We start from the raw sequence: 288,358 nt of genomic DNA on the forward strand, positions 1-288,358 counted from the left end.
ATCACTTCAGCGACAGGGACTGCCACTTGTGGCTGAAATGATTGGTTTGTTTGGACCCCACACAAAACAAGCTGCCAATGTGCAGTGGACATTGGTGGCAATGATCCCATACACTAACTGCTTTACAATACATTAGAGGTAGTCATCGTCATCCCCATCAGTGTGTGCATCCTCCTCTTCTTCACACAATATGAATTCGTCCCCACTGGAATCCACCATTACAGACGCTTTTGAATTATTTGGACTTAAGGTCTTCCTCATGGAATTTTAATTCATTTTGATCATCTTTTCCACAATTTGGTGCCCAATCTCCCCAGTGAGGAGGTGAGTGCTGTACCCCAGGGAGTTGTGATGTATACTTCACTGACTGTACATCGTCACAGTGTGTGTGGCCAAACTAACACAAGTGCATATCTGTTTTTATTAATACTGGGAGTGAAGCAGGGAGTAGTGTGTGTGTGTGTGTGGGGGGGGGTCAGTGATGCAGGGAGTAGTGTGTGTGCGTGTGGGGGGGGTCAGTGATGCAGGGAGTAGTATGTGTGCGTGTGGGGGGGGGGGCAGTGATGCAGGGAGTAGTGTGTGTGTGTGGGGGGGGTCAGTGATGCAGGGAGTAGTGTGTGTGTGGGGGGGGCAGTGATGTAGGGAGTAGTGTGTGTGTGGGGGGGGCAGTGATGCAGGAAGTAGTGTGTGTGTGTGTGTGTGTGTGTGTGTGGGGGGGGGTCAGTGATGCAGGGAGTAGTGTGTGTGGGGGGGGGGGTCAGTGATGCAGGGAGTAGTGTTTGGGGTCAGTGATGCAGGAAGTAGTGTGTGTGTGGGGGGGTCAGTGATGCTGGGAGTAGTGTGTGTGGGGGGTCAGTGATGCAGGGAACAGTGTGTGTGTGTGGGGGGGTCAGTGATGCAGGTAGTAGAGTGTGTGTGTGGGGGGGTCAGTGATGCAGGAAGTAGTGTGTATGGGGGGGGTCAGTGATGCAGGGAGTACAGTGTGTGGGGGGGTCAGTGATGCAGGGAGTAGTGTGTGTGGGGGGGTCAGTGATGCAGGAAGAAGTGTGTGTGGGCGGGGGTCAGTGATGCAGGGAGAAGTGTGTGTGTGTGTGTGGGGTCAGTGATGCAGGGAGTAGTGAGTGTGGGGGGGTCAGTGATGCAGGAAGTAGTGTGTGTGTGGGGGGTCAGTGATGCAGGGAGTAGTGTGTGTATGTGTGTGTGGGGGGGGTCAGTGATGCAGTGAGTAGAGTGTGTGTGTGTGTGGGGGGGGTCAGTGATGCAGGGAGTAGTGTGTGTGTGCGTGTGGGGGGGGGTCAGAGATGCAGGGAGAAGTGTGTGTGTGGGGGGGTCAGTGATGCAGGGAGTAGTGTGTGTGTGGGGGGGTGTCAGTGATGCAGGGAGTAGTGTGTGTGTGTGGGGGGAGTCAGTGATGCAGGAAGTAGTGTGTGTGTGTGTGGGGGGGGCAGTGATGCAGGGAGTAATGTGTGTGTGTGTGGGGGGTTAGTGATGCAGGTAGTGTGTGTGTGGAGGGGGTCAGTGATGCAGGGAGTAGTGTGTGTGTGTGGGGGGTCAGTGATGCAGGGAGTAGTGTGTGTGGGGGGGGTCTGTGATGCAGGGAGTAGTGTGTGTGTCGGAGGGGTCAGTGATGCAGGAAGTAGTGTGTGTGGGGGGTGGTCAGTGATGCAGGGAGTAGTGTGTGTGTGTGTGGGTCAGTGATGCAGGAAGTAGTGTGTGTGTGTGGGGGGGGTCAGTGATGCAGGGAGTAGTGTGTCTGGGGGGGGGTCAGTGGTGCAGGAGTAGTGTGTGTGGGGGTGGGGTCAGTGATGCAGGGAGTAGTGTGTGTGTGGGGGTGGGGTCAGTGATGCAGGGAGTAGTGTGTGTGGGGGGAGGGTCAGTGATGCAGGGAGTAGTGTGTGTGTGTGTGGGGGTCAGTGATGCAGGAAGTAGTGTGTGTGTGGGGGGGGGTCAGTGATGCAGGGAATAGTCTGGGTGTGTGTGTGTGGGGGAGTCAGTGATGCAGGGAGTAGTGTGTGTGTGGGGGGTCAGTGATTCAGGGAGTAGTGTGTGTGGGGGGGGTCAGTGATGCATGGAGTAGTGTGTGTGGGGGGTTCAGTGAAGCAGGAAGAAGTGTGTGTGTGTGTGTGTGCGTGTGTGAGTGTGTGTGTGTGGGGGGGTCAGTGATGCAGGGAGTAGTGTGTGGGGGTAGGGTCAGTGATGCAGGGAGTAGAGTGTGTGGGGGGAGGGTCAGTGATGCAGGGAGTAGTGTGTGTGTAGGGGGAAGGTCAGTGATGCAGGGAGTAGTGTGTGTAGGGGGGATCAGTGATGCAGGGAGTAGTGTGTGTGTGGGGGGGTCAGTGATGCAGGGAGTAATGCGTGTGGGGGCGGGGTCAGAGATGCAGGGAGTAGTGTGTGTGTGTGGGGAGGGAGGGTCAGTGATGCAGGGAGTAGTGTGTGTGGGGGGAGGGTCAGTGATGCAGGGAGTAGTGTGTGTGGGGGGAGGGTCAGTGATGCAGGGAGTAGTGTGTGGGGGGGTCAGTGATGCAGGGAGTAGTGTGTGGGGGGGGTCAGTGATGCAGGGAGTAGTGTGTGTGTGGGTGGGGGGGGTCAGTGATGCAGGGAGTAGTGTGTGTGTGTGTGGGGGGGTCAGTGATGCAAGGAGTAGTGTGTGTGTGCGTGTGGGGGGGGGTCAGTGATGCAAGGAGTAGTGTGTGTGTGCGTGTGGGGGGGGGGTCAGTGATGCAGGGAGTAGTGTGTGTGTGGGGGGGGTCAGTGATGCAGGGAGTAGTGTGCGGGGGGGGTCAGTGATGCAGGGAGTAGTGTGTGTGTGTGAGGGGGGTCAGTGATGCAGGGAGTAGTGTGTGTGGGGGGGTCAGTGATGCAGGGAGTAGTGTGTGTGTGTGTGGGGGGGTTAGTGATGCAGGAAGTTGCGTGTGTGTGTGTGTGGGGGGGCAGTGATGCAGGGAGTAGCGTGTGTGTGTGTGGGGGTCAGTGATGCAGGAAGTAGTGTGTGTGGGGGGGGGGGTCAGTGATGCAGGGAGTAGTGTTTGGGGGTCAGTGATGCAGGAAGTAGTGTGTGTGTGGGGGGGTCAGTGATGCTGGGAGTAGTGTGTGTGGGGGGTCAGTGATGCAGGGAACAGTGTGTGTGTGTGGGGGGGTCAGTGATGCAGGTAGTAGAGTGTGTGTGTGGGGGGGTCAGTGATGCAGGAAGTAGTGTGTATGGGGGGGGTCAGTGATGCAGGGAGTACAGTGTGTGGGGGGGGTCAGTGATGCAGGGAGTAGTGTGTGTGGGGGGGTCAGTGATGCAGGAAGAAGTGTGTGTGGGCGGGGGTCAGTGATGCAGGGAGAAGTGTGTGTGTGTGTGTGGGGTCAGTGATGCAGGGAGTAGTGAGTGTGGGGGGGTCAGTGATGCAGGAAGTAGTGTGTGTGTGGGGGGTCAGTGATGCAGGGAGTAGTGTGTGTATGTGTGTGTGGGGGGGGTCAGTGATGCAGTGAGTAGAGTGTGTGTGTGTGTGGGGGGGGTCAGTGATGCAGGGAGTAGTGTGTGTGTGCGTGTGGGGGGGGGTCAGAGATGCAGGGAGAAGTGTGTGTGTGGGGGGGTCAGTGATGCAGGGAGTAGTGTGTGTGTGGGGGGGTGTCAGTGATGCAGGGAGTAGTGTGTGTGTGTGGGGGGAGTCAGTGATGCAGGAAGTAGTGTGTGTGTGTGTGGGGGGGGCAGTGATGCAGGGAGTAATGTGTGTGTGTGTGGGGGGTTAGTGATGCAGGTAGTGTGTGTGTGGAGGGGGTCAGTGATGCAGGGAGTAGTGTGTGTGTGTGGGGGGTCAGTGATGCAGGGAGTAGTGTGTGTGGGGGGGGTCTGTGATGCAGGGAGTAGTGTGTGTGTCGGAGGGGTCAGTGATGCAGGAAGTAGTGTGTGTGGGGGGTGGTCAGTGATGCAGGGAGTAGTGTGTGTGTGTGTGGGTCAGTGATGCAGGAAGTAGTGTGTGTGTGTGGGGGGGGTCAGTGATGCAGGGAGTAGTGTGTCTGGGGGGGGGTCAGTGGTGCAGGGAGTAGTGTGTGTGGGGGTGGGGTCAGTGATGCAGGGAGTAGTGTGTGTGTGGGGGTGGGGTCAGTGATGCAGGGAGTAGTGTGTGTGGGGGGAGGGTCAGTGATGCAGGGAGTAGTGTGTGTGTGTGTGGGGTCAGTGATGCAGGAAGTAGTGTGTGTGTGGGGGGGGTCAGTGATGCAGGGAATAGTCTGGGTGTGTGTGTGTGGGGGAGTCAGTGATGCAGGGAGTAGTGTGTGTGTGGGGGGTCAGTGATTCAGGGAGTAGTGTGTGTGGGGGGGGGTCAGTGATGCATGGAGTAGTGTGTGTGGGGGGTTCAGTGAAGCAGGAAGAAGTGTGTGTGTGTGTGTGTGCGTGTGTGAGTGTGTGTGTGTGGGGGGGTCAGTGATGCAGGGAGTAGTGTGTGGGGGTAGGGTCAGTGATGCAGGGAGTAGAGTGTGTGGGGGGAGGGTCAGTGATGCAGGGAGTAGTGTGTGTGTAGGGGGAAGGTCAGTGATGCAGGGAGTAGTGTGTGTAGGGGGGATCAGTGATGCAGGGAGTAGTGTGTGTGTGGGGGGGTCAGTGATGCAGGGAGTAATGCGTGTGGGGGCGGGGTCAGAGATGCAGGGAGTAGTGTGTGTGTGTGGGGAGGGAGGGTCAGTGATGCAGGGAGTAGTGTGTGTGGGGGGAGGGTCAGTGATGCAGGGAGTAGTGTGTGTGGGGGGAGGGTCAGTGATGCAGGGAGTAGTGTGTGGGGGGGTCAGTGATGCAGGGAGTAGTGTGTGGGGGGGGTCAGTGATGCAGGGAGTAGTGTGTGTGTGGGTGGGGGGGGTCAGTGATGCAGGGAGTAGTGTGTGTGTGTGTGGGGGGGTCAGTGATGCAAGGAGTAGTGTGTGTGTGCGTGTGGGGGGGGGTCAGTGATGCAAGGAGTAGTGTGTGTGTGCGTGTGGGGGGGGGTCAGTGATGCAGGGAGTAGTGTGTGTGTGGGGGGGGGTCAGTGATGCAGGGAGTAGTGTGCGGGGGGGGTCAGTGATGCAGGGAGTAGTGTGTGTGTGTGAGGGGGGTCAGTGATGCAGGGAGTAGTGTGTGTGGGGGGGTCAGTGATGCAGGGAGTAGTGTGTGTGTGTGTGGGGGGGTTAGTGATGCAGGAAGTTGCGTGTGTGTGTGTGTGGGGGGGGCAGTGATGCAGGGAGTAGCGTGTGTGTGTGTGGGGGTCAGTGATGCAGGAAGTAGTGTGTGTGGGGGGGGTCAGTGATGCAGGGCGTAGTGTGTGTGTGGGGGGGTCAGTGATGCAGGGAGTAGTGTGTGTGTGTGTGGGGGGGGGTCAGTGATGCAGGGAGTAGTGTGTGTGTGTGTGGGGGGGGGGTCAGTGATGCAGGGAGTAGTGTGTGTGTGTGTGGGGGGGGGTCAGTGATGCAGGGATTAGTGTGTGTATGTGGGGGGGGTTAGTGATGCAGGAAGTAGTGTGTGTGTGTGTGGGGGGGGGTCAGTGATGCAGGGATTAGTGTGTGTATGTGGGGGGGGTCAGTGATGCAGGGAGTAGTGTGTGTGTGTGTGGGGGGGGGTCAGTGATGCAGGGATTAGTGTGTGTATGTGGGGGGGGTTAGTGATGCAGGAAGTAGTGTGTGTGTGTGTGGGGGGGGGTCAGTGATGCAGGGAGTAGTGTGTGTGTGTGGGGGTCAGTGATGCAGGAAGTAGTGTGTGTGTGTGTGTGTGGGGGGGGTCAGTGATGCAGGGAGTAGTGTGTGTGGGGGGGGTCAGTGATGCAGGGAGTAGTGTGTGTGTGGGGGGGGGTCAGTGCTGCAGGGAGTAGTGTGTGTGTGCGTGTGGGGGGGGGTCAGTGATGCAGGGAGTAGTGTGTGTGTGGGGGTCAGTGATGCAGGAAGTAGTGTGTGTGTGTGTGTGTGGGGGGGGTCAGTGATGCAGGGAGTAGTGTGTGTGGGGGGGGTCAGTGATGCAGGAGTAGTGTGTGTGTGGGGGGGGGGTCAGTGATGCAGGGAGTAGTGTGTGTGTGTGTGGGGGGGGGGGGTCAGTGATGCAGGGAGTAGTGTGTGTGGGGGGGGTCAGTGATGCAGGGAGTAGTGTGTGTGTGTGGGGGGGGGTCAGTGATGCAGGGAGTAGTGTGTGTGTGCGTGTGGGGGGGGGGTCAGTGATGCAGGTAGTGTGTGTGGGGGGTCAGTGATGCAGGGAGTAGTGTGTGTGTGTGGGGGGGGTCAGTGATGCAAGGAGTAGTGTGTGTGGGGGCTAAGTGATGCAGGTAGTGTGTGTGTGTGGGGGGTCAGTGATGCAGGGAGTAGTGTGTGTGTGGGGGGGTCAGTGATGCAGGGAGTAGTGTGTGTGGGGGGGGTCTGTGATGCAGGGAGTAGTGTGTGTGTCGGGGGGGTCAGTGATGCAGGAAGTAGTGTGTGTGGGGGGTGGTCAGTGATGCAGGGAGTAGTGTGTGTGTGTGTGGGTCAGTGATGCAGGAAGTAGTGTGTGTGTGTGGGGGGGGTCAGTGATGCAGGGAGTAGTGTGTCTGGGGGGGGGTCAGTGGTGCAGGGAGTAGTGTGTGTGGGGGTGGGGTCAGTGATGCAGGGAGTAGTGTGTGTGTGGGGGTGGTGTCAGTGATGCAGGGAGTAGTGTGTGTGGGGGGAGGGTCAGTGATGCAGGGAGTAGTGTGTGTGTGTGTGGGGGTCAGTGATGCAGGAAGTAGTGTGTGTGTGTGTGGGGGTCAGTGATGCAGGGAATAGTCTGGGTGTGTGTGTGTGGGGGGGTGAGTGATGCAGGAAGTAGTGTGTGTGTGGTCAGTGATGCAGGGAGTAGTGTGTGTGTGGGGGGTCAGTGATTCAGGGAGTAGTGTGTGTGGGGGGGGGGGTCAGTGATGCATGGAGTAGTGTGTGTGGGGGGTTCAGTGATGCAGGAAGAAGTGTGTGTGTGTGTGTGCGTGTGTGAGTGTGTGTGTGGGGGGGTCAGTGATGCAGGGAGTAGTGTGTGGGGGTAGGGTCAGTGATGCAGGGAGTAGAGTGTGTGGGGGGAGGGTCAGTGATGCAGGGAGTAGTGTGTGTGTAGGGGGAAGGTCAGTGATGCAAGGAGTAGTGTGTGTAGGGGGGATCAGTGATGCAGGGAGTAGTGTGTGTGTGGGGGGGTCAGTGATGCAGGGAGTAATGCGTGTGGGGGCGGGGTCAGAGATGCAGGGAGTAGTGTGTGTGTGTGGGGGGGGTCAGTGATGCAGGGAGTAGTGTGTGTGTGGGGGGGGGGGGTCAGTGATGCAGGGAGTAGTGTGTGTGTGCGTGTGGGGGGGGGTCAGAGATGCAGGGAGAAGTGTGTGTGTGGGGGGGTCAGTGATGCAGGGAGTAGTGTGTGTGTGAGGGGGTGTCAGTGATGCAGGGAGTAGTGTGTGTGTGAGGGGGTGTCAGTGATGCAGGGAGTAGTGTGTGTGTGTGGGGCGGGTCAGTGATGCAGGAAGTAGTGTGTGTGTGTGTGGGGGGGGCAGTGATGCAGGGAGTAATGTGTGTGTGTGTGCGGGGTCAGTGATGCAGGGAGTAGTGTGTGTGGGGGGTCAGTGATGCAGGGAGTAGTGTGTGTGTGTGGGGGGGGGTCAGTGATGCAGGGAGTAGTGTGTGTGTAGGGGGAAGGTCAGTGATGCAGGGAGTAGTGTGTGTAGGGGGGGTCAGTGATGCAGGGAGTAGTGTGTGTGGGGGGAGGGTCAGTGATGCAGGGAGTAGTGTGTGGGGGGGTCAGTGATGCAGGGAGTAGTGTGTGGGGGGGGTCAGTGATGCAGGGAGTAGTGTGTGTGTGGGTGGGGGGGTCAGTGATGCAGGGAGTAGTGTGTGTGTGTGTGGGGGGGTCAGTGATGCAAGGAGTAGTGTGTGTGTGCGTGTGGGGGGGGGGGGGTCAGTGATGCAGGGAGTAGTGTGTGTGTGGGGGGGGTCAGTGATGCAGGGAGTAGTGTGCGGGGGGGTCAGTGATGCAGGGAGTAGTGTGTGTGTGTGAGGGGGGTCAGTGATGCAGGGAGTAGTGTGTGTGGGGGGGTCAGTGATGCAGGGAGTAGTGTGTGTGTGTGTGTGGGGGGGGTTAGTGATGCAGGAAGTTGCGTGTGTGTGTGTGTGGGGGGGGCAGTGATGCAGGGAGTAGCGTGTGTGTGTGTGGGGGTCAGTGATGCAGGAAGTAGTGTGTGTGGGGGGGTCAGTGATGCAGGGCGTAGTGTGTGTGTGTGGGGGGTCAGTGATGCAGGGAGTAGTGTGTGTGTGTGGGGGGGGTCAGTGATGCAGGGAGTAGTGTGTGTGTGTGTGTGTGTGTGGGGGTCAGTGATGCAGGGAGTAGTGTGTGTGTGTGTGTGGGGGGGTCAGTGATGCAGGGATTAGTGTGTGTATGTGGGGGGGTTAGTGATGCAGGAAGTAGTGTGTGTGTGTGTGGGGGGGGGTCAGTGATGCAGGGAGTAGTGTGTGTGTGTGTGTGTGGGGGGGGGTCAGTGATGCAGGGAGTAGTGTGTGTGGGGGGGTCAGTGATGCAGGGAGTAGTGTGTGGGGGGGGGTCAGTGATGCAGGGGGTAGTGTGTGTGTGTGGGGAGGGGGTCAGTGATGCAGGGAGTAGTGTGTGTGGGAGGGTCAGTGATGCAGGGAGTAGTGTGTGTGGGGGGAGGGTCAGTGATGCAGGGAGTAGTGTGTGTGTGGGGAGGGTCAATCATGCAGGGAGTAGTGTGTGTGGGGAGGGTCAGTGATGCAGGGAGTAGTGTGTGTGTGGGGGGGGTCAGTGATGCAGGGAGTAGTGTGTGTGTGTGTGTGGGGGTCAGTGATGCAGGAAGTAGTGTGTGTGTGTGTGGGGGGGGTCAGTGATGCAGGGAATAGTGTTGGTGTGTGTGTGAGGGGGGGTCAGTGATGCAGGAAGTAGTGTGTGTGTGTGTGTGTGTGTGTGGTCAGTGATGCAGGGAGTAATGTGTGTGTGGGGGGCCAGTGATTCAGGGAGTAGTGTGTGTGGGGGGGGGGGTCAGTGATGCATGGAGTAGTGCATGGAGTAGTTCAGTGATGCAGGAAGTAGTGTGTGTGTGCGTGTGTGTGTGGGGGGGGGTCAGTGATGCAGGGAGTAGTGTGTGGGGGTAGGGTCAGTGATGCAGGGAGTAGAGTGTGTGGGGGGAGGGTCAGTGATGCAGGGAGTAGTGTGTGTGTAGGGGGAAGGTCAGTGATTCAGGGAGTAGTGTGTGTGGGGGGGGGGTCAGTGATGCATGGAGTAGTGTATGGAGTAGTTCAGTGATGCAGGAAGTAGTGTGTGTGCGCGTGTGTGTGTGGGGGGGGTCAGTGATGCAGGGAGTAGTGTGTGGGGGTGGGGTCAGTGATGCAGGGAGTAGAGTGTGTGGGGGGAGGGTCAGTGATGCAGGGAGTAGTGTGTGTGTAGGGGGAAGGTCAGTGATGCAGGGAGTAGTGTGTGTAGGGGGGGATCAGTGATGCAGGGAGTAGTGTGTGTGTGTGTGGGAGGGTCAGTGATGCAGGGAGTAATGCGTGTGGGGGCGGGTTCAGAGATGCAGGGAGTAGTGTGTGTGTGTGTGGGGGGGGGAGGGTCAGTGATGCAGGGAGTAGTGTGTGTGAGGGAGGGTCAGTGATGCAGGGAGTAGTGTGTGGGGGGGGGCAGTGATGCAGGGAGTAGTGTGTGGGGGGGGGTCAGTGATGCAGGGAGTAGTGTGTGTGTGGGTGGGGGGGGTCAGTGATGCAGGGAGTAGTGTGTGTGTGTGTGGGGGGTCAGTGATGCAAGGAGTAGTGTGTGTGTGCGTGTGTGTGGGGGGGTCAGTGATGCAGGGAGTAGTGTGTGGGGGGGGTCAGTGATGTAGGGAGTAGTGTGTGTGTGGGGGGGTCAGTGATGCAGGGAGTAGTGTGTGTGTGTGGGGGGGGGTCAGTGATGCAGGAAGTAGTGTGTGTGTGTGTGTGGGGGGGGGGGTCAGTGATGCAGGGAGTAGTGTGTGTGGGGGTCAGTGATGCAGAAAGTAGTGTGTGTGGGGGGGGGTCAGTGATGCAGGGCGCAGTGTGTGTGGGGGGGGTCAGTGATGCAGGGAGTAGTGTGTGTGTGTGTGGGGGTCAGTGATGCAGGGAGTAGTGTGTGTTTGCGGGGGGGTCAGTGAAGCAGGGAGTAGTGTGTGTGGGGGGGGGTCAGTGATGCAGGGATTAGTGTGTGTATGTGGGGGGGGTTAGTGATGCAGGAAGTAGTGTGTGTGTGTGGGGGGGGGTCAGTGGTGCAGGGAGTAGTGTGTGTGGGGGGGTCAGTGATGCAGGGAGTAGTGTGTGTGGGGGGGGGGTCAGTGATGCAGGGAGTAGTGTGTGGGGGGGGGTCAGTGATGCAGGGAGTAGTGTGTGTGTGGGGAGGGGGTCAGTGATGCAGGAGTAGTGTGTGTGTGGGGGTCAGTGATGCAGGGAGTTGTGTGTGTGTGGGGGGGTCAGTGATGCAGAGAGTAGTGTGTGGGGGAGGGTCAGTGATGCAGGGAGTAGTGTGTGTGTGGGGGGGGGAGGGTCAGTGATGAAGGGAGTAGTGTGTGTGTGTGGGGGGAGGGTCAGTGATGGAGGGAGTAGTGTGTGTGGGGGGTCAGTGATGCAGAGAGTAGTGTGTGTGTGTGTGGAGGGGTCAGTGATGCAGGGAGTAGTGTGTGTGGGGGCGGGGACAATGATGCAGGAAGTAGTGTGTGTGTGGGGGGGGGGATCAGTGATGCAGGGAATAGTGTGTGTGGGGGGAGGGTCAGTGATGCAGGGAATAGTGTGTGGGGGGTGTCAGTGATGCAGGGAGTAGTGTGTGTGTGTGTGGGGGGTCAGTGATGCAGGGAGTAGTGTGTGTGTGGGGGGTCAGTGATGCAGGGAGTAGTGTGTGTGTGGGGAGGGGGTCAGTGATGCAGGGAGTAGTGTGTGGGGGGTCAGTGATGCAGGGAGTAGTGTGTGTGTGGGGAGGGGGTCAGTGATGCAGGGAGTAGTGTGTGTGTGTGGGGAGGGGGTCAGTGATGCAGAGAGTAGTGTGTGGGGGGGGTCAGTGATGCAGGGAGTAGTGTGTGTGTGTGGGGAGGGGGTCAGTGATGCAGGGGGTAGTGTGTGTGTGTGGGGAGGGGGTCAGTGATGCAGAGAGTAGTGTGTGGGGGGGGTCAGTGAAGCAGGGAGTAGTGTGTGTGTGTGTGGGGGACAGTGATGCAGGGAGTAGTGTGTGTGTGGGGGACAGTGATGCAGGGAGTATTATTATTATTATCCTTTATTTATATGGCGCCACAAGGGTTCCGCAGCGCCTTACAAAGTACAAAAACAAATGAGCACACAAGACAACAGTTATTAACAGTACAGACAATGCAGGACAAGTACATGATTTATAAACAATGCTGCATAACACCTAAATAAGCAGCAGGGTGTCAGTAAGCAGTTTTAGGCACCATTGTAAATGAATGTAAAAGTAAGCAAGAAGAAGCATGTGAGGAAAGAGGGCCCTGCTCTAGAGAGCTTACATTCTGAGGGGGAGTAGTGTGTGTGTGTGTGTGTGTGTGTGGGGGGGGGGGGGAGTAGTGTGTGTGGGGGGAGGGTCAGTGATGCAGGGAGTAGTGTGTGTGTGGGGGGGGGGCAGTGATGCAGGGAGTAGTGTGTGTGTGGTCAGTGATGCAGGGAGTAGTGTGTGTGTGGGGGGGGACAGTGATGCAGGGAGTAGTGTGTGTGGGGGGGGTCAGTGATGAGGGAGTGGTGTGTGGGGGGGGTCAATGATGCAGGGAGTAGTGGATAGGGGGTTGTTAGTGATAGGGGGTTGTTATTGATGCAGGGAGTAGTGGATAGGGGGGTTGTTAGTGATGCAGGGAGTAGTGGATAGGGGGTTGTTATTGATGCTGGGAGTAGTGGATAGGGGGGTTGTTATTGATGCAGGGAGTAGTGGATAGGGGGTTGTTATTGATGCAGGGAGTAGTGGATAGGGGGTTGTTATTGATGCAGGGAGTAGTGGATAGGGGGGTTGTTAGTGATGCAGGGAGTAGTGGATAGGGGGGTTGTTAGTGATGCAGGGAGTAGTGGATAGGGGGTTGTTATTGATGCAGGGAGTAGTGGATAGGGGGTTGTTATTGATGCAGGGAGTAGTGGATAGGGGGTTGTTATTGATGCAGGGAGTAGTGGATAGGGGGTTGTTATTGATGCAGGGAGTAGTGGATAGGGGGTTGTTATTGATGCAGGGAGTAGTGGATAGGGGGTTGTTATTGATGCAGGGAGTAGTGGATAGGGGGGTTGTTATTGATGCAGGGAGTAGTGGATAGGGGGGTTGTTATTGATGCAGGGAGTAGTGGATAGGGGGTTGTTATTGATGCAGGGAGTAGTGGATAGGGGGTTGTTATTGATGCAGGGAGTAGTGGATAGGGGGTTGTTAGTGATGCAGGGAGTAGTGGATAGGGGGTTGTTATTGATGCAGGGAGTAGTGGATAGGGGGTTGTTAGTGATGCAGGGAGTAGTGGATAGGGGGGTTGTTATTGATGCAGGGAGTAGTGGATAGGGGGTTGTTATTGATGCAGGGAGTAGTGGATAGGGGGTTGTTATTGATGCAGGGAGTAGTGGATAGGGGGTTGTTATTGATGCAGGGAGTAGTGGATAGGGGGTTGTTATTGATGCAGGGAGTAGTGGATAGGGGGTTGTTATTGATGCAGGGAGTAGTGGATAGGGGGTTGTTATTGATGCAGGGAGTAGTGGATAGGGGGTTGTTATTGATGCAGGGAGTAGTGGATAGGGGGTTGTTATTGATGCAGGGAGTAGTGGATAGGGGGTTGTTATTGATGCAGGGAGTAGTGGATAGGGGGTTGTTATTGATGCAGGGAGTAGTGGATAGGGGGTTGTTAGTGATGCAGGGAGTAATGGATAGGGGGGTTGTTAGTGATGCAGGGAGTAGTGGATAGGGGGTTGTTATTGATGCAGGGAGTAGTGGATAGGGGGTTGGTAGTGATGCAGGGAGTAGTGGATAGGGGGTTGTTAGTGATGCAAGGAGTAGTGGATAGGGGGTTGGTAGTGATGCAGGGAGTTGTGGATAGGGGGTTGTTATTGATGCAGGGAGTAGTGGATAGGGGGTTGTTATTGATGCAGGGAGTAGTGGATAGGGGGTTGTTATTGATGCAGGGAGTAGTGGATAGGGGGTTGTTATTGATGCAGGGAGTAGTGGATAGGGGGTTGTTATTGATGCAGGGAGTAGTGGATAGGGGGTTGTTAGTGATGCAGGGAGTAGTGGATAGGGGGTTGTTATTGATGCAGGGAGTAGTGGATAGGGGGTTGTTAGTGATGCAGGGAGTAGTGGATAGGGGGGTTGCTATTGATGCAGGGAGTAGTGGATAGGGGGTTGTTAGTGATGCAGGGAGTAGTGGATAGGGGGTTGTTATTGATGCAGGGAGTAGTGGATAGGGGGTTGATGCAGGGAGTAGTGGATAGGGGGTTGTTATTGATGCAGGGAGTAGTGGATAGGGGGTTGTTATTGATGCAGGGAGTAGTGGATAGGGGGTTGTTAGTGATGCAGGGAGTAGTGGATAGGGGGTTGTTAGTGATGCAGGGAGTAGTGGATAGGGGGTTGTTAGTGATGCAGGGAGTAGTGGATAGGGGGTTGTTAGTGATGCAGGGAGTAGTGGATAGGGGGGTTGTTATTGATGCAGGGAGTAGTGGATAGGGGGTTGTTATTGATGCAGGGAGTAGTGGATAGGGGGTTGTTATTGATGCAGGGAGTAGTGGATAGGGGGTTGTTATTGATGCAGGGAGTAGTGGATAGGGGGTTGTTATTGATGCAGGGAGTAGTGGATAGGGGGTTGTTATTGATGCAGGGAGTAGAGGATAGGGGGTTGTTAGTGATGCAGGGAGTAGTGGATAGGGGGTTGTTAGTGATGCAGGGAGTAATGGATAGGGGGGTTGTTAGTGATGCAGGGAGTAGTGGATAGGGGGTTGTTAGTGATGCAGGGAGTAGTGGATAGGGGGTTGTTAGTGATGCAGGGAGTAGTGGATAGGGGGTTGTTAGTGATGCAAGGAGTAGTGGATAGGGGGTTGGTAGTGATGCAGGGAGTAGTGGATAGGGGGTTGTTATTGATGCAGGGAGTAGTGGATAGGGGGTTGGTAGTGATGCAGGGAGTAGTGGATAGGGGGTTGTTATTGATGCAGGGAGTAGTGGATAGGGGGTTGTTATTGATGCAGGGAGTAGTGGATAGGGGGTTGGTAGTGATGCAGGGAGTAGTGGATAGGGGGTTGTTATTGATGCAGGGAGTAGTGGATAGGGGGTTGTTATTGATGCAGGGAGTAGTGGATAGGGGGTTGTTATTGATGCAGGGAGTAGTGGATAGGGGGTTGTTAGTGATGCAGGGAGTAGTGGATAGGGGGTTGTTATTGATGCAGGGAGTAGTGGATAGGGGGTTGTTAGTGATGCAGGGAGTAGTGGATAGGGGGGTTGCTATTGATGCAGGGAGTAGTGGATAGGGGGTTGTTAGTGATGCAGGGAGTAGTGGATAGGGGGTTGTTATTGATGCAGGGAGTAGTGGATAGGGGGTTGTTATTGATGCAGGGAGTAGTGGATAGGGGGTTGTTATTGATGCAGGGAGTAGTGGATAGGGGGTTGTTGTTGATGCAGGGAGTAGTGGATAGGGGGTTGTTAGTGATGCAGGGAGTAGTGGATAGGGGGGTTGTTATTGATGCAGGGAGTAGTGGATAGGGGGTTGTTATTGATGCAGGGAGTAGTGGATAGGGGGGTTGTTATTGATGCAGGGAGTAGTGGATAGGGGGTTGTTATTGATGCAGGGAGTAGTGGATAGGGGGGTTGTTATTGATGCAGGGAGTAGTGGATAGGGGGTTGTTATTGATGCAGGGAGTAGTGGATAGGGGGTTGTTAGTGATGCAGGGAGTAGTGGATAGGGGGTTGTTAGTGATGCAGGGAGTAGTGGATAGGGGGTTGTTATTGATGCAGGGAGTAGTGGATAGGGGGTTGTTATTGATGCTGATGGCAAAATAAATATTATTAATGGCGTTAGCAGCGGGGGCCAGTGTCGGGAATGCATCGCATTCCGGAAATGGGTAAATCTGGCAGCATTGCATCCCCCATAGAAACCCATGGGGGAGGCGGCTGCCAGCGGGTATGGAGGGATTGCAGTTGGTATCAGAGATACCTGTTGCGATCCCTCCTCGATACATCTGGGGGAAACTTAACATTTGAGGTAAACCTCCTAAAACATGTGTTTTTGGGGATTTTACCTCAAATATTCAATGATAAATGGGCCCCTAAAACTTTAGTTGTCTCACACTGACAGCTCTAATGTAGATTACCAGCACCTGAGTCTATTATGGAGAAATGTCTCATTGTGCAATAAAGATTAACAAAATGTTTTTACTAACTAACTAACGCTTTACAAAACTGTTTAGCATTCATTATTTTTTTCTGTTTAATTTGTTAGATATTCATACCCAGAAAAGGTCAGGTAGGACCCCATTTTAGTAAAGTGAGGGGTCCCAGGGACCCACAATTCTTTGGGCTCATCGCGATCACTGACATGTGATAGGCGTGTACAGCTACATCTGAGAGGCGTGCCATACATAGGACAGGCGTGTACAGCTACATCTGAGAAGCGTGCCATACATGTGATAGGCATGTACAGCTACATCTGAGAGGCGTGCCATACATAGGACAGGCGTGTGCAGCTACATCTGAGAGGCGTGCCATACATGTGATAGACATGTACAGCTACATCTGAGAGGCGTGCCATACATGTGATAGGCATGTACAGCTACATCTGAGAGGCGTGCCATACATAGGACAGGCGTGTACAGCTACATCTGAGAAGCGTGCCATACATAGGACAGGCGTGTACAGCTACATCTGAGAGGCGTGCCATACATGTGATAGGCATGTACAGCTACATCTGAGAGGCGTGCCATACATAGGACAGGCATGTACAGCTACATCTGAGAGGCGTGCCATACATAGGACAGGCATGTACAGCTACATCTGAGAGGCGTGCCATACATAGGACAGGCATGTACAGCTACATCTGAGAGGCGTGCCATACATAGGACAGGCGTGTACAGCTACATCTGAGAGGCGTGCCATACATGTGGCAGGCGTGTACAGCTACATCTGAGAGGCGTGCCATACATGTGATAGGTGTGTACAGCTACATCTGAGAGGCGTGCCATACACAGGACAGGCGTGTACAGCTACATCTGAGAGGCGTGCCATACATGTGACAGGCGTGTATAGCTACATCTGAGAGGCGTGCCATACATGTGATAGGGGTGTACAGCTACATCTGAGAGGCGTGCCATACATGTGATAGGCGTGTACAGCTACATCTGAGAGGCGTGCCATAAGATTAATGTAAACGAGCCCCAAAGCAGTTGGTAAGATCTACTTGTTGATGAAAACCTTTAAGGGTTTGCTCATGTATTGTGTTTTACAAGTGATTCCATATAACTGGAAACAAGAAACATTATATAAACATACATGTAGCTATAGCGATCATTGTGCCGTATAATTATAACCAGTTCATGGAAATGGCACGGATGATCCCATTTAAATTAATATATCTCCAATTTCCTTTTTTGTAAGTATATAACAGAATACATATGAGGCGAAGGTGCAATCAGGGAGAGATGGCAAGTATGCTCCATTTATCTATAATATTATCTATTGTTAGTCGGTTGTACCTCTCTAGAGATAAATTGCAATACCATCTGTCTGACTGATACAACCATATGATGTCTTAGCCAATATGTTCAAGAAAGAATCCTCATTTCTGTCCCCACAATATAAGTGTGAAAAAGAGTGTATTAAAGAAGATCTGGGACAACTAAGGAAGCAGAAGGAAGAGCCTCACACTTGTGAATCAGATCGCATCAATACACAGCCCTGACGAAGCCCAACATAATTGGACGGGTGAAACGCGTTGGAAACGCCCCCCGATCAGTACATTGGGAAGAAACCTGCAGTGAGGAAAAACCTGCACGCTCTCCACTAGGACCATCTCCAGCTGCTCCAGCCAACTCCACCAGCTCTTCCCAGCACCACGTAGCCAGCAGAGGAGAGAGGTAAGCCAACACCACTGAGCAGGCCCCCGATGCCAACAGACGGGGGGGAGAGACCACTCTCACCAACACTACACACGGACCACTCTGGATACAAGCAGCCTGGAACTCAGGGGGAGATGTGCTAAGCCTTGGAGAGAGATAAAGCACCAACCGATCAGCTCCTGTCATGTTACAGGCTATGTTTGAAAAATGACAGTACTTTATCTCTCTCTAAGGCTTAGTACATCTCCCCCCAGAACCCACTGCAGCGGCTTCACATTCCCCCGGGGTGCATCCCACATACTGGAAGGACAGTAACATTACACGCCCTTATAGTAACAGGTGCGTGTACCAGGACTGCCCCCTGCAGCAGCTTCACACCCCCCCGGGTGCATCCCACATACTGGAAGGACGGTAACATTACACGCCCTTATAGTAACAGGTGCGTGTACCAGGACTGCCCCCTGCAGCAGCTTCACACCCCCCCGGGTGCATCCCACATACTGGAAGGACAGTAACATTACACGCCCTTATAGTAACAGGTGCGTGTACCAGGACTGCCCCCTGCAGCGTCTTCACACCCCCCGGGATGCATCCCACATACTGGAAGGACGGTAACATTACACGCCTTTATAGTAACAGGTGTGTGTACCAGGACCGCCCCCTGCAGCGGCTTCACACCCCCCCGGGGTGCATCCCACATACTGGAAGGACAGTAACATTACACGCCCTTATAGTAACAGGTGCGTGTACCAGGACTGCCCCCTGCAGCAGCTTCACACCCCCCCGGGTGCATCCCACATACTGGAAGGACAGTAACATTACACGCCCTTATAGTAACAGGTGCGTGTACCAGGACTGCCCCCCTGCAGCGGCTTCACACCCCCCGGGGTGCATCCCACATACTGGAAGGACAGTAACATTACACGCCCTTATAGTAACAGGTGCGTGTACCAGGACTGCCCCCCTGCAGCGGCTTCACACCCCCCGGGGTGCATCCCACATACTGGAAGGACAGTAACATTACACGCCCTTATAGTAACAGGTGCGTGTACCAGGACTGCCCCCTGCAGCGGCTTCACACCCCCAGGATGCATCCCACATACTGGAAGGACAGTAACATTACACGCCCTTATAGTAACAGGTGCGTGTACCAGGACTGCCCCACTGCAGCGGCTTCACACCCCCCCGGGATGCATCCCACATACTGGAAGGACAGTAACATTACACGCCCTTATAGTAACAGGTGCGTGTACCAGGACTGCCCCACTGCAGCAGCTTCACACCCCCCGGGATGCATCCCACATACTGGAAGGACAGTAACATTACACGCCCTTATAGTAACAGGTGCGTGTACCAGGACTGCCCCCCTGCAGCGGCTTCACACCCCCAGGATGCATCCCACATACTGGAAGGACGGTAACATTACACGCCCTTATAGTAACAGGTACATGTACCAGGACTGCCCCCTGCAGTGGCTTCACACCCCCCCGGGTGCATCCCACATACTGGAAGGACAGTAACATTACACGCCCCTTATAGTAACAGGTGCGTGTACCAGGACTGCCCCCTGCAGCGGCTTCACACCCCCCGGGATGCATCCCACATACTGGAAGGACGGTAACATTACACGCCCTTATAGTAACAGGTGCGTGTACCAGGACTGCCCCCTGCAGCGGCTTCACACCCCCCGGGATGCATCCCACATACTGGAAGGACAGTAACATTACACGCCCTCATAGTAACAGGTGCGTGTACCAGGACTGCCCCCTGCAGCGGCTTCACACCCCCCGGGTGCATCCCACATACTGGAAGGACAGTAACATTACACGCCCTTATAGTAACAGGTGCGTGTACCAGGACTGCCCCCTGCAGCGGCTTCACACCCCCCCCCGGGTGCATCCCACATACTGGAAGGACAGTAACATTACACGCCCTTATAGTAACAGGTGCGTGTACCAGGACTGCTCCACTGCAGCGGCTTCACAACCCCCCGGGTGCATCCCACATACTGGAAGGACAGTAACATTACACGCCCTTATAGTAACAGGTGCGTGTACCAGGACTGCCCCCTGCAGCGGCTTCACACCCCCCGGGTGCATCCCACATACTGGAAGGACAGTAACATTACACGCCCTTATAGTAACAGCTGAATGTACCAGGACTGCCCCCTGCAGCAGCTTCACACCCCCCCCGGGTGCATCCCACATACTGGAAGGACAGTAACATTACACGCCTTTATAGTAACATGTGAATGTACCAGGACTGCCCCACTGCAGCGGCTTCACACCCCCCCGGGTGCATCCCACATACTGGAAGGACGGTAACATTACACGCCCTTATAGTAACAGCTGAATGTACCAGGACTGCCCCCCTGCAGCGGCTTCACACCCCCCCGGGTGCATCCCACATACTGGAAGGACGGTAACATTACACGCCCTTATAGTAACAGCTGAATGTACCAGGACTACTACTTCTTGCCATTTTGCTACAATTTCCTGAATGTATGACGTCTCCATTATGGCGAGTACCTGCAACATCCAGTTATTATGTTTCTAAATCAGCTGCTTTTTTTAATATGTCTTATGAGTTAATGTACTTAAGTACCTTCTAAGTTTAGTATGGTCTATAATTGTCTATGGTGGTCTATATATCTTTGTTTTTAATTTAATATAATAAACTTGTTTACTTTTCTTTTTACCCATATGGAATATTTGATATATTGACTAGCTTGCGTCTGTTAGGTAGACAATCACTATACTTCACATTTTAGCTTCACCTTGGATCAATAAGGCAATTGAGAGGTGGTCAGAATCAATAGTAAATGGGCAAACGGGACTTCAGTGGTGCCAACAAGCAATTATTACCTTTGATTTCTCATCATCATCGAAAATAGCATTCTTAGGTCGAGGGGGTAGCGGAGGCATCATGGCTTCTGCTGGCAGCTTGGGATCTTCCTTTAAAATCCCTAAACAAATAATTTACTTGATTAGAGTAGGAATGGGAAAAATATATAATTGTATTGAATTGCCTTCACTTCAAACAGACCCACCTTGCTTCTTCAGCATCTGGTAGGCCTCCGCGATCTTCACTTCCCCCGGGAGACCCAAAGTCCAGCTGTATAGCAGCTCCAAAATCTTTAGTTTTACTCTTTCTGGAGAGCGGCTTCCAAGATACTATATAATTATAACAGAGTAGGGAGCATTATAAATAATTCAGTGTGTCTTCATGCAAATCTAAGTACAAGCATAGGGATCTTTACCCTGTAAGTAATTACCCTCTGACACATAAGTAAAATAAAAACACTGGTCAAACAACAGTTTTGATAGGTATTTTAAGTATTTGTTATGGTGAATCCATATAATCCAAATAAGCAATTCGGGTTTTCCTATGTTTTCTTGTGACGCCATGAGGGCGTCTTCCTATGTTTTCTTGTGACGCCATGATTATACTCCTCATTTAGAATAAGCACAGAATTTATATTAAGCTGAAATGATAATGCTGGCAGTATAAGATGTGAATCCTGTCATAAAGACTCTTAGTCATGAACTCAACAAGTGGCGCTTGTTCATTGACTCCTCAAAAGTCCGCTTAAAGGCAATTCTTCTTCATAAAATAAATTCTTGTCCTTCTGTACCTACAGCACATGCTGCAAACAGTAACGAGCTGCTTTTAGAAAAGGTCCAGTATCAGAAATACAAGTGGAATATTCCAAGTAGATCTTTAGCTAAGGTTACACCAAGTACCGTTGTTCTTTATGTGAGTAGGGCATTAAGGACAAACAAAACCACTACATTCAGAAGGATTGGCCATAACTACCTCACCTTTCCCACACAGTTGTGGTGAGCAGGTAACTTGCTGACCCTGATGAAGTGTATCATCCTCCTTTGCACATCAAGTTTGGACTCATGGAAAACTGTGCTAAAACGCAAACTAGATTTGAGTAATTGAGAAATCATTTAATTTTACAGATCAGTGATGCCAAGAATAAAAAAAGGTATTTCAGACTAAACATGTTTGTACCTAAACCCGCCCCATTACATCACATTAGCCCAAATGGAGCCAATCAGATTCAGGTTAAACCTAACCAAGCCCATAGGAGAGTCTATACAAATATATACTGAAACCGGAACCACACAGAGCACAGTGTCCCCCAGATGGATTAAGAGAAACAGATTTAACAGTAAGTACCAAAAATCCTCTTTTCTCTGTCCTTCTATTTGGGGGCCACTGCCAGCGATGGTGTAATTCCAAAGCTGTCCCTTGGGTAGGGTACACCAAGCTACGCAAAAAACTTTATGCCCAAAACTGGCGAGTCTAACTGCAAACCCAAAGAACTTAAAATTTGATAAATGTATGAATGGAGGACCAGGTGGCCACCCTGCAAAACTGCTCCACCGATGCCCCACGTTGCGCTGCCTAAAAGGCGGTCACAGATCTAATAGAATGAACCACAATATGTTTGAGAACCAGGACCTGGTCTAGGACAAATATCTGACGAATAGTAGCCATGATAAATCTGGCCATTGATTGATTTGTTTCTGGCCTTTAACTAAACCTTTTTTCTGAAAGTCTAACACCCCTGGTGATCTCCAGAAGGAGCTGAATCCTGTCGCCTTGACCCCTTAATTTACCAGAAATACCCTTGCCATATTAACCGGTAGGCAAATAAATGTATCCATCTCAGGGTGGCATAAGACTGTACCTGAAATAGGTTCTGTACACAATCCCTGAGCTAAAGTTCTTGACAGAAGTTAGACTACGGATGTGGATATTCTTGTTCCAATTTGGCTAAGATCCAGAGCTGCAAAGTCTAGATTATCAAATTTTGCCTGCCTGTGTTCCACCAATGTCACTAGACCTAGGCCTACCTAACTACCAACTTACGAGGGCTGATTGAAAAGTAATGAGACTGCCTCTGTTTTTCTGTCCCATAGGTAGACGTGACAAGTCTATGCTGGTTATTGTGAAGCTCATACATCGATGTGTCTGAACCTGTGGTTGGAACTGCCATAGTCCTCTTTGTTTGGTCACAGCAAGTAGAAGATCTTCATACTTTTCGTCAGAGCAGATGAGGAAGACGTGTTCGAGGTTACATTAGAGATGTGTGACTGAATTTTGGGTTAAACTTGGAAAAAGTGGACATTAACTATGAAATGTTACAGAAAGCATAGGGTGGAGAAACAATTAGCCATGCTGCAGAATTTCGGTGGTGGAAGCACTTGATGATGGACTGAGGAAGTGCGATTTGGGAGACCATCCACCGCGGTTACAGATTTCAACATTGCCAAAGCTACGGAGATGTTGCAAAATGACAGAAGGTTAACTTTTACGCAAACTTTCGGCTTCACTTGGCATCTCATTTGTACGGGTTTAGTATATTGTGACAAAGGAACTGAAAATGCATCACGTGTGCCAGGTGGGTACCCAGAAATCTCACAGAAGAGCAGATGCGCCGACGAGTTGAATCGTGCAAGTACACCGTTCCAATGACGGAGAGGATACCCGATTTCCTGACATTGATTGTGACGTGTGACGGATCGTGGATTCGTCATCATGATTCGAAATCCAAACAACAGTCCAGTGTATGGAGACACGCAAACTCGCCTCCACCGAAAAAATTCTGTGTGATTCCTTCTATGTGTAAAATCATGCTTCTGCTGTTCTTTGATGTGCACGGTATAATCCTACAGCGCTGGGTTCCCCGTGGACAGAAAATTAATGGTGACTACTATGCAAACGTTCTGAAAACCCATTTGCGTGGAGCCATGAGGAAGAAAAGATCATATTTGCTGAAGAAAGGATGATTTATGGTCTTACCTTGTTAAATCCTTTTCTTCGACTCCATATGGGGCACAGGGATCACTTTAGGTATATCCTGGAGTGTCTGGGCACCAAACAGTTAATCATTTTCTTCCCAGCAGCCCTCTCCACTATACCCTGCCCCCAGCCGGCCAGTTTAAGTTAGCATGCCAATGGCAGGAGCGACGAGAAGAAGAGGGAGACAGAAGACCGGCACACACTCAGAACAAAGTCAGAGAAAGGTACGCCAAGAGCCGGCATCAGAGGAAATAGACCCCACAAGTCAGGTGTGTTATGGTGGGTGCTCTGTGCCCCCTATGGAGTTGAAGAAAAGAATTAAACAAGGTAAGACCATAAATCCGCATTTCTTCTTCCTCCACTAGGAGGCACAGGGACTACTCTTGGAAGTCCTAAAGCTGTCCCCCAATGGGTGGGGATGCTCCTGGGCTGCATGGAGAACCCCTTAGCCTGAAGGCCACACCCAAAGACGCAAAGGTGACAACTGTATAGAAACAATTGAAGAGTGAGCAGAAAATCATGTGGCAGCTGTACAAGCTGTACCGCAGAACGCCACGCTGAGCGGCCTAAGAAGGTCCACCGACCTTGTGTAAAGAGCAGTCACCACAACCGGGGCAAGAGATCAGCCAGAGATTGTACCGGATAGCCAAGCGGGGCCACCAAAATAAATTGTTCAGAAACTGCCCAACCCCGCTTGAGAAAATTGTACAGGACCACAGAGAAACTGATATCTGGGTCTGTCCACGAAAAATCACTCCGCAGGAGTAGAGGCACCGATACACAACTCTGGATAGGAATCCAAGTGAGACCGCAGAATGGCCTGATGTAAGTATAAGATCTGAGAGAATAGCGACAAGACAAGGCGCTCAGACACCTACTGCGCCAAGCGATGGCAAGTAGGAAACAGCTATCCCGGAATCCAAGGCATAAGCAATGTGCACCGCAATCAAGGAACCGAGGACTTCTCAGGGAGCTTACTGAAGAGACCAAAGAGCCGTGGAGAGGTTTGATGGAGCCACCTGGTCTGAGACCTGTTTCTCTATGAAGAGAGTCGCAATCCCAAACCCCAAACAATCTGCAGAAGAGAGAGGACCCATAGTAGCTGCAATAACATGGGGGGAAGCCTCTAACCAAATCACCCAATAGGTCCCCCTACTCGGTAAGAACTCTGACCGAAGTGGGCTACTAGGCATGCAGCAGGGTACAACTGACCCCTCTGGAAATAACCTTCCTAGCTTCTAGGACAGGTGTCAAGAACCATTCTGGCAGTGAGGCAGGACAGATGCTGACAGTAGTACAGACCCGAAGACCATAGTGCCGTCTGTAGAGGAAGACGCAGTGGAGTGCCGACTAAAAGGCGGAAAGAGCTGCATACTACAGCCGCCGTGGCCAAGCTAAGCCACAAGGAACATTGTGCTCCCTTCCAACTGTGACTCGCGGGTGTATGGAAAGTGGAGGAAAAACAAATAAAAGCGGAAAATTCCACTGTACCTCCAGAGTGACCAATAAGAGAGCTCCCGAAACTGTGAAGCCGGAACAATATCTCGGTAACCAGCGGGTATGCAAGACATCATAATTTCGATGTCCATCAGGCCCAAGTGATCACAAGGCGCTGAAAAGAGTCAATATGCAGAACTAACTCATCCGAGTGTGGGGCAGCTTAAGAGTTTGCTGCTCCAGTAGAACTGTGGGAAGGAAGACTGAGCTATAAGATGCTGCTCCGCCCAACTAGGGGAGCCGTCAACCGTCTTAATGGAGCCACAATTGAGAGCGCCACCCTGATGGCTTATGCGGGAAATGTGTGTCACGTAGACGGACCAGACCTGGACCGGACGATGCTGGAGGAGAGGTAAAACCAGACAGAGAGCTCTGGAGATTATCCAGAGCAGCAAGAGGTAGATCGGTAACAGGCTCCCCTGAGCCATCCACCAATTCTAAAGGTCTAATGACAAGGTTACTGCCCTATGGCAACGAACATGTGTATCGGTTCTGAGAAGGACCCCTGTCCTGGATTGCAAAAGGAGCGCCACTAGCTACCACAAAATAGGGATTATAGCTTGCGTCATAAAAAGCAGTCAGAATTTATGTCATAAGACTCAAATTTCCCTGGCAGGGAATGAACTCCATCCCATCAAAGGGGTAGACTAGAGAGCCCAAGATCTGCCTGCATCTTAACACTCGGTAGAGATGCCAGAATAGTGGGAACGGTAACCGGAAAACCTTTATTCTAACAGCAGGGAGGAATACCGCCGAACCCTGGAATGCAGCAAAGCATTCATCCATGGGTCCAGTGACTGAGCCCCAAAGAAGAAACTGCCATTCATAGGAGCCCTGTCCTGAACCTTATGAAAAACATGAGGGGCTGTGGACCTTCCTAGGAATTGAACCTGTGACTAACATAGTCTAAAACTGGAAGAAAAGGTCCCGTACAGTCTACCTGAGGAAGTGCTGGTGACTGACTTGAATGGCCATATGAAAATAGGCCTCCTAGGTGTGAAAGGATGCTCTAAACACTCTAGTCTGAGCGAATGACGAAGCAGAGCGTCCCCATGCGAAACCTGAGAATCTTGGAGTCCCTGCTAGCGCCCAGATAATGAGGATGAGCTGCAACAAGCAGTCCGGCATCTGACCAGTAAGAGGCCGATATAGTATTTTGCACCCTCTTAGACAGGGGATCTGGACAATGACCCTGGAGGTCAGAGGGGAGCAAAAGAGCTCTGGCAGCTTTTGGGGGGGTGTGGGAAACCCAATAAAGTATATACGAGTCTCTAAGGGGACTGGAATCTGGGCTGTGCTGGTCCCAAGATGGGAACACTACCACTGAGCATTATTTAATCAGCTAGGCTGTTTGTCAGAAGTGGGATCTGAACCCACGTCCCCAGAGAAGACTGCAGCCTGGGCACAGAGCCCTAGACCACTCGGCCATCTCGACCCCACACTGGGGTTCTTTGGGTGGTATTCCATCCTAACCTGTGTCAACAAACCTGCCAGTTATCTGGAAGACTAAGGTAACCAACGTCAGGATCCAGGTCCCATAGAGGAGGAACTTCCTTAACCTAGAACGTCGATGGTCTAGTGAAAAAGGCAGAGAATGTATTTGGGCCCTACCTAGAGACTCTCGTCCAACCCCGAATCAAGAAGACCCTCTCTAAACACAGAAGGGCCTCTAAGTCCTTAGAGTCCAAGACAGCGCGCCAGGAATGCAGTCAGATGACTGTCCTGGCCACCACAGCAGATATATCCACACTTAAGAGGTTAATACGACTATGTCAATGACCTCCAAACTAACTAGGTAGTAGCTTGTCCCAAGAGACAATAACTTGTCCTCGAATGGAGACCGTCCTGTAGGGCATCTGTCTGGCAGCCCCCAGCCCTAGTTACCCAAGAAAAAGCGAGGGACATGCACTAGAATAGATCATTCTGGGGAACTATACAGCTGCCCAGAATAGTAGATCTAACAAGTCAGACAAAAAGTAATAACCATGGATTCCCACGTTGCCAGACCATGATGCTGGTGCGGATAAACTAAAGCAATGTGCTTATAAACAGAAACCTCCGGTAGGTGCTAGAGCTCCTAGCAGAATACTGTCGTCATACCCTTAGTCAACACCCAGGTACCTGGGCTCTAGACTAGTGGCACTGTTTAAAAGAACAGAAATATCCTCATCAGGGTCTCTACCTTTTAAAGGAATGGAGGCTCTGGCATTCTGTGCCGAAGGAGCAGATTCACAATCGGGCAGAACTTCGCTCTGTCTGGCCTGTGCTGAGCCAGTGGCGGGCTGGGCCGGGGGGCAGGGCGCCATGTGCCCCCCGGGCCGCAGCGTCATGCGGGCCGGTGCAGTCTGTGTCACTGTGACACAGACTGCACCGCATGTGTAGCGCTGACCGGACGGAGTCGGCAGCTGTGTGTTTGCTGTAATCAGCAGCCGCTGAGAGTCTGTCAGACTCTCATCGGCTGCTGCTGCTCCCACTGCGGGAGCCATCTTCCGGCTCCCGCAGTGGGTAATGGGAGAGACGTCGTCATGACGACGTCTCTCCCATAATGCAAAGCGGCCAGAGGAGCCGGTGGAAGTGTCGGGACCAGGAGAGGGAGTTTCAGGTAAGTGTTTTTATTTTTTTATTAAGTCTCTCTCTACTGGGGGGGGGGCACTACCAAGGGGGGGGATTACTATGGGGGCACTACCAAGGGGGGGGATTACTATGGGGGCACTACCAAGGGGGGGGATTACTATGGGGGCACTACCAAGGGGGGGATTACTATGGGGGCACTACCAGGGGGGGGATTACTATGGGGGCACTACCAGGGGGGGGATTACTATGGGGGCACTACCAGTGGGGGGGATTACTATGGGGGCACTACCAGGGGGGGGATTACTATGGGGCACTACCAAGGGGGGATTACTATGGGGGCACTACCAGGGGGGGGATTACTATGGGGCACTACCAGGGGGGGGATTACTATGGGGGCACTACCAAGGGGGGATTACTATGGGGGCACTACCAGGGGGGGGATTACTATGGGGGCACTACCAGGGGGATTACTATGGGGGCACTACCAGGGGGGGATTTCTATGGTGGCACTACAAGGGGGGGGGACTACTACTACTGGGGGCACTACTACTACTGGGGGCACTACCAGGGGGGGGTGGATTACTACTGGGGGCACTACAAGGGGAGGACTACTACTACTGGGGGCACTACAAGGGGGGGGGACTACTACTACTGGGGGCACTACTACTACTGGGGGAACTACAAGGGGGGACTACTACTACTGGGGGCACTACAAGGGGAGGGGACTACTACTAGGGGCACTGCATAGGGGGGAGGGGACTACTACTAGGGGCACTACATAGGGGGAGGGGACTACCACTGGGGGCACTGCGAGGGACCACTGCTGGGGGCTCTATATAAAGGGCAATACTGGGGGTACTGCATAGGGGGGAGACTACAACTGGGGCCACTATTTAAGGGACATTGCATAAGGGTTACCACTATTGGGGGCACTGCATTGGGGGGGTGGACTGCTACTGGGGGCACTGCATAGGGGGTACCACTATTGGGGGCACTATATAAGGGGCTTACTACTGGGGGCACAAGGGGCACTGAACAGGGGGGACCACTACTGGGGGCACAAGGGGCACTGCATAGGGGGGATCACTACTGGGGGCACTACTGGAGGCCTGCATAAGGGTGTTATCTCCTGTAGCACATGGCGGCACTGCATATGGGCACTTACGACAGGGGGCTGCCCCTAATCTTTATTTTTACCTTACATTAATCCCATATGGACCCACCTCCTCCCTGAAACACTTGAGGGTGGGCGGCGCCGTAGCACGCACGTTCTTCGGGCACCCTGGCTACACGCTACTCCTCTGCAAGGGCCGCCTGCATGCATTTGCCCCCCAGGCTAAAAGTTGCCAGCCAGCCCCTGTGCTGAGCTATACTAAAGAATAAAATAGATCCAGCATGCTGTCACTAAAGCAGCTGGAAAAGGGTATTGTCAGTCCCAATAATAATTACAAAATAAATAAACATAGAACCAGCGCTTAAAATAACCAAATAGATGGACAGTTTCAAGATACAAAAAACATATTTATTCAATTGTCTAAAATCGACACTAAAAGATATGCGCATTTATGCAAATTGAATTCATGAAATATTATCACAGATAAAAACAGACATATTAAATAAAAATAATATAATAATATAAGGATGGGATCATCCACAAATGCAACTGGGCTCCCAAGTCCTAACTCCAGTTTATAACACTTGGGAGCCCAGTTGCATTTGTGGATGCAATTTGCATAAATGCGCATATCTTTTAGTGTCAATTTTAGACAATTAAATAAATATATGTTTTTTTGTATCTTCAAACTGTCCATCTATTTGGTTATTTTAAGTGCTGGTTCTATGTTTATTTATCTGTGCTAAGCCATACCTAGCATCAGCCAGTCATGTACTAAGAAACTGAAGGACTGCTGCATCTACCTGGCTCTACGGCAGGTGTGAACGTCCTGTAGGAAGGAGACCTGCGCATTAGAACGCTGGACCATAGAAGGTTCTAACTGGGCTGGGTGCTGAAAGCTGGTTGGTTAACATCCACATTACCTGTAATTGCCGGCTTCCTTAACTGGTAGCCGTGGTCGAAGGAACCCCCATGCAGCGTAGCCTTGAAACACCTGGCACAAAGGCCTGTGATAGGGATTCCTCTGCCATCGTGGTTCGGATTGTCAGAACACAGAGGAAAGTAATTTATACATAGAGGCCTCCAAACAAATGTTCAACCTGATTGATTCAGCCTTCTCTCCACATAACATAGGGGCACCCACCTCCATCAGTGCTTCAACCTTGGAAGCCATTTAAAAGCAGCCCAAGTGTATCCTCCACCTAAAAGTTATAAAAACAGTGATGTGCAGTGAAAGATAAAGCACCACAAATAAAGAAATAAGTGGGCTATAGAGAGAATAACTCAGATCATACTAAAGTCATTTCTAGATGATTTCTGAGGAAACAGAGGGTTAACACAGGCACTGAAATTGCGTGGCACAGGTGTGCTCACCTCCTTGTTAAAAGCAATCTAAGTGTATTCCGCACACAAGGCTGAAGTAATGGTGCGTACTTTAATTAAAATGCAAAGTGGCAATGCACCTGAAACAATATATTTCACAATATAACAAGGGAGGAACCACAAACACCTGTGGGGTGTTCCCTAGTGCCACTCAATGCACTGACTAAATGGGCTATAATACTCAACAATCCAGCCACAGAGGGCAAGAGGGAGTATAATATTACTACCAGGCAGCTAGGAGCCAGGTATGTAGGAGACTGAAGCCCAAGCTTCTCCCTGTGTCTAGGGCTGAGGGAGACGCGATTTCAAATGGCTGCTCAGCATTCTAGGAGAGGAGCAACTCTGAGTCGTGCAGATAACAATGTTGCAAGTGCGCCCAGGGGCGGGGTAGGGGCTAACAGGCTGTGCTTACCTCCCCCTTAGCTGACAAAACCCCCAGGGACTGCGATTGTACACTGCCGCAGCTGTTCCGTTACACACTGCCCTGGTGGTCCAGTGGACGGAGCAGCATGCAGGACCGACACTACACCCACAACACCGGCATTATAGCCGCGTTGATATGGCTCCCTCCCTTCAAGCAGGGAGCAGTCTTACCTGCCAGGCGACTGGCTGCGGGCTTGGGGAGCAGAGAGAGAGACTTGCGCTGTCCCTGCTTGGTAACCGCGGTGGAAGTCACCAGCCCACTCACTGGTGCTGCCGCCCCGGCGCTGGTGTCGGAACGGCTGTGCCGGCATCTGCAGTCGCCTGAACAGACCGCTCAATGATACAGTACAAAAAAATTAAATAACCAGGATACCACTTAAAAGCAGCCCCCATAGAAACGGCGCCACTCCTGCCGCACCAAAATTCAACTGGCTGACATGTGTCTGGGATATAGTGGAGAGGGAGCCTGGGGCTGCTGGGAAGACAATGAGTAACTGTTTGGTGCCCAGACTCTCCTCTCCAGGCTATACCCGGAGTGATTCCTGTGCCCCTTAGTGGAGGAAGAAGAAACAGTGGTTGTTGCTATAAGACAATGGCGATGCCCGACCACATGTTGCTGCTGTTACATTGGAAGCACTGACTGAAATTACTGGGACAGCGCTGGAACACCCTCCATATAGCCCGGACTTAGCGCCCTGCGATTTCTCGCCATTCCCAACCCTGAGAAAACAACTGCGCGGAAAGACATTCTCAGCAGATGATGAAGGGAGAAACGCCACAGCTGTAACACTAACAGTGATGTCACAAAACCGTCTACTGCGCGTCTTTAAATCGTTGATGATACGCTGAAAAAGAAAAACGTTCAGATCAAGCGGAGTCATCGTATTCTGAATAAAATATCAGTCTCATTACTTTTCACTCAGCCCTCTTTATGTGTGTATATAACTATATATATATAGTTATATACACACACATAAATAATCACTGAGCCCTTGTACGTATGTACACACACATTATATATATATATATATATATAATAAATAAATCACTCAACCCTCGTACAAGCTGCGGTGTAGTGGTGGCTTCTGATGATTGCGCTATAAGGTCCTCCACTCTACATGGAGTTTCCCACTTACCAATCAATCTTTTTTAGTAATGGATAATGTGTCTGTAATTTGCATATAATCTGAAGCTTGCGATCACGTTCGGTTCATGACTTGCAGATTAAATTTTCCAAATGCAAAAAACTGTTTTAGAAAAACATTTGATTATTATTACTCCTTTTAAACAGCATATTGCCAAGTTCCCGACTCCTCAACGTCTTCCAAACTGCCCAAACTACATCCATTCTAGGTCTGATTTCTCTATCTTGGAAGGAGCACCAAGAATCAGATTCTCCTTAGGAGCAAAGCACCTGACTCAGAGATGGACAGATTTGCAGAGCTGCTGTGTGTCAAACATCGCCTTGCTGCATTTGCCATCCCAGCACTGCCACCGACATCGCAGGCTGGCATAACCACTGTGACACGATGGTGGCTCCTTTGGTCAGGCTGCAGGAACTGAAGCTTCCCGCAGCCTGGCTGGTGCCTGGTCACGCTAAAGGCCAGGATTCCACATCCCACAACGCAGACCCTGGCCTCGTCCATCCTGAAAAATGGATACAACACACTCCCGTTTCCGGGAACGACGACCAGGCACGCCTCCCAAACTCCGCAGCATGTCAATCGGATGAACATACATCTCTGAATCAGGCCAAAAGACAGTACTCTACAACTTAGCCAGAGTAGGTCTATACAGAATACGCTGTAAGGGAGAGGAAACATTGGCCAGATTTTGTACCGATTTTACATGTAGTGATGCTAAAGGCCCCCAATAACCCTGGCTGACTGCACCAATGGGGAAGAGGTGGTGTGTGACAAGTGTCTACACCCCATGAGACATGTGACAAGCTGCTGGTTGTAACTTTTATTAAATCATATGTAAAACAGCTAAATATTTTTTTGTTTTTGTATATAATAAAATGCAATTGATAAAACTGTGTGTTGTCCACAATTATTCATGCTTTTATATCACTGCGCTTTAATTCAATATGACGCACTATTTGTGAATGTACTCCTGATTGGTGAGTATTATTAAAGGTCCCTGTCAGTGTAAAATTCAATATGTCCTATCACCAATAATAATTCCCAGATAGTAAATTATGGAAGTAACAGTAGAGAATTTATAACCTCATCGGGGACCCATTATCCCTCATATGAAACATATGGTATTATATCCCTTCCTCAAACTTATACAGCGTTTAGTAAATAATGTGTAATTGCATCACACATAATGCAGGCCTGCATCCACATCATATGTACATCATTATCTCATAGCTGCATATTGTCTCTCACCAGGGATTAAAACAAATATATATATTGATGTCTCTTTTAGAGGTCTATAGTAACAGATCAACTGACACATTGTACTGTATCAATAGTGGAATAGCTACAAAATATTGCAACTGTTTCATTTTCCCATTTATGTGCGTCTGAGCCAGTCAGTGGGCATATCTGTAGCCCCTTATTCAGGCATGATAGCAATCACCAAGTATGTCTCCCATCAGGTAAGTTCAGTGCAATTTCCTGAGATATGGACCTACAGTATTGATAGTGCGCGTCACACAGTATTCATATTCTTCCTCTATGTCTAGTGCGACGCTTCCACAAACACTTTACACATACTGTAATACAACAGGAGTACAGCGTGATTAGATGGAATACATTTAAAAAACACGTGGCATGCTAATGGTGCACGCCACGCGTGGTCCTGACGCACGTTTCGCTATGTCAGCTTACTCATAGGAGCAACTCGTCCTCTGGGTTGCAGCAGACTAACTATCCTTGCGTAATACAGATATGGTATGCCATGACACCATGTGGTTAACTGCAATTCAGCACTCTCACAGAGTGAGTGCTGTCACTCACAAAATGGCAGATCTGCTAATTCACAGACTTGTGTCCTCATTGGAATACACACATGCAGTCTATGCACCTGAGGTCTGAGCAGAACATACAGCTGCACAGATGGGATAAGAGTATAGTGGATGGGGGAACAGGGGCAGAACATTGCCCATAATATGTTCTCCCCGCTTAAGCTATTTTATATTAATATTTTTGTGTACATGTAATGTGAAGATACCAGGGGACCTGGGTATCCTGGGGTTCAGGGATCACACAGTGGAGGAGGTTATAATGAATGCAAGATGAACTTTATTCATGGAGACACAGAAATCCAGCAAACAGTAAGCAGGGTTTTATCATTACAGTCCACTCAGAGTTCAGCAAAGTCTTTTCCAGCTGCTGTATATCTCCTCCCTACCTGGCCAGCAATGGCAGCTGTAACAGGGCACACAGAGCTGCTATATATCTAAAGACACTGAGAGGGGACAACACCCCAACCTTCAGAGTCACACTGTACTCACACACTAACCCACTATTCCCCTTGCTGCACCACCCTACTTCCCTCTCTCTCTCATTGGTGGGCCCTGGTGTCAGTCTTTCCAGAGAGGGAGGAGGAGGGCTTTGTAACAGGAACACTCCCTTGCTGTCTGCTGCTGGCAAACTTCCTGTATGAGACATGCAGACTGAGGGCTTCAATTTAAGAACACAGAACTGGGTCATGGGGTTAACTCTTTTCAACATGCAGACAAGTCCTAGAAGTCCTTTTCCCTTGTCTCCTCACATACTTCCCCCTTCTTAAATCGAGGAGACAGACATGGTCCCAAATGTTGGAGTCCTGACTGTCGACTCGGCCCGAGGGTCTGCGAAGCTTGATATTTGTTTCCTCACATCTGGATAGCCCGTCAGCATTGTGATGTTCTCGTCCCTTTTTGTGAGAAATGGAAAAGTTGAAACTTTGTAATGCCAAACTCCACCTCAACAACCTCCCATTTTCCCCCAAGGTTCTGTTTAGCCAATACAATGGGTTATGGTCAGTGACAAGTGTAAATTGCTTCCCATAAAGATATGGTTGTAGCTTCTTTAAGGCCCAGACTATGGCTAGACATTCTTTTTCGATTGTGGCGTAGGCTCTCGGTCAGCTAGTTTATGGGATAGATACACGATTGGATGTTCTCTGCCATCTTCTCCCACTTAACTCAACACTGCCCCAAGTCCACACCCTGATGCGTCTGTCTGCACAATAAACTTTCTGTTGTAGTCAGAGGCAGCCAACACTGGGGCTCGAGTCAGCAAGTCTTTTAAGGTGTTGAAAGCTTGCTCACATTCAACAGTCCATTAAATATTTCGAGCGTATCTCTTTTTGGTCAAGTCTGTCAGAGCCTTGGCCACAGTGCTGTAATGTGGTATAAATTTCCTGTAATAGCCAGCGACTCCAAGGAACGCCCGCACTTGTTTTTGGTTGACAGGTTGGGGCCACTTGGCAATAGCCTCCACCTTTGCCGGATCAAGTCTGATAGCACCTACTTCGATCCGATGTCCTAGGTACTGAACCTCAGCCATCCCCATCTGACACTTATCTGGGCGTATGGCGAGTCCAGCCTGTCTAATCCTCTTCAGCACTTCTGTCAACTGAATTAAATGTTCCTCCCAGGTATGGCTGAAGATGGCAATGTCATCTAAGTAGGCTTGGGAAAAGTCTTGACACCCCTCCAGGAGGTCATTAACCATTCGCTGGAATGTGGCAGGGGCGTGCTTCATCCCGAAAGGCATGGTAGTCCACTCAAAGAGTCCTTCCGGTGTGATGAAGGCAGAACGCTCCTGGGCCTCTTTGGTAAGTGGGATTTACCAGTAGCCTTTGCTCAAGTCCAGCGTTGAGACAAACTCAGCCCCTCCAATCCGATCCAGTAGCTCATCAACACGGGGCATAGGGTAAGCATCAGTGGTGGTGACTTCGTTCAATTTGCGATAGTCCACACAAAACCGTATGGTCCCATCTTTCTTATGAACCAACACAACCCCAGCAGCCCATGGGCTTTTAGATGGCACTATAACCCCCAAAGCTAGCATCTCCTCGATCACAGCCTTTACCTGCCTCATAACACTCGGAGTCATCCGGTAAGTGACTTGTCGGATGGGCCTAGCACTCCTAGTGTCCACATGGTGGGCGGTCAGATGAGTTCGACCAGGTAAACAAGAAAACTGGGCCTGTTCAGCCTCTAAGATCCTCCACATCTCCTGCTGCTGGGCTGCTTTCAACTGTTGTCCCATCTGGACTGATTCCACTCCTTTCTTTTTAGCAGCTCCCAAAAGGTCAAGCAATGTATCAGTTTCTGGTGTCTCCATCGGAGGACAACATACCGCCATTGTTACTACTTGACGATCACGATAGGCCTTAATTCGATTTACATGGAAGGTGCGTAGGTACTTCCCTCCCTTATCCAGGGCAATCACGTAATTGACCGGTCCAGTGCGCCTTACCATGGTATACGGTCCTTCCCACGTGGCCTGCAGTTTGTTTCTTCGCACTGCGATAAGCACCATTACTTTTTGCCCTGGATGCAACTCTCGGTCTTGAGCGTGGGCATCATACCATTCCTTTTGTCTCTCTTGTGATTCCCTGAGATGCTCTTGGGTTACCTGTAGCAATCTTCTCATGCGGTTCCGCATATTCTCTACATATTGTAAAATGGGCTGCTGGTGTTCTTGGAAAGTTCCCTCCCATTTCTCTTTTTCTCTTTCTGACCAGGTCTAGAGGCCCCGGCACTCTCCGGCCGTACAAAAGTTCAAATGGGGAATATCCAGTAGATGCCTGTGGGATTTCCCGATAAGCAAATAGAAGCTGTTGAAGGGCTCTCTCCCAGTGCCTCCCCTCGGACTGCACGTAAGCTTGTAGAAGTCTTTTTAGCATTCCATTTAACGTTCACAGAGTACGTTGGTCTGTGGATAAGAGGTGGTCCGAAGAGGTCGAACCCCCCCACTTTTCCCACAGGGTTTGCATTAGTTCACCTTGGAATTGGGGCCCTTGATCTGTGACAACTTACTGCGGGTATCAAAGCCGACTGAAAATGTCCATCAATGCTTGTGCAATGTGTTCTGTGTCAATAAGATGATAGGGCCACAGCCTCAGGATAGCGTGTAGCAAAGTCCACCAGTGTTAGGATGTACTTCTTTCCCGTATGACTGGGAATAGCTAATGGTCCAACTAGGTCTATGGCAACACGGGCAAAGGGCTCCCCTATAATAGGTAATGGGTGCAGAGGAGCTTTTCGCTGGGGCTTCCCCAGTCTCTGGCAGGTATCGCAGGTGTCTCGATACTGCTTAACGTCTCTAGAGATCCGTGGCCAGAAGAAATTCCGCAAGAATCGGGCCAGTGTTTTACTGGTGCCAAAATGTCATAAGCAAGGGCTAGTAATTGTGCTCTGTACAGTGTAGATACCACCAACTGTTTAGTAGGCATGACTGTTTCCTGTCCAGACTGAAGAACAACCACTCGGTACAGCAATTCCTCTTCCCAAACAATCTTGCTCCCATCAGCCGTTTCCAACCCCAGGTCGGCTGCGGTCCTTAATTTACTTAGGGAAGGGGTCCGTTGGGCCTGTCGAAACTCGCTCCGGTCCACCTTCCCCAAGTCTATCTCTGAAGTACTGGACAAGGGACTGGAATCACTCACCATTGTGGTCGGGGTAGGTTGGTTCTGTATCTGTCACCTGGGTCACTGCTCTTTGGGTTTGGCTCTGGGTCACCACTTGAACGAAGCGTGTCACCAGTCCCTTTCCCAGATCAATCCTGAGAATGACCTTGGCTGGTAGCCCCTTGAGTACTCCGACCTCCACGATTCCTTGATCGGCTCCCCAGTCGAGATGTATCTTGGCGACGGGGATATCGGTATGTTGTCCCTCGGGGGTGGCAATTCGTACACACTGTGCAGGAATCACCCGGGAGGTGGGAATCAGGTCTGGCTCAATCAATGTGAGGCCCCAGAATCTCGTAGGCCCTGTACCCGCTGGTCCTCTACCAACACAGGCTGTAAGTGCCCCTTCATATTCTGAGGAGTTGCCTGCTCCTCCCCCAGAACCAGGTCTGCAATATACACCCCATCCATCATCTCGGCCGCATCTGACTGGATGACCTCATCGCAATAATCCTCCATGGGGTAACATACCACAGAGACAGGGGCCGGTCTAGCCCCAGGGAATGGCCCTCGCGTGCGTGGAAAGTCCCTCGACAAGTGTCCTGGTTGATTGCAGCGGTAACACTTACGAGGTTCTGGGTTAGCCACTTTGAATCTGGGTGGCTGATATGAGATGTTTTTGATAGTGCCTCTTTTACTACTATCATTCATGCGTGGTTCTCTGTTGGGGAGCTTCTCCACTTGTGGGGCTCTTGAACCACCTGTTGCACTGAAGACTCTCCATTCGGGACAGTTAGCTATATATTCATCAGGCCATTCTGCAGCTTGTTCAGGTGTTCTGGGCTTCCAGTCTGCGACCCACTCCTGTACCGCTGGTGCCATCTTAATCATTAGTTGTTCTTCTACAATTCGGTTGACAATCTGCTCCACAGTAGAGGCCTGTCTACCCTCGAGCCATTTTCCAGAAGCTTGCCATAGCTGACTGGCAAACTCTTGGTAGGAAGCAGTCCCACTTTTGCTCAGTGTCCTGAATTTGAGACGATAAGATTCTGCAGTGATCTGGAACTTAGCCAGCAATGCCTTCTTTATACAGGTGTAGACTCCACATTCCTGGGGAGTTAAAGCCCGGTAAGCATCCAGATCCCTACCGGTGAGACTTGGCCCCAAGTACTTGGACCATTCAGCTGGCTCTATCCCATGCACTCCCATGATATTCTCAAAGATCTGGAGGTGAGTGTCAATGTCGGTTTAATTCTCTCGAAATGTGGGAACATCCTTAAATCCCAAGTGCCGCTTCTCTTGTTCAGCCTAACTGGGCGATAGCACAGTTTCGCTGCTAGTAGGGATTTGTACCCCTAATATTGCTTGGATCATTCCAGCTCTCTCTTGTGTAGTTGCACTTTCACCTAGCACCCCCAGCCAGCTCTGTAGTAGGGCGGGAGTAGCGGTGGTTGAATCAGGTAACCGACTGGAAGTGCTTCCACTGCCTGTCGGTCCTTCTTCATCATCACTCAGGTGGTCGGGATCCTCTGGGTGAGCACGATCCCACTTCAACATCCGCAGTACCAGAATCTCCCGGGTGTCAGTCCCATTATATGCAATTCCCTTCATCCTGCAAAATCCTTACAGGTGCGGTTTCCGGGCTGTCCGGTAAAACTTCTCCTGCTCTCTCATGACGTTTTCAATTTGGCCGCCGGTTGCAACTCCTGACTGACTCTCCATGCTGATATTCTCTGGTGTTAGCGTTGCTTCTACTCACTCCCCTGGAATTATTGCCGGGTGACATCCCACCCCAATCCCAAATGTGCGGCAGTGGAAGATACCGGGGGACCTGGGTATCCTGGGGTTCAGGGATCACACAGTGGAGGAGGTTATAATGAATGCAAGATGAACTTTATTCATGGAGACACAGAAATCCAGCAAACAGTAAGCAGGGTTATATCATTATAGTCCACTCAGAGTTCAGCAAAGTCTTTTCCAGCTGCTGTATATCTCCTTCCTACCTGGCCAGCAATGGCAGCTGTAACAGGGCACACAGAGTTGCTATATATCTAAAGACACTGAGAGGGGACAACACCCCAACCTTCAGAGTCACACAGTACTCGCAAACTATCCCATAATTCCCTTTGCTGCACCACCCTACTTCCCTCTCTCTCTCTCATTGGTGGGCCCTGGTGTCAGTCTTTCCAGAGAGGAAGGAGGAGGGCTTTGTAACAGGAACACTCCCTTGCTGTCTGCTGCTGGCAAACTTCCTGTATGAGACATGCAGACTGAGGGCTTCAATTTAAGAACACAGAACTGGATCATGGGGTTAACTCTTTTCAACATGCAGGCAAGTCCTAGAAGTCCTTTTCCCTTGTCTCCTCACATGTAATACATAGATAGTTATACAAAACATATATTTTCCCTTTTTTTTTTTAGGGGGGGCACGGAATTAAAACTTACCTCCGGCATCTGGGATGAACTTACACCACTGTGGGGAAAGGAGACATAGCGGTGTGGATTGGGCTAACAGAATGGCGTCTAGAGGGAAAAATTAGGCAGTACAGATGGGAGCGAGCCAAAGTGATGCAGATTGGTGGAAAATGGTGCACATGGGGAGAAGACAGAGTGGCACAGTTTGGGGGAACAGAGCAACATGATTAGGGGGTACAGAGTGGCATGGATGCGGGAAGACAGAGCAGAGCAGATTGGTAAAGCCAGATTGGTGTTGATGAGGAATACAGACTAGCACAATGGGGGAACACACAACAATAGTGATTGGGGGAAGACAGATTGGTGCAAATGGGTGGGAAGACAGAGTGGTGCAGATGGAGGAATAAAGAGTGGCAGAGATAAGGGGAAGACAGAGTGAAGTGATGCAGATGGAAGGAAACACAGTGGCATAGATGCAGGAAGACAGGGCGGTGCACAGGGGGAAAGATAAATTGGTGTGGATCAGGGCATGCAGACTAGCACAGTTTGGAGAACACAGCTGTAGGGATTGGGGAAGTTATCGCAGCATGGAGGTGGAGATAGTGTACATGTATACACAGAGTATGATAGCTTTAGAAATTGGGAAGCTGAATGTGTATAATGAATGAGATGGATGTATGGAGTGAGAAGGATGTTGGAACTCAGTGAAATTTTTGTGATGACTGAATGGGAAGATTGTGGGCACTGAGTGGGATGTGGGAGCCACATAACTGCTCAGACCTCAGTTGCATAGACTGCATGTGTGTATTCCAATAAGCACACAATTCTGTGAATTAGCAGCTCCACCATGACAGCAATCTCACTCTGTGAGAGTGCTGAATCTGCAGTTAACCACATGGTGTGATGACATACCATATCTGTATTATGCAAGGAACATGTCCATTAAGGCATCAGCCTTAATGATCGTAATATCATTACTTTTTGGAGTTTGAGTGGCAGAAATTCAGTAGGTTTTGTGAATTTTCAGATCATGTCTAAGCAGCCTCAATGGGACATGTGAAACCGTGTGTGTGTGTGTTCCCTCTAGACTGCGGGCAGGGCGCTAAAGCGGCGGTTGGGGAGCCTATGCCTTTGGTGGGCTCCCGAAAGGGGGCATGTTCGACCAGAGAGGGGATGTCAATGTCTCTCTCTCTCTAATATATAAATATAATATATATATATATTATATATATATATATATATACACACACACACACATACATACATACATACACACACACACACACACACAGATAAGGCAGCACTCGTACCATCACTTGCAACAACAGTCCCGGTGTCCTCCTAGGTATCCTCGCAAAAAGGATCCAACATAAATCACTGGAAAGGCAGTACTCGGAAATAACCACTGGACACAGACAGTAATGAATCAACGTTTCGAGAATTTAATCTCTCGCCTTGAAGACGAGAGATTAAATTCTCGAAACGTTGATTCATTACTGCCTGTGTACAGTGGTTATTTCCGAGTGCCGCCTTTCCAGTGAGATATAGATTTCTTCTTTGGGTTCCATAGGGTCATCCAATGCACCAAACAGCGAAGTTTTGGAGCTCCCAGAATGCACTCGGCCTCCTACCTATATACCCTGCACCCAGCCACGGGCATTCAGTTTGTAACCAAGCCTTACAGCAAGAGGCAGAGAGTGGAGAAGGAAGAAAAACTGCTCAAGAAACACTCAATCATGCGAAGAGGGAATCTGTGAATAAAAAGCTTAAAGAACAGATCCCAACTGAGGACAGGTGCATTAGAGTGGGCACCCTGTGGACCCTCTTCCTCAACGAAAAGGAATTATCAAAAGGTATGTTATACCATAATTCTTTATTTCTTCTTCGGGTTCCATAGGGTCCACAGGATCTACCCTACCCTACAGCAGTTCCCTTACGGGTGGGGACGCTCCTACGCAGAGAGGAGAACCCACCGCCCAAAGGAAGCATCCTGTGAGGCAAATATATCAAATTAATAGAATTTGATAAACGTATTCACGGAAGACCAAGTGGCTGCCTTACAAAGCTGTTCAGAGGAGGCACCATGTCTTACTGCCCACGATGGTCCAACTGACCGAGTGGAATGTGCCGTCACCCTGTTAGGAACAGGGAGAGCAGCCTGAGCATAGACTTGTAAAACGAATACGAAGCCAGCGAGCCAACGTCTGTTTGTTGGCCAGCCTCCTCTGTGAAATCCATATAGCACAAAAAGAAAGAGACTCAGATTTCCTAATGGAGCTGGTACGCTCCACGTAAACATGAAGAGCTCGAACCACATCCAAGGAAGCTTCACCTGTAAGACAGGTCTGAAGACTGAAAGCTCGGGACTACAATTTCCTCATTTATGTGAGAACGGGAAACCACCTTAGGGAGGTAGCTTGCCATGGTACAGAGGGCAGCTCTATCTTGATGAAAAATCAGTTATGGCAAGCAACATGACAATGCTGCCAAGTCAAAAACTCTGCGAGCTGAAGAGATGATGAGGACAAAAAGTGTTTCCGCTGTCAGCCATCTTAAGTCCACCTTATCCAAGGGTTCAAAGGAATGCGTCTGGAGAGCCCTGAGAAGAAAAGACAAATCCCACGGTGCCACCGGTGGGAGAAATGGAGGTTGCAGCCGAAGAACCCCCTGAATCCAGCAGAGGGGCAATCTTATGCTGAAACCAAACTGCCAAAGCCGAAACTTGGACTCTCAAGGTAGCCAGGCGAAGACTTAAGTCTAATCCTGCCTGCAAAAAAGCAAGTACTCTAGATACCTTGAACGCTTTAGGATCATATTTTCTATGGGAGCACCAAAGAAAAAATTAAGTCATGAAGGAAGAGGCCCGTCCCCTCAGACAGTAGGCTTACCGTCTGGCTTGGAAGCCGGGAGCTTGGTTGATCAAGATTTCTTGGGCTGCAGTTTTCTACGAGACTGACACTGTCTGGCCGAACACTGTTTCTTCGTCCTACTCTGTGGACGAAAGGACCGAGATGACGACTGCCTTCTAAAAGTAGACGTAGATGGCAATTCAGCAGACTTCGGTGTTGCCCACGAGGTCATTAAGTCATCTTATCCTGGTCCAAACAGTACCTTGCCTGTAAAAAGGCAATGACTCCAGAGCCTTTTTAGACCCTGGATCTGCCTTCCAGTTTTTTAGCCAAAAGGTTAGGGTTAGGGCTGCCACCGAGTTAGCCGAAACCCTAGAAGCCAGGATGCATGTGTCAGTTCCTACTTCCCCCAAATACATAGCAGCTTCCTGCATCTGGCCGAGAAGAGACTGCTGCTCATTTGTTAGATGTACTATGGTCTCCTCCAGAGACCTCGTCCAATCCTCCATCGCCTTGGCCACCCAGGCTACAGCCGTAGCTGGTCTGGTAATGGCCCCCGATAGTGAAAAGATTGATTTCAAGTGATTATCAAACTTTCTATCTGTAACCTCTTTTAAAGAGGATGTTGCAGGAATAGGTAACGTAGCGCTCCTGATTAATCATGTCACGTGAGCATCTACCTTTAAGGGGAACCTCCCATTTACTACACGCCCCTGGTGCAAATGGGTACAGAGAGGTTACATTCCAAGTGGCATGAAAATGCTGACTAGGGTATCCAATGCTTCAGACATGAGATTTGACAACTGCCCCGACTGAGGGAAATAATCCTTTGTCATCGCCTGACGTCTAAAAGACTACCTCCTTAGATGTCAGCACAACCCCCTCTTCCTCTATATTGTGGACAGATCTCACTGCTCTTACTAGAGAGGGAACATCCACAAGGGATTGATGGTCTTCTTTCACCGAGACCGACCCAGAACTCAGAGACTCATTATCTGATGAGGAGGATGAGTTAGACTCCTGAGACAAGACATGACGAGAACCTCCTTTGTGCCCTGCTTACTTATTACCACTGGTCTATCCACCTGCAGATAGGCTGACGACGGTAATATACTCTGGCTAGAGTGAGCAGCCGCATTAGCCCAACAGGGATTCATAGGGGGCAAACACATGGGATGATGTACATGCTGAGAGTACTCCATAGCATGATGCACTACAGCAGCTGGAGCCCGTACCTCCGTGGCTTTACCTATCAGATAGGACAAAACCTCAGGTGTGACAGCCATCCAGGATGGCTCTGGTGCAGGTGTACCAGAAATATTCAATAATGGTTTACACCAGTTTTTACAGAACCCATTCAGGTTAACATCCTGCTCAGACAGGCCTGAAGAACAGGACTTACAGGCTATAAGTACCGGAGGGCTCCCATCCTCACCTTTATCTTCAGACATGACAAAAAATGTATAAATGGTATAAGGTATAGAGTATTAATGCAATGTGACATCAATGAAACACCCCACACACCTGCAGAGGGATGAGGAGAAACACAGTGATAGTTGTACCTGACAGTTTAGAAAACATACACAGTGTACACACAGCAGCTAGCATACAGTCACACACACACAATGCATACATACACAGTGTACACACAGCAGCTAGCATACAGTCACACACACACAATGCATACATACACAGTGTACACACAGCAGCTAGCATACAGTCACACACACACACAATGCATACATACACAGTGTACACACAGCAGCTAGCATAGTCTCTCACACACACACACACACAATGCATACATACACAGTGTACACACAGCAGCTAGCATACAGTCACACACACACTGCATACATACAGTGTACACACAGCAGCTAGCATAGTCACACACACACTGCATACATACACAGTGTACACACAGCAGCTAGCATACAGTCACACACACAATGCATACATACACAGTGTACGCACAGCAGCTAGCATACAGTCACACACACAATGCATACATACACAGTGTACGCACAGCAGCTAGCATACAGTCACACACACAATGCATACATACACAGTGTACACACAGCAGCTAGCATACAGTCACACACACACTGCATACATACACAGTGTACACACAGCAGCTAGCATACAGTCACACACACAATGCAAACATACACAGTGTACGCACAGCAGCTATCATACAGTCACACACACAATGCATACATACACAGTGTACGCACAGCAGCTAGCATACAGTCACACACACAATGCATACATACACAGTGTACGCACAGCAGCTAGCATACAGTCACACACACAATGCATACATACACAGTGTACGCACAGCAGCTAGCATACAGTCACACACACAATGCATACATACACAGTGTACGCACAGCAGCTAGCATACAGTCACACACACACAATGCATACATACACAGTGTACACACAGCAGCTATCATACAGTCACACACACAATGCATACACAGTGTGCAGACAGCAGCTATCATACAGTCACACACACAATGCATAAATACGCACAATTGCTACAGCAATATGGACTCTGGACTAACCAGCCCCCTGAGGGGTACTGGTAGGATATAGAGTGCGCTGTGTGTCAAACCCAAGGGAGAGGTATATAGAGAGACAGACCAAACCTCTGAGACCAACCGCTTCAGCAGGGAAACGAACAAACGCCAAGCTGCGCACGTCTCACACACGAGGTGGTCAATTATAGCAAACCAGACACGGGAATCCGTACCTGGAAGTTCGCCTCTTGGCGGGGAGGAGCGGTCAGGGGAGTGCCTATCTACCCTAGGCTGCGATTTTGACGGACGGGTTCGCTGAACTACAAGGTAGCTAGACGTTGACTAGTGCGCTCTAGTGCGTCTTACCATTCATCCCCGGCAACAGACAATATGGCTCCGGCCACATTAATGAGGACACGTTAGACGAGGCCTTCGCCCGCAGCCCACCGAAGGCATAGACTCCCTGGCCACCCCTTTAGCAACCTGCCAGCAGTCTAGCGGGAACACACACATTAATTTTTATATATATACACACACACACACACACACATATATATATATACATACACACATATATATATATATATATATATACACACACACATATATATACATACACACATATATATACATATATATATACATATATATATATACACACACAACCAGCCATAAAACCACCTGCCTAGTATTTTAAGTCTCCCTCTTGCCGGCAGTACAGCTAAGACCCATCAAGGCATGGACTCCACAAGACCTCTGAAGGTATCACTCCTGTAAATTGCGACGTTGGGCCTCCATGGCTTGCAATTGTTTATTTGGGGAAATTGGAGGCCAAGTCAACACCTAGAACTCTGTCTTCTTTCTGAATCCATTCCTGAACAATTTTTGCAGTGTGGCAGACAGGCACATTATCCTGCTGAAAGAGGACACTGCCATTAGGGAATACTGTTGCTGTGAAGGGGTGTACTTGGTCTGCAACAATGTTTAGGTAGGTGGCACATGTCAAAGTATCATATAGATGAATGCAAGGACCCAAGGTTTCCCAGCAGAAATTGCCCGGAGCATCACACTCCCTCCTCCGGCCTACCTTCTTCCCATAGTGCATCCTAGTGCCATCTCTTCCTCATATAAATGACGCATATGCACCCAGCCATACACATAATGTAGAAGATAACGTGATTCATCAGACCAGGCCACTTTCTTCCATTGCTCCATGGTCCAGTTCTGACACTCGCTTGCCCATTGTAGGCACATTCAGTGATGGACAGGGAACAGCATGGGCACTGTGCCCGGTTTACGCAGCAAGCTGGGATGCACTGTGTGTCCTGACACCTTTCTAGCATAGCCAGCATTTATTTTATCAGCAATCTGTGCTACAGTGGTTCTTCTGTGGGATCAGACCATACGGGCTAACCTTCACTTCCCACTACATCAATGAGCCTTTGGCGCCCATGACCCTGTTGCAGATTCACCGGATGTCCTTCCATGAATTGCTTTTGGTAGGTACGAACCACTGCATGGAAACACCCCACAAGATCTGATGTGTTAGAGATGCTCTGTTCCAATCGTATAGATATCAAAATTAGACTCATTTCCTATTACAGTACTTACTCGTGCGAATTTTACCTGCTCCTAACACATCAACATCAAGAACTGTTTACTTGCTGCCAAATATATCCCATCCATTAACATTTGTTCCTTACTCAATCAACCTACCCGCCTATCATATTAGTCTTCATAATAATATAAATCTTATTTACATACCACACAGTAAATACTTAAGAGCCGTGAGTGCCATATTGATCTTTTTCCTCTGTTAAATTCATTGGGGATCCAGTCTAATGGCCGACAGTTACCATGGCTACATTCTCAGAATGCTAACAGTTAAGGTTAGGCGCAGTTGGGAGGGTTAGGAACTGGGGGGACGATCACTTGCGGCCAAACATACCAGAGCCCTTTCGTTGAATCAAATCTATCTTGAAAAGCAGCATTTTTCTGTTAGTAGCAGTTTTTAGGTCATTTCTGCATAAAGTAACATGGTTGGAATGGGCAGGGGGCATGACTGGCACTCACAGTGGAGGAGAGCTGTTGTCTATGGTTTATGTCATTTCTGCATAAAGTAACATGGTTGGAATGGGCAGGGGGCATGACTGGCACTCACAGTGGAGGAGAGCTGTTGTCTATAGTTTAGGTCATTTCTGCATAAAGTAACATGGTTGGAATGGGCAGGGGGCATGTGACTGGCACTCATAGTGGAGGAGAGCTGTTGTCTATGGTTTATGTCATTTCTGCATAAAGTAACATGGTTGGAATGGGCAGGGGGCATGACTGGCACTCACAGTGGAGGAGAGCTGTTGTCTATGGTTTATGTCATTTCTGCATAAAGTAACATGGTTGGAATGGGCAGGGGGCATGACTGGCACTCATAGTGGAGGAGAGCTGTTGTCTATGGTTTATGTCATTTCTGCATAAAGTAACATGGTTGGAATGGGCAGAGGGCATGACTGGCACTCATAGTGGAGGAGAGCTGTTGTCTATATTTTAGGTCATTTGTGCATAAAGTAACATGGTTGGAATGGGCAGGGGGCATGACTGGCACTCATAGTGGAGGAGAGCTGTTGTCTATATTTTAGGTCATTTCTGCATAAAGTAACATGGTTGGAATGGGCAGGGGGCATGACTGGCACTCACAGTGGAGGAGAGCTGTTGTCTATGGTTTAGGTCATTTCTGCATAAAGTAACATGGTTGGAATGGGCAGGGGGCATGACTGGCACTCACAGTGGAGGAGAGCTGTAGTCTATATTTTAGGTCATTTGTGCATAAAGTAACATGGTTGGAATGGGCAGGGGGCATGACTGGCACTCATAGTGGAGGAGAGCTGTTGTCTATGGTTTAGGTAATTTCTGCATAAAGTAACATGGTTGGAATGGGCAGGGGGATGACTGGCACTCATAGTGGAGGAGAGCTGTTGTCTATGGTTTATGTCATTTCTGCATAAAGTAACATGGTTGGAATGGGCAGAGGGCATGACTGGCACTCATAGTGGAGGAGAGCTGTTGTCTATGGTTTAGGTCATTTCTGCATAAAGTAACATGGTTGGATTGGGCAGGGGGCATGACTGGCACTCATAGTGGAGGAGAGCTGTTGTCTATATTTTAGGTCATTTCTGCATAAAGTAACATGGTTGGAATGGGCAGGGGGCATGACTGGCACTCATAGTGGAGGAGAGCTGTTGTCTATATTTTAGGTCATTTGTGCATAAAGTAACATGGTTGGAATGGGCAGGGGGCATGTGACTGGCACTCACAGTGGAGGAGAGCTGTTGTCTATGGTTTATGTCATTTCTGCATAAAGTAACATGGTTGGAATGGGCAGGGGGCATGACTGGCACTCACAGTGGAGGAGAGCTGTTGTCTATGGTTTATGTCATTTCTGCATAAAGTAACATGGTTGGAATGGGCAGAGGGCATGACTGGCACTCATAGTGGAGGAGAGCTGTTGTCTATGGTTTAGGTCATTTCTGCATAAAGTAACATGGTTGGAATGGGGAGGAGGCATGACTGGCACTCATAGTGGAGGAGAGCTGTTGTCTATGGTTTAGGTCATTTCTGCATAAAGTAACATGGTTGGAATGGGCAGGGGGCATGAGTGGCACTCACAGTGGAGGAGAGCTGTTGTCTATGGTTTAGGTAATTTGTGCATAAAGTAACATGGTTGGAATGGGCAGGGGGCATGACTGGCACTCATAGTGGAGGAGAGCTGTTGTCTATGGTTTAGGTAATTTCTGCATAAAGTAACATGGTTGGAATGGGCAGGGGGCATGACTGGCACTCATAGCGGAGGAGAGCTGTTGTCTATGGTTTAGGTCATTTCTGCATAAAGTAACATGGTTGGAATGGGCAGGGGGCATGAGTGGCACTCACAGTGGAGGAGAGCTGTTGTCTATGGTTTAGGTAATTTGTGCATAAAGTAACATGGTTGGAATGGGCAGGGGGCATGACTGGCACTCATAGTGGAGGAGAGCTGTTGTCTATGGTTTATGTTAGTGACACCTCAGACACAATTAGTTGTAGCCGTCACACTCACCTTAGGAGAAACAACTTTTATCAGCTCATTAAGGAAACGGAATTTCCCAACCTCGTTGTGAAATCTTTTGCCACAATTTTTCATACATGCTTCCAGTACCTGAAACAAAAACACCTGGAAATTTACAAAGTATCAGTGAAAAATACAAGAAAAATTAAAGATATGGTAAGAACTTAATTTGTTATCTCTCTTTCTACAAAGTCCATAGGGTCCACAGGGTGACCTTACGCAGTAAATTTTTCTCCCAGGATGCACTTGAGTCTCCCTCTATTCCTCGCCCCCGGGCCAGAGACACCTCAGTTTCGTAGCAAGCCAGAGGATAACAGAGGGAGAAGAAAGTCTGGAACACACAAGAATCACACTCTCACACAGAAGGAGACGGAAAACCGGCGACCAGAACGAAGCCCATCTGAAGCACAGATGCGTCAGGGTGGGTGCCCTGTGGACCCTATGGACTTCATAGAAAGAGAGATAAAGGTAAGTTCTTACCATATCTCAGGGTGACTTTGTGGATGTCCCAAAGCAGAACCTTCGAGGGTGGGGACACTCCTGTGCAGAGAGGAGAATCCACCACCCGAAAGGAAGTATCCTGAGAGGCAAAGGTATCAAAAGCATAATACTTCAAAAAAGTCTGGACAAAAGAACACGTGGCCGCCTTACAAAGCTGAACAGCCGAAGTGTCACGGCAAGCTGACCACGAAGGACCCACAGACCAAATAGAATGAGCATTGTGCAGCACTGGAAGGCCCTCATGAGTGTAAGCCTCAGAGATCGCCATGCGAAGCCATTAAGCCAAAGTTTGTTTATTGGCTGGCCAACCCTTCTTGTGGAAACCACAGAGTACAAACAAGTAGTCGGACTAAAGGGAACTGGTACGGTCCACATAAACCCTGAGGGCACATACCACATCCAATGAGGCCTCACCCGCCGAGAGATCTGGGGAATTAAAGGCCGGCACAACAATATCCTCATTAATGTGGAAACTAGAGACCACCTGAGGAGCGAGTCCGAAGCACCGCCCTGTCCTGGTGAAAACCAGAAATGGAGAATGACAAGAGAGAGCCCCCAAATCTGTCACTCTTCTGGCACGTGCAATAGGCAGAAGAAAAACTGCCTTAGTACTAAGCCATTTTAGATCAGAGTCCAGGGGTTCAAATGGAGGGCCCTGGAGAGGCAGAAGAACAACAGCCAAATCCCAAGGTGCCACAGGAGAAACAAATGGGGACTGAATGCGAAGGACCCCTTGTAGGAAAGTGCGGATATCAGGAAAAAGAGCGATCCTTAGCTGGAACCACACTGAAAGGGCAGAGACATGCACCTTCAGCGAAGCAAGGCGGAGACCAAGGCCCAAACCCGCCTGCAGGTAAGACAAAACTCTGGATATCCTAAACACTTGGGGGTCGTAACCTCTGGGACGACACCATTCAAAGTAGGTATGCCACACCCTGTGGTAAATTCTGGCAGAGGCAGGTTTTCGTGCTCTAAGCATGGTGTTAACCACAGAGCCAAAAAAACCCTTGGACCTTAGGAGGGATGTCTCAAGAGCCACGCTGTCAAAGACAGACGACCCAGGTCTGGGTAAAGACAAGGACCTTGAGACAACAGGTCCGGACGTTGATGCAACAGCAACAGAGTGTCGATGGAGAGACTCTGAAGATCTGAGTACCAGTGACGTCAGGGCCACACTGGAACCACCAGGAAGACAGTGCCTCCTTCATGTTTGAAGAAGGGAGACTGGAGGGAACAGGTAGGCAAACTGGAAGGTCCACTTGACTGACAGAGCGTCTACCAATAGAGCTTTGGCGTCTCTTGTCCTGGACCCGTACAATGGCATTTTGTGATTTTCTCGAGAGGCCATGAGGTCCACGTCCGGAAGGCCCCACTTGTCCACTAGGAGCTGAAACACTTCGTGGTGAAGAGACCATTCCCCGGGATGCACGTCGTGATGGCTGAGGAAGTCTGCTTCCCAATTGAGAACTCCTGGAATGAACACTGTCGATATGGCTGGTAAATGGCGTTCTGCCCATGTCAGGATGCTTGACACCTTTGTCATTGCCGCCCTGACTTCAAGTCCCTCCTTGATGGTTTATGTAAGCCACGGCCGTGGCATTTTCTGACTGAACTTGCACAGGCTTTCCGCGAAGTAGGAGTCTGGCTTGTTGCAGGGCCCTAAGACTGCCCAAAATTCCAATATGTTGATTGGTAGAGCAGACTCCCCTGCTGTCCACCGTCCCAGAAAGGAGTGTGTACCTGTCACTGCGCCCCAACCCCGGAGACTGGCATGTGTCATCAGAAGGACCCAGTTCGGAATCCAAAAGGTGCGCCCCCTGGTGAGGTGGACTGACTGCAGCCACCATGTTAGACGCGACCTCCAGAGAGAGCACCATTATTTGTGTCCTTATCCGATGGGGAAATCCAGCCCACCTGGAGAGGATCAATCTCTGCAGAGGCCGGGAATGAAATTGGGCATATTCCACCATGTCGAACGTCGATACCATGGATCCCAGTAACTGCATTGCTAAGTGGATGGACACTCGGCAACTGTGGAGGTATCTGCGCACTCGCGTCTGCAAAGTGGAGATCTTTTCTGTGGTCAGAAAAACCCTCTGCTGTTGTGAATCCAACAGAGCTCCCAGATGGAGCATCCTTTGTAATGGGATCAGGGAGGACTTCATGAAATTGATCAACAACCCTTGCAACTGAAGCACAGAAATAGTCAGCTGTAGGTGGTGGTGAAGTACCTCTGGAGACTCTGCCAACAGTAAAGAAGTCATCCAGGTATAACAGGCGGACCCCCTGCAGCCGCAGATGGGCTGCCATTACCGCCAGAATTTTGGTAAACACCCGAAGTGCAGTAGAGAGGCCAAACGGCAGAGCCTGAAACTGGAAATGTTGTTGTGACACAGCAAACGTGAGAAATCGCTGGTGAGCCGAAGCAATCGGGATATGCAGGTATGCATTCTGAATATCCAGTGACACCATAAAATCCCCAGGTTCCATAGCCAGTATGATGGAGTGTAGAGCTTCCATCCTGAACCGATGTACCCTGAGGAATTTGTTCAGGGACTTGAGATTGAGGATAGGTTGGTGGGATCCATTCGGTTTTTGAACCAGAAAAAGGCTGGAATAATATCCCGTTTCCCTCTGGGATAACGGGACCGGTACAATGACCCCTGCCTGAAGCAAGGACTGTACTGCCTCTTGAATTGCCAAGGCCTTGTCCTTGTTGGACAGGAGGCCTGTGCAGAAGAACTGATGGGGAGGCCTTCTGCGGAAAGAGAGGGCATAACCATGAGAGACCACTTCTCTTACCCAGGTGTCTGTGGTGGTCTGACACCAGTATTGGGCGAACCGAAGAAGTCGGCCTCCCACCCTGGGATCCCCCAGGGGGAAGCCTGCCCCGTCAGGCTGAGAGCTTGTCGTCAGGCTTGGCAGCAGGACGTCTCGCACTACAAGCTTGTTTCTTCGGCTTGGAAGTTTTTTTTTTTTTTTTTTAAGGTTGACAGCCTAGAAAAGTACTGAGCTTTAACCTTACCTGGGGCCCAAAAGGATGAGGTCCGAGACTCTGAGGGAGCAGGAGCAGAAGGCAGACAAGCTGACTTAGCTGTTGCCAATGTACCCACTATTTTATCCAAATCAGGGCTAAACAAAAACTTTACCGTTATAAGGTAAACACTCTAAGCCCTTCCGCATCTGCCCTCCAAGAGCGAAGCCACAGGGAGCTGCGAGCCGCAATGGAAATCCTGGCATTCAATAAGCTGACATTCAAAGCAGCCTTGATACTGGACATATATATATATATATATATATATATATATAGCGCAACAGAGACACACACGTGATCTGATTACAAATCAGAAATTCCCTACTGGACTTAGGGTTTATCAAAATCAGGAGCACTGTGTCTCCAAATATAATAAATATAACGTATTATACATCTTTCCCTCTGCTTTTCATTTATCTTTTTTCACCAAGGTGGCCACAAGTTAATGCACCACGCACCTAGTGTAGCGCTTAGCTTAAAAACCTAATACCATTACACCAAACTAGGCGAGTGTGGACACCTCGCAAGCTGAGCTGCTCCTATAGGACCAATATATTACAGAATTCCCTAAGAGTGCTGTTGCATACACCCTATAGCACATCCAAGGCAGCCTCATTAATATAGGTAGCTGAATCTTGGAGGTTACCCACTAGATTCAACTGTTCCCTGGTAGCATCCGAAGACAAAGAGTTTTCCAAGGTTTTAGCCCAACATTCCATAGCCCGAGCCACCCAGCAGATAGCCGGCATGGCCAGTCTGCACGCAGCACCAGAAAGGGAATAAATGGATTTCAGTCAAACCTCCACCTTCGTATCTGTGGTATCGTTCAGAGACAACATGGAAGGCATAGGGAGGGTCGCGCTTTTAACCAAGCGCATCTCATGAGAATCAACCGCTGGCGAGGTTTCCCATTTAGTAAAACAGTCTTCAGCAAAAGGGTAAGCATAAGCCAGGCGTTTCTGCGGCTGGTAACGCTTTCCAGGTGTTTTCCATGCCACTTCCAGGTGGTCCACCAGCTGGTCAGACAATGGGAATATTGCGGCGGTCACCTTCACATTCTTAAAAAAAGGCATGCCTGAAAGCTTGTATCAGATCCGGAATATACATTTTTGACCTAGCCTCCATCTCACGTGTAGCGGACACTGAGACATCCAGGAGCAAAAAAAAAAATCTTTTAGCCGGTCTACTTTGGGGTGCCTCCCCCTGACGCACCTCAGCCACACTCTGCAATGCATTGGGAATCGTATTAACTCTCACTGCCAGACACGGTGAGGAGGATACCGGTATACTGTATGTGACCCATCACTCTCACTGCCAGACATGGTGAGGAGGATACCGGTATACTGTATGTGACCCATCACTCTCACTGCCAGACATGGTGAGGAGGATACAGGTATACTGTATGTGACCCATCACTCTCACTGCCAGACACGGTGAAGAGGATACCAGTATACTGTATGTGACCCATCACTCTCACTGCCAGCCACGGAGAAGAGGATACCGGCATACTGTATGTGACCCACCACTCTGACTACCAGACATGGTGAAGAGAATACCGGTATACTGTATGAGACCCATCACTCTCACTACCAGACACGGTGAGGAGGAGGATACCAGTATACTGTATGTGACCCATCACTCTCACTACCAGACATGGAGAGGAGGATACCAGTATACTGTTTGTGACCCATCACTCTCACTACCAGACATGGTGGAGAGGATACCGGTATACTGTATGTGACCCATCACTCTCACTACCAGACATGGTGGAGAATATACCAGTATACTGTATGTGACCCATCACCCTCACTACCAGACATGGAGAGGAGGATACCAGTATACTGTATGTGACCCATCACTCTCACTACCAGACATGGTGGAGAGGATACCGGTATACTGTATGTGACCCATCACTCTCACTGCCAGACATGGTGAGGAGGATACCGGTATACTGTATGTGACCCATCACTCTCACTGCCAGACATGGGGGAGAGGATACCAGTATACTGTATGTGACCCATCACTCTCACTGCCAGACATGGTGAGGAGGAAGATACCAGTATACTGTATGTGACCCATCACTCTCACTGCCAGACCTGGTGAGGAGGATACCAGTATACTGTATGTGACCCATCACTCTCACTGCCAGACATGGTGAGGAGGATACCAGTATACTGTATGTGACCCATCACTCTCACTGCCAGACATGGGGGAGAGGATACCAGTATACTGTATGTGACCCATCACTCTCACTACCAGACATGGTGAGGAGGATACCGGTATACTGTATGTGACCCATCACTCTCACTACCAGACATGGTGAAGAGGATACCAGAATACTGTATGTGACTCATCACTCTCACTACCAGACATGGTGAGGAGGATACCAGTATACTGTATGTGACCCATCACTCTCACTACCAGACATGGAGAAGAGGATACCGGTATACTGTATGTGACCCATCACTCTCACTGCCAGACACGGTGAGGAGGATACCGGTATACTGTATGTGACCCATCACTCTCACTGCCAGACATGGGGGAGAGGATACCAGTATACTGTATGTGACCCATCACTCTCACTGCCAGACATGGTGAGGAGGAAGATACCAGTATACTGTATGTGACCCATCACTCTCACTGCCAGACCTGGTGAGGAGGATACCAGTATACTGTATGTGACCCATCACTCTCACTACCAGACCTGGTGAGGAGGATACCAGTATACTGTATGTGACCCATCACTCTCACTACCAGACCTGGTGAGGAGGATACCAGTATACTGTATGTGACCCATCACTCTCACTACCAGACATGGGGGAGAGGATACCAGTATACTGTATGTGACCCATCACTCTCACTACCAGACACGGTGAGGAGGATACCAGTATACTGTATGTGACCCATCACTCTCACTACCAGACATGGGGGAGAGGATACCAGTATACTGTATGTGACCCATCACTCTCACTACCAGACATGGTGTGGAGGAGGATACCAGTATACTGTATGTGACCCATCACTCTCACTGCCAGACATGGTGAGGAGGATACCGGTATACTGTATGTGACCCATCACTCTCACTGCCAGACATGGTGAGGAGGATACCAGAATACTGTATGTGACCCATCACTCTCACTACCAGACATGGTGAGGAGGATACCGGTATACTGTATGTGACCCATCACTCTCACTACCAGACATGGTGAGGAGGAGGATACCAGTATACTGTATGTGATTCATCACTCTCACTACCAGACATGGTGAAGAGGATACCAGAATACTGTATGTGACCCATCACTCTCACTACCAGACATGGTGAGGAGGATACCAGTATACTGTATGTGACCCATCACTCTCACTGCCAGACATGGTGAGGAGGATACCAGAATACTGTATGAGACCCATCACTCTCACTACCAGACATGGTGAGGAGGATACCAGTATACTGTATGTGACCCATCACTCTCACTACCAGACATGGTGAGGAGGATACCAGTATACTGTATGTGACCCATCACTCTCACTACCAGACATGGAGAAGAGGATACCGGTATACTGTATGTGACCCATCACTCTCACTGCCAGACACGGTGAGGAGGATACCGGTATACTGTATGTGACCCATCACTCTCACTGCCAGACATGGGGGAGAGGATACCAGTATACTGTATGTGACCCATCACTCTCACTGCCAGACATGGTGAGGAGGAAGATACCAGTATACTGTATGTGACCCATCACTCTCACTGCCAGACCTGGTGAGGAGGATACCAGTATACTGTATGTGACCCATCACTCTCACTGCCAGACATGGTGAGGAGGAAGATACCAGTATACTGTATGTGACCCATCACTCTCACTGCCAGACCTGGTGAGGAGGATACCAGTATACTGTATGTGACCCATCACTCTCACTGCCAGACATGGTGAGGAGGATACCAGTATACTGTATGTGACCCATCACTCTCACTGCCAGACATGGGGGAGAGGATACCAGTATACTGTATGTGACCCATCACTCTCACTACCAGACATGGTGAGGAGGATACCGGTATACTGTATGTGACCCATCACTCTCACTACCAGACATGGTGAGGAGGAGGATACCAGTATACTGTATGTGATTCATCACTCTCACTACCAGACATGGTGAAGAGGATACCAGAATACTGTATGTGACTTATCACTCTCACTACCAGACATGGTGAGGAGGATACCAGTATACTGTATGTGACCCATCACTCTCACTACCAGACATGGAGAAGAGGATACCGGTATACTGTATGTGACCCATCACTCTCACTGCCAGACACGGTGAGGAGGATACCGGTATACTGTATGTGACCCATCACTCTCACTGCCAGACATGGGGGAGAGGATACCAGTATACTGTATGTGACCCATCACTCTCACTGCCAGACATGGTGAGGAGGAAGATACCAGTATACTGTATGTGACCCATCACTCTCACTGCCAGACCTGGTGAGGAGGATACCAGTATACTGTATGTGACCCATCACTCTCACTACCAGACCTGGTGAGGAGGATACCAGTATACTGTATGTGACCCATCACTCTCACTACCAGACATGGTGTGGAGGAGGATACCAGTATACTGTATGTGACCCATCACTCTCACTACCAGACATGGGGGAGAGGATACCAGTATACTGTATGTGACCCATCACTCTCACTACCAGACACGGTGAGGAGGATACCAGTATACTGTATGTGACCCATCACTCTCACTACCAGACATGGGGGAGAGGATACCAGTATACTGTATGTGACCCATCACTCTCACTACCAGACATGGTGTGGAGGAGGATACCAGTATACTGTATGTGACCCATCACTCTCACTGCCAGACATGGTGAGGAGGATACCGGTATACTGTATGTGACCCATCACTCTCACTGCCAGACATGGTGAGGAGGATACCAGAATACTGTATGTGACCCATCACTCTCACTACCAGACATGGTGAGGAGGATACCGGTATACTGTATGTGACCCATCACTCTCACTACCAGACATGGTGAGGAGGAGGATACCAGTATACTGTATGTGATTCATCACTCTCACTACCAGACATGGTGAAGAGGATACCAGAATACTGTATGTGACCCATCACTCTCACTACCAGACATGGTGAGGAGGATACCAGTATACTGTATGTGACCCATCACTCTCACTGCCAGACATGGTGAGGAGGATACCAGAATACTGTATGAGACCCATCACTCTCACTACCAGACATGGTGAGGAGGATACCAGTATACTGTATGTGACCCATCACTCTCACTACCAGACATGGAGAAGAGGATACCGGTATACTGTATGTGACCCATCACTCTCACTGCCAGACACGGTGAGGAGGATACCGGTATACTGTATGTGACCCATCACTCTCACTGCCAGACATGGGGGAGAGGATACCAGTATACTGTATGTGACCCATCACTCTCACTGCCAGACCTGGTGAGGAGGATACCAGTATACTGTATGTGACCCATCACTCTCACTACCAAACCTGGTGAGGAGGATACCAGTATACTGTATGTGACCCATCACTCTCACTACCAGACCTGGTGAGGAGGATACCAGTATACTGTATGTGACCCATCACTCTCACTACCAGACATGGGGGAGAGGATACCAGTATACTGTATGTGACCCATCACTCTCACTACCAGACATGGTGAGGAGGATACCGGTATACTGTATGTGACCCATCACTCTCACTACCAGACATGGTGAGGAGGAGGATACCAGTATACTGTATGTGACCCATCACTCTCACTACCAGACCTGGTGAGGAGGATACCGGTATACTGTATGTGACCCATCACTCTCACTACCAGACATGGGGGAGAGGATACCGGCATACTGTATGTGACCCATCACCCTCACTACCAGACACGGTGAGGAGGAGGATACCAGTATACTGTATGTGACCCATCACTCTCACTACCAGACATGGGGGAGAGGATACCGGCATACTGTATGTGACCCATCACTCTCACTACCAGAGACGGTGAGGAGGAGGATACCGGTATACTGTATGTGACCCATCACTCTCACTACCAGACACGGTGAGGAGGATACCAGTATACTGTATGTGACCCATCACTCTCACTACCAGACCTGGTGAGGAGGATACCGGTATACTGTATGTGACCCATCACTCTCACTACCAGACATGGGGGAGAGGATACCGGCATACTGTATGTGACCCATCACCCTCACTACCAGACACGGTGAGGAGGAGGATACCAGTATACTGTATGTGACCCATCACTCTCACTACCAGACATGGGGGAGAGGATACCGGCATACTGTATGTGACCCATCACTCTCACTACCAGACACGGTGAGGAGGAGGATACCGGTATACTGTATGTGACCCATCACTCTCACTACCAGACACGGTGAGGAGGATACCAGTATACTGTATGTGACCCATCACTCTCACTGCCAGACCTGGTGAGGAGGATACCAGTATACTGTATGTGACCCATCACTCTCACTACCAGACATGGGGGAGAGGATACCAGTATACTGTATGTGACCCATCACTCTCACTGCCAGACCTGGTGAGGAGGAAGATACCAGTATACTGTATGTGACCCATCACTCTCACTGCCAGACCTGGTGAGGAGGATACCAGTATACTGTATGTGACCCATCACTCTCACTGCCAGACATGGGGGAGAGGATACCAGTATACTGTATGTGACCCATCACTCTCACTGCCAGACATGGTGAGGAGGAAGATACCAGTATACTGTATGTGACCCATCACTCTCACTGCCAGACCTGGTGAGGAGGATACCGGTATACTGTATGTGACCCATCACTCTCACTGCCAGACATGGTGAGGAGGATACCAGTATACTGTATGTGACCCATCACTCTCACTACCAGACATGGGGGAGAGGATACCAGTATACTGTATGTGACCCATCATTCTCACTGCCAGACATGGTGAGGAGGATACCGGTATACTGTATGTGACCCATCACTCTCACTACCAGACATGGGGGAGAGGATACCGGTATACTGTATGTGACCCATCACTCTCACTACCAGACATGGTGAGGAGGATACCAGTATACTGTATGTGACCCATCACTCTCACTACCAGACATGGGGGAGAGGATACCGGTATACTGTATGTGACCCATCACCCTCACTACCAGACATGGTGAGGAGGATACCAGTATACTGTATGTGACCCATCACTCTCACTACCAGACATGGGGGAGAGGATACCGGTATACTGTATGTGACCCATCACCCTCACTACCAGACATGGTGAGGAGGAGGATACCAGTATACTGTATGTGACCCATCACTCTCACTACCAGACATGGAGAGGAGGATACCAGTATACTGTATGTGACCCATCACCCTCACTACCAGACATGGTGAGGAGGAGGATACCAGTATACTGTATGTGACCCATCACCCTCACTACCAGACATGGTGAGGAGGATACCAGTATACTGTATGTGACCCATCACTCTCACTACCAGACATGGGGGAGAGGATACCAGTATACTGTATGTGACCCATCACTCTCACTACCAGACATGGTGTGGAGGAGGATACCGGCATACTGTATGTGACCCATCACTCTCACTACCAGACATGGTGAGGAGGAGGATACCAGTATACTGTATGTGACCCATCACTCTCACTACCAGACATGGGGGAGATGATACCGGCATACTGTATGTGACCCATCACTCTCACTACCAGACATGGGGGAGATGATACCGGCATACTGTATGTGACCGATCACTCTCACTACCAGACACGGTGAGGAGGATACCGGTATACTGTATGTGACCCATCACTCTCACTGCCAGACATGGAGAGGAGGATACCAGTATACTGTATGTGACCCATCACTCTCACTACCAGACACGGTGAGGAGGATACCGGTATACTGTATGTGACCCATCACTCTCACTGCCAGACATGGAGAGGAGGATACCGGTATACTGTATGTGACCCATCACTCTCACTACCAGACATGGTGAGGAGGATACCGGTATACTGTATGTAACCCATCACTCTCACTACCAGACATGGTGAGGAGGATACCGGTATACTGTATGTAACCCATCACTCTCACTACCAGACATGGTGAAGAGGATATTGGTATACTGTATGTGACCCATCACTCTCACTACCAGACATGGAGAAGAGGATACCAGTATACTGTATGTGACCCATCACTCTCACTACCAGACATGGAGAAGAGGATACCAGTATACTGTATGTGACCCATCACTCTCACTGCCAGACATGGAGAAGAGGATACCAGTATACTGTATGTGACCCATCACTCTCACTACCAGACATGGAGAAGAGGATACCGGTATACTGTATGTGACCAATTACTCTCACTACCAGACACGGTGGAGAGGATACCAGTATACTGTATGTGACCCATCACTCTCACTGCCAGACATGGTGAGGAGGATACCAGTATACTGTATGTGAACCATCACTCTCACTGCCAGACATGGTGAGGAGGATACCAGTATACTGTATGTGACCCATCACTCTCACTACCAGACATGGTGAGGAGGATACCAGTATACTGTATGTGACCCATCACTCTCACTACCAGACACGGTGGAGAGGATACCAGTATACTGTATGTGACCCATCACACAGAATAACATACTGTGAGGCTGCACCCTGGCAACACCTGTATTAGGGCTCAGTGAGAAAAACAGACACAGGGAAAGTAAAATGGCTTACAGAAGAAAGTGAAAATCAGACAGACAGCGCTAGCATAAAGTTACATACAATGCAGAATAAATAACTCCTGCACTTACTGGCACTACCAATCAACTACACAGATTTAGCGTCTGGTAGGATAAAGTGCTACGTACACTGACCACTTCCAGGAGGAGAGGTATGTAGGGAGACCCGGGCTCCGCACCGCCTGTGTGACTCAGCCAGGAGGAAATGGCCGCCGGAGACCTCTGAGGGGCAGATGCGGAGGAGGAGAGCTGCCACAGCCCAGCCAGACCGCGCTGGAAAGGCGCGCTGTGCAGCATGGAGGAGTCGGCTGTTGCACAGGGAAGGCAGCCTCCCCTGGGACACTGGAGCATATTCAGTTATCACTTCAGCCCGCTGTCCCTGGTGGTCTAGTGGAAGCGTAGGACTCAGTGCCTGGCTCCACATGCTCTCAGCCGCAGGGAGTCCCCATCCCTGAGGGAAAAGGACTGCGTCTCAGTGGGTCACCACCGTGATGACCCGCTGCTTACCTTACTCCGTAGCGCCAGGCCGCAGACCAGGGATCCATACCGGTGTCTCGGCGCCAGTGGCTGACAGAGCAGCAGGGCGGACATCCCCTGGACTGTCGGCAGTCGAATTAAGAGCAATAAAAATAACAAACTCTTCAGGGGCTGAAGGCCGGGCAGTCAACGAAACGGAGGTGCCTCTGGCCCGGGGGCGGGGTATAGAGGGAGACCCAAGCGCATCCTGGGAGAAAAATTTTCTGCATAAGGTGCCCAGATGACACTCTGTGAACCCCTTTGGACCCTGAAGTAGAAATGAGAGTAAAGTTATGGGGGAATTAGCCATCACCTGTAACATTTCAGCAGAGTCACATGAATCTTGTAGTATGACCAGTAAATGGCTAGGGAACGAAACAAAGCAACGGCTAATGGAAACAGTGACAAGAAGCCAGTGGGCCTGATCCTGACGTGGGAGCGATTTGTTTCTTCTGTGCATGCCCAGCATCCGTATGGAAAGTCGGAGTTGCGAATGAGGCGCACGGGAGATGCACAGTCTCAGAAACGTTTTCAAAATGTAGTGGGCGATCCTGAGCGGCAAAAGGGAGCTAAGTGGTTGCAGGGAGATGGTCCGTCTTATGGGCGTGTTATGGGCGTGTTATTAAATGTCGCTGATAGTGGTTACATACAGAGACACAGAATCGTTCACATAGGAGGCCATATTCAAAAGTATGATCTGCTCCTGCCGCGGAGCTGGTGCAGCGACCGTTGATGCATCCAAAGCACCAAGGAGTATGTAAGCATCTAAAGAGGGCGTCTCAGTCCTTGCACATGCAGAAGTACACCAGGGGAGGACGTAGCGGTATCAGCACAATGGCACAGGAGACACAGGGACGTATACCAGGGGAGGACGTAGCGGTATCAGTACAATGGCACAGGAGAAACAGGGACGTACACCAGGGGAGGACGTAGCGGTATCAGTACAATGGCACAGGAGAAAAAGGGACGTACACCAGGGGAGGACGTAGCGGTATCAGCACAATGGCATAGGAGACACACGGACGTACACCAGGGAAGGGCGTAGCGGTATCAGCACAATGGCACAGGAGACACACGGACGTACACCAAGGGAGGACGTAGCGGTATCAGCACAATGGCACAGGAGACACAGGGACGTACACCAGGGGAGGACGTAGCGGTATTAGCACAATGGCACAGGAGACACACGGACGTACACCAGGGAAGGACGTAGCGGTATCAGCACAATGGCACAGGGACGTACACCAGGGAAGGACGTAGCCGTATCAGCACAATGGCACAGGAGAAACAGGGACGTACACCAGGGGAGGACGTAGCGGTATCAGCACAATGGCACAGGAGACACAGGGACGTACACCAGGGGAGGACGTAGCGTTATCAGCACAATGGCACAGGAGACACAGGGACGTACACCAGGGAAGGACGTAGCGGTATCAGCACAATGGCACAGGAGACACAGGGACGTACACCAGGGGAGGACGTAGCGGTATCAGCACAATGGCACAGGAGACACAGGGACGTACACCAGGGGAGGACGTAGCGGTATCAGTATAATGGCACAGGAGACACAGGGACGTACACCAGGGGAGGACGTAGCGGTATCAGCACAATGGCACAGGAGACACACGGACGTACACCAGGGGAGGACGTAGCGGTCGTAGCGGTATCAGCACAATGGCACAGGAGACACAGGGACGTACACCAGGGGAGGACGTAGCGGTATCAGCACAATGGCACAGGAGACACAGGGACGTACACCAGGGGAGGACGTAGCAGTATCAGCACAATGGCACAGGAGACACAGGGACGTACACCAGGGAAGGACGTAGCCGTATCAGCACAATGGCACAGGAGAAACAGGGACGTACACCAGGGGAGGACGTAGCGGTCGTAGCGGTATCAGCACAATGGCACAGGAGACACAGGGACGTACACCAGGGGAGGACGTAGCGGTATCAGCACAATGGCACAGGAGACACACGGAAGTACACCAGGGGAGGACGTAGCGGTCGTAGCGGTATCAGCACAATGGCACAGGAGACACAGGGACGTACACCAGAGGAGGACGTAGCGGTATCAGCACAATGGCACAGGAGACACAGGGACGTACACCAGGGGAGGACGTAGCAGTATCAGCACAATGGCACAGGAGACACAGGGACGTACACCAGGGAAGGACGTAGCCGTATCAGCACAATGGCACAGGAGAAACAGGGACGTACACCAGGGGAGGACGTAGCGGTATCAGCACAATGGCACAGGAGACACAGGGACGTACACCAGGGGAGGACGTAGCGGTATCAGCACAATGGCACAGGAGACACAGGGACGTACACCAGGGGAGGACATAGCGGTATCAGCACAATGGCACAGGAGACACAGGGACGTACACCAGGGAAGGACGTAGCGGTATCAGTAATAATGGCACAGGAGACACACGGACGTACACCAAGGGAGGACGTAGCGGTATCAGCACAATGGCACAGGAGACACAGGGACGTACACCAGGGGAGGACGTAGCGGTATCAGCACAATGGCACAGGGACGTACACCAGGGGAGGACGTAGCGGTATCAGCACAATGGCACAGGAGACACAGGGACGTACATCAGGGGAGGACGTAGCGGTATCAGCACAATGGCAGAGGAGACACACGGACGTACACCAGGGGAGGCCGTAGCGGTATCAGCACAATGGCACAGGAGACACAGGGACGTACACCAGGGGAGGACGTAGCGGTATCAGCACAATGGCACAGGAGACACAGGGACGTACACCAGGGGAGGACGTAGCGGTATCAGCACAATGGCACAGGAGACACAGGGACATACACCAACGGAGGACGTAGCGGTATCAGCACAATGGCACAGGAGACAAACGGACGTACACCAGGGGAGGACGTAGCGGTATCAGCACAATGGCACAGGAGACACAGGGACATACACCAACGGAGGACGTAGCGGTATCAGCACAATAGCACAGGAGACACAGGGACGTACACCAGGGAAGGACGTAGCGGTATCAGCACAATGGCACAGGAGACACAGGGACGTACACCAGGGAAGGACGTAGCGGTATCAGCACAATGGCACAGGAGACACAGGGACGTCCACCAGGGGAGAATGTAGCGGTATCAGTACAATAGCACAGGAGACACAGGGACGTACACCAGGGAAGGACGTAGCGGTATCAGCACAATGGCACAGGAGACACAGGGACGTACACCAGGGGAGGACGTAGCGGTATCAGCACAATAGCACAGGAGACACAGGGACGTACACCAGGGGAGGACGTAGCGGTATCAGCACAATGGCAGAGGAGACAAAGGGACGTACACCAGGGAAGGACGTAGCGGTATCAGCACAATGGCATAGGAGACACACGGACGTACACCAGGGAAGGACGTAGCGGTATCAGCACAATGGCACAGGAGACACACGGACGTACACCAAGGGAGGACGTAGCGCTATCAGCACAATGGCACAGGAGACACAGGGACGTACACCAGCGGAGGACGTAGCGGTATTAGCACAATGGCACAGGAGACACACGGACGTACACCAGGGAAGGACGAAGCGGTATCACCACAATGGCACAGGAGACACAGGGACGTACACCAGGGGAGGACGTAGCGGTATCAGCACAATGGCACAGGAGACACACGGACGTACACCAGGGGAGGACGTAGCGGTATCAGCATAATGGCACAGGAGACACAGGGACGTACACCAGGGAAGGGATTGTAACGGTATCAGCACAAGGGCACAGGAGACACAGGGACGTACACCAGGGGAGAACGTAGCGGTATCAGTACAATGGCACAGGAGACACAGGGACGTACACCAGGGGAGGACGTAGCAGTATCAGCACAATGGCACAGGAGACACGGGGACGTACACCAGGGAAGGACGTAGCCGTATCAGCACAATGGCACAGGAGACACACGGACGTACACCAGGGGAGGACGTAGCGGTATCAGCACAATGGCACAGGAGACACACGGACGTACACCAGGGGAGGACGTAGCGGTATCAGCACAATGGCACAGGAGACACAGGGACGTACACCAGGGAAGGGATTGTAACGGTATCAGCACAATGGCACAGGAGACACAGGGACGTACACCAGGGGAGGACGTAGCGGTATCAGCACAATGGCACAGGAGACACAGGGACGTACACCAGGGGAGGACGTAGCGGTATCAGCACAATGGCACAGGAGACACACGGACGTACACCAGGGAAGGACGTAGCGGTATCAGCACAATGGCACAGGAGACACACGGACGTACACCAGGGAAGGACGTAGCGGTATCAGCACAATGGCACAGGAGACACACGGACGTACACCAAGGGAGGACGTAGCGGTATCAGCACAATGGCACAGGAGACACAGGGACGTACACCAGGGGAGGACGTAGCGGTATCAGCACAATGGCACAGGGACGTACACCAGGGGAGGACGTAGCGGTATCAGCACAATGGCACAAGAGACACAGGGACGTACATCAGGGGAGGACGTAGCGGTATCAGCACAATGGCAGAGGAGACACACGGACGTCCACCAGGGGAGAACGTAGCGGTATCAGCACAATGGCACAGGAGACACAGGGACATACACCAGGGGAGGACGTAGCGGTATCAGCACAATGGCACAGGAGACACAGGGACATACACCAACGGAGGACGTAGCGGTATCAGCACAATGGCACAGGAGACACACGGACGTACACCAGGGGAGGACGTAGCGGTATCAGCACAATGGCACAGGAGACACAGGGACGTCCACCAGGGGAGAACGTAGCGGTATCAGTACAATAGCACAGGAGACACAAGGACGTACACCAGGGAAGGACGTAGCGGTATCAGCACAATGGCACAGGAGACACAGGGACGTACACCAGGGGAGGACGTAGCGGTATCAGCACAATAGCACAGGAGACACAGGGACGTACAGCAGGGGAGGACGTAGCGGTATCAGCACAATGGCAGAGGAGACACAGAGACGTACACCAGGGGAGGACGTAGCGGTATCAGCACAATGGCAGAGGAGACACAGGGACGTACACCAGGGAAGGACGTAGCGGTATCAGCACAATGGCACAGGAGACACAGGGACGTACACCAGGGGAGGACGTAGCGGTATCAGCACAATGGCACAGGAGACACAGGGACGTACACCAGGGGAGGACGTAGCGGTATCAGTATAATGGCAGAGGAGACACAGGGACGTACACCAGGGAAGGACGTAGCGGTATCAGTAATAATGGCACAGGAGACACACGGACGTACACCAGGGAAGGACGTAGCGGTATCAGCACAATGGCACAGGAGACACAGGGACGTAAACCAGGGGAGGACGTAGCGGTATCAGCACAATGGCACAGGAGACACACGGACGTACACCAGGGAAGGACGTAGCGGTATCAGCACAATGGCACAGGAGACACACGGACGTACACCAAGGGAGGACGTAGCGGTATCAGCACAATGGCACAGGAGACACAGGGACGTACACCAGGGGAGGACGTAGCGGTATCAGCACAATGGCACAGGGACGTACACCAGGGGAGGACGTAGCGGTATCAGCACAATGGCACAAGAGACACAGGGACGTACATCAGGGGAGGACGTAGCGGTATCAGCACAATGGCAGAGGAGACACACGGACGTACACCAGGGGAAGACGTAGCGGTATCAGCACAATGGCACAGGAGACACAGGGACGTACACCAGGGGAGGACGTAGCGGCATCAGCACAATGGCACAGGAGACACAGGGACGTACACCAGGGGAGGACGTAGCGGTATCAGCACAATGGCACAGGAGACACAGGGACATACACCAACGGAGGACGTAGCGGTATCAGCACAATGGCACAGGAGACACACGGACGTACACCAGGGGAGGACGTAGCGGTATCAGCACAATGGCACAGGAGACACAGGGACGTCCACCAGGGGAGAACGTAGCGGTATCAGTACAATGGCACAGGAGACACAGGGACGTACACCAGGGAAGGACGTAGCGGTATCAGCACAATGGCACAGGAGACACAGGGACGTACACCAGGGGAGGACGTAGCGGTATCAGCACAATAGCACAGGAGACACAGGGACGTACAGCAGGGGAGGACGTAGCAGTATCAGCACAATGGCAGAGGAGACACAGGGACGTACACCAGGGGAGGACGTAGCGGTATCAGCACAATGGCACAGGAGACACAGGGACGTACACCAGGGGAGGACGTAGCGGTATCAGCACAATGGCACAGGAGACACAGGGACGTACACCAGGGGAGGACGTAGCGGTATCAGCACAATGGCACAGGAGACACAGGGACGTACACCAGGGGAGGACGTAGCGGTATCAGTATAATGGCAGAGGAGACACAGGGACGTACACCAGGGAAGGACGTAGCGGTATCAGTAATAATGGCACAGGAGACACACGGACGTACACCAGGGAAGGACGTAGCGGTATCAGCACAATGGCACAGGAGACACAGGGACGTAAACCAGGGGAGGACGTAGCGGTATCAGCGCAATGGCACAGGAGACACAGGGACGTACACCAGGGGAGGACGTAGCGGTATCAGCACAATGGCAGAGGAGACACACGGACGTACACCAGGGGAGGACGTAGCGGTATCAGCACAATGGCACAGGAGACACAGGGACGTACACCAGGGGAGGACGTAGCGTTATCAGCACAATGGCACAGGAGACACATGGACGTACACCAGGGGAGGACGTAGCGGTATCAGCACAATGGCACAGGAGACACAGGGACGTACACCAGGGGAGAACGTAGCGGTATCAGCACAATGGCACAGGAGACACAGGGACGTACACCAGGGAAGGACGTAGCGGTATCAGCACAATGGCACAGGAGAAACAGGGACGTACAACAGGGGAGGACGTAGCGGTATCTGCACAATGGCACAGGAGACACAGGGACGTACACCAGGGAAGGACGTAGCGGTATCAGCACAATGGCACAGGAGACACAGGGACGTACACCAGGGAAGGACGTAGCGGTATCAGCACAATGGCACAGGAGACACACGGACGTACACCAGGGAAGGGCGTAGCGGTATCAGCACAATGGCACAGGGACGTACACCAGGGGAGGACGTAGCGGTATCAGCACAATGGCACAGGAGACACACGGACGTACACCAGGGAAGGACGTAGCGGTATCAGCACAATGGCACAGGAGACACAGGGACGTACACCAGGGGAGGACGTAGCGGTATCAGCACAATGGCACAGGAGACACAGGGACGTACACCAGGGGAGGACGTAGCATTATCAGCACAATGGCACAGGAGACACAGGGACGTACACCAGGGAAGGACGTAGCGGTATCAGCACAATGGCACAGGAGACACAGGGACGTACACCAGGGAAGGACGTAGCGGTATCAGCACAATGGCACAGGAGACACAGGGACGTACACCAGGGAAGGACGTAGCGGTATCAGCACAATGGCACAGCAGACACAGGGACGTACACCAGGGGAGGACGTAGCGGTATCAGCACAATGGCACAGGAGACACAGGGACGTACACCAGGGGAGGACGTAGCGGTATCAGCACAATGGCACAGGAGACACACGGACGTACACCAGGGGCGGTCGTAGCGGTATCAGCACAATGGCACAGGAGACACAGGGACGTACACCAGGGGAGGACGTAGCGGTATCAGCACAATGGCACAGGAGACACAGGGACGTACACCAGGGGAGGACGTAGCAGTATCAGCACAATGGCACAGGAGACACAGGGACGTACACCAGGGAAGGACGTAGCCGTATCAGCACAATGGCACAGGAGAAACAGGGCCGTACACCAGGGGAGGACGTAGCGGTATCAGCACAATGGCACAGGAGACACAGGGACATACACCAACGGAGGACGTAGCGGTATCAGCACAATGGCACAGGAGACAAACGGACGTACACCAGGGGAGGACGTAGCGGTATCAGCACAATGGCACAGGAGACACAGGGACATACACCAACGGAGGACGTAGCGGTATCAGCACAATAGCACAGGAGACACAGGGACGTACACCAGGGAAGGACGTAGCGGTATCAGCACAATGGCACAGGAGACACAGGGACGTACACCAGGGAAGGACGTAGCGGTATCAGCACAATGGCACAGGAGACACAGGGACGTCCACCAGGGGAGAATGTAGCGGTATCAGTACAATAGCACAGGAGACACAGGGACGTACACCAGGGAAGGACGTAGCGGTATCAGCACAATGGCACAGGAGACACAGGGACGTACACCAGGGGAGGACGTAGCGGTATCAGCACAATAGCACAGGAGACACAGGGACGTACACCAGGGGAGGACGTAGCGGTATCAGCACAATGGCAGAGGAGACACAGGGACGTACACCAGGGAAGGACGTAGCGGTATCAGCACAATGGCATAGGAGACACACGGACGTACACCAGGGAAGGACGTAGCGGTATCAGCACAATGGCACAGGAGACACACGGACGTACACCAAGGGAGGACGTAGCGCTATCAGCACAATGGCACAGGAGACACAGGGACGTACACCAGGGGAGGACGTAGCGGTATTAGCACAATGGCACAGGAGACACACGGACGTACACCAGGGAAGGACGAAGCGGTATCAGCACAATGGCACAGGAGACACAGGGACGTACACCAGGGGAGGACGTAGCGGTATCAGCACAATGGCACAGGAGACACACGGACGTACACCAGGGGAGGACGTAGCGGTATCAGCATAATGGCACAGGAGACACAGGGACGTACACCAGGGAAGGGATTGTAACGGTATCAGCACAAGGGCACAGGAGACACAGGGACGTACACCAGGGGAGAACGTAGCGGTATCAGTACAATGGCACAGGAGACACAGGGACGTACACCAGGGGAGGACGTAGCAGTATCAGCACAATGGCACAGGAGACACGGGGACGTACACCAGGGAAGGACGTAGCCGTATCAGCACAATGGCACAGGAGACACACGGACGTACACCAGGGGAGGACGTAGCATTATCAGCACAATGGCACAGGAGACACAGGGACGTACACCAGGGAAGGACGTAGCGGTATCAGCACAATGGCACAGGAGACACAGGGACGTACACCAGGGAAGGACGTAGCGGTATCAGCACAATGGCACAGGAGACACAGGGACGTACACCAGGGAAGGACGTAGCGGTATCAGCACAATGGCACAGCAGACACAGGGACGTACACCAGGGGAGGACGTAGCGGTATCAGCACAATGGCACAGGAGACACACGGACGTACACCAGGGAAGGACGTAGCGGTATCAGCACAATGGCACAGGAGACACACGGACGTACACCAAGGGAGGACGTAGCGGTATCAGCACAATGGCACAGGAGACACAGGGACGTACACCAGGGGAGGACGTAGCGGTATCAGCACAATGGCACAGGGACGTACACCAGGGGAGGACGTAGCGGTATCAGCACAATAGCACAGGAGACACAGGGACGTACAGCAGGGGAGGACGTAGCGGTATCAGCACAATGGCAGAGGAGACACAGAGACGTACACCAGGGGAGGACGTAGCGGTATCAGCACAATGGCAGAGGAGACACAGGGACGTACACCAGGGAAGGACGTAGCGGTATCAGCACAATGGCACAGGAGACACAGGGACGTACACCAGGGGAGGACGTAGCGGTATCAGCACAATGGCACAGGAGACACAGGGACGTACACCAGGGGAGGACGTAGCGGTATCAGTATAATGGCAGAGGAGACACAGGGACGTACACCAGGGAAGGACGTAGCGGTATCAGTAATAATGGCACAGGAGACACACGGACGTACACCAGGGAAGGACGTAGCGGTATCAGCACAATGGCACAGGAGACACAGGGACGTAAACCAGGGGAGGACGTAGCGGTATCAGCACAATGGCACAGGAGACACACGGACGTACACCAGGGAAGGACGTAGCGGTATCAGCACAATGGCACAGGAGACACACGGACGTACACCAAGGGAGGACGTAGCGGTATCAGCACAATGGCACAGGAGACACAGGGACGTACACCAGGGGAGGACGTAGCGGTATCAGCACAATGGCACAGGGACGTACACCAGGGGAGGACGTAGCGGTATCAGCACAATGGCACAAGAGACACAGGGACGTACATCAGGGGAGGACGTAGCGGTATCAGCACAATGGCAGAGGAGACACACGGACGTACACCAGGGGAAGACGTAGCGGTATCAGCACAATGGCACAGGAGACACAGGGACGTACACCAGGGGAGGACGTAGCGGCATCAGCACAATGGCACAGGAGACACAGGGACGTACACCAGGGGAGGACGTAGCGGTATCAGCACAATGGCACAGGAGACACAGGGACATACACCAACGGAGGACGTAGCGGTATCAGCACAATGGCACAGGAGACACACGGACGTACACCAGGGGAGGACGTAGCGGTATCAGCACAATGGCACAGGAGACACAGGGACGTCCACCAGGGGAGAACGTAGCGGTATCAGTACAATGGCACAGGAGACACAGGGACGTACACCAGGGAAGGACGTAGCGGTATCAGCACAATGGCACAGGAGACACAGGGACGTACACCAGGGGAGGACGTAGCGGTATCAGCACAATAGCACAGGAGACACAGGGACGTACAGCAGGGGAGGACGTAGCAGTATCAGCACAATGGCAGAGGAGACACAGGGACGTACACCAGGGGAGGACGTAGCGGTATCAGCACAATGGCACAGGAGACACAGGGACGTACACCAGGGGAGGACGTAGCGGTATCAGCACAATGGCACAGGAGACACAGGGACGTACACCAGGGGAGGACGTAGCGGTATCAGCACAATGGCACAGGAGACACAGGGACGTACACCAGGGGAGGACGTAGCGGTATCAGTATAATGGCAGAGGAGACACAGGGACGTACACCAGGGAAGGACGTAGCGGTATCAGTAATAATGGCACAGGAGACACACGGACGTACACCAGGGAAGGACGTAGCGGTATCAGCACAATGGCACAGGAGACACAGGGACGTAAACCAGGGGAGGACGTAGCGGTATCAGCGCAATGGCACAGGAGACACAGGGACGTACACCAGGGGAGGACGTAGCGGTATCAGCACAATGGCAGAGGAGACACACGGACGTACACCAGGGGAGGACGTAGCGGTATCAGCACAATGGCACAGGAGACACAGGGACGTACACCAGGGGAGGACGTAGCGTTATCAGCACAATGGCACAGGAGACACATGGACGTACACCAGGGGAGGACGTAGCGGTATCAGCACAATGGCACAGGAGACACAGGGACGTACACCAGGGGAGAACGTAGCGGTATCAGCACAATGGCACAGGAGACACAGGGACGTACACCAGGGAAGGACGTAGCGGTATCAGCACAATGGCACAGGAGAAACAGGGACGTACAACAGGGGAGGACGTAGCGGTATCTGCACAATGGCACAGGAGACACAGGGACGTACACCAGGGAAGGACGTAGCGGTATCAGCACAATGGCACAGGAGACACAGGGACGTACACCAGGGAAGGACGTAGCGGTATCAGCACAATGGCACAGGAGACACACGGACGTACACCAGGGAAGGGCGTAGCGGTATCAGCACAATGGCACAGGGACGTACACCAGGGGAGGACGTAGCGGTATCAGCACAATGGCACAGGAGACACACGGACGTACACCAGGGAAGGACGTAGCGGTATCAGCACAATGGCACAGGAGACACAGGGACGTACACCAGGGGAGGACGTAGCGGTATCAGCACAATGGCACAGGAGACACAGGGACGTACACCAGGGGAGGACGTAGCATTATCAGCACAATGGCACAGGAGACACAGGGACGTACACCAGGGAAGGACGTAGCGGTATCAGCACAATGGCACAGGAGACACAGGGACGTACACCAGGGAAGGACGTAGCGGTATCAGCACAATGGCACAGGAGACACAGGGACGTACACCAGGGAAGGACGTAGCGGTATCAGCACAATGGCACAGCAGACACAGGGACGTACACCAGGGGAGGACGTAGCGGTATCAGCACAATGGCACAGGAGACACAGGGACGTACACCAGGGGAGGACGTAGCGGTATCAGCACAATGGCACAGGAGACACACGGACGTACACCAGGGGCGGTCGTAGCGGTATCAGCACAATGGCACAGGAGACACAGGGACGTACACCAGGGGAGGACGTAGCGGTATCAGCACAATGGCACAGGAGACACAGGGACGTACACCAGGGGAGGACGTAGCAGTATCAGCACAATGGCACAGGAGACACAGGGACGTACACCAGGGAAGGACGTAGCCGTATCAGCACAATGGCACAGGAGAAACAGGGCCGTACACCAGGGGAGGACGTAGCGGTATCAGCACAATGGCACAGGAGACACAGGGACATACACCAACGGAGGACGTAGCGGTATCAGCACAATGGCACAGGAGACAAACGGACGTACACCAGGGGAGGACGTAGCGGTATCAGCACAATGGCACAGGAGACACAGGGACATACACCAACGGAGGACGTAGCGGTATCAGCACAATAGCACAGGAGACACAGGGACGTACACCAGGGAAGGACGTAGCGGTATCAGCACAATGGCACAGGAGACACAGGGACGTACACCAGGGAAGGACGTAGCGGTATCAGCACAATGGCACAGGAGACACAGGGACGTCCACCAGGGGAGAATGTAGCGGTATCAGTACAATAGCACAGGAGACACAGGGACGTACACCAGGGAAGGACGTAGCGGTATCAGCACAATGGCACAGGAGACACAGGGACGTACACCAGGGGAGGACGTAGCGGTATCAGCACAATAGCACAGGAGACACAGGGACGTACACCAGGGGAGGACGTAGCGGTATCAGCACAATGGCAGAGGAGACACAGGGACGTACACCAGGGAAGGACGTAGCGGTATCAGCACAATGGCATAGGAGACACACGGACGTACACCAGGGAAGGACGTAGCGGTATCAGCACAATGGCACAGGAGACACACGGACGTACACCAAGGGAGGACGTAGCGCTATCAGCACAATGGCACAGGAGACACAGGGACGTACACCAGGGGAGGACGTAGCGGTATTAGCACAATGGCACAGGAGACACACGGACGTACACCAGGGAAGGACGAAGCGGTATCAGCACAATGGCACAGGAGACACAGGGACGTACACCAGGGGAGGACGTAGCGGTATCAGCACAATGGCACAGGAGACACACGGACGTACACCAGGGGAGGACGTAGCGGTATCAGCATAATGGCACAGGAGACACAGGGACGTACACCAGGGAAGGGATTGTAACGGTATCAGCACAAGGGCACAGGAGACACAGGGACGTACACCAGGGGAGAACGTAGCGGTATCAGTACAATGGCACAGGAGACACAGGGACGTACACCAGGGGAGGACGTAGCAGTATCAGCACAATGGCACAGGAGACACGGGGACGTACACCAGGGAAGGACGTAGCCGTATCAGCACAATGGCACAGGAGACACACGGACGTACACCAGGGGAGGACGTAGCATTATCAGCACAATGGCACAGGAGACACAGGGACGTACACCAGGGAAGGACGTAGCGGTATCAGCACAATGGCACAGGAGACACAGGGACGTACACCAGGGAAGGACGTAGCGGTATCAGCACAATGGCACAGGAGACACAGGGACGTACACCAGGGAAGGACGTAGCGGTATCAGCACAATGGCACAGCAGACACAGGGACGTACACCAGGGGAGGACGTAGCGGTATCAGCACAATGGCACAGGAGACACACGGACGTACACCAGGGAAGGACGTAGCGGTATCAGCACAATGGCACAGGAGACACACGGACGTACACCAAGGGAGGACGTAGCGGTATCAGCACAATGGCACAGGAGACACAGGGACGTACACCAGGGGAGGACGTAGCGGTATCAGCACAATGGCACAGGGACGTACACCAGGGGAGGACGTAGCGGTATCAGCACAATGGCACAAGAGACACAGGGACGTACATCAGGGGAGGACGTAGCGGTATCAGCACAATGGCAGAGGAGACACACGGACGTCCACCAGGGGAGAACGTAGCGGTATCAGCACAATGGCACAGGAGACACAGGGACATACACCAGGGGAGGACGTAGCGGTATCAGCACAATGGCACAGGAGACACAGGGACATACACCAACGGAGGACGTAGCGGTATCAGCACAATGGCACAGGAGACACACGGACGTACACCAGGGGAGGACGTAGCGGTATCAGCACAATGGCACAGGAGACACAGGGACGTCCACCAGGGGAGAACGTAGCGGTATCAGTACAATAGCACAGGAGACACAAGGACGTACACCAGGGAAGGACGTAGCGGTATCAGCACAATGGCACAGGAGACACAGGGACGTACACCAGGGGAGGACGTAGCGGTATCAGCACAATAGCACAGGAGACACAGGGACGTACAGCAGGGGAGGACGTAGCGGTATCAGCACAATGGCAGAGGAGACACAGAGACGTACACCAGGGGAGGACGTAGCGGTATCAGCACAATGGCAGAGGAGACACAGGGACGTACACCAGGGAAGGACGTAGCGGTATCAGCACAATGGCACAGGAGACACAGGGACGTACACCAGGGGAGGACGTAGCGGTATCAGCACAATGGCACAGGAGACACAGGGACGTACACCAGGGGAGGACGTAGCGGTATCAGTATAATGGCAGAGGAGACACAGGGACGTACACCAGGGAAGGACGTAGCGGTATCAGTAATAATGGCACAGGAGACACACGGACGTACACCAGGGAAGGACGTAGCGGTATCAGCACAATGGCACAGGAGACACAGGGACGTAAACCAGGGGAGGACGTAGCGGTATCAGCACAATGGCACAGGAGACACACGGACGTACACCAGGGAAGGACGTAGCGGTATCAGCACAATGGCACAGGAGACACACGGACGTACACCAAGGGAGGACGTAGCGGTATCAGCACAATGGCACAGGAGACACAGGGACGTACACCAGGGGAGGACGTAGCGGTATCAGCACAATGGCACAGGGACGTACACCAGGGGAGGACGTAGCGGTATCAGCACAATGGCACAAGAGACACAGGGACGTACATCAGGGGAGGACGTAGCGGTATCAGCACAATGGCAGAGGAGACACACGGACGTACACCAGGGGAAGACGTAGCGGTATCAGCACAATGGCACAGGAGACACAGGGACGTACACCAGGGGAGGACGTAGCGGCATCAGCACAATGGCACAGGAGACACAGGGACGTACACCAGGGGAGGACGTAGCGGTATCAGCACAATGGCACAGGAGACACAGGGACATACACCAACGGAGGACGTAGCGGTATCAGCACAATGGCACAGGAGACACACGGACGTACACCAGGGGAGGACGTAGCGGTATCAGCACAATGGCACAGGAGACACAGGGACGTCCACCAGGGGAGAACGTAGCGGTATCAGTACAATGGCACAGGAGACACAGGGACGTACACCAGGGAAGGACGTAGCGGTATCAGCACAATGGCACAGGAGACACAGGGACGTACACCAGGGGAGGACGTAGCGGTATCAGCACAATAGCACAGGAGACACAGGGACGTACAGCAGGGGAGGACGTAGCAGTATCAGCACAATGGCAGAGGAGACACAGGGACGTACACCAGGGGAGGACGTAGCGGTATCAGCACAATGGCACAGGAGACACAGGGACGTACACCAGGGGAGGACGTAGCGGTATCAGCACAATGGCACAGGAGACACAGGGACGTACACCAGGGGAGGACGTAGCGGTATCAGCACAATGGCACAGGAGACACAGGGACGTACACCAGGGGAGGACGTAGCGGTATCAGTATAATGGCAGAGGAGACACAGGGACGTACACCAGGGAAGGACGTAGCGGTATCAGTAATAATGGCACAGGAGACACACGGACGTACACCAGGGAAGGACGTAGCGGTATCAGCACAATGGCACAGGAGACACAGGGACGTAAACCAGGGGAGGACGTAGCGGTATCAGCGCAATGGCACAGGAGACACAGGGACGTACACCAGGGGAGGACGTAGCGGTATCAGCACAATGGCAGAGGAGACACACGGACGTACACCAGGGGAGGACGTAGCGGTATCAGCACAATGGCACAGGAGACACAGGGACGTACACCAGGGGAGGACGTAGCGTTATCAGCACAATGGCACAGGAGACACATGGACGTACACCAGGGGAGGACGTAGCGGTATCAGCACAATGGCACAGGAGACACAGGGACGTACACCAGGGGAGAACGTAGCGGTATCAGCACAATGGCACAGGAGACACAGGGACGTACACCAGGGAAGGACGTAGCGGTATCAGCACAATGGCACAGGAGAAACAGGGACGTACAACAGGGGAGGACGTAGCGGTATCTGCACAATGGCACAGGAGACACAGGGACGTACACCAGGGAAGGACGTAGCGGTATCAGCACAATGGCACAGGAGACACAGGGACGTACACCAGGGAAGGACGTAGCGGTATCAGCACAATGGTACAGGAGACACACGGACGTACACCAGGGAAGGGCGTAGCGGTATCAGCACAATGGCACAGGGACGTACACCAGGGGAGGACGTAGCGGTATCAGCACAATGGCACAGGAGACACACGGACGTACACCAGGGAAGGACGTAGCGGTATCAGCACAATGGCACAGGAGACACAGGGACGTACACCAGGGGAGGACGTAGCGGTATCAGCACAATGGCACAGGAGACACAGGGACGTACACCAGGGGAGGACGTAGCATTATCAGCACAATGGCACAGGAGACACAGGGACGTACACCAGGGAAGGACGTAGCGGTATCAGCACAATGGCACAGGAGACACAGGGACGTACACCAGGGAAGGACGTAGCGGTATCAGCACAATGGCACAGGAGACACAGGGACGTACACCAGGGAAGGACGTAGCGGTATCAGCACAATGGCACAGCAGACACAGGGACGTACACCAGGGGAGGACGTAGCGGTATCAGCACAATGGCACAGGAGACACAGGGACGTACACCAGGGGAGGACGTAGCGGTATCAGCACAATGGCACAGGAGACACACGGACGTACACCAGGGGCGGTCGTAGCGGTATCAGCACAATGGCACAGGAGACACAGGGACGTACACCAGGGGAGGACGTAGCGGTATCAGCACAATGGCACAGGAGACACAGGGACGTACACCAGGGGAGGACGTAGCAGTATCAGCACAATGGCACAGGAGACACAGGGACGTACACCAGGGAAGGACGTAGCCGTATCAGCACAATGGCACAGGAGAAACAGGGCCGTACACCAGGGGAGGACGTAGCGGTATCAGCACAATGGCACAGGAGACACAGGGACATACACCAACGGAGGACGTAGCGGTATCAGCACAATGGCACAGGAGACAAACGGACGTACACCAGGGGAGGACGTAGCGGTATCAGCACAATGGCACAGGAGACACAGGGACATACACCAACGGAGGACGTAGCGGTATCAGCACAATAGCACAGGAGACACAGGGACGTACACCAGGGAAGGACGTAGCGGTATCAGCACAATGGCACAGGAGACACAGGGACGTACACCAGGGAAGGACGTAGCGGTATCAGCACAATGGCACAGGAGACACAGGGACGTCCACCAGGGGAGAATGTAGCGGTATCAGTACAATAGCACAGGAGACACAGGGACGTACACCAGGGAAGGACGTAGCGGTATCAGCACAATGGCACAGGAGACACAGGGACGTACACCAGGGGAGGACGTAGCGGTATCAGCACAATAGCACAGGAGACACAGGGACGTACACCAGGGGAGGACGTAGCGGTATCAGCACAATGGCAGAGGAGACACAGGGACGTACACCAGGGAAGGACGTAGCGGTATCAGCACAATGGCATAGGAGACACACGGACGTACACCAGGGAAGGACGTAGCGGTATCAGCACAATGGCACAGGAGACACACGGACGTACACCAAGGGAGGACGTAGCGCTATCAGCACAATGGCACAGGAGACACAGGGACGTACACCAGGGGAGGACGTAGCGGTATTAGCACAATGGCACAGGAGACACACGGACGTACACCAGGGAAGGACGAAGCGGTATCAGCACAATGGCACAGGAGACACAGGGACGTACACCAGGGGAGGACGTAGCGGTATCAGCACAATGGCACAGGAGACACACGGACGTACACCAGGGGAGGACGTAGCGGTATCAGCATAATGGCACAGGAGACACAGGGACGTACACCAGGGAAGGGATTGTAACGGTATCAGCACAAGGGCACAGGAGACACAGGGACGTACACCAGGGGAGAACGTAGCGGTATCAGTACAATGGCACAGGAGACACAGGGACGTACACCAGGGGAGGACGTAGCAGTATCAGCACAATGGCACAGGAGACACGGGGACGTACACCAGGGAAGGACGTAGCCGTATCAGCACAATGGCACAGGAGACACACGGACGTACACCAGGGGAGGACGTAGCATTATCAGCACAATGGCACAGGAGACACAGGGACGTACACCAGGGAAGGACGTAGCGGTATCAGCACAATGGCACAGGAGACACAGGGACGTACACCAGGGAAGGACGTAGCGGTATCAGCACAATGGCACAGGAGACACAGGGACGTACACCAGGGAAGGACGTAGCGGTATCAGCACAATGGCACAGCAGACACAGGGACGTACACCAGGGGAGGACGTAGCGGTATCAGCACAATGGCACAGGAGACACACGGACGTACACCAGGGAAGGACGTAGCGGTATCAGCACAATGGCACAGGAGACACACGGACGTACACCAGGGAAGGACGTAGCGGTATCAGCACAATGGCACAGGAGACACACGGACGTACACCAAGGGAGGACGTAGCGGCATCAGCACAATGGCACAGGAGACACAGGGACGTACACCAGGGGAGGACGTAGCGGTATCAGCACAATGGCACAGGGACGTACACCAGGGGAGGACGTAGCGGTATCAGCACAATGGCACAAGAGACACAGGGACGTACATCAGGGGAGGACGTAGCGGTATCAGCACAATGGCAGAGGAGACACACGGACGTACACCAGGGGAAGACGTAGCGGTATCAGCACAATGGCACAGGAGACACAGGGACGTACACCAGGGGAGGACGTAGCGGCATCAGCACAATGGCACAGGAGACACAGGGACGTACACCAGGGGAGGACGTAGCGGTATCAGCACAATGGCACAGGAGACACAGGGACATACACCAACGGAGGACGTAGCGGTATCAGCACAATGGCACAGGAGACACACGGACGTACACCAGGGGAGGACGTAGCGGTATCAGCACAATGGCACAGGAGACACAGGGACGTCCACCAGGGGAGAACGTAGCGGTATCAGTACAATAGCACAGGAGACACAAGGACGTACACCAGGGAAGGACGTAGCGGTATCAGCACAATGGCACAGGAGACACAGGGACGTACACCAGGGGAGGACGTAGCGGTATCAGCACAATAGCACAGGAGACACAGGGACGTACACCAGGGGAGGACGTAGCGGTATCAGCACAATAGCACAGGAGACACAGGGACGTACACCAGGGAAGGACGTAGCGGTATCAGCACAATGGCACAGGAGACACAGGGACGTACACCAGGGAAGGACGTAGCGGTATCAGCACAATGGCACAGGAGACACAGGGACGTCCACCAGGGGAGAATGTAGCGGTATCAGTACAATAGCACAGGAGACACAGGGACGTACACCAGGGAAGGACGTAGCGGTATCAGCACAATGGCACAGGAGACACAGGGACGTACACCAGGGGAGGACGTAGCGGTATCAGCACAATAGCACAGGAGACACAGGGACGTACACCAGGGGAGGACGTAGCGGTATCAGCACAATGGCAGAGGAGACAAAGGGACGTACACCAGGGAAGGACGTAGCGGTATCAGCACAATGGCATAGGAGACACACGGACGTACACCAGGGAAGGACGTAGCGGTATCAGCACAATGGCACAGGAGACACACGGACGTACACCAAGGGAGGACGTAGCGCTATCAGCACAATGGCACAGGAGACACAGGGACGTACACCAGCGGAGGACGTAGCGGTATTAGCACAATGGCACAGGAGACACACGGACGTACACCAGGGAAGGACGAAGCGGTATCACCACAATGGCACAGGAGACACAGGGACGTACACCAGGGGAGGACGTAGCGGTATCAGCACAATGGCACAGGAGACACACGGACGTACACCAGGGGAGGACGTAGCGGTATCAGCATAATGGCACAGGAGACACAGGGACGTACACCAGGGAAGGGATTGTAACGGTATCAGCACAAGGGCACAGGAGACACAGGGACGTACACCAGGGGAGAACGTAGCGGTATCAGTACAATGGCACAGGAGACACAGGGACGTACACCAGGGGAGGACGTAGCAGTATCAGCACAATGGCACAGGAGACACGGGGACGTACACCAGGGAAGGACGTAGCCGTATCAGCACAATGGCACAGGAGACACACGGACGTACACCAGGGGAGGACGTAGCGGTATCAGCACAATGGCACAGGAGACACACGGACGTACACCAGGGGAGGACGTAGCGGTATCAGCACAATGGCACAGGAGACACAGGGACGTACACCAGGGAAGGGATTGTAACGGTATCAGCACAATGGCACAGGAGACACAGGGACGTACACCAGGGGAGGACGTAGCGGTATCAGCACAATGGCACAGGAGACACAGGGACGTACACCAGGGGAGGACGTAGCGGTATCAGCACAATGGCACAGGAGACACACGGACGTACACCAGGGAAGGACGTAGCGGTATCAGCACAATGGCACAGGAGACACACGGACGTACACCAGGGAAGGACGTAGCGGTATCAGCACAATGGCACAGGAGACACACGGACGTACACCAAGGGAGGACGTAGCGGTATCAGCACAATGGCACAGGAGACACAGGGACGTACACCAGGGGAGGACGTAGCGGTATCAGCACTATGGCACAGGGACGTACACCAGGGGAGGACGTAGCGGTATCAGCACAATGGCACAAGAGACACAGGGACGTACATCAGGGGAGGACGTAGCGGTATCAGCACAATGGCAGAGGAGACACACGGACGTCCACCAGGGGAGAACGTAGCGGTATCAGCACAATGGCACAGGAGACACAGGGACATACACCAGGGGAGGACGTAGCGGTATCAGCACAATGGCACAGGAGACACAGGGACATACACCAACGGAGGACGTAGCGGTATCAGCACAATGGCACAGGAGACACACGGACGTACACCAGGGGAGGACGTAGCGGTATCAGCACAATGGCACAGGAGACACAGGGACGTCCACCAGGGGAGAACGTAGCGGTATCAGTACAATAGCACAGGAGACACAAGGACGTACACCAGGGAAGGACGTAGCGGTATCAGCACAATGGCACAGGAGACACAGGGACGTACACCAGGGGAGGACGTAGCGGTATCAGCACAATAGCACAGGAGACACAGGGACGTACAGCAGGGGAGGACGTAGCGGTATCAGCACAATGGCAGAGGAGACACAGAGACGTACACCAGGGGAGGACGTAGCGGTATCAGCACAATGGCAGAGGAGACACAGGGACGTACACCAGGGAAGGACGTAGCGGTATCAGCACAATGGCACAGGAGACACAGGGACGTACACCAGGGGAGGACGTAGCGGTATCAGCACAATGGCACAGGAGACACAGGGACGTACACCAGGGGAGGACGTAGCGGTATCAGTATAATGGCAGAGGAGACACAGGGACGTACACCAGGGAAGGACGTAGCGGTATCAGTAATAATGGCACAGGAGACACACGGACGTACACCAGGGAAGGACGTAGCGGTATCAGCACAATGGCACAGGAGACACAGGGACGTAAACCAGGGGAGGACGTAGCGGTATCAGCACAATGGCACAGGAGACACACAGACGTACACCAGGGAAGGACGTAGCGGTATCAGCACAATGGCACAGGAGACACACGGACGTACACCAAGGGAGGACGTAGCGGTATCAGCACAATGGCACAGGAGACACAGGGACGTACACCAGGGGAGGACGTAGCGGTATCAGCACAATGGCACAGGGACGTACACCAGGGGAGGACGTAGCGGTATCAGCACAATGGCACAAGAGACACAGGGACGTACATCAGGGGAGGACGTAGCGGTATCAGCACAATGGCAGAGGAGACACACGGACGTACACCAGGGGAAGACGTAGCGGTATCAGCACAATGGCACAGGAGACACAGGGACGTACACCAGGGGAGGACGTAGCGGCATCAGCACAATGGCACAGGAGACACAGGGACGTACACCAGGGGAGGACGTAGCGGTATCAGCACAATGGCACAGGAGACACAGGGACATACACCAACGGAGGACGTAGCGGTATCAGCACAATGGCACAGGAGACACACGGACGTACACCAGGGGAGGACGTAGCGGTATCAGCACAATGGCACAGGAGACACAGGGACGTCCACCAGGGGAGAACGTAGCGGTATCAGTACAATGGCACAGGAGACACAGGGACGTACACCAGGGAAGGACGTAGCGGTATCAGCACAATGGCACAGGAGACACAGGGACGTACACCAGGGGAGGACGTAGCGGTATCAGCACAATAGCACAGGAGACACAGGGACGTACAGCAGGGGAGGACGTAGCAGTATCAGCACAATGGCAGAGGAGACACAGGGACGTACACCAGGGGAGGACGTAGCGGTATCAGCACAATGGCACAGGAGACACAGGGACGTACACCAGGGGAGGACGTAGCGGTATCAGCACAATGGCACAGGAGACACAGGGACGTACACCAGGGGAGGACGTAGCGGTATCAGCACAATGGCACAGGAGACACAGGGACGTACACCAGGGGAGGACGTAGCGGTATCAGTATAATGGCAGAGGAGACACAGGGACGTACACCAGGGAAGGACGTAGCGGTATCAGTAATAATGGCACAGGAGACACACGGACGTACACCAGGGAAGGACGTAGCGGTATCAGCACAATGGCACAGGAGACACAGGGACGTAAACCAGGGGAGGACGTAGCGGTATCAGCGCAATGGCACAGGAGACACAGGGACGTACACCAGGGGAGGACGTAGCGGTATCAGCACAATGGCAGAGGAGACACACGGACGTACACCAGGGGAGGACGTAGCGGTATCAGCACAATGGCACAGGAGACACAGGGACGTACACCAGGGGAGGACGTAGCGTTATCAGCACAATGGCACAGGAGACACATGGACGTACACCAGGGGAGGACGTAGCGGTATCAGCACAATGGCACAGGAGACACAGGGACGTACACCAGGGGAGAACGTAGCGGTATCAGCACAATGGCACAGGAGACACAGGGACGTACACCAGGGAAGGACGTAGCGGTATCAGCACAATGGCACAGGAGAAACAGGGACGTACAACAGGGGAGGACGTAGCGGTATCTGCACAATGGCACAGGAGACACAGGGACGTACACCAGGGAAGGACGTAGCGGTATCAGCACAATGGCACAGGAGACACAGGGACGTACACCAGGGAAGGACGTAGCGGTATCAGCACAATGGCACAGGAGACACACGGACGTACACCAGGGAAGGGCGTAGCGGTATCAGCACAATGGCACAGGGACGTACACCAGGGGAGGACGTAGCGGTATCAGCACAATGGCACAGGAGACACACGGACGTACACCAGGGAAGGACGTAGCGGTATCAGCACAATGGCACAGGAGACACAGGGACGTACACCAGGGGAGGACGTAGCGGTATCAGCACAATGGCACAGGAGACACAGGGACGTACACCAGGGGAGGACGTAGCATTATCAGCACAATGGCACAGGAGACACAGGGACGTACACCAGGGAAGGACGTAGCGGTATCAGCACAATGGCACAGGAGACACAGGGACGTACACCAGGGAAGGACGTAGCGGTATCAGCACAATGGCACAGGAGACACAGGGACGTACACCAGGGAAGGACGTAGCGGTATCAGCACAATGGCACAGCAGACACAGGGACGTACACCAGGGGAGGACGTAGCGGTATCAGCACAATGGCACAGGAGACACAGGGACGTACACCAGGGGAGGACGTAGCGGTATCAGCACAATGGCACAGGAGACACACGGACGTACACCAGGGGCGGTCGTAGCGGTATCAGCACAATGGCACAGGAGACACAGGGACGTACACCAGGGGAGGACGTAGCGGTATCAGCACAATGGCACAGGAGACACAGGGACGTACACCAGGGGAGGACGTAGCAGTATCAGCACAATGGCACAGGAGACACAGGGACGTACACCAGGGAAGGACGTAGCCGTATCAGCACAATGGCACAGGAGAAACAGGGCCGTACACCAGGGGAGGACGTAGCGGTATCAGCACAATGGCACAGGAGACACAGGGACATACACCAACGGAGGACGTAGCGGTATCAGCACAATGGCACAGGAGACAAACGGACGTACACCAGGGGAGGACGTAGCGGTATCAGCACAATGGCACAGGAGACACAGGGACATACACCAACGGAGGACGTAGCGGTATCAGCACAATAGCACAGGAGACACAGGGACGTACACCAGGGAAGGACGTAGCGGTATCAGCACAATGGCACAGGAGACACAGGGACGTACACCAGGGAAGGACGTAGCGGTATCAGCACAATGGCACAGGAGACACAGGGACGTCCACCAGGGGAGAATGTAGCGGTATCAGTACAATAGCACAGGAGACACAGGGACGTACACCAGGGAAGGACGTAGCGGTATCAGCACAATGGCACAGGAGACACAGGGACGTACACCAGGGGAGGACGTAGCGGTATCAGCACAATAGCACAGGAGACACAGGGACGTACACCAGGGGAGGACGTAGCGGTATCAGCACAATGGCAGAGGAGACACAGGGACGTACACCAGGGAAGGACGTAGCGGTATCAGCACAATGGCATAGGAGACACACGGACGTACACCAGGGAAGGACGTAGCGGTATCAGCACAATGGCACAGGAGACACACGGACGTACACCAAGGGAGGACGTAGCGCTATCAGCACAATGGCACAGGAGACACAGGGACGTACACCAGGGGAGGACGTAGCGGTATTAGCACAATGGCACAGGAGACACACGGACGTACACCAGGGAAGGACGAAGCGGTATCAGCACAATGGCACAGGAGACACAGGGACGTACACCAGGGGAGGACGTAGCGGTATCAGCACAATGGCACAGGAGACACACGGACGTACACCAGGGGAGGACGTAGCGGTATCAGCATAATGGCACAGGAGACACAGGGACGTACACCAGGGAAGGGATTGTAACGGTATCAGCACAAGGGCACAGGAGACACAGGGACGTACACCAGGGGAGAACGTAGCGGTATCAGTACAATGGCACAGGAGACACAGGGACGTACACCAGGGGAGGACGTAGCAGTATCAGCACAATGGCACAGGAGACACGGGGACGTACACCAGGGAAGGACGTAGCCGTATCAGCACAATGGCACAGGAGACACACGGACGTACACCAGGGGAGGACGTAGCGGTATCAGCACAATGGCACAGGAGACACACGGACGTACACCAGGGGAGGACGTAGCGGTATCAGCACAATGGCACAGGAGACACAGGGACGTACACCAGGGAAGGGATTGTAACGGTATCAGCACAATGGCACAGGAGACACAGGGACGTACACCAGGGGAGGACGTAGCGGTATCAGCACAATGGCACAGGAGACACAGGGACGTACACCAGGGGAGGACGTAGCGGTATCAGCACAATGGCACAGGAGACACACGGACGTACACCAGGGAAGGACGTAGCGGTATCAGCACAATGGCACAGGAGACACACGGACGTACACCAGGGAAGGACGTAGCGGTATCAGCACAATGGCACAGGAGACACACGGACGTACACCAAGGGAGGACGTAGCGGCATCAGCACAATGGCACAGGAGACACAGGGACGTACACCAGGGGAGGACGTAGCGGTATCAGCACAATGGCACAGGGACGTACACCAGGGGAGGACGTAGCGGTATCAGCACAATGGCACAAGAGACACAGGGACGTACATCAGGGGAGGACGTAGCGGTATCAGCACAATGGCAGAGGAGACACACGGACGTACACCAGGGGAAGACGTAGCGGTATCAGCACAATGGCACAGGAGACACAGGGACGTACACCAGGGGAGGACGTAGCGGCATCAGCACAATGGCACAGGAGACACAGGGACGTACACCAGGGGAGGACGTAGCGGTATCAGCACAATGGCACAGGAGACACAGGGACATACACCAACGGAGGACGTAGAGGTATCAGCACAATGGCACAGGAGACACACGGACGTACACCAGGGGAGGACGTAGCGGTATCAGCACAATGGCACAGGAGACACAGGGACGTCCACCAGGGGAGAACGTAGCGGTATCAGTACAATAGCACAGGAGACACAAGGACGTACACCAGGGAAGGACGTAGCGGTATCAGCACAATGGCACAGGAGACACAGGGACGTACACCAGGGGAGGACGTAGCGGTATCAGCACAATAGCACAGGAGACACAGGGACGTACACCAGGGGAGGACGTAGCGGTATCAGTATAATGGCAGAGGAGACACAGGGACGTACACCAGGGAAGGACGTAGCGGTATCAGTAATAATGGCACAGGAGACACACGGACGTACACCAGGGAAGGACGTAGCGGTATCAGCACAATGGCACAGGAGACACAGGGACGTAAACCAGGGGAGGACGTAGCGGTATCAGCGCAATGGCACAGGAGACACAGGGACGTACACCAGGGGAGGACGTAGCGGTATCAGCACAATGGCAGAGGAGACACACGGACGTACACCAGGGGAGGACGTAGCGGTATCAGCACAATGGCACAGGAGACACAGGGACGTACACCAGGGGAGGACGTAGCGTTATCAGCACAATGGCACAGGAGACACATGGACGTACACCAGGGGAGGACGTAGCGGTATCAGCACAATGGCACAGGAGACACAGGGACGTACACCAGGGGAGAACGTAGCGGTATCAGCACAATGGCACAGGAGACACAGGGACGTACACCAGGGAAGGACGTAGCGGTATCAGCACAATGGCACAGGAGAAACAGGGACGTACAACAGGGGAGGACGTAGCGGTATCTGCACAATGGCACAGGAGACACAGGGACGTACACCAGGGAAGGACGTAGCGGTATCAGCACAATGGCACAGGAGACACAGGGACGTACACCAGGGAAGGACGTAGCGGTATCAGCACAATGGCACAGGAGACACACGGACGTACACCAGGGAAGGGCGTAGCGGTATCAGCACAATGGCACAGGGACGTACACCAGGGGAGGACGTAGCGGTATCAGCACAATGGCACAGGAGACACACGGACGTACACCAGGGAAGGACGTAGCGGTATCAGCACAATGGCACAGGAGACACAGGGACGTACACCAGGGGAGGACGTAGCGGTATCAGCACAATGGCACAGGAGACACAGGGACGTACACCAGGGGAGGACGTAGCATTATCAGCACAATGGCACAGGAGACACAGGGACGTACACCAGGGAAGGACGTAGCGGTATCAGCACAATGGCACAGGAGACACAGGGACGTACACCAGGGAAGGACGTAGCGGTATCAGCACAATGGCACAGGAGACACAGGGACGTACACCAGGGAAGGACGTAGCGGTATCAGCACAATGGCACAGCAGACACAGGGACGTACACCAGGGGAGGACGTAGCGGTATCAGCACAATGGCACAGGAGACACAGGGACGTACACCAGGGGAGGACGTAGCGGTATCAGCACAATGGCACAGGAGACACACGGACGTACACCAGGGGCGGTCGTAGCGGTATCAGCACAATGGCACAGGAGACACAGGGACGTACACCAGGGGAGGACGTAGCGGTATCAGCACAATGGCACAGGAGACACAGGGACGTACACCAGGGGAGGACGTAGCAGTATCAGCACAATGGCACAGGAGACACAGGGACGTACACCAGGGAAGGACGTAGCCGTATCAGCACAATGGCACAGGAGAAACAGGGCCGTACACCAGGGGAGGACGTAGCGGTATCAGCACAATGGCACAGGAGACACAGGGACATACACCAACGGAGGACGTAGCGGTATCAGCACAATGGCACAGGAGACAAACGGACGTACACCAGGGGAGGACGTAGCGGTATCAGCACAATGGCACAGGAGACACAGGGACATACACCAACGGAGGACGTAGCGGTATCAGCACAATAGCACAGGAGACACAGGGACGTACACCAGGGAAGGACGTAGCGGTATCAGCACAATGGCACAGGAGACACAGGGACGTACACCAGGGAAGGACGTAGCGGTATCAGCACAATGGCACAGGAGACACAGGGACGTCCACCAGGGGAGAATGTAGCGGTATCAGTACAATAGCACAGGAGACACAGGGACGTACACCAGGGAAGGACGTAGCGGTATCAGCACAATGGCACAGGAGACACAGGGACGTACACCAGGGGAGGACGTAGCGGTATCAGCACAATAGCACAGGAGACACAGGGACGTACACCAGGGGAGGACGTAGCGGTATCAGCACAATGGCAGAGGAGACACAGGGACGTACACCAGGGAAGGACGTAGCGGTATCAGCACAATGGCATAGGAGACACACGGACGTACACCAGGGAAGGACGTAGCGGTATCAGCACAATGGCACAGGAGACACACGGACGTACACCAAGGGAGGACGTAGCGCTATCAGCACAATGGCACAGGAGACACAGGGACGTACACCAGGGGAGGACGTAGCGGTATTAGCACAATGGCACAGGAGACACACGGACGTACACCAGGGAAGGACGAAGCGGTATCAGCACAATGGCACAGGAGACACAGGGACGTACACCAGGGGAGGACGTAGCGGTATCAGCACAATGGCACAGGAGACACACGGACGTACACCAGGGGAGGACGTAGCGGTATCAGCATAATGGCACAGGAGACACAGGGACGTACACCAGGGAAGGGATTGTAACGGTATCAGCACAAGGGCACAGGAGACACAGGGACGTACACCAGGGGAGAACGTAGCGGTATCAGTACAATGGCACAGGAGACACAGGGACGTACACCAGGGGAGGACGTAGCAGTATCAGCACAATGGCACAGGAGACACGGGGACGTACACCAGGGAAGGACGTAGCCGTATCAGCACAATGGCACAGGAGACACACGGACGTACACCAGGGGAGGACGTAGCGGTATCAGCACAATGGCACAGGAGACACACGGACGTACACCAGGGGAGGACGTAGCGGTATCAGCACAATGGCACAGGAGACACAGGGACGTACACCAGGGAAGGGATTGTAACGGTATCAGCACAATGGCACAGGAGACACAGGGACGTACACCAGGGGAGGACGTAGCGGTATCAGCACAATGGCACAGGAGACACAGGGACGTACACCAGGGGAGGACGTAGCGGTATCAGCACAATGGCACAGGAGACACACGGACGTACACCAGGGAAGGACGTAGCGGTATCAGCACAATGGCACAGGAGACACACGGACGTACACCAGGGAAGGACGTAGCGGTATCAGCACAATGGCACAGGAGACACACGGACGTACACCAAGGGAGGACGTAGCGGCATCAGCACAATGGCACAGGAGACACAGGGACGTACACCAGGGGAGGACGTAGCGGTATCAGCACAATGGCACAGGGACGTACACCAGGGGAGGACGTAGCGGTATCAGCACAATGGCACAAGAGACACAGGGACGTACATCAGGGGAGGACGTAGCGGTATCAGCACAATGGCAGAGGAGACACACGGACGTACACCAGGGGAAGACGTAGCGGTATCAGCACAATGGCACAGGAGACACAGGGACGTACACCAGGGGAGGACGTAGCGGCATCAGCACAATGGCACAGGAGACACAGGGACGTACACCAGGGGAGGACGTAGCGGTATCAGCACAATGGCACAGGAGACACAGGGACATACACCAACGGAGGACGTAGCGGTATCAGCACAATGGCACAGGAGACACACGGACGTACACCAGGGGAGGACGTAGCGGTATCAGCACAATGGCACAGGAGACACAGGGACGTCCACCAGGGGAGAACGTAGCGGTATCAGTACAATAGCACAGGAGACACAAGGACGTACACCAGGGAAGGACGTAGCGGTATCAGCACAATGGCACAGGAGACACAGGGACGTACACCAGGGGAGGACGTAGCGGTATCAGCACAATAGCACAGGAGACACAGGGACGTACAGCAGGGGAGGACGTAGCGGTATCAGCACAATGGCAGAGGAGACACAGAGACGTACACCAGGGGAGGACGTAGCGGTATCAGCACAATGGCAGAGGAGACACAGGGACGTACACCAGGGAAGGACGTAGCGGTATCAGCACAATGGCACAGGAGACACAGGGACGTACACCAGGGGAGGACGTAGCGGTATCAGCACAATGGCACAGGAGACACAGGGACGTACACCAGGGGAGGACGTAGCGGTATCAGTATAATGGCAGAGGAGACACAGGGACGTACACCAGGGAAGGACGTAGCGGTATCAGTAATAATGGCACAGGAGACACACGGACGTACACCAGGGAAGGACGTAGCGGTATCAGCACAATGGCACAGGAGACACAGGGACGTAAACCAGGGGAGGACGTAGCGGTATCAGCACAATGGCACAGGAGACACACGGACGTACACCAGGGAAGGACGTAGCGGTATCAGCACAATGGCACAGGAGACACACGGACGTACACCAAGGGAGGACGTAGCGGTATCAGCACAATGGCACAGGAGACACAGGGACGTACACCAGGGGAGGACGTAGCGGTATCAGCACAATGGCACAGGAGACACAGGGACATACACCAACGGAGGACGTAGCGGTATCAGCACAATGGCACAGGAGACACACGGACGTACACCAGGGGAGGACGTAGCGGTATCAGCACAATGGCACAGGAGACACAGGGACGTCCACCAGGGGAGAACGTAGCGGTATCAGTACAATAGCACAGGAGACACAGGGACGTACACCAGGGAAGGACGTAGCGGTATCAGCACAATGGCACAGGAGACACAGGGACGTACACCAGGGGAGGACGTAGCGGTATCAGCACAATAGCACAGGAGACACAGGGACGTACAGCAGGGGAGGACGTAGCGGTATCAGCACAATGGCAGAGGAGACACAGGGACGTACACCAGGGGAGGACGTAGCGGTATCAGCACAATGGCACAGGAGACACAGGGACGTACACCAGGGGAGGACGTAGCGGTATCAGCACAATGGCACAGGAGACACAGGGACGTACACCAGGGGAGGACGTAGCGGTATCAGCACAATGGCACAGGAGACACAGGGACGTACACCAGGGGAGGACGTAGCGGTATCAGTATAATGGCAGAGGAGACACAGGGACGTACACCAGGGAAGGACGTAGCGGTATCAGTAATAATGGCACAGGAGACACACGGACGTACACCAGGGAAGGACGTAGCGGTATCAGCACAATGGCACAGGAGACACAGGGACGTAAACCAGGGGAGGACGTAGCGGTATCAGCGCAATGGCACAGGAGACACAGGGACGTACACCAGGGGAGGACGTAGCGGTATCAGCACAATGGCAGAGGAGACACACGGACGTACACCAGGGGAGGACGTAGCGGTATCAGCACAATGGCACAGGAGACACAGGGACGTACACCAGGGGAGGACGTAGCGTTATCAGCACAATGGCACAGGAGACACATGGACGTACACCAGGGGAGGACGTAGCGGTATCAGCACAATGGCACAGGAGACACAGGGACGTACACCAGGGGAGAACGTAGCGGTATCAGCACAATGGCACAGGAGACACAGGGACGTACACCAGGGAAGGACGTAGCGGTATCAGCACAATGGCACAGGAGAAACAGGGACGTACAACAGGGGAGGACGTAGCGGTATCTGCACAATGGCACAGGAGACACAGGGACGTACACCAGGGAAGGACGTAACGGTATCAGCACAATGGCACAGGAGACACAGGGACGTACACCAGGGAAGGACGTAGCGGTATCAGCACAATGGCACAGGAGACACAGGGACGTACACCAGGGAAGGACGTAGCGGTATCAGCACAATGGCATAGGAGACACACGGACGTACACCAGGGGAGGACGTAGCGGTATCAGCACAATGGCACAGGAGACACACGGACGTACACCAGGGAAGGACGTAGCGGTATCAGCACAATGGCACAGGAGACACAGGGACGTACACCAGGGGAGGACGTAGCGGTATCAGCACAATGGCACAGGAGACACAGGGACGTACACCAGGGGAGGACGTAGCGGTATCAGCACAATGGCACAGGAGACACAGGGACGTACACCAGGGAAGGACGTAGCGGTATCAGCACAATGACACAGGAGACACAGGGACGTACACCAGGGAAGGACGTAGCGGTATCAGCACAATGGCACAGGAGACACAGGGACGTACACCAGGGAAGGACGTAGCGGTATCAGCACAATGGCACAGCAGACACAGGGACGTACACCAGGGGAGGACGTAGCGGTATCAGCACAATGGCACAGGAGACACAGGGACGTACACCAGGGGAGGACGTAGCGGTATCAGCACAATGGCACAGGAGACACACGGACGTACACCAGGGGAGGACGTAGCGGTCGTAGCGGTATCAGCACAATGGCACAGGAGACACAGGGACGTACACCAGGGGAGGACGTAGCGGTATCAGCACAATGGCACAGGAGACACAGGGACGTACACCAGGGGAGGACGTAGCAGTATCAGCACAATGGCACAGGAGACACAGGGACGTACACCAGGGAAGGACGTAGCCGTATCAGCACAATGGCACAGGAGAAACAGGGCCGTACACCAGGGGAGGACGTAGCGGTATCAGCACAATGGCACAGGGACGTACACCAGGGGAGGACGTAGCGGTATCAGCACAATGGCACAGGAGACACAGGGACGTACACCAGGGAAGGACGTAGCGGTATCAGCACAATGGCACAGGAGACACAGGGACGTACACCAGGGGAGGACGTAGCGGTATCAGCACAATGGCACAGGAGACACAGGGACGTACACCAGGGGAGGACGTAGCGGTATCAGTATAATGGCAGAGGAGACACACGGACGTACACCAGGGAAGGACGTAGCGGTATCAGCACAATGGCACAGGAGACACAGGGACGTAAACCAGGGAAGGACGTAGCGGTATCAGCGCAATGGCACAGGAGACACAGGGACGTACACCAGGGGAGGACGTAGCGGTATCAGCACAATGGCAGAGGAGACACACGGACGTACACCAGGGGAGGACGTAGCGGCATCAGCACAATGGCACAGGAGACACAGGGACGTACACCAGGGGAGGACGTAGCGGTATCAGCACAAAGGCACAGGAGACACACAGACGTACACCAGGGGAGGACGTAGCGGTATCAGCACAATGGCACAGGAGACACAGGGACGTACACCAGGGAAGGGATTGTAACGGTATCAGCACAATGGCACAGGAGACACAGGGACGTACACCAGGGGAGGACGTAGCGGTATCAGCACAATGGCACAGGAGACACAGGGACGTACACCAGGGGAGGACGTAGCGGTATCAGCACAATGGCACAGGAGACACAGGGACGTACACCAGGGAAGGACGTAGCGGTATCAGCACAATGGCACAGGAGACACAGGGACGTACACCAGGGAAGGACGTAGCGGTATCAGCACAATGGCACAGGAGACACAGGGACGTACACCAGGGGAGGACGTAGAGGTATCAGCACAATGGCACAGGAGACACAGGGACGTACACCAGGGAAGGACGTAGCGGTATCAGCACAATGGCACAGGAGACACACGGACGTACACCAAGGGAGGACGTAGCGGTATCAGCACAATGGCACAGGAGACACAGGGACCTACACCAGGGGAGGACGTAGCGGTATCAGCACAATGGCACAGGGACGTACACCAGGGGAGGACGTAGCGGTATCAGCACAATGGCACAAGAGACACAGGGACGTACACCAGGGAAGGACGTAGCGGTATCAGCACAATGGCACAGGAGACACACGGACGTACACCAAGGGAGGACGTAGCGGTATCAGCACAATGGCACAGGAGACACAGGGACGTACACCAGGGGAGGACGTAGCGGTATCAGCACAATGGCACAGGGACGTACACCAGGGGAGGACGTAGCGGTATCAGCACAATGGCACAAGAGACACAGGGACGTACATCAGGGGAGGACGTAGCGGTATCAGCACAATGGCAGAGGAGACACACGGACGTACACCAGGGGAAGACGTAGCGGTATCAGCACAATGGCACAGGAGACACAGGGACGTACACCAGGGGAGGACGTAGCGGCATCAGCACAATGGCACAGGAGACACAGGGACGTACACCAGGGGAGGACGTAGCGGTATCAGCACAATGGCACAGGAGACACAGGGACATACACCAACGGAGGACGTAGCGGTATCAGCACAATGGCACAGGAGACACACGGACGTACACCAGGGGAGGACGTAGCGGTATCAGCACAATGGCACAGGAGACACAGGGACGTCCACCAGGGGAGAACGTAGCGGTATCAGTACAATAGCACAGGAGACACAGGGACGTACACCAGGGAAGGACGTAGCGGTATCAGCACAATGGCACAGGAGACACAGGGACGTACACCAGGGGAGGACGTAGCGGTATCAGCACAATAGCACAGGAGACACAGGGACGTACAGCAGGGGAGGACGTAGCGGTATCAGCACAATGGCAGAGGAGACACAGGGACGTACACCAGGGGAGGACGTAGCGGTATCAGCACAATGGCACAGGAGACACACGGACGTACACCAGGGAAGGACGTAGCGGTATCAGCACAATGGCACAGGAGACACACGGACGTACACCAGGGAAGGACGTAGCGGTATCAGCACAATGGCACAGGAGACACACGGACGTACACCAAGGGAGGACGTAGCGGTATCAGCACAATGGCACAGGAGACACAGGGACGTACACCAGGGGAGGACGTAGCGGTATCAGCACAATGGCACAGGGACGTACACCAGGGGAGGACGTAGCGGTATCAGCACAATGGCACAGGAGACACACGGACGTACACCAGGGGAGGACGTAGCGGTATCAGCACAATGGCACAGGAGACACAGGGACGTCCACCAGGGGAGAACGTAGCGGTATCAGTACAATAGCACAGGAGACACAAGGACGTACACCAGGGAAGGACGTAGCGGTATCAGCACAATGGCACAGGAGACACAGGGACGTACACCAGGGGAGGACGTAGCGGTATCAGCACAATAGCACAGGAGACACAGGGACGTACAGCAGGGGAGGACGTAGCGGTATCAGCACAATGGCAGAGGAGACACAGAGACGTACACCAGGGGAGGACGTAGCGGTATCAGCACAATGGCAGAGGAGACACAGGGACGTACACCAGGGAAGGACGTAGCGGTATCAGCACAATGGCACAGGAGACACAGGGACGTACACCAGGGGAGGACGTAGCGGTATCAGCACAATGGCACAGGAGACACAGGGACGTACACCAGGGGAGGACGTAGCGGTATCAGTATAATGGCAGAGGAGACACAGGGACGTACACCAGGGAAGGACGTAGCGGTATCAGTAATAATGGCACAGGAGACACACGGACGTACACCAGGGAAGGACGTAGCGGTATCAGCACAATGGCACAGGAGACACAGGGACGTAAACCAGGGGAGGACGTAGCGGTATCAGCACAATGGCACAGGAGACACACGGACGTACACCAGGGAAGGACGTAGCGGTATCAGCACAATGGCACAGGAGACACACGGACGTACACCAAGGGAGGACGTAGCGGTATCAGCACAATGGCACAGGAGACACAGGGACGTACACCAGGGGAGGACGTAGCGGTATCAGCACAATGGCACAGGGACGTACACCAGGGGAGGACGTAGCGGTATCAGCACAATGGCACAAGAGACACAGGGACGTACATCAGGGGAGGACGTAGCGGTATCAGCACAATGGCAGAGGAGACACACGGACGTACACCAGGGGAAGACGTAGCGGTATCAGCACAATGGCACAGGAGACACAGGGACGTACACCAGGGGAGGACGTAGCGGCATCAGCACAATGGCACAGGAGACACAGGGACGTACACCAGGGGAGGACGTAGCGGTATCAGCACAATGGCACAGGAGACACAGGGACATACACCAACGGAGGACGTAGCGGTATCAGCACAATGGCACAGGAGACACACGGACGTACACCAGGGGAGGACGTAGCGGTATCAGCACAATGGCACAGGAGACACAGGGACGTCCACCAGGGGAGAACGTAGCGGTATCAGTACAATGGCACAGGAGACACAGGGACGTACACCAGGGAAGGACGTAGCGGTATCAGCACAATGGCACAGGAGACACAGGGACGTACACCAGGGGAGGACGTAGCGGTATCAGCACAATAGCACAGGAGACACAGGGACGTACAGCAGGGGAGGACGTAGCGATATCAGCACAATGGCAGAGGAGACACAGGGACGTACACCAGGGGAGGACGTAGCGGTATCAGCACAATGGCACAGGAGACACAGGGACGTACACCAGGGGAGGACGTAGCGGTATCAGCACAATGGCACAGGAGACACAGGGACATACACCAACGGAGGACGTAGCGGTATCAGCACAATGGCACAGGAGACAAACGGACGTACACCAGGGGAGGACGTAGCGGTATCAGCACAATGGCACAGGAGACACAGGGACATACACCAACGGAGGACGTAGCGGTATCAGCACAATAGCACAGGAGACACAGGGACGTACACCAGGGAAGGACGTAGCGGTATCAGCACAATGGCACAGGAGACACAGGGACGTACACCAGGGAAGGACGTAGCGGTATCAGCACAATGGCACAGGAGACACAGGGACGTCCACCAGGGGAGAATGTAGCGGTATCAGTACAATAGCACAGGAGACACAGGGACGTACACCAGGGAAGGACGTAGCGGTATCAGCACAATGGCACAGGAGACACAGGGACGTACACCAGGGGAGGACGTAGCGGTATCAGCACAATAGCACAGGAGACACAGGGACGTACACCAGGGGAGGACGTAGCGGTATCAGCACAATGGCAGAGGAGACACAGGGACGTACACCAGGGAAGGACGTAGCGGTATCAGCACAATGGCATAGGAGACACACGGACGTACACCAGGGAAGGACGTAGCGGTATCAGCACAATGGCACAGGAGACACACGGACGTACACCAAGGGAGGACGTAGCGCTATCAGCACAATGGCACAGGAGACACAGGGACGTACACCAGGGGAGGACGTAGCGGTATTAGCACAATGGCACAGGAGACACACGGACGTACACCAGGGAAGGACGAAGCGGTATCAGCACAATGGCACAGGAGACACAGGGACGTACACCAGGGGAGGACGTAGCGGTATCAGCACAATGGCACAGGAGACACACGGACGTACACCAGGGGAGGACGTAGCGGTATCAGCATAATGGCACAGGAGACACAGGGACGTACACCAGGGAAGGGATTGTAACGGTATCAGCACAAGGGCACAGGAGACACAGGGACGTACACCAGGGGAGAACGTAGCGGTATCAGTACAATGGCACAGGAGACACAGGGACGTACACCAGGGGAGGACGTAGCAGTATCAGCACAATGGCACAGGAGACACGGGGACGTACACCAGGGAAGGACGTAGCCGTATCAGCACAATGGCACAGGAGACACACGGACGTACACCAGGGGAGGACGTAGCGGTATCAGCACAATGGCACAGGAGACACACGGACGTACACCAGGGGAGGACGTAGCGGTATCAGCACAATGGCACAGGAGACACAGGGACGTACACCAGGGAAGGGATTGTAACGGTATCAGCACAATGGCACAGGAGACACAGGGACGTACACCAGGGAAGGACGTAGCGGTATCAGCACAATGGCACAGGAGACACAGGGACGTACACCAGGGAAGGACGTAGCGGTATCAGCACAATGGCATAGGAGACACACGGACGTACACCAGGGAAGGGCGTAGCGGTATCAGCACAATGGCACAGGAGACACACGGACGTACACCAAGGGAGGACGTAGCGGTATCAGCACAATGGCACAGGAGACACAGGGACGTACACCAGGGGAGGACGTAGCGGTATTAGCACAATGGCACAGGAGACACACGGACGTACACCAGGGAAGGACGTAGCGGTATCAGCACAATGGCACAGGGACGTACACCAGGGGAGGACGTAGCGGTATCAGCACAATGGCACAGGAGACACACGGACGTACACCAGGGAAGGACGTAGCGGTATCAGCACAATGGCACAGGAGACACAGGGACGTACACCAGGGGAGGACGTAGCGGTATCAGCACAATGGCACAGGAGACACAGGGACGTACACCAGGGGAGGACGTAGCGGTATCAGCACAATGGCACAGGAGACACAGGGACGTACACCAGGGAAGGACGTAGCGGTATCAGCACAATGGCACAGGAGACACAGGGACGTACACCAGGGAAGGACGTAGCGGTATCAGCACAATGGCACAGGAGACACAGGGACGTACACCAGGGAAGGACGTAGCGGTATCAGCACAATGACACAGGAGACACAGGGACGTACACCAGGGGAGGACGTAGCGGTATCAGCACAATGGCACAGGAGACACAGGGACGTACACCAGGGGAGGACGTAGCGGTATCAGCACAATGGCACAGGAGACACACGGACGTCCACCAGGGGAGGACGTAGCGGTCGTAGCGGTATCAGCACAATGGCACAGGAGACACAGGGACGTACACCAGGGGAGGACGTAGCGGTATCAGCACAATGGCACAGGAGACACAGGGACGTACACCAGGGGAGGACGTAGCGGTATCAGCACAATGGCACAGGAGACACAGGGACGTACACCAGGGGAGGACGTAGCGGTATCAGTATAATGGCAGAGGAGACACAGGGACGTACACCAGGGAAGGACGTAGCGGTATCAGTAATAATGGCACAGGAGACACACGGACGTACACCAGGGAAGGACGTAGCGGTATCAGCACAATGGCACAGGAGACACAGGGACGTAAACCAGGGAAGGACGTAGCGGTATCAGCACAATGGCACAGGAGACACAGGGACGTAAACCAGGGAAGGACGTAGCGGTATCAGCGCAATGGCACAGGAGGCACAGGGACGTACACCAGGGGAGGACGTAGCGGTATCAGCACAATGGCAGAGGAGACACACGGACGTACACCAGGGGAGGACGTAGCGGCATCAGCACAATGGCACAGGAGACACAGGGACGTACACCAGGGGAGGACGTAGCGGTATCAGCACAAAGGCACAGGAGACACACAGACGTACACCAGGGGAGGACGTAGCGGTATCAGCACAATGGCACAGGAGACACAGGGACGTACACCAGGGAAGGGATTGTAACGGTATCAGCACAATGGCACAGGAGACACAGGGACGTACACCAGGGGAGGACGTAGCGGTATCAGCACAATGGCACAGGAGACACAGGGACGTACACCAGGGGAGGACGTAGCGGTATCAGTATAATGGCACAGGAGACACAGGGACGTACACCAGGGGAGGACGTAGCGGTATCAGCACAATGGCACAGGAGACACACGGACGTACACCAGGGGAGGACGTAGCGGTCGTAGCGGTATCAGCACAATGGCACAGGAGACACAGGGACGTACACCAGGGGAGGACGTAGCGGTATCAGCACAATGGCACAGGAGACACAGGGACGTACACCAGGGGAGGAAGTAGCAGTATCAGCACAATGGCACAGGAGACACAGGGACGTACACCAGGGAAGGACGTAGCCGTATCAGCACAATGGCACAGGAGAAACAGGGACGTACACCAGGGGAGGACGTAGCGGTCGTAGCGGTATCAGCACAATGGCACAGGAGACACAGGGACGTACACCAGGGGAGGACGTAGCGGTATCAGCACAATGGCACAGGAGACACAGGGACGTACACCAGGGGAGGACGTAGCGGTATCAGCACAATGGCACAGGGACGTACACCAGGGGAGGACGTAGCGGTATCAGCACAATGGCACAGGAGACACAGGGACGTACACCAGGGGAGGACGTAGCGGTATCAGCACAATGGCACAGGAGACACACGGACGTACACCAGGGGAGGTCGTAGCGGTATCAGCACAATGGCACAGGAGACACAGGGACGTACACCAGGGGAGGACGTAGCGGTATCAGCACAATGGCACAGGAGACACAGGGACGTACACCAGGGGAGGACGTAGCAGTATCAGCACAATGGCACAGGAGACACAGGGACGTACACCAGGGAAGGACGTAGCCGTATCAGCACAATGGCACAGGAGAAACAGGGACGTACACCAGGGGAGGACGTAGCGGTATCAGCACAATGGCACAGGAGACACAGGGACGTACACCAGGGGAGGACGTAGCGGTATCAGCACAATGGCACAGGAGACACAGGGACGTACACCAGGGGAGGACGTAGCGGTATCAGCACAATGGCACAGGAGACACAGGGACGTACACCAGGGAAGGACGTAGCGGTATCAGTAATAATGGCACAGGAGACACACGGACGTACACCAAGGGAGGACGTAGCGGTATCAGCACAATGGCACAGGAGACACAGGGACGTACACCAGGGGAGGACGTAGCGGTATCAGCACAATGGCACAGGGACGTACACCAGGGGAGGACGTAGCGGTATCAGCACAATGGCACAGGAGACACAGGGACGTACATCAGGGGAGGACGTAGCGGTATCAGCACAATGGCAGAGGAGACACACGGACGTACACCAGGGGAGGCCGTAGCGGTATCAGCACAATGGCACAGGAGACACAGGGACGTACACCAGGGGAGGACGTAGCGGTATCAGCACAATGGCACAGGAGACACAGGGACGTACACCAGGGGAGGACGTAGCGGTATCAGCACAATGGCACAGGAGACACAGGGACATACACCAACGGAGGACGTAGCGGTATCAGCACAATGGCACAGGAGACAAACGGACGTACACCAGGGGAGGACGTAGCGGTATCAGCACAATGGCACAGGAGACACAGGGACATACACCAACGGAGGACGTAGCGGTATCAGCACAATAGCACAGGAGACACAGGGACGTACACCAGGGAAGGACGTAGCGGTATCAGCACAATGGCACAGGAGACACAGGGACGTACACCAGGGAAGGACGTAGCGGTATCAGCACAATGGCACAGGAGACACAGGGACGTCCACCAGGGGAGAATGTAGCGGTATCAGTACAATAGCACAGGAGACACAGGGACGTACACCAGGGAAGGACGTAGCGGTATCAGCACAATGGCACAGGAGACACAGGGACGTACACCAGGGGAGGACGTAGCGGTATCAGCACAATAGCACAGGAGACACAGGGACGTACACCAGGGGAGGACGTAGCGGTATCAGCACAATGGCAGAGGAGACACAGGGACGTACACCAGGGAAGGACGAAGCGGTATCAGCACAATGGCATAGGAGACACACGGACGTACACCAGGGAAGGACGTAGCGGTATCAGCACAATGGCACAGGAGACACACGGACGTACACCAAGGGAGGACGTAGCGCTATCAGCACAATGGCACAGGAGACACAGGGACGTACACCAGGGGAGGACGTAGCGGTATTAGCACAATGGCACAGGAGACACACGGACGTACACCAGGGAAGGACGAAGCGGTATCAGCACAATGGCACAGGAGACACAGGGACGTACAACAGGGGAGGACGTAGCGGTATCAGCACAATGGCACAGGAGACACACGGACGTACACCAGGGGAGGACGTAGCGGTATCAGCATAATGGCACAGGAGACACAGGGACGTACACCAGGGAAGGGATTGTAACGGTATCAGCACAAGGGCACAGGAGACACAGGGACGTACACCAGGGGAGAACGTAGCGGTATCAGTACAATGGCACAGGAGACACAGGGACGTACACCAGGGGAGGACGTAGCAGTATCAGCACAATGGCACAGGAGACACGGGGACGTACACCAGGGAAGGACGTAGCCGTATCAGCACAATGGCACAGGAGACACACGGACGTACACCAGGGGAGGACGTAGCGGTATCAGCACAATGGCACAGGAGACACACGGACGTACACCAGGGGAGGACGTAGCGGTATCAGCACAATGGCACAGGAGACACAGGGACGTACACCAGGGAAGGGATTGTAACGGTATCAGCACAATGGCACAGGAGACACAGGGACGTACACCAGGGGAGGACGTAGCGGTATCAGCACAATGGCACAGGAGACACAGGGACGTACACCAGGGGAGGACGTAGCGGTATCAGCACAATGGCACAGGAGACACACGGACGTACACCAGGGAAGGATGTAGCGGTATCAGCACAATGGCACAGGAGACACACGGACGTACACCAGGGAAGGACGTAGCGGTATCAGCACAATGGCACAGGAGACACACGGACGTACACCAAGGGAGGACGTAGCGGTATCAGCACAATGGCACAGGAGACACAGGGACGTACACCAGGGGAGGACGTAGCGGTATCAGCACAATGGCACAGGGACGTACACCAGGGGAGGACGTAGCGGTATCAGCACAATGGCACAAGAGACACAGGGACGTACATCAGGGGAGGACGTAGCGGTATCAGCACAATGGCAGAGGAGACACACGGACGTACACCAGGGGAAGACGTAGCGGTATCAGCACAATGGCACAGGAGACACAGGGACGTACACCAGGGGAGGACGTAGCGGCATCAGCACAATGGCACAGGAGACACAGGGACGTACACCAGGGGAGGACGTAGCGGTATCAGCACAATGGCACAGGAGACACAGGGACATACACCAACGGAGGACGTAGCGGTATCAGCACAATGGCACAGGAGACACACGGACGTACACCAGGGGAGGACGTAGCGGTATCAGCACAATGGCACAGGAGACACAGGGACGTCCACCAGGGGAGAACGTAGCGGTATCAGTACAATAGCACAGGAGACACAAGGACGTACACCAGGGAAGGACGTAGCGGTATCAGCACAATGGCACAGGAGACACAGGGACGTACACCAGGGGAGGACGTAGCGGTATCAGCACAATAGCACAGGAGACACAGGGACGTACAGCAGGGGAGGACGTAGCGGTATCAGCACAATGGCAGAGGAGACACAGGGACGTACACCAGGGGAGGACGTAGCGGTATCAGCACAATGGCAGAGGAGACACAGGGACGTACACCAGGGAAGGACGAAGCGGTATCAGCACAATGGCACAGGAGACACAGGGACGTACACCAGGGGAGGACGTAGCGGTATCAGTATAATGGCAGAGGAGACACAGGGACGTACACCAGGGAAGGACGTAGCGGTATCAGTAATAATGGCACAGGAGACACACGGACGTACACCAGGGAAGGACGTAGCGGTATCAGCACAATGGCACAGGAGACACAGGGACGTAAACCAGGGGAGGACGTAGCGGTATCAGCACAATGGCACAGGAGACACACGGACGTACACCAGGGAAGGACGTAGCGGTATCAGCACAATGGCACAGGAGACACACGGACGTACACCAAGGGAGGACGTAGCGGTATCAGCACAATGGCACAGGAGACACAGGGACGTACACCAGGGAAGGACGTAGCAGTATCAGCACAATGACACAGGAGACACAGGGACGTACACCAGGGGAGGACGTAGCGGTATCAGCACAATGGCACAGGAGACACAGGGACGTACACCAGGGGAGGACGTAGCGGTATCAGCACAATGGCACAGGAGACACAGGGACGTACACCAGGGGAGGACGTAGCGGTATCAGCACAATGGCACAGGAGACACAGGGACGTACACCAGGGGAGGACGTAGCGGTATCAGTATAATGGCAGAGGAGACACAGGGACGTACACCAGGGAAGGACGTAGCGGTATCAGTAATAATGGCACAGGAGACACACGGACGTACACCAGGGAAGGACGTAGCGGTATCAGCACAATGGCACAGGAGACACAGGGACGTAAACCAGGGAAGGACGTAGCGGTATCAGCGCAATGGCACAGGGACGTACACCAGGGGAGGACGTAGCGGTATCAGCACAATGGCAGAGGAGACACACGGACGTACACCAGGGGAGGACGTAGCGGCATCAGCACAATGGCACAGGAGACACAGGGACGTACACCAGGGGAGGACGTAGCGGTATCAGCACAAAGGCACAGGAGACACACAGACGTACACCAGGGGAGGACGTAGCGGTATCAGCACAATGGCACAGGAGACACAGGGACGTACACCAGGGAAGGGATTGTAACGGTATCAGCACAATGGCACAGGAGACACAGGGACGTACACCAGGGGAGGACGTAGCGGGATCAGCACAATGGCACAGGAGACACAGGGACGTACACCAGGGGAGGACGTAGCGGTATCAGTATAATGGCACAGGAGACACAGGGACGTACACCAGGGGAGGACGTAGCGGTATCAGCACAATGGCACAGGAGACACAGGGACGTACACCAGGGGAGGACGTAGCGGTATCAGCACAATGGCACAGGAGACACAGGGACGTACACCAGGGGAGGACGTAGCAGTATCAGCACAATGGCACAGGAGACACAGGGACGTACACCAGGGAAGGACGTAGCCGTATCAGCACAATGGCACAGGAGACACAGGGACGTACACCAGGGGAGGACGTAGCGGTATCAGCACAATGGCACAGGAGACACAGGGACGTACACCAGGGGAGGACGTAGCGGTATCAGCACAATGGCACAGGGACGTACACCAGAGGAGGACGTAGCGGTATCAGCACAATGGCACAGGAGACACAGGGACGTACACCAGGGAAGGGATTGTAACGGTATCAGCACAATGGCACAGGAGACACAGGGACGTACACCAGGGGAGGACGTAGCGGTATCAGCACAATGGCACAGGAGACACAGGGACGTACACCAGGGGAGGACGTAGCGGTATCAGTATAATGGCACAGGAGACACAGGGACGTACACCAGGGGAGGACGTAGCGGTATCAGCACAATGGCACAGGAGACACACGGACGTACACCAGGGGAGGACGTAGCGGTCGTAGCGGTATCAGCACAATGGCACAGGAGACACAGGGACGTACACCAGGGGAGGACGTAGCGGTATCAGCACAATGGCACAGGAGACACAGGGACGTACACCAGGGGAGGACGTAGCAGTATCAGCACAATGGCACAGGAGACACAGGGAGGTACACCAGGGAAGGACGTAGCCGTATCAGCACAATGGCACAGGAGAAACAGGGATGTACACCAGGGGAGGACGTAGCGGTATCAGCACAATGGCACAGGAGACACAGGGACGTACACCAGGGGAGGACGTAGCGGTATCAGCACAATGGCACAGGAGACACAGGGACGTACACCAGGGGAGGACGTAGCGGTATCAGCACAATGGCACAGGAGACACAGGGACGTACACCAGGGAAGGACGTAGCGGTATCAGTAATAATGGCACAGGAGACACACGGACGTACACCAAGGGAGGACGTAGCGGTATCAGCACAATGGCACAGGAGACACAGGGACGTACACCAGGGGAGGACGTAGCGGTATCAGCACAATGGCACAGGGACGTACACCAGGGGAGGACGTAGCGGTATCAGCACAATGGCACAGGAGACACAGGGACGTACATCAGGGGAGGACGTAGCGGTATCAGCACAATGGCAGAGGAGACACACGGACGTACACCAGGGGAGGCCGTAGCGGTATCAGCACAATGGCACAGGAGACACAGGGACGTACACCAGGGGAGGACGTAGCGGTATCAGCACAATGGCACAGGAGACACAGGGACGTACACCAGGGGAGGACGTAGCGGTATCAGCACAATGGCACAGGAGACACAGGGACATACACCAACGGAGGACGTAGCGGTATCAGCACAATGGCACAGGAGACAAACGGACGTACACCAGGGGAGGACGTAGCGGTATCAGCACAATGGCACAGGAGACACAGGGACATACACCAACGGAGGACGTAGCGGTATCAGCACAATAGCACAGGAGACACAGGGACGTACACCAGGGAAGGACGTAGCGGTATCAGCACAATGGCACAGGAGACACAGGGACGTACACCAGGGAAGGACGTAGCGGTATCAGCACAATGGCACAGGAGACACAGGGACGTCCACCAGGGGAGAATGTAGCGGTATCAGTACAATAGCACAGGAGACACAGGGACGTACACCAGGGAAGGACGTAGCGGTATCAGCACAATGGCACAGGAGACACAGGGACGTACACCAGGGGAGGACGTAGCGGTATCAGCACAATAGCACAGGAGACACAGGGACGTACACCAGGGGAGAACGTAGCGGTATCAGCACAATGGCAGAGGAGACACAGGGACGTACACCAGGGAAGGACGTAGCGGTATCAGCACAATGGCATAGGAGACACACGGACGTACACCAGGGAAGGACGTAGCGGTATCAGCACAATGGCACAGGAGACACACGGACGTACACCAAAGGAGGACGTAGCGCTATCAGCACAATGGCACAGGAGACACAGGGACGTACACCAGGGGAGGGATTGTAACGGTATCAGCACAATGGCACAGGAGACACAGGGACGTACACCAGGGGAGGACGTAGCGGTATCAGCACAATGGCACAGGAGACACAGGGACGTACACCAGGGGAGGACGTAGCGGTATCAGTATAATGGCACAGGAGACACAGGGATGTACACCAGGGAAGGACGTAGCGGTATCAGTAATAATGGCAGAGGAGACACACGGACGTACACCAGGGGAGGACGTAGCGGTATCAGTATAATGGCACAGGAGACACAGGGACGTACACCAGGGAAGGACGTAGCGGTATCAGCACAATGGCAGAGGAGACACACGGACGTACACCAGGGGAAGACGTAGCGGTATCAGCACAATGGCACAGGAGACACAGGGACGTACACCAGGGGAGGACGTAGCGGCATCAGCACAATGGCACAGGAGACACAGGGACGTACACCAGGGGAGGACGTAGCGGCATCAGCACAATGGCACAGGAGACACAGGGACGTACACCAGGGGAGGACGTAGCGGTATCAGCACAATGGCACAGGAGACACAGGGACATACACCAACGGAGGACGTAGCGGTATCAGCACAATGGCACAGGAGACACACGGACGTACACCAGGGGAGGACGTAGCGGTATCAGCACAATGGCACAGGAGACACAGGGACGTCCACCAGGGGAGAACGTAGCGGTATCAGTACAATAGCACAGGAGACACAGGGACGTACACCAGGGAAGGACGTAGCGGTATCAGCACAATGGCACAGGAGACACAGGGACGTACACCAGGGGAGGACGTAGCGGTATCAGCACAATAGCACAGGAGACACAGGGACGTACAGCAGGGGAGGACGTAGCGGTATCAGCACAATGGCAGAGGAGACACAGGGACGTACACCAGGGGAGGACGTAGCGGTATCAGCACAATGGCACAGGAGACACAGGGACGTACACCAGGGGAGGACGTAACGGTATCAGCACAATGGCACAGGAGACACAGGGACGTACACCAGGGGAGGACGTAGCGGTATCAGCACAATGGCACAGGAGACACAGGGACGTACACCAGGGGAGGACGTAGCGGTATCAGTATAATGGCAGAGGAGACACAGGGACGTACACCAGGGAAGGACGTAGCGGTATCAGTAATAATGGCACAGGAGACACACGGACGTACACCAGGGAAGGACGTAGCGGTATCAGCACAATGGCACAGTAGACACAGGGACGTAAACCAGGGGAGGACGTAGCGGTATCAGCACAATGGCACAGGAGACACAGGGACGTACACCAGGGGAGGACGTAGCGGTATCAGCACAATGGCAGAGGAGACACACGGACGTACACCAGGGGAGGACGTAGCGGTATCAGCACAATGGCACAGGAGACACAGGGACGTACACCAGGGGAGGACGTAGCGTTATCAGCACAATGGCACAGGAGACACATGGACGTACACCAGGGGAGGACGTAGCGGTATCAGCACAATGGCACAGGAGACACAGGGACGTACACCAGGGGAGAACGTAGCGGTATCAGCACAATGGCACAGGAGACACAGGGACGTACACCAGGGAAGGACGTAGCGGTATCAGCACAATGGCACAGGAGAAACAGGGACGTACAACAGGGGAGGACGTAGCGGCATCTGCACAATGGCACAGGAGACACAGGGACGTACACCAGGGATGGACGTAACGGTATCAGCACAATGGCACAGGAGACACAGGGACGTACACCAGGTAAGGACGTAGCGGTATCAGCACAAAGGCACAGGAGACACACAGACGTACACCAGGGGAGGACGTAGCGGTATCAGTACAATGGCACAGGAGACACAGGGACGTACACCAGGGAAGGGATTGTAACGGTATCAGCACAATGGCACAGGAGACACAGGGACGTACACCAGGGGAGGACGTAGCGGTATCAGCACAATGGCACAGGAGACACAGGGACGTACACCAGGGGAGGACGTAGCGGTATCAGCACAATGGCACAGGAGACACAGGGACGTCCACCAGGGGAGAACGTAGCGGTATCAGTACAATAGCACAGGAGACACAAGGACGTACACCAGGGAAGGACGTAGCGGTATCAGCACAATGGCACAGGAGACACAGGGACGTACACCAGGGGAGGACGTAGCGGTATCAGCACAATAGCACAGGAGACACAGGGACGTACAGCAGGGGAGGACGTAGCGGTATCAGCACAATGGCAGAGGAGACACAGGGACGTACACCAGGGGAGGACGTAGCGGTATCAGCACAAAGGCAGAGGAGACACAGGGACGTACACCAGGGGAGGACGTAGCGGTATCAGCACAATGGCACAGGAGACACAGGGACGTCCACCAGGGGAGAACGTAGCGGTATCAGTACAATAGCACAGGAGACACAGGGACGTACACCAGGGAAGGACGTAGTGGTATCAGCACAATGGCACAGGAGACACAGGGACGTACACCAGGGGAGGACGTAGCGGTATCAGCACAATAGCACAGGAGACACAGGGACGTACAGCAGGGTAGGAAGTAGCGGTATCAGCACAATGGCAGAGGAGACACAGGGACGTACACCAGGGGAGGACGTAGCGGTATCAGCACAATGGCACAGGAGACACAGGGACATACACCAACGGAGGACGTAGCGGTATCAGCACAATGGCACAGGAGACACACGGACGTACACCAGGGGAGGACGTAGCGGTATCAGCACAATGGCACAGGAGACACAGGGACGTCCACCAGGGGAGAACGTAGCGGTATCAGTACAATAGCACAGGAGACACAGGGACGTACACCAGGGAAGGACGTAGTGGTATCAGCACAATGGCACAGGAGACACAGGGACGTACACCAGGGGAGGACGTAGCGGTATCAGCACAATGGCACAGGAGACACACGGACGTACACCAGGGGAGGACGTAGCGGTATCAGCACAATGGCACAGGAGACACAGGGACGTACACCAGGGGAGGACGTAGCGGTATCAGCACAATGGCACAGGAGACACAGGGACGTACACCAGGGGAGGACGTAGCAGTATCAGCACAATGGCACAGGAGACACAGGGACGTACACCAGGGAAGGACGTAGCCGTATCAGCACAATGGCACAGGAGAAACAGGGCCGTACACCAGGGGAGGACGTAGCGGTATCAGCACAATGGCACAGGAGACACAGGGACGTACACCAGGGGAGGACGTAGCGGTATCAGCACAATGGCACAGGAGACACAGGGACGTACACCAGGGAAGGACGTAGCGGTATCAGCACAATGGCACAGGAGACACAGGGACGTACACCAGGGGAGGACGTAGCGGTATCAGCACAATGGCACAGGAGACACAGGGACGTACACCAGGGGAGGACGTAGCGGTATCAGCACAATGGCACAGGAGACACAGGGACATACACCAACGGAGGACGTAGCGGTATCAGCACAATGGCACAGGAGACAAACGGACGTACACCAGGGGAGGACGTAGCGGTATCAGCACAATGGCACAGGAGACACAGGGACATACACCAACGGAGGACGTAGCGGTATCAGCACAATAGCACAGGAGACAGAGGGACGTACACCAGGGAAGGACGTAGCGGTATCAGCACAATGGCACAGGAGACACAGGGACGTACACCAGGGAAGGACGTAGCGGTATCAGCACAATGGCACAGGAGACACAGGGACGTCCACCAGGGGAGAATGTAGCGGTATCAGTACAATAGCACAGGAGACACAGGGACGTGCACCAGGGAAGGACGTAGCGGTATCAGCACAATGGCACAGGAGACACAGGGACGTACACCAGGGGAGGACGTAGCGGTATCAGCACAATAGCACAGGAGACACAGGGACGTACACCAGGGGAGGACGTAGCGGTATCAGCACAATGGCAGAGGAGACACAGGGACGTACACCAGGGAAGGACGTAGCGGTATCAGCACAATGGCATAGGAGACACACGGACGTACACCAGGGAAGGACGTAGCGGTATCAGCACAATGGCACAGGAGACACACGGACGTACACCAAGGGAGGACGTAGCGCTATCAGCACAATGGCACAGGAGACACAGGGACGTACACCAGGGGAGGACGTAGCGGTATTAGCACAATGGCACAGGACACACACGGACGTACACCAGGGAAGGACAAAGCGGTATCAGCACAATGGCACAGGAGACACAGGGACGTACACCAGGGGAGGACGTAGCGGTATCAGCACAATGGCACAGGAGACACACGGACGTACACCAGGGGAGGACGTAGCGGTATCAGCATAATGGCACAGGAGACACAGGGACGTACACCAGGGAAGGGATTGTAACGGTATCAGCACAAGGGCACAGGAGACACAGGGACGTACACCAGGGGAGAACGTAGCGGTATCAGTACAATGGCACAGGAGACACAGGGACGTACACCAGGGGAGGACGTAGCAGTATCAGCACAATGGCACAGGAGACACGGGGACGTACACCAGGGAAGGACGTAGCCGTATCAGCACAATGGCACAGGAGACACACGGACGTACACCAGGGGAGGACGTAGCGGTATCAGCACAATGGCACAGGAGACACACGGACGTACACCAGGGGAGGACGTAGCGGTATCAGCACAATGGCACAGGAGACACAGGGACGTACACCAGGGAAGGGATTGTAACGGTATCAGCACAATGGCACAGGAGACACAGGGACGTACACCAGGGGAGGACGTAGCGGTATCAGCACAATGGCACAGGAGACACAGGGACGTACACCAGGGGAGGACGTAGCGGTATCAGCACAATGGCACAGGAGACACACGGACGTACACCAGGGAAGGACGTAGCGGTATCAGCACAATGGCACAGGAGACACACGGACGTACACCAGGGAAGGACGTAGCGGTATCAGCACAAAGGCAGAGGAGACACAGGGACGTACACCAGGGGAGGACGTAGCGGTATCAGCACAATGGCACAGGAGACACAGGGACGTCCACCAGGGGAGAACGTAGCGGTATCAGTACAATAGCACAGGAGACACAGGGACGTACACCAGGGAAGGACGTAGTGGTATCAGCACAATGGCACAGGAGACACAGGGACGTACACCAGGGGAGGACGTAGCGGTATCAGCACAATAGCACAGGAGACACAGGGACGTACAGCAGGGTAGGAAGTAGCGGTATCAGCACAATGGCAGAGGAGACACAGGGACGTACACCAGGGGAGGACGTAGCGGTATCAGCACAATGGCACAGGAGACACAGGGACATACACCAACGGAGGACGTAGCGGTATCAGCACAATGGCACAGGAGACACACGGACGTACACCAGGGGAGGACGTAGCGGTATCAGCACAATGGCACAGGAGACACAGGGACGTCCACCAGGGGAGAACGTAGCGGTATCAGTACAATAGCACAGGAGACACAGGGACGTACACCAGGGAAGGACGTAGTGGTATCAGCACAATGGCACAGGAGACACAGGGACGTACACCAGGGGAGGACGTAGCGGTATCAGCACAATGGCACAGGAGACACACGGACGTACACCAGGGGAGGACGTAGCGGTATCAGCACAATGGCACAGGAGACACAGGGACGTACACCAGGGGAGGACGTAGCGGTATCAGCACAATGGCACAGGAGACACAGGGACGTACACCAGGGGAGGACGTAGCAGTATCAGCACAATGGCACAGGAGACACAGGGACGTACACCAGGGAAGGACGTAGCCGTATCAGCACAATGGCACAGGAGAAACAGGGCCGTACACCAGGGGAGGACGTAGCGGTATCAGCACAATGGCACAGGAGACACAGGGACGTACACCAGGGGAGGACGTAGCGGTATCAGCACAATGGCACAGGAGACACAGGGACGTACACCAGGGAAGGACGTAGCGGTATCAGCACAATGGCACAGGAGACACAGGGACGTACACCAGGGGAGGACGTAGCGGTATCAGCACAATGGCACAGGAGACACAGGGACGTACACCAGGGGAGGACGTAGCGGTATCAGCACAATGGCACAGGAGACACAGGGACATACACCAACGGAGGACGTAGCGGTATCAGCACAATGGCACAGGAGACAAACGGACGTACACCAGGGGAGGACGTAGCGGTATCAGCACAATGGCACAGGAGACACAGGGACATACACCAACGGAGGACGTAGCGGTATCAGCACAATAGCACAGGAGACAGAGGGACGTACACCAGGGAAGGACGTAGCGGTATCAGCACAATGGCACAGGAGACACAGGGACGTACACCAGGGAAGGACGTAGCGGTATCAGCACAATGGCACAGGAGACACAGGGACGTCCACCAGGGGAGAATGTAGCGGTATCAGTACAATAGCACAGGAGACACAGGGACGTGCACCAGGGAAGGACGTAGCGGTATCAGCACAATGGCACAGGAGACACAGGGACGTACACCAGGGGAGGACGTAGCGGTATCAGCACAATAGCACAGGAGACACAGGGACGTACACCAGGGGAGGACGTAGCGGTATCAGCACAATGGCAGAGGAGACACAGGGACGTACACCAGGGAAGGACGTAGCGGTATCAGCACAATGGCATAGGAGACACACGGACGTACACCAGGGAAGGACGTAGCGGTATCAGCACAATGGCACAGGAGACACACGGACGTACACCAAGGGAGGACGTAGCGCTATCAGCACAATGGCACAGGAGACACAGGGACGTACACCAGGGGAGGACGTAGCGGTATTAGCACAATGGCACAGGACACACACGGACGTACACCAGGGAAGGACAAAGCGGTATCAGCACAATGGCACAGGAGACACAGGGACGTACACCAGGGGAGGACGTAGCGGTATCAGCACAATGGCACAGGAGACACACGGACGTACACCAGGGGAGGACGTAGCGGTATCAGCATAATGGCACAGGAGACACAGGGACGTACACCAGGGAAGGGATTGTAACGGTATCAGCACAAGGGCACAGGAGACACAGGGACGTACACCAGGGGAGAACGTAGCGGTATCAGTACAATGGCACAGGAGACACAGGGACGTACACCAGGGGAGGACGTAGCAGTATCAGCACAATGGCACAGGAGACACGGGGACGTACACCAGGGAAGGACGTAGCCGTATCAGCACAATGGCACAGGAGACACACGGACGTACACCAGGGGAGGACGTAGCGGTATCAGCACAATGGCACAGGAGACACACGGACGTACACCAGGGGAGGACGTAGCGGTATCAGCACAATGGCACAGGGGACACAGGGACGTACACCAGGGAAGGGATTGTAACGGTATCAGCACAATGGCACAGGAGACACAGGGACGTACACCAGGGGAGGACGTAGCGGTATCAGCACAATGGCACAGGAGACACAGGGACGTACACCAGGGGAGGACGTAGCGGTATCAGCACAATGGCACAGGAGACACACGGACGTACACCAGGGAAGGACGTAGCGGTATCAGCACAATGGCACAGGAGACACACGGACGTACACCAGGGAAGGACGTAGCGGTATCAGCACAATGGCACAGGAGACACACGGACGTACACCAAGGGAGGACGTAGCGGTATCAGCACAATGGCACAGGAGACACAGGGACGTACACCAGGGGAGGACGTAGCGGTATCAGCACAATGGCACAGGGACGTACACCAGGGGAGGACGTAGCGGTATCAGCACAATGGCACAAGAGACACAGGGACGTACATCAGGGGAGGACGTAGCGGTATCAGCACAATGGCAGAGGAGACACACGGACGTACACCAGGGGAAGACGTAGCGGTATCAGCACAATGGCACAGGAGACACAGGGACGTACACCAGGGGAGGACGTAGCGGCATCAGCACAATGGCACAGGAGACACAGGGACGTACACCAGGGGAGGACGTAGCGGTATCAGCACAATGGCACAGGAGACACAGGGACATACACCAACGGAGGACGTAGCGGTATCAGCACAATGGCACAGGAGACACACGGACGTACACCAGGGGAGGACGTAGCGGTATCAGCACAATGGCACAGGAGACACAGGGACGTCCACCAGGGGAGAACGTAGCGGTATCAGTACAATAGCACAGGAGACACAAGGACGTACACCAGGGAAGGACGTAGCGGTATCAGCACAATGGCACAGGAGACACAGGGACGTACACCAGGGGAGGACGTAGCGGTATCAGCACAATAGCACAGGAGACACAGGGACGTACAGCAGGGGAGGACGTAGCGGTATCAGCACAATGGCAGAGGAGACACAGGGACGTACACCAGGGGAGGACGTAGCGGTATCAGCACAATGGCAGAGGAGACACAGGGACGTACACCAGGGAAGGACGTAGCGGTATCAGCACAATGGCACAGGAGACACAGGGACGTACACCAGGGGAGGACGTAGCGGTATCAGCACAATGGCACAGGAGACACAGGGACGTACACCAGGGGAGGACGTAGCGGTATCAGTATAATGGCAGAGGAGACACAGGGACGTACACCAGGGAAGGACGTAGCGGTATCAGTAATAATGGCACAGGAGACACACGGACGTACACCAGGGAAGGACGTAGCGGTATCAGCACAATGGCACAGGAGACACAGGGACGTAAACCAGGGGAGGACGTAGCGGTATCAGCACAATGGCACAGGAGACACACGGACGTACACCAGGGAAGGACGTAGCGGTATCAGCACAATGGCACAGGAGACACACGGACGTACACCAAGGGAGGACGTAGCGGTATCAGCACAATGGCACAGGAGACACAGGGACGTACACCAGGGGAGGACGTAGCGGTATCAGCACAATGGCACAGGGACGTACACCAGGGGAGGACGTAGCGGTATCAGCACAATGGCACAAGAGACACAGGGACGTACATCAGGGGAGGACGTAGCGGTATCAGCACATTGGCAGAGGAGACACACGGACGTACACCAGGGGAAGACGTAGCGGTATCAGCACAATGGCACAGGAGACACAGGGACGTACACCAGGGGAGGACGTAGCGGCATCAGCACAATGGCACAGGAGACACAGGGACGTACACCAGGGGAGGACGTAGCGGTATCAGCACAATGGCACAGGAGACACAGGGACATACACCAACGGAGGACGTAGCGGTATCAGCACAATGGCACAGGAGACACACGGACGTACACCAGGGGAGGACGTAGCGGTATCAGCACAATGGCACAGGAGACACAGGGACGTCCACCAGGGGAGAACGTAGCGGTATCAGTACAATAGCACAGGAGACACAGGGACCTACACCAGGGAAGGACGTAGTGGTATCAGCACAATGGCACAGGAGACACAGGGACGTACACCAGGGAAGACCGTAGCGGTTTCAGTAATAATGGCACAGGAGACACACGGACGTACACCAGGGGAGGACGTAGCGGTATCAGCGCAATGGCACAGGAGACACAGGGACGTACACCAGGGGAGGACGTAGCGGTATCAGCACAATGGCACAGGAGACACACGGACGTACACCAGGGGAGGACGTAGCGGTATCAGCACAATGGCACAGGAGACACAGGGACGTACACCAGGGGAGGACGTAGCGTTATCAGCACAATGGCACAGGAGACACATGGACGTACACCAGGGGAGGACGTAGCGGTATCAGCACAATGGCACAGGAGACACAGGGACGTACACCAGGGGAGAACGTAGCGGTATCAGCACAATGGCACAGGAGACACAGGGACGTACACCAGGGAAGGACGTAGCGGTATCTGCACAATGGCACAGGAGACACAGGGACGTACACCAGGGAAGGACGTAACGGTATCAGCACAATGGCACAGGAGACACAGGGACGTACACCAGGGAAGGACGTAGCGGTATCAGCATAATGGCACAGGAGACACAGGGACGTACACCAGGGAAGGACGTAGCGGTATCAGCACAATGGCACAGGAGACACAGGGACGTACACCAGGGAAGGACGTAGCGGTATCAGCACAATGGCATAGGAGACACACGGACGTACACCAGGGAAGGGCGTAGCGGTATCAGCACAATGGCACAGGAGACACACGGACGTACACCAAGGGAGGACGTAGCGGTATCAGCACAATGGCACAGGAGACACAGGGACGTACACCAGGGGAGGACGTAGGGGTATTAGCACAATGGCACAGGAGACACACGGACGTACACCAGGGAAGGACGTAGCGGTATCAGCACAATGGCACAGGGACGTACACCAGGGGAGGACGTAGCGGTATCAGCACAATGGCACAGGAGACACACGGACGTACACCAGGGAAGGACGTAGCGGTATCAGCACAATGGCACAGGAGACACAGGGACGTACACCAGGGGAGGACGTAGCGGTATCAGCACAATGGCACAGGAGACACAGGGACGTACACCAGGGGAGGACGTAGCGGTATCAGCACAATGGCACAGGAGACACAGGGACGTACACCAGGGAAGGACGTAGCGGTATCAGCACAATGGCACAGGAGACACAGGGACGTACACCAGGGAAGGACGTAGCGGTATCAGCACAATGGCACAGGAGACACAGGGACGTACACCAGGGGAGGACGTAGCGGTATCAGCACAATGGCACAGGAGACACAGGGACGTACACCAGGGGAGGACGTAGCGGTATCAGCACAATGGCACAGGAGACACAGGGACGTACACCAGGGGAGGACGTAGCGGTATCAGCACAATGGCACAGGAGACACAGGGACGTACACCAGGGGAGGACGTAGCGGTATCAGCACAATGGCACAGGAGACACACGGACGTACACCAGGGGAGGACGTAGCGGTCGTAGCGGTATCAGCACAATGGCACAGGAGACACAGGGACGTACACCAGGGGAGGACGTAGCGGTATCAGCACAATGGCACAGGAGACACAGGGACGTCCACCAGGGGAGAACGTAGCGGTATCAGTACAATAGCACAGGAGACACAAGGACGTACACCAGGGAAGGACGTAGCGGTATCAGCACAATGGCACAGGAGACACAGGGACGTACACCAGGGGAGGACGTAGCGGTATCAGCACAATAGCACAGGAGACACAGGGACGTACAGCAGGGGAGGACGTAGCGGTATCAGCACAATGGCAGAGGAGACACAGGGACGTACACCAGGGGAGGACGTAGCGGTATCAGCACAATGGCAGAGGAGACACAGGGACGTACACCAGGGAAGGACGTAGCGGTATCAGCACAATGGCACAGGAGACACAGGGACGTACACCAGGGGAGGACGTAGCGGTATCAGCACAATGGCACAGGAGACACAGGGACGTACACCAGGGGAGGACGTAGCGGTATCAGTATAATGGCAGAGGAGACACAGGGACGTACACCAGGGAAGGACGTAGCGGTATCAGTAATAATGGCACAGGAGACACACGGACGTACACCAGGGAAGGACGTAGCGGTATCAGCACAATGGCACAGGAGACACAGGGACGTAAACCAGGGGAGGACGTAGCGGTATCAGCACAATGGCACAGGAGACACACGGACGTACACCAGGGAAGGACGTAGCGGTATCAGCACAATGGCACAGGAGACACACGGACGTACACCAAGGGAGGACGTAGCGGTATCAGCACAATGGCACAGGAGACACAGGGACGTACACCAGGGGAGGACGTAGCGGTATCAGCACAATGGCACAGGGACGTACACCAGGGGAGGACGTAGCGGTATCAGCACAATGGCACAAGAGACACAGGGACGTACATCAGGGGAGGACGTAGCGGTATCAGCACATTGGCAGAGGAGACACACGGACGTACACCAGGGGAAGACGTAGCGGTATCAGCACAATGGCACAGGAGACACAGGGACGTACACCAGGGGAGGACGTAGCGGCATCAGCACAATGGCACAGGAGACACAGGGACGTACACCAGGGGAGGACGTAGCGGTATCAGCACAATGGCACAGGAGACACAGGGACATACACCAACGGAGGACGTAGCGGTATCAGCACAATGGCACAGGAGACACACGGACGTACACCAGGGGAGGACGTAGCGGTATCAGCACAATGGCACAGGAGACACAGGGACGTCCACCAGGGGAGAACGTAGCGGTATCAGTACAATAGCACAGGAGACACAGGGACCTACACCAGGGAAGGACGTAGTGGTATCAGCACAATGGCACAGGAGACACAGGGACGTACACCAGGGGAGGACGTAGCGGTATCAGCACAATAGCACAGGAGACACAGGGACGTACAGCAGGGGAGGACGTAGCGGTATCAGCACAATGGCAGAGGAGACACAGGGACGTACACCAGGGGAGGACGTAGCGGTATCAGCACAATGGCACAGGAGACACAGGGACGTACACCAGGGGAGGACGTAGCGGTATCAGCACAATGGCACAGGAGACACAGGGACGTACACCAGGGGAGGACGTAGCGGTATCAGCACAATGGCACAGGAGACACAGGGACGTACACCAGGGGAGGACGTAGCGGTATCAGTATAATGGCAGAGGAGACACAGGGACGTACACCAGGGAAGACCGTAGCGGTTTCAGTAATAATGGCACAGGAGACACACGGACGTACACCAGGGAAGGACGTAGCGGTATCAGCACAATGGCACAGGAGACACAGGGACGTAAACCAGGGGAGGACGTAGCGGTATCAGCGCAATGGCACAGGAGACACAGGGACGTACACCAGGGGAGGACGTAGCGGTATCAGCACAATGGCACAGGAGACACACGGACGTACACCAGGGGAGGACGTAGCGGTATCAGCACAATGGCACAGGAGACACAGGGACGTACACCAGGGGAGGACGTAGCGTTATCAGCACAATGGCACAGGAGACACATGGACGTACACCAGGGGAGGACGTAGCGGTATCAGCACAATGGCACAGGAGACACAGGGACGTACACCAGGGGAGAACGTAGCGGTATCAGCACAATGGCACAGGAGACACAGGGACGTACACCAGGGAAGGACGTAGCGGTATCTGCACAATGGCACAGGAGACACAGGGACGTACACCAGGGAAGGACGTAACGGTATCAGCACAATGGCACAGGAGACACAGGGACGTACACCAGGGAAGGACGTAGCGGTATCAGCATAATGGCACAGGAGACACAGGGACGTACACCAGGGAAGGACGTAGCGGTATCAGCACAATGGCACAGGAGACACAGGGACGTACACCAGGGAAGGACGTAGCGGTATCAGCACAATGGCATAGGAGACACACGGACGTACACCAGGGAAGGGCGTAGCGGTATCAGCACAATGGCACAGGAGACACACGGACGTACACCAAGGGAGGACGTAGCGGTATCAGCACAATGGCACAGGAGACACAGGGACGTACACCAGGGGAGGACGTAGGGGTATTAGCACAATGGCACAGGAGACACACGGACGTACACCAGGGAAGGACGTAGCGGTATCAGCACAATGGCACAGGGACGTACACCAGGGGAGGACGTAGCGGTATCAGCACAATGGCACAGGAGACACACGGACGTACACCAGGGAAGGACGTAGCGGTATCAGCACAATGGCACAGGAGACACAGGGACGTACACCAGGGGAGGACGTAGCGGTATCAGCACAATGGCACAGGAGACACAGGGACGTACACCAGGGGAGGACGTAGCGGTATCAGCACAATGGCACAGGAGACACAGGGACGTACACCAGGGAAGGACGTAGCGGTATCAGCACAATGGCACAGGAGACACAGGGACGTACACCAGGGAAGGACGTAGCGGTATCAGCACAATGGCACAGGAGACACAGGGACGTACACCAGGGGAGGACGTAGCGGTATCAGCACAATGGCACAGGAGACACAGGGACGTACACCAGGGGAGGACGTAGCGGTATCAGCACAATGGCACAGGAGACACAGGGACGTACACCAGGGGAGGACGTAGCGGTATCAGCACAATGGCACAGGAGACACAGGGACGTACACCAGGGGAGGACGTAGCGGTATCAGCACAATGGCACAGGAGACACACGGACGTACACCAGGGGAGGTCGTAGCGGTATCAGCACAATGGCACAGGAGACACAGGGACGTACACCAGGGGAGGACGTAGCAGTATCAGCACAATGGCACAGGAGACACAGGGACGTACACCAGGGAAGGACGTAGCCGTATCAGCACAATGGCACAGGAGAAACAGGGCCGTACACCAGGGGAGGACGTAGCGGTATCAGCACAATGGCACAGGAGACACAGGGACGTACACCAGGGGAGGACGTAGCGGTATCAGCACAATGGCACAGGAGACACAGGGACGTACACCAGGGAAGGACGTAGCGGTATCAGCACAATGGCACAGGAGACACAGGGACGTACACCAGGGGAGGACGTAGCGGTATCAGCACAATGGCACAGGAGACACAGGGACGTACACCAGGGGAGGACGTAGCGGTATCAGTATAATGGCAGAGGAGACACAGGGACGTACACCAGGGAAGGACGTAGCGGTATCAGTAATAATGGCACAGGAGACACACGGACGTACACCAGGGAAGGACGTAGCGGTATCAGCACAATGGCACAGGAGACACAGGGACGTAAACCAGGGAAGGACGTAGCGGTATCAGCGCAATGGCACAGGAGACACAGGGACGTACACCAGGGGAGGACGTAGCGGTATCAGCGCAATGGCACAGGAGACACACGGACGTACACCAGGGGAGGACGTAGCGGCATCAGCACAATGGCACAGGAGACACAGGGACGTACACCAGGGGAGGACGTAGCGGTATCAGCACAAAGGCACAGGAGACACACAGACGTACACCAGGGGAGGACGTAGCGGTATCAGCACAATGGCACAGGAGACACAGGGACGTACACCAGGGAAGGGATTGTAACGGTATCAGCACAATGGCACAGGAGACACAGGGACGTACACCAGGGGAGGACGTAGCGGTATCAGCACAATGGCACAGGAGACCCAGGGACGTACACCAGGGGAGGACGTAGCGGTATCAGCACAATGGCACAGGAGACACAGGGACGTACACCAGGGAAGGACGTAGCGGTATCAGCACAATGGCACAGGAGACACAGGGACGTACACCAGGGAAGGACGTAGCGGTATCAGCACAATGGCACAGGAGACAAAGGGACGTACACCAGGGGAGGACGTAGCGGTATCAGCACAATGGCACAGGAGACACAGGGACGTACACCAGGGAAGGACGTAGCGGTATCAGCACAATGGCACAGGAGACACAGGGACGTGCACCAGGGAAGGACGTAGCGGTATCAGCACAATGGCACAGGAGACACACGGACGTACACCAAGGGAGGACGTAGCGGTATCAGCACAATGGCACAGGAGACACAGGGACGTACACCAGGGGAGGACGTAGCGGTATCAGCACAATGGCACAGGGACGTACACCAGGGGAGGACGTAGCGGTATCAGTATAATGGCAGAGGAGACACAGGGTCGTACACCAGGGAAGGACGTAGCGGTATCAGTAATAGTGGCACAGGAGACACACGGACGTACACCAGGGAAGGACGTAGCGGTATCAGCACAATGGCACAGGAGACACAGGGACGTAAACCAGGGAAGGACGTAGCGGTATCAGCGCAATGGCACAGGAGACACAGGGACGTACACCAGGGGAGGACGTAGCGGTATCAGCGCAATGGCACAGGAGACACACGGACGTACACCAGGGGAGGACGTAGCGGCATCAGCACAATGGCACAGGAGACACAGGGACGTACACCAGGGGAGGACGTAGCGGTATCAGCACAAAGGCACAGGAGACACACAGACGTACACCAGGGGAGGACGTAGCGGTATCAGCACAATGGCACAGGAGACACAGGGACGTACACCAGGGAAGGGATTGTAACGGTATCAGCACAATGGCACAGGAGACACAGGGACGTACACCAGGGGAGGACGTAGCGGTATCAGCACAATGGCACAGGAGACACAGGGACGTACACCAGGGGAGGACGTAACGGTATCAGCACAATGGCACAGGAGACACAGGGACGTACACCAGGGGAGGACGTAGCGGTATCAGCACAATGGCACAGGAGACACAGGGACGTACACCAGGGGAGGACGTAGCGGTATCAGTATAATGGCACAGGAGACACAGGGACGTACACCAGGGAAGGACGTAGCGGTATCAGTAATAATGGCACAGGAGACACACGGACGTACACCAGGGAAGGACGTAGCGGTATCAGCACAATGGCACAGTAGACACAGGGACGTAAACCAGGGGAGGACGTAGCGGTATCAGCACAATGGCACAGGAGACACAGGGACGTACACCAGGGGAGGACGTAGCGGTATCAGCACAATGGCAGAGGAGACACACGGACGTACACCAGGGGAGGACGTAGCGGTATCAGCACAATGGCACAGGAGACACAGGGACGTACACCAGGGGAGGACGTAGCGTTATCAGCACAATGGCACAGGAGACACATGGACGTACACCAGGGGAGGACGTAGCGGTATCAGCACAATGGCACAGGAGACACAGGGACGTACACCAGGGGAGAACGTAGCGGTATCAGCACAATGGCACAGGAGACACAGGGACGTACACCAGGGAAGGACGTAGCGGTATCAGCACAATGGCACAGGAGAAACAGGGACGTACAACAGGGGAGGACGTAGCGGCATCTGCACAATGGCACAGGAGACACAGGGACGTACACCAGGGATGGACGTAACGGTATCAGCACAATGGCACAGGAGACACAGGGACGTACACCAGGTAAGGACGTAGCGGTATCAGCACAATGGCACAGGAGACACAGGGACGTACACCAGGGGAGGACGTAGCGGTATCAGCACAATGGCAGAGGAGACACACGGACGTACACCAGGGGAGGACGTAGCGGCATCAGCACAATGGCACAGGAGACACAGGGACGTACACCAGGGGAGGACGTAGCGGTATCAGCACAATGGCACAGGAGACACAGGGACGTACACCAGGGGAGGACGTAGCGGTATCAGTATAATGGCAGAGGAGACACAGGGACGTACACCAGGGAAGGACGTAGCGGTATCAGTAATAATGGCACAGGAGACACACGGACGTACACCAGGGAAGGACTTAGCGGTATCAGCACAATGGCACAGGAGACACAGGGACGTAAACCAGGGAAGGACGTAGCGGTATCAGCGCAATGGCACAGGAGGCACAGGGACGTACACCAGGGGAGGACGTAGCGGTATCAGCACAATGGCAGAGGAGACACACGGACGTACACCAGGGGAGGATGTAGCGGCATCAGCACAATGGCACAGGAGACACAGGGACGTACACCAGGGGAGGACGTAGCGGTATCAGCACAAAGGCACAGGAGACACACAGACGTACACCAGGGGAGGACGTAGCGGTATCAGCACAATGGCACAGGAGACACAGGGACGTACACCAGGGAAGGGATTGTAACGGTATCAGCACAATGGCACAGGAGAAACAGGGACGTACAACAGGGGAGGACGTAGCGGCATCTGCACAATGGCACAGGAGACACAGGGACGTACACCAGGGATGGACGTAACGGTATCAGCACAATGGCACAGGAGACACAGGGACGTACACCAGGTAAGGACGTAGCGGTATCAGCACAATGGCACAGGAGACACAGGGACGTACACCAGGGGAGGACGTAGCGGTATCAGCACAATGGCAGAGGAGACACACGGACGTACACCAGGGGAGGACGTAGCGGCATCAGCACAATGGCACAGGAGACACAGGGACGTACACCAGGGGAGGACGTAGCGGTATCAGCACAAAGGCACAGGAGACACACAGACGTACACCAGGGGAGGACGTAGCGGTATCAGTACAATGGCACAGGAGACACAGGGACGTACACCAGGGAAGGGATTGTAACGGTATCAGCACAATGGCACAGGAGACACAGGGACGTACACCAGGGGAGGACGTAGCGGTATCAGCACAATGGCACAGGAGACACAGGGACGTACACCAGGGGAGGACGTAGCGGTATCAGCACAATGGCACAGGAGACACAGGGACGTACACCAGGGAAGGACGTAGCGGTATCAGCACAATGGCACAGGAGACACAGGGACGTACACCAGGGGAGGACGTAGCGGTATCAGCACAATGGCACAGGAGACACAGGGACGTACACCAGGGAAGGACGTAGCGGTATCAGCACAATGGCACAGGAGACACACGGACGTACACCAAGGGAGGACGTAGCGGTATCAGCACAATGGCACAGGAGACACAGGGACGTACACCAGGGGAGGAAGTAGCGGTATCAGCACAATGGAACAGGGACGTACACCAGGGGAGGACGTAGCGGTATCAGCACAATGGCACAAGAGACACAGGGACGTACACCAGGGAAGGACGTAGCGGTTTCAGCACAATGGCACAGGAGACACACGGACGTACACCAAGGGAGGACGTAGCGGTATCAGCACAATGGCACAGGAGACACAGGGACGTACACCAGGGGAGGACGTAGCGGTATCAGAACAATGGCACAGGGACGTACACCAGGGGAGGACGTAGCGGTATCAGCACAATGGCACAAGAGACACAGGGACGTACATCAGGGGAGGACGTAGCGGTATCAGCACAATGGCAGAGGAGACACACGGACGTACACCAGGGGAAGACGTAGCGGTATCAGCACAATGGCACAGGAGACACAGGGACGTACACCAGGGGAGGACGTAGCGGCATCAGCACAATGGCACAGGAGACACAGGGACGTACACCAGGGGAGGACGTAGCGGTATCAGCACAATGGCACAGGAGACACAGGGACATACACCAACGGAGGACGTAGCGGTATCAGCACAATGGCACAGGAGACACACGGACGTACACCAGGGGAGGACGTAGCGGTATCAGCACAATGGCACAGGAGACACAGGGACGTCCACCAGGGGAGAACGTAGCGGTATCAGTACAATAGCACAGGAGACACAGGGACGTACACCAGGGGAGGACGTAGCGGTATCAGCACAATAGCACAGGAGACACAGGGACGTACAGCAGGGGAGGACGTAGCGGTATCAGCACAATGGCAGAGGAGACACAGGGACGTACACCAGGGGAGGACGTAGCGGTATCAGCACAATGGCACAGGAGACACAGGGACGTACACCAGGGGAGGACGTAACGGTATCAGCACAATGGCACAGGAGACACAGGGACGTACACCAGGGGAGGACGTAGCGGTATCAGCACAATGGCACAGGAGACACAGGGACGTACACCAGGGGAGGACGTAGCGGTATCAGTATAATGGCACAGGAGACACAGGGACGTACACCAGGGAAGGACGTAGCGGTATCAGTAATAATGGCACAGGAGACACACGGACGTACACCAGGGAAGGACGTAGCGGTATCAGCACAATGGCACAGTAGACACAGGGACGTAAACCAGGGGAGGACGTAGCGGTATCAGCACAATGGCACAGGAGACACAGGGACGTACACCAGGGGAGGACGTAGCGGTATCAGCACAATGGCAGAGGAGACACACGGACGTACACCAGGGGAGGACGTAGCGGTATCAGCACAATGGCACAGGAGACACAGGGACGTACACCAGGGGAGGACGTAGCGTTATCAGCACAATGGCACAGGAGACACATGGACGTACACCAGGGGAGGACGTAGCGGTATCAGCACAATGGCACAGGAGACACAGGGACGTACACCAGGGGAGAACGTAGCGGTATCAGCACAATGGCACAGGAGACACAGGGACGTACACCAGGGAAGGACGTAGCGGTATCAGCACAATGGCACAGGAGAAACAGGGACGTACAACAGGGGAGGACGTAGCGGCATCTGCACAATGGCACAGGAGACACAGGGACGTACACCAGGGATGGACGTAACGGTATCAGCACAATGGCACAGGAGACACAGGGACGTACACCAGGTAAGGACGCAGCGGTATCAGCACAATGGCACAGGAGACACAGGGACGTACACCAGGGGAGGACGTAGCGGTATCAGCACAATGGCAGAGGAGACACACGGACGTACACCAGGGGAGGACGTAGCGGCATCAGCACAATGGCACAGGAGACACAGGGACGTACACCAGGGGAGGACGTAGCGGTATCAGTATAATGGCAGAGGAGACACAGGGACGTACACCAGGGAAGGACGTAGCGGTATCAGTAATAATGGCACAGGAGACACACGGACGTACACCAGGGAAGGACTTAGCGGTATCAGCACAATGGCACAGGAGACACAGGGACGTAAACCAGGGAAGGACGTAGCGGTATCAGCGCAATGGCACAGGAGGCACAGGGACGTACACCAGGGGAGGACGTAGCGGTATCAGCACAATGGCAGAGGAGACACACGGACGTACACCAGGGGAGGATGTAGCGGCATCAGCACAATGGCACAGGAGACACAGGGACGTACACCAGGGGAGGACGTAGCGGTATCAGCACAAAGGCACAGGAGACACACAGACGTACACCAGGGGAGGACGTAGCGGTATCAGCACAATGGCACAGGAGACACAGGGACGTACACCAGGGAAGGGATTGTAACGGTATCAGCACAATGGCACAGGAGAAACAGGGACGTACAACAGGGGAGGACGTAGCGGCATCTGCACAATGGCACAGGAGACACAGGGACGTACACCAGGGATGGACGTAACGGTATCAGCACAATGGCACAGGAGACACAGGGACGTACACCAGGTAAGGACGTAGCGGTATCAGCACAATGGCACAGGAGACACAGGGACGTACACCAGGGGAGGACGTAGCGGTATCAGCACAATGGCAGAGGAGACACACGGACGTACACCAGGGGAGGACGTAGCGGCATCAGCACAATGGCACAGGAGACACAGGGACGTACACCAGGGGAGGACGTAGCGGTATCAGCACAAAGGCACAGGAGACACACAGACGTACACCAGGGGAGGACGTAGCGGTATCAGTACAATGGCACAGGAGACACAGGGACGTACACCAGGGAAGGGATTGTAACGGTATCAGCACAATGGCACAGGAGACACAGGGACGTACACCAGGGGAGGACGTAGCGGTATCAGCACAATGGCACAGGAGACACAGGGACGTACACCAGGGGAGGACGTAGCGGTATCAGCACAATGGCACAGGAGACACAGGGACGTACACCAGGGAAGGACGTAGCGGTATCAGCACAATGGCACAGGAGACACAGGGACGTACACCAGGGAAGGACGTAGCGGTATCAGCACAATGGCATAGGAGACACACGGACGTACACCAGGGAAGGGCGTAGCGGTATCAGCACAATGGCACAGGAGACACACGGACGTACACCAAGGGAGGACGTAGCGGTATCAGCACAATGGCACAGGAGACACAGGGACGTACACCAGGGGAGGACGTAGCGGTATTAGCACAATGGCACAGGAGACACACGGACGTACACCAGGGAAGGACGTAGCGGTATCAGCACAATGGCACAGGGACGTACACCAGGGAAGGACGTAGCGGTATCAGCACAATGGCACAGGAGACACAGGGACGTACACCAGGGGAGGACGTAGCGGTATCAGCACAATGGCACAGGAGACACAGGGACGTACACCAGGGGAGAACGTAGCGGTATCAGCACAATGGCACAGGAGACACAGGGACGTACACCAGGGAAGGACGTAGCGGTATCAGCACAATGGCACAGGAGACACAGGGACGTACACCAGGGAAGGACGTAGCGGTATCAGCACAATGGCACAGGAGACACAGGGACGTACACCAGGGAAGGACGTAGCGGTATCAGCACAATGACACAGGAGACACAGGGACGTACACCAGGGGAGGACGTAGCGGTATCAGCACAATGGCACAGGAGACACAGGGACGTACACCAGGGGAGGACGTAGCGGTATCAGCACAATGGCACAGGAGACACACGGACGTACACCAGGGGAGGACGTAGCGGTCGTAGCGGTATCAGCACAATGGCACAGGAGACACAGGGACGTACACCAGGGGAGGACGTAGCGGTATCAGCACAATGGCACAGGAGACACAGGGACGTACACCAGGGGAGGACGTAGCGGTATCAGCACAATGGCACAGGAGACACAGGGACGTACACCAGGGGAGGACGTAGCGGTATCAGTATAATGGCAGAGGAGACACAGGGACGTACACCAGGGAAGGACGTAGCGGTATCAGTAACAATGGCACAGGAGACACACGGACGTACACCAGGGAAGGACTTAGCGGTATCAGCACAATGGCAGAGGAGACACACGGACGTACACCAGGGGAGGATGTAGCGGCATCAGCACAATGGCACAGGAGACACAGGGACGTACACCAGGGGAGGACGTAGCGGTATCAGCACAAAGGCACAGGAGACACACAGACGTACACCAGGGGAGGACGTAGCGGTATCAGCACAATGGCACAGGAGACACAGGGACGTACACCAGGGAAGGGATTGTAACGGTATCAGCACAATGGCACAGGAGAAACAGGGACGTACAACAGGGGAGGACGTAGCGGCATCTGCACAATGGCACAGGAGACACAGGGACGTACACCAGGGATGGACGTAACGGTATCAGCACAATGGCACAGGAGACACAGGGACGTACACCAGGTAAGGACGTAGCGGTATCAGCACAATGGCACAGGAGACACAGGGACGTACACCAGGGGAGGACGTAGCGGTATCAGCACAATGGCAGAGGAGACACACGGACGTACACCAGGGGAGGACGTAGCGGCATCAGCACAATGGCACAGGAGACACAGGGACGTACACCAGGGGAGGACGTAGCGGTATCAGCACAAAGGCACAGGAGACACACAGACGTACACCAGGGGAGGACGTAGCGGTATCAGTACAATGGCACAGGAGACACAGGGACGTACACCAGGGAAGGGATTGTAACGGTATCAGCACAATGGCACAGGAGACACAGGGACGTACACCAGGGGAGGACGTAGCGGTATCAGCACAATGGCACAGGAGACACAGGGACGTACACCAGGGGAGGACGTAGCGGTATCAGCACAATGGCACAGGAGACACAGGGACGTACACCAGGGAAGGACGTAGCGGTATCAGCACAATGGCACAGGAGACACAGGGACGTACACCAGGGGAGGACGTAGCGGTATCAGCACAATGGCACAGGAGACACAGGGACGTACACCAGGGAAGGACGTAGCGGTATCAGCACAATGGCACAGGAGACACACGGACGTACACCAAGGGAGGACGTAGCGGTATCAGCACAATGGCACAGGAGACACAGGGACGTACACCAGGGGAGGAAGTAGCGGTATCAGCACAATGGAACAGGGACGTACACCAGGGGAGGACGTAGCGGTATCAGCACAATGGCACAAGAGACACAGGGACGTACACCAGGGAAGGACGTAGCGGTTTCAGCACAATGGCACAGGAGACACACGGACGTACACCAAGGGAGGACGTAGCGGTATCAGCACAATGGCACAGGAGACACAGGGACGTACACCAGGGGAGGACGTAGCGGTATCAGAACAATGGCACAGGGACGTACACCAGGGGAGGACGTAGCGGTATCAGCACAATGGCACAAGAGACACAGGGACGTACATCAGGGGAGGACGTAGCGGTATCAGCACAATGGCAGAGGAGACACACGGACGTACACCAGGGGAAGACGTAGCGGTATCAGCACAATGGCACAGGAGACACAGGGACGTACACCAGGGGAGGACGTAGCGGCATCAGCACAATGGCACAGGAGACACAGGGACGTACACCAGGGGAGGACGTAGCGGTATCAGCACAATGGCACAGGAGACACAGGGACATACACCAACGGAGGACGTAGCGGTATCAGCACAATGGCACAGGAGACACACGGACGTACACCAGGGGAGGACGTAGCGGTATCAGCACAATGGCACAGGAGACACAGGGACGTCCACCAGGGGAGAACGTAGCGGTATCAGTACAATAGCACAGGAGACACAGGGACGTACACCAGGGGAGGACGTAGCGGTATCAGCACAATAGCACAGGAGACACAGGGACGTACAGCAGGGGAGGACGTAGCGGTATCAGCACAATGGCAGAGGAGACACAGGGACGTACACCAGGGGAGGACGTAGCGGTATCAGCACAATGGCACAGGAGACACAGGGACGTACACCAGGGGAGGACGTAACGGTATCAGCACAATGGCACAGGAGACACAGGGACGTACACCAGGGGAGGACGTAGCGGTATCAGCACAATGGCACAGGAGACACAGGGACGTACACCAGGGGAGGACGTAGCGGTATCAGTATAATGGCACAGGAGACACAGGGACGTACACCAGGGAAGGACGTAGCGGTATCAGTAATAATGGCACAGGAGACACACGGACGTACACCAGGGAAGGACGTAGCGGTATCAGCACAATGGCACAGTAGACACAGGGACGTAAACCAGGGGAGGACGTAGCGGTATCAGCACAATGGCACAGGAGACACAGGGACGTACACCAGGGGAGGACGTAGCGGTATCAGCACAATGGCAGAGGAGACACACGGACGTACACCAGGGGAGGACGTAGCGGTATCAGCACAATGGCACAGGAGACACAGGGACGTACACCAGGGGAGGACGTAGCGTTATCAGCACAATGGCACAGGAGACACATGGACGTACACCAGGGGAGGACGTAGCGGTATCAGCACAATGGCACAGGAGACACAGGGACGTACACCAGGGGAGAACGTAGCGGTATCAGCACAATGGCACAGGAGACACAGGGACGTACACCAGGGAAGGACGTAGCGGTATCAGCACAATGGCACAGGAGAAACAGGGACGTACAACAGGGGAGGACGTAGCGGCATCTGCACAATGGCACAGGAGACACAGGGACGTACACCAGGGATGGACGTAACGGTATCAGCACAATGGCACAGGAGACACAGGGACGTACACCAGGTAAGGACGCAGCGGTATCAGCACAATGGCACAGGAGACACAGGGACGTACACCAGGGGAGGACGTAGCGGTATCAGCACAATGGCAGAGGAGACACACGGACGTACACCAGGGGAGGACGTAGCGGCATCAGCACAATGGCACAGGAGACACAGGGACGTACACCAGGGGAGGACGTAGCGGTATCAGTATAATGGCAGAGGAGACACAGGGACGTACACCAGGGAAGGACGTAGCGGTATCAGTAATAATGGCACAGGAGACACACGGACGTACACCAGGGAAGGACTTAGCGGTATCAGCACAATGGCACAGGAGACACAGGGACGTAAACCAGGGAAGGACGTAGCGGTATCAGCGCAATGGCACAGGAGGCACAGGGACGTACACCAGGGGAGGACGTAGCGGTATCAGCACAATGGCAGAGGAGACACACGGACGTACACCAGGGGAGGATGTAGCGGCATCAGCACAATGGCACAGGAGACACAGGGACGTACACCAGGGGAGGACGTAGCGGTATCAGCACAAAGGCACAGGAGACACACAGACGTACACCAGGGGAGGACGTAGCGGTATCAGCACAATGGCACAGGAGACACAGGGACGTACACCAGGGAAGGGATTGTAACGGTATCAGCACAATGGCACAGGAGAAACAGGGACGTACAACAGGGGAGGACGTAGCGGCATCTGCACAATGGCACAGGAGACACAGGGACGTACACCAGGGATGGACGTAACGGTATCAGCACAATGGCACAGGAGACACAGGGACGTACACCAGGTAAGGACGTAGCGGTATCAGCACAATGGCACAGGAGACACAGGGACGTACACCAGGGGAGGACGTAGCGGTATCAGCACAATGGCAGAGGAGACACACGGACGTACACCAGGGGAGGACGTAGCGGCATCAGCACAATGGCACAGGAGACACAGGGACGTACACCAGGGGAGGACGTAGCGGTATCAGCACAAAGGCACAGGAGACACACAGACGTACACCAGGGGAGGACGTAGCGGTATCAGTACAATGGCACAGGAGACACAGGGACGTACACCAGGGAAGGGATTGTAACGGTATCAGCACAATGGCACAGGAGACACAGGGACGTACACCAGGGGAGGACGTAGCGGTATCAGCACAATGGCACAGGAGACACAGGGACGTACACCAGGGGAGGACGTAGCGGTATCAGCACAATGGCACAGGAGACACAGGGACGTACACCAGGGAAGGACGTAGCGGTATCAGCACAATGGCACAGGAGACACAGGGACGTACACCAGGGAAGGACGTAGCGGTATCAGCACAATGGCATAGGAGACACACGGACGTACACCAGGGAAGGGCGTAGCGGTATCAGCACAATGGCACAGGAGACACACGGACGTACACCAAGGGAGGACGTAGCGGTATCAGCACAATGGCACAGGAGACACAGGGACGTACACCAGGGGAGGACGTAGCGGTATTAGCACAATGGCACAGGAGACACACGGACGTACACCAGGGAAGGACGTAGCGGTATCAGCACAATGGCACAGGGACGTACACCAGGGAAGGACGTAGCGGTATCAGCACAATGGCACAGGAGACACAGGGACGTACACCAGGGGAGGACGTAGCGGTATCAGCACAATGGCACAGGAGACACAGGGACGTACACCAGGGGAGGACGTAGCGGTATCAGCACAATGGCACAGGAGACACAGGGACGTACACCAGGGAAGGACGTAGCGGTATCAGCACAATGGCACAGGAGACACAGGGACGTACACCAGGGAAGGACGTAGCGGTATCAGCACAATGGCACAGGAGACACAGGGACGTACACCAGGGAAGGACGTAGCGGTATCAGCACAATGACACAGGAGACACAGGGACGTACACCAGGGGAGGACGTAGCGGTATCAGCACAATGGCACAGGAGACACAGGGACGTACACCAGGGGAGGACGTAGCGGTATCAGCACAATGGCACAGGAGACACACGGACGTACACCAGGGGAGGACGTAGCGGTCGTAGCGGTATCAGCACAATGGCACAGGAGACACAGGGACGTACACCAGGGGAGGACGTAGCGGTATCAGCACAATGGCACAGGAGACACAGGGACGTACACCAGGGGAGGACGTAGCGGTATCAGCACAATGGCACAGGAGACACAGGGACGTACACCAGGGGAGGACGTAGCGGTATCAGTATAATGGCAGAGGAGACACAGGGACGTACACCAGGGAAGGACGTAGCGGTATCAGTAACAATGGCACAGGAGACACACGGACGTACACCAGGGAAGGACTTAGCGGTATCAGCACAATGGCACAGGAGACACAGGGACGTAAACCAGGGAAGGACGTAGCGGTATCAGCGCAATGGCACAGGAGGCACAGGGACGTACACCAGGGGAGGACGTAGCGGTATCAGCACAATGGCAGAGGAGACACACGGACGTACACCAGGGGAGGATGTAGCGGCATCAGCACAATGGCACAGGAGACACAGGGACGTACACCAGGGGAGGACGTAGCGGTATCAGCACAAAGGCACAGGAGACACACAGACGTACACCAGGGGAGGACGTAGCGGTATCAGCACAATGGCACAGGAGACACAGGGACGTACACCAGGGAAGGGATTGTAACGGTATCAGCACAATGGCACAGGAGAAACAGGGACGAGAAACAGGGACGTACAACAGGGGAGGACGTAGCGGCATCTGCACAATGGCACAGGAGACACAGGGACGTACACCAGGGATGGACGTAACGGTATCAGCACAATGGCACAGGAGACACAGGGACGTACACCAGGTAAGGACGTAGCGGTATCAGCACAATGGCACAGGAGACACAGGGACGTACACCAGGGGAGGACGTAGCGGTATCAGCACAATGGCAGAGGAGACACACGGACGTACACCAGGGGAGGACGTAGCGGCATCAGCACAATGGCACAGGAGACACAGGGACGTACACCAGGGGAGGACGTAGCGGTATCAGCACAAAGGCACAGGAGACACACAGACGTACACCAGGGGAGGACGTAGCGGTATCAGTACAATGGCACAGGAGACACAGGGACGTACACCAGGGAAGGGATTGTAACGGTATCAGCACAATGGCACAGGAGACACAGGGACGTACACCAGGGGAGGACGTAGCGGTATCAGCACAATGGCACAGGAGACACAGGGACGTACACCAGGGGAGGACGTAGCGGTATCAGCACAATGGCACAGGAGACACAGGGACGTACACCAGGGAAGGACGTAGCGGTATCAGCACAATGGCACAGGAGACACAGGGACGTACACCAGGGAAGGACGTAGCGGTATCAGCACAATGGCATAGGAGACACACGGACGTACACCAGGGAAGGGCGTAGCGGTATCAGCACAATGGCACAGGAGACACACGGACGTACACCAAGGGAGGACGTAGCGGTATCAGCACAATGGCACAGGAGACACAGGGACGTACACCAGGGGAGGACGTAGCGGTATTAGCACAATGGCACAGGAGACACACGGACGTACACCAGGGAAGGACGTAGCGGTATCAGCACAATGGCACAGGGACGTACACCAGGGGAGGACGTAGCGGTATCAGCACAATGGCACAGGAGACACACGGACGTACACCAGGGAAGGACGTAGCGGTATCAGCACAATGGCACAGGAGACACAGGGACGTACACCAGGGGAGGACGTAGCGGTATCAGCATAATGGCACAGGAGACACAGGGACGTACACCAGGGAAGGACGTAGCGGTATCAGCACAATGGCACAGGAGACACAGGGACGTACACCAGGGAAGGGATTGTAGCGGTATCAGCACAATGGCACAGGAGACACAGGGACGTACACCAGGGGAGGACGTAGCGGCATCAGCACAATGGCACAGGAGACACACGGACGTACACCAGGGGAGGACGTAGCGGTATCAGCACAATGGCACGGGAGACACACGGACGTACACCAGGGAAGGGATTGTAGCGGTATCAGCATAAAGACACAGAAGTAATACCGGCAGAAGACCCAGAAACCAGTGTCCGATATAATAGGAGGGAAGTAATGCCACTGCCCATCTTACTGGAGACAAAACAAATGTCGAGGTGAAAGGAGGTGATGACGTGGTGAAAGGAGGGGATGACGAGGTGAAAGGAGCGGATGACGAGGTGAAAGGAGCGGATGACGAGGTGAAAGGAGCGGGTGACGAGGTGAAAGGAGGGAGTGACGAGGTGAAAGGAGGGAGTGACGAGGTGAAAGGAGGGAGTGACGAGGTGAAAGGAGGGGGTGACGAGGTGAAAGGAGGGGGTGACGAGGTGAATGGAGGGGATGACGTGGTGAATGGAGGGGATGACGAGGTGAAAGGAGGGGATGACGAGGTGAAAGGAGGGGATGACGAGGTGAAAGGAGGGGATGACGAGGTGAAAGGAGGGGATGACGAGGTGAAAGGAGCGGATGATGAGGTGAAAGGAGGAAGTGACGAGGTGGAAGGAGGGAGTGACGAAGTGAAAGGAGGGAGTGACGAGGTGAAAGGAGGGAGTGACGAGGTGAAAGGAGGGAGTGACGAGGTGAAAGGAGGGAGTGACGAGGTGAAAGGAGGGAGTGACGAGGTGAAAGGTGGGAGTGACGAGGTGAAAGGAGGGAGTGGCGAGGTGAAAGGTGGGAGTGGCGAGGTGAAAGGTGGGAGTGGCGAGGTGAAAGGAGGGAGTGACGAGGTGAAAGGAGGGAGTGACGAGGTGAAAGGAGGGAGTGACGAGGTGAAAGGAGGGAGTGACGAGGTGAAAGGAGGGAGTGACGAGGTGAAAGGTGTGACATAAGACTAGAGGCTCCATGTTCTCCTCCTAAGATCACGGAGCTACATTTGTGCAGAGTGAGCAGATGCTGGGAGGTATCAGGAACTTTGGCGTCTCCTAACTCTACATTAGAGAACAGGGGGCCTGATTCAACAAGGATCGCAACTGCGATTATGCATGCTATCGGCCAATTGTGCACTTTTGTGCATGCATCGCACTGTGCGTGCGTGAAGGGCTCACTGCAGTCGGAACTGCGTTCGTAGTGACTAAGCAGGGCCATCGCAGAGTGATTGACAGGAAGTGCTGTTTGTGGGTGGTGACAGGGGGCGCCCAGCGAAACGCAGGTATGTCAGTGCGTTAACGGCGTTACAGGGGCGTGCATAAATTATTCACTGCGAGGGCATACGCAGCTTCAGCTCCCATAGTGTGCGATCATGTTAGCCATTTCTGACTTATGTTGTACGGAGACTGCATTGGAATCGCAATGGTTTCGCATATTTTCGCAGCGGATCTGCGTGCGATTACGGCGATGCAATCAAAGTTGCGATCTGTACTGAATCAGGTCCAGTATAACATATATCCAGGAAAGACTGACCAGCTTCATTTACAAGTAAGGGGATGAAGAATTGGAAGATGGAGAATATATAGAGGTTCTGTGTAAAGCACGTTACCGTCAGAGCTTGCATGGCCTCCCATTCTTGTGGGGACTGTATCTTATGTGCCAAAAGCCGGGTAGCGAGTTGAGGCCTATGTAAGAAAACAAGTGCAAGAGGTTTGATTAAAAAAGATAGTTAGGAGTTTCATAATGGAGCAGAATAAAAATAGCAGAACTTCACAGAAGGAGCAGTACAGCCGGAAACGTGTTCTAGTGATAAAGGAACTCCCAGCCCAGGTATTACAGACAGCGGCACCCTTCTGAGATCAGGAGAGCGAGTAACTCTTATTACTTATTACTTATAACGCTGCAATTACGTGGTTCCTACTCCTCCCTTATTTACTTCCCTAAAGAATAAAATTCCCAATAAACGAGCTGAACTTGGCTTTACTTAGTGCCTGAATGCTAATGGCTGTAATGACCCCATAAAGACAGATCAGAGCTCCCTCACCCTTCCAGGTCACTGTTCAGTTGATTACAAAAAGCCTCCACATCTTCCCAGTCCTGCTCTTTGTTTAGTGGGTTTGTGGCCCGGTCTGGTGAGAAAATAAAACAAGTCAGAGTTATGCTGAGAAGCAATAAGAACACAGCGCTGCAATCACAGGACACTGCTCCATCCTACATTCCCCCCTGTAATTACTAATGTAACAGAATTACATACACACTGTGACATGCACAGTGACATCACCACATCCTCCCATCACACAGACTGTAACATGCACAGTGACATCACCACATCCTCCCTCTGTGACATGCACAGTGACATCACCACATCCTCCCATCACACAGACTGTAACGTGCACAGTGACATCACCGCATCCTCCCTCTGTGACATGCACAGTGACATCACCACATCCTCCCATCACACAGACTGTAACGTGCACAGTGAAATCACCGCATCCTCCCTCTGTAACATGCACAGTGACATCACCGCATCCTCCCTCTGTAACATGCACAGTGACATCACCACATACTCCCTCTGTGACATGCACAGTGACATCACCACATCCTCCCATCACACAGACTGTAACATGCACAGTGACATCACCACATCCTCCCTCTGTGACATGCACAGTGACATCACCACATCCTCCCATCACACAGACTGTAACGTGCACAGTGACATCACCGCATCCTCCCTCTGTGACATGCACAGTGACATCACCACATCCTCCCATCACACAGACTGTAACGTGCACAGTGACATCACCGCATCCTCCCTCTGTAACATGCACAGTAACATCACCGCATCCTCCCTCTGTAACATGCACAGTGACATCACCACATACTCCCTCTGTGACATGCACAGTGACATCACCACATCCTCCCATCACACAGACTGTAACATGCACAGTGACATCACCACATCCTCCCTCTGTGACATGCACAGTGACATCACCACATCCTCCCATCACACAGACTGTAACGTGCACAGTGACATCACCGCATCCTCCCTCTGTGACATGCACAGTGACATCACCACATCCTCCCATCACACAGACTGTAACGTGCACAGTGACATCACCGCATCCTCCCTCTGTAACATGCACAGTGTCATCACCACATACTCCCTCTGTGACATGCACAGTGACATCACCACATCCTCCCATCACACAGACTGTAACGTGCACAGTGACATCACCGCATCCTCCCTCTGTGACATGCACAGTGACATCACCACATCCTCCCTCTGTGACATGCACAGTGACATCACCACATCCTCCCTCTGTAACATGCACAGTGTCATCACCACATCCTCCCTCTGTGACATGCACAGTGACATCACCACATCCTCCCATCACACAGACTGTAACGTGCACAGTGACATCACCACATCCTCCCTCTGTAACATGCACAGTGTCATCACCACATACTCCCTCTGTGACATGCACAGTGACATCACCACATCCTCCCTCTGTGACATGCACAGTGACATCACCACATCCTCCCTCTGTGACATGCACAGTGACATCACCACATCCTCCCATCACACAGACTGTAACATGCACAGTGACATCACCACATCCTCCCATCACACAGACTGTAACATGCACAGTGTCATAACCACATCCTCCCTCTGTGACATGCACAGTGACATCACCACATCCTCCCATCACACAGACTGTAACGTGCACAGTGACATCACCACATCCTTCCTCTGTAACATGCACAGTGACATCACCACATCCTCCCTCTGTGACATGCACAGTGTCATCACCACATCCTCCCTCTGTGACATGCACAGTGTCATCACCACATCCTCCCTCTGTGACATGCACAGTGACATCACCACATCCTCCCTCTGTGACATGCACAGTGACATCACCACATCCTCCCTCTGTAACATGCACAGTGTCATCACCACATACTCCCTCTGTAACATGCACAGTGACATCACCACATACTCCCTCTCTAACATGCACAGTGACATCACCACATACTCCCTCTGTAACATGCACAGTGACATCACCACATACTCCCTCTGTAACATGCACAGTGTCATCACCACATACTCCCTCTGTAACATGCACAGTGACATCACCACATACTCCCTCTGTAACATGCACAGTGACATCACCACATACTCCCTCTGTAACATGCACAGTGACATCACCACATACTCCCTCTGTAACATGCACAGTGACATCACCACATACTCCCTCTGTAACATGCACAGTGACATCACCACATCCTCCCATCACACAGACTGTAACATGCACAGTGACATCACCACATACTCTCTCTGTAACATGCACAGTGACATCACCACATACTCCATCTGTAACATGCACAGTGACATCACCACATCCTCCCTCTGTGCATGCACAGTGACATCACCACATCCTCCCTCTGTGACATGTACAGTGACATCACCACATCCTCCCTCTGTGACATGCACAGTGACATCACCACATACTCCCTCTGTGACATGCACAGTGACATCACCACATACTCCCTCTGTGACATGCACAGTGACATCAAAACATATACTCACTGTGACATGCAGTGACATCACCACATTCTCCCTCTGTGACATGCACAGTGACATCACCACATACTCCCTCTGTGACATGCACAGTGACATCACCACATACTGCCTCTGTAACATGCACAGTGACATCACCACATACTGCCTCTGTGACATGCACAGTGACATCACCACATACTCCCTCTGTAACATGCCCAGTGACATCACGACATATACTCACTGTGACATCACCACATCCTCCCATCACACAGACTGTAACATGCACAGAGACATCACCACATCCTCCCTCTGTGAAATGTACAGTGACATCAATACATCCTCCCTTTGTGACATTTACAGTGACATCATCACATCCTCCCTCTAACATGCACAGTGACATCACCACATACGCCCTCTGTAAAATGCACAGTGACATCTCCACATACTACCTCTGGGACATGTACAGTGACATCACCACATCCTCCCTCTGTAACATGCACAGTGACATCACCACATCCTCCCTCTGTGACATGTACAGTGACATCACCACATCCTCCCTCTGTGACATCACCACATTCTCCCTCTGTGACATGCACAGTGACATCACCATATCCTCCCTCTGTGACATGCACAGTGACATCACCACATCCTCCCTCTGTGACATGTACAGTGACATCACCACATCCTCCCTCTGTGACATGCAAAGTGCCATTACCACTTACTCCCTCTGTAACATGCACAGTAACATCACCACATCCTCCCTCTGTAACATGCAGTGACATCACCACATCATCCCATAACACAGACTGTAACATACACAGTGACATCACCACATCCTCCCTCTGTGAAATGTACAGTGACATCAATACATCCTCCCTTTGTGACATTTACAGTGACATCATCACATCCTCCCTCTAACATGCACAGTGACATCACCACATACACCCTCTGTAAAATGCACAGTGACATCTCCACATACTCCCTCTGGGACATGTACAGTGACATCACCACATCCTCCCTCTGTAACATGCACAGTGACATCACCACATCCTCCCATCACACAGACTGTAACATGCACAGTGTCATCACCACATACTCCCTCTGTAACATGCACAGTGTCATCACCACATACTCCCTCTGTAACATGCAGTGTCATCACCACATACTCCCTCTGTAACATGCACAGTGACATCACCACATCCTCCCTCTGTGACATGCACAGTGACATCACCACATCCTCCCTCTGTGACATGCACAGTGACATCACCACATCCTCCCATCACACAGACTGTAACATGCACAGTGACATCACCACATACTCCCTCTGTAACATGCACAGTGTCATCACCACATACTCCCTCTGTAACATGCACAGTGACATCACCACATACTCCCTCTGTAACATGCACAGTGACATCACCACATACTCCCTCTGTAACATGCACAGTGACATCACCACATACTCCCTCTGTAACATGCACAGTGACATCACCACATACTCCCTCTGTAACATGCACAGTGACATCACCACATCCTCCCATCACACAGACTGTAACATGCACAGTGACATCACCACATACTCTCTCTGTAACATGCACAGTGACATCACCACATACTCCATCTGTAACATGCACAGTGACATCACCACATCCTCCCTCTGTGCATGCACAGTGACATCACCACATCCTCCCTCTGTGACATGTACAGTGACATCACCACATCCTCCCTCTGTGACATGCACAGTGACATCACCACATACTCCCTCTGTGACATGCACAGTGACATCACCACATACTCCCTCTGTGACATGCACAGTGACATCACCACATACTCCCTCTGTGACATGCACAGTGACATCAAAACATATACTCACTGTGACATCACCACATTCTCCCTCTGTGACATGCACAGTGACATCACCACATACTCCCTCTGTGACATGCACAGTGACATCACCACATACTGCCTCTGTAACATGCACAGTGACATCACCACATACTGCCTCTGTGACATGCACAGTGACATCACCACATACTCCCTCTGTAACATGCCCAGTGACATCACGACATATACTCACTGTGACATCACCACATCCTCCCATCACACAGACTGTAACATGCACAGAGACATCACCACATCCTCCCTCTGTGAAATGTACAGTGACATCAATACATCCTCCCTTTGTGACATGCACAGTGACATCACCACATCCTCCCTCTGTGACATGCAAAGTGACATCACCACATCCTCCCTCTGTGACATCACCACATTCTCCCTCTGTGACATGCAAAGTGACATCACCACATCCTCCCTCTGTGACATCACCACATTCTCCCTCTGTGACATGCACAGTGACATCACCACATCCTCCCTCTGTGACATGCACAGTGACATCACCACATCCTCCCTCTGTGACATGTACAGTGACATCACCACATCCTCCCTCTGTGACATGCAAAGTGCCATTACCACTTACTCCCTCTGTAACATGCACAGTAACATCACCACATCCTCCCTCTGTAACATGCAGTGACATCACCACATCATCCCATAACAGACTGTAACATACACAGTGACATCACCACATCCTCCCTCTGTGAAATGTACAGTGACATCAATACATCCTCCCTTTGTGACATTTACAGTGACATCATCACATCCTCCCTCTAACATGCACAGTGACATCACCACATACGCCCTCTGTAAAATGCACAGTGACATCTCCACATACTCCCTCTGGGACATGTACAGTGACATCACCACATCCTCCCTCTGTAACATGCACAGTGACATCACCACATCCTCCCTCTGTGACATGTACAGTGACATCACCACATCCTCCCTCAGTGACATCATCACATCCTCCCTCTGTGACATGCACAGTGACATCACCACATCCTCCCTCTGTGACATGCACAGTGACATCACCACATCCTCCCTCTGTGACATGCACAGTGACATCACCACATCCTCCCTCTGTGACATGCACAGTTACATCACCACATATTCCCTCTGTGACATGCATAGTGACATCAAAACATATACTCACTGTGACATGCAGTGACATCACATCCTCCCTCTGTGACATGCACAGTGACATCACCACATCCTCCCTCTGTAACATGCACAGTTACATCACCACATCCTCCCTCTCTGACATGTATAGTGACATCACCACATACTCCCTCTGTGACATGCATAGCGACATCAAAACATATACTCACTGTGACATGCAGTGACATCACCACATTCTCCCTCTGTGACATGCACAGTGACATCACCACATATACCCACTGTGACATGCACAGTGACATCACCACATTCTCCCTAAGTGACATGCACAGTGACATCACCACATACATCCACGGCAATGTGAACAGTGGCATTAGCACATAAGCCTTTCTCACCCACTATGGCCCGTATTCAATTTGGCGCGAAAAGTCCCAGGCTTTTCGTATGCTGTATTTTTCGCTGTCATCGCTGGTTTTGTATGCAAAAAAGTATAGCACGAGTCACCGCTTATCCCCGTATTCAATTCAAAATAGGCGACAACGGAACCCAGCGAATTTGGACCTGGCGAAAAGTCCTGGCAGATTTGGGGAAATCAGCCTGACACCCCCCAAAAGATGCACTGACATTGGGGATCACTGTAGATACCCCAGAATAGCCCTGCTGAAGGTATTTGGGTACTTAAATGATCTCAATGGCTGCTAATTAGCGTCTTTACACAAGTGGTGAAGTATAGCATTTGTGACGTCACTCCGTACACCCGCTGTAACATGTACTGTGACGTCACCCCGTATACCCGCTGTAACATGTACTGTGACATCATCCAGTACACCCGCTGTAACATGTACTGTGACGTCACCCCGTACACCCGCTGTAACATGTACTGTGGCGTCACCCCGTATACCAGCTGTAACGTGTACTGTGACGTCATCCCATATAACCCGCTGTAACATGTACTGTGACGTCACCCCGTACACCCGCTGTAACGTGTACTGTGACGTCACCCCGTACACCCGCTGTAACGTGTACTGTGACGTCACCCCGTACACCCGCTGTAACGTGTACTGTGACGTCACCCCGTACACCCGCTGTAACGTGTACTGTGACGTCACCCCGTACACCCGCTGTAACGTGTACTGTGACGTCACCCCCGTACACCCGCTGTAACGTGTACTGTGACGTCACCCCGTACACCCGCTGTAACGTGTACTGTGACGTCACCCCCGTACATCCGCTGTAACGTGTACTGTGATGTCACCCCGTACACCCGCTGTAACATGCACTGTGACGTCATCCCATATAACCCGCTGTAACATGCACTGTGACGTCACCCCCGTACACCCGCTGTAACATGTACTGTGACGTCACCCCGTACACCCGCTGTAACATGTACTGTGACGTCACCCCCGTACACCCGCTGTAACATGTACTGTGACGTCACCCCGTACACCCGCTGTAACGTGTACTGTGACGTCACCCCGTACACCCGCTGTAACGTGTACTGTGACGTCACCCCGTACACCCGCTGTAACGTGTACTGTGACGTCACCCCGTACACCCGCTGTAACGTGTACTGTGACGTCACCCCGTACACCCGCTGTAACGTGTACTGTGACGTCACCCCGTACACCAGCTGTAACGTGTACTGTGACGTCACCCCGTACATCCGCTGTAACATGTACTGTGATGTCACCCCGTACACCCGCTGTAACGTGTACTGTGACGTCACCCCATATAACCCGCTGTAACATGCACTGTGACGTCACCCCGTACACCCGCTGTAACATGCACTGTGACGTCACCCCCGTACACCCGCTGTAACATGTACTGTGACGTCACCCCGTACACCAGCTGTAACGTGTACTGTGACGTCACCCCGTACACCCGCTGTAACGTGTACTGTGACGTCACCCTGTACACCCGCTGTAACGTGCACTGTGACGTCATCCAGTACACCCGCTGTAACGTGCACTGTGACGTCACCCCGTACACCCGCTGTAACGTGCACTGTGACGTCACCCCGTACACCCGCTGTAACATGCACTGTGACGTCATCCCATATAACCCGCTGTAACATGTACTGTGATGTCATCCCATATAACCCGCTGTAACATGTACTGTGACGTTATCCCGTACACCAGCTGTAACATGTACTGTGACATCATCCCGTACACCAGCTGTAACATGTACTGTGACATCATCCCGTACACCAGCTGTAACATGAACTCTGACATCACCCCGTACACCAGCTGTAACATGTACTCTGACATCATCCCGTACACCCGCTGTAACATGAACTCTGACATCACCCCGTACACCAGCTGTAACATGTACTGTGACGTCACCCCGTACACCAGCTGTACCATGTACTTTGACGTCACCCCGTACACCTGCTGTAACATGTACTGTGACGTCACCCCGTACACCTGCTGTAACATGTACTGTGAAGTCACCCCGTACACTTGCTGTAACATGTACTGTGACGTCACCCCGTACACCCGCTGTAACATGCACTGTGACGTTACAATGATGTCACCCTTGGGCAGATGACGTGCAGACACGGAAAAGTTATAGACATGTGTCGGAATTGCACCCCACTGTACCCTGCATATAATCCCCCCACAACACTCACTGATCCGGGCTTCTAGACTCTCCTCATCCATTCTGAAAAATAGACAAGACGCAGACTACTTCCGTTTCTTGCCCGGTCGACACTTCCGCCAGCAAATGGGATGAACTCTGCGGCTCTTCCGCCCACTCTCCAAACCACGCCCCCGACACCTTCCTGTATAATACGGAGATCGATATTGCGCATGCGTGTCTGCATCCAACCACCGATAGGCGCCCGGAGCAGCGTAATTACAATGAGTATAAAATGTATGTAGCTAAGTCTGCATGTACCGGGTGTTTTATATACCGTATACTCTGTATCTAATGTACCCCTCCCACAGGCTCAAATACCGTATACTCTGTATCTAATGTACCCCTCCCACAGGCTGACATACCGTATACTCTGCATCTAATGTACCCCTCCCACAGGCTCAAATACCGTATACTCTGCATCTAATGTACCCCTCCCACAGGCTCAAATACAGTATACTCTGTATCTAATGTACCCCTCCCACAGGCTGACATACCGTATACACTGTATCTAATGTACCCCTCCCACAGGCTCACATACCGTATACTCTATCTAATATACCCCTCCCACAGGCTGACATACCGTATACACTGTATCTAATGTACCCCTCCCACAGGCTGACATACCGTATACTCTGTATCTAATGTACCCCTCCCACAGGCTCACATACCGTATACTCTCTATCTAATATACCCCTCCCACAGGCTGACATACCGTATACACTGTATCTAATGTACCCCTCCCACAGGCTCAAATACCGTATACTCTGCATCTAATGTACCCCTCCCACAGGCTCAAATACCGTATACTCTGTATCTAATGTACCCCTCCCACAGGCTGACATACCGTATACACTGTATCTAATGTACCCCTCCCACAGGCTCACATACCGTATACTCTCTATCTAATATACCCCTCCCACAGGCTGACATACCGTATACACTGTATCTAATGTACCCCTCCCACAGGCTGACATACCGTATACTCTGTATCTAATGTACCCCTCCCACAGGCTCACATACCGTATACTCTCTATCTAATGTACCCCTCCCACAGGCTGACATACCGTATACACTGTATCTAATGTACCCCTCCCACAGGCTGACATACCGTATACTCTGTATCTAATGTACCCCTCCCACAGGCTCACCCACAGGCTGACATACCGTATACTCTGTATCTAATATACCCCTCCCACAGGCTCACCCACAGGCTGACGTACCGTATACTCTGTATCTAATGTACCCCTCCCACAGGCTCAAATACCGTATACTCTGTATCTAATGTACCCCTCCCACAGGCTGACATACCGTATACTCTGTATCTAATATACCCCTCCCACAGGCTCACCCACAGGCTGACATACCGTATACTCTCTATCTAATGTGGCTCACCCACAGGCTCAAATACCGTATACTCTGTATCTAATGTACCCTTCCCACAGGCTGACATACCGTATACTCTGTATCTAATGTACCCCTCCCACAGGCTGACATACCGTATACTCTGTATCTAATGTACCCCTCCCACAGGCTGACATACCGTATACTCTGTATCTAATGTACCCCTCCCACAGGCTGACATACCGTATACTCTGTATCTAATGTACCCCTCCCACAGGCTCATCCACAGGCTGACATACCGTATACACTGTATCTAATGTACCCCTCCCACAGGCTCAAATACCGTATACTCTGTATCTAATGTACCCCTCCCACAGGCTGACATACCGTATACTCTGTATCTAATGTACCCCTCCCACAGGCTCATCCACAGGCTGACATACCGTATACTCTGTATCTAATGTACCCCTCCCACAGGCTCAAATACCGTACACTCTGTATCTAATGTACCCCTCCCACAGGCTGACATACCGTATACTCTGTATCTAATGTACCCCTCCCACAGGCTCAAATACCGTATACTCTGCATCTAATGTACCCCTCCCACAGGCTCAAATACCGTATACTCTGTATCTAATGTACCCCTCCCACAGGCTGACATACCGTATACACTGTATCTAATGTACCCCTCCCACAGGCTCACATACCGTATACTCTATCTAATATACCCCTCCCACAGGCTGACATACCGTATACACTGTATCTAATGTACCCCTCCCACAGGCTGACATACCGTATACTCTGTATCTAATGTACCCCTCCCACAGGCTCACATACCGTATACTCTCTATCTAATATACCCCTCCCACAGGCTGACATACCGTATACACTGTATCTAATGTACCCCTCCCACAGGCTCAAATACCGTATACTCTGCATCTAATGTACCCCTCCCACAGGCTCAAATACCGTATACTCTGTATCTAATGTACCCCTCCCACAGGCTGACATACCGTATACACTGTATCTAATGTACCCCTCCCACAGGCTCACATACCGTATACTCTCTATCTAATATACCCCTCCCACAGGCTGACATACCGTATACACTGTATCTAATGTACCCCTCCCACAGGCTGACATACCGTATACTCTGTATCTAATGTACCCCTCCCACAGGCTCACATACCGTATACTCTCTATCTAATGTACCCCTCCCACAGGCTGACATACCGTATACACTGTATCTAATGTACCCCTCCCACAGGCTGACATACCGTATACTCTGTATCTAATGTACCCCTCCCACAGGCTCACCCACAGGCTGACATACCGTATACTCTGTATCTAATATACCCCTCCCACAGGCTCACCCACAGGCTGACGTACCGTATACTCTGTATCTAATGTACCCCTCCCACAGGCTCAAATACCGTATACTCTGTATCTAATGTACCCCTCCCACAGGCTGACATACCGTATACTCTGTATCTAATATACCCCTCCCACAGGCTCACCCACAGGCTGACATACCGTATACTCTCTATCTAATGTGGCTCACCCACAGGCTCAAATACCGTATACTCTGTATCTAATGTACCCTTCCCACAGGCTGACATACCGTATACTCTGTATCTAATGTACCCCTCCCACAGGCTGACATACCGTATACTCTGTATCTAATGTACCCCTCCCACAGGCTGACATACCGTATACTCTGTATCTAATGTACCCCTCCCACAGGCTGACATACCGTATACTCTGTATCTAATGTACCCCTCCCACAGGCTGACATACCGTATACTCTGTATCTAATGTACCCCTCCCACAGGCTCATCCACAGGCTGACATACCGTATACACTGTATCTAATGTACCCCTCCCACAGGCTGACATACCGTATACTCTGTATCTAATGTACCCCTCCCACAGGCTCACCCACAGGCTGACATACCGTATACTCTGTATCTAATATACCCCTCCCACAGGCTCACCCACAGGCTGAAATACCGTATACTCTGTATCTAATGTACCCCTCCCACAGGCTGTCCCACAGGTTGACATACCGTATACTCTGTATCTAATGTACCCCTCCCACATTCTGACATACCGTATACTCTGTATCTAATGTACCCCTCCCACAGGCTCATCCACAGGCTGACATACCGTATACACTGTATCTAATGTACCCCTCCCACAGGCTCACCCACAGGCTGACATACCGTATACAGTATCTAATGTACCCCTCCCACAGGCTGACATACCGTATACTCTGTATCTAATGTACCCCTCCCACAGGCTGACATACCGTATACTCTGTATCTAATGTACCCCTCCCACAGGCTGACATACCGTATACTCTGTATCTAATGTACCCCTCCCACAGGCTCATCCACAGGCTGACATACCGTATACACTGTATCTAATGTACCCCTCCCACAGGCTCACCCACAGGCTGACATACCGTATACAGTATCTAATGTACCCCTCCCACAGGCTCACCCACAGGCTGACATACCGTATACTCTGTATCTAATGTACCCCTCCCACAGGCTCACATACCGTATACTCTGTATCTAATATACCCCTCCCACAGGCTCACCCACAGGCTGACATACCGTATACTCTGTATCTAATGTACCCCTCCCACAGGCTGTGCCACAGGTTGACATACCGTATACTCTGTATCTAATGTACCCCTCCCACAGGCTGACATACCGTATACTCTGTATCTAATGTACCCCTCCCACAGGCTGACATACCGTATACACTGTATCTAATGTACCCCTCCCACAGGCTCACCCACAGGCTGACATACCGTATACAGTATCTAATGTACCCCTCCCACAGGCTGACATACCGTATACTCTGTATCTAATATACCCCTCCCACAGGCTCACCCACAGGCTGACATACCGTATACTCTGTATCTAATGTACCCCTCCCACAGGCTCACCCACAGGCTGACATACCGTATACTCTGTATCTAATGTACCCCTCCCACAGGCTCACCCACAGGCTGACATACCATATACTCTGTATCTAATGTACCCCTCCCACAGGCTCACCCACAGGCTGACATACCGTATACTCTGTATCTAATGTACCCCTCCCACAGGCTGACATACCGTATACACTGTATCTAATGTACCCCTCCCACAGGCTTTCCCACAGGCTTTCCCACAGGCTGACATACCGTATACTCTGTATCTAATGTACCCCTCCCACAGGCTGTCCCCCAGGTTGACATACCGTATACTCTATCTAATGTACCCCTCCCACAGGCTGACATACCGTATACTCTGTATCTAATATACCCCTCCCACAGGCTCACCCACAGGCTGACATACCGTATACTCTGTATCTAATGTACCCCTCCCACAGGCTCACCCACAGGCTGACATACTGTATACTCTGTATCTAATGTACCCCTCCCACAGGCTGACATACCGTATACACTGTATCTAATGTACCCCTCCCACAGGCTGACATACCGTATACTCTGTATCTAATGTACCCCTCACACAGGCTCACCCACAGGCTGACATACCGTATACTCTGTATCTAATGTACCCCTCCCACTGGCTCCCCCACAGGCTGACATACCGTATACACTGTATCTAATGTACCCCTCCCACAGGCTGTCCCACAGGTTGACATACCGTATACTCTGTATCTAATGTACCCCTCCCACAGGCTCACCCACAGGCTGACATACCGTATACTCTGTATCTAATGTACCCCTCCCACAGGCTGACATACCGTATACACTGTATCTAATGTACCCCTCCCACAGGCTGACATACCGTATACTCTGTATCTAATGTACCCCTCACACAGGCTCACCCACAGGCTGACATACCGTATACTCTGTATCTAATGTACCCCTCCCACAGGCTGACATACCGTATACACTGTATCTAATGTACCCCTCCCACAGGCTGTCCCACAGGTTGACATACCGTATACTCTGTATCTAATGTACCCCTCCCACAGACTCACCCACAGGCTGACATACTGTATACTCTGTATCTAATATACCCCTCCCACAGGCTCACCCACAGGCTGACATACCGTATACACTCTATCTAATGTACCCCTCCCACAGGCTGACATACCATATACTCTGTATCTAATGTACCCCTCACACAGGCTCACATACCGTATACTCTGTATCTAATGTACCCCTCCCACAGGCTCACCCACAGGCTGACATACCGTATACACTGTATCTAATGTACCCCTCCCACAGGCTGTCCCACAGGTTGACATACCGTATACTCTGTATCTAATGTACCCCTCCCACAGGCTGACATACCGTATACTCTGTATCTAATGTACCCCTCCCACAGGCTGACATACCGTATACACTGTATCTAATGTACCCCTCCCACAGGCTAGACAGGATTAGATATGAAAAAATCACAGCAAGTTGAATAATCATACATCCACAATAGGCATTGTTAAGGGATTATTATATTCCCTTTATTTCCTTTATGAATTCCTATTATTCACTATACCCTAAAGTCGCTGTTTAGCATTGCGTACGCATATGAAATAATTGCTTTCCAGACTTTGTGTGTGGTTCCAAAGCACAAAAGTTATTATTCACATTAAAGCATATAGTTACACGCTTTGATCTATAATACAATTAGCGCAAAGGTTTTACAAAATACAAGGTACAGTCGATACATAAGCATGCGCTCTGGATCCAGATTTCCCGGCATCAACTATGAAACTTCCACCAACAGAAAGAAAGATCACTAACTACCAGATCTAGAGTGCTTGCATATGTACCCTTGCTGGGATAGGCAATACAATAGAATGAGTTGGCACAATTCTATTGGTTCTTCCTCCTGGTTCTTCTGTTACGATACAGTTCATAGGTCAGTTTGTATTGTAATTGTTCAGCCCTCCAACAGCTCTTTATGTGCGTTTTCCCACCGAAGAACAAGTCTAAACTAGCTAATAAACATTACATTACAGAGTACATTTCAATGCCTATCTCTCTATGATCCATAATCCGCAGACGCATGTTGCGATTTCCTTGCTGATGGAACCGGAAGTCTGCAAATAAACAGTGGTTTAGAATGGCACCAAACATGGTCTGCTTATCATGTACTAAACCTTAGATACCAAATATATATATTTCAGAATAGACTAGATAATGTATAAAACCTCTAATATTAACCTTAATGCTTAGGGAACCTTTTTATACATTTTGGTATGTGTAAGGATATTGCGTGTAGTCGCTAATATGCGTGGTGCGTTTTATGTGCAGAATGTTTTAATAAACAGTGCAACTGTGCGCTGTGCGTCTTGTATATTATATGAATGATTTAATGTGTGTATGGGGTAGGGTAGGACTTTTTACAATATGTGGTAGCAATGCAGTCGCACGATGCTAATAGCATATTAGCATCGCACACAATGGTTTCATGCTGATGATGCAAGATGGCATTGTCAGGGGCAACAAAATGGCGTCGCCCGATTTTAACTTGAGATCTGCTCACAGCCAAACATCCGGCTTCGACAGTCCATCCTTTGATAACAAACAATACGATATCACACTCTGGTCTTAAATTTATTTTTAGTCTTACACTATGACATATTTTTTAATGTTATATTATGGGATGGCACAAGGTGGTTCTTAAACAATCAATAAGGTGTCTCTGGGAGGGACATAAAACTACCCTTATATACACACCGCGGATCTTGAAAGATCATGGGAAAGATGTGGGAATGCACCTAACCTATAAAGGAAGTCTTGAAGGGGATAAGGACTTACATTATTTAAGATGTTTAAAATAACATTTCACAATACATTTCATGTGTGGCTAAATATATACATCATCTGATGGTACATTCTAGTTCAGGGTTGTAATGCAGTTCTTAATTTACCTCAGTATTCATATTGTTACTACTGACCACCATCATAATTTCATTCCTTCGATTTGCCTTAGTTTTACATTTTCCACATTTCAATACAGTAGGAACACACCTGACACATAAGCCAATTACTAAGATGACAACCAATATGTGGATCTGGAGTTTACCTATACTAGCAACCATTTCCTGGACCCACTCTCCTAGACGAGAACCATTTCACTGGGTTCAACCATGAAACCCATTCTTCTACCTCCTCCTCTAGTTCAGCCACTCGGCATTATGGTTCTTCCGAAATTCCCATTTCAGATGCAGAATTTCGTCCATCTTCCAGTTTATCACCTCCTTGGGGTCACTAGTATCATTTGTAATATATGTGCAACACTTTACACCAAATTGGGTGGCCAAAGTTACACAATACCAGTGACAGCTGTTAAATAATTTAACACTAGCCTATGTTGCACAAGTTCTTTCTTATAAGCTTGTAACTCCCTACCTGTATACCTGAATGTGTCATCATACATCTCTGTGATATTATCTATTAAGTTAGCAAGATCTTGATATATCTGAAATTTAGAGTACCCCGAGCGATCCTGGTGGGATCCAATGCGACTAAAACTTGAAAACCAGTTGTTTCACTAATTAACTGTGTGGCTTTATGTACATCACCAGGTATCATATTTCTTTTGTCTCTATGTTCATACTGTTGTGAAGATATGGTGATGGTGTGTTTTTATGAATACCAAGCATTTCACCATGTGTAAGGGTCATAACCTCTGGCAGTACTCTTCCCAGGTAACACAAACCTTCTGAACTCGGAAAGAGCCACTTATACGCTTTCCTACCACATATAAACTATATATCATTGGGGAGAACATAAGGAATAGAATGCATCATAATGATCCAACACATTTCCCTAACAAATGATCCTATCTCAGGTTCTCCCATCTGGCTAACACACGTTTTTGGTTGTATAACCCTGACACAGTACCCTTCTGGTACTCTAACAACCATTTCTTTGATGTCACTTAGTGTGTACCAATACCAGAATTGTTTCCCACTTAACCTAATTGTGCGTAACAGTTCAACATTTATAGGCTCATTATCAGCTCTTAGTGAGAAGGTCATCATCTGGTTATTCCCAGTCACCTCCCAACTTCCTGGTTTATTGAAGTTGGTGATGTTCAAACATAAAAGTGATCTATCTACTTGGTACTGGTGGAGTTTAAAATGCGGTGGATTGGACATAAAATTTTTCCATGCAACGTCTTCCCTTGTTGCAATTCTAAGACCTCAGAGACATTTAATGGAAACCCTACATTATGCTGTCCTTGAGGCACGTGAGAGCACACCCAACAGTCAGTTTGGTTTAAAAATTTGCCCACCATAGTATGATAATCCTCTAAAGGATACCCACCCCAATACGGGTTATACTTAGGCTTGCACCGTTGAATGCATCTCTCATCGACTACGGACCCAGAAAACTCACACATACAATAATCGATAGACCTTCACACTATCTCCAAGTTTCCAGAATAACAGATCTCTTAACAAGTACTGTACTGGGTTTGGTCAGGTACCGCCCTTGTGACTGTATTGCTCCTTCTCCCAACTCCACTCCATTGATATCACCATCAGCTCCCCTCTCGTCCTCCGTCACAGAAACCAGAGATCCCTAAACAACCGAGGATAATGAGAACTCTGGGAGAAAACACAAAGATAACCACAGCAGACCACTCCATTGCTGAAAACAATGAACTACAAATTTCTTTAGCTCAGGTATCTCACTGCAACCTTTAACCCTCCCGGAACAGACTCGCAATTGACAGGTCTACGTTCTCTGCCTTGATTCCGCCTTGTCTCTCCACCGGTTGGTTGACCTTCTTACAGTGAGTGGAATGGACCCAGGTAGCTCTCTCTGCCACTTTTAAGGAAGTTGTACTCGTCAGCAACAGCTGATACGGACCTTCCCACCGATCTATCAAACAACCTGAATGCAAGAAATTTCTGATCATAACAAATTCTCCAGGTTCAACATCATGACAGTTTGTTTCTGGCATATCATGTGACAACAATTTCAGTTTCTGCTGTTGCTGCTTCAACTGTTTACTCATTGTTATAAGATACCTTACAGTAACCTCGGTGTTACTTTGCAAATCTTCCTGTGGACTTATAATCAAATGAGGTTGTCTACCAAACAGTATTTCAAAGGAGGACAGATTGAGAGGGGGTCTAGGAGTTGTCCTGATACTGTGGAGGACAAGTGGTAGTGCTTCTGGCCAACAGAGTCCAGTTTCTGCCATGATCTTACTTAATTTATTTTTAATAATACCATTCATCCTCTCCACCTTGGCGCTGGCTTGCGGTCGGTAGGGGGTGTGGACTCATCAATTTAATACCCATCAATTTACACATGTTCTGGAAGACATCACCTGTGAAATGAGTACCCCTATCACTTTCAATAATTCTAGGGATACCGTATCTGCATACAAACTCATGAACAATCTTTTTAGCAGTGAACGCAGCAGTATTAGTGGCAGCTGGGTATGCCTCTACCCAGTTAGAAAATACATCTGTACAAACTAATACATACTTGAGATTCCTGCAGGGTGGTAATTGGATGAAATCAATTTGTATTACCTGAAAAGGTCCATCGGTTGGAGGAATGGGAGATGGCTCGGTAGGGATTGTTTTCCCAACGTTTTTCCAGCAGGTCAAACAGGACATTGCTCTCTTTTCCACTTGGGAAGAAAAACCCGGTGCGCACCAGTATGCCCTCACCAATTTGCACATACCTTGCTTTCCCAAGTGAGTCAGACCGTGCGCTGCCTCAGCCAGGCTTGGGTAGTATGCCTTGGTAGCCACTGGCTTACCTTGTCCATCTCTCCAGAGTCCAGAGGACTCTTGCCCACATTCCTTGGACCTCCAGACTGCCTTTTCCCGAATGGAACACAAATTTTGCATCTCAATTAATTTCTGCATATCAATAGTTTGAAACATCAATTGGTTAATTGGCAAGTTCACTTTTAACCCTGCTGCCCATTTAGCAGCTTCGTCTGCCCTGTTATTGCCCAGTGACACCGGATCGTCCTCACATGTATGGGCTTTACACTTAATTACGGCCACTGCCTTAGGCAATTGGATCGCTGTCAGTAGTCCTTTTATATGTCTGGAATGTGCGACTGGTGTGCCTGCTGCTGTCATAAAATTTCTCAGACGCCATAGAGCACCAAAATCATGTACTACCCCGAAGGCGTACCTGGAGTCAGTGTAGATATTAGCAGATTTGACTTCTGCTAATTCACACGCTCTTCTTAGTGCCACCAGCTCCGCCACTTGGGCCGAGTGAGGTGGACCAAGAGGTTCGGCTTCTATGATGTTTTTGTCATTTACCACAGCATAACCTGTACATAACTCTCCAGTGTCAGTTTGTCTATGACAACTCCCATCCGTGTAAAATGTCACATCTACATTTTCTAAAGGTGTATCCCGTATGTCAGGTCTTGCAGTAAAGGTTTGATTCAGATATTCCATACAATCATGTGCATCAGTATACCTGCAGAACTCACCTTCCGCCAGCGACTCACCTCTCTCCACCCTTTGTGCATCCTGTGGCACATATGGTAAATATGTTGCTGGGTTTAACGTACTGAACCGCTTAATGGTGATGTTTGCAGGTGCTATTAGGACTAGTTCCCATTTTGTAAACCTAGCTGAGGAGACATGTCTGGTTTGGGCAGAATTTAGCAAAGCAGATACAGCATGGGGAGTATAGACAATCATATCATGGCCTAATACTGCATCCTCACTCTTACTGACCAATAGAGCAGTTGCTGCCACACTTCTTAAACACGTTGGGAGTGATCTTGCCACAGTGTCCAATTGTGCACTGTAGTATGCTACGGGCCTACTGGCATCACAATGTTTTTGTATGAGGACACCTGCTGAGCAACCGTCAGCTTTCGTACAATACAAATCAAAAGGTTTTTCATAATCAGGTATTCCCAATGCAGGTGCTCTTGTCAGACTATCCTTAAGGTTAAGGAAAGCCTGCTCTGTTTCCTCTGTGTGTATGACACAATCGGGCTTTGAGGAAGAGACTAAGGGTTCATTCAGACCCGGTCACAAACACCGATGTGCTCGCAACCGGGTCGCTAGTTAGCCCTGCGCACGTGCAGAGGCCACACTGCGCGTACGCAAGCCCCGGAGCGAGAATCTCTCGCTCCGGAGCGCTCTACAAAAGGGGCGGCTGTCGATGTTTATCGACAGCTCGCCCCATTTTGTAGGAGGGCTGGGGGGGTGGTTTCCAAAACAGAGGCATTCCTTAAGGAACGCCTACCATTTTGTGGGCGGCCGCACTGACATCAGTGATGTTAGTAGGGAGTTTCCTGCTCTTTCAGAGCAGGAAGCTCCCTGGGGCTTGCGGCTACCGAGACCTAACCTTAGGGTCTTGTCGCAAGCCCCGATGGTCGTGATGGTGTTCACCATCGTGACCATCAACCTGGTCGATCGCTAAGCTGTGGGTGGTAACCCACAGCTTACCTAACGACCAGGAGGCCGCACTTCAAAAATGAAACAGCCGCCCTCATTTAGAATGAGCGCTCGCTTCTTGCGAGCGCCTCTGAATGAGGGCCTAAGTCCTGTAATGGCAAGGCCAAAATAGAAAAACCTGGGATCCACATTCTGCAGCATCCACACATTCCCAAGAAGGTACGGATTTGCTGTTGGTTACGTGGCAGTGTCATGGCCTGTATGGCCTGGATCCTGTCAGTGGTCAGATGTCGTAACCCCTGGGTTAGGCAATGTCCCAAGTATTTAACCCTGGACTGGCATGGCTGTAGTTTGTCCTTAGCAACCTTGTGTCCTGTTTGCAAGAGATGAAGCAATAAAAGTTTAGAATCATTTAGACATGACATAAATGAATCAGAACACAACAATAAATCGTCCACATATTGTATTATAACAGATCCATTGGCCAGTTGAAAAGGTTGTAAACAGTCATGTAGCCTGGGAGAAGATACTGGGGCTGTGTATGAAGCCCTGGGGCAATCGTGTCCATGTATATTGTACCCCCCTGTATGTAAATTCAAACAGGTACTGACAGTCAGGATTAAGAGAAACAGAGAAAAACGCAGAACAGAGGTCAATGACAGTAAAATGGGTTGCATTTGGTGGGATCTGCATGAGAATGACAGCTGGATTCGGTACTACGGGGAATTGGCTTTCTACTACCTTATTAACCCCTCTAAGGTCCTGTACCAGCCTATAAACCCTCCCATCACTCTTTTTCACAGGAAAGATGGGACTGTTGGCTACACTCGCTGTACGGACTAAAATTCCCTGTTGTAATAAACACTCAATTAAGGGATAAACCCCTATCTCTACCTCCTGTTTTAATGGGTACTGGGGAATTTTTGGAGCTTGCCTACCGCTTTTTAAATTTACCATTGCGGGAGCTACGTTTGCCATCAATCCAGTGTCCTGTCCATATGTGGTCCAGAGGGACCCCGGTATCTGAGATAACATTTGTTCTACATGATATGGATTTTTATCTGAAACAGAGTGAAACAACCTTTGGGGAGTGTTCACTATATCCCTCACCTCGTGCGCAACTATCTCGGGGAAATCTAGAAATATACCATCAGGGGTACAATAAATGACATGTCCCATTTTACATAACAAATCCCTTCCCAGTAAGTTAGTAGGAGCCACTGCTGCCAGGAGAAAAAAATGCCTGGTATGCAATGGACAGATAGTAACCTCTGCAGATTTGGTTAAAGGATAATGTTGCACTTTACCCGTTACACCCATTGCTGGTACTGTTTCGCTGGTCACCTGTAAATTGGATGGAGATTTTCTCACTGATCTGGTCGCCCCTGTGTCTACAAGAAAAGAATGTTTAGTAACAACTACGTCAACTAACATTACAGGTTCTTCTCTAACATCCCCAGTTAACCTGACTATCTGTAGATTACAGGTATGACCTGCCCCCTAGCATTGACTCTCACTCTCCAATACAACATTTAAGGCCACAATTGGAGCAGGTGACTGTGGAAAATTCCCTGCATTCTGTATATATCCCTTATGTGGATATCTAGGTACTCCCTGCTTAGGGGGTCCTACCCTCTTCACCTTACAGTTCCTAATTACATGTCCCACTTGGTTGCAGATAAAACACCTTTGTGAGTGGGGTGGGGAAAAGGTTGTTGTGTGGGTTGGGCAGCAGAGAAAGATTGAGTGTGGGTATGAATTTTGAAGGTAATCCTCTGCAGATTCACTCTCACTCTTTGTTTTATGGTGAAAATTTTACTCCAGTTAACTACTACCGGGAAATATACACCCAACTGAGTTGTTATGCGGGTAATGTTACTTTGGTTATCCTCGTCTGTTAAGGGATCATCTCCCTCTAATACACAATCCGTGATAAACTTTTCACGTCAGTATTGTGCGGAAGACACTCCCTTAGCACCACTCGCCAATCTTCATTGGTTGGCTTGTGAGCACTACACAAATTTTTCACAAATCTTTGGCATTTTGCTAATTCCTTCTTAGGGTCAGGGAAGTCAGTCATTATGGAATTTAGCTCAGCTCTTGTCCAAGGACAATGCATCACTACATTCCTTGTGGGTGCCACACCATTCGCATCCGGATTCCCATTGGGAACAGTTATTGTCCGGACGGGATGGATGCCTGCCATAATGCTACCTTTGGCCGAATTACCTAGTTGACGGTTCAGCCTACTGCTACTACGTATGGTATAGTAATCTCCACTACTGTTAACGTGGGGGTTAATACTTCCTGTACGGGTGGGACTACCTCCATTTCTGGTACTAGTGAGGCAGCTACCTGTGCTTGCTGTGGTGATACATTTAACATTTGTGCAACATGGGAGAGAGCGGACATCACAACAGGTTCATCATCTACATCATCAGCATGTTCCTTATAATTACTCAAGAGAGGGTACAGGTTAAATTTTTTTTTATTTTTTACATCGACTGTACCTTTACCCCATCCGCATAGGGCGGTGGTGGTGCGCGTGAACTACTGACATTACCTTCCGCAACGCTACCTTGCTGTGTGCGCTACTTTGCGGCGCGCACGCAACTCTATTTAGCACTGCGTGCGCACTCCCCTGTGTCTTGTGTGCGATGCTGGTTTGTCGCGTGCACACCCCTAAACCATGTATGCCCCTCGTGCTGCCACAACTTTAAACAATTGTTATACTTTATCCTTTTCTTTTGAGAGTTCACCATACAGATACTATCTCGGACATTGTTCAATACCTCCTTATCAAAGCTGCCAACCTTGGGAAAAAAATTTCACTCATTCTCGTCATACATAGTTGCATGCGCAGCGTACTTTGTATGCATTATATGCCGTGCCGAACTGATCGGCGCTTCCAAGAGCAGCACATCATCATCTCTACCGTTTGTTTGGCTCCCATCTTGGGGAAAAAAAAACCTCTAAACTTTTCAATAGAGATTTAAATCGGTGAAAGAATGTCAGGGCTACTTTCACTTACCTGTGGACGATTTAACAGGCCGCGCCCACACACCTATGGAAGAATAACCAGGTTGCTTCCACGCACCTAAGCCCTTTTTGAGTACTCTGCACTGCTAGAATTTAAGTATTCCAATAACACACCCTTTTCAGTGATTTCGTCCACAACTCAGTTCACAATCACGATATGCCACAACCATGCAGTTCAATCACAATGCCCAATAACCCTAACTGATCACTGAATGTTGTGATCACACTGAGAGCCGACACCTAACACAAACAACTACACCTGCTTATGTGTATAGACTGCGGTATCTACTACCGAGCCACTAGGCCGACACCAGGCGCCTAACCCCTAAGGGTCCTACAATACCCCTAGCTAGTGAACATGTTACCCCTACCAAAACACGTTCACTGTTACACACCTTTTTCTGTGCAGAAGAATAAATGTTTTCCCAGATATAAGGAGAAAAGAAAAGTACTTTCTAGTGTAGGGGCACAATATCTGCCTATATAAGTTAAAACTTAACTTTTAATAAATAATGTATCGTAAGACAAGGACTAACAAGACTTTAACATAAAACACATGTAGAATAGATATCCATAGTGTACAGGAGAGGGTAGTCAATGACCATCCTGTGTAAAATTATAGAATAGTACAACAATTGGGTAATAATTGAAAGCATTTACAGCATGAAGAAATGGATTTTTATAAACAGACTATAAAGATAGTCATTAATATATGCTGTATTCATCGCTGTATACAATTTAATAGGTGAATATATATGTATGAAAAATACTAAATTAAATCAACAGATAACTTCTGGAATAAGGACTGGACCAAACTACCGCCGTATTGGTATTGATGACCAGACAATGGTGTACTGGGTGTGTATATATATATATATATATATATATATATAGTATCAGCGCTATATATCAAGATACATTCTATCAGAAATACTGATGATATAAGCTGGTACTAATGAGCATATAACACACAAGTAAATAGAAAGATGGTTAAAATCAAGCACAATAAATCTGATTTAACAAGCACCGGATCTCTCACTGTAAATGAGAGAACAAAATGTGAACAAATCTTATGCGTACATATATGTGCACAAAATGTAGACCCATCACATAGGTCTAAACAGTATTGACCCTTACTATGCAAAACAAAATATATAGTCGTTGGTAAGATAACAGAGAACAATTACTGCAAACAAGGCAGAATACTGGTGACCGGATATTATGTGTGCAGTTGTGCACACCGTGTGAGGTAAAAAATGGAAAACTGCACATGGGTCTAGATGCTAATGACCCCTTAAAGCAAAGTGCAATATAAGACAATTAATAAACAGTCAATTAACAGACCACATGAGTGGTTAGTACAGTATCTATCACATATGAAATATAAATAAAAGGTAAAGATACCTCTCACTTAAGGTAAGGTGATTTTTGACTTCTGTATCCCATGTACCGAAGTATTGAATGGGATATGAGCGGACTCTCCACATGTACCATGAGGGTATGAAATAGTGTAATGGTGGATAAACGTTAATTCCCTTGTATGTCCACCCAGGCTAGATATATTATTGCCAGTATAATGGTGGAATACAGAGGGAGTGAAAGATATCCAGAAACAATGTCAGTGACAGTGGGCAGTGTTTAGAACCAACTCCGTCGGACCTGAAAGATAAAAATAAATAGTTGCTGTAGGTTGCTTTAAAGTATTGGTAATGGCACCTACAGCGCTATGAGAGAAGTAACAGTAGAGACACCGCCGATACCTGCAATGAGCGCACCTCACCCCACTGTTATCAAATGACAGCGCAGTGGGAACAGTAAGTGAAGTGGTGCAGCACCGGATGTCGCTAGAAGAGAGACAGGACAGATACCTGTGTGTATTGCGGCGGTGGGTCCAGAGAGCGGGAGTCCCCTCGTGCACTCTGGAGACTCCCTGCTATCAAGCAGACGCGCGTTTCACCTATGGCTTCGTCAGTAAGCACCGTTTTCCCAGATATGGCAGCACCAACTAAGATACTTAACACAATGCTATCACGCTATCAATATCACAATGCAATCTCAACGTCTTTGTTTAAACATGTGGCAGCAATACAGGAAATACATATACGCTATTGTGCGACTTCCCCTTTTAACATGAAATTCTATCAATGCAGGAAAACAAACTTTTTCCTTCCTTGTCCCTCGATTATAATCAGCGCTCCTTGAACTCACATAATAACGGATAGTGGTCTCTCAGCAACAAAGTGGTAGCAGTTATTTGAAGGCACAATGCGTTCATTCCTGCGTATGGCGCCTCCACCATTTGCTGAGAGATCGATAAGCGTGTGTTACCATGTGAATGGTACCGTGATTTCACTCTACGATCCCCCAACTATGAATTTCTATCTATACACCTAAAATGTCGCTATTTGGCGTTATAAGTCGCACAAGAAATAATTGCTTTCCAAACTTTGATTGTGGTTCCAAAGCACAAAAAGATATTATTCAATAAATAGCATATAGTTACACGCTGTGATCTAAATACAATTAGCGCAAACAAATTATACAATCACTAGGTGCAGTCGAATACATACGCATGCGCTCTGGATCCAGATTTCCGGCATCAAAGGTGAAGCCTCCGTCAATAGCAAGAAAATGATGACTAGCTAACAGATTTAGAGAGCCTGCTTATGTACTCTTAGACATAGGCAATACAATAGATCAAGTTGGCATAATCCCATTGGTTCTTCTTCTTCCTGGTTCTTCTGTTACGATGCAGTTCATAGGTCAGTTTGTATTGTAATAGTTCAGCCTCCAACAGCTTCTTTGTGTCCGTTTTCCCGCCAAAGAACAAGTCTAAACTGGCTAATTACATTACATTTCCAGAGAACATTTCAATGCCCATCTCTCTATGATCCATAATTAGCAGACGCATGTTGCGATTTCCTCGCCGATGGAACTGGGAATCTGCAAATAAAGTGGTTCAGAATGGCACCAAACACGGTCTGCTTATCATGTACTAAACCTGAGATCTTAAATACAGTCGCTTTATTACATAATTAATAATGAATAAAACCTTGGATATTAACCTTAATGCTAGGGAACCTTCCTATGTAAGTGTGCAATGTATAAGTGCAAGGATATTAAGAAAAGATGCTAGTTAGCGTTGTGCATCTACGTGTTTGTGGAGTACACCGTGGTACGTGTTTTGCAGGACTGTTCATATTATGTTTTAATAAATGTATGTATTTCTATAATGAGGACTTTTAACATTGTTCTATTGCGTGGGAATCGCACGACGCTAAATAGCATCACCGTATGTACTCATGTTGTGGGATTCGCTAAATGGCGTCGTGCAGGTTTAATTTTTAACAGATTCTGTCTCAGCCAATTATCCGGCTTCGACACCTTCCTAAGGTAGTGTCCCGTTTTCATGTGAATGAAGAGATTGTGGTTCCAGCTTTCCAGGCTCCAGATCTTTCTGTAGGTGAAGCCTCCCTGGATATAGTTTGTGCTCACCGTATCTACATGTGGAGCGTACAATCGGTGTTAGAAAATCAGATGCTCTTTTAGTAATATATGGTTTTCACAAACGAGGATGGCCAGCTAATAAGCAGTCTCTGGCGACATGGCTACGCATGGCTCTCTCTCAGGTGTACACACAGGCTGATCTCCCTGTCCCAAGCACGGTGACAGCACATTCTACTCGGTCTGTAGGGCCATCGTGGGCATTTAGTCGTGGTGCCTCTGCTGACCAGCTGTGTAAGGCAGCCACATGGTCTTCTGTCCACACTTTTCTTATGTTCTATGCCTTTGATACTTTGGCTGCTCAAGATGCTTCCTTTGGGCAACAAATTCTCCTTTCTGTTCTGGAGCATCCCCCACCCTACGGGAACTGCTTTAGGACATCCCCATGGTATCCCTGTGGACCCGGAAGAAGAAAATAGAGTTATGGTAGACTTACCTTGATAACACTTTTTCTTCGAGGTCCATAGGGTTCCACATGGCACCCACCCTGACGCACATAGCTGCATGGGCAAATTTTTTCTTTCGGTCACAGATTCCCTCATCTTATGTAAGAGTGTTTCTGGTGTACGATTGCTCTTCCTTCTCCTGCCTTGAGGCTTGTTAACTAAACTGAAGGTCTGTGGCTAATGGCGGGGTGGAGGAGGAGGACCCGAGGCATCCTGGGAGCTGAAGCTTTAAGTGTTTGGTGCATGGATCTCTCCAACCATAATATCCCCATGGAATCCCTGTGGACCTCGAAGAAAAGGAGTTATCTAGGTAAGTTTACCATAACTCTAATTTTTTCCATCTTGAGCCACCATGATGGTTAGATCTAGGAAGGTGATCTTGGTCTGACTCAATTCTGAGGTTAATTTTAGGTGTATATTGTTGTCATTCAAAATATCAATAAAGCTAATCAAATCTAATATTTATGTTTCTAAATATTCAGATATTTCTGTTTATTAACTATTCACATTTTCTTTCTATTTTTATTTTTAAATATTTTCCTTTAGTCTTATTGAACATCTACGGATATTAAATAAAAATTAATAAATATTATGTGCTTGTATAGGTACGGATTAATAAATTTTCTAAACTATTTGCACAATAAAGTACGTTAACGTTGTAATACCAGTTTCTGTGCCCCTGGGTTACTAGTCCTTCTTTTCTGTGGTCAGGTTATGATATGTTATGGGACTATTTGTTAGCACCACATTCTGCTATGAAATATAAGTAAATTTAATACATTATTGATATTCAGGAAATAGCCCCACAAGTGACTCCAGTGCGGATTACAATTTCTAGTTGTTCTCAGAATGGCCGTTGTTTTCACATAGCGTTGAAGGAAGCAGCCATTGGCCTCAGCACGCCCAGAAAACAGGGCAGACACTTCCCCATTTTATGGGACGCTGCCTGATGCCGCTCCCGCACTGCCAGCAAAGGGCCGCAGTCTGTCAATCAGTCGCAGAAACTGTTTGGCAAATGCACAGTACAGATCCTGCACATACGCCGATTGGCCACCATTGGAGTTGTACATAGAGTTTGCGTATTATCTTGGTCAGGCCCATTTATACTGAGGGAGGGATCTGATCTGCTCTGCAGTCTAACAATGCTCTGACATCTCTATAGGAAAGGCCAGTGCAGCGCGACTTCTGGACGCGCAACAGTGCCGGAGGGCAGGGGAATTTTGCTAGGTGGACCACCCAAGATATATATAGCGTAAGAAGAACACTTCTTACATGGCGGTGACTGTTTGGGATAGTTATCTGGACACATTTGACAAAAGTTTCAATGAGCAAAACTGTTAAGTTGCTAATGTTCACCAAGCGATGATGTCAGCAGAGAAATCTAAGCAAACAACATTATCAGCAACACGGAGCAGCAGTACATAATCCAGGAGCACTACACTTCAACTGGCTTGAAAATCCAACCTGTGTTACCAGTAGCCAGTCTCACCACCACCCAGGACTCTACGGAGATGAATGTTATAGTCAGGACAGAACACCACACCTGGACATACACAGCGCAAGGGGGGGGCAGCCGATACATCACTAAAACCATTATGTTGTACAGAGCATTTTCCTGGCAAGGTCAGTGCTAATTATTATCTTTCCTGGCCAGAAGGGTGTCTTCCAAGAGGACAAAGCCCCCATATACAGACCACATACAGGATGTCACTGATATTATCCATATGGATGACCTTCACACACCAGGTCTAAAGCCAACTGAGCATTATTCTTAATCTGGAATGTTGCACAAGAAAGCATTTTTTTTCCACCACCAATGAGGCATCAGAGTCCTGTATCCCTGCTCCACAATGGCAGATGTAATCCCATGCTGCTAACCGGCAGTGCTGACCTAAAGTGCCAGTAATGTGGCTTTATATTACTGTGTCCATTCTTTTGTCTGATACTTACCATGCAGAAAATAGTTGGTGGGGGGATGACAGATAGAGAACACCTTTTATATAGACACCTCATTACATAAGCCTCAAATAGTATGTTCATTGAATTTCCCATAAAGGAACATCATTTCACACACACACACACACACACAAAAAGTAAATCTTTGGAGTTTAAAGACCACAGTGTAATTAGCTTTGATTTGTCCAATAACGGGTAGAAAATTTGCGCTCCTCTCAGACACCTCTACCCACGTTCAGGACCAGCCAGAGGGAGTAGCAATGGCCAAGTCATTTTAAAAACTCATATGTCCCGGTCCAGGCAATGACCAGAGTTTTCTTTATAAAGTGGGCGAAAACATCAGAAACGTTTCATCTGTCGCCTTTCCTGGCGGCGCTGACGCTTTTCACTTTGTTCTTGGGGAGCCGCTGCGGATGAATCAGCCGTGAACCAGGGGCCAAGAACATTTACCCAGAGAAGGTACAGAGCACGTCCAGGAGCCTGGAAAACAGGGATATACTGTGTTAAAAATAAATGAATTCTGCTGGCAGACACATTTGCATGTCCTGCTTATCCTCATATCTCCACTGGCACCAGTCAAGTTTCACAATAAAATATATAGAAATAGATGCATGGCTGAAAGTGACTCCCTGCCAGGATGCCAGCCTAAGGCTAGCTTTTTGCAGCAGAGCTGACGGGTCTGCCTTGAAAAAGGTGGTGCTCGATGCCAAGCTGGTGTGCCAGGAATCCCTTAATGGTTACGGTGGAATAGCACTAAACAGGCATTATTTAAAAAAAAAAAAAAAAAAAGAACAATCAGCAATATAAGCATGGCATTACACAGATAATGCCAGGGGGCTTCACTCAACATTTGCCTATTCCTAATCTTCCACCCACCAAAGCATATATAACCTTCCAATGTGGGGCTTCTTCACTGCTGCTTATGTCAATCTTGAGCTGACCTCCTGGTCAGTCTTGGAGAAAACTTGCTTGACTGAATAGCGTTATTTTGCTAGTAATAGAGGATATTTCTACCAGCCAGTATAAACTGTGACTTACACCAGTTTTACTCTTGAAGAGATAAATTGTTTTGGTGGCCTAAATTTGTAAAGGCAGAGAAGGACCTATTACACTACCAAATATTAATACTATTGGTCCCTATTTGTATCGCGGCTTTTCCTTATCATTACTGTACTGCAGAACCCCTATGGCTCCTTCCACTATATCACTCTCTGTGGCTTCCTGTATCAGTGTGACAGCAGCCGTATATCTCTACTATGTGCTGCTAGGGACCCTGCTCCTTCCACTATATAATTGTCAGTCTGTGGCTTCCTGCATCAGTGTGACAAGCGCCTGACATCCGTATTCTGTGCTGCTAGGGAGCCTGCTCCTACCACTATATAATTCTCAGTCTGTGGCTTCCTGTATCAGTGTCACAGCAGCCTTATATCACTACTCTATGCTGCTGGGGACCCTGCTCCTTCCACTATATAATTCTCAGTCTGTGGCTTCCAGTATCAGTGTGACAAGCACCTGACATCCGTATTCTGTGCTGCTAGGGACCCTGCTCCTACCACTATATAATTCTCAGTCTGTGGCTTCCTGCATCAGTGTGACAAGCGCCTGACATCCCTATTCTGTGCTGCTAGGGAGCATGCTCCTACCACTATATAATTCTCAGTCTGTGGCTTCCTGTATCAGTGTGACAAGCGCCTGACATCCGTATTCTGTGCTGCTAGGGACCCTGCTCCTACCACTATATAATTCTCAGTCTGTGGCTTCCCGTATCAGTGTGACAAGCGCCTGACATCCGTATTCTGTGCTGCTAGGGACCCTGCTCCTTCCACTATATAATTCTCAGTCTGTGGCTTCCTGTATCTGTGTGACAGCAGCCTTATATCTCTACTCTGTGCTGCTGGGGACCCTGCTCCTACCACTATATAATTCTCAGTCTGTGGCTTCCTGTATCAGTGTGACAGCAGCCTTATATCTCTACTCTGTGCTGCTAGGGACCCTGCTCCTACCACTATATAATTCTCAGTCTGTGGCTTCCTGTATCAGTGTGACAGCAGCCTTATATCTCTACTCTGTGCTGCTGGGGATGCTGCTCCTACCACTATATAACTCTCAGTCTGTGGCTTCCCGTATCAGTGTGACAAGCACCTGACATCCGTATTCTGTGCTGCTAGGGACCCTGCTCCTACCACTATATAATTCTCAGTCTGTGGCTTCCTGTATCAGTGTGACAGCAGCCTGACATCACTACTCTATGCTGCTGGGGACCCTGCTCCTACCACTATATAATTCTCAGTCTGTGGCTTCCTGTATCAGTGTGACAGGAGCCTGACATCACTATTCTGTGCTGCTGGGGACCCTGCTCCTCCCACTATATAACTCTCAGTCTGTGGCTTCCTGTATCAGTGTGACAAGCACCTGACATCCGTATTCTGTGCTGCTAGGGACCCTGCTCCTACCACTATATAATTCTCAGTCTGTGGCTTCCTGTATCAGTGTGACAGCAGCCTGACATCACTACTCTATGCTGCTGGGGACCCTGCTCCTACCACTATATAATTCTCAGTCTGTGGCTTCCTGTATCAGTGTGACAGGAGCCTGACATCACTACTCTGTGCTGCTGGGGACCCTGCTCCAACCACTATATAATTCTCAGTCTGTGGCTTCCTGTATCAGTGTGACAAGCACCTGACATCCGTATTCTGTGCTGCTAGGGACCCTGCTCCTACCACTATATAATTCTCAGTCTGTGGCTTCCTGTATCAGTGTGACAAGCACCTGACATCCCTATTCTGTGCTGCTAGGGACCCTGCTCCTACCACTATATATTTGTCAGTCTGTGGCTTCCTGTATCAGTGTGACAAGTGCCTGACATCTCTACTCTGTGCTGCTGGGGATCCTGCTCCTACCACTATATAATTGTCAGTCTGTGGCTTCCTGTATCAGTGTGACAGCAGCCTTATATCTCTACTCTGTGCTGCTGGGGACCCTGCTCCTACCACTATATAATTCTCAGTCTGTGGCTTCCTGTATCTGTGTGACAGCAGCCTTATATATCTACTCTGTGCTGCTGGGGACCATGCTCCTACCACAATATAATTCTCAGTCTGTGGCTTCCTGAATCAGTGTGACAGCAGCCTTACATCACTACTCTGTGCTGCTGGGGACCCTGCTCCTCCACTATATAATTCTCAGTCTGTGGCTTCCTGTATCTGTGTGACAGCAGCCTTATATCACTACTCTATGCTGCTGGGGACCCTGCTCCTTCCACTATATAATTCTCAGTCTGTGGCTTCCTGTATCAGTGTGACAAGCGCCTGACATCCGTATTCTGTGCTGCTAGGGAACCTGCTCCTACCACTATATAAATTGTCAGTCTGTGGCTTCCTGTATCAGTGTGACAAGTGCCTGACATCCGTATTCTGTGCTGCTAGGGACCTTGCTCCTACCACTATATAATTCTCAGTCTGTGACTTCCTGTATCAGTGTGAAAGGAGCCTGACATCACTACTCTATGCTGCTGGGGACCCTGCTCCTACCACTATATAATTCTCAGTCTGTGGCTTCCTGTATCAGTGTGACAGGAGCCTGACATCACTACTCTGTGCTGCTGGGGACCCTGCTCCTACCACTATATAATTCTCAGTCTGTGGCTTCCTGTATCAGTGTGACAGCAGCCTTATATATCTACTCTGTGCTGCTGGGGACCATGCTCCTACCACAATATAATTCTCAGTCTGTGGCTTCCTGAATCAGTGTGACAGCAGCCTTACATCACTACTCTGTGCTGCTGGGGACCCTGCTCCTCCACTATATAATTCTCAGTCTGTGGCTTCCTGTATCTGTGTGACAGCAGCCTTATATCACTACTCTATGCTGCTGGGGACCCTGCTCCTTCCACTATATAATTCTCAGTCTGTGGCTTCCTGTATCAGTGTGACAAGCGCCTGACATCCGTATTCTGTGCTGCTAGGGAACCTGCTCCTACCACTATATAAATTGTCAGTCTGTGGCTTCCTGTATCAGTGTGACAAGTGCCTGACATCCGTATTCTGTGCTGCTAGGGACCTTGCTCCTACCACTATATAATTCTCAGTCTGTGACTTCCTGTATCAGTGTGAAAGGAGCCTGACATCACTACTCTATGCTGCTGGGGACCCTGCTCCTACCACTATATAATTCTCAGTCTGTGGCTTCCTGTATCAGTGTGACAGGAGCCTGACATCACTACTCTGTGCTGCTGGGGACCCTGCTCCTACCACTATATAATTCTCAGTCTGTGGCTTCCTGTATCAGTGTGGCAGCAGCCTTACATCACTACTCTATGCTGCTGGGGACCCCGCTCCTACCACTATATAATTCTCAGTCTGTGGCTTCCTGTATCAGTGTGACAAGCGCCTGACATCCGTATTCTGTGCTGCTGGGGAGCCTGCTCCTACCACTATATAATTCTCAGTCTGTGGCTTCCTGTATCAGTGTGACAAGCACCTGACATCCCAATTCTGTGCTGCTGGGGACCCTGCTCCTACCACTATATAATTGCCAGTCTGTGGCTTCCTGTATCTGTGTGACAGCAGCCTTATATCACTACTCTGTGCTGCTGGGGACCCTGCTCCTACCACTATATAATTCTCAGTCTGTGGCTTCCTGTATCAGTGTGACAAGCGCCTGACATCACTACTCTGTGCTGCTGGGGACCCTGCTCCTCCCACTATATAATTCTCAGTCTGTGGCTTCCTGTATCAGTGTGACAAGCGCCTTACATCCGTATTCTGTGCTGCTAGGGACCCTGCTCCTACCACTATATAATTCTCAGTCTGTGGCTTCCTGTATCTGTGTGACAGCAGCCTTATATATCTACTCTGTGCTGCTGGGGACCATGCTCCTACCACAATATAATTCTCAGTCTGTGGCTTCCTGAATCAGTGTGACAGCAGCCTTACATCACTACTCTGTGCTGCTAGGGACCCTGCTCCTCCACTATATAATTCTCAGTCTGTGGCTTCCTGTATCAGTGTGACAGCAGCCGTATATCTCTACTCTGTGCTGCTAGGGACCCTGCTCCTTCCACTATATAATTGTCAGTCTGTGGCTTCCTGTATCTGTGTGACAAGCACCTGACATCACTATTCTGTGCTGCTGGGGACCCTGCTCCTACCACTATATAATTGTCAGTCTGTGGCTTCCTGTATCTGTGTGACAGCAGCCTTATATCACTACTCTATGCTGCTGGGGACCCTGCTCCTTCCACTATATAATTCTCAGTCTGTGGCTTCCTGTATCAGTGTGACAAGCGCCTGACATCCGTATTCTGTGCTGCTAGGGAACCTGCTCCTACCACTATATAAATTGTCAGTCTGTGGCTTCCTGTATCAGTGTGACAAGTGCCTGACATCCGTATTCTGTGCTGCTAGGGACCTTGCTCCTACCACTATATAATTCTCAGTCTGTGACTTCCTGTATCAGTGTGAAAGGAGCCTGACATCACTACTCTATGCTGCTGGGGACCCTGCTCCTACCACTATATAATTCTCAGTCTGTGGCTTCCTGTATCAGTGTGACAGGAGCCTGACATCACTACTCTGTGCTGCTGGGGACCCTGCTCCTACCACTATATAATTCTCAGTCTGTGGCTTCCTGTATCAGTGTGACAGCAGCCTTACATCACTACTCTATGCTGCTGGGGACCCCGCTCCTACCACTATATAATTCTCAGTCTGTGGCTTCCTGTATCAGTGTGACAAGCGCCTGACATCCGTATTCTGTGCTGCTGGGGAGCCTGCTCCTACCACTATATAATTCTCAGTCTGTGGCTTCCTGTATCAGTGTGACAAGCACCTGACATCCCAATTCTGTGCTGCTGGGGACCGTGCTCCTACCACTATATAATTGCCAGTCTGTGGCTTCCTGTATCTGTGTGACAGCAGCCTTATATCACTACTCTGTGCTGCTGGGGACCCTGCTCCTACCACTATATAATTCTCAGTCTGTGGCTTCCTGTATCAGTGTGACAAGCGCCTGACATCACTATTCTGTGCTGCTGGGGACCCTGCTCCTACCACTATATAATTCTCAGTCTGTGGCTTCCTGTATCTGTGTGACAAGCGCCTGACATCACTATTCTGTGCTGCCGGGGACCCTGCTCCTCCCACTATATAATTCTCAGTCTGTGGCTTCCTGTATCAGTGTGACAAGCACCTGACATCCGTATTCTGTGCTGCTAGGGACCCTGCTCCTACCACTATATAATTGTCAGTCTGTGGCTTCCTGTATCAGTGTGACAAGTGCCTGACATCCGTATTTTGTGCTGCTAGGGACCCTGCTCCTACCACTATATAATTCTCAGTCTGTGGCTTCCTGTATCAGTGTGACAAGTGTCTGACATCCGTATTCTGTGCTGCTAGGGACCCTGCTCCTACCACTATATAATTCTCAGTCTGTGGCTTCCTGTATCAGTGTGACAAGTGCCTGACATCCGTATTCTGTGCTGCTAGGGACCCTGCTCCTACCACTATATAATTCTCAGTCTGTGACTTCCTGTATCAGTGTGACAGAAGCCTGACATCCGTATTCTGTGCTGCTAGGGACCCCGCTCCTACCACTATATAATTCTCAGTCTGTGGCTTCCTGTATCAGTGTGACAAGCACCTGATATCCGTATTCTGTGCTGCTAGGGACCCTGCTCCTACCACTATATAATTCTCAGTCTGTGGCTTCCTGTATCAGTGTGACAAGCGCCTGACATCCGTATTCTGTGCTGCTAGGGACCCTGCTCCTACCACTATATAATTCTCAGTCTGTGGCTTCCTGTATCAGTGTGACAAGTGCCTGACATCCGTATTCTGTGCTGCTAGGGACCCTGCTCCTACCACTATATAATTGTCAGTCTGTGGCTTCCTGTATCAGTGTGACAAGTGCCTGACATCCGTTTTCTGTGCTGCTAGGGACCCTGCTCCTACCACTATATAATTGTCAGTCTCTGGCTTCCTGTATCAGTGTGACAAGCGCCTGACATCACTACTCTATGCTGCTGGGAACCCTGCTCCTACCACTATATAATTGTCAGTCTGTGGCTCCCTGTATCAGTGTGACAAGCGCCTGACATCACTATTCTGTGCTGCTGGGGACCCTGCTCCTACCACTATATAATTCTCAGTCTGTGGCTTCCTGTATCAGTGTGACAAGCGTCTGACATCACTACTCTGTGCTGCTGGGAACCCTGCTCCTACCACTATATAATTCTCAGTCTGTGGCTTCCTGTATCAGTGTGACAAGCGCCTGAAATCACTACTCTGTGCTGCTGGGAACCCTGCTCCTCCCACTATATAATTCTCAGTCTGTGGCTTCCTGTACCAGTGTGACAAGCACCTGACATCCGTATTCTGTGCTGCTGGGAACCCTGCTCCTACCACTATATAATTCTCAGTCTGTGGCTTCCTGTACCAGTGTGACAAGCACCTGACATCACTATTCTGTGCTGCTGGGGACCCTGCTCCTACCACTATATAATTCTCAGTCTGTGGCAACCTGTATCAGTGTGACAAGCGCCTGACATCACTACTCTGTGCTGCTGGGGACCCTGCTCCTACCACTATATAATTCTCAGTCTGTGGTTTCCTGTATCAGTGTGACAAGCGCCTGACATCACTACTCTGTGCTGCTGGGAACCCTGCTCCTACCACTATATAATTCTCAGTCTGTGGCTTCCTGTATCAGTGTGACAAGCGCCTGACATCACTACTCTGTGCTGCTGGGAACCCTGCTCCTCCCACTATATAATTCTCAGTCTGTGGCTTCCTGTACCAGTGTGACAAGCACCTGACATCCGTATTCTGTGCTGCTGGGGACCCTGCTCCTACCACTATATAATTCTCAGTCTGTGGCTTCCTGCATCAGTGTGACAGCAGCCTTATATCACTACTCTGTGCTGCTGGGAACCCTGCTCCTACCACTATATAATTCTCAGTCTGTGGCTTCCTGTATCAGTGTGACAAGCGCCTGACATCACTACTCTGTGCTGCTGGGAACCCTGCTCCTACCACTATATAATTCTCAGTCTGTGGCTTCCTGTATCAGTGTGACAAGCGCCTGACATTCGTATTCTGTGCTGCTAGGGACCCTGCTCCTCCCACTATATAATTCTCAGTCTGTGGCTTCCTGTATCAGTGTGACAAGCGCCTGACATCACTACTCTGTGCTGCTGGGAACCCTGCTCCTACCACTATATAATTCTCAGTCTGTGGCTTCCTGTATCAGTGTGACAAGCGCCTGACATTCGTATTCTGTGCTGCAGGGGACCCTGCTCCTACCACTATATAATTCTCAGTCTGTGGCTTCCCGTATCAGTGTGACAAGCGCCTGACATTCGTATTCTGTGCTGCTGGGGACCCTGCTCCTCCCACTATATAATTCTCAGTCTGTGGCTTCCCTTATCAGTGTGACAAGCGCCTGACATTCGTATTCTGTGCTGCTGGGAACCCTGCTCCTACCACTATATAATTCTGAGTCTGTGGCTTCCTGTATCAGTGTGACAAGCGCCTGACATTCGTATTCTGTGCTGCTAGGGACCCTGCTCCTCCCACTATATAATTCTCAGTCTGTGGCTTCCCGTATCAGTGTGACAAGCGCCTGACATTCGTATTCTGTGCTGCTAGGGACCCTGCTCCTCCCACTATATAATTGTCAGTCTGTGGCTTCCTGTATCAGTGTGACAAGCGCCTGACTTTCGTATTCTGTGCTGCTAGGGACCCTGCTCCTACCACTATATAATTCTCAGTCTGTGGCTTCCTGTATCAGTGTGACAAGCGCCTGACATCACTACTCTGTGCTGCTGGGGACCCTGCTCCTACCACTATATAATTCTCAGTCTGTGGCTTCCTGTATCAGTGTGACAAGCGCCTGATATCACTACTCTGTGCTGCTGGGGACCCTGCTCCTACCACTATATAATTCTCAGTCTGTGGTTTCCTGTATCAGTGTGACAAGCGCCTGACATCACTACTCTGTGCTGCTGGGAACCCTGCTCCTACCACTATATAATTCTCAGTCTGTGGCTTCCTGTATCAGTGTGACAAGCGCCTGACATCACTACTCTGTGCTGCTGGGAACCCTGCTCCTCCCACTATATAATTCTCAGTCTGTGGCTTCCTGTACCAGTGTGACAAGCACCTGACATCCGTATTCTGTGCTGCTGGGGACCCTGCTCCTACCACTATATAATTCTCAGTCTGTGGCTTCCTGCATCAGTGTGACAGCAGCCTTATATCACTACTCTGTGCTGCTGGGAACCCTGCTCCTACCACTATATAATTCTCAGTCTGTGGCTTCCTGTATCAGTGTGACAAGCGCCTGACATCACTACTCTGTGCTGCTGGGAACCCTGCTCCTACCACTATATAATTCTCAGTCTGTGGCTTCCTGTATCAGTGTGACAAGCGCCAGACATTCGTATTCTGTGCTGCTAGGGACCCTGCTCCTCCCACTATATAATTCTCAGTCTGTGGCTTCCTGTATCAGTGTGACAAGCGCCTGACATTCGTATTCTGTGCTGCAGGGGACCCTGCTCCTACCACTATATAATTCTCAGTCTGTGGCTTCCCGTATCAGTGTGACAAGCGCCTGACATTCGTATTCTGTGCTGCTGGGGACCCTGCTCCTCCCACTATATAATTCTCAGTCTGTGGCTTCCCTCATCAGTGTGACAAGCGCCTGACATTCGTATTCTGTGCTGCTGGGAACCCTGCTCCTACCACTATATAATTCTCAGTCTGTGGCTTCCTGTATCAGTGTGACAAGCGCCTGACATTCGTATTCTGTGCTGCTAGGGACCCTGCTCCTCCCACTATATAATTCTCAGTCTGTGGCTTCCCGTATCAGTGTGACAAGCGCCTGACATTCGTATTCTGTGCTGCTAGGGACCCTGCTCCTCCCACTATATAATTGTCAGTCTGTGGCTTCCTGTATCAGTGTGACAAGCGCCTGACATTCGTATTCTGTGCTGCTAGGGACCCTGCTCCTACCACTATATAATTCTCAGTCTGTGGCTTCCTGTATCAGTGTGACAAGCGCCTGACATCACTACTCTGTGCTGCTGGGGACCCTGCTCCTACCACTATATAATTCTCAGTCTGTGGCTTCCTGTATCAGTGTGACAAGCGCCTGATATCACTACTCTGTGCTGCTGGGGACCCTGCTCCTATCACTATATAATTCTCAGTCTGTGGCTTCCTGCATCAGTGTGACAGCAGCCTTATATCACTACTCTGTGCTGCTGGGAACCCTGCTGCTACCATTATATAATTCTCAGTCTGTGGCTTCCTGTATCAGTGTGACAAGCGCCTGACATCACTACTCTGTGCTGCTGGGAACCCTGCTCCTACCACTATATAATTCTCAGTCTGTGGCTTCCTGTATCAGTGTGACAAGCGCCTGACATTCGTATTCTGTGCTGCTAGGGACCCTGCTCCTCCCACTATATAATTCTCAGTCTGAGGCTTCCTGTATCAGTGTGACAGGAGCCTGACATTCGTATTCTGTGCTGCTGGGGACCCTGCTCCTCCCACTATATAATTCTAAGTCTGTGGCTTCCTGTATCAGTGTGACAAGCGCCTGACATTCGTATTCTGTGCTGCTGGGGACCCTGCTCCTACCACTATATAATTCTCAGTCTGTGGCTTCCCGTATCAGTGTGACAAGCGCCTAACATTCGTATTCTGTGCTGCTGGGGACCCTGCTCCTCCCACTATATAATTCTCAGTCTGTGGCTTCCCGTATCAGTGTGACAAGCGCCTGACATTCGTATTCTGTGCTGCTGGGGACCCTGCTCCTCCCACTATATAATTCTCAGTCTGTGGCTTCCCGTATCAGTGTGACAAGCGCCTGACATTCGTATTCTGTGCTGCTGGGAACCCTGCTCCTACCACTATATAATTCTCAGTCTGTGGCTTCCTTTATCAGTGTGACAAGCGCCTGACATTCGTATTCTGTGCTGCTAGGGACCCTGCTCCTCCCACTATATAATTCTCAGTCTGTGGCTTCCTGTATCAGTGTGACAAGCGCCTGACATTCGTATTCTGTGCTGCTGGGGACCCTGCTCCTACCACTATATAATTCTCAGTCTGTGGCTTCCTGTATCAGTGTGACAAGTGCCTGACATCACTACTCTGTGCTGCTGGGGACCCTGCTCCTACCACTATATAATTCTCAGTCTGTGGCTTCCTGCATCAGTGTGACAAGCGCCTGATATCACTACTCTGTGCTGCTGGGGACCCTGCTCCTACCACTATATAATTCTCAGTCTGTGGCTTCCTGCATCAGTGTGACAGCAGCCTTATATCACTACTCTGTGCTGCTGGGAACCCTGCTCCTACCACTATATAATTCTCAGTCTGTGGCTTCCTGTATCAGTGTGACAAGCGCCTGACATCACTACTCTGTGCTGCTGGGAACCCTGCTCCTACCACTATATAATTCTCAGTCTGTGGCTTCCTGTATCAGTGTGACAAGCGCCTGACATTCGTATTCTGTGCTGCTAGGGACCCTGCTCCTCCCACTATATAATTCTCAGTCTGTGGCTTCCTGCATCAGTGTGACAGCAGCCTTATATCACTACTCTGTGCTGCTGGGAACCCTGCTCCTCCCACTATATAATTCTCAGTCTGTGGCTTCCTGTATCAGTGTGACGGGAGCCTGACATCACTACTCTGTGCTGCTGGGAACCCTGCTCCTACCACTATATAATTCTCAGTCTGTGGCTTCCTGTATCAGTGTGACAAGTGCCTGACAGTCGTATTCTGTGCTGCTGGGGACCCTGCTCCTCCCACTATATAATTCTCAGTCTGTGGCTTCCTTTATCAGTGTGACAAGCGCCTGACATCCCTATTCTGTGCTGCTGGGGACCCTGCTCCTACCACTATATAATTGTCAGTCTGTGGCTTCCTGTATCAGTGTGACAAGCGCCTGACATTCGTATTCTGTGCTGCTGGGGACCCTGCTCCTACCACTATATAATTCTCAGTCTGTGGCTTCCTGTATCAGTGTGACAAGTGCCTGACATCACTACTCTGTGCTGCTGGGGACCCTGCTCCTACCACTATATAATTGTCAGTCTGTGGCTTCCTGTATCAGTGTGACAAGCGCCTGACATTCGTATTCTGTGCTGCTAGGGACCCTGCTCCTACCACTATATAATTCTCAGTCTGTGGCTTCCTGTATCAGTGTGACAAGTGCCTGACATCCGTATTTTGTGCTGCTAGGGACCCTGCTCCTACCACTATATAATTTTCAGTCTGTGGCTTCCTGTATCAGTGTGACAAGTGCCTGAAATTCGTATTCTGTGCTGCTGGGGACCCTGCTCCTCCCACTATATAATTCTCAGTCTGTGGCTTCCTGTATCAGTGTGACAAGGGCCTGACATCCGTATTCTGTGTTGCTGGGGACCCTGCTCCTCCCACTATATAATTGTCAGTCTGTGGCTTCCTGTATCAGTGTGACAAGCGCCTGACATCACTACTCTGTGCTGCTGGGGACCCTGCTCCTCCCACTATATAATTCTCAGTCTGTGGCTTCCTGTATCAGTGTGACAAGCGCCTGACATCCCTATTCTGTGCTGCTGGGGACCCTGCTCCTACCACTATATAATTCTCAGTCTGTGGCTTCCTGTATCAGTGTGACAGCAGCCTTATATCACTACTCTGTGCTGCTAGGGACCCTGCTCCTACCACTATATAACTCTCAGTCTGTGGCTTCCTTTATCAGTGTGACAAGCGACTGACATCCCTATTCTGTGCTGCTGGGGACCCTGCTCCTACCACTATATAATTGTCAGTCTGTGGCTTCCTGTATCAGTGTGACAAGCGCCTGACATTCGTATTCTGTGCTGCTGGGGACCCTGCTCCTACCACTATATAATTCTCAGTCTGTGGCTTCCTGTATCAGTGTGACAAGTGCCTGACATCACTACTCTGTGCTGCTGGGGACCCTGCTCCTACCACTATATAATTGTCAGTCTGTGGCTTCCTGTATCAGTGTGACAAGTGCCTGACATTCGTATTCTGTGCTGCTGGGGACCCTGCTCCTACCACTATATAATTGTCAGTCTGTGGCTTCCTGTATCAGTGTGACAAGCGCCTGATATCACTACTCTGTGCTGCTGGGGACCCTGCTCCTACCACTATAAAACTCTCAGTCTGTGGCTTCCTGTATTAGTGTGACAAGCGCCTGACATCCCTATTCTGTGCTGCTGGGGACCCTGCTCCTACCACTATATAATTCTCAGTCTGTGACTTCCTGTATCAGTGTGACAAGGGCCTGAAATTCGTATTCTGTGCTGCTGGGGACCCTGCTCCTCCCACTATATAATTGTCAGTCTGTGGCTTCCTGTATCTGTGTGACAAGCGCCTGACATTCGTATTCTGTGCTGCTAGGGACCCTGCTCCTACCACTATATAATTCTCAGTCTGTGGCTTCCTGTATCAGTGTGACAAGTGCCTGACATCCGTATTTTGTGCTGCTAGGGACCCTGCTCCTACCACTATATAATTCTCAGTCTGTGGCTTCCTGTATCAGTGTGACAAGCGCCTGAAATTCGTATTCTGTGCTGCTGGGGACCCTGCTCCTCCCACTATATAATTCTCAGTCTGTGGCTTCCTGTATCAGTGTGACAAGGGCCTGACATCCGTATTCTGTGCTGCTGGGGACCCTGCTCCTCCCACTATATAATTGTCAGTCTGTGGCTTCCTGTATCTGTGTGACAAGCGCCTGACATTCGTATTCTGTGCTGCTGGGGACCCTGCTCCTCCCACTATATAATTGTCAGTCTGTGGCTTCCTGTATCTGTGTGACAAGCGCCTGACATTCGTATTCTGTGCTGCTAGGGACCCTGCTCCTACCACTATATAATTCTCAGTCTGTTGCTTCCTGTATCAGTGTGACAAGTGCCTGACATCCGTATTTTGTGCTGCTAGGGACCCTGCTCCTACCACTATATAATTCTCAGTCTGTGGCTTCCTGTATCAGTGTGACAGGAGCCTTACATCACTACTCTGTGCTGCTGGGGACCCTGCTCCTACCACTATATAATTCTCAGTCTGTGGCTTCCTGTATCAGTGTGACAAGTGCCTGACATCCGTATTCTGTGCTGCTAGGGACCCTGCTCCTACCACTATATAACTCTCAGTCTGTGGCTTCCTATATCAGTGTGACAGGAGCCTTACATCACTACTCTGTGCTGCTGGGGACCCTGCTCCTACCACTATATAATTCTCAGTCTGTGGCTTCCTGTATCAGTGTGACAAGCACCTGACATCCCTATTCTGTGCTGCTGGGGACCCTGCTCCTACCACTATATAATTCTCAGTCTGTGGCTTCCTGTATCAGTGTGACAAGCGCCTGACATTCGTATTCTGTGCTGCTAGGGACCCTGCTCCTACCACTATATAATTCTCAGTCTGTGGCTTCCTGTATCAGTGTGACGGGAGCCTGACATCACTACTCTGTGCTGCTGGGAACCCTGCTCCTACCACTATATAATTCTCAGTCTGTGGCTTCCTGTATCAGTGTGACAAGTGCCTGACATTCGTATTCTGTGCTGCTGGGGACCCTGCTCCTCCCACTATATAATTCTCAGTCTGTGGCTTCCTGTATCAGTGTGACAAGTGCCTGACATCCGTATTTTGTGCTGCTGGGGACCCTGCTCCTACCACTATATTATTCTCAGTCTGTGGCTTCCTGTATCAGTGTGACAGCAGCCTTATATCACTACTCTGTGCTGCTAGGGACCCTGCTCCTACCACTATATAATTCTCAGTCTGTGGCTTCCTGTATCTGTGTGACAAGCGCCTGACATCCGTATTCTGTGCTGCTGGGGACCCTGCTCCTACCACTATATAACTCTCAGTCTGTGGCTTCCTGTATCTGTGTCACTAATTACATTATTATATTGTGTACAAATAGAGCAATGAAAAAGTGAGTGAAAGGGTTAGGGTTAGGGTTATATTATGTTTAGAAGAAACTGAGATATTTAAACCATTATCCCCTAAAAGCTGACTTAAGAATTGGAGCTAGCACTTTTATCGACAAAATATATCAGTAAACAGATTACCAACATGTAAAATAAGATTGTTACTATGATCCCTAGTCATAAGACCTTCAGCTACTCGCCTCTTCAATTATGATCAATTCAGATCTCTACTCTATAGTGCGGTGTAAGTATATCTGCTTATATCTGATGTACGACTGGCACAAACGTTACTGTGTCTACACCAAAGTACACACAAACTCTGCACTGTTAGTGACCTGCTTTGGACACACCACCAGCTGTGCCCCCTTTCCCCAGATGCGTCTAAAGCTGTCCTAGACTACCTCACTTAAATTAGGACCTGAGGGTTAGGGCAGGATTATGTGTTGTGGATATACTGTGTAGAAGTACTTTAACCCCTTCTACCATCTGCAGTCTCAATATCATCTTCCCTCTAGTGAATGGCTTACATGTTATCTCATTAGACATTGCGGGATTTGCTCAGTGAAGGTCTACCTCCGCACATACCTTAATCTCTTTGAAAAGAGATTTTTGGTAATTTTAAGGTGGGGGTGGAGGGGGGGGGGGGTTTATTTTCCCGTTGTGTCTGTGATAGTTCTGCAAACAAAAAAACTAATCTTTTATGGGAGCCTGTCCTCTAATCTTCTTTAACACCACAGAAATGGAAATCCATTTCTCTAACTCCTCATCAGCTATCTCAATGTTATTATTACTTAGAACTGCTTGTACCTTACCCTGGCCAAGTTATATACCATATGGCCTGCTCAATCACAATCCTGCTGGGCTACTTGTATGGGGCTCAGCGATACCTTACCCTGGCCAAGTTACATACCATATGCCCTGCTCAATCACAATCCTGCTGGGCTACTTGTATGGGGCTCAGCGATACCTTACCCTGGCCAAGTTACATACCTTATGCCCTGCTCAATCACAATCCTGCAGGGCTAATTGTATGGGGCTGGGCGATACCTTACCCTGGCCAAGTTACATACCATATGCCCTGCTCAATCACAATCCTGCTGGGCTACTTGTATGGGGCTCAGCGATACCTTACCCTGGCCAAGTTACATGCCATATGCCCTGCTCAATCACAATCCTGCTGGGCTACTTGTATGGGGCTCAGCGATACCTTACCCTGGCCAAGTTACATACCATATGCCCTGCTCAATCACAATCCTGCTGGGCTACTTGTATGGGGCTCAGCGATACCTTACCCTGGCCAAGTTACATACCATATGCCCTGCTCAATCACAATCCTGCTGGGCTACTTGTATGGGGCCCAGCGATACCTTACCCTGGCCAAGTTACATACCATATGCCCTGCTCAATCACAATCCTGCTGGGCTACTTGTATGGGGCTCAGCGATACCTTACCCTGGCCAAGTTACATACCATATGCCCTGCTCAATCACAATCCTGCTGGGCTACTTGTATGGGGCTCAGCGATACCTTACCCTGGCCAAGTTACATACCATATGCCCTGCTCAATCACAATCCTGCTGGGCTACTTGTATGGGGCTGGGCGATACCTTACCCTGGCCAAGTTACATACCATATGCCCTGCTCAATCACAATCCTGCTGGGCTACTTGTATGGGGCTCAGCGATACCTTACCCTGGCCAAGTTACATACCATATGCCCTGCTCAATCACAATCCTGCTGGGCTACTTGTATGGGGCTGGGCGATACCTTACCCTGGCCAAGTTACATACCATATATGCCCTGCTCAATCACAATCCTGCTGGGCTACTTGTATGGGGCTGGGCGATACCTTACCCTGGCCAAGTTACATACCATATGCCCTGCTCAATCACAATCCTGCTGGGCTACTTGTATGGGGCTCAGCGATACCTTACCCTGGCCAAGTTACATACCATATGCCCTGCTCAATCACAATCCTGCTGGGCTACTTGTATGGGGCTGGGCGATACCTTACCCTGGCTAAGTTACATACCATATGCCCTGCTCAATCACAATCCTGCTGGGCTACTTGTATGGGGCTGGGCGATACCTTACCCTGGCCAAGTTACATACCATATGCCCTGCTCAATCACAATCCTGCTGGGCTACTTGTATGGGGCTCAGCGATACCTTACCCTGGCTAAGTTACATACCATATGCCCTGCTCAATCACAATCCTGCTGGGCTACTTGTATGGGGCTGGGCGATACCTTACCCTGGCCAAGTTACATACCATATGCCCTGCTCAATCACAATCCTGCTGGGCTACTTGTATGGGGCTCAGCGATACCTTACCCTGGCCAAGTTACATACCATATGCCCTGCTCAATCACAATCCTGCTGGGCTACTTGTATGGGGCTCAGCGATACCTTACCCTGGCCAAGTTACATACCATATGCCCTGCTCAATCACAATCCTGCTGGGCTACTTGTATGGGGCTGGGCGATACCTTACCCTGGCCAAGTTACATAACATATGCCCTGCTCAATCACAATCCTGCTGGGCTACTTGTATGGGGCTCAGCGATACCTTACCCTGGCCAAGTTACATACCATATGCCCTGCTCAATCACAATCCTGCTGGGCTACTTGTATGGGGCTGGGCGATACCTTACCCTGGCCAAGTTACATACCATATGCCCTGCTCAATCACAATCCTGCTGGGCTACTTATATGGGGCTCAGCGATACCTTACCCTGGACAAGTTACATACCATATGCCCTGCTCAATCACAATCCTGCTGGGCTACTTGTATGGGGCTCAGCGATACCTTACCCTGGCCAAGTTACATACCATATGCCCTGCTCAATCACAATCCTGCTGGGCTACTTGTATGGGGCTGGGCGATACCTTACCCTGGCCAAGTTACATACCATATGCCCTGCTCAATCACAATCCTGCTGGGCTACTTGTATGGGGCTCAGCGATACCTTACCCTGGCCAAGTTACATACCATATGCCCTGCTCAATCACAATCCTGCTGGGCTACTTGTATGGGGCTCAGCGATACCTTACCCTGGCCAAGTTACATACCATATGCCCTGCTCAATCACAATCCTGCTGGGCTACTTGTATGGGGCTCAGCGATACCTTACCCTGGCTAAGTTACATACCATATGCCCTGCTCAATCACAATCCTGCTGGGCTACTTGTATGGGGCTGGGCGATACCGTACCCTGGCCAAGTTACATACCATATGCCCTGCTCAATCACAATCCTGCTGGGCTACTTGTATGGGGCTCAGCGATACCTTACCCTGGCCAAGTTACATACCATATGCCCTGCTCAATCACAATCCTGCTGGGCTACTTGTATGGGGCTCAGCGATACCTTACCCTGGCCAAGTTACATACCATATGCCCTGCTCAATCACAATCCTGCTGGGCTACTTGTATGGGGCTGGGCGATACCTTACCCTGGCTAAGTTACATACCATATGCCCTGCTCAATCACAATCCTGCTGGGCTACTTGTATGGGGCTGGGCGATACCTTACCCTGGCCAAGTTACATACCATATGCCCTGCTCAATCACAATCCTGCTGGGCTACTTGTATGGGGCTCAGCGATACCTTACCCTGGCTAAGTTACATACCATATGCCCTGCTCAATCACAATCCTGCTGGGCTACTTGTATGGGGCTGGGCGATACCTTACCCTGGCCAAGTTACATACCATATGCCCTGCTCAATCACAATCCTGCTGGCCTACTTGTATGGGGCTCAGCGATACCTTACCCTGGCCAAGTTACATGCCATATGCCCTGCTCAATCACAATCCTGCTGGGCTACTTGTATGGGGCTCAGCGATACCTTACCCTGGCCAAGTTACATACCATATGCCCTGCTCAATCACAATCCTGCTGGGCTACTTGTATGGGGCTGGGCGATACCTTACCCTGGCCAAGTTACATACCATATGCCCTGCTCAATCACAATCCTGCTGGGCTACTTGTATGGGGCCCAGCGATACCTTACCCTGGCCAAGTTACATACCATATGCCCTGCTCAATCACAATCCTGCTGGGCTACTTGTATGGGGCTCAGCGATACCTTACCCTGGCCAAGTTACATACCATATGCCCTGCTCAATCACAATCCTGCTGGGCTACTTGTATGGGGCTCAGCGATACCTTACCCTGGCCAAGTTACATACCATATGCCCTGCTCAATCACAATCCTGCTGGGCTACTTGTATGGGGCTGGGCGATACCTTACCCTGGCCAAGTTACATAACATATGCCCTGCTCAATCACAATCCTGCTGGGCTACTTGTATGGGGCTCAGCGATACCTTACCCTGGCCAAGTTACATACCATATGCCCTGCTCAATCACAATCCTGCTGGGCTACTTGTATGGGGCTGGGCGATACCTTACCCTGGCCAAGTTACATACCATATGCCCTGCTCAATCACAATCCTGCTGGGCTACTTATATGGGGCTCAGCGATACCTTACCCTGGCCAAGTTACATACCATATGCCCTGCTCAATCACAATCCTGCTGGGCTACTTGTATGGGGCTGGGCGATACCTTACCCTGGCCAAGTTACATACCATATGCCCTGCTCAATCACAATCCTGCTGGGCTACTTGTATGGGGCTCAGCGATACCTTACCCTGGCCAAGTTACATACCATATGCCCTGCTCAATCACAATCCTGCTGGGCTACTTGTATGGGGCTGGGCGATACCGTACCCTGGCCAAGTTACATACCATATGCCCTGCTCAATCACAATCCTGCTGGGCTACTTGTATGGGGCTCAGCGATACCTTACCCTGGCCAAGTTACATACCATATGCCCTGCTCAATCACAATCCTGCTGGGCTACTTGTATGGGGCTCAGCGATACCTTACCCTGGCCAAGTTACATACCATATGCCCTGCTCAATCACAATCCTGCTGGGCTACTTGTATGGGGCTGGGCGATACCTTACCCTGGCCAAGTTACATACCATATGCCCTGCTCAATCACAATCCTGCTGGGCTACTTGTATGGGGCTGGGCGATACCTTACCCTGGCCAAGTTACATACCATATGCCCTGCTCAATCACAATCCTGCTGGGCTACTTGTATGGGGCTCAGCGATACCTTACCCTGGCCAAGTTACATACCATATGCCCTGCTCAATCACAATCCTGCTGGGCTACTTGTATGGGGCTGGGCGATACCGTACCCTGGCCAAGTTACATACCATATGCCCTGCTCAATCACAATCCTGCTGGGCTACTTGTATGGGGCTCAGCGATACCTTACCCTGGCCAAGTTACATACCATATGCCCTGCTCAATCACAATCCTGCTGGGCTACTTGTATGGGGCTCAGCGATACCTTACCCTGGCCAAGTTACATACCATATGCCCTGCTCAATCACAATCCTGCTGGGCTACTTGTATGGGGCTGGGCGATACCTTACCCTGGCCAAGTTACATACCATATGCCCTGCTCAATCACAATCCTGCTGGGCTACTTGTATGGGGCTCAGCGATACCTTACCCTGGCCAAGTTACATACCATATGCCCTGCTCAATCACAATCCTGCTGGGCTACTTGTATGGGGCTGGGCGATACCTTACCCTGGCCAAGTTACATACCATATGCCCTGCTCAATCACAATCCTGCTGGGCTACTTGTATGGGGCTCAGCGATACCTTACCCTGGCCAAGTTACATACCATATGCCCTGCTCAATCACAATCCTGCTGGGCTACTTGTATGGGGCTGGGCGATACCTTACCCTGGCCAAGTTACATACCATATGCCCTGCTCAATCACAATCCTGCTGGGCTACTTGTATGGGGCTGGGCGATACCTTACCCTGGCCAAGTTACATACCATATGCCCTGCTCAATCACAATCCTGCTGGGCTACTTGTATGGGGCTGGGCGATACCTTACCCTGGCCAAGTTACATACCATATGCCCTGCTCAATCACAATCCTGCTGGGCTACTTGTATGGGGCTCAGCGATACCTTACCCTGGCCAAGTTACATACCATATGCCCTGCTCAATCACAATCCTGCTGGGCTACTTGTATGGGGCTCAGCAATACCTTACCCTGGCCAAGTTACATACCATATGCCCTGCTCAATCACAATCCTGCTGGGCTACTTGTATGGGGCTGGGCGATACCTTACCCTGGCCAAGTTACATACCATATGCCCTGCTCAATCACAATCCTGCTGGGCTACTTGTATGGGGCTGGGCGATACCTTACCCTGGCCAAGTTACATACCATATGCCCTGCTCAATCACAATCCTGCTGGGCTACTTGTATGGGGCTCAGCGATACCTTACCCTGGCCAAGTTACATACCATATGCCCTGCTCAATCACAATCCTGCTGGGCTACTTGTATGGGGCTCAGCGATACCTTACCCTGGCCAAGTTACATACCATATGCCCTGCTCAATCACAATCCTGCTGGGCTACTTGTATGGGGCTGGGCGATACCTTACCCTGGCCAAGTTACATACCATATGCCCTGCTCAATCACAATCCTGCTGGGCTACTTGTATGGGGCTGGGTAATACTTTCCATATCTTCTGGGGGTGTCCCTCCATTCCACACTTATGGGATGAAATTCCAAGTAATCTATAAAGTTCTAAATATTAGATTGCACCCCTCTCCTTCACTTGCTCTCACCATGTCTATCCCCCTGATCTGCCCGAACCTGGCTGTTATGTACTGGGGTATATTTTGCAATAGCGCAGTTTTGGAAGAGCCCTCTTCCTCCTTCCATATATAAGATTGTCCATAAAGTTCAGCTGTCATTTGATGGGGACAATAAGAGTGACAGATAGATGCAGTCTGATGAAAATGGCCGTTGTACATGCCTCCTGATGGTTACCGCTCCCAGGCGCAGAACGTATTTGAAAGCAAGACCTGGAGATTTCAGTGGGCATACCTGGTGGGTAACTTTGTAATATCACTAGATGAGTAAGAGATGAGTAAGGTACAGAGGGGAATATGTAACACACAAAGCACACAACTCACCAGCAGCCAGAAATACCACACGTACAGGGAGAAGCTGCTCAGAACCTGGACTATAGCCGTCAGCAGCACCACGTCCTTCAGATGTCTAAGCAACAGAATAATTAAGATTATCAGTGTTTATACTAAAACTTACTGACTTTGTTCAAACTACATGAAGACAGACAAGACAGAGAATTGGAACAGTACAAATGTTTAATTCAAGAGGTAATTAAATTATGTAAATTTTGCTACAAGAACAATTGAGAAGGAGAAGGGACACTTTCTAAGTGTTGACAGGACAGATGGATGGTGTTTTCCTGAATGGATTTAAAGCTCATTTTACTAAGATTTTCCACTACTAATCCAATGTGGTTATGGGCTGGGGCCAACAGAGAGCCCATATTACTTCCCGGATAAGGAAAATACAGGGGGTGATGGAGATCATTTAACCTGAGCACATACAGTACAGTACAAAGTGGCAGAACAGGAAACACAGAAGAGCAGCAGGAGTTTGGATTACATTGTAACCAGAAGGGATATAATCCAATATCTTGTATTATTATTGGAACCAGGACGGAAGGTTATAAACAATGAAAACCTTTAGAACAAATCCATCTATCCATCTAATAGATCTCGGGCTGTAGACATGTGGAGCCCATCGGATTGAGCACTGGAGTGTTGGGTCTCCAAAATATATGTCAGGAATATATATGGAATGACAGCACCTTCCCATGAAACCCTCATATCTTCTACAGCCAGCTTTAGTCCCAAATTCCAAAATCTCAGTTTCATCTCCCAGGAATAATGATGAGCTGGTAAAAGCCCACTGCACCACCCTACTATGTAACCGCTGGGGAAGACGACTACTAAATTATTACCAGATTATATAAATGGTTTGCACAGTGGTAACTGCGTTCAGTAGCCTGGTAATATTTGTGATGCTTTCATAAGTTCTCTCTGCAGAATGTATTTAATAAATTATCCAATCACATTTTGTGATAGTGTTTAAGACATTTTCTCCACCCTCTGCTCCCCCGGCACAGCTTCCCCCTTTCCCCCGGCACAGTTTCCCCAATCCTCCACTATCCCTACATAGCTCCCCCCATCCTCCACTCGCCACAGCTCTCCTCCCATCCTTCCCCAATCCTCCATTAGCCCTACACAGCTCCCCTCCCATCCTCCGCTCGCCACAGCTCTCCTCCCATCCTTCCCCAATCCTCCACTAACCCTACACAGCTCCCCCCATCCTCCGCTCACCTCCCATCCTTTCCCAATCCTCCACTAGCCCTACACAGCTCCCCCTCCCATCCTCCGCTTGCCACAGCTCTCCTCCCATCCTTCCCCAATCCTCCTCTAGCTCTACACAGCTCCCTCTATCCTCCGCTCGCCACAGCTCTCCTCCCATCCTTCCCCAATCCTCCACTAGCCCTACACAGCTCACCCCCATCCTCCGCTCGCCACAGCTCTCCTCCCATCCTTCCCCAATCCTCCACTAGCCCTACATAGCTCCCCCCCCATCCTCCGCTCGCCACAGCTCTCCTCCCATCCTTCCCCAATCTTCCACTAGCCCTACACAGCTCCCCCCATCCTCCGCTCGCCACATCTCTCCTCCCATCCTTCCCCAATCCTCCACTAGCCCTACACAGCCCCCCCATCCTCTGCTTGCCACAGCTCTCCTCCCATCCTTCCCCAATCCTCCACAGCTCCCCTCCCATCCTCCGCTCGCCACAGCTCTCCTCCCATCCTTCCCCAATCCTCCACTAGCCCTACACAGCTCCCCTCCCATCCTCCGCTCGCCACAGCTCTCCGCCCATCCTTCCCCAATCCTCCACTAGCCCTACACAGCTCCCCCCTCCCATTCTCCACTCGCCACAGTTCTCCTCCCATCCTTCCCCAATCCTCCACTAGCCCTACACAGCTCCCCCCCATCCTCTGCTTGCCACAGCTCTCCTCCCATCCTTCCCCAATCCTCCACAGCTCCCCTCCCATCCTCCGCTCGCCACAGCTCTTCTCCCATCCTTCCCCAATCCTCCACTAGCCCTACACAGCTCCCCTCCCATCCTCCGCTCGCCACAGCTCTCCGCCCATCCTTCCCCAATCCTCCACTAGCCCTACACAGCTCCCCCCTCCCATTCTCCGCTCGCCACAGCTCTCCTCCCATCCTTTACCAATCCTCCACTAGCCCTACACAGCTACCATCCTTCCCCAATCCTCCGCTAGCCCTACAGAGCTCCCCCCCATCCTTCGCTCGTTTGTTACATCTCTCCTCCCATCCTTCCCCAATCCTCCGCTAGCCCTACACAGCTCCCCCCCCATTCTTCGCTCGCTTGGCACAGCTATCCACCGCTCACACACCACAGCTCCCCCATCTATCCTCTGCACAGCTTCCTTCCAATCCTACACTTGCCCAGCTATCTAAACACTTGCCCTGTTCCGGCACAACTTTCTCCAGTATACTCTGCTTGCCCCACAGAGCCTTCCCGGCATTGTAACCCCACAAATCCACCGCTGACCCGGCACCGCTTCCCCCCCTATACTCCGCTCGCCCTGCACAGCTATCCTTCTGCTCGCCTAGCACAGCGCCTGACCCACTATCCTCTGCTCACCTGGCCCAGCTTCCACCCCACCCCTATCGTCCACCCGCCCACCACAGCTATCCACCGCTCACCTGGGACAGCTATCCTCCACTCGCCCACCACAGGTACCCCCATCTTCCGCTTGCCCAGCATACCTATCCTTCACTCACTCACCTGGCACAGCTTCCCCCAATCTAGCCTCCACTCACCCGGCACAGCTCCCCCCCCATCCTTCGCTCACCCGGCACAGCTTCTCCCCCACCTATACACTCATCTGTCACAGCTCCCCCCCTCATCCTCTGCTTGCCCGACACAGCTATTCTCCACTCACCCTGCACCCCCCCCACCCCCAAACCCATCCCGTCCTCCGCTCTCTTGGCACAGCTATCCTCCACTCGCGCGGCACAGATTCTTCCCCCTCCTATTCTCTGGTTGCCTGGCACAGCTATCCACCACTTGCCCGCCACAATTCCTCCACTTGTCCGGCCCAGCTTCAAACCCCCTACCCCTATCCTCCGCTTGCCCAGTACAGCTATCCAACGCTTACCTAGCACTGTTATCCTCCACTCACTGGGCACAGCTTTCCCTCCTCCATCTTCAGCTCGCCCAGCACAGCTATCCTCCACTTGTCCGACACAACCTCTGCTTGCCCAGCACACCTATCCTCCACTTGCCCGGCACAACCCCCCTCCATCCTCCACTTGCTCAGCACACCTATCATCCGCTTGCCTAGCACAGCTTTCCCCCACCGATTCTCTGCTCTTCCGCCACAGTTCCCCTCCACCTATCCTCTGCTCGCCACAGCTTTGTTTTCCCCAACATTCTCCGCTCGCCCTGCAGAGCTCCCCCCCAAATCCTCGGCTTGTTCAGCACAGCTATCCTCCCCTATACTCTACTCCAGAGGTTCTCAAACTTGGTCCTCAGGACCCCCACACTGTTCATGTTTTCCAGGTCACCCAGCAGTCGCACAAGTGCATTCATTACTCACTGACACATTTGAAAAGTTCCTTTGGTGGAGATAATTATTTCACTTGTGATTCTGTGAGGAGACCTGGAAAACATGCACTGTTTGGGGTCCCAAGGACCGAATTTGAGAACCTGTGCTTTATTCGGACAGCAAGCCTTGCACTTTAATTCACATGGGGCCCAGACCTCACAGCGTTAGCACAGACACGGCACACCACTATTATTGCTCCATTCCCGTGGTACTCCCGGTCATTCTCCACTGCCTGCCAGCAGCTGTGCAGTTGAACCGCTGTGAGCACACAGCTTTACTAGCTGCTGGCGTGTGCTTGACCGATAGCCGCCTCTGACTCAGGATATTTTGGACAAGCAACTGTACATGTGCCCAGCTAATGTCTACACCACCGGTGTTTTGTTCTATTATGTACCATTTAAGTGTGTTTGTACCATTTAAGTTTTTATTAAATATTTTTAATATATATTATTATTTGTTCTTTTTATGAACTGCACATATATCTAAATTGAATATAAAACTGCCCAGTGGAGCGCAATTCCCCTTTAATTTTCGCTTTCTTATTATATACAGAAGTTTTATAGGAACAGCTGCTAAACTGGTCAGAATCTGTTTCAAATGTGACTTGATTATCCGTTGTGATTACAATAGCAATTGTTAAGGTGCGTATCCACTTGCAGATAGTGGACTGACAGTATGATTACAGCATTGTAAATCGTACAGTCGTTCCTCATCCCCTGTAGTGCTGACAGTGAACGATATGTCTCTCAGTGTAGGCACCCTCCCTCATCCCCTGTAGTGCTGACAGTGAATGATATGTCTCTCAGTGTAGACACCCTACCTCATCCCCTGTAGTGCTGACAGTGAACGATATATCTCTCAGTGTAGGCACCCTCCCTCATCCCCTGTAGTGCTGACAGTGAACGATATATCTCTCAGTGTAGACACCCTCCCTCATCCCCTGTAGTGCTGACAGTGAATGATATATCTCTCAGTGTAGTCACCCTCCCTCATCCCCTGTAGTGCTGACAGTGAACAATATATCTCTCAGTGTAGGCACCCTCCCTCATCCCCTGTAGTGCTGACAGTGAATGATATATCTCTCAGTGTAGGCACCCTCCCTCATCCTCTGTAATGCTGACAGTGAACGATATGTCTCTCAGTGTAGGCACCCTCCCTCATCCCCTGTAGTGCTGACAGTGAATGATATATCTCTCAGTGTAGTCACCCTCCCTCATCCCCTGTAGTGCTGACAGTGAATGATATGTCTCTCAGTGTAGGCACCCTCCCTCATCCCCTGTAGTGCTGACAGTGAACGATATGTCTCTCAGTGTAGACACCCTCCCTCATCCCCTGTAGTGCTGACAGTGAACGATATATCTCTCAGTGTAGTAACCCTCCCTCATCCCCTGTAGTGCTGACAGTGAACGATATGTCTCTCAGTGTAGACACCCTCCCTCATGCCCTGTAGTGCTGACAGTGAACGATATATCTCTCAGTGTAGACACCCTCCCTCATCCCCTGTAGTGCTGACAGTGAACGATATATCTCTCAGTGTAGGCACCCTCCCTCATCCCCTGTAGTGCTGACAGTGAACGATATATCTCAGTATAGGCACCCTCCCTCATCCCCTGTAGTGCTGACAGTGAACGATATATCTCTCAGTGTAGTCACCCTCCCTCATCACCTGCAGTGCTGACAGTGAATGATATATCTCTGTGTAGGCACCCTCCCTCATCCCCTGTAGTGCTGAGAGTGAACGATATGTCTCTCAGTGTAGGCACCCTCCCTCATCCCCTGTAGTGCTGACAGTGAATGATATGTCTCTCAGTGTAGGCACCCTCCCTCATCCCTGAACATGGGCAATCTGTCGTTATCAGCAGATTGGCCGTCATGTTCAGGCGATGATGTCGGAAAGGACCAACGGGAGTGCACATCACTGGTTGCTTCCGACGTTAAACTGCTCAATTAATGAGCGATTGAACGATAACGATGTAGTTATCGTTCAATCGCTCATTTATATCTGCAAGTGGATACGTGGCTTTAGTGCCTTAGTGGTCTATATCTGTATATCTCTTTGTATAATCAGTATCACCCAAGTTTGCTTTATACTCTGTTTTCTTAATAATCGGTTATATGTACACACTTACATTCTGTTTGATGATTTAATTATTACGACTATTATATCTTGTTTATCTATTTTTCTCATTCAGTGTTCTTCAATTGTCTACAGCATAGATTCCAAACCTCAGTCCTCAAGGCACACTAACAGTCCTGGTTTTAGTTATATCCATGATTGTGCACAGACGGTTAAAGCAAAATAACTGAGGTACTAATTAAGGCACTTGTGCTCAAGTATGGCTATCCCTAAAACCTGGATTGTTAGTGTGCCTTGAGGACTGTGGTTGGGAACCCCTGATCTACAGTGTCTGATCCATCACAGTATACTCTGTTTTTTGTCTAATTTCTCTAGTTGGTTAGAAGGATCTATTATTTCTGGGAGTCTCCTCCATTGATCCTGGGCTGGGAGTATTATTGCCTTAGGTTAACAGGTACAGTTGCCCTCACTTCTGTGCTGGGGGGTTAGGTAGTGTAGTTGGGGGCTTTTGTTTTGTTAGGGGACTCAGGTATGCTGTAACTTGGGGGTCATACAGGGTGGGGTGAACTGGGGGGTGGTTGTTCATTATTAGATCTGTTTTTATCCATGTCTTGGAGAGGATTAGGGCATATATTGTTAGTTTATCGCTATTATTCTGATATTCGTTTGAAACGCGCTCGCCTTATGTAGGCAGGGTGACCTCAGAACGGCTCTGTCTATTGCCAAGTGCTGGGGTATGGGTACGTTGCCCTGTTCCTTTTCCTAGAGAAGAGATATTTGTCACAATGCTCCTCACTGTTCTCCTGGTATTGTGCTGCATGAGCATGAATGGCGCCTTTGGGTACCCGCTTTACTAGTACTATATTGTAAGGGGGTTTATGTATTATGTGTGATATTATTCTCCTGCTTTTATTTCTTTATAGTGAATTTATCCCAATTGTGCTACCTAATGGAAATGCTCTGTTTGGAGTCACAGTGCCGCACATTTTGTATTATATTTTATATGTTCTGTGTTTGCTCGTTCTGCCACTTTTCTTATCCTTTTAATTTGCTTATTAAGCATGCTTTGTGTTAATACTTCTGTCCTCCTGTACACTGGTCATGTCTCCCAATTATATTGATTATTGTATTCTTGTGGGTGTAAACTTTAAAATGTTTTGTGACAGATCTTGGACTACTACCACCACCAATAACCACCTATTACTAAGCACATGGCGCAGTGGGTATGTAGTTTGCTGCCACTACCAAGCTCCTCCTACCAGCCTTTGGAGCTGCTTACTTCCAACCCAGGCTCCTATGTCAGGACCAGGAACCGCTTACTACTGGGTATGTGTGGGACTGCTGCTGCAGCACTTCCTGGATAGTGTCGGGTAACTTCCACTGGTCCCTCACAATGGACCCATCCCTGCAGGCTAGCTGGCAGAGGGCTTCAGCTTGGAAAAACTGGACTCAATCCAGAACAGCCGAAGGACGGAACAGCGGTGTAGGTCACATTATACAAGTAGATGCGTCGTCTCAGATGCAAGAAGTGTATTGCTCAAAAGTCTTTAAAAAGACTTCTAAAGAGGTGCTAGGGACCATTTCACAGCAAACAGGTGTTACAGAAATATTCTACTATCCAGAGAGGATATCTACCCTTTGGGGCTTGCGGGCCCCTTTTTAACCCATTCTTACACAGTACCACAGGGGGTAAACTCACTGTGTCCCTTAACCATAAATACATCTTACATTTCAGAGGCGCTAACCAAATTACCTCCTTCCTTTCATACATATACCACTCGAAACAGTTTGTCTTTACTAAAATACAAACTGATATAGGTTATATTTCACAGGAACTGGTAAATTGCATTCAGCTTTTTATTATTTATATATCATCTATCAAAACAGTTTGGCTTAATCATAATTTCAACACCTTCTTCGGAAGTTCCACAATGAGGATTTCTTAAAAACCAAACTTTTACCGGAACCTACTGGACATTTTACATAGAGACACTCAGGAGACTCCCTAGTGTGCATTTAAAAGAAAAGACTTGTTCACTTCCTATGGCAATTCCGAAACACATTCCTATAACTGCATAGGCTATACATTAAAAAATGCATTTCCACTATAGCACACATCGCATTCAATATAACATGGCAAAACACATAACATATACATTTACAGTCCATGGTGCCTAGCACTGGTAAAACATTTGAAATTGGTGCTTTTAACCTATAGATAGACATAAATATGGCAACGCTGCACGAGGATTAAGCGCTATTTTGTCCACGTAGGGAAGCTGGCTTGGGACTGGAACCAGGTCACATGTATAAACATGAAGCTGTGACTGGACAGTACATTGGTGCAGTGTATAGAGGAAGCAGACAGTTCCAAACAGATTTTAGAATGCAGAAGTGCCTACTCCAAGCTGCACCACCCCGAGACAAGCACGGTCTTCCAGAAAGGAGGACAGAGAAATTGGAATATAAGCGAATCAATGCTTTTCATTAATAAGATGTCAACTTCTAGACTAGGCTATGATAAATCTGTTATTAAGCTATCCACACAGACTCCATTTTGTAACAAGATGGATGGTCTGTGCCTGTAAAATTAATCATAAGCTTTGAATTACAGAATATTATAGAGAGAGATTTTTGCTACCCTTCAAGATTCTGAAGCTTTGGAATGTGCAGATGTTTGTCAGACAAGATAGTAGCATGTATAGATTGTGTGCTCACCTCCCTTACAGTTCACTCCCTCGTGTATAGATAATAGTATTCATTACATTAACAATGACCGCTGTATTAAGATGTAGTGTGAAAATACTCAGATGTTGCAAATGTGAGAACACTATGCTTTATATTATTGTATGACACGTAATTATAGTCAGAAGATTCTTCAACACAAAGCTGGTGGCGTGTTGATTCTATCTCCAGAGTACTCTGTATTACAAGGGTCTGACACACAATAAAGGAGCGTTGGCTGGTGATTAACTACAGAAGAATTGTTTACGATCCATCAGCTATCATACTCACTTTGCAGCTGAGGTTTCACTACAATGGCAACACACACCACTTGGATGAGAGGATCTAGAAAACCAACTTTGCCCAAACCTTAAGCTGGACAGCCACCACAGTTCCAAGATGGTGCTATGCAGAGTGGGAGGAAGGCCTATATGTAAGTGCATACCGGTCACACACTCACTCAGCCATTCCTTGCTCCATGTTCAGATCTATTCCTCCATCTAGCAGGTTTCCATCTTCAGAGAAGGATGCTTGGGCCATGCCGCGCATCGAGCGATATGCAACTGCATAAACGACACCACTGAAAGCCAATGCAGCCTGTGAAATACAACAAAACATGCTGTAAAACTAATAAATAAATGAGACATGTATAAAGCCCATGAAGCAGTGAGTAGTGTGTAGAACATGCCATGTAGTAATGTATAAAGCAGTGAGTAGTGTGTAGAACATGCTATGTAGTAATGTATAAAGCCCACGAAGCAGAGAGTAATGTATAAAGCAGTGATTAGTGTGTAGAACATGCTATGTAGTAATGTATAAAGCCCATGAAGCAGTGAGTAGTGTGTAGAACATGCTATGTAGTAATGTATAAAGCAGTGATTAGTGTGTAGAACATGCTATGTAGTAATGTATAAAGCCCATGAAGCAGTGAGTAGTGTGTAGAACATGCTATGTAGTAATGTATAAAGCAGTGAGTAGTGTGTAGAACATGCTATGTAGTAATGTATAAAGCCCATGAAGCAGTGAGTAGTGTGTAGAACATGCTATGTAGTAATGTATAAAGCCCACGAAGCAGAGAGTAATGTATAAAGCAGTGATTAGTGTGTAGAACATGCTATGTAGTAATGTATAAAGCCCATGAAGCAGTGAGTAGTGTGTAGAACATGCTATGTAGTAATGTATAAAGCCCACGAAGCAGTGAGTAGTGTGTAGAACATGCTATGTAGTAATGTATAAAGCAGTGATTAGTGTGTAGAACATGCTATGTAGTAATGTATAAAGCCCATGAAGCAGTGAGTAGTGTGTAGAACATGCTATGTAGTAATGTATAAAGCAGTGAGTAGTGTGTAGAACATGCTATGTAGTAATGTATAAAGCCCATGAAGCAGTGAGTAGTGTGTAGAACATGCTATGTAGTAATGTATAAAGCAGTGAGTAGTGTGTAGAACATGCTATGTAGTAATGTATAAAGCCCATGAAGCAGTGAGTAGTGTGTAGAACATGCTATGTAGTAATGTATAAAGCCCATGAAGCAGTGAGTAGTGTGTAGAACATGCTATGTAGTAATGTATAAAGCACATGAAGCAGTGAGTAGTGTGTAGAACATGCTATGTAGTAATGTATAAAGCAGTGAGTAGTGTGTAGAACATGCTATGTAGTAATGTATAAAGCCCATGAAGCAGTGAGTAGTGTGTAGAACATGCTATGTAGTAATGTATAAAGCCCATGAAGCAGTGAGTAGTGTGTAGAACATGCTATGTAGTAATGTATAAAGCAGTGAGTAGTGTGTAGAACATGCTATGTAGCAATGTATAAAGCCCATGAAGCAGTGAGTAGTGTCTAGAACATGCTATGTAGTAATGTATAAAGCAGTGAGTAGTGTGTAGAACATGATATGTAGTAATGTATAAAGCAGTGAGTAGTGTGTAGAACATGCTATGTAGTAAAGTATAAAGCGGTGAGTAGTGTGTAGAACATGCTATGTAGTAATGTATAAAGCTCATGAAGCAGTGAGTAGTTTAGAACATGCTATGTAGTAATGTATAAAGCAGTGAGTAGTGTGTAGAACATGCTATGTAGTAATGTATAAAGCAGTGAGTAGTGTGTAGAACATGCTATGTAGTAATGTATAAACCACATGAAGCAGTGAGTAGTGTGTAGAACATGCTATGTAGTAATGTATGAAGCAGTGAGTAGTGTGTAGAACATTCTATGTAGTAATGTATGAAGCAGTGAGTAGTGTGTAGAACATGCTATGTAGTAATGTATAAAGCAGTGAGTAGTGTGTAGAACATGCTATGTAGTAATGTATAAAGCAGTGATTAGTGTGTAGAACATGCTATGTAGTAATGTATAAAGCCCATGAAGCAGTGAGTAGTGTGTAGAACATGCTATGTAGTAATGTATAAAGCCCATGAAGCAGTGAGTAGTGTGTAGAACATGCTATGTAGTAATGTATAAAGCCCATGAAACAGTGAGTAGTGTGTAGAACATGCTATGTAGTAATGTATAAAGCCCATGAAGCAGTGAGTAGTGTGTAGAACATGCTATGTAGCAATGTATAAAGCCCATGAAGCAGTGAGTAGTGTGTAGAACATGCTATGTAGTAATGTATAAAGCAGTGAGTAGTGTGTAGAACATGCTATGTAGTAATGTACAAAGCAGTGAGTAGTGTGTAGAACATGCTATGTAGTAATGTATAAAGCAGTGAGTAGTGTGTAGAACATGCTATGTAGTAATGTATAAAGCCCATGAAGCAGTGAGTAGTGTGTAGAACATGCTATGTAGTAATGTATAAAGCCAATGAAGCAGTGAGTAGTGTGTAGAACATGCTATGTAGTAATGTATAAAGCCCATGAAGCAGTGAGTAGTGTCTAGAACATGCTATGTAGTAATGTATAAAGCAGTGAGTAGTGTGTAGAACATGCTATGTAGTAATGTATAAAGCCCATGAAGCAGTGAGTAGTGTGTAGAACATGCTATGTAGTAATGTATAAAGCCCATGAAGCAGTGAGTAGTGTGTAGAACATGCTATGTAGTAATGTATAAAGCCCATGAAGCAGTGAGGAGTGTGTAGAACATGCTATGTAGTAATGTATAAAGCAGTGAGTAGTGTGTAGAACATGCTATGTAGTAATGTATAAAGCAGTGAGTAGTGTGTAGAACATGCTATGTAGTAATGTATAAAGCCCATGAAGCAGTGAGTAGTGTGTAGAACATGCTATGTAGTAATGTATAAAGCAGTGAGTAGTGTGTAGAACATGCTATGTAGTAATGTATAAAGCCCATGAAGCAGTGAGTAGTGTGTAGAACATGCTATGTAGTAATGTATAAAGCCCATGAAGCAGTGAGTAGTGTGTAGAACATGCTATGTAGTAATGTATAAAGCAGTGAGTAGTGCGTAGAACATGCTAGGTAGCAATGTATAAAGCCCATGAAGCAGTGGGTACTGTGTAGAACATGCTATGTAGTAATGTATAAAGCCCATGAAGCAGTGAGTAGTGTGTAGAACATGCTATATAGTAATGTATAAAGCAGTTAGTGTGTAGAACATGCTATGTAGTAATGTATAAAGCAGTGAGTAGTGTGTAGAACATGCTATGTAGTAATGTATAAAGCAGTGAGTAGTGTGTAGAACATGCTATGTAGTAATGTATAAAGCAGTGAGTAGTGTGTAGAACATGCTATGTAGTAATGTATGAAGCAGTGAGTAGTGTGTAGAACATGCTATGTAGTAATGTATAAAGCCCATGAAGCAGTGAGTAGTGTGTAGAACATGCTATGTAGTAATGTATAAAGCCCATGAAGCAGTGAGTAGTGTGTAGAACATGCTATGTAGTAATGTATAAAGCAGTGAGTAGTGTGTAGAACATGCTATGTAGCAATGTATAAAGCCCATGAAGCAGTGAGTAGTGTGTAGAACATGCTATGTAGCAATGTACAAAGCCCATGAAGCAGTGAGTAGTGTGTAGAACATGCTATGTAGCAATGTACAAAGCAGTGAGTAGTGTGTAGAACATGCTATGTAGTAATGTATAAAGCCCATGAAGCAGTGAGTAGTGTGTAGAACATGCTATGTAGTAATGTATAAAGCCCATGAAGCAGTGAGTAGTGTGTAGAACATGCTATGTAGTAATGTATAAAGCCCATGAAGCAGTGAGTAGTGTGTAGAACATGCTATGTAGTAATGTATAAAGCAGTGAGTAGTGTGTAGAACATGCTATGTAGTAATGTATAAAGCAGTGAGTAGTGTGCAGAACATGCTATGTAGTAATGTATAAAGCCCATGAAGCAGTGAGTAGTGTGTAGAACATGCTATGTAGTAATGTATAAAGCAGTGAGTTGTGTGTAGAACATGCTATGTAGTAATGTATAAAGCCCATGAAGCAGTGAGTAGTGTGTAGAACATGCTATGTAGTAATGTATAAAGCCCATGAAGCAGTGAGTAGTGTGTAGAACATGCTATATAGTAATGTATAAAGCAGTTAGTGTGTAGAACATGCGATGTAGTAATGTATAAAGCAGTGAGTAGTGTGTAGAACATGCTATGTAGTAATGTATAAAGCAGTGAGTAGTGTGTAGAACATGCTATGTAGTAATGTATAAAGCCCATGACGCAGTGAGTAGTGTGTAGAACATGCTATGTAGTAATGTATAAAGCAGTGAGTAGTGTGTAGAACATGCTATGTAGTAATGTATAAAGCCCATGAAGCAGTGAGTAGTGTGTAGAACATGCTATGTAGTAATGTATAAAGCAGTGAGTAGTGTGTAAAACATGCTATGTAGTAATGTATAAAGCAGTGAGTAGTGTGTAGAACATGCTATGTAGTAATGTATAAAGCCCATGAAGCAGTGAGTAGTGTGTAGAACATGATATGTAGTAATGTATAAAGCAGTGAGTAGTGTGTAAAACATGCTATGTAGTAATGTATAAAGCAGTGAGTAGTGTGTAGAACATGCTATGTAGTAATGTATAAAGCCCATGAAGCAGTGAGTAGTGTGTAGAACATGCTATGTAGTAATGTATAAAGCAGTGAGTAGTGTGTAGAACATGCTATGTAGTAATGTATAAAGCCCATGAAGCAGTGAGTAGTGTGTAGAACATGCTATGTAGTAATGTATAAAGCCCATGAAGCAGTGAGTAGTGTGTAGAACATGCTATGTAGTAATGTATAAAGCAGTGAGTAGTGTGTAGAACATGCTATGTAGCAATGTATAAAGCCCATGAAGCAGTGAGTAGTGTCTAGAACATGCTATGTAGTAATGTATAAAGCAGTGAGTAGTGTGTAGAACATGATATGTAGTAATGTATAAAGCAGTGAGTAATGTGTAGAACATGCTATGTAGTAATGTATAAAGCCCACGAAGCAGTGAGTAGTGTGTAGAACATGCTATGTAGTAATGTATAAAGCCCATGAAGCAGTGAGTAGTGTGTAGAACATGCTATGTAGTAATGTATAAAGCAGTGAGTAGTGTGTAGAACATGCTAGGTAGCAATGTATAAAGCCCATGAAGCAGTGAGTAGTGTGTAGAACATGCTATATAGTAATGTATAAAGCAGTTAGTGTGTAGAACATGCTATGTAGTAATGTATAAAGCAGAGAGTAGTGTGTAGAACATGATATGTAGTAATGTACAAAGCAGTGAGTAGTGTGTAGAACATGCTATGTAGTAATGTATAAAGCCCATGAAGCAGTGAGTAGTGTGTAGAACATGCTATGTAGTAATGTATAAAGCCCATGAAGCAGTGAGTAGTGTGTAGAACATGCTATGTAGTAATGTATAAAGCCCATGAAGCAGTGAGTAGTGTGTAGAACATGCTATGTAGTAATGTATAAAGCAGTGAGTAGTGTGTAGAACATGCTATGTAGCAATGTATAAAGCCCATGAAGCAGTTAGTGTGTAGAACATGCTATGTAGTAATGTATAAAGCAGAGAGTAGTGTGTAGAACATGATATGTAGTAATGTACAAAGCAGTGAGTAGTGTGTAGAACATGCTATGTAGTAATGTATAAAGCCCATGAAGCAGTGAGTAGTGTGTAGAACATGCTATGTAGTAATGTATAAAGCCCATGAAGCAGTGAGTAGTGTGTAGAACATGCTATGTAGTAATGTATAAAGCCCATGAAGCAGTGAGTAGTGTGTAGAACATGCTATGTAGTAATGTATAAAACCCATGAAGCAGTGAGTAGTGTGTAGAACATGCTATGTAGGAATGTATAAAGCAGTGAGTAGTGTGTAGAACATGCTAGGTAGCAATGTATAAAGCCCATGAAGCAGTGAGTAGTGTGTAGAACATGCTATGTAGTAATGTATAAAGCCCATGAAGCAGTGAGTAGTGTGTAGAACATGCTATGTAGTAATGTATAAAGCAGTGAGTAGTGTGTAGAACATGCTATGTAGTAATGTATAAAGCAGTGAGTAGTGTGTAGAACATGCTATGTAGTAATGTATAAAGCCCATGAAGCAGTGAGTAGTGTGTAGAACATGCTATGTAGTAATGTATAAAGCAGTGAGTAGTGTGTAGAACATGCTATGTAGCAATGTATAAAGCAGTGAGTAAAAAATGCTATGTAGTAATGTATAAAGCCCATGAAGCAGTGAGTAGTGTGTAGAACATGCTATGTAGCAATGTATAAAGCCCATGAAGCAGTGAGTAGTGTGTAGAACATGCTATGTAGTAATGTATAAAGCCCATGAAGCAGTGAGTAGTGTGTAGAAAATGCTATGTAGTAATGTATAAAGCCCATGAAGCAGTGAGTAGTGTGTATAACATGCTATGTAGCAATGTGTAAAGCCCATGAAGCAGTGAGTAGTGTGTAGAACATGCTATGTAGCAATGTATAAAGCCCATGAAGCAGTGAGTAGTGTGTAGAACATGCTATGTAGTAATGTATAAAGCCCATGAAGCAGTGAGTAGTGTGTAGAACATGCTATGTAGCAATGTATAAAGCCCATGAAGCAGTGAGTAGTGTGTAGAACATGCTATGTAGCAATGTATAAAGCCCATGAAGCAGTGAGTAGTGTGTAGAACATGCTATGTAGTAATGTATAAAGCCCATGAAGCAGTGAGTAGTGTGTAGAACATGCTAGGTAGCAATGTATAAAGCCCATGAAGCAGTGAGTAGTGTGTAGAACATGCTATGTAGTAATGTATAAAGCAGTGAGTATTGTGTAGAACATGATATGTAGTAATGTATAAAGCAGTGAGTAGTGTGTAGAACATGCTATGTAGCAATGTATAAAGCCCATGAAGCAGTGAGTAGTATGTAGAACATGCTATGTAGTAATGTATAAAGCCCATGAAGCAGTGAGTAGTGTGTAGAACATGCTATGTAGCAATGTATAAAGCCCATGAAGCAGTGAGTAGTGTGTAGAACATGCTATGTAGTAATGTATAAAGCAGTGAGTAGTGTGTAGAACATGCTATGTAGTAATGTATAAAGCAGTGAGTAGTGTGTAGAACATGCTATGTAGTAATGTATAAAGCCCATGAAGCAGTGAGTAGTGTGTAGAACATGCTATGTAGTAATGTATAAAGCAGTGAGTAGTGTGTAGAACATGCTAAGTAGCAATGTATAAAGCCCATGAAGCAGTGAGTAGTGTGTAGAACATGCTATGTAGCAATGTATAAAGCCCATGAAGCAGTGAGTAGTGTGTAGAACATGCTATGTAGTAATGTATAAAGCCCATGAAGCAGTGAGTAGTGTGTAGAACATGCTATATAGTAATGTATAAAGCCCATGAAGCAGTGAGTAGTGTGTAGAACATGCTATGTAGTAATGTATAAAGCCCATGAAGCAGTGAGTAGTGTGTAGAACATGCTATGTAGTAATGTATAAAGCAGTGAGTAGTGTGTAGAACATGCTATGTAGTAATGTATAAAGCAGTGAGTAGTGTGTAGAACATGCTATGTAGTAATGTATAAAGCCCATGAAGCAGTGAGTAGAACATGCTATGTAGTAATGTATAAAGCAGTGAGTAGTGTGTAGAACATGCTATGTAGTAATGTATAAAGCCCATGAAGCAGTGAGTAGTGTGTAGAACATGCTATGTAGTAATGTATAAAGCAGTGAGTAGTGTGTAGAACATGCTATGTAGTAATGTATAAAGCCCATGAAGCAGTGAGTAGTGTGTAGAACATGCTATGTAGTAATGTATAAAGCCCATGAAGCAGTGAGTAGTGTGTAGAACATGCTATATAGTAATGTATAAAGCAGTTAGTTGTAGAACATGCTATGTAGTAATGTATAAAGCAGTGAGTACTGTGTAGAACATGCTATGTAGTAATGTATAAAGCAGTGAGTGTTGTGTAGAACATGCTATGTAGTAATGTATAAAGCCCATGAAGCAGTGAGTAGTGTGTAGAACATGCTATGTAGTAATGTATAAAGCAGTGAGTGTTGTGTAGAACATGCTATGTAGTAATGTATAAAGCCCATGAAGCAGTGAGTAGTGTGTAGAACATGCTATGTAGTAATGTATACAGCCCATGAAGCAGTGAGTAGTGTGTAGAACATGCTATGTAGTAATGTATAAAGCAGTGAGTAGTGTGCAGAACATGCTATGTAGTAATGTATAAAGCCCATGAAGCAGTGAGTAGTGTGTAGAACATGCTATGTAGTAATGTATAAAGCAGTGAGTAGTGTGTAGAACATGCTATGTAGTAATGTATAAAGCCCATGAAGCAGTGAGTAGTGTGTAGAACATGCTATGTAGTAATGTATAAAGCAGTGAGTTGTGTGTAGAACATGCTATGTAGTAATGTATAAAGCCCATGAAGCAGTGAGTAGTGTGTAGAACATGCTATGTAGTAATGTATAAAGCCCATGAAGCAGTGAGTAGTGTGTAGAACATGCTATATAGTAATGTATAAAGCAGTTAGTGTGTAGAACATGCGATGTAGTAATGTATAAAGCAGTGAGTAGTGTGTAGAACATGCTATGTAGTAATGTATAAAGCAGTGAGTAGTGTGTAGAACATGCTATGTAGTAATGTATAAAGCCCATGACGCAGTGAGTAGTGTGTAGAACATGCTATGTAGTAATGTATAAAGCAGTGAGTAGTGTGTAGAACATGCTATGTAGTAATGTATAAAGCCCATGAAGCAGTGAGTAGTGTGTAGAACATGCTATGTAGTAATGTATAAAGCAGTGAGTAGTGTGTAAAACATGCTATGTAGTAATGTATAAAGCAGTGAGTAGTGTGTAGAACATGCTATGTAGTAATGTATAAAGCCCATGAAGCAGTGAGTAGTGTGTAGAACATGATATGTAGTAATGTATAAAGCAGTGAGTAGTGTGTAAAACATGCTATGTAGTAATGTATAAAGCAGTGAGTAGTGTGTAGAACATGCTATGTAGTAATGTATAAAGCCCATGAAGCAGTGAGTAGTGTGTAGAACATGCTATGTAGTAATGTATAAAGCAGTGAGTAGTGTGTAGAACATGCTATGTAGTAATGTATAAAGCCCATGAAGCAGTGAGTAGTGTGTAGAACATGCTATGTAGTAATGTATAAAGCCCATGAAGCAGTGAGTAGTGTGTAGAACATGCTATGTAGTAATGTATAAAGCAGTGAGTAGTGTGTAGAACATGCTATGTAGCAATGTATAAAGCCCATGAAGCAGTGAGTAGTGTCTAGAACATGCTATGTAGTAATGTATAAAGCAGTGAGTAGTGTGTAGAACATGATATGTAGTAATGTATAAAGCAGTGAGTAATGTGTAGAACATGCTATGTAGTAATGTATAAAGCCCACGAAGCAGTGAGTAGTGTGTAGAACATGCTATGTAGTAATGTATAAAGCCCATGAAGCAGTGAGTAGTGTGTAGAACATGCTATGTAGTAATGTATAAAGCAGTGAGTAGTGTGTAGAACATGCTAGGTAGCAATGTATAAAGCCCATGAAGCAGTGAGTAGTGTGTAGAACATGCTATATAGTAATGTATAAAGCAGTTAGTGTGTAGAACATGCTATGTAGTAATGTATAAAGCAGAGAGTAGTGTGTAGAACATGATATGTAGTAATGTACAAAGCAGTGAGTAGTGTGTAGAACATGCTATGTAGTAATGTATAAAGCCCATGAAGCAGTGAGTAGTGTGTAGAACATGCTATGTAGTAATGTATAAAGCCCATGAAGCAGTGAGTAGTGTGTAGAACATGCTATGTAGTAATGTATAAAGCCCATGAAGCAGTGAGTAGTGTGTAGAACATGCTATGTAGTAATGTATAAAGCAGTGAGTAGTGTGTAGAACATGCTATGTAGCAATGTATAAAGCCCATGAAGCAGTTAGTGTGTAGAACATGCTATGTAGTAATGTATAAAGCAGAGAGTAGTGTGTAGAACATGATATGTAGTAATGTACAAAGCAGTGAGTAGTGTGTAGAACATGCTATGTAGTAATGTATAAAGCCCATGAAGCAGTGAGTAGTGTGTAGAACATGCTATGTAGTAATGTATAAAGCCCATGAAGCAGTGAGTAGTGTGTAGAACATGCTATGTAGTAATGTATAAAGCCCATGAAGCAGTGAGTAGTGTGTAGAACATGCTATGTAGTAATGTATAAAACCCATGAAGCAGTGAGTAGTGTGTAGAACATGCTATGTAGGAATGTATAAAGCAGTGAGTAGTGTGTAGAACATGCTAGGTAGCAATGTATAAAGCCCATGAAGCAGTGAGTAGTGTGTAGAACATGCTATGTAGTAATGTATAAAGCCCATGAAGCAGTGAGTAGTGTGTAGAACATGCTATGTAGTAATGTATAAAGCAGTGAGTAGTGTGTAGAACATGCTATGTAGTAATGTATAAAGCAGTGAGTAGTGTGTAGAACATGCTATGTAGTAATGTATAAAGCCCATGAAGCAGTGAGTAGTGTGTAGAACATGCTATGTAGTAATGTATAAAGCAGTGAGTAGTGTGTAGAACATGCTATGTAGCAATGTATAAAGCAGTGAGTAGTGAGTAAAAAATGCTATGTAGTAATGTATAAAGCCCATGAAGCAGTGAGTAGTGTGTAGAACATGCTATGTAGCAATGTATAAAGCCCATGAAGCAGTGAGTAGTGTGTAGAACATGCTATGTAGTAATGTATAAAGCCCATGAAGCAGTGAGTAGTGTGTAGAAAATGCTATGTAGTAATGTATAAAGCCCATGAAGCAGTGAGTAGTGTGTATAACATGCTATGTAGCAATGTGTAAAGCCCATGAAGCAGTGAGTAGTGTGTAGAACATGCTATGTAGCAATGTATAAAGCCCATGAAGCAGTGAGTAGTGTGTAGAACATGCTATGTAGTAATGTATAAAGCCCATGAAGCAGTGAGTAGTGTGTAGAACATGCTATGTAGCAATGTATAAAGCCCATGAAGCAGTGAGTAGTGTGTAGAACATGCTATGTAGCAATGTATAAAGCCCATGAAGCAGTGAGTAGTGTGTAGAACATGCTATGTAGTAATGTATAAAGCCCATGAAGCAGTGAGTAGTGTGTAGAACATGCTAGGTAGCAATGTATAAAGCCCATGAAGCAGTGAGTAGTGTGTAGAACATGCTATGTAGTAATGTATAAAGCAGTGAGTATTGTGTAGAACATGATATGTAGTAATGTATAAAGCAGTGAGTAGTGTGTAGAACATGCTATGTAGCAATGTATAAAGCCCATGAAGCAGTGAGTAGTATGTAGAACATGCTATGTAGTAATGTATAAAGCCCATGAAGCAGTGAGTAGTGTGTAGAACATGCTATGTAGCAATGTATAAAGCCCATGAAGCAGTGAGTAGTGTGTAGAACATGCTATGTAGTAATGTATAAAGCAGTGAGTAGTGTGTAGAACATGCTATGTAGTAATGTATAAAGCAGTGAGTAGTGTGTAGAACATGCTATGTAGTAATGTATAAAGCCCATGAAGCAGTGAGTAGTGTGTAGAACATGCTATGTAGTAATGTATAAAGCAGTGAGTAGTGTGTAGAACATGCTAAGTAGCAATGTATAAAGCCCATGAAGCAGTGAGTAGTGTGTAGAACATGCTATGTAGCAATGTATAAAGCCCATGAAGCAGTGAGTAGTGTGTAGAACATGCTATGTAGTAATGTATAAAGCCCATGAAGCAGTGAGTAGTGTGTAGAACATGCTATATAGTAATGTATAAAGCCCATGAAGCAGTGAGTAGTGTGTAGAACATGCTATGTAGTAATGTATAAAGCCCATGAAGCAGTGAGTAGTGTGTAGAACATGCTATGTAGTAATGTATAAAGCAGTGAGTAGTGTGTAGAACATGCTATGTAGTAATGTATAAAGCAGTGAGTAGTGTGTAGAACATGCTATGTAGTAATGTATAAAGCCCATGAAGCAGTGAGTAGAACATGCTATGTAGTAATGTATAAAGCAGTGAGTAGTGTGTAGAACATGCTATGTAGTAATGTATAAAGCCCATGAAGCAGTGAGTAGTGTGTAGAACATGCTATGTAGTAATGTATAAAGCAGTGAGTAGTGTGTAGAACATGCTATGTAGTAATGTATAAAGCCCATGAAGCAGTGAGTAGTGTGTAGAACATGCTATGTAGTAATGTATAAAGCCCATGAAGCAGTGAGTAGTGTGTAGAACATGCTATATAGTAATGTATAAAGCAGTTAGTTGTAGAACATGCTATGTAGTAATGTATAAAGCAGTGAGTACTGTGTAGAACATGCTATGTAGTAATGTATAAAGCAGTGAGTGTTGTGTAGAACATGCTATGTAGTAATGTATAAAGCCCATGAAGCAGTGAGTAGTGTGTAGAACATGCTATGTAGTAATGTATAAAGCAGTGAGTGTTGTGTAGAACATGCTATGTAGTAATGTATAAAGCCCATGAAGCAGTGAGTAGTGTGTAGAACATGCTATGTAGTAATGTATACAGCCCATGAAGCAGTGAGTAGTGTGTAGAACATGCTATGTAGTAATGTATAAAGCAGTGAGTAGTGTGCAGAACATGCTATGTAGTAATGTATAAAGCCCATGAAGCAGTGAGTAGTGTGTAGAACATGCTATGTAGTAATGTATAAAGCAGTGAGTAGTGTGTAGAACATGCTATGTAGTAATGTATAAAGCCCATGAAGCAGTGAGTAGTGTGTAGAACATGCTATGTAGTAATGTATAAAGCAGTGAGTAGTGTGTAGAACATGCTATGTAGTAATGTATAAAGCCCATGAAGCAGTGAGTAGTGTGTAGAACATGCTATGTAGTAATGTATAAAGCAGTGAGTAGTGTGTAGAACATGCTATGTAGCAATGTATAAAGCCCATGAAGCAGTGAGTAGTGTGTAGAACATGCTATGTAGCAATGTATAAAGCCCATGAAGCAGTGAGTAGTGTGTAGAACATGCTATGTAGTAATGTATAAAGCCCATGAAGCAGTGAGTAGTGTGTAGAACATGCTATGTAGTAATGTATAAAGCAGTGAGTAGTGTGTAGAACATGCTATGTAGTAATGTATAAAGCAGTGAGTAGTGTGTAGATCATGCTATGTAGCAATGTATAAAGCCCATGAAGCAGTGAGTAGTGTGTAGAACATGCTATGTAGTAATGTACAAAGCCCATGAAGCAGTGAGTAGTGTGTAGAACATGCTATGTAGCAATGTATAAAGCAGTGAGTAAAAAATGCTATATAGTAATGTATAAAGCCCATGAAGCAGTGAGTAGTGTGTAGAACATGCTATGTAGCAATGTATAAAGCCCATGAAGCAGTGAGTAGTGTGTAGAACATGCTATGTAGTAATGTATAAAGCCCATGAAGCAGTGAGTAGTGTGTAGAAAATGCTATGTAGTAATGTATAAAGCCCATGAAGCAGTGAGTAGTGTGTATAACATGCTATGTAGCAATGTGTAAAGCCCATGAAGCAGTGAGTAGTGTGTAGAACATGCTATGTAGCAATGTATAAAGCCCATGAAGCAGTGAGTAGTGTGTAGAACATGCTATGTAGCAATGTATAAAGCCCATGAAGCAGTGAGTAGTGTGTAGAACATGCTATGTATCAATGTATAAAGCCCATGAAGCAGTGAGTAGTGTGTAGAACATGCTATGTAGCAATGTATAAAGCCCATGAAGCAGTGAGTAGTGTGTAGAACATGCTAGGTAGCAATGTATAAAGCCCATGAAGCAGTGAGTAGTGTGTAGAACATGCTATGTAGTAATGTATAAAGCAGTGAGTATTGTGTAGAACATGATATGTAGTAATGTATAAAGCAGTGAGTAGTGTGTAGAACATGCTATGTAGCAATGTATAAAGCCAATGAAGCAGTGAGTAGTATGTAGAACATGCTATGTAGTAATGTATAAAGCCCATGAAGCAGTGAGTAGTGTGTAGAACATGCTATGTAGCAATGTATAAAGCCCATGAAGCAGTGAGTAGTGTGTAGAACATGCTATGTAGTAATGTATAAAGCAGTGAGTAGTGTGTAGAACATGCTATGTAGTAATGTATAAAGCCCATGAAGCAGTGAGTAGTGTGTAGAACATGCTATGTAGTAATGTATAAAGCCCATGAAGCAGTGAGTAGTGTCTAGAACATGCTATGTAGTAATGTATAAAGCAGTGAGTAGTGTGTAGAACATGATATGTAGTAATGTATAAAGCAGTGAGTAGTGTGTAGAACATGCTATGTAGTAATGTATAAAGCCCATGAAGCAGTGAGTAGTGTGTAGAACATGCTATGTAGTAATGTATAAAGCAGTGAGTAGTGTGTAGAACATGCTATGTAGTAATGTATAAAGCCCATGAAGCAGTGAGTAGTGTGTAGAACATGCTATGTAGCAATGTATAAAGCCCATGAAGCAGTGAGTAGTGTGTAGAACATGCTATGTAGTAATGTATAAAGCCCATGAAGCAGTGAGTAGTGTGTAGAACATGCTATGTAGCAATGTATAAAGCCCATGAAGCAGTGAGTAGTGTGTAGAACATGCTATGTAGTAATGTATAAAGCCCATGAAGCAGTGAGTAGTGTGTAGAACATGCTATGTAGTAATGTATAAAGCAGTGAGTAGTGTAGAACATGATATTTAGTAATGTATAAAGCCCATGAAGCAGTGAGTAGTGTGTAGAACATGCTATGTAGTAATGTATAAAGCCCATGAAGCAGTGAGTAGTGTGTAGAACATGCTATGTAGTAATGTATAAAGCAGTGAGTAGTGTGTAGAACATGCTATGTAGTAATGTATAAAGCCCATGAAGCAGTGAGTAGTGTATAGAACATGCTATGTAGTAATGTATAAAGCAGTGAGTAGTGTGTAGAACATGCTATGTAGTAATGTATAAAGCCCATGAAGCAGTGAGTAGTGTGTAGAACATGCTATGTAGTAATGTATAAAGCAGTGAGTAGTGTGTAGAACATGCTATGTAGTAATGTATAAAGCCCATGAAGCAGTGAGTAGTGTGTAGAACATGCTATGTAGTAATGTATAAAGCCCATGAAGCAGTGAGTAGTGTGTAGAACATGCTATGTAGTAATGTATAAAGCAGTGAGTAGTGTGTAGAACATGCTATGTAGTAATGTATAAAGCAGTGAGTAGTGTGTAGAACATGCTATGTAGTAATGTATAAAGCCCATGAAGCAGTGAGTAGTGTGTAGAACATGCTATGTAGTAATGTATAAAGCCCATGAAGCAGTGAGTAGTGTGTAGAACATGCTATGTAGTAATGTATAAAGCCCATGAAGCAGTGAGTAGTGTGTAGAACATGCTATGTAGTAATGTATAAAGCCCATGAAGCAGTGAGTAGTGTAGAACATGATATGTAGTAATGTATAAAGCAGTGAGTAGTGTGTAGAACATGTTATGTAGTAATGTATAAAGCCCATGAAGCAGTGAGTAGAACATGCTATGTAGTATTGTATAAAGCCCATGAAGCAGTGAGTAGTGTGTAGAACATGCTATGTAGTAATGTATAAAGCCCATGAAGCAGTGAGTAGTGTGTAGAACATGCTATGTAGTAATGTATAAAGCCCATGAAGCAGTGAGTAGTGTGTAGAACATGCTATGTAGTAATGTATAAAGCAGTGAGTAGTGTGTAGAACATGCTATGTAGTAATGTATAAAGCCCATGAAGCAGTGAGTAGTGTATAGAACATGCTATGTAGTAATGTATAAAGCAGTGAGTAGTGTGTAGAACATGCTATGTAGTAATGTATAAAGCCTATGAAGCAGTGAGTAGTGTGTAGAACATGCTATGTAGTAATGTATAAAGCAGTGAGTAGTGTGTAGAACATGCTATGTAGTAATGTATAAAGCCCATGAAGCAGTGAGTAGTGTGTAGAACATGCTATGTAGTAATGTATAAAGCCCATGAAGCAGTGAGTAGTGTGTAGAACATGCTATGTAGTAATGTATAAAGCCCATGAAGCAGTGAGTAGTGTGTAGAACATGCCATGTATTAATGTATAAAGCCCATGAAGCAGTGAGTAGTGTAGAACATGATATGTAGTAATGTATAAAGCAGTGAGTAGTGTGTAGAACATGCTATGTAGTAATGTATAAAGCCCATGAAGCAGTGAGTAGAACATGCTATGTAGTAATGTATAAAGCCCATGAAGCAGTGAGTAGTGTGTAGAACATGCTATGTAGTAATGTATAAAGCCCATGAAGCAGTGAGTAGTGTGTAGAACATACTATGTAGTAATGTATAAAGCACTGAGTAGTGTGTAGAACATGCTATGTAGCAATGTATAAAGCCCATGAAGCAGTGAGTAGTGTGTAGAACATGCTATGTAGTAATGTATAAAGCAGTGAGTAGTGTGTAGAACATGCTATGTAGTAATGTATAAAGCCCATGAAGCAGTGAGTAGTGTGTAGAACATGCTATGTAGTAATGTATAAAGCCCATGAAGCAGTGAGTAGTGTGTAGAACATGCTATGTAGCGCTTTACAAAGAATATTTGGCCATTCACATCAGTCCCTGCCCCAGTGGCACTTACAATCTATGGGCACGATTCTATTCAACGCGATGTAAATAGCGCCAGGAGTGAGCTCCCGGAGCTATTCAATACACCGCGCTGCCAAGTCCGACTAATGATTTCTTCTCTCATCCCTCCGGGGATGAAATCAGAAATCCGACAAAAGTCCCGGCGCGAGGCTGTTTTCTGCCCTTCGCGCCTGGAAAATAGCCTCGCGCCGGGAAGTTAGGTCGGGGAATGCCCGTTATTGCGCCTAAACACCCTGTTTAAGGCGCGAGAACGAGCCTTCCCCGACCTAACATCGCCATGAATTGAATAGCTCCGGGAGCTATGTCCCGGCGCTTTTTACATCGCGTTGAATAGAATCGTGCCCTATAATACCTATAACATGCTCACACATATACACACTAGGGTTAATTTTGTTAGAAGCCAATTAACTTACCAGTATATTTTTGGAGTGAGGGAGGAAACCAGAGCACCTGGAGGAAAGCCACGAAAGCACAGGGAGAATATACTAACTCCACACAGGGCGATAGTGGGAATCGAACCCATGACAGCGCTGTGAGGCAGTAATGCCAACCATTACTGTATTTGAGGAAAAATGCTTATTTCCAGCGGAGGACCAGGGCTGTGGCTCCATTCTTCAAATGGTATTTTGACACAGTTCAGCTACTGCTGGTAGTTTCAGTTACCAAGTGTCTGCTATGATTACAGGGCAATTCTATGACCCTACTAGGATAAGTGGTTCCTATCCTGTGTTAAAGCTGCTACGTGGTTATAGTCTTGAGGGCTAGAGCTATAGCAATGGTACATCAGTACAGCTGTAGTAGGCATAGATGTAATCTATGCAGACCCATGTATTTAGTCGCTCGCCAACCTCTTGTGTGCAAATCAAAGAGCATGAGGAGCCTGTCCATTTAACGGTATACAGCAGATCTCTCCACATATAGCCGTAAACATCTAGAAAGCTGAGCATTCCTGCTGCTAGAGGACGAGTTGTCACTCAGAGCTGGAATCACAATATATCCTGGTTAAGCTAAAATAGAAATGACCTTCGGCTAAAATGGTGTGCTGTGCAGAACCTGACTGTCTTGATAAAAACAAGGAATGGTGACCTGCAAGAGTATTTGTATGAGACCAACAGGCAAGAAGTTGCAGCTGAAAGGTCCACGAACTAAAGCGTACGTATGGAAGCGTTTTGAAGCAATATACCATCCTGCCCAGCAACTTCATGCAGAGAAGAACGATGGTCAAGATCTTCCGACAGCTGGTGTCGAAGAGGAGAACCAGGAAAATAATGTGTTGTGATGGGACGAGGTCAGACTTCTGGTAGTTAATCACCCATCCATGCCATTCCATCTTTCCATGGTCAGCTGCAGATGAGACCGAAGCAGAGTTTCTAAGATGGCTTTGATGAGATCATCCAGATATGGAATGATCGTCACTCCTATGGACCTCAAGTGTGCCGCCATGACCTTCGAGACAACTGGCGGAGCCAATGCCAGACCAAAGGACAGATTCCTGAACTTGTAATGACCCCTGCCCACAGCAAATGTGAGGAGACAGTGATGTCCCTTCAAGTTTGAGATCTGCAAGTACGGATCTTTTATATCCATGGCAGCAAGAAAGTCGTTCGGCTACATGGAATTGATGACTGCATGGATGGACTCCATCTTGAACTTGGCATCCCTTCAGATGTAAATTGAGAGTTTTGAGGTTCAAGATTGTCAATTAGCTGGGATACTCACAAGTTGTCTGTACTGTATTATGTTCATACTACCTGTTAAGAGTCTTGAGTCCTATTGGAGAAAAAGCACTATATAAATAAAATTATATATATGCATCCAGCTGCAGTGAGCAGACAGGGCATTTGCACTTTTCCCTGCATAAGAGGGCGGGGCTTGTGGCAGGCAGACATAAAAGAGCTGCGGGCAGGAGATTGCGAATGCTGGCCCCCAAATCCTGCCACATGGGGGATAATACAGGTTTTATAGCCTCCCCCCCACGGCGCAAACCCCCGGCAGCCCGATGTCCCAGAGAGCAGTGAGAAAGATGGGGCTACCTCTGTTTCACTTATAAGAAACTTTGCTGGTATAGTTAATTATTAATCAGCTAATGTATTACAGAGACGCGTGTTTATTAAAACAACATATTTATATTAAGACACAGTCATAAAATATCAAACACATGAAACAATGTAGTAATCAGTAATACAATAGTCCAATTCACTGCATGCAAAAATCTTATAAAAAAGGATCTGCTGAAACATTCAGCATATGGTGCCGTCATTACTGTAAGTCCAGACAGCGAGGTAACCTGGTTAATGATGACCTTGTTAGGCGCTGAGACTGGGCCCTGCAGTGTAACTACACTTGGGTCAAACATCAATACAGCACTGTAGCAGCGTCACATTCCCAGCTGCTCAGATCTGTATGTTAACACCGGGCTGGCTGGACACAGTGGACGTAGGTAGCGGGCAGCAATGCGTGGACTTTTTGGGTCATCCCATGGTAACTCACGTTACAAAGTGACATGGCAAACAATTAACAATTCCTGCATACAGTTTCTTAAAGCATGACCGGTCTTATTATTTTCTCAGTAAATAACTTTTCAAGCTGAGCTCAGCTTAGTGTAGGGTAGTTACACTGCAGCTCCCGTCCTCAGCACCTAACCGGGTCATCATTAACCAGGTCACTTCATTTTGCGGATTGTTTGAAAAGCAGGTAATCCAGACCAAACACTTTTCATTGGTACTTTTGTCCGGCTCCCATTAGTTTGTTCCTTATATAAGAAACAGTGCCGATGTGCAGGGCAATGTATAAACGATCAGTGGCTCTGACCGTTCTGATAGCTGCAGCTATCGATATCAACACAGCAGGGACAGAACTGTCTCAGCTGCGGCGGCTGCTGGCTCGGAGGGCTGCACACGAGATGAGTGCCCGCGCATGCCCATTGGAGCCTATGGGAAGGGAGCACTAGGCTGATGCGCTGTGTGTTCTGGCGGGAGCCCCCACTGTGGCAGATGAGATGTGAATACCTCATTAAAGTTACAGGGCACAATGCGTGCCGCTATAATACATCCTACTCTATGTGTCTTAATATAAATAGGTTATTTTAATAAAAACACATTTTTTTTTTTTTAAATCATTGGCTAATTAATAATGAAGTATACCAGCACCCTTCTTTATTAGTGTTTATTTGCTCTGGGGTCAGCAATACCCCTATCTGTATCTGCAGCTGGAACTCCCTCTATCATGGGTGTTGCTCAAGCTCTTTGGAACCACATTCCTCGCGTGTAGGCCACTCCCGGCCAGCCACAGATCCGTGGCTGGGGACCTCCTCTCCGCAGGCAGTAGAGACAGAATTCCCAGCAGCACTCTGCATAAGCCATGTAGGAGCGCTGAAGATTTTAAGAAAAAAGAAAACCTTACGGCCATTCCTTGGGCACAAAAACAAGAAAGGCTTTGCCCTATGGGGTGTAGAGGGGGAAGAGGAAGCCCATGCTCTATGGATAGCACCCTCTAAACCGCATGGTTCCAGTGTCCCGCAGATAGGGTGCCAGAGAAATGTACCCAAGTGTGTGTGTGTACAGGTGGTAGGGAATATAAAGTCTAAGCTCCACTGGGGCAAGAACCGATGTGATCAACTGACAAGCTCTATAAAGCGCTGCTGAATATGTGTGCGCTGTATAAATAACTGGTAATAGCAGCATCCCCTCTGCAAAAATAGGTCTCTTCCCGCAGTGTCTTGCGTGCAGCCCCCTGTACCGGTAAGGCAGGGGTAACTAGCAGCTCCAGTAACAGTGTCCTGCATGCAGCCACCTGTACCGGTAACATAGGGGTAACTAGCAGCTCCAGTAACAGTGTCCTGCATGCAGCCACCTGTACCGGTAACGTAGGGGTAACTAGCAGCTCCAGTAACACTGTCCTGCATGCAGCCACCTGTACCGGTAAGGCAGGGGTAACTAGCAGCTCCAGTAACAGTGTCCTGCATGCAGCCACCTGTACCGGTAACATAGGGGTAACTAGCAGCTCCAGTAACAGTGTCCTGCATGCAGCCACCTGTACCGGTAACGTAGGGGTAACTAGCAGCTCCAGTAACACTGTCCTGCATGCAGCCACCTGTACCGGTAAGGCAGGGGTAACTAGCAGCTCCAGTAACACTGTCCTGCATGCAGACCCCTGTACCGTTAACCAAGGGGTAACTAGCAGCTCCAGTAACAATGTTCTGCATGCAGACCCCTGTACTGGTAACCAAGGGGTAACTAGCAGCTCCAGTAACACTGTCCTGCATGCAGACCCCTGTACCGTTAACCAAGGGGTAACTAGCAGCTCCAGTAACAATGTTCTGCATGCAGACCCCTGTACTGGCAGCGCTGGAAAAGTTTTTTGTTTTTTTTTTTAAATAAAATTTTATTTATTTATTTGAAACCATTATTTTGCATTAATGATTTAATGGAAAAAAAATGAAACCTGCATATTATATTATTACTGTGAAACATTGCTATGTATTGCAAACCTTGATCAACAATGTTTTAATGCTTTCTAACATTAACAATTCAAAGTTATTAGGATTTTTTTTTTCTCTCTTCAAAAGACAGAAAGAATCTGGGCCTCATTTATCAACAAATTGTATCATTCACAGCGACTGATAATACTCATTGTGTATGATAAATGGTGCTCCAGCCAATCAGCTCCCAGCTGTCCCTGTGTATGATAAATGGTGCTCCAGCCAATCAGCTCCCAGCTGTCACTGTGTATGATAAATGGTGCTCCAGCCAATCAGCTCCCAGCTGTCACTGTGTATGATAAATGGTGCTCCAGCCAATCAGCTCCCAGCTGTCATCTGTTTGAAAAATGACAGTTGTTAACTGATTGACTTAAGCACCATTTATCATACGCAAGGAGTTTTATCATTCGTTGCGAATGATAAAACTAGTTGATAAATGAGGCCATAAAGCTGGGTATACACTGGGCAATATATTGGCCTATCAATTGATCGGCCAATATATCTGCTGCACGTCGGCCAGTGTGTACAGACGATATGTATGTAAAAGACGTCGTTCACAGACATATCACATTGGCTGTGCAGCACAGCCGATGGACAGATACATTGCCTTGCAAAAGCTGTAATCTGAATTTTTATTTGATGGATCTGCACAAAATAGTCTAATTTGGTGAAGTGAAATGAGAAAAAAAAAAAATATATATATATATATATAAAAAAATCTTTATAAATAAAATTCTGAAAATTGGCATGTGCATATGTAATCACCCCCTTTACCATGAAGCCCCTCAAAAGTTCTGGTGCAACCAATTACCTTCAGAAGTGACATAATTAGTGAAAGGAAGCGACCCTGTGTGACATCTAAGTGTCACATGATCTGTCAGTATAAACTCACCTTTTCTGAGAGACCCCAGAGGCTGCAACACCACTAAGCAAGAGGCATCACACCATGAGGACCAAGGAGCTCCCCAAACACGTCAGGGACAAAGTTGTTGAGAAGTACAATTCTGGGTTGTGTTATAAAAAAAATATCCAAATCTTTGGTGATCCCCCGGAGCACCATCAAATCCATCATCATCAAATGGAAAGAACATGGTACCACAACAAACCTGCCAAGAGAAGGCCGCCCACCAAAACTCACAGACCGGGCAAGGAGGGCATTAATCATAGAGGCAGCACAGAGACCAAAGGTAACCCTGAAGGAGCTGCAGAGTTCCACAGCAGAGACTGGTGTATCTGTGCATGTGACCACAATAAGCCGCACACTCCATAGAGCTGGGCTTTATGGAAGAGTGGCCAGAAAAAAGCCATTACTTAGTGATAAAAATAAGAAGACACGATTTGAGTTTCCCAAAAGGCATGTGGGCAACTCCCCAAATGTATGGAGGAAGGTGCTCTGGTCAGATGAGACTAATATGTTACTTTTCGGCCACCAAGGAAAATGCTATGTCTGGCACAAACCCAACACATCCCATCACCCCAAGAACACCATCCCCACAGTGACACATGGTGGTGGCAGCATCATGCGGTGGGGATGTTATTCTGCAGCAGGGACTGGGAAACTGATTTGAGTTGAGGGAAAGTTGGATGGTGCTAAATACAGGGATTTTCTTGAGCAAAACCTGTCTCAGTCTGCCTGTGATTTGAGACTGGACGGAGGTTCACCTTCCAGCAGGACAATGGCCAGAAGCATACTGCTAAAGCAACACTCCAGTGGTGTAAGGGGAAACATTTAAATGTGTTGGAATGGCCTAGTCACAGCCCAGATCTCAGTCCAATTGAGAATCTGTGGTCAGACTAGAAGATTGCTGTTCACAAGCGGAAACCATCCAACATGAAGGAGCTGGAGCAAAAATCCCAGGGGCAAGATGTGGCAAGCGCATAGAGACTTATCCAAAACGACCTGTAGCTGTAATCGCCGCAACAGGTGGCTCGACAAAGAACTGACTTTAGGGGGGTGAATAGTTATGCACGCTGAAGTTTTCTGTTATGTTGTCCTAAATGTTGTTTGATTCACAATATAAAAAAACACAATTTCACAGTTGTAGGCATGTTCTGTGAATGAAATGATGCACACCTTCACACAATCCATTTTAATTCCAGGTTGTGAGGTAACAAAACATAAATAATGCAAAGGGGGGTGAATACTTTGCAAGGCACTATATATCTGCAGATCGCCTGTTCACACACAGTAGCAGCCGCAGGGAGGGAGGTAGCCACAACCCGCCTTCCGGTCAGTGGGACCGGCGGCTACCGCTTAGATGATGGTCGTTCAGTGTGTATGAATGACCATCATTTAAAGCTATATCAGCAGATCACTCCATCTGCAGATATATCGCTATAGTGTGTATCCACCTTAAGTCTTTCTTCCTTTCACTCATCTCAGTAGAACTGAAGGTTTTTAATTGAAATAAAAATGAAGGAGACTAAACCATGAGGTGGCTCTCTGTGTATTGCCTCTTTAATGTGTTGGAATGGTTTCCCATGTTAGTTGTGGTTTTCTCCTGTACTATAGGAGCGTTAGGGAAGGAGTTGCAGAGTCTTAGCTGCTGCTGGGCACATTTACTACCTCTCTGATCTGGTTCACTCTCCCACAAGCAACAATAATGTGGAATAATACCATGGGGATTCTCTTTATAATAATAAAAATGTGTGATTTTTTTTTTTTCTTTAAAAGGAACCCATTTGGTTTAAACCAGTCAACCCTGTGCACCAGTAAACCTTGGGGTAACTAGCAGCTCCAGTAACAATGTCTTAATCTACAGAACATGAAAGTAAGCCACCTCAGTAACTGTATTACCCTGTGTGATACGGCACAGAGCAGGATTATCGTGATTGGGGTAGGGGTGATAAGACACACTGGGGCAGATGTATGAAGCTCTGGGAAGTGATAAAGTGGTGAGTGATAAACGACAAACCAATCAGCTCCCAACTGTCATTTTTTCAAACACAGCCTATAACATGACAGTTAGGAGCTGATTAGTTGGTCTTTTATCACTCTCCACTGTATCACTTTCCAGAACGTCATACATCTGCCCCAATGAGCTCTGGTGATAGAGAACATACACTTACCCAGCTCCAGAACGTGGATGAGGTGTAAAAGATCCACAGGCAGATGGCCCCATACAGCACCTAACATGAGCGAGAGAATCACATCTCAGTATATGTACAGAGAAAGGAGCAGACTGGGCAAATACAGGGCCAATATATAAAATGGCAAAGGCTTGTAACAAGTTATATATTGGCCCTATATATTGGATAAAGTTCTCTGTTAGATGAATACAGAGGGGTTCTATATAGTGATGGATCACACAAAATTATGAATTTGTATTCTGATGATAAATGGTATACAGTATATTCAAAACTTTTTAATGGGTCAATAATAAACCTCTGGAATAACTAGCTGTTGTATGAAATATAATGTATAGTCCCAACTCAATAGTATACATGCAGAATGGTAGGACATCAATAATGATAGTAGCTGAAAAAAGATTATTTGCCAATTGGCTGTAACGGGTTGCTTGGCAACCGTAAACTTTGTACGCAGCTCGGACTGATGATGTCATGTGTGAGACACGGCCGGATCCGGCGTGCTCCCCGTGGCTTTCGCAGGTGGCGCCAACGAGGTGAGCCAAGTAATGTATTTAATGAATGGGCTTTGAGATATAATATATATAGTGTGTTATTCACTTGTTTGTATACTGTTCCCTGATGACGGGGGTCCTCCCCAAAACGTCAGAATTCAATAATAAGGAATAACCACTTTTTCTATTTGAAAATCTCCTGAGTTCCACCTGCTTCTTTGGACTACATATTGGGTTTGCATACCCTAGGAAGCAGGGCTGTGACTAGTGTGGTGCGACCAGTGCCATGGCACAGGGCACCACAGGGCAGGGGGTGCTGTTTGGACCTGTCAATTTTCCTGTGTATTATCATCATTTGTAGCAGCTTCTTCTTTTATCCCCAGCATCTCCTGGCCTCCCCTATCTCTTCCCTGGCCCTTCCCCATGAGGCCATGGCCCTCTCTCAGGTGCACTATATTATCTCCCTATTTATCCCCAGCAGCTCCAGGCCTCCCCTATCTATTCCCTGCCCCTTCCCCATGAGGCCATGGCCCTCTCTCAGGTGCACTATATTATGTGCCTATTTATCCCCAGCATCTCCTGGCCTCCCCTATCTCTTCCCTGGCCCTTCCCCATGAGGCCATGGCCCTCTCTCAGGTGCACTATATTATGTCTCTATTTATCCCCAGCATCTCCTGGCCTCCCCTCTCTCTTCCCTGGCCCATCCCCATGAGGCCATGGCCCTCTCTCAGGTGCGCTATATTATGTCCCTATTTATCCCCAGCATCTCCTGGCCTCCCCTATCTCTTCCTTGGCCCTTCCCCATGAGGCCATGACCCTCTCTCAGGTGCACCATATTATGTCCCTATTTATCCCCAGCATCTCCTGGTCTCCCCTATCTCTTCCCTGGCCCTTCCCCATGAGGCCATGGTCCTCTCTCAGGTGCACTATATTATGTCCCTATTTATCCCCAGCATCTCCTGGCCTCCCCCATCTCTTCCCTGGCCCTTCCCCATGAGGCCATGGCCCTCTCTCAGGTGCACTATATTATGTCCCTATGTATCCCCAGCATCTCCTGGCCTCCCCTATCTCTTCCTTGACCCTTCCCCATGAGGCCATGGCCCTCTCTCAGGTGCACTATATTATGTCCCTATTTATCCCCAGCATCTCCTGGCCTCCCCTATCTCTTCCCTGGCCCTTCCCCATGAGGCCATAGCCCTCTCTCAGGTGCACTATATTATGTCCCTATGTATCCCCAGCATCTCCTGGCCTCCCCTATCTCTTCCCTGGCCCTTCCCCATGAGGCCATGGCCCATTGTCAGGTGCACTATATTATGTCCCTATTTATCCCCAGCATCTCCTGGCCTCCCCTATCTCTTCCCTGGCCCTTCCCCATGAGGCCATGGCCCTCTCTCAGATGCACTATATTATGTCCCTATTTATCCCCAGCATCTCCTGGCCTCCCCTATCTCTTCCCTGGCCCTTCCCCATGAGGCCATGGCCCTCTCTCAGGTGCACTATATTATGTCCCTATTTATCCCCAGCATCTCCTGGCCTCCCCTATCTCTTCCCTGGCCCTTCCCCATGAGGCCATAGCCCTCTCTCAGGTGAACTATCGTCTGGTCCTATTTAAAAAAATGTGTGTGTGGGGGGGGGGGGCAATGCTCTCTCTGGCACAGGGCACCAAAAAGTCTAGTTACAGCTCTGCTAGGAAGGCACCGGAGTAAGCCATTATCGTATGTATAGGAAAGTGCCGGGCTGCTTGACTACTATAATATATAAGTTATGGTGCATACACACGATCAGATTTTTTCTTCAGATATGGACGATAACGATTTAAAAATCGTTCAGTCGTTCATATCTGATGAAAAATCGTTCATATCTGACATGCCTGAACGATGGACGATCAACGATGCGCGTTCCCGTTTGTCAGATAACGATATCTGACATCTGATGGGTTTGCAGTCAGACTTGGACGATTCCATTCATTTTAATGCAGTTAAAAATCGTTCAATCGTTCAAATCGTTCAAAACTTTGGTCAAATCGTCCAAATCGTTCAGATCGTTTAATCGTTCAATCGTTCATCTGACAAATCTGACAAGTCTGACAAATCTGACCGTGTGTACGCTCCATTACACCGGTGCCCTCCTCAATTACCAACCCTGTGCAGGGAAGGAAAATCTAACATATAGATTCTTAAATAGGCGGCACTCTGGCGACTTTAAAGAATACTCCGAACCCCACCAATGAGGTCAACATTTCAGAAAACTTTACTTATGTTTTTTCATCAGGAGTAAAGTGTTCTGAAACGTTGACATCATTGGCACGGTTCAGAGTGTTCTTTAAAGTCGCCAGAGTGCCACCTGTTCAAGGATCACATATAACATTATATATATATATATATATATATATATATATATATATATATATATATATATATATATATATATATATAATGTATTATCTTCTTATGTAAAAGCAAATGTCCGGACTGACTTACCAACTCCCAGCCTAAATCCCTGGACCGAGAGACATGAAAATCGGGGAGTATATGCCTTCCATGGCGCAGGTGCCCACTAAGAAGGAATTTTGTAGTAAAGGGCTAAAGTGTTTCCTCCCCCTGTGCAGTGTCCTGCCTGTCTGTCTCATCGTGGCTGCAGCACAGTTAAGTATTCACCAACTGTCACCCCAACTGCTACCAAACATCACTGGCAGTTGGTGTGGCTCCTCTATTTGTATAGTGAGAGAAGGGAATGTGTTACTACAGAGGTGAGAGGGAAATGTGTTACAATAGCAGTGAGAGGGGAGTGTGTTACTCCAGGGGTGAGGGAGGAGAAGTTACTACAGGTAGGAGTGAGGGTAATGTGTTACTACAGGTGTGAGGAAGGAATTGTATTTTTACACAGGTGAGGGAGGGGAATGTCGAATGTCTTACAATACAGGTGAGGGAGTGGAATGTGTTACTATACAGGTGAGGGAGGGTAATGTCTTACTTTAGCAGTGATGTATTACTGTAGAGGTGAAGTATTAATGTGTCACAGAAGTGGCGATATGGAAATGAAAACAGTAAACATCTAAGGTCTACCCGGGTGAAACCAGGTACATCAGCTAGCACAATATACATATACTGTGTAAAAAAAAATATACCAGCCACATCCAATACCCCTTTCAGATGTAAGCAAAAACCTGGGAACTCGGCAAGGCACAGGGAGTTGACCAGGGTCCTGCTTATATCTGAAAGGGTTTGACCTGTGTTTGCGACCATGCATTGGACCAGTGTTATTCTTGGGACTTGCAACCTGAGTCAGTGCTCCGGCTTATGTCTGAAAGGCATAACCAGGGCCTTGATGACTCAGGTCATGGCTTATAAAGGACTTGATTGGCGGGCACAGTAGCGCTTGAAGATTACATCATCTACAAGCATCCACTCTTAGACAGAAGATCCGGGTCCGGTATGAAAGGCGACAACCAAGATCCATAAGCCAGGTGTGAAGGGGCAACTACTGAAACCCCAGCTTCAACCCGTGCTCAGTGTCCAAGAGTTCCGAGCCAGGTTCAAGCCGAGGTTTGTGTCTTAAAGGGGTATTATTGATATTTGGAAAGATAGACATCCAACTAAAAATTTTACATGTTTATCAGGAAAACATGGGAAAGTTGCATTGTTGGTGCACACCCTAAGGGGTCAATCCAATTCGGTGCGAGTCTGCAAGTGCAAATTTGTTTCATAAAACTTACACGTCGCACAAATGTTTGCTCCCGAGAAACGCTCAATCCAATTAGAAATGCCTACTTGTTCTACTCAGGGGGAGAGTGTACAAAGTTTCTATAGCATGCGACTTGGGAAAAGGGCATGAAAAAGTGGGGAAATCACCCTGGACCCCCAAAAAATTAGAGTTATGGTAGACTAACTCCTTTTCTTCGAGGTCCATAGGGATATCTTGGGGATATTATGGTTGGAGACCAGCCAGCAAACAGTTAAAGCTTCAGCTCCCAGAGAGCCTCGTGTTCACCTCCATATATATACCCGGCCCATAGCCATAGGAATCCAACTTAGTTAACAAGCCTCAAGGCAGGAGAAAGAAATAGGAGATGGAAGAGCAATCGTACACCAGAAATGCTCTTATACAAAATTAGGCAATCTGTACCCGAAAGAAAAAAATTTACCCATGCAGCCAGGTGCGTCAGGGTGGGTGCCCTGGGGACCCTATGGACCTCAAAGAAAGAGAGTTATCAAGGTAAGTCTACCATAACTATTTTCTTCTTCCGGGTCATAGGGATCCTCAGGGATACCATGGGGATGTCCTAAAGCAGTTCCCCTAGGGTGGGGGATGCTCCTGAGCAGAAAGGAGAACCCGTTGCCCAAAGGAAGCATCTTGAGCTGCAAAAGTATCAAAGGCATAGAACCTAAGAAAAGTGTGGACAGAAGACCATGTGGCTGCCTTACACAGCTGGTCAGCAGAGGCACCACGACTAAATGCCGATGATGGCCCTACAGACTGAGTAGAATGTGCTGTCACCGTGCTTGGGACAGGGAGATCAGCCTGTGTGTACACCTGAGAGAGAGTCATGCGTAGCCATCTCGCCAGAGACTGCTTATTAGCTGGCCATCCTCGTTTGTGAAAACCATATATTACTAAAAGAGCATCTGATTTTCTAACAGAGTTTGTACACTCCACATAAATACAGAGAGCACAAACTATATCCAGGGAGGCTTCACCTACAGAAAGATCTGGAGCCTGGAAAGCTGGAACCACAATCTCTTCATTCACATGAAAACGGGACACTACCTTAGGAAGGTAACCCTCCCTTGTACGAAGAACAGCTTAATCCTGGTGAAAAATAAAAATGGAGAGCAACAAACGAGCGCTGCCAAATCAGAGACTCTGCGTGCTGAAGACAGAAAAAGTGTCTTCACTGTCAACCACTTTCAAATCTACAGAGTCTAAAGGTTCAAATGTAGCCCCTTAAGATCCAAAGACTAATCCCACGGTGCTACAGATGGAACAAAAGGAGGCTGAACTTGCAGAACTCCTTGGAAAAAAAATTCTAACATCTGGCAATGAGGCAATCTTCTTCTAGAACCAGGAAAGATTCCTGGACTGCACACCCTAAACATATATAATGGGAGGTGCTACCTGATGAGACTAATTGCAGGCACAGAAGCAGACAGATCTCAGGTGCACAACTCCAAATTACTGATAATATATAAATGCAATAAAATGTTGCAATCAATAGAGGTTTTTAGCATAATCATGGCCAAGGTTATGGGCCTACCCACCATATCCAGGTAACCTCTTTAGGGTAGGTCCTTAACATACTAGGGTTTAAATCCAGAGCGCAGGACACCCCCCAAACTGGCCCAGCTACGCTGCCCCAGGGCACAGCCATTGTAAGAAAAGTGCAGTGTAAAAGATAGTTAAGAGCAGCTACAGCTGCATATTTATAATGAAGTTGTGCACCTGAGATTTGTCTGTTTATGTGCCTGCAATTAGTCTCATCAGGTAGCCCATTATATATGTTTAGGGTGTGCAGTCCAGGAATCTTTCCTATATACTCCATTTAATGTGCTTTATTGCACACCTGAGGAAAAGGAGACGCTCTCAGTCTGGATTAGCACCCTTCCTTATTGGTTTAAAAGCATGGAGTCTGGTAATGTACATGCACATTAGTATTAAACACAATTCTAGGTAAGTCCTACAAGTTATATACTGCAGTGCAACTGGCTCATTTTAGGGCGTGGGCCCCCCCTGGATTGCTTTGGTTGATCTGTTTCAGGGCAGAGCATTATAACACATTTTTCTTTTATAACACATTTTAACCCTTCACTGTTTATTATACATGTACTTCACTTTTATTTTCATTCTTAATATGCAGCTGTGGCTGCATATTAAGAATTAAAATAAAAGTGAACCCTAGTATCTTTTACACTGCACTTTTCTTACTATGGCGCTGCCCTGGGGTGGCTTAGCTGGGCTAGTTTGGGGGTGTCCTGCGCTCTGGATTTGAACCCTAGTATGCTAGGGACCTACCCTAAAGAGGTTACCTGGATATGGTGGGTAGGCCCATAACCTTGGCCATGATTAAGCTAAAAACCTCTGATTGCAAAATTTTATTGCATTTATATATTCTTCTAGAACCAGACCGACAGTGCAGAAACCTGCGCTGTCAAAGTGGCCAGGTGGAGTCCACGGTCTAAACCCGCCTGGAGAAAAGCCAATATCCTGGAAATGCTAAACACCTTAGGATCATACTTCCTGTGGGAACACCATTGACCAAAAGAATGCCAAACTCTATAATAGATGCGGGCAGAGGCAGGCTTCCGTGCCCTAAGTATCGTCTGAACTACAGAATTAGAAAAACCTTTTTCTCTTAGGATGGACACGGGGTGCAGAGGATAAACTGAACGGCAACGCTCGGTCCCTGTAGGCAGACTACCTATGGAAAAGTTAAAATAAGGTAAAATAAAGATTAAAGCAAAATGCTGGAGCTCTGTCTTGAGTGACTAGCTCCTATTGGCACATTTTTCTAAACTGAGGGCTGGTGGGGCAAAGAGGGGGAGGAGCTTTACACTTCTAAATTATTTAAAGTGCCAGCTCCAACTAACTACACCGCTATACCCAATGTCATACCTTCCAGTGTCCCCTAGTGGATGAAAGAGAAAAGTACTTTTCCATAGAAAGGTAAAACATCCAGCACCTTCTTTGATCCTGTATAAGCTTTCCAGAATCTTAACAAAAGGGCCCTGCGTACCACTATTGAAGCTGCTGATGCTTTAGAAGCTAAAATTCCAGCATCTACAATAGCTCCTACCAGATAGGAAGCCGCTTCACGTATCTGTTCTCTGGTAGCATTCGGTAAAGAATTTTCCAATGCCAGCCATAGCTGGACGAGCAACAGCTCCAGATGCCGACGGAATAGGCAATGTAGCATTCCTGATTAAATGCGTCACATGAGCATCTACAGCAGGAGGTACCTCCCGCTTAGTACATACAGAAGCAGGGAAAAGATACAACGATGTTATTCTCTTATTCACATAACGTTTGTCAGGGTTACCCCATGCCTCATCCATAAGCTCAGTGAGCTATTCTAATACAAAAGAATTCAGTATTCACCACCCGGAGCCTTCTTACTATGAGCTGGTTTATCATCCTGAATATCTAGGATTGCTATAACTGCCTGCACCCAAGAAGGAACATTCACTGTGTACGGATGGTCCTTCTCCCCCGAGCTAGACCCTGGAGAGGAACCTTGCGTATCATCTGAATTCTCTGATGATGCATCTGAATCCATATGTTGAGCAGACTGATAAAAAGATAACTTGCGCTTAGGCACCTTAGCAACTACCAGTCTGCTATCAACATTAGATGGTGCAATACTCTGACTAGAAAGGCCATCAGGAAAAATGGAGGAGGTGCAAACATAGCATGCTGTGTACACCCCATCCAAGGAGGCATAGTGGGAGCAGCCATACAGTCCACAAACTGCTTCATTACCTGGGACAAAGAGGAGACCCAAGAAGGCTCGTGTTCAGGGACAGGTAAACTGGACTGGTTATGTGGCTCTTTATAACAGACAACACACAAACCATCCTTAATGTCCTGAGGGGACAAATAAGCCATACACGATTTACATGAAACCAGCACAGAGGGCTCCCCCTCCTGTATAACTTTATCTTGTGACATGTTCAATAAAGGCAATAATTGCAATGTTATGTGACAGCCTTCACAAAATCTTAATGAATGTGAAGTACTCAGAGAAAGACCTCCACCCCAAGAGGATGGAGAGAAAAAATAAAGAGATATGGTAAGAACTTACCCTTGTTAGCTCTATTTCTACGAAGTCCATAGGGATCCACAGGAGACCTTGGGGTATAGGCGATGACGTAGTCATCGGGCACCTGAATAGTTAATTTTCAGCCTCCCAGGATGCACCAGGGCCCTCTCCTATACCCCGCCCCCAGGCCAAGGCACCTCAGTTACGTAACAAGCCAATGGCCGGAGAAGGAGAAAAAGAGAGAATAAAGTCTGGAACACACAAGTATCACACACTCACACAAAAGGAGACGGAAAACTGGTGACCAGAACACAGCCCATCTGCAGCACAGGTGCGACAGGGTGGGAGTCCTGTGGATCCCTATGACCTTAATAGAAATAGAGATAACAAGGGTAAGTTCTTACCATATCTTATTTTCTACTTCAGGGTCCATGGGGCTCCACAGGAGACCTTGGGGAGGTCCCAAAGCAGTCTCTTCAAGGGTGGGGACACTCCTGTGCAGAAAGGAGAATCAGCCGCCCAAAGGACGCATCCTGAGAGGCGAAGGTATCAAAGGCATAATACCTTACAAAAGTATGGACAGAAGACCACGTGGCTGCCTTGCAAAGCTGAACAGCCAAGGCGCCACGGCGAGCTGCCCACGAAGGACCCACAGACAGAGTAGAATGAGCAGTAACAGAGGGCGGAACAGGAATGCCCTCATGAGTGTAAGCCTCAGAGATCAGCAAGCGAATCCACCCAGCCAATGTTTGTTTATTGGCAGGCCACCCCTTCTTATGGAAACCATAGAGGACAAACAGAGTCCGATTTCCGAAGAGAACTGGTACGGTCAACATAAAGCCTTAGCGCCCGTACCACCTCCAATGAGGCCTCACCAGCAAAGAAGTCTGAGGAATTAAAGGCCGGCACTACAATTTTCTCATTAAATGTGGAAACTATACACCACCTTAGGTAGGAAGCCAGGGCGAGTCCGAAGCACCGCCCTGTCCCTGTGGAGAGCCCCCTAATCTGACACCCTTCTGGCCGAAGCAATAGCCAGGAGAAATACAGTCCTAGCTGTAAGCCACTTGTAATCCACTGAGCCTAGAGGTTCAAATGGCAGTCCCTGGAGGGCCCGAAGGACCACAGCCAACTCCCAAGGAGCCAGTGTGGGGACAAAGGGAGGCTGCATGCGAAGTACACCTTGCATAAATGTACAGACATCAGGAAGAGGAGCAAGCCTACGCTGAAACCATATAGACAGGACAGAAACATGCACCTTTAAGGAGGCTAGGCGAAGACCCAGATCTAAGCCAGCCTGCAGGAAAGCCAAAACCCTGGATATCCGAAACACCTGTGGATCGTAACCTTTAGGGCGACACCACTCAAAGTAAGTATGCCACACCCTGTGGTAAATCCTGGCAGAGGCAGGCTTCCGAGCTCTGAACATGGTGTTAACCCCGGAGCCGGAAAATCAAGAGCCACGCCGTCAAAGACAGACGGACCCAGTGTATTGTGTAAGTTGTGTAATTAGCACCACAATGGGCTGCATGGGAAACAGGAAATCACATTTGGTCAAGGGAAGTAATTACTGTCTCCCTCTCCCATGCGCTATGAAGAGGAAGAATCCATTTCTGGGAGATAGAAAGCATGACATAATGGGTATATCAACCCAGCAAACCGAACAGCAAATGTTCACTTTTTTTTTTTTTAAAGTTTACAAATTGCAGATAACGATGAAAGCACTTTTAAAGGTAGTCACATGGCTGGGATGCTACAATTCTTTCAAGGAGAGACATTACTCTGGTTATTGTTCAATTCCGAAGGAGATTTCTGAACTTTGTTGTACCTTTTTTTTTTTATTTGAAGCTGTCTGTAATATGTGTGTAGTTTTAATAATCATAATAATCTTTTTAATTCTTATTTGTACCTATAAACTGTGAAATATTCTTGAAATTAAAACTTAATTTCTAGTTCTCATATTCTGTGTTCTTAGACCTATGGACTTGTGGGGCACATGCTACTGATTTTTAAAGCATATATACTGTGAGCGGAACCAAAGGGCCTCTGTGGGAGGAATTCCTTCCTAATCTAGACCTTTGGTGGTGGCAGCGAGGTATAATTTACTGTTATGGTAATATGCAAAACACCAACGTCACGACGACCTGACTTGGATGGAGTTCTGAGTGCCGAATCGTAACACTCGTCCACTAAGATATTATTTGGGACCCAGCAGGACACAGTTCTGGATAACGAGCCTGCTGAAGGAGGCACCGGCTGGTAGAAAATATCCCAGAGTCCCACAGAATGGCCACGCTTAACGTGTTTCAGACCTGAATGGAGTATGGCCTTGGTCTGATGGTTACTTGGGTGTTATCCATATTCCTTCCGATATTAATGGGATAAGCGTTGATGTGTTGCTTATTATGTTATAAAGTGTTTGAAGTTTAGGAATGATGGTGAGATCGCCTCTTTGCAACGCTAGCAGATTTTATCATTTTTTTGCACGTTTGTCCTTGGGGGGTGCGTCACACTCCAGCTTATTTGCACACCGCATAAACAAAGGAAATCTTTGTACTGTCAGATGTGAGGTTACAATTAGAATTAGAAGCATGTACCACAGTGTACCATACAGGAAAAAAAAGACAAACGATAATTTTGAGATTGTGACCTGGAAAATTTATCAAAAAAAACAGGTTGTGACAGGGAATTCTGAGAGGTCATGGTGGAAAGCCTCATTGTGTAGAGTGCTAGTAATACCTCCCCTTCCTCCATATAAACACTGTACACCCTGGTTCTCTGTATAGTATACACCTTCCCTGACATGCTCTGCTCTGTAATCATTAGGTGTCCGATACTCACAGAAGCTCCAAGGATGATGCGTAGATAGAAACTCAGCGTCTCCTTGTTCTCCTCATAAATCTGCTTCTTCCCCTTTGTGGCTACTTTTCCTTTAGGCTGGAAAGAAATAAAACACTGGGTGACACACACAGACACTGGGTGACACACAGACACTGGGTGACACACAGACACTGGGTGACACACAGACACTGGGTGTGCATGTGTACACAATACTAATATATAACCTTTATTATATTAAAATACAATTCAATTAGCTAAATATAAATACTGAAGTACATAAATACAACCACATCAGGCTAAATAAGAGGGTGTTAAGGCCTCTTATTTAGCCTGATCGTTTGCGCATGCGCAGTACAGGGAAAATGGCCGCCGCGGCCATTTTCCCGGTGACCTGTGCATACACTATAGATTCTGGGCACTAGACTATAACTCCGCTGCAGGCCGCCGGGCGGGGAGGAGGGGGTCATGTCGGAGACTGCATACAGGCCCCCTCCTCTCTAGAAACGCCCCTGGCTTTTAGTGATATCCATGCTTAAGCACAGATGGTTAAATCAATATAACTGAGGTACTAATTAACTTGGACTGTTAGTGTGCCTTGAGGACCGGGGCTGGAAACCCCTGGTATAGTCATTAGCGGGACAGATATAATACACTAGGTGAAGTACCCGGCGTTGCCCGGGTTCACATTTTAAAGTTATTAAGTTAGGCATCCCAGAACAATTGCCACTCCGCTGAAGTTTTCATCCAAATCCATCCAGTGGAAGGTTCAGAAATGGCTCCCCAGGTCAAAGTTCTGCCCAGCGAACAGCAATGGGAGGTCCTACCGGGACTTTAAACGCTCTAAAACCTAGCCAGGATCCAAGTGGACCACCTTGCGTTGGTTTCATCCCAATCGGTGCAGGGGTGTCCAAATGTATAACCAGACAGACAAACATACAGACCAATGAATTTTATATATAAGACAGGGCTCGACAAAACCCGGGGGCCAGGTCGCCATGGCGACCAGATTTTCAGCAATCCCCAGGCCCTATAGTGCAGACTGCGAGCGCGGTCCACACTACAGAGCGGTTGCTGTATGTTTGTTATAGCAGCCAATGAGAGTCAGACAGACTCTCATTGGCTGCTGCGTCGTCCACAGAGTGAGCCGGCAGGAGCTCGCTCATGAGCTCCGCCTTCCGGCTCACCCCCAGCAGGTGATGGGAGAGACGTCATGGCGTCTCTCCCATAGCACAGAGCGGGGTAGGAGGAGAGGACAGCGGCGGTCGTCGGAAGGAGCGTGGATCAGGTAAGTTGCGTTGTGTTTTTTTTTAAGGGGCACTGCATAGAGGGGGTGGCCGCTACTGGAGACACTGCATATTTGGGTGGCCGCTACTGGTGACACTATATGGGGGGCCACTACTGGGTCACTGTACAGGGTGGGGTCGCTACAAGGAGCAATGCATAGTGGGGACTACTACTGGAGGGACAGCTACTGGGGGCAATGCATAGTGGGGACTACTACTGGAGGGACAGCTACTGGGGGCAATGCATAGGGGTGACCACTTCTGGGGGCACTGATTAAAGGGACACTACACAGGGGGACCACTGCTAGGGGCACTGTATATGGGGACCACTACTGGGGCACTATTTAAGAGGGGGGTGATACTAGGGCAATGCATAGTGGGGACTACTACTGGGGGCACTGCAGAGGGGTGGGCTACTGCTGGGAGCACTGCAGAGGGGGGGGGGGACTACTGCTGGGGGCACTGCAGAGGGGGGGGGACTACTACTGGGGGCACTGCAGAGGGGGGGGGGGGGACTACTACTGGGGGCACTGCAGAGGGGGGGACTACTACTGGGGGCACTGCAGAGGGGGGACTACTACTGGGGGCACTGCAGAGGGGGGGACTACTACTGGGGGCACTGCAGGGGGGGGACTACTACTGGGGGCACTGCAGGGGGGGGACTACTACTGGGGGCACTGCAGAGGGGGGGGGACTACTACTGGGGGCACTGCAGAGGGGGGGGGACTACTACTGGGGGCACTACTACTGGGGGCACTGCAGAGGGGGGGGGGGACTACTACTGGGGGCACTGCAGAGGGGGGGACTACTACTGGGGGCACTGCAGAGGGGGGGGGACTACTACTGGGGGCACTGCAGGGGGGGGGGGGGACTACTACTGGGGGCACTGCAGAGGGGGGGGGACTACTACTGGGGGCACTGCAGAGGGGGGGGGGACTACTACTGGGGGCACTGCAGAGGGGAGGGGGGGACTACTACTGGGGGCACTGCAGAGGGGAGGGGGGGACTACTACTGGGGGCACTACTACTGGGGGCACTGCAGAGAGGGGGACTACTACTGGGGGCACTGCAGAGGTGGGGGACTACTACTGGGGGGCACTGCAGAGGGGGGGACTACTACTGGGGGGCACTGCAGAGGGGGGGGGGACTACTACTGGGGGGCACTGCAGAGGGGGGACTACTACTGGGAGCACTGCAGAGGGGGGGACTACTACTGGGGGCACTGCAGAGGGGGGGACTACTACTGGGGGCACTGCAGAGGGGGGACTACTACTGGGGGCACTGCAGAGGGGGGGACTACTACTGGGGGCACTGCAGAGGGGGGGACTACTACTGGGGGCACTGCAGAGGGGGGGACTACTACTGGGGGCACTGCAGAGGGGGGGACTACTACACTGGGGGGACTACTACTGGAGGGCACTGCAGAGGGGGGGTGGACTACTACTGGGGGCACTGCAGAGGGGGGACTACTACTGGGGGCACTGCAGAGGGGTGCCCAAAGCATATTCTTGCATCTGGGTCCACCACTCTCTAGTTATGCCACTGCCGGCGGTGGCTTTGCTTGCCCGGGATGTTTTGGCTGTGGAGGGGTGGTCTTTCTGGGGGTTGATTGCCTAGAGAGGGGGGTTAGTTGCTCAGAAATGTGGCTGTGGGAGGGTGGTTTACCTGGGGTACCCTGTTAGTGGTGTGGCCATGGGGGTTGGTTGCCCGGGGCATAGGTGCTCAGTAATGCTGCCCCGGGGGAAGGGGGTCTGGCTCCTACTTTCATCCTGGCTCCTAGGTTTTAGAAAAATTTGTCAAGCCCTGATATAAGATTATAATCATTAGCAGAACAGTAACAGTCATTAGCAGTACAGTTATCATTAGCGGTACAGTTATAGTACATTATAGTCATTAGAGGTACAGTTATTGTCATAGGCGGTCCAGTTATAGTACAGTATAGTTATTAGTTATACAGTTATAGTACAGTAACAATTAGCTGTACAGTTATGTCACTAGCAGTGCAGTTATAGTACAGTATACTCATTAGCTATGCAGTTATAGTACAGTATAGATTGTATAGTCATTAGCGGTGCAGTTATAGAGGGCCATTCAATAAAAATGTCCCATACATGAAACTGCAAAAAAAAAAAAAATCTGTAGCTGTGTATCATAGGATGACAAGTTAAATTATAGCTCTCTCATCGGTTATCATAAAAAAAAATAACACAGGCACTTAACACAAAGAGATGAGGCGAATGATCAAGTAGAAGTTTCCTTTATGTTCTGTACGAGACATGGAAGGGCCGTAGTACAGTATAGTCAGTTGTAGTTGTGGTACAGTATAGTCATTACTGGTAGTTATGGTACAGTATAGTTATTAGTGTTAATTATGGGACACAGTAGCCAATACTGGTAGTCATGATACAATATAGGTATTAGTGGTAGTTATTGTACAGTATAGGTATTAGTGGTTGTCATGGTAATGTATAATCATTACTGGTAGTCATGGTACAGTATAGGTATTAGCGGTAGTTATTGTACAGTATAGGTATTAGTTGTAGTCAGTACAATATAGTAATTAGTGGTAGTTATGGTACAGTACAGGTATTAGTGGTAGTCAGTATAGTCATTAGTGGTACTTATGGTACAGTTGTTATTAGTGGTAGTCATGGTACAGTATAGTCATTAGTGGTAGTTATTGTACAGTATAGGTATTAGTGGTAGTCAGTACAGTATAGTTATTAGTGGTAGTTATGGTACAGTATAGTCATTAGTGGTAGTTATGGTACAGTAGTCATTAGTGTAGTCAATACAGTAGTCAGTGGTAGTTATTGTACAGTATTGGTATTAGTGGTAGTCAGTACAGTATAGTCATTAGTGGTAGTCAGTACAGTATAGTCATTAGTGGTAGTTATGGTACAGTAGTCATTAGTGGTAGTCATGGTACAGTAGTTACTAGTGGTAGTCATGGTACAGTAGTTACTAGTGGTAGTTATGGTACAGTATAGTCATTAGTGGTAGTTATTGTACAGTATAGTCATTAGTGGTAGTTATGGTACAGTATAGTCATTAGTGGTAGTTATGGTACAGTAAAGGTATTAGTGGTAGTTATTGTACAGTATAGTCAGTGGTAGATTTGGTACAGTAGTTACTAGTGGTAGTCATAGTACAGTGCAGTTAGTGGTAACTATGGTACAGTATAGTCTTTAGTGGTAATTGTACAGTATAGGTATTAGTGGTAGTCAGTACAGTATAGTCAGTGGTAGATATGGTACAGTAGTCATTAGTGGTTGTACAGATTAGGTATTAGTGGTAGTCAGTATAGTATAGTCAGTGGTAGTTATAGTACAGTAGAATTAGTGGTAGATATGGTACAGTAGTTACTAGTGGTAGTCATAGTACAGTGCAGTTAGTGGTAGTTATGGTACAGTATAGTCATTAGTGGTAGTTATTCTACAGTATAGGTATTAGTGGTAGTCAGTACAGTATAGTCATTAGTGGTAGTTATGGTAGAGTATAGTCATTACTGGTAGTTATTGTACAGTATAGTCATTAATGGTAGTCATGGTACAGTATAGTCATTAATGTACCAGTAGTACATTAATGACTAGTAATGTACAGTAGTCAGTGGTAGTTATTGTACAGATTAGGTATTAGTGGTAGTCAGTACAGTATAGTCATCAGTGGTCAATATGGTACAGTAGTTACTAGTGGTAGTCATAGTACAGTGCAGTTAGTGGTAGTTATGGTACAGTATAGTCATTAATGGTAATTGTACAGTATAGGTATTAGTGGTAGTCAATACAGTATAGTCAGTGGTAGTTATCATACAGTATAGGTATTAGTGTTAGTCATGGTACAGTAGTCATTAGTGGTAGTCATGGTACAGTAGTCAGTGGTAGTCATGGTACAGTATAGTCAGTAGTGGTAGTCATGGTACACTATAGTCATTACTGGTAGTTATTGTACAGTATAGGTATTAGTGGTAGTCATGGTACAGTATAGTTATTACTGGTAGTTATACAGTATAAGTATTAGTGGTAGTCAGTACAGTATAGTCATCAGTGGTAGTTATTGTACAGTATAGGTATTAGTGGTAGTCATGGTACAGTATAGTTATTACTGGTAGTTATACAGTATAAGTATTAGTGGTAGTCAGTACAGTATAGTCATCAGTGGTAGTTATTGTACAGTATAGGTATTAGTGGTAGTCAGTGGTAGTTATGGTACAATAGTCAGTACAGTATAGTCAGTGGTAGTTATGGTACAGTATAGTTATTGTACAGTAGTTAATACAGTAGAGTCATGGGTTCAGTACAGTAACTAGAGGTACAGTAGGAGTAGAGTATACCGCTGCCCACAGTAAAGATGGCGGCCGCTCAGTAAGTAAGTCGGCAGAAACTCTATAACACCCTTAGGTTGCCCCCATAGATATAAGCTGTAACCCCTCTGCCTCTTACCGCCATGACTGCCAAACACATCTCCACCTCAGCACATAGGCTACATCCGGCAACTTTTATAGACGTCACATAACCGGCGTCTACACACGGGCGGAAGTGCAGGAGCGGCTTCCGCCCTCACGTCAGTATTTTCTGGACATCCTGTGTTAGGTGACATCTGGAGACTACTGCGCATGAGCGTATGTGTGATTGATGGGGATGGTGTAGAATAGATCCCCTTCAGTATTTAAGGCCCATTTATCAAAGTATATTTGAGATATAATCCCCGAAAACACCCGTTTACCTCAGATATTAAATATCCCCCGGATGTATTAAGGAGGGACGGCATCCCGCTGGCATTCCAGATATTGGCCCCCGCAGCTTACGCCATCTGTAGCCGCTGTAGCCTATGGGCTATACTAGGCATAATTAGCTGGTGGAGGGATCCCCCGGGAACACTCCCTGGCTGTGCATGTGCAGTCCGTGGGACAGCTTAAGCGCAGCAGCTCCGGCACTGGCCAGCAGCTCTCCGGAGACATGGCAGGGACGGGCCATTTGGATGGGCCTTTCGGAGCCCGTGTCCCAGGTGATACATCCGCCTGTTATCACATTTTGCAATGCAATCATGGGCGCTACTGACATGCCCTGATCGCATTGCAAAAGCGATCATTAATAAATGAGCCCCTTTGTACTTGGAAGTGATGTGAATGAAGTAAGGTAGGGATGGGCATCAGTATGGTTACCATCGAGAGCACAGACAGATCACCAGCATATGATGCCATTCCACCAGATGGTAAAAAAAGATGGGTTACAGATATATCCCCTTCAGTAGATGTACCCTGACGTTATCAGCTACTATCCACGTGGATATAGAGTAACCTGTGGCGAGCCACCGTGCCCGAAGCGTAGCGAGCAAAGCAATTTCTACTGTTGGTGGCCAGATACTACAGCGGAGACAAAATAACTGCGCTGTCGGCATGGAACCTCTCTACCGCCCTCACATCACGTTACATCCAGTACTTCTACTGAAGGGTCTCTATGCACAACCATGGTAGATGCTAGATCCAAGTGGGCTACAGGACCTTTGATGATGTCATAACCATGTGACCCGGTTAAGGTTAGACTGCAGTGGGCGGACACTTGACACTTAGGGTTAAACTGCAGGATCCCTGCTGGTGCCATAGGTTAGCTTTGGTGCCACATAAAATGGGGTCATCCTGTATCCCCACCTTTAACCACTGTTCCAGTGAAGGGTTGTGATATATAGAAGTGCAGTACAAGTGGCCTGTAGCCCCTGTTTGTTTTTTTGTATTTAAGTGCTGCCCCATTAAGCCCTATAGCAGTGGAAATGTAACCCTGTCAGCCAGCCTGACACAGAGCCATCCCTGCAGTAAAGAATCTGTCCCCAGCCTGCAATGGAGAAATGGCAGGAAAACGGCCCTCACCGAGGATTGGTGGCCAATGTTGCAGGGTAGAAGTCCCCTGGGGCCGGCTGTTTCTAGGGGACAAGTGAGGCACCAGGGTCCTGTGAGCAGAGGAGAGGGCATCTGGGTAAAGAAGAATAATGGAGGCAGCAGGAGAGAAACACATTGGAGCCTAAATGTGATGTAGCCACCAGGAGTGCAGAGCGGACCCGTGGAAAAGCAGATGTCAGCAGGTCGGGAGGAAGAGACGGCTGGGGGTCAGCGGCTGTGGCACAGGTTTAGGTAGCTGCCACAGTAGAGAATCCCAGCTGTGAAGAAGCCGTCATGTGGACCCCGGCTGGAAGTCCCAGGCAGTAGGCAGTAAAAGGCAAGATCCCCTGGGAGAAAATCTGCTTGCCAGACCAGAGGGAGGATCCCTTAACCAGAGGAGATTGCCAGCATCTTCCCTGACCTGTACCCGCTGTTGGAGACCGTGAACATGCTGCTGCAGAGGACTTGACCTGGTGAAGGAGGAAGAACCCATCAGGACCCCCACCAGACAGACTCAGAGGATCCCATCTGAGCAGTCTCTGAGGTTACTGGATCGTGGTGTTCACATCCAAGGGAAGGAGTGTCTGCTGCTGCAATGCTTGACCAAGAACAGGGACAAGGACAAAGATGAGACTGGAGTACAGTGGTACAGCAGCCAACCTAGGAGCGATGCAGACCCCTACCAGAGGACGGGACAGCTGCAGGCACGGCCGGCAGACTTAAGGACCCTGGCTGTGAGAACTCCTGTGAAAGACCTAAAGAAGACCCTGACTCGAGTTCCCCCTGGTGCCCTGTGAACTGACACTGCCTTTTGCATCGGAGATGGATGGAATTGCATAGCTTGTGTGTGGCCCTGCAAATCCGTCCATCTCTAAATCCAGCCCAGAGTGGACAGGGGAGCCACTGCGGTTGTGTGAGATCAACGCCACCTGCGGAAAATAAGGGTAGCCGTCGTGAAACTGGGTGATCTGGTGACGTGGTTCGCGCTGCATTGCGTCATTGTTGCTCCGCCCCCTTCTTTACAATATCAGTAATCTCGCATTGTATGACGAGGCCTCAATGACTGAATCACGCCACGATGTCCCTGTACCGCCCACCGTTGCCCCTGCCACGTCCCCTGCAGCGCCAACCTGGCTGCATCCTCCCGGAGGGGGTAGCTAGAAAGTCGGCAAAGGTGTCAAACATGCGGCCCTCCAGTTGCAGTGGAGCTATACATCCCAGCATGCACTGGCACAGTGTTGCTATTAGGGCATGCTAAAACTGTGACCGGCATGCTGGAATATGTAGTTCCACAGCAGCTGGAGGGTTGCTTGTTTGATTCCCCCCTGCCCTAGGGGTATATTTACTTAAGTGTGGGTTTTTAGAAGTGGAGTTGTTGCCCATAGCAACCAATCAGATTCTACCTATTCTAAAAGGTGCTAGATAAATAAGTAGAACCTGACTTGTTGTCATGGGCAACAACCCACACTTTAATAAATATACTCCCTAGTGTGCGTTTTCCCCTTGGCATACCTCCCAACCTTTAATTTCCTTGAAGAGGGACAGTTTGTGTGCTGTAGACGCGTGTCTGAAAAGTGCAGAGTTTCGGATAAAAGGGCATCTCGTGTGCTCATGGCACCCCCATTTGCGTCACTGTGGTGGCGTGCTCAGCATTCTCCGAGATGCTCAGCACCTACACTAGTGAATAGATGCCGGGCGTATGCACACTGCATCTGTTCCACGTCAACTTAGCCGCTGCTCTGCTATGCAGAGCAGAGGTTTGTGCTCCCCCCAACTTCCCCACCGCGGTACACTGCAGCCCGCGGGTGGGACATCGGGCCAGTCCCAGAAAAAGGGGACTGTCTCACTGAATGCGGGACAGTTGGGAGGTATGCCTTGTGTGACCGGATGGCCTCACAGATTGGGTTTCGATCCCACTGGAGCTTGGGGTATCAGGGATTCCCTCTTACCGTCAGTGACCGCCTGTCACTGACTCCACCCACTGCGCAATGGGGAGTGGTCACTCCCCTGTGCCTGAGCCCACCTAATGTTTTAGTCGCCACCCAGGAGTCAACTCGTCTAGAGCTGGGGGAAGTTTCCCTCCAAAACGTCTTTCCAGGAATCTGCCTAGGTACCAAGCCTGCTACCTCTGCCTGAATCTGAGTTCCAGAGGTCGGTACAAAGGTCACTGGGCAGGGTTTCCTGGCCATGGAGGGGAAGCTTTTTGGAGCTCCCTAAGAATAATTTGCTGGCTGCATTGGCCAGCTCCCCATACACGTCCTCATAGCACTCTCAGACGTGAGGCTGCAAAGGAGGACAATTTATTTCTCTGGAAGGGGCTGGAGGATCCTGTGGCACACTGAGGACTCTGGATCTCATGGCTGTCCAGAGAAATCAAGATAAGTGCACTTTTAACCTTTAAATACATTTAAAATACATTGGCGGAATTCAGTTGTTTTGCCCCCCTTTGTTGCTTCTGTCGGGCGCGATCAGCTTCCGGCGCACCATTTCAGCTCACAACCCCTAGGGAGTGCGAGCTGAAATGGGCAAAATGTTACCTGTTTGGGGCCCCAAACGGCACTTTTCGCAATTGCGCCCAACACTTTGGGTCGGGGGTAGCCGTTTTATGCAGCTAAACCCGACCTCTATGGCCGCGATCAGTGCGATAACAGGCATCAATTGAATTTCGCAACGCGATCTCCTGTCACTTTAGACGGGAGATCGAGCATGCTAAAACAATTGAATACGCCCATCATGTTAAATATATACACACTTTGCGCCTATGCCCAGTATCAGGATTTTGCACACTGCAGCTCAGGACCTGCGTTCCTGACTCAGTGCTGCACATACCATTTTAAACACATTTATATATTTTATTTATAGAGGAACTTTGTTATACTTTGTGCCCTGCGCTCAGTGCTGGGCCTTTAACCATTGTACTTCTGGCGGTTGCGGGAGCTACTCTGAGAGCCAGTGTGGGGCAGCCTGAGAGCTGGCGGGATGATGCCTGCTTTCATACTTTTGGGGGAAAGTGGGGCTGTTGAGATAACTCCAATGAGGGGGGGAAATGACACATGAGGGGCCGTGGCAGTGTCATGGGGGGGGCTGCAATGACACGTGAATGTGGGCTGGAATGGCAAGGAAGGGGGCTGGAGTGACACATGGAGGAGCTGTGTGTATTTTGTGAATCTGGCTTTTTCAATGTATTTTATGTGATTCTGGATTTCAAAATGTATTTTATCTGGAAGTAGTTTTTAAAACATTTTATGTGGCTCTTTTTTAATGTATTTTTTGTGGAGTTTGTTGTTAATGTGTATTTTATGTGGATCTGGCTTTCTCAATGTATTTTTTGTGGGTTCTGGGTTTCAATATGTATTTTATGTGGATATGGTTTTTAATATGTATTTTATGTGGATATGGCTTGTTTCAGTTTATTTTATGAAAATATGGCTTTTTCAATGTTTTCTGTATTGCTCTGGCATTTTCTTTCACTTCTATAGTTACCTCCACGGCGAATGTGTGCGTGCGCTACTGTGAAGTCAGAATACCGTGACGTCCTGAGGAACTTTCCTAGACTTGACACTGCAGCAAGGTAAGAGCTGTGGTTTGTTTTTTTATTGTATTTCATGTGGAAGTGGCTTGTTGCAGTGTATTTTATTATTATTATTATCCTTTATTTATATGGCGCCACAAGTGTTCCGCAGCTCCTTACATAGTACATAGAACTAATAGGTGAACAAAAAACAAGTAACTTACAGTACATTACAGTGCAGGACAAGGACACGACTTATATACATTGCTGAAATAGTGATTAAAGCACTCACAATAAGCTGCCGGGAGTTGGCAGTCACGTGTTAGGTGCCCTAATGGTGAGTAGAGAGTAGAAGAAAATGTAAAGAGAAGCACATGAGGGAAGAGGTCCCTGCTCATGAGAGCTTACATTCTAAGGGGAGGGGCAGACAGACAGGCGTGACACAGAAGGGGAAGATAGGAAGGAAAGAGCATGAGGTGGGTTAGGATGAGTGCTGAAAGGCCTTGATGAAGTAGTGGGTCTTGAGAGCCCGTTTGAAGATTTGTAGAGAGGTGGAGAGTCTGATAGGGAGAGGGAGTGCATTCCAAAGGTAGGGAGCAGCACGGGCAAAATCTTGGATGCGGGAGTGGGAGGAAGTAATCAGTTGGCAAGAGAGGCGGCATGCATTAGTTGAGCGAAGTGGGCGGGCGGGAGTGTGAAGGGAGAGGTCAGAAATGTATGCGGGAGAGGATTTGGTGAGGGCTTTGTAGGTGAATGTAAGAACCTTGAATTGGCATCTGAAGGGGAAGGGGAGCCAGTGTAGGGCTTGAAGGAGAGGGGAAGCAGATGTAGAACGTCTGGAGAGGAAGATGAGCCGAGCAGCAGCATTGAGAACAGATTGTAGTGGAGAGAGGTGAGAGACTGGGAGGCCAGCTAGGAGAAGGTTACAGTAGTCAAATCTGGATATGACCAGTGAGTGGATGAGGGTTTTAGTGGCATCCTGGGTGAGGAAGGGTCTAATCCTGGAGATGTTTTTAGGTGAAAACGGCAGGACTGCGAGAGGTGCTGAATGTGCGGTTTAAAGGAGAGGGAGGAATCTAGGATAACTCCAAGACAGCGCACTTTGGGGCTAGAGGAGATAGTTGTGCCATCAATAGATAATGAAATTGTGGAAAGTGATGTAGTGGAAGAGGGTGGGAAGATGATCAGCTCAGTCTTAGACATCTTAAGTTTTTGAAAGTGCTGGGACATCCATGAAGAGACAGCAGAGAGACAGTTGGAGATACGGGTAAGGAGCGAGGGGGAGAGCTCAGGGGTGGAAAGGTAAATTTGAGTATCATCTGCATAGAGATGATATTGGAGGTCAAAGGAGTTAATGAGTTCACCTAAAGAGGATGTATATAGGGAGAAAAGGAGATGTGGATGTGGCTAGTTGAGGTTGTTAGGGGTAGGGATTGGGGTTAGGGTGTTATGGTTGGGGTCAGGGAGTCCGGTCAGGGTTGGGTTAAGGTAGGGTTAGGTTAGGGGTAGTGTTAGGGTAGGGTTAGGGTTTATGATTAGGAGTTAGGGTAGGGCAGGGTTTGCCAACCTGCGTCTCTCGAGCCGCATGCGGCTCTTTTGGTTTTGAGATGCGGCTGGGCGTGTGCAGGCTCTTGTCTGTGAAATTCCGCGATGTACAATGATTTGTACGATTAATCGTGACTACAAAAGTACTCACAATCGGCATCCATCGTGTCCCAGATTGGCGAATCTGCCCTACAGCATGGCAGATCTGAAGATGCGAGATACGACGAGCAGGGACGCGCATCGGCATCACAATCAAGAGTGGATATTTACAATATGTCCATATTTTACAAGATTCGTCGTCACGATTCATCGAAATCGGCCAAATTGGTTGAAAAATCGCTATGTGTGTGGCCATCTGAAGAGCTGTGGTTTGTTTTTTATTGTATGTTATGTGGAAGTGGCTTGTTGCAGTGTATATTATGTCGATCTGTCTTGTTTGAGTATATTTTATGTGGATCTGGCTGGTTTAGGTTAGTAGGGGGTAGAGATTAGGGTTAAGGGGGTCGGGTTGGGGTCAGGGGGTCAGGTCAGGGTTGGGGGTTAGGGTTAGGATCAGCTTTATCATTAGTGTTTGGGTTAGCATTAGGATCAGGGTTAGCATTAGGGTTAGGGTCAGCTTTATCATTAGTGTTAGGGTTAGCATTAGAGTTAGCATTAGGGTATGGGAGTCGGGGTTAGGGTTAGGATCAGCTTTATCGTTAGGGCAGTGGTTCCCAAACTTTTTTGAATCATAGCGCCCTAGAATATCAGCATAGTTTTCCTGGCATCCCTTAGCCAAAAGTTTGTTATTGAGAAATTCAGAAAGAAATGTAGTAAAGTAAATTGTGCATGTATGTCGTCCTTAGGTTCAGTTATTTGGTGGTGGACAGGTTAAATTTTCTTGGATGTATTTCGACATGGTGTTGGTTTCTGGTAGGGACAACAGATAAGTCCGACCATGGGGAGGCGTCTTCCCAGGTAACAAGTCGACAGGACAATCCCATCCTCTATGAAGAGGTAAGACGTTAGCTCGTCTTTCGGAGAAAAGATCAGTAAATTATTGATATTCCTTAGATATTGATGGGGCCTCTAACGTCTGAATTTTTCTCACATGTCGAATCATTGGAAGACAAAACCCCTGGCATTCCTCACTCCATGACTGAACCTGCATAGTGTTCCAATCAATTCTGGGGTTGTGCTTACGCAGCCATGGGTATCCGAGTATAATATCATGGGAAGCCTTGGGTATGATTAAGAAGCTGATATGTTCAACATGAAGGGCTCCAATAAGAACTAGAATAGGTTGGGTTTTTTTAGACACAGTTCCATTAGAAATAGGTCTACCATCGATAGAGGTCAAGGAGATAGCATGATCCAAGGTGACTCAAGGAACTTGTAATTTATCTGCCAAATGAGAGGATATGAAAATTTCTGCTGCCCCAGAATCCAGGAGGGCAGATACAAATACAGGGTTAGATTTAATGTCCAGAGCAATGGACAAAACAGAGTCATTCTGTTTTGGGGACGGAAGTATTTTTCCTAACTGAGTGTCCCCGGGACTAGTTCGCAACGGGCATTTCCCAGCTTGCGGGTACAGGAAGCCACCAGGTGACCCGTGTCTCCACAGTATAGACAAAGGTTCTTTTGAATGCGTCTCTGTCGTTCTTCTTTAGAAAGGTGGGTATGATTAACCTGCCTGGGTTCTTCATCTGTAAGAGAGGGAGGAGGACGGGTAGGAGAAGGTTGAAGATGAGGCTTAAAACCATCAGATCTATGCTTCTCAGCTTGGGGCTCTCTAAAGCGTATATCAACCTTGTTGTAGAGGGAAATTAGATCATTAAGACTAGAGGGTAAATCACGAGTGGCTAGACCATCCTTTATATGATCTGATAGTCCGTGCTAGAAAGTCGATGTTAGGGCTTCTTCGTTCCATCTGAGCTCCAATGCCAACGTCTGGAACTGAATGACATACTGACTGACAGGACGGATACCTTGTTTCAGATTCATAATACTGGATGACGCAGAAGTAATTCTTCCGGGCTCATCAAAAATCCTCCTGAATGATGTAAAAAATTCTGGGTGATTATCAAGTAGCAGATCTGATCGCTCCCAGAGCGGAGAAACACAATCTAGGGCAGAGCCGGACAACAAAGACACAATATAGGCCACTTTGGTTTTAGGAGTAGGGAAATTGGAGGGTTGCAATGTAAAATGTATATCACACTGGTTGAGAAATCAACAACACAGTTTAGGATTGCAATCAAACTTGCCAGGTGTAGGTAAATACAAACGAGGGGGAACTCCAGAGGTAGATACCACAGAAGTGGAGACAGAAGTAACTGCAGGCATACTTGGAGTAGTTTGTGTAGTTTGTAAGGTATCCTGACGGAGTGCCATTTCTTGTATATACTGTGCTATTTGCTGTTGCATGGTCTCCAATCCTTCCAGGCGGGAAGCCATGCCGTGAATTAAATCTGTTCTGATCCAGTAGCCAAATCCATTTGGCCAGTGCAAATTGTTAGAGTCTGTGTTTGTTGTGGACCTGGGGTGGTAACAGGAGTAGACACCGGAACAGGTTTAAACTGAAAGGTGGGTTGTTTAATATGAATGTTGGTAGACATGAACAATAAGATAAACTAAAGTCCAGTAATAAACAAACTAATATATGTGGCAGGAGGGAACTGTAGTGAGTGGGAATAAACAAATGTCCAGATCAGTGACAGAGATGAATGAGGTGAATCCAGATAGACTGTAAGAGTGAAGTGGACATACTGGTATGCTGAATAGTGGCTGAAAGGAGAATCCGGTAATGCTGTAATGATGGCTGAAAGGGGAATCCGGTAATGCTGTGATGATGGCTGAAAGGAGAATCCGGTAATGATGAGATGAGGGCTGCGCAGGAATGGGTTAACTGAGGAGACAGGTTCAGGCTGGAGTGGGTCTGGTGGAAGGTGCAGGCTGATCCCAGCGGAGTGCAAGGCAGAGCAGTGCAGGCTATGTAGGGAGCCGGAGGCTGACAAGGAGCTAGGGCAAGCACCGGAGCACAAGTCTAAGGTTCAGGAGCGCAGAGAACTCTTTCCCAGCTGACGCTGTGAACACGTTGCACTGGCAACTACAGGGCGCTCCAAACCCAGTAACAGTGTGATAGGCCAGAGAGAGCAGGTGACCCACAGACTGCTATGTCACATGGCCAAATACAACATAGTGGATCCCAGATAGCTGTGACGCGGAGATGCCACTAGATTTACCCTTGCTAGGATGGCCCAACGCTGGCAGACCTCTGCATACACGCAATGCCAGTCTCCACACGCCAGCTCCTCCTCCAGAATGACCACGCCACAGTGCTCTCACTGGTAAGGAATGCAAACCTCCATGCCGCGAAACCCGGGTCGTGACATTTCCTTAATGTTAATAAGTGCCATGGCCTTTTTGGATTCCGGGTGAAATGGAAACTTAATCACAGTCAAGGAAATTAAATAGCTTTACATTCCTACCGTGCCTCTGTGGTCTCTCTCTGTATAATTAGAGTAGATGGAAGTAAAATACTTGAATGTGTTAAGAGCCCTTCTCCAAGATGACTGCTTCTGTGCATGTGCGGCACCCTTGCCTTTATGATTTTGAGTGCTACAGTAATGCACGACTTAGTGCTTGGCACTTAGTTCCTGATGAGATTACAAATGTTTTAATTGTTACTGCTGTCGCTGCATGACCGGATGGTCCTCTGCAGAATACTGCTTGCTCTGCTGTTACTGTGTGATGTTGAGAGTAAATAAACCTACAAGCCTATTAAAACTTCATTGTGTCTACTATCGACCACATATGGTCCTATCACAATAGTACACATATCAACATACTGTTTATCATCAGACCTTGAATTTTAACCAAGCAGGTTGGTGATCTCCATAGGGAGCCAACATCCAGCTTGGTGTTTTCCAATGGCTGTATACTTAATTATTTTGGGCCTTCTCTGGCTATGCTTACACACTCCCAACCTTGATTGGAGTAAATCCTATCGGATTATTCAAATGCCACCATTAGTTGAGTCGACTCCTTGTCTATTGCTTACCAATACTTTAGCAAAGTGTTCAGCAAGAAAGCTGCAGAGACCCTACCTGCCCACCAAGAATAGGATTGCCACATTGATTTATTACCTGGGAATATGCCTCTTTGAGGATGAGTCTTTTCCCTTGTCGCTTCTTGAGACTCAAATGGTACCTGAGTATATACAAGAAAATATCAAATGGGAATTCATACTAGAATCTAAGTCACCTGCAGCAGCTGGCCTCTTTTTCATCGATAAAATGGATGGGGGTCTCAGACTATCAGGGATTAAATGCCATCACGTTGATAGATCTGTATCCTCTACCCATGATCTCTGAGCTCTTTGATTGTATTAAGGTAGCAGGGGCTTTTTCCAAGATGGATTTACGCAGAACCTAAAAATATTGATTCTTGATAAGAATTAGATCCGGGAATGAGAGGAAACCAGCTTTTAACACCCATGATGGGCACTACGGATATTTGGTCATGCCATTTGGGATATTAATGTCTCAGCTGTTTTCGAAAAGTTTATGATACAGGAATCTCCTGTATCAGTACATTGTGGTGTACCTAGATGACATTCTATTTATTATTTATTTATTACCAGTTATTTATATAGCGCACACATATTCCGCAGTGCTTTACAGAGAATATTTGGTCATTCACATCAGGTCCTGCCCCAGTGGAGCTTACCCTATCACATATGCACACACATACACATTGGGGATAATTTGTGTTGGGAGCCAATTAACCTACCAGTATATTTTTAGGGTGTGGGAGGAAACCAGAGTACCCGGAGGAAACCCACGCAAGCACAGGGAGAATATACAAACTATGCACAGGTAGGGCCGTGGTGGGAATCGAACCCATGACCTCAGTGCTGTGAGGCAGTAATGCTAACCATTACATCATCTGTGCTGCCCTAAGTTTTCTAAGTTTTGACTTCCTATTGCAAACATGTGAAAGAGATTTTGACCCCATCTTCGTGCATATCAACCATACTTCGTTGGAATTCCTCTGAGCAAGAGGAGATTGCATTTTTGGGATACATAATCTCTGGTTCCAGCTTATGAGTGGATCCTGAGAAGCTCCCCACCATCACCAGTTGGCCTCAACCTATAGGATTACAAACAATTGAGATTCTGCAAATTCTACAGACAGTTCATCAGGAATTATTCATCTGTAGTAGCTCCCATCACTGTACTGTACTTACCAGGAAGTCACAAAATACCAAGGTTTGTCCGTCTGAAGCTGAGAAGGCATTCTCCCATCTAAAACTGCTCTTTACATTGGCAGCAATTCTAAGGTAACCAAATCCTGATCAGCCTTCCTAGAAGAAGATGCCTCTATGGTTGGATTTGAGGCTGTCATCTCTCAAAAAAGACACAGCTTGGAAGGTGTACTCCTGTTTCTTCTCCCGCAAGTTCTTAGCTACAGAGAAGAACTATGTTGTGGAGGGCAAGCAGTTGTTAGCAGTTACTGGAGTGGCAGTACCTGTTAGAAGGAACAAGATTTCCTGTGTCTTCACTGATAATAAAAATCTGCTGTACCTCCAAACAGCTCACTGTTTGACTTATAGCCAAGCTAGGTGGTTGTTTTTCATCTACTGTCTTAATTTTGTAATCACATACCGCCCCTGAAAAAAGAATATCAAAGCTGATGCATTGTCTAGCTGCTTCAGTACCACTGAGGAAGAATTCCTTGTGAGTATAAACCTATTCTGAATCATGCAAGCTTCCTTTTAGTGACTAATAATGTACCAAATTAAAAATCATTTGTTTCATCTGAACTTCGTTAAAAAGTGACTCTAGTGGGCACGTGCATATGACTTCATTGCTTATGCAGGGATGAAAAAGACCCTGGACTTGATCCTTAAAAGTTTCTGGTAACCGTCTGTATGACAGGTTGTAAAGGAATTTGTGGAAATCTGTGCTCAGCAGGAAAAATTAAGCGTCAAGCTCCTATGGGTCCTTTACATATACCAATTCCAGATCATCCATGGACACACATTCATGGACTTTAGTAAAAAGCTGCCCTCTTGTCAAGTATTTAATATCTTCTGGGTACTGCTGGATAGGTTTTCTAAGGTCGCACATTTGTCCTTTAAAAGGGTGATCTTTGGCTCTGAAGCTATCTGATGCATTCATCAAGGAAATCTTTAGGCTCCATGGGTTCCATAAAACATAATTTCAGATCGAAGAATTTAATGTCCAAGTTCTGGAGAGCTTTTTGCAGGTGCTTTAATGTAAATCTAAACCTCCTCAGCCTGCCATCTTCAAAGGGATGAACATACAGAAAGGGTAAACCAAGACCTGGAATAATTAATCAGAATCTATGTCTCTGCCAATGAAGGGACTGGGTCTTTCTTTTGCTGTGGTCTGAAATTGCCTAAAATAACCTTTTGTTACAAGTCGCGGTCACAATTTGGCACTTTCTGATAGTATGTCCAGACAGGACTGGGTTACTCCAGTTCTTCATGTTGCTAGGCGATCAGCACTCCTCAGGAAGTGATGTGTTCCACAAGTGCAAACCTGATTAGGTCTTCAACCTATTTATACTCACTGGACTATTGCAGCTGTGCCAACTATAGAGTTTCTGTGAGTTCCCTCGGCCTGGTTGCATAGTCAGGTTGTTCCTGTTCTCCTGTTGATATGAACACCTATTCGGCTTCCTAGCCGCACTAAGCAGCCTCCGGGCTGCCTTCTGTTCAGCTAATCCTCATTCAGCTTCCTAGCCACATCAAGCAGCCCCTGTGCTGCCATCTGTTCACTGAACTACCATACGGCTTCCTAGCCGCACCTAGCAGCCCCCGTGCAGCCATCTGTTCTTCAAAACCAAATGGTACTCTCACGGCTATAGCTGCACCAATGACTATAGCCACACCATTGCCACACCATTGGCACAATTGCTGCACCAACGGCTCCCAAGCCATTGTCCAAAAACTAAACTGTACTCTTACGGCTATAGCCACACCAACGGCTATTGCCACACCATTGCCGCACCATCGGAACCCAAGCCATTGTCCAAAAACTAAACTGTACTCTCATGGCTATAGCCGCACCAACGGCACCATTGCTGCACCATTGGCACAATTGCCGCACCATCGGCTCCCAAGCCATTGTAAATCCAAACAGTACTCTAATGGCTATTGCCGTACTATTGGCAGTATAGCCGCACCATCGTTAGTCTTATCACCATCAACTGTGTCAGTCCTAACTGTACATTTTTACCTATTGAAATCCCTTGTATCTCTGTGTGAGCCGCTACTACCTCGAGCATACAGTCAGGTGCATAAATATTAGGTCATTGACAGAATTTTCATATTTTGGCCTCTATTCACCACCACAATGGCTTTGAAATGAAACAGACAAGATGTGCTTTAACTGCAGACTTTCAGATTTAATTTGAGGGTAATTACATCCAAATCAGGTGAATGGTGTAGGAATTACAACGGTTTCTATATGTGCCTCCCACTTTTTAAGGGGCCAAAAGTAATGGGACAAACTAAACAATCCTAAATCTAACTTTCACTTTTTAATACTTTGTTGCAAATCCTTTGCAGGCAATTACAGCCTGAAGTCTGGAACGCATAGACATCACCAGACGCTGGGTTTCATCCCTGGTGATGCTCTGCCAGGCCTCTACTGCAAATGTCTTCAGTTCCGGCTTGTTCTTGGGGCATTTTCCCTTCAGTTTTGTCTTCATCAATTGAAATGCATGCTCAATCGGATTCAGGTCAGGGGATTGACTTGGCTATTGCATAACATTCCAAGGGAACCAGTTCCATTGGCAGCCATACATGCCCACACCATGACACTACCACCACCATGCTTCACTTATGAGGTGGCATGTTTTGGATCATGAGCAGTTCCTTTCCTTCTCCATACTCTTCTCTTCCCATCACTCTGGTACAAGTTGATCTTTGCCTCATCTGTCCATAGGATGTTGTTCCAGAACTGTAATGGCTTTTTTAGATGTTGTTTGGCAAACTCTAATCTGGTCTTCCTGTTTTTGTGGCTCACCAATGATTTACATTTTGTGGTGAACCCTCTATATTCAGTCTTGTGAAGTCTTCTCTTGATTGTTGACTTTGACACTTTTACACCTACCTCCTGGAGAGTGTTCTTGATTTGGCCAACTGTTGTGAAGGGGTTTTTCTTCACCAGGAAAATAATTCTTCTGTCATCCACCATAGTTGTCTTCCGGGTCTTTTGGTGTTGCTGAGCTCTCCGGTGCGTTCTTTCTTTTAAGAATGTTCCAAACAGTTGATTTGGCCACACCTAATGTTTTTGCTATCTCTCTGATGGGTTTGTTTTGATTTTTCAGCCTAATGATGGCTTGCTTCACTGATAGTGACAGCTCTTTGGATCTCATATTGAGAGTCGACAGCAACTGATTCCAAATGCACATGTCACACCTAGAATAAACTCCAGACCTTTTACCTGCTTAATTGATAATGAAATAACGAGGGAATAGCCCACACCTGTCCATGAAATAGCTTTTGAGTTGATAGTCCCATTACTTTTGGCCTCTTAAAAAGTGGGAGGCACATATAGAAACCGTTGTAATTCCTACACCGTTCACCTGATTTGGATGTAATTACCCTCAAATTAAATCTGAAAGTCTGCAGTTAAAGCACATCTTGTTTGTTTCATTTCAAAGCCATTGTGGTGGTGAATAGAGGCCAAAATATGAAAATTCTGTCAATGTCCCAAGATTTATGCACCTGACTGTAAGTCCAGGTGGCCACCTAAGTACCGGTGAACGTATCCTAGTTCTAAGGGAACAGCGTGCGGCTGTTATTGGTGGAAGATCTCGCTAGCTGGGTTCTTGTGGTATCACATGGAGTAGGCATTGGAATTCGTAACATTATAGTCGGCCAAAAAATAATAGTTGGTACACTAGGATATAGATACAGAAAGAGTCATGTTGGACTTATAAGTTCTGCTGTCATGGAGCAGGGACAGAATCTTGCTCAGATGCTTGCAGCCCAGATCCAAACTCTTACCCTGGTTCAGGAACTCACTATACGAGTTGATGAGAACCGTTCTCCTGTACATGCAACTCCTCATCTAGAACCTAAGATGAATTTACCAGGTCGGTTTTCTGGGGATCGCCGACAGTTTTTAAACTTTCGTGAAAGTCGCAAGCTCTATTTCTGATTTCGTCCTGCCGTTGCAACAAGTTGGAATGGTAATCTCTCTCCTTCAGGGGGACCCACAGACCTGGGCCTTTGGACTGCCTTCTACTCACGTGGCATTACAGTCAGTGGAGGCTTTCTTTACGGCCTTGGGCCTATTGTATGACTACCCGGTGCTGCTTTGGAAGAGTCCAAATTGTGTGCTCTCGAACAGGGCCAGAAGGCAGCAGAGGTTTGCTCATCAGAGTTTTGTAGATGGGCAACTGACTCCGGTTGGAATGACCCGGCTTTACTTAGATCGTCTTGGTCTTTCTGAGGCCATCAAGGACAACATTGTTCAACATTCATCTTCTGAGTGCTTGGATGACTTCATGCAACAAGCCATTAGGATTGACCGGCAATTACGGGAACGCAAACGTGAACAAGATCTTCCCGTCAGATCGCCTCATTCTCCTGCTTGGGTTCCATCCTCGGTCACAGAAGAACCTATGCAGATTGGCGCCTCTTGCCTATAGTCAGTAGAGAGACGCAGAAGACGGTCTCTTGGCCTCTGTATGTACTGCGGTCACAAGGGGCACACGGTGAATAACTGTCCGCTCAGACCGGTAATAGACAAGGCCTAAGTGTTCAGGAAGATTTACACTTATGCCTGGTGTCCATTTCCTCCAAAAATTCTATTTTAGTCCCAGCAGTCATCCAGCTCACTAAATCCACTTTGTCTACTTCAGCCTTCCTGGATAGCGGGGCAGCAGGCAATTTTATGGATTTTCTTTTCTTTTGCACTCTGTGAGTACCAGCTGTCCCCTTGGAACAAGAAATTCCTATCTGTGGTCTAGACGGATGTTTGATTTCATCAGGTCATGTGAAGTTTAAGACACCTCCTCTTCGTTTATCGGTGAGTTCCTTACACTCGGAGACTTTGTCTTTTTATCTCCTCCATTGTCCCTTGGCTCCAGTCGTTCTTGGTTTTCCATGGTTTAGCAAACATACTCTCATGATTGATTGGCAATCTGGTGAGATAATCAGATGGAGTCAGACCTGTCAGAATCTTTGTTTGACCATGCCTATTCGCTCCGTACTTGCTACGGGTGCTGAGACATCTCTAGCCATTCCGCTTCAGTACCGGGATTACGCTGATGTTTTCTCCAAAAAACTTGCGGATGTTCTTCCTCCACATAGATCTTACGATTGTGCCATCAATTTGATTCCAGACGCCAAATTACCCAAAGGCCAGTTGTATTCCCTTTCTATACTGGAGGACAAAGCTATGAGAGAGTACATTGAGGATACCTTAGCTAAAGGATTCATCCGTCCCTCAAAATCACCATTGGGAGCTGTTTTTTTCTTCGTGGGTAAGAAGGATGGATCTCCTTGTCCCTGTATTGACTACAGAGGACTCAACAACATTACGGTAGAAAATTCATATACTTTACCTCTCATTGCGGTACTGTTTGATCAACTGTGTCATGCTAGTGTCTTCTCCAAGATTGACCTCCGAGGGGCATACAACCTGATTCGAATCAAGAGTGAGACGAGTCGAAAACGGCCTTCAGTACTCACTCTGGACACTACGAGTATCTAGTCATGCCGTTTAGCTTATCCAATGCCCCAGCTGTTTTTCAGGACCTGATTAATGACATTCTTCGGGTGTTTTTGGGGGTGTTCATGGTCGTATATCTGGACGACATCCTCATTTTTTCTCATTCATTGGATCAACATCATAACCATGTACGTCAGGTTCTCCAAAAATTGCTGGAGAACCATTTGTACGCCAAGTTGGAAAAATGTGAATTTGATGTCACTCAGGTTTCTTTTCTGGGGTATACCATATCGTCCAAGGGATTTTCAATGGATCATGGGAAAGTCGAGGCTATACTTAAGTGGGACCAACCAACTTCCCTTAAAGCCATCCAGTGGTTCCTCAGCTTTTCTAATTATTACCGCCGATTCATTAAATCTTTTTCTAGCATTGTGGCACCCATTGTTAATCTGACCAAAAAACGAGCAGATACTTTAAACTGGCCAATTGAGGCGATCCAGTCTTTCAAAACTCTCAAGGTCGCTTTCACTCAGGCACCTGTTCTTCGACATCCTGATCCTGACCTTCCTTTTATCTTACAGGTAGATGCCTCTGAAGTAGGAGCTGGAGCCATTGTCACAGAAAGACCCTGCAGATAGTAAGTTGCACCCATGTGCATGCTTTTTTCGCAAACTTTCCTCTGCGGAATGCAATTATCATGTAGGAAATCAGCAGTCTCACATGCAGCGGCAGATGCTGGTTTAAGTTAGCAGGGTAGGAGCTTGTTGTCCAACAGCCTCTTTGCAGGGCAATACAGGAGTTCCAGCCTCCCAAGGGGCATCAGCGGAGCTCAGAGGAAAAGGGGACATAAAAGTAGGCGCCTACGGATGGCTCACCTGTCACCACTATCACCGGAGGTTAGTCAGAGCGCTCAGCCCAGTCTCTGCTTGTTAAGGAAGATGGCGCCAACTTGTCACATGACCAGACCCACCAGCAGGCCCGCACTGCTGAGGCGCTTCACTCGCAGCCGCCGCACTTCTTACCAGCTCGACTATCCCCTGCAGAGTCTCCGAACACGCTCACCCCGACAGCTTGCAGACGGAAGTGCAGAGAGGGCCACAGAAGTCCAAGGGTGGGGGAAGATGGCGCCGGCGTATCACGGGGCTGGACCCGGCAGCAGGTCTCAGGGAGAGAAAGCTCCAGAAGCAGCACTCTTACAGCGCAGCGACTCGGCTAGTACCCAGCAGCTTCCCCTCTCCTACGACCGCCAGCAGGTTAATATCGGGTCCCGAGGGAGCACAGGATATGACAAATGGATCTTAAGGCCTGGAGAGCACCTCAGCCTGCGTTCTATTCCATGTGCTCCTAGGCCACGCCCCCAGGACTCACACACTTAATGATTTAAAACTTTATTAGACATGATTCCATGAGGAATACGCTGTACTATAGTGTACAGAATCACTGCTTCTAACAGCCAATCATCGGGCGATGATACAGCACATGTATTGGAAATCAGACGCTTGCGCTGTGTAGTTTAGGAAAGGCGACTCCTGGTGAACAAAGAGTTGTATTACACGTTTTTGACTTTTTTTCCAGTGTTACGCTACGTTCCGTTACAAAACATTCTGGGTGGCGCGACTCAAGGCGTAGTGTGTGGCATGAGATGCATGGCGTATGGAGCAACAAACTAGCTGGGCACATCTGTACCTACGCTCAATATTCCCAAAGTCTTTTCCACATTCGGCTATCCCTGTTGACCACCAGAAGAAATAGGAGTTGATAAAGATTCAGGATTCTAGAATCTCTCATGGGTTCATTCAATACTTAATTGATTGGAAAGGTTTTGGTCCAGAAGAGAGATGTTGTGTGAAATCTTAAATGTCCATGCTTCTAACCAAGTTTCATAAGAAATTTCCTGATAAGCCTTTTGTGGGATGTTTTGGTGTCCAGACCTAGAGGAGGAGGGGGAGTAATGTCACAGCATGACAGAGCATGGATCCTTCATGCAGGGTCCTGCGGTGCTGGTTCTCCCTGGACAGCTGTGGTGCTACAGGTGGTTGTTGCCGCTCTTCTACTGTTCGGTACACTTCTCAGCCTTCTGCTACCCCTCTGCCTAGCGTCTGTGATGTTGGCTGGAACTCCCCCTCCCTGGACGCAGTGCAGGTGGCTCTGGCTCCTTCACCCTGGTGTCAGCAGGCACTCCCATAGGGTTGCACGTGCCACTCAGTGTAAGATTTAAAGGGACAGGCATGCCAAAAATGTGACATCACATTGATGCCAAATTGGAACCAACCTATCCAGTGCCAGAGTATTAGGTTCACATTATGGACTCCAGCCTCTGATCAGTTAAAGCTTCTAGTGTGATTCCCTGTGTTCTGATCTAGTCTGTCTTGCAATTCTCCTTAGTATTGGCACTTGTGAACATGTACAGAAGGGCGCCCTATTTCATTAAACCACACAAGCAGATTAATTAGATTAAATCAAGCATGTGCATAATCTCTATTCCCTGAGCAATGTGACTCAAATAAAAGGGATTTCATTACTATTGTATTTGTTGGCATTGTTTCACCTGGTTCTACACTCACTCATATTTAACGTATCGTGTTGATTTATCAGATGCAGACCTTCTGTACATGTTCACATGGCGTCAGCACCTGGCTCCTGGCATAGACTCCCCCCCTTTGTATTTCTGACTCTTCCCACTTCTTAGTCTATGCTATTACACATATAATAAATATTAGACCATACAAGTGTACATTATTCTCTGTATTAAAATAAAACAGAGCTCATCCTGCAGGGGATTCAAACATGTGCCATAGTCAGACAGTTGGTATTTTTTGTTGGTTCTGTTAGGTAAAGCTGGCACTTCATTGGTGTAGGTCACACCAATGGAAGGCATTTTCCCAATTGACTAAGCCCTGGCTTAGCAGTTGTAGAAGATTAGATAGTGTTCACTGTAGGAATTTTTTAGGGCAGGGGTGCTGAACACAGAGGACACATCTGTGCACACCAAAGCAGAGCCATAACTACACATTCTGGTGCTCTGTGTACATAAAGAGCATTGGCGCCCCCCTCCACACCTCAAGGAGGGGAAGAGCTCGCCATAGACACGCTTTGAAAATAAATGGTATATTCTCACTAAGAAAGAGCATGGCCACACAATAGTACCCCCAATTAAAATTATGCCACGCAGTAATGCCCCTTAGTCACATTATATCGCACAGTAGTGCCCCTTACACATTATGCCACACAACATAATGGCCCTTACACATTATGCCATACACCATAATGGCCATTACACACATAGGCAAATCTAGACATTTGGTAATGGGTGGTCCCAGCAGGCCACCAAGACACTGGACGGGCCCAGGTATGGTGGGAGTGCATGACTACATGGGAGTGCGTGGCAACTCCCTCTCATTTACAGCATGATTATAGTGTGTGCTGCTGTGAAGCAGAGGTGTGAGTTGAGTTTTGTGTGGTTGCTGCATATTGGAGACATTGGTTACACCTGTACCCCCGTGTACCTAAAGACACTTGGGTACTTTGTACCCATTCTCCTGGGTCCTAGGAGCTCATTCAGACCTGCTTGCTAGCAAGCCACCCCTGGTTGCAGACAATGTTCGTTATTGTGCGCATGTGCAAACTAGTATGAGCGATCGGAATGTGCTCGCTCGCCCTGCAAAGACAGCCCAGTGGTTTGAGTGACATTTTTGGGTGGTAACAGGGGCAGGCCAGTAGTAACGGGAGAGTGGAGTTGCGGACGCATGCGTGCCAGTGTTTTCATGCCGTTTCCGGGGCATGCATAATTAAAAGGCAGCATCATATTACACGTCACCTGCTTGAAAAATACACTGAAGTACTTGCAGCAGGGTACAGTCAACCGCAAGCACTGATAGAACCCGATGTACCGATGGTTGTTTATATTTCCTGGAGATGACGTACACTAGTGGGCGGGTAAAGACAGGCTGGTGGGCGTCCGATATCAGCAGATCGCCCTGATAATTGTACTGTTTGTGCGGGTGACCAAGGGTAAAATATTGATTGGTCGGCATGTCGGATCAACCAGCATGCCTGTCCGATGCGATATTCTGTAAGTTAAATGTCGGCCAAATTGGGCAATGTATGCCCAACCACGGCCAACTGACAGACATTTCCCTTTTCCTTCACCGGGAAGGAACAGGGAAATGTCTCCTCCTCAGCGGCGGAGTGCAGATATTTCACTGTAGAGATGTACTAAGCTCTGGAAAGTGATAAATTGGAAAGTGATAAACTACCAACCAATTAGCTCCTATCTGTCACATTACAGGCTGTGTTTAAAAAATGACAGTTAGGAGCTGATTGGTTGGTGGTTTATCACTCACCACTTTATCCATTTCCAGATCTTAGTACATCTGCCCCACAGTGCCCGCAATATCTGATGGGTGTCAGGCTGCCAGATAAAATGTCTTTTCGGTCTGACAGGCATTTTATATGGTAGTGTATGCCCAGCATTAGGAATGAAGTGACTGCATCAGCGATATCTTCACTCCTCTTTCAGGAATCCTCTGCATGCCTGGTCTGCTGACTACTCATGTGCAGCGGCCATTGCTGGGGAGAATTCCGGGCTAACACAATCTTCAGATGGTGTAAGCTGCGGGAGCCAAACCATGGAATGCTTCAGATTGCGGAGCTTGGTAAATCTAATAACTTTGCAGCCCCCGACATAAATGGACCAAACACACTATATGGGGGTATATAGTGTGTTTGGTCCACTTATGTGGTTATCTTGACAAAATGTCCATATACCGGACCGAAATGTTAATGTGAAGTCTCTGATTATTCTCTATGTGATATAATACAATAAATTAATACTGCATGAAGATTGGTGAGTGTACCTCTGGATATTACACATTAGGGTTGGGGTTATGGTATGGTTAGGTTTAGGGTTATGGTTTAGTGTCAGGATTAGGGGTTATGGTTAAGGGGTTGGGGTTAGGGTTATGGTTAGGGGTTGGGGTTAGAGTTAGGGGTTTGGGGTTAGGGTAGGGTTAGTGTTTAGGGTTAGGGTTAGGATTCATGGGTTAGGGGTTAGTTAGGGTTAGGGTAGGCTTAGGGATTAGGGTAGGGTAAGGTTAGGGATGGGGTTTGGGTTGAGGTTAGGGTTTGGGGTTAGGGTTAGTTTTAGGGTTAGGGTAGGGTTAGGGTTATTGTTAGGGTTAGGTGTAGGGTTAGGAATTAGGACTAGGGGTTGGGGTTAGAGTTTAGGGTTAGAGTTAGTGGTTAGGGTAGGGTTAGGGTTTAAGGTTAGGGTTAGTTTTAGGGGTTAGTGTTAGTGGGTAATGGTTAGTGGGTTAGGGGATAGGGATTAGGGTTGGGGTTAGGGTAGGGGTTAGGGTTAGGGTTAGTTAGGGTTAGGTTTAGTCTGGGTTAGGGCTAGGGGTTAGGGTAGGGGTTGAGGATGGTATTGAGGTTAGGGTTGAGGTTGGGGTTGAGTTATATTTAGGGTTGGGGTTGGTTTGGGGTAGGGATTAAGGTTAGTTTTAGGGTTAGTTAGGGTGAGGGTTAGGGTTAGAAAATGTTAGGGTTAGGGTGGGGTTAGGGTTATTGTTAGGGATTAGGGTCAGGGTTAGGGTTTAGGGTTAGGAATAAGGGCTAGGGGTTGGGGTTAGGTTTTAGGGTTAGGGTAGGCTTAGGGTTAGGGTTTAGGGTTAGGTGTTGGGGTTAGGGGTTAGGGTGTATGGTTAGGGTTAGGGTTAGGGAAGGGTTATTAGGGTTAGGATTATGGTTAGGGCTAGGGTTTAGGGTTAGTTAGGGTTAGGGGTTAGGGTTTGGTTAGGGGTTAGAGTTAGGGTTTAGGGTTGGGTTAGGGTAGGGTTGGGGTTAGGGTTTAAGGTTAAGGGTTAGGGTTGGTTAGGGTTAGGCTATTAGGGTTAGGGGTTATAGTTGGGTTAGGGTTTGGGGTTAGGGTTCGGTTGGGCTAGGGTTAGGGTTGGGTTAGGGTTTAGGGATTTGGGTTAGAGGTTAGGGTTAGGGTTAGTTAGGGGTAGGGTAGGGTAAGGATTAGGGTTTAGGGTTAGGGTTAGTTAGAGTTAGGGTTAGGGTTGGGTTAAGGTTAGGGGTTAGGGTTAGTTAGGGTATTAGGGTTAGGTGTTAGGGTTAGGCTATTAGGGTTAGGGTTAGGCTAGGGTTAGGGGTTAGGGTTTATGGTTAGCGGTTTGGGTTAGGGTTAGTCTAGGGGTAGGGTTTAGGGTAGGGTTAGGGTTATTGTTAGGGTTAGGTGTAGGGTTAGGAACTAGCACTAGGGGTTGGTGTTGGGGTTGGGGTTAGGGGTTAAGGTTAGGGTTTAGGGTTATAGTTAGTGGTTAGGGTAGGGTTAGTGTTTAACTTTAGGGTTTGTTTTAGGGGTTAGTGGGTTAGGTTTAGTGGGTTAGGGTTAGTGGGTTATGGTTAGGGGTTGGGGTTAGGGTTTAGGGTAGGGGTTAGGGTTAGGGTTAGTCTGGGTTAGGGCTAGGGGTTAGGGTAGGGGTTGGGGGTGGTATTGAGGTTGGGGTTGAGTTATGTTTAGGGTTGGTTTGGGGTTAGGGGTAGGGGTTAGGGTTAGTTTTAGGGTTAGGGTTAGTTAGGGTGCGGGTTAGGGTTAGAAAATGTTAGGGTTAGGGTGGGGCTAGGGGTTAGGATTATTGTTAGAGTTTTAGAGTCCGGGTTAGGGTTTAGAGTTGGGAATTAGGGCTAGGGGTTAGGTTTTAGGTTTAGGGTTAGGGTAGGCTTTGGGTTAGGGGTTAGGTGTTAGGGTTAGGGGTTAGGTGTTGGGGTTAGGGTAGGGTTAGGGGTTAAGGTTAGGGTTATGGTTAGTTTTAGGGTTAGGGAAGGGTTATTAGGGTTAGGATTATGGTTAGGGTTAGGGCTAGGGGTTAGGGTTAGTTAGGGTTAGGGTTTAGGGTTAGGGGTTAGGGTTTGGTTAGGGGTTAGAGTTAGGGTTGGGGGTAGGGTTGGGGTTAGGGTTTAAGGTTAAGGGTTAGGGTTGGTTAGGGTTTGTGTTAGGGTTAGGGTTAGGCTATTAGGGTTAAGGGTTATAGTTGGGTTAGGGTTTGGGGTTAGGGTTGGGTTGGGCTAGGGTTAGGGTTGGGTTAGGGATTTGGGTTAGAGGTTAGGGTTAGCGTTAGTTAGGGGTAGGGTAGGATAAGGATTAGGGTCAGGGTTAGTTAGAGTTAGGGTTAGCGGTTAGGGTTGGGTTAAGGTTAGGGGTTAGGGTTAGTTAGGGTATTAGGGTTAGGTGTTAGGGTTAGGCTATTAGGGTTAAGGTTAGGCTAGGGTTAGGGGTTAGGGTTTATGGTTAGCGGTTTGGGTTAGGGTTAGTCTAGGGTAGGGTTTAGGGTAGGGTTAGGGTTATTGTTAGGGTTAGGTGTAGGGTTAGGAACTAGCACTAGGGGTTGGTGTTGGGGTTGGGGTTAGGGGTTAAGGTTAGGGTTTAGGGTTATAGTTAGTGGTTAGGGTAGGGTTAGGGTTTAAGGTTAGGGTTTGTTTTAGGGGTTAGTGGGTTAGGTTTAGTGGGTTAGGGTTAGTGGGTTATGGTTAGGGGTTGGGGTTAGGGTTTAGAGTAGGGTTTAGGGTTAGGGTTAGTCTGGGTTAGGGCTAGGGGTTAGGGTAGGGGTTGGGGGTGGTATTGAGGTTGGGGTTGAGTTATGTTTAGGGTTGGTTGGGGGTTAGGGGTAGGGGTTAGGGTTAGTTTTAGGGTTAGGGTTAGTTAGGGTGCGGGTTAGGGTTAGAAAATGTTAGGGTTAGGGTGGGGCTAGGGGTTAGGATTATTGTTAGAGTTTTAGAGTCCGGGTTAGGGTTTAGGGTTAGGAATTAGGGCTAGGGGATAGGGTTAGGGGTTAGGGTGTATGGTTAGGATAGGGTTAGGGGTTAAGGTTAGGGTTATGGTTAGTTTTAGGGTTAGGGAAGGGTTATTAGGGTTAGGATTATGTTTAGGTTTAGGTTAGGGTTATGGATAGGGTTAGGTTAATGGTTAGGGTTCTGGTTATGGTTAGGGTTTATGGCTATGGTTAGGGCTAGGGTTTAGGGTTAGTCAGGGTTAGGGTTAGGGTTTTAAGGTTGAGTTAGGGTAAGGGTTAGGGGTTAGAGTTAGGGTTAGGGTTTTGGGGTAGAGTTTGGGTTAGGGTTATGGTTTAAGGGTTAGGGTTGGTTAGGGTTTGTGTTAGGGTTAGGGTTTAGGGTTAGGGTTGGGTTAGGGGTTAGGGTTTAGGGTTAGGGGTTCGGGTTGTGTTGGGTTAGGGTTGGGTTATGGTTAGGGCTTAGGGTTGGGTTAGGTTTTAGGGGTTTGGGATTAGGGTTAGAGGTTAGGGTAGGGTTAGGATTAGTGTTTAGGGTTAGGGTAGCGTTAGGGGTTCGGGTCGGGGTTAGTTACAGTTAGGGTTAGCGGTTAGAGTTGGGTTAAGGTTAGGGGTTAGGGTTTGGGGGTTAGGTTAGGGTTAGTTAGGGTTTGGCTATTAGGGTTTAATGTTAGGCTAGGGTTAGGGGTTAGGGTTTAGGGTTAGGGTTTATGGTTAGGGTGGGTTAGGGGTTAGGGTTAGTCTAGGGTTAGGGTTGAGTTAGGGGTTAGGGTTAGGGTTTAGTGTAGGGTTAGGGTTAGTTAGGGTTAGGCTAGGGTTAGGGTTTAGGGTAGGGTTAGGAGTTAGGGATAGGTTAGGGTTTAGGGTTAGGGTTTAGGTGAGAGTGAGGGTTAGGGTAGGGCTAGGGTTAGGGTTTAGAGTTAGGGGTTAGAGTTAGGCTATTAGGGTTAGTGTTAGGGGTTAAGGGTTAGGGTTAGGTTTAGGGTTAGTGTTTAGGGTTAGGGTTGGGTTAGGGTTTAGGGGTAGGGTTAGTTAGGGTTATGGTTATGGTAAGGGTTTGGGTGAGGGTTAGGGTAGGGCTAGGGTTAGGGTTAGGGATAGGGGTTAGGGCAGGGTTGGGGTTGGTAGGGTTCGGGTTAGTTAGGGTTGGGTTAGGGTTAGTTAGGGTTAGGGTTTAAGGTTTAGGGGTTAGGGTTAGTTAGGGTTAGGGTATTAGTGTTAGGGCTTAGGTTTCGGGGTTAGGGTTAGGCTATTAGGATTGAGGGTTTAGGGTTTGTTTGGGTTAGGGTGAGGGGTTAGGATTTGGGTAAGGGCTGGGTTAGGGGTTAGGGTTGGGATAGGGTTGGGTTAGAGTTAGGGGTTGGGGTTTAGGGTTAGTTAGGGTTGGGTTATTAGGGTTAGGGTTTAGGATTAGACTAGGGTTAGGGTTTATGAGTTAGGGGTTCGGGTTAGTTAGGGTTAGTGTTAGGGTTAGGGGTAAGGGTTGGGATTTGGGGTTGGGGTTAGGGTTTAGGGGTTAAGGGTTGGGTTAGGGTTAGTGTTTAGGGTTGGGGTTTAGGGTTGGGTTAGGTTTATGACTTAGGGTTAGAGTTGGGTTAGGGTTTAGGGGTAGGGTTAGGGGTTAGGGTTAGTTAGGGTTAGGTTAGGGTTTAGGGTTATGGTAAGGGTTTGGGTGAGGTTTAGGCTAGGGTTAGTGGTTAGGGTTAGTCTAGGGTTAGGGTTGAGTTAGGGTTAGGGTTTAGGGTAGGGTTAGGGTTAGTTAGGGTTAGGGGTTAGGGTTTAGGCTAGGGTTTAGGGAAGGGTTAGTTAAGGTTAGGTTAGGGTTTAGGGCTAGGTTTAGGGTTAGGGTTTGTGTTAGTGCTTAGGGTTAGGTTAGGGTTGGGTTAGGGTTTAGGGGTAGGGTTAGGGTTTAGGGTTATGGTAAGGGTTTGGGTGAGGTTTAGGGTAGGGTTAGGGGTTAGGTTTAGGGTTATGGTAGGGTTAGGGTAGGGTTGGGGTTAGGGTAGGGTTCGGGTTAGTTTGGGTTAGGGGTTAGGGTTTAGGGTTGGGTTAGGGTTAGGGTTTAGGTTGAGTTAGGGTCAGGGTTAGTTAGGATTAGGGGTTAGGGTTAGGGGTTAAGGTTTGGGGGTTAGGATTTAGGTTTCAGGGTTAGGGTTAGGCTATTAGGGTTAGGGTTAGGCTAGGGTTTAGGGGTTTAGGGTTAGGGTGAGGGGTTAGGGTTTGGTTTAGGGTTCGGTTAGAGTTAGGGGTTAGGGTTGGGTTAGGGGTTGGGGTTTAGGGTTAGTTAGGGTTAGGGTTAGTTAGGGTGTTAGGGTTTAGGCTAATAGGGTTAGGGGCAGGGCCGTTTCTAGGGGCGGGCGACCCGTGCAATCGCACGGGGCGCTCCACCCTGTCACTGATCTCAAAATATGCGCCCAACATCCAATCACCGCCTCCCTACTCTCGTCATGGGTGGCACTGTCACATGACAGGAAGCCGCTCTTCCCGCTCGGCATTCACAGCAGCCGCACTGACACTCTGTGCGCCGGCTAAGAGAGAGAGACCTCCGTCCTCCACCACTCCCCCCGGGTAGCAGCCGGACTCTGAGTCCGGAAGGAGGGCCCGCTTCCCTGCCCTGAGTCTGGCCTCTGCCTCCGCTCCGTCTGCTGCCTTCAGATTGTGTGTCCCGCGGCGGGCGCGGCCGCCGCCTCATTCAGGTCTCAGCCCTACACAGTGAGTCACATGGTGGTAGCAGGGGCCCCGGCTGTCCGACCGCTCCCATCTGCCGCAGTGCCGCACTCCGGAGTCCGGACTGGCTGGGACAAGCAGCTTCACCAGGTAAGGTAACCTCCGCGAAGGGGGAGGGGGTGTAGGCTGCTTGTGTGTGCGCAATATCAGTTGGGGGGGGGTGCAGGCTGTCTGCAGTGTGTGTGCGCGCAATATCAGTTGGGGGGTGCAGGCTGTCTGCAGCATGTGTGTGCGCAATATCAGTTGGGAAGGGTGCAGGCTGTCTGCAGCATGTGTGTGCACAATATCAGTTGGGGGGGGTGCAGGCTGTCTGCAGCATGTGTGTGCACAATATCAGTTGGGGGGGTGCAGGCTGTCTGCAGCATGTGTGTGCACAATATCAGTTGGGGGGGGTGCAGGCTGTCTGCAGCATGTGGGTGCGCAATATCAGTTGGGGGGGTGCAGGCTGTCTGCAGCATGTGGGTGCGCAATATCAGTTGGGGGGGTGCAGGCTGTCTGCAGCATGTGTGTGCACAATATCAGTTGGGGGGGGTGCAGCAGGCTGTCTGCAGCATGTGGGTGCGCAATATCAGTTGGTGGGTGCAGGCTGTCTGCAGCATGTGTGTGCACAATATCAGTTGGGAAGGGTGCAGGCTGTCTGCAGCATGTGGGTGCGCAATATCAGTTGGGGGGGTGCAGGCTGTCTGCAGCATGTGGGTGCGCAATATCAGTTGGGGGGGTGCAGGCTGTCTGCAGCATGTGTGTGCACAATATCAGTTGGGGGGGCGCAGGCTGTCTGCAGCATGTGGGTGTGCAATATCAGTTGGTGGGTGCAGGCTGTCTGCAGCATGTGTGTGCACAATATCAGTTGGGGGGGTGCAGGCTGTCTGCAGCATGTGGGTGCGCAATATCAGTTGGGGGGTGCAGGCTGTCTGCAGCATGTGTGTAATAGTTTGGGGGGGCAGGCTGCAGCATGTGTGTAATAGTTGGGGGGGCAGGCTGCAGCATGTGTGTAATAGTTGGGGGGGCAGGCTGCAGCATGTGTGTAATAGTTGGAGGGGGCAGGCTGCAGCATGTGTGTAATAGTTGGGGGGGCAGGCTGCAGCATGTGTGTAATAGTTGGGGTGGGCAGGCTGCAGCATGTGTGTAATAGTTGGGGGGGGCAGGCTGCAGCATGTGTGTAATAGTTGGGGGGGGCAGGCTGCAGCATGTGTGTAATAGTTGGGGGGGCAGGCTGCAGCATGTGTGTAATAGTTGGGGGGGGCAGGCTGCAGCATGTGTGTAATAGTTGGGGGGACAGGCTGCAGCATGTGTGTAATAGTTGGGGGGGCAGGCTGCAGCATGTGTGTAATAGTTGGGGGGGCAGGCTGCAGCATGTGTGTGTAATGTCAGTTGGGTGGTACAGCATGTGTAATGTCAGTAGGGTGAGGTGAAGCATGTTATTACAATCAGGGTGTGTGTACAGCATGCTGTGTCACAGTGTCAGGGGGGAATGGAGCATGCTATCTATACCATGAGTGTGTGGAGCAAGGGGTTAGGGTTAGACTAGGGTTAGGTTTAGGAGATAGGGGTTATGGTTAGTTAGGGTTAGTGTTAGGGTTAGGGGTTGGGATTTGGGGTTGGGGTTAGGGTTTAAAGGTTAAGGGTTGGGTTAGCGTTAGTGTTTAGGGTTAGGGGTTAAGGTTGGGTTAGGGTTTAGGGGTAGGGTTAGGGTTTAGGGTTATGGTAAGGGTTTGGGTGAGGTTTAGGGTTAGGGTATTGCTAGGGTTAGGGTAGGGTTAGGGTTTATGGGTTAGGGTAGGGTTGGGGTTAGGGTTAGGGTAGGGTTCTGGTTAGTTAGGGTTAGGGTTTAGGGTTAGGTTTGGGTTAGGGTTGGGTTAGGGTCAGGGTTAGTTAGGGTTAGGGTTTAGGGCTAGGGGTTAAGGTTTAGGGGTTAGAGTTAGGGTTAGTTAGGGTTAGGGTATTAGGGTTAGGGTATTATGGTTAGGGTTTAGGTTTCGTGGTTAGGGTTAGGCTATTAGGGTTATGGTTAGGCTAGGGTTAGGGGTTAGGGGTTAGGGTGAGGGGTTTGGGTTGGGTTAGAGTTAGGGTTGGGTTAGGGGTTGGGGTTTAGGGTTAGGGTAGGGTTAGGGTTAGTTAGGGTTAGGGTTAGTTAGGGTTAGGGTATTAGGGTTAGGGTTTAGGGTTAGGCCAATAGGGTTAGGGGTTAGGGTTAGACTAGGTTTAGGGTTAGGTTTAGGAGTTAAGGGTTAGGGTTAGTTAGGGTTAGTGTTAGGGTTAGGGTTAGGGGTTAGGGTTGGGATTTCGGGTTGGGGTTAGGGGTTCGGGTTAGGGGTTTAGGGTTAGGTTAGGGGTAGGTGTTAAGTGTTAGGATAGGGTTAGGGGGTTAGGGTTTGGGTATTAGGGTTAGGGTAAGGGTTAGTGTTAGGGTAAGGGTTAGGGCTAGTAAGGTTAGGGTTAGTAGGGTTAGAGTTAAGGTTAGGGGTTAGGGTAGGGGTTAGGGTTAGTTAGGGTTAGGGTTATTAGGGTTAGGGTTAGAGGTTAGGGTTTAGGGTTTGGGTTAGGGGTTAGGGCTAGGGTTAGGGCTGGGGTTAGGGTTAGTCTATTAGGGTTAGGGTTTAGGCTTAGAGTTAGTTAGGGTTGGTGTTGGGTTAGGGTTAGGGGGTTAGGGTAGGGATAGGGGTTTAGGGTTAGGGTAAGGTTAGGGTTTGGGTATTAGGGTTAGGGGTTAGGGTTAGTTGGGTATAGGGTTAGTAAGGTTAGGGGGTAGGGTTAGGGTAGGGTTAGGGGTTAGGGTAGGGTTAGGGTAGGGTTAGAGTTAGGGTTGGGTTAGGGTTAGGTGTTGGGGTTTAGGGTTAGGTTAGGGTTAGGGTTAGTTAGGGTTAGGGTATTAGGGTTAGGGTTTAGGGTTAGGCCAATAGGGTTAGGGTTAGGTTTAGGGTTAGGTTTAGGAGTTAAGGGTTAGGGTTAGTTAGGGTTAGTGTTAGGGTTTGGGTTAGGGGTTAGGGTTGGGATTTCGGGTTGGGGTTAGGGGTTAGGGTTAGGGGTTTAGGGTTAGGTTAGGGATAGGTGTTTAGTGTTAGGATAGGGTTAGGGGGTTAGGGTTTGGGTATTAGGGTTAGGGTAAGGGTTAGTGTTAGGGTTTAGGGTAAGGGTTAGGGTTAATAAGGTTAGGGTTAGTAGGGTTAGGGTTAAGGTTAGGGTAGGGGTTAGGGTAGGGTTAGGGTGAGTTAGGGTTAGGGTTATTAGGGTTAGGGTTTAAGGTTGGGTTAGGGTTAGAGGTTAGGGTTTAGGGGTAGGGGTAGGGATTGGGGTTGGGGTTTTGGTTAGGGGTTAGGGCTAGTGTTAGGGCTGGGGTTAGGGTTAGGGTTAGTCTATTAGGGTTAGGGTTTAGGCTTAGGGTTAGTTAGGGTTGGTGTTGGGTTAGGGTTTAGGGTTAGGGTAAGGTTAGGGTTTTTGTATTAGGGTTAGTAGGGTATAGGGTTAGTTAGGTTAGTGGGTAGGGTTAGGGTAGGGTTAGGGGTTAAGTTAGGGTAGGGTTAGAGTTAGGGGTTAGGGTTAGTTAGGGTTGGTTAGGGTTAGGGTATTAGGGTTAGGGTTTAGGGTTAGGCTAATAGGGTTAGGGTTAGACTAGGGTTAGGCTTTAGGGTTAGGTTTAGGAGTTAAGGGTTAGGGGTTAGGGTTAGTTAGGGTTAGTGTTAGGGTTAGGGGTTAAGGTTGGTGTTGGGGTTAGGGTTTAGGGTTAGGGGTAGGGGTTTAGTGTTAGGGTAGGGCTAGGGTTAGGGGGTTAGTTGTTAGGGTACGGTTCGGATTAGTTAGGGTTAGGGTTATTAGGGTTAGGGTTTAAGGTTAGGGGTTGGGTTAGAGGTTAAGGGTTAGGGTTTAGGGGTAGGGTTAGGGTTAGGTTAGAGTAGGGTTAGGGGTTGGGGTTAGGGTTAGGGCTAGTGTTATGGCTAGGGTTAGGGCTGGGGTTAGGGGTTAAGGTTAGTCTATTAGGGTTAGGGTTTAGGCTTAGGGTTAGTTGGGGTTAGGTTAGGGTTAGGGGGTTAAGGTAGGGATAGGGGTTTAGGGTTAGGGTAGGGTTAGGGATTAGGGTATTAGGGTATTAGGGTTAGGGCAAGGGTTTGGGGTTAGGGTTAGTAGGGTTAGGGTTAGTAGGGTTCGCGGTTAGGGTTAGTGGGAAGGGTTAGGGTAGGGTTAGGGTTTAGGGTAGGGTTAGAGTTAGGGATTAGGGTTGCGTTAGGGGTTGGGGTTTAGGGTTAGGGTAGGGTTAGTTAGGGTTAGGGTTAGTTAGGGTTAGGGTTTAGGGTTAGGCTAATAGGGTTAGGGGCTGGGTTAGACTAGGATTAGTGTTTAGGTTTAGGTTTTGGGTTAGGTTTAGGAGTTAAGGGTTAGGGGTTAGGGTTAGGGGTTAAGGTTGGGGGTTGGGGTTAGGGTTAAGGTAGGGGTAGGGGTTTAGTGTTGGGGTAGGGCTAGGGTTAGGGGTTTAGGGTTAGGGGTTTAGGGTTAGGGTTATGGTTTGGGTAGTAGGGTTAGGGATTAGGGTAAGGGTTAGGGTTTAGTGTTAGGGTAAGGGTTATGGGTTAGGGTTAGTAGGGTTAGGGTTAGAAGAGTTAGGGTTAGTAGGGTTAGGGTTTAGGGTTAAGGTTAGGGGTTAGGGTTTAGGGGTACGGTTAGGGTAGGGTTAAGGGTTAGGGTAGGGGTTAGGTTAGTTAGGGTTAGGGTTAGGGTTTAAGGTTTGGGTTACGGTTAGAGGTTAGGGTTTAGGGGTAGAGTTGGGTTAGAGTAGTGATAGGGGTTAGGGTTTGGAGTTAGGGCTTAGGTTAGGGGTTAGGGCTAGGGTTATTGCTAGGGTTAGGGGTTAGGGTTACTCTATGAGGGTTAGGGTTTAGGCTTAGGGTTAGTTAGGTTTGGGGTTCGGGGTTGGGTTGGGTTTGGCTTTTAGGGTTAGGGTTGGGATAGGGGTTTAGGGTTAGGGTAGGGTTAGGGGATTAGGGTTAGGGGTTTAGGGTTTGGTTATTTAGGTATTAGGGTTAGGGCAAGGGTTAGGGGTTAGGGTTAGTGTTAGGGTAGGGTTAGGGTTTAATGTTAGGGTTGGGTTAGGGTTATTAGGGTTAGGGTTGGGTTAGGGTTGGGGTAGGGTTAGGGGTTAGTGTTAGGGGTTAGGGCTAGGGTTAGGGTTTGGGTTATTAGGGTTAGGGGTTAGGGTTGGGTTAGGGTTTAGGGGTAGGGTTGGGTTAGGGTTAGGGCTAGGGTTTGGGGTTAGTGCTTGGGTTAGGGCTCGGGCTAGGGTTATGGCTAGGGTTAGGGTTAGTCTATTAGGGTTAGGGTTAGTTAGGGTTGGGGTTAGTGTCAGCGGTTTAGGGTTAGGGTAAGGGTTTATGGTTAGGGTAGGGTTAGGGGGTTGGGTTGGGTATTAGGGTTAGGGGTTAGGGCAAGGGTTAGGGTTAGAGAAAGGGTTAGGGGTTAGGGTTAGTAGAGTTAGGGCATAGGGCTAGGGTTTGGGTTAGTTAGGGTTACGGTAATTAGGGTTAGGGTTTATGGTTAGGGTTTAGGGTTAGGGCTGGGTTAGGGTTTAGGGGTAGGGTTAGGGTTTAGGGGTAGGGTTAGGTTTGGGTTAGGATATGTTTAGAGGTAGGGTTAGGGGTTAGGGTTAGTTAGGGTTAGGGTTATTATGGTTAGGGTTAGGTTTGGGTTAGAGGTTAGGGTTTAGGGTAGGGTTGGGTTAGGGTTATGGGTTAGTGTTAGGGGTTAGGGCTAGGGTTTGGGGTTAAGGTTAGGTTTTCGGGTTAGGGTTAGTTAGGGTTAGGGTTGGGTTAGGGTAAGAGGTATCGGTTAGGGTTGGGTTAGGGTAGGGTTAGGTTTTAGTGTTAGGGGTTTGGGCTAGGGTTAGTGTTTGGGGTTAGGGTTTGGGTTAGGGTTTAGGGGTTATGGGTTGGGTTAGGGTTAGTGTTTAGGGCTAAGGTTTAGGGTTAGGGGTTAGGGTTGGTTTAGGCATAGGGCTTAGGCTTAGATTAGGGTTGGGTTTGGGTTTAGAGGTAGGGTTAGGGTTAGTTAGGTTTAGGTTAGGGTTTAGGGTTATGGTAAGGGTTTGGGTGATGTTCAGGGTTAGGGTAGGTCTAGGGTTAGGGGTTAGGGTAGGGTTAGGGTTAAGGGGTTAGGGTTTAGGGGTTAGGGTAGGGTTAGGGTAGAGTTCGGGTTAGTTAGGGTTAGGGTTGGGTTAGGGTTTAGGGTTGGGTTAGGGTCAGGGTTAGTTATGGTTTAGGTTTAGGGGTTAGGGTTAGTTAGGGTTAGGGCATTAGGGTTATGGTTTAGGTTTTGGGGTGAGGGTTAGGCTATTAGCGTTAGAGTTAGGCTAGGGTTAGGGTTAAGGGTTTAGGGTTGGTTAGGGTTAGGGGTTAGGGTGAGGGGTTATGGTTGGGTTATGGTTAGGGTGAGAGTTAGGGGTCAGGGTTGGGTTAGTGGGGTTTAGGGTTAGGGTTAGGGGTAGGGGTTTAGTGTTGGGGTAGGGCTAGGGTTAGGGTTAGGGTTATGGTTTGGGTAGTAGGGTTAGGGATTAGGGTAAGGGTTAGGGTTTAGTGTCAGGGTAAGGGTTATGGGTTAGGGTTAGTAGGGTTAGGGTTTAGGGTTAAGGTTAGGGGTTAGGGTTTAGGGGTAGGGTTAAGGGTTAGTGTTAGGATAGGGGTTAGGGTTAGTTAGGGTTAGGGTTTTTAGGGTTAGGGTTTAAGGTTAGGGTTAGGGTTGGGTTAGGGTTAGAGGTTAGGGTTGGGTTAGGGTTAGAGGTTAGGGTTTAGGGGTAGGGTTGGGTTAGGGGTTAGGGTTTGAAGTTAGTGCTTGGGTTAGGGGTTAGGGCTAGGGTTATGGCTAGGGTTAGGGCTAGGGTTAGGGGTTAGGGTTAGTCTATTAGGATTAGGGTTTAGGCTTAGGGTTAGTTAGGTTTGGGGTTTGGGTTTGGCCTTTAGGGTTAAGGTAGGGATAGGGATAGGGGTTTAGGGTTAGGGTAGGGTTAGGGGTTTAGGGTTTGGGTATTTGGGTATTAGGGTTAGGGCAAGGGTTAGGGTTTAGGGTTAGGGAATAGGGTAGGGTTAGGGTTTATGGTAGGGTTAGGTTAGGGTTATTAGGGTTAGGGGTTAGGGTTTAATGTTAGGGTTGGGTTAGGGTTAGGTTAGGGTTTAGGGTTAGGGTAGGGTTAGGGGTTAGTGTTTGGGGTTAGGGGTGGGGTTTGGGTTAGTTAGGGTTTGGGTTATTAGGGTTAGGGTTTAAGGTTAGGGTTTAGGGTTAGGGTTGGGTTAGGGTTTAGGGGTTGGGTAGGGTTAGATTAGGGGTAGGTTTAGGGCTAGGGTTAGGGGTTGTTAGGGGTTAGGCTTTGGGGTTAGGGCTAGGGTTAGGGCTCGGGCTAGGGTTATGGCTAGGGTTAGTGTTATTCTATTAGGGTTAGGGTTAGTTAGGGTTGGGTTTGGGGTTAGGGGTTAGGGTCAGGGGTTTAGGGTTAGGGTAGGGGTTTAGGGTTAGGGTTAGGGGGTTAGGTTTAGGGGGTTAGGGTTTGGGTATTAGGGTTAGGGGTTAGGGCAAGGGTTAGGGTTAGGGAATGGGTTAGGGGTTATGGTTAGTAGGGTTAGGGCGTAGGGTTAGGGTTTGGTTAGGGTTAGGGTTATTAGTGTTAGGGTTTAGGGTTAGGGTTAGAGGTTAGGGGTTAGGGTTTAGGGTAGGGTTGGGTTAGGGTTAGGTTAGGGTTAGGGCTAGGGTTTGGGGTTAAGGTTAGGGTTGTGGGTTAGGTTAGTTAGGTTTAGTGTTATTAGTGTTTAGGGTTATTTTTAGGGTTGGGTTAGGGTTAGAGGTTAGGGTAGGATTAGGGCTAGGGTTAGGGCTAGGGTTTGGGGTTAGGGTTAGGGCTAGGGTTAGTGCTAGGGTTATGGTTAGGGCTAGGGTTAGGGTTGGGTTAGGGGGTAGGGTTTAGGGTAGGGTTAGTTAGGGTTTGGGTTAGGGCTAGGGTTACTGTTTAGAGATAGTGTTAGGGGTTAGGGTTAGGGGTTAGGGTTAGGGTTTAGGGGTTAGGGTTGGGTTAGGGTTGGGTTAGTATTAGAGTTAGGTAGCGTTAGGGTTTAGGGTTAGAGTAGTGTTAGGGTTAGGATTGGGTTAGGGGTAGGGTTGGGTTAGGGTTGGGTTAGGTTAGGGTTAGGGGTTAGGGTTAGGTTTGGGTTAGAGTTAGGGGTTTAGGGTTTGGGTATTAGGGTTAGGGGTTAGGGCGAGGGTTAGGGGTTAAGGGTTAGGGATTAGGGTTAGTAGGATTAGGGGTAGGGTTAGGGGTTAGGGTTTAGGGTTTGGGTTGGGTTAGGGTTGGGTTAGGGTTTAATGTTAGGGTTGGGTTAGGGTTAGGGTTTAGGGTTAGATCAGGGTTAGGGGTTAGAGTTAGGGGTTAGGCTAGGGTTAGGGTTTGGGTTAGTTAGGGTTACGGTAATTAGGGTTAGGGTTTAAGGTTAGGGTTAGGGTTAGGGGATTAGGGTTAGGGGTTTAGGGTTTGGGTATTTAGGTATTAGGGTTAGGGCAAGGGTTAGGGGTTAGGGTTAGTGTTAGGGTAGGGTTAGGGTTTAATGTTAGGGTTGGGTTAGGGTTAGGGTTATTAGGGTTAGGGTTGGGTTAGGGTTGGGGTAGGGTTAGGGGTTAGTGTTAGGGGTTAGGGCTAGGGTTAGGGTTTGGTTTATTAGGGTTTAGGGGTAGGGTTGGTTTAGGGTTAGGGGTAGGGTTAGGGCTAGGGTTAGGGGTTTGGGGTTAGTGCTTGGGTTAGGGCTCGGGCTAGGGTTATGGCTAGGGTTAGGGTTAGTCTATTAGGGTTAGGGTTAGTTAGGGTTGGGGTTAGGGTCAGGGGTTTAGGGTTAGGGTAGGGGTTTATGGTTAGGGTAGGGTTAGGGGGTTGGGTTTGGGTATTAGGGTTAGGGGTTAGGGCAAGGGTTAGGGTTAGCGAAAGGGTTAGGGGTTAGGGTTAGTAGAGTTAGGGCATAGGGTTAGGGGTTAGGGCTAGGGTTAGGGTTTGGGTTAGTTAGGGTTACGGTAATTAGGGTTAGGGTTTATGGTTAGGGTTTAGGGTTAGGGTTTAGGGTTAGGGCTGGGTTAGGGTTAGGGTTTAGGGGTAGGGTTAGGGTTTAGGGGTAGGGTTAGGGTTAGGTTTGGGTTAGGATATGGTTAGAGGTAGGGTTAGGGGTTAGGGTTAGTTAGGGTTAGGGTTATTATGGTTAGGGTTAGGTTTTGGTTAGAGGTTAGGGTTTAGGGTAGGGTTGGGTTAGGGTTATGGGTTAGTGTTAGGGGTTAGGGCTAGGGTTTGGGGTTAAGGTTAGGTTTTGGGGTTAGGGTTAGTTAGGGTTAGAGTTATTAGGGTTGGGTTAGGGTTAGAGGTAGGGGTTAGGGTTGGGTTAGGGTAGGGTTAGGTTTTAGTGTTAGGGGTTAGGGCTAGGGTTAGTGTTTGGGGTTAGGGTTTGGGTTAGGGTTTAGGGGTTATGGGTTGGGTTAGGGTTAGTGTTTAGGGCTAAGGTTTAGGGTTAGGGGTTAGGGTTGGTTTAGGCATAGGGCTTAGGCTTAGATTAGGGTTGGGTTTGGGTTTAGAGGTAGGGTTAGGGTTAGTTAGGTTTAGGTTAGGGTTTAGGGTTATGGTAAGGGTTTGGGTGATGTTCAGGGTTAGGGTTGGTCTAGGGTTAGGGTAGGGTTAGGGTTAAGGGGTTAGGGGTTAGGGTAGGGTTAGGGTAGAGTTCAGGTTAGTTAGGGTTAGGGTTGGGTTAGGGTCAGGGTTAGTTATGGTTTAGGGTTAGAGGTTAAGGTTTAGGGGTTAGAGTTAGGGGTTAGGGTTAGTTAGGGTTAGGGTATTAGGGTTATGGTTTAGGTTTCGGGGTGAGGGTTAGGCTATTAGCGTTAGAGTTAGGCTAGGGTTAAGGGTTTAGGGTTAGGGTTTAGGGTTGGTTAGGGTTAGGGGTTTGGGTGAGGGGTTATGGTTGGGTTATGGTTAGGGTGAGAGTTAGGGGTCAGGGTTGGGTTAGTGGGGTTTAGGGTTAGGGGTAGGGGTTTAGTGTTGGGGTAGGGCTAGGGTTAGGGTTTAGGGTTAGGGTTATGGTTTGGGTAGTAGGGTTAGGGATTAGGGTTTAGTGTCAGGGTAAGGGTTATGGGTTAGGGTTAGTAGGGTTAGGGTTTAGGGTTAAGGTTAGGGGTTAGGGTTTAGGGGTAGGGTTAGGGTAGGGTTAAGGGTTAGTGTTAGGATAGGGTTAGGGTTAGTTAGGGTTAGGGTTTTTAGGGTTAGGGTTTAAGGTTAGGGTTGGGTTAGGGTTAGAGGTTAGGGTTGGGTTAGGGTTAGAGGTTAGGGTTTAGGGGTAGGGTTGGGTTAGGGGTTAGGGTCTGAAGTTAGTGCTTGGGTTATGGGTTAGGGCTAGGGTTATGGCTAGGGCTAGGGTTAGGGCTAGGGTTAGGGGTTAGGGTTAGTCTATTAGGATTAGGGTTTAGGCTTAGGGTTAGTTAGGTTTGGGGTTTGGTTTGGCCTTTAGGGTTAAGGTAGGGATAGGGGTTTAGGGTAGGGTTAGGGGATTAGGGTTAGAGGTTTAGGGTTTGGGTATTTGGGTGTTAGGGTTAGGGCAAGGGTTAGGGTTTAGGGTTAGGGAATAGGGTAGGGTTAGGGTTTATGGTAGGGTTAGGTTAGGGTTAGGGTTATTAGGGTTAGGGGTTAGGGTTTAATGTTAGGGTTGGGTTAGGGTTAGGTTAGGGTTTAGGGTTAGGGTAGGGTTAGGGGTTAATGTTTGGGGTTAGGGGTAGGGTTTGGGTTAGTTAGGGTTTGGGTTATTAGGGTTAGGGTTTAAGGTTAGGGTTTAGGGTTAGGGTTGGGTTAGGGTTTAGGAGTTGGGTTGGGTTAGATTAGGGGTAGGTTTAGGGCTAGGGTTAGGGGTTAAGGTTAGGGGTTAGGGTTTGGGGTTAGGGCTAGGGTTAGGGCTCGGGCTAGGGTTATGGCTAGGGTTAGTGTTAGTCTATTAGGGTTAGGGTTAGTTAGGGTTGGGTTTGGGGTTAGGGGTTAGGGTCAGGGGTTTAGGGTTAGGGTAGGGGTTTAGGGTTAGGGTAGGGTTAGGGGGTTAGGGTTTGGGTATTAGGGTATTAGGGTTAGGGGTTAGGGCAAGGGTTAGGGTTAGGGTTAGGGAATGGGTTAGGGGTTATGGTTAGTAGGGTTAGGGCGTAGGGTTAGGGTTAGGTTAGGGTTAGGGTTATTAGTGTTAGGGTTAGGGTTAGAGGTTAGGGGTTAGGGTTTAGGGTAGGGTTGGGTTAGGGTTAGGGGTTAGGGCTAGGGTTTGGGGTTAAGGTTAGGGTTGTGGGTTAGGTTAGTTAGGTTTAATGTTATTAGGGTTTAGGGTTATTTTTAGGGTTGGGTTAGGGTTAGAGGTTAGGGTAGGATTAGGGTTAGGGTTAGGGCTAGGGTTTGGGGTTATGGTTAGGGCTAGGGTTAGGGTTGGGTTAGGGGGTAGGGTTTAGTGTAGGGTTAGGGTTAGTTAGGGTTTGGGTTAGGGCTAGGGTTACTGTTTAGAGATAGAGTTAGGGGTTGGGGTTAGGGGTTAGGTTTAGGGTTGGGTTAGGGGTTAGGGTTGGGTTAGGGTTGGGTTAGTATTAGAGTTAGGTAGGGTTAGGGTTTAGGGTTAGAGTAGTGTTAGGGTTAGGATTGGGTTAGGGGTAGGGTTGGGTTAGGGTTGGGTTAGGTTAGGGTTAGGGGTTAGGGTTAAGTTTGGGTTAGAGTTAGGGGTTTAGGGTTTGGGTATTAGGGTTAGGGGTTAGGGCGAGGGTTAGGGGTTAAGGGTTAGGGATTAGGGTTAGTAGGATTAGGGGTAGGGTTAGGGGTTAGGGTTTAGGGTTTGGGTTGGGTTAGGGTTGGGTTAGGGGTTAGGGTTTAATGTTAGGGTTGGGTTAGGGTTAGGGTTTAGGGTTAGATCAGGGTTAGGGGTTAGTGTTAGGGGTTAGGCTAGGGTTAGGTTTTGGGTTAGTTAGGGTTACGGTAATTAGGGTTAGGGTTTAATGTTAGGGTTGGGTTAGGGTTTAGGGTTAGATCAGGGTTAGGGGTTAGTGTTAGGGGTTAGGCTAGGGTTAGGTTTTGGGTTAGTTAGGGTTACGGTAATTAGGGTTAGGGTTTAAGGTTAGGGTTAGGGTTTAGGGTTAGGGTTGGGTTATGGTTAGGGGTAGGGTTAGGGTTGGGTTAGGGTTGGGTTAGAGGTAGGGTTAGGGGTTAGGGTTGTTACGGTTAGGATTGGGTAGAGGTTAGGGTTGGGTTAGGTTAGGGGCTAGGGCTAGGGTTTGGGGTTAAGGTTAGGGTTATTAGGTTTAGGGTTTGGTTAGGGTTAGAGGTAGGGGTTAGGGTTTAGGGTTGGGTTAGGGTAGGGTTAGGGGTTAGTTTGAGGGTCAGGGTTAGTTAGGGTTAGGTTAGGGGTTAGTGTTCGGGTTTAGGGTTAGGGTTAGTTAGGGTGTTAGGGTTAGGGTTAGGGTTAGGCTATTAGGGTTAGGCTAGGGTTAGGGTTTAGGGGTTAAGGGTTAGGGTTGGGTTAGGGTTAGTGTTTAGGGGTTAGGGTTGGGTTAGGGGTGAGGGTTAGTCTAGGGTTAGGGTTATGGTTAGGGTTTAGTGTTAGGGGTAGGGTTAGGGGTTAGGGTTTGGAGTTAGGGTTTGGTTAGGGGTTAGGGTTACGGGTTAGGGTTAGTCTATTAGGGTTAGGGTTTAGTCTTAGGGTTAGTTAGGTTTGGGGTTGGGTTAGGGTTAGGATAGGGATAGGAGTTTAGGGTATGGTTAGAGGGTTAGGGTTAGGGGTTTAGGGTTTGGGTATTAGGGTATTAGGGTTAGCGGTTAGGGCAAGGGTTAGGGTTTAGGGTTAGGGTTAGTAGGATTAGGGTTAGGTTAGGGGGTAGGGTTATTGTAGGGTTAGGGTTTAGGGTTTGGGTTGGGTTAGGGTTATTAGGGTTAGGGGTTAGGGTTTAATGTTAGGGTTGGGTTAGGGTTAGGGGTTAGGTTTTAGGGTTAGGTTAGGGGTTAGATTTAGGGATTAGGGTTGGGTTAGGGGTTGGGGGTTAGGGTAGGGTTAGTTAGGGTTAGGGTTAGTTAGGGTTAGGATTTAGGGTTAGGCTAATAGGGTTAGGGGCTGGGTTAGACTAGGATTAGTGTTTAGGTTTAGGTTTTGGGTTAGGTTTAGGAGTTAAGGGTTAGGGTTAGGGGTTAAGGTTGGGGGTTGGGGTTAGGGTTAAGGTAGGGGTAGGGGTTTAGTGTTGGGGTAGGGTTAGGGGTTTAGGGTTAGGGGTTTAGGGTTAGGGTTATGGTTTGGGTAGTAGGGTTAGGGATTAGGTTAAGGGTTAGGGTTTAGTGTTAGGGTAAGGGTTATGGGTTAGGGTTAGTAGGGTTAGGGTTAGAAGAGTTAGGGTAAGTAGGGTTAGGGTTTAGGGTTAAGGTTAGGGGTTAGGGTTTAGGGGTACGGTTAGGGTAGGGTTAGGGTAGGGGTTAGGGTTAGTTAGGGTTATTAGGGTTAGGGTTTAAGGTTTGGGTTACGGCTAGACGTTAGGGTTTAGGGGTAGAGTTGGGTTAGAGTAGTGATAGGGGTTAGGGTTTGGAGTTAGGGCTTAGGTTAGGGGTTAGGGCTAGGGTTAGGGGTTAGGGTTACTCTATGAGGGTTAGGGTTTAGGCTTAGGGTTAGTTAGGTTTGGGGTTGGGGTTGGGTTGGGTTTGGCTTTTAGGGTTAGGGTTGGGATAGGGGTTTAGGGTTAGGGTAGGGTTAGGGGATTAGGGTTAGGGGTTTAGGGTTTGGGTATTTAGGTATTAGGGTTAGGGCAAGGGTTAGGGGTTAGGGTTAGTGTTAGGGTAGGGTTAGGGTTTAATGTTAGGGTTGGGTTAGGGTTAGGGTTATTAGGGTTAGGGTTGGGTTAGGGTTGGGGTAGGGTTAGGGGTTAGTGTTAGGTGTTAGGGCTAGGGTTAGGGTTTGGGTTATTAGGGTTAGGGTTTAGGGTTAGGGTTGGGTTAGGGTTTAGGGGTAGGGTTGGGTTAGGGTTTAGGGGTAGGGTTGGGTTAGGGGTAGGGTTAGGGGTTTGGGGTTAGGGCTCGGGCTAGGGTTATGGCTAGGGTTAGGGTTAGTCTATTAGGGTTAGGGTTAGTTAGGGTTGGGGTTAGGGTCAGGGGTTTAGGGTTAGGGTAGGGGTTTATGGTTAGGGTAGGGTTAGGGTGTTGGGTTTGGGTATTAGGGTTAGGGGTTAGGGCAAGGGTTAGGGTTAGCGAAAGGGTTAGGAGTTAGGGTTAGTAGAGTTAGGGCATAGGGTTAGGGGTTAGGGCTAGGGTTAGGGTTTGGGTTAGTTAGGGTTACGGTAATTAGGGTTAGGGTTTATGGTTAGGGTTAGGGTTTAGGGTTAGGGCTGGGTTAGGGTTAGGGTTTAGGGGTAGGGTTAGGGTTTAGGGGTAGGGTTAGGGTTAGGTTTGGGTTAGGATATGGTTAGAGGTAGGGTTAGGGGTTAGGGTTAGTTAGGGTTAGGGTTATTATGGTTAGGGTTAGGTTTGGGTTAGAGTTTAGGGTTTAGGGTAGGGTTGGGTTAGGGTTATGGGTTAGTGTTAGGGGTTAGGGCTAGGGTTTGGGGTTAAGGTTAGGTTTTGGGGTTAGGGTTAGTTAGGGTTAGGGTTATTAGGGTTGGGTTAGGGTTAGAGGTAGGGGTTAGGGTAGGGTTAGGCTTTAGTGTTAGGGGTTAGGGCTAGGGTTAGTGTTTGGGTTAGGGTTTAGGGGTTATGGGTTGGGTTAGGGTTAGTGTTTAGGGCTAAGGTTTAGGGTTAGGGGTTAGGGTTGGTTTAGGCATAGGGCTTAGGCTTAGATTAGGGTTGGGTTTGGGTTTTAGAGGTAGGGTTAGGGTTAGTTAGGTTTAGGTTAGGGTTTAGGGTTATGGTAAGGGTTTGGGTGATGTTCAGGGTTAGGGTAGGTCTAGGGTTAGGGGTTAGGGTAAGGTTAGGGTTAAGGGGTTAGGGGTTAGGGTAGGGTTAGGGTAGAGTTCGGGTTAGTTAGGGTTGGGTTAGGGTTTAGGGTTGGGTTAGGGTCAGGGTTAGTTATGGTTTAGGGTTAGATTTTAAGGTTTAGGGGTTAGAGTTAGGGGTTAGGGTTAGTTAGGGTTAGGGTATTAGGGTTATGGTTTAGGTTTCGGGGTGAGGGTTAGGCTATTAGCGTTAGAGTTAGGCTAGAGTTAGGGTTAAGGGTTTAGGGTTTAGGGTTGGTTAGGGTTAGGGGTTAGGGTGAGGGGTTATGGTTGGGTTATGGTTAGGGTGAGAGTTAGGGGTCAGGGTTGGGTTAGTGGGGTTTAGGGTTAGGGTTAGGGGTTTAGTGTTGGGGTAGGGCTAGGGTTAGGCTTTAGGGTTAGGGTTATTGTTTGGGTAGTAGGGTTAGGGATTAGGGTAAGGGTTAGGGTTTAGTGTCAGGGTAAGGGTTATGGGTTAGGGTTAGTAGGGTTAGGGTTAAGGTTAGGCGTTAGGGTTTAGGGGTAGGGGTAGGGTTAAGGGTTAGTGTTAGGATAGGGGTTAGGGTTAGTTAGGGTTAGGGTTTTTAGGGTTAGGGTTTAAGGTTAGGGTTAGGGTTGGGTTAGGGTTAGAGCTTAGGGTTGGGTTAGGGTTAGAGGTTAGGGTTTAAGGGTAGGGTTGGGTTAGGGGTTAGGGTTTGAAGTTAGTGTTTGGGTTAGGGGTTAGGGCTAGGGTTATGGCTAGGGCTAGGGTTAGGGCTAGGGTTAGGGGTTAGGGTTAGTCTATTAGGATTAGGGTTTAGGCTTAGGGTTAGTTAGGTTTGGGGTTTGGGTTGGGTTGGGTTTGGGTTGGGTTGGGTTTGGCCTTTAGGGTTAAGGTAGGGATAGGGATAGGGGTTTAGGGTTAGGGTAGGGTTAGGGGTTTAGGGTTTGGGTATTTGGGTATTAGGGTTAGGGCAATGGTTAGGGTTTAGGGTTAGGGAATAGGGTAGGGTTAGGGTTTATGGTAGGGTTAGGTTAGGGTTAGGGTTATTAGGGTTAGGGGTTAGGGTTTAATGTTAGGGTTGGGTTAGGGTTAGGTTAGGGTTAGGGTTTAGGGTTAGGGGTTAGTGTTTGGGGTTAGGGGTAGGGTTTGGGTTAGTTAGGGTTTGGGTTATTAGGGTTAGGGTTTAAGGTTAGGGTTTAGGGTTAGGGTTGGGTTAGGGTTTAGGGGTTGGGTTGGGTTAGATTAGGGGTAGGTTTAGGGTTAGGGGTTAAGATTAGGGGTTAGGGTTTGGGGTTAGGGCTAGGGTTAGGGCTCGGGCTAGGGTTATGGCAAGGGTTAGTGTTAGTCTATTAGGGTTAGGGTTAGTTAGGGTTGGGGTTAGGGGTTAGGGTCAGGGGTTTAGGGTTAGGGTAGGGGGTTAGGGTAGGGTTAGGGGGTTAGGGTTTGGGTATTAGGGTATTAGGGTTAGGGGTTAGGGCAAGGGTTAGGGTTAGGGAATGGGTTAGGGGTAAGGATTAGTAGGGTTAGGGCGTAGGGTTAGGGGTAGGTTAGGGTTAGGGTTGTTAGTGTTAGGGTTTAGGGTTAGGGTTAGGGGTTAGGGTTTAGGGTAGGGTTGGGTTAGGGTTAGGTTAGGGGTTAGGGCTAGGGTTTGGGGTTAAGGTTAGGGTTGTGGGTTAGGTTAGTTAGGTTTAGTGTTATTAGGGTTTAGGGTTATTTTTAGGGTTGGGTTAGGGTTAGAGGTTAGGGTAGGATTAGGGCTAGGGTTTGGGGTTAGGGCTAGGGTTAGGGCTAGGGTTATGGTTAGGGCTAGGGTTAGGGTTGGGTTAGGGGGTAGGGTTTAGGGTAGGGTTAGGGGTTAGGGTTAGTTAGGGTTTGGGTTAGGGCTAGGGTTACTGTTTAGAGATAGTGTTAGGGGTTAGGGGTTAGGTTTAGGGTTGGGTTAGGGTTTAGGGGTTAGGGTTGGGTTAGGGTTGGGTTAGTATTAGAGTTAGGTAGGGTTAGGGTTTAGGGTTAGAGTAGTGTTAGGGTTAGGATTGGGTTAGGGGTAGGGTTGGGTTAGGGTTGGGTTAGGTTAGGGTTAGGGGTTCGGGTTAGGTTTGGGTTAGAGTTAGGGGTTTAGGGTTTGGGTATTAGGGTTAGGGGTTAGGGCGAGGGTTAGGGGTTAAGGGTTAGGGATTAGGGTTAGTAGGATTAGGGGTAGGGTTAGGGGTTAGGGTTTAGGGTTTGGGTTGTGTTAGGGTTGGGTTAGGGGTTAGGGTTTAATGTTAGGGTTGGGTTAGGGTTTAGGGTTAGATCAGGGTTAGGGGTTAGTGTTTTGGGTTAGGCTAGGGTTAGGGTTTGGGTTAGTTAGGGTTACGGTAATTAGGGTTTAAGGTTAGGGTTAGGGTTGGGTTATGGTTAGGGGTAGGGTTAGGGTTGGGTTAGAGGTAGGGTTAGGGGTTAGGGTTGTTAGGGTTAGGATTGGGTTAGAGGTTAGGGTTGGGTTAGGTTAGGGGTTAGGGCTAGGGTTTGGGGTTAAGGTTAGGGTTTGGGGTTAGGGTTAGTTAGGGTTATTAGGTTTAGGGTTGGGTTAGGGTTAGAGGTAGTGGTTAGGGTTTAGGGTTGGGTTAGGGTAGGGTTAGGGGTTAGTTTGAGGGTCAGGGTTAGTTAGGGTTAGGTTAGGGGTTAGTGTTCGGGTTTAGGGTTAGGGTAGGGTTAGGGTTAGTTAGGGTGTTAGGGTTAGGGGTTAGGGTTAGGCTATTAGGGTTAGGCTAGGGTTAGGGTTTAGGGGTTAAGGGTTAGGGTTGGGTTAGGGTTTAGGGTTAGTGTTTAGGGGTTAGGGTTGGGTTAGGGGTAAGGGTTAGTCTAGGGTTAGGGTTATGGTTAGGGTTTAGTGTTAGGGGTAGGGTTAGGGGTTAGGGTTTGGAGTTAGGGTTTGGTAAGGGGTTAGGGTTACGGGTTAGGTTTAGTCTATTAGGGTTAGGGTTTAGTCTTAGGGTTAGTTAGGTTTGGGGTTGGGTTAGGGTTAGGATAGGGATAGGGGTTTAGGGTAGGGTTAGGGGGTTAGGGTTAGGGGTTTAGGGTTTGGGTATTAGGGTTAGCGGTTAGGGCAAGGGTTAGGGTTTAGGGTTAGGGTTAGTAGGATTAGGGTTAGGTTAGGGGGTAGGGTTAGGGTAGGGTTAGGGTTTAGGGTTTGGGTTGGGTTAGGGTTATTAGGGTTAGGGGTTAGGGTTTAATGTTAGGGTTGGGTTAGGGTTAGAGTTTAGGGTTAGGTTAGGGGTTAGTGTTAGGGGTTAGGCTAGGGTTAGGGTTTTGGGTTAGTTAGGGTTACGGTAATTAGGGTTAGGGTTTAAGTTTAGGGCTAGGGGTAAGGGTTTAGGGTTAGGGCTGGGTTAGGGTTTAGGGGTTGGGTTAGGGTAGGGTTAGAGGTAGGGTTAGGGTTGTTAGGGTTAGGATTGGGTTAGAGGTTAGGGTTTAGGGTAGGGTTGGGCTAGGTTAGGGTTAGGGGTTAGTGTTAGGGCTAGGGTTTGGGGTTAGGGTTAGTTAGGGTTAAGGTTATTAGGGTTTGGGTTTATGATTGGGTTAGGGATAGAGGTAGGGGTTAGGGTTTAGGATTGGGTTAGGGTAGGGTTAGGGGTTAGTATTAGGGGTTAGGGTTTGGGGTTAGGGTATAGGTTAGGGCTAGGGTTAGTTAGGGTGTTAGGGTTAGGGTTTAGGGTTAGGCTATTAGGGTTAGGCTAGGGTTAGGGTTAAGGGTTAGGGTTGGGTTAGGGTTTAGGGTTAGTGTTTAGGGGTTAGGGTTGGGTTAGGGGTAAGGGTTAGTCTAGGGTTAAGGTTATGGTTAGGGTTTAGTGTTAGGGGTAGGGTTTGGAGTTAGGGTTTGGTTAGGGGTTAGGGCTAGGGTTAGGGCTAGGGTTATGGCTAGGGTTAGGGGTTATGGTTAGTCTATTAGGGTTAGTGTTTAGTTGTAGGGTTAGTTAGGTTTGGCGTTGGGTTAGGGTTAGGTGTTTAGGGTTAGGATAGGGATAGGGGTTTAGGGTTAGGGTAGGGTTAGGGGGTTCGGATTAGGGGTTTAGGGTTTGGGTATTAGGGTTAGCGGTTAGGGCAAGGGTTAGGGTTTAGGGTTTGGGGTTAGGGTTAGTAGGATTAGGGTTAGGGGGTAGGGTTAGGGTAGGGTTAGGGGTTAGGGGTTGGGTTAGGGTTATTAGGGTTAGGGGTTAGGGTTTAATGTTAGGGTTAGGGTTTAGGGTTAGGTTAGGGTTAGGGGTTAGTGTTAGGGGTTAGGCTAGGGGTAGGGTTTGGGTTAGTTAGGGTTACGGTAATTAATGTTAGGGTTTAAGGTTAGGGGTTAGGGTTTAGGGTTGGGTTAGGGTTAGGGTTTAGGGGTAGGGTTAGGGTTGGTTTAGGGTAGGGTTAGAGGTAGAGTTATGGGTTAGGGTTGTTAGGGTTAGGATTGGGTTAGAGGTTAGGGTTTAGGGGAGGGTTGGGTTAGGTTAGGGTTAGGGGTTAGTTTTAGGGGTTAGGGCTAGGGTTTGGGGATAAGGTTAGGGGTTAGGGTTGGGTTAGGGTTAGGAATATTAGGGTTAGGGTTTAGGGTTGGGTTAGGGATAGAGGTAGGGGTTAGGGTTTAGGGTTGGGTTAGGGTAGGGTTAGGGGTTAGTATTAGGGGTTAGTGTTTGGGGTTAGGGTTTAGGTTAGGGTTAGGGGTTAGGGTTGGGTTAGGGGTAAGGGTTAGTCTAGGGTTAGGGTTATGGTTAGGGTTTAGTGTTAGGGGTAGGGTTAGGGGTTAGGGTTTGGAGTTAGGGTTTGGTAAGGGGTTAGGGTTACGGGTTAGGTTTAGTCTATTAGGGTTAGGGTTTAGTCTTAGGGTTAGTTAGGTTTGGGGTTGGGTTAGGGTTAGGATAGGGATAGGGGTTTAGGGTAGGGTTAGGGGGTTAGGGTTAGGGGTTTAGGGTTTGGGTATTAGGGTTAGCGGTTAGGGCAAGGGTTAGGGTTTAGGGTTAGGGTTAGTAGGATTAGGGTTAGGTTAGGGGGTAGGGTTAGGGTAGGGTTAGGGTTTAGGGTTTGGGTTGGGTTAGGGTTATTAGGGTTAGGGGTTAGGGTTTAATGTTAGGGTTGGGTTAGGGTTAGAGTTTAGGGTTAGGTTAGGGGTTAGTGTTAGGGGTTAGGCTAGGGTTAGGGTTTTGGGTTAGTTAGGGTTACGGTAATTAGGGTTAGGGTTTAAGTTTAGGGCTAGGGGTAAGGGTTTAGGGTTAGGGCTGGGTTAGGGTTTAGGGGTTGGGTTAGGGTAGGGTTAGAGGTAGGGTTAGGGTTGTTAGGGTTAGGATTGGGTTAGAGGTTAGGGTTTAGGGTAGGGTTGGGCTAGGTTAGGGTTAGGGGTTAGTGTTAGGGCTAGGGTTTGGGGTTAGGGTTAGTTAGGGTTAAGGTTATTAGGGTTTGGGTTTATGATTGGGTTAGGGATAGAGGTAGGGGTTAGGGTTTAGGATTGGGTTAGGGTAGGGTTAGGGGTTAGTATTAGGGGTTAGGGTTTGGGGTTAGGGTATAGGTTAGGGCTAGGGTTAGTTAGGGTGTTAGGGTTAGGGTTTAGGGTTAGGCTATTAGGGTTAGGCTAGGGTTAGGGTTAAGGGTTAGGGTTGGGTTAGGGTTTAGGGTTAGTGTTTAGGGGTTAGGGTTGGGTTAGGGGTAAGGGTTAGTCTAGGGTTAAGGTTATGGTTAGGGTTTAGTGTTAGGGGTAGGGTTTGGAGTTAGGGTTTGGTTAGGGGTTAGGGCTAGGGTTAGGGCTAGGGTTATGGCTAGGGTTAGGGGTTATGGTTAGTCTATTAGGGTTAGTGTTTAGTTGTAGGGTTAGTTAGGTTTGGCGTTGGGTTAGGGTTAGGTGTTTAGGGTTAGGATAGGGATAGGGGTTTAGGGTTAGGGTAGGGTTAGGGGGTTCGGATTAGGGGTTTAGGGTTTGGGTATTAGGGTTAGCGGTTAGGGCAAGGGTTAGGGTTTAGGGTTTGGGGTTAGGGTTAGTAGGATTAGGGTTAGGGGGTAGGGTTAGGGTAGGGTTAGGGGTTAGGGGTTGGGTTAGGGTTATTAGGGTTAGGGGTTAGGGTTTAATGTTAGGGTTAGGGTTTAGGGTTAGGTTAGGGTTAGGGGTTAGTGTTAGGGGTTAGGCTAGGGTTAGGGTTTGGGTTAGTTAGGGTTACGGTAATTAATGTTAG

The 288,358-nt window shown here is 49.9% G+C and overlaps 2 protein-coding genes and 1 pseudogene across 2 annotated transcripts; all 3 read right to left on the reverse strand.

Moving 5' to 3' along the window:
- Positions 1 to 19,853: 19,853 nt before the first annotated feature.
- On the reverse strand, positions 19,854 to 147,309 carry LOC148451034 (ADP-ribosylation factor-binding protein GGA1-like; the record flags this gene model as incomplete). The annotated part of the gene is made up of 6 exons (XM_088462353.1): positions 147,194 to 147,309; positions 139,036 to 139,120; positions 138,601 to 138,676; positions 48,244 to 48,342; positions 20,039 to 20,162; positions 19,854 to 19,954 (listed from the first exon to the last, which is right to left on the reverse strand). Coding segments are annotated over exons 1-6 (516 nt in total), but the record flags the coding sequence as incomplete, so codon positions are not given.
- Positions 20,624 to 38,098, reverse strand: LOC148451035 (uncharacterized; annotated as a pseudogene).
- Positions 147,310 to 168,010: 20,701 nt separating the features above from the next.
- TMEM208 (transmembrane protein 208) lies at positions 168,011 to 239,640 on the reverse strand. The gene is made up of 6 exons (XM_088462352.1): positions 239,533 to 239,640; positions 233,808 to 233,903; positions 222,702 to 222,761; positions 198,665 to 198,801; positions 189,852 to 189,936; positions 168,011 to 168,346 (listed from the first exon to the last, which is right to left on the reverse strand). Exons 1-6 carry the CDS (start codon positions 239,551 to 239,553, stop codon positions 168,206 to 168,208), a joined length of 540 nt encoding a protein of 179 aa, XP_088318478.1. The 5' UTR covers positions 239,554 to 239,640; the 3' UTR covers positions 168,011 to 168,205.
- Between the last annotated feature and the right edge of the window lie 48,718 nt (positions 239,641 to 288,358).

Source organism: Taudactylus pleione, unplaced genomic scaffold (genome assembly GCF_031769625.1).
Source record: "Taudactylus pleione unplaced genomic scaffold, aTauple2 ptg001203l, whole genome shotgun sequence".
NCBI classification, from domain to species: Eukaryota; Metazoa; Chordata; class Amphibia; order Anura; family Myobatrachidae; genus Taudactylus; species Taudactylus pleione.

Coding starts and splice junctions, on each gene's coding strand:
- TMEM208 (XM_088462352.1), bottom strand. CDS start 239,553: ATGTGTTTGGCAGTCATGGCG. Junction 222,762..233,807: donor GCATCATCCTTGGAGCTTCT/GTGAGTATCGGA, acceptor CGCTCATGTTAG/GTGCTGTATGGGGCCATCTG. Junction 189,937..198,664: donor ATGGAGCAAGGAATGGCTGA/GTGAGTGTGTGA, acceptor TCTGTTGCTTAG/ACATCTGAAGGACGTGGTGC.